The sequence below is a fragment of the Sciurus vulgaris genome (assembly GCF_902686455.1).
Source record: "Sciurus vulgaris genome assembly, chromosome: 10".
Taxonomy (NCBI): Eukaryota; Metazoa; Chordata; class Mammalia; order Rodentia; family Sciuridae; genus Sciurus; species Sciurus vulgaris.
Window position 1 is genome coordinate 140141722 of NC_136470.1, and position 288358 is coordinate 140430079.

The window sequence follows — 288358 nt, forward strand, 5'->3', positions numbered from 1 at the left end:
CTGATGCGTGGGCAGTGGGTTTTAGGAATTTGTTTATGCTTCGTTTCTGGCAAAGCTGCCTGGACAGATGACTGACTCGTGTTCACACGGCTGGTCCAGGTTGTCAGTCCCTGCATGGCAGCTCCTTCAGTCTCAGAATTGCCTTTGTTCCTGGACTCCCCAAGGTATGCATGTGTCTGGATGGTGTCTCATCTTGGACAGAGAGAGGAGGGCAGATGGCAGGAGGAGGGAGAGCGCCACCGGAGGGGCCAGTGAGTGGCATGGAGAAAACTGAGGGCCCAAACCAACTCCTGCCCAGTCCTGCTTGAGGTCAGCCTTCCCTGCAACCATCGCACCTGGGGAACGAACTCGTCTCTCAGGCACTGCAACTGGAGTCTCCTGCCCACGCTCTACGCCACAATCTGGAGTCCATTTCGTGTTGGGAGTTGACGTCCCACTGGGCTGCAGGGTGGCTCCTCGCCTGCTCTTCTTCCACGAGCCAGGCACTGCCTTCTTGTGATGGCATGTGCAGAGCCCTGTGGGGGATGGCAACACGCTGCTTGGCCCAACAATAATGTGTGCCAATACCAAGCAGCTGTGGATGGCTGACCCAGCTGTGCTCAGCGGCTTCCTCGAGACCAGAGCTTCTGTAAACACCCTCGTCTACTGATTAGGTGCGGCTCAGTGTACAGCAACAGGGGGCATCCGCAAGGCTGGTGGAGTTGGCTGAGTCCTGGCGCTACGCTGTTTTCGCTTTGTGATCTTAGGTTCCTTGCTATAGGTGCAACCTCTGTTTTTTTATGTGCAGGTCTCAGTTGCATTTTTTTCTCATACAAAGTGGATACAGTTAATAGTTAATGGCAAAGACTGTGGCGTGTGATGCTGCCATGTGGAGCTCTCGGCGTGGCTCCTAGTGCAAAGTCAGGACCCACCGCCAGTGTTGCTGTGGGGATCCTGAGCTGGTCAGATGAGCCTCGTGCTCATTCGAAGGTGAGAAAGGGACATGGATCCAAAGAGCAGTGGAGTCAGGAGGGACCGTGGCTGGTTCAGATCTAGCACCTCTGTCTCACAGAACAGGAAACTGAACGCCAAAGGGAGCGAATAATGCTCAGAGGGGAGGTGCCAGTCAGGAGAGCCCCCATTTGTTCCCGCAGCTTCCCTGCAGGCCACGGCTGGCCTGTGAAGAGCCACGTGGGAGACCCTCCTGTGGGTCCTGCTGACGACCCCCCCAGGGCCTCAATCATCACTGTGCAGTGGTGGAGACAGTTTTTGGTGGTGAACAGGAAGTGGCCAGGCATACTTTGACTCTTGGATCCCAGATCCAGCAGACTTCCGGGCAGATAACCAGAATCTTCAGTGTGTGAAGCAAACACTTAGGAGTCATAAATCCAGGTCAGTGTCCAGCCCTCCTGTCAGCCTGCTTCCCATCCAGAGCAACTGCCCCTGGCCACTTCTCTCACCAAGGAAACACTATCACTTGTTGAAAGAAGATACAGCGACAAATATTGAAATCTTGTGTTTTAAAGAGATTTCCAAAATAAATGACTGGAACACTTAGAAGCTGATTTGGCTGTGAAGGAAAACTGACCTCTAAGAAGTTATTTTTTCTAGTTCTAAATCAATAAAACTGCAGAGCACGTACTTCGTGTTAAACATGGCTGGTGACTTCACGGACCATTTTTGCTTTCAAGGTCCTGATGACGTAGTTGGAAAGATGGGACATCAGCGAATCCACCAAAGGTAAATAGTGGCTTCCGTGACACGTGAGGACAAATGCAGCGCACTCAGTGGGCAGAGCCCCAGGACTGGACACGTGGGGCTCAAGTCCCTTTGCCAGACTTCTGTCCATGATGGATTGGCCCAGGCTGCACAGGCACCTTTCCTTGCAGGCCTGGCCTGCAAATCAAGGCAGGCCACATCTCCTTAGTCACAGAGTGATCTTGGGGACCCAGCCGCACCTGTGGTGACTTCCATAGTGGCTCAAGGATTGGGAACTCCAGCTGTAGCTGACCCATCCGCCTGGTCTGCCTACTGAGCTCCAAGTGCCTGGCGCCCTGGTTGGTTCCTGTGCTGACTCCTCTGTATTCTTGGAGGAAACTCCTTTTCTGCAAGAACTTGTTGGGTTGGTGTGCATGGTGGTAGCAGATAGAAGGGAAGGAGAGGCCCCTGCTCAGTGTGGATGTGGCTGGAGGAAGAGGGGAGGTGACACCGGAGGGGGACCTGGAAAGGGGGCTCTGGTGGCTTGCAGGACTTGCACGGTGGAACAGGAACAGTCATTTCTAGTTCTGTAGCACAATCACAGCCACATGCAGAGGGGATAAAATGGAGCTTGTTCACAGACCTGAGCAGTGAATGCTTCGCTAACGCAAAGTCAGGGCAGTGGGGCCGGAAAATATTGAAATTTTAGGTTAAAAAGATGTAAAAGACTGTAAAACAATAGGGCAACAGAGGCAGCTACAGATAAGACAGTATTTCCGCCCTGAAAGTAGCTTGGGGGTCTCTCTCTCTTCTTACGTCTTTTTTTACCTTGGCTCTGTGACAATTAATTTTGTTGTTTTGTTTTGTTTTGTTTTCAAGGATCCACTTTTAATAGATAAGTTCATTCTTGAGTCGATCAAGATTCAGCAAATGCTTTCTTCGCTAAGTAAGACAGGGTGTTTGGAAATCATATTATCCCCATTTCACAGTTCTTATTAATATCTGAACCCACATATGGTGCTTGTTGACAGCTCTTGGGCTCTAGTGAATATATTTTTGCGAATTTACTTTACATGCAAAACACTTATATTCCTTGATTAAAGAATGTGGATTAAATTCTGTCTGGAGATACACATGTGCTTCCGAAGTCACCAGGAGGTGCATACCAATGTCTTGGGCTAGTATTGGGTGGTTTCCATGCTAAGCAATTTTGCTGTTGGACAACGCATGTATGGTGGAATGCCAGGCAGGGCAACCGGGAGGTGAGAGAGCCACCTTCCTGCTTTGTTTTCTAACGGTTCCTTTTCTGGGTTAGGCTCTCTTTAAACTCCAGATGAGGAAAATGTCTTTGTCAATGTGATTCTTGAGGCAGGAGGAGGGATGTGCGTTCCTACTTCTGCTCGTGGAATTAAAGCATTTCCGACCTTGACTTTTACAGCAAACTAGAGATGCCGACATTTGGATTTCTGGCAGCCTAGAACATAACACTGTCCTTGTTTTGCATTTATTCCTTATTGGCTGGAGAAATTTTTAAGACATGAGGTAATCAAATGAGAAGATTGAAATCAGATGGTTTGGCCTGGACTACTAGTAATGAGGGGTAAAACTGGCATTTATCCATTTGCTTACTTGATTATGCATTTTATACCTGTTTTTAAATGGCAAAGTAGAAGAATTGGAGAGTATTTGCTCAAGTCCAGAATGGAAATAACTTTTTCATCATTTTTATAGTGAATATTCAAAACGCCAGGGCGTGAGCAAGTCGCTGTTTCTTTCCTCAAGGCCTCTTCAGAACGTGTGTGGCGAGCTTCTCATTTAGTGAATCTGTGGGAGAGGTCTCGCCAGTCTGTCCCGTTGCCATGGGGATGTCATCTTACGTCTGCAGAGACACTGCCACTCTTCAGGTGCTGGGGCCCAGAGACGGGGTGCAGTCCGGGCACGCGGTGCCCACCTCCGGCCTCGCCCCTGCCGGTGAGAGATGCCAGACGCAGGTTTGTTTGTTTTAATGAGCATGAGAAGCTGTAGATCATGCGCACCTACTGAGTGCCTCGGAAGGCGGGGAGGAAATCGCAGCCATTACTGTGGTTTCTGTGCTGCGATGTCCTAACACGAAGCTATTTCCCACCTGGCCTGGAGTCTCTGGAAGCTCACCCTCTGGAGCCATCTGCCATGTAAGCGTGGGCAGAAAGGCCAGGGAAGGGGGTGACCTGCGGAGCGGAAGAAAAAGGGCGGGGTGGCAGGGAGGGCTGTGGGTTCCTGCAGGTGGGGTGCAGGCAGCAGGGTCCGAGGGACTTCTGCAAGTCCAGAGTCGCTCCAGGCTGCTCTCCAGGAAGGACCACCGCTGCACAGGCCGCTGAGCTCTTGAACGCGGCTGTGACAGGAATTTTAGATCTCATTTCATCTAATTAACGGAAGTTAAATGACCGCACGTGGCGAGTGGTTACTCCTTTGGACATCACAACTCCAGGGAACTCAGAGCAGAGGAGAGACCGAGGGAAGGAAGGAAAACACAGGCGGGCTTAGCTAGTGTCGCTGTGGGTCGGGAGTTAGCCCCCCTCTGAATTTCCTAAGTACACAACTGACAGTTGGAAATTAGCCTCGATGGCTGGATTGCAAACACTGTGTGTGTGTGTGTGTGAGAGAGAGAGCGAGCGAGCTGAAGACGGGTCACATGCGCCCCTGATTACTATGACAGTCACATGGGTAGTAATAAAACCGTTCTTTCATTAAGATGGTAAAAACTGAGGAGTTTCATGAAAACAAAATTCATAGGAAAATGAGGTTCTTTATATGATTTGTTTTCATTTTAAACACACACACACAGTCATATTCCTCATCAGGAACTCAGCCTGGTGAGTCAGTATTATTCTAGACATTTGTTTGAGAAAAATGGAATTAAATTAGAACTAACCCTCGGTCCGTCTTATGTTCGAACCAGAATTTTTTCCCAACAGCTGCTGCCACCTGCAAGGCTCATTTTCTCTCTAGCAGTTCAATAGATGGACCCCCATGGTCCAAGGGCTTCCGCGCCCCCCAGAACGTGTGTGTGGTGTGTGTGTGTGTTGTGTGTGTGTGTGTTGTGTGTGTTGTGTGTGTGTTGTGTGTGTGTTGTGTGTGTTGTGTGTGTGTGCTGTGTGTGTGTTGTGTGTGTTTGTGTGTGTTGTTGTGTGTGTGTTGTGTGTGTTTGTGTGTGTTGTTGTGTGTGTGTTGTGTGTGTTGTGTGTGTGTTGTGTGTGTGTTGTGTGTGTTTGTGTGTGTTGTGTTGTGTTGTGTGTGTGTTGTGTGTGTGTTGTGTGTGTTGTGTGTGTGTTTGTGTGTGTGTTGTGTGTGTTGTGTGTGTGTTGTGTGTGTGTTGTGTGTGTTGTGTGTTGTGTGTGTGTGTTGTGTGTGTTGTGTGTGTTGTGTGTGTGTGTGTGTGTGTGTGTTGTGTGTGTGTTGTGTGTGTTGTGTGTGTGTGTGTTGTGTGTGTGTTGTGTGTGTGTGGTGTGTGTTTGTGTGTGTGTGTTGTGTGTGTGTTGTGTGTGTGTTGTGTGTGTGTGTGTTGTGTGTGTGTGTGTGTGTGTGTGTGTGTGTGTGTGTGGTGTTTTCTGGGAACTGTCTGACATGCCTTATAGGTTTTGGCCTGGATACTTATGGTTTTGCTTTCTTGGTCTGCCTGATAGCTACAGCCCTCCTATGAGTCTTGGTCCCCTCCTGCAAATGAGGGGGAAAAGCGGGTCCCCTACCCACCCCACCGGGCTGTGAACACTCATCCCTTAATTTCCCTGCATGGTACCTGGGAACTAGAGGCCCAGACATGCGGGACACCCCGATGGTAGTGAGTCAGGGGCTGAAGGAGCCGCTGGCTGAGTCTGGCGCCGTGCCAGGGATGGGAGCCCGGCCGTGAGGCCTCGGAGGGATCCTCAGCACGGCCGCAGGAGTGTCCCCCTGACTCCGACTCCGGCAAGGCCTTGGATGTGGCTCCTGCTGGCCTAGCACAAAGTGGTTCTTGGCGGTGCCGGGGACTTGATGAAGCGCCCATCTCTCCTTGGCACATCAGTGTCCTGCTTGAATTCGGCAGCATGGAGGGTCACTGCTGCAGCTAAGTCACTGGCTGTCACAGACACTCAAGGGGGCTGGAGCCCAGTAGCTCAGGACCGTCGCAGAGAGCCTCAGTTGTTAGGAGCCCATGGTCATCCCCAGGGATGTGACCAAGAACAGGAATACAAGATCCAGAGCTAAAGCTGTATGCGTCCATGACAGCATTTGATAGACCAAAAGAGAGACAGAAATGCACCTTAGACAAGAGCCTAGGTCTGGGAAGGAGAATACTGAGATCCAGAGTCCTGTCCACTGTTGTGAGCGACTTAACAAGAACAGCCTTTTCTGTCTCAAGGTTCATGAGCCTGGGTGAAAGGCCAGAGGTAGTGACACCGACCATCCTCCACCTGTTCTCCAGGGTTGATATCAGTGGTGTTGCTGGGCAACACTATGACACCATTATCTAAACATTCCAAGTATCTGCACACATATTAGCCTCTGTGCAATTTGACCATGCCTCTAAGTTTACAGAAACTAGTATAAAAATATAGTCAGAGGCCTCGTTCTTGGAAATTGACATGCAATCAGTGAATTATGAAAGTGAAGTTTGCCCTGAATGCCGTCATGAACATTTCAGTCAGAAAGAAGTTGGGCTAGAATTTTAATGATACCGGATAGTTTCATCTTGAGGCTCGAAGTCTGAGATACCATCCCTTCTTCACAAACAGCATCATGACATTTTATTAAAGGAAATGCCGTCTTCCCTCCTTTGCTCTGTATTTGCAGACATTAGCATCGCTGAGTGGCAGACATGCACGCAGGAAGGAACGATGAGGGTTTCTTTCTTCTCACACAAGGAAGGTCCCAATTGCCACATGCTTCTTAGTGAGTCATGAATAAGTTCGAAGGCGCCTGCATCTAGGAGGGAACCATTCTGTACACACTCTCATATCACAAAGCCCCTCGTGTTCCCCCTCTTTCCTGGAAAGGGAGCGAGAAGCATCAGGAAGCTTGGAACATGACTATTTAAAATATCTCCATTATGAAAATTTCCAAACGTGCAGGAGAGTCGAGCGAGGTGGGCGGCGTGCCTTTGCCCCTGGACGTGGTTTTCAGGGTCGGCGGCGTTCATCTCTACTTTTTTCATCTCTTTTCCCCACTGCTGAAACCTCACTCCTTCTTTTCTTATTTTTGCCTGGAATAATTTAAAATAAGTACAAAACAAGAAGCCATCTCATCCCTGACTACTTTAGCAGGCATTTCCAAAAGAACAAGGACCCTGTCTAACATGGAGGCAGCAGCCACATCAGCTTAATAAGACGAGCAGGTGATTTCCTCATGTCACTTAACCCCTCTTCCGTATTTGGTTTTTGCTAGTTTCCTTAAAGACACCTTTTGGGGTGCATTTAAAGGCTGTCCCACGTGTCCACGGGGCTTTCCTTCAGTCCCCCTGCCCCTCCCCACACCCCTGCACCCCAGGGGTTGTCTGGGGTGCTGGCATGTTGCACAAGTGGGATCCCCACAGGTGACCCCGCAGGTGAGCTGGGTCTCACAGGGGTCTGAGCTTCCTCTTGGTGGTTCTCTTCACGGGCCATTTCCCGCGAGTCCACGGATCTTTTCACCGCCGTTTCCCTCTGGCACTTACCCTGACCGCTCTGGCAGCCACGATGGCCCTGTCCGAACCGGATTCTTGCTGAGGGTTTGGGGATTCTTTCGTTCCGTTTGTTAGAGGGGCCTTTTCCCGGAGCCTCCCTTGGTCCGTTACTCCGTGTGGCTCCTCAGCCAGTTCACTCGGAGGCGCAGGCACATGCTGGATTCCGTCTGATGGGTTTTCAGCGGGAGGAGCCGCAGCAGAGGCTGGTGCTGGGTCCTCTCCCGGGCTGTGGGCAGCTGGAAGAGCTGCTCAGCGCTGGACCTGTCGGAATGGGGCAGGAGGATCTGGCGGGGTCCAGGTTGAGTCATCGCCTTGGGGACAGCCGGGTCCAATGGGGGCTAGTTGGATGGGGCAGGGGCCCAGTCGTGACCCCCTCACTTCCCACACATGTTGACAAACCGAAAGGCCATCTTGCTTCCCATGCGAAGAATATCTGAGCATCACAGTGAACTAAGCTCCTGATTCAACCAGGGCGATTCCACCTTTTATTTGTTTTACATATTAGCATTTCATGTGTAGTTTTATCTGCAAAAAATGCTCTAGAACTAAAATAATTTGAAAGTCACTGATAAAGGGCATAGGTGCTTATCAACGATTAACAAGAAAAATGTAATTAACAAAATATGCCCTTTATTGACTTGGAAAATAGCAAATATTTTAAAGATTTCTGACCAAAACTGGCTCTAGAATGTAATGGAATCAAACTAATTACTATTTTAAATGCAAACTAGTATATTTATAAAATATTTGACTACACCATAGTGTTTTAACATACAAGTAAAATATTTTACATAGCATTGAGTTGACAGAATATCTTGGGTTGGGAAATCACAGCAAATGGTGTGCATTGTTCTGACGGACTGTAGAAAACATGATCCGTTTCCTATTTAGCATCAGATTTCCCTTTCGCCTTTCTCAGAGAAACCGTGGCTTGGTCATGAATCCTTCCCATCCAAAACTCTAGGGACGGACCCTGGCTGGCGTAAGGGAGGATCAGCACACAGAATTACCTAACGGCTTTCACTGGTGCGTGTGTCTTGGGTTTCCCGAATTCATCAGAGGGAACATCTTTGACTGTCCAGTTGAGGGAGATCTTTGCTTTGCTTTTGCTGAACGTGGAGCCCACTGCCCGGCTTCCCACTGGACATTCGTTGGGACCCCAGGGTGGACCAGCCTCAGACAGGAAGGAAAAACAAGAGCAGAAAGACGGGAGGAGCTGGCCTCCTCGTGGGCAGCACTGGCCGGCAGAGTCGTCTAGACTCTCCTCAGGTAATGCATATTGTTTTTCCTAATGGTTTAACTCTGTTGGAGTTAGGGTTTCTTTGATTTTTAGCACCCTCCCAAAATATCCCCCCCCCCCCCCGAAGCAAACAAACAAACAAACCAAAAAGTCAAAATGGTATCACAGAACTACAGGGAAGCCGTGGAGCTGGGAACAGACATTGACACAGGACCCTGGAGCCCTCCCTGTGCCGGTCCACCCTGTTGTCTGCCCAGTTTCCTGATGTGCACGCCCTTGGCTTTCCAGTCCTCACATCTGCTCTGTTCTTTGCATCAGCTGCTCTTATTAAAATTGATCCCATCCATGGGATGCAGCTCCTTCGCACACGGGTTTTTAATTTTTTTCCACGTTTTACCTTGTTCTGATGACTCAGTGGTCTGAAGGCATGAATTGGTTTCCTGTGTCAGAGGGGTGCTGAGGACATGGGGCAGATGCAGTGTGGGAAACGGCTCGCTCGCTGTGGCTCAGTACCAACAGGGGGTACATCCCTGAGGACGGGACGCCCCGAGGGGAGAATGGGCAGCGAGTGCAGCTGGGGAGCTGAGGAAGGGCCGCGTCTCCAGGTGATTCCCCTTTTATTCTAGTCCAGACTAGGGACGTCTGCACAGTCTTGCTGAGACCAGGGGAGAGTGTGTGTGCTGCTTCCTGAGGAAGCCTGTTCGGGAAGCTGTTGGCACTCAGCGATCCTCCCAGTCTCAGGGAAGGTGTGACGTGGTGTCCCTCTGCATCCTCCCCGTGTGTCCTCGACAACTCCTTCCACTTCAAAGCCTCCCAGAGGCAGAGGGCTCCAAATCGTAGCTGTACCCACGACCATACCCCAGCTCAGGGTGTCTTGTCCACCCGCCTGCTGGCCTCCTCTCCAGAAGCTCCACCTGTCCAAACCCAATCCCTGGCCTTCTCAGAAACCTGGCTGCCTCCTAAGCAAACACTCCCTGGGGTGCAGTGTGCTAGGCTCTGCCTACAGCTCCCTGCCCTCGGCCTGTGGTGTGTGGGGAGAGGGTCGGAACCAGGACCCACTGCTGTGTCCGCGCAGGAGCAGGGCCCCTCCGACCCCGTGTCCCGGAGCCCTCACCCGCACGACAGAGACAAGAAGGTCTCCTCTGAGAGTGACGCGAGGGTTAATTGAAAGACCGTGTGGAGATCACAGATGCACTGAACATTCTAGAACTATCAGTGACTGGTCGTTATCAGTGCCAGCACCGCATGCAGAAACCTGAGGCCCAGCCTCCAGCAGCAAGCTCAGTGGTGAGCCCTGCGGCTATGCTATCAGAGCTGCCGTTGAGCACACTTCTGCAAGTGCTTGTTAATATGACTGGATAAGGAAAAGATGACCAATAAAAATTGGAAGGAAAAGGGCAAATGGCAGCTCTTTGCAGATGATTTAAATGTGTATTTGGTTGTATTAAATTATGAATTATATACTTAATATATGTTGAATGATGAATAATTAAATATTTATAAATGAAAATCACTTGGGATATATAGGTATATATATTCCAAATAATCAACTGATAAATTCATAGAAGCAACAGGCAAGAACTACTTGAAGTAGCTGACTGCACTATTAATATGCAAAAATCAATAGTGGTACAATATATGAAAAACACAATATATAATGGAAAGGCTACATTTACAATAAGAAATTTGTAGAATCTATGTGAAAATATCTTTCATTTGCTCCTCAGGGTCCAAGACAATTTGGCCAAATGTAGTGATAAGTAGGCCTTGTTCTTGGAGATAAAGACCTTATTGTAAAGGCAACAATACTACATCATTTAGTCGGTGTAGTATGAACCCTGTAAGTGTGGAGCATATTTATCTTTGAACTAACTTATTCTAAAGTTTGCATGGAAAGTAAACCGGAGGTAACCAGGGAAATTCAGAAAACAACATATAGCAAAGCAGTGAGTTTTACCTGATATCATGACATTAAAATGTGTTTATTTGGTAAACACTGGCTAGTGTTACTCTGTGCCAGAGATTTATAAATACCGAACGTATGTTAACGATGACGCAGTGACCCTCATGGCAAACCTACTGATTGGGCCTTATTGTCATCCCCATTTTACACCCAAGGAGACTGAGGCATAGACAGGAGTGTCCCAGGGTTCTGCCGGGATCTGAGCCTGGCAGCCCCATGCCTCCCCGCTGTGGGGGCGCAGCGTGTGTCAGGCCGAAAAGTCACCTTCCGGAAGTGGCAGGGGCTGGAGTGCCGCTTCAGAGCTGTGAGATTATTTGGATTGATCGACAAATGGTTGTGACAAAACAACAGAAGGCCACCAGGAAGCGTGTGCACAGCGGCCTGCCTTGGAGACACTGGATGCCGTACTCACGGTCCCTTGAATGCTCCCAAAGAGGCCCAGCTCTTGCCCAGGGGAGTCTCTGGGAAGAGGCAGAGATAGGTTGGGGAAAAGGATGTGGGTGGAGGGGGTGAGAGAAGAAAGACACCCTCCAGGGAAGACCGGCCTGGGGTTCAAGGTCAGCCTGAGGCAGGCGGCTCTGGGCTGAGCGGGGTCAGAGGGCAGGGTGGCACTGGGAGCTTTCTTCTCCATCAGGCCCTCGGGCCGGTACAGCAGCCTTGGTGTGCACAGGTGCTCTCCTCTGGTACATTTCCTTTATCCTCCAAATCTTGAGTTGTCTCCTCCAGTTCAGCTGCAGATCCGTCAGCAGACTGCCCGTCTCCGCCTCCTGGGGCTTATGGGTAGTGATTTTTATCGCTTCACCCCATTGCATCTCTTTGGACAGAGCTTTTCTTCAGCAGCTCTCAGATGCTGCAGGTTCTGGTCCACAGGTCTGATCCGTTCATAGCCCCTCAGTCGCGGGGCGGGTCAGCTCCGCTCACTCCTCCGTGTGCACCAGGTCTCTTCAATACTCGCCCGCGGCAGACACCTCCTCATGCTTCCGGCCTCCTGAAGAAGCAGGATCTAGTGCTCGGCCTTGGGAGGGTTGAGGGCCCAGCACTGGAGTCCGCCCAGCTCTTTCTCAGGCTGGGGCTCTCGCCTCCACTTCTTGGCATTGCCTCCGCTTCTCCAATTCCTTTCTTTTTGCACACCTGGAATCCAAGCGACTCAGGAGACTGAGGCAGGAGGATCGTAAGTTGGAGGCCCACCTCAGTAACTGAGTGAGACCTGGTCTCAAAATAAAACACCAAAAAGGGTTGGGAATGTCGCTTAGTGGTTCAGCACCCCCTTTTGTGTGTTTGATCCCCAAACACACACACACACACACACACACACACACACACACACAGCATTTCATTATCTTCTGTTTTTCACTGTTCTTCACAAGAAGATGGCTATCTGATCTTATGGTTCCTTTGAAAGTAATTTTTTCTTTGTCTATTATATCGGTTGCAATTGCTGTGCAAAAAATGAGTGCACACTTATTGCCTTAAAACAACATATGTGTATAATCTCACAGTTTCTGAGGGTTGCGTTCTGACACAACATAATCAAGGTTCCAGCTGGGGTGTGATCTCACTTAAGGCTTAAGGGGCCTCTCCAAGGTCAGTTAGGCTGTTTGCAGAATTCAGTTCTGAGCACTCGTAGGCCTGGGGTCCCTGTTTTCTTGTGGGCTCTTGGTGAGGGCGGTTCCCAGCTCCCAGAGACTCCTGGGTCTGCCATTGGCCATCTCCATCTGGGTGGCTTCCTTCTTCAGAACCAGCAGGAGTGTCTGCAGCTGGCTCCTAGTGAGACATGTGATTTCAAGTCATCTCAGCAGTGGCTATTCCTAGCTTTGATGTCTAACGTCACCCAGTGGAGGGAGGAATATTCCACCCCTCTCAGGTCCTATTCCAGGAGGGGGTTAGGCAGAGTCTGCTTCTGAGAGTTGAAATCTCAGGAAACTTCTCAAAATTCTGCCTGTCACAGCTACTTCAGGACTTCTTCCTTGTCTATTATTGTTGGCTTTGTTAGGATATCTCCAGATGTGAATTCTTTATTTATTCAATTTAGAGTTCATTGGTCTTTAATTGGTAGATCTAACAGTTTCATTAACTTGAGAAATTCTTGGGCATTATCTCCCTATATAGTTTTTGACTCATTCAGTTTTTGCTTTCCTTTAGTTTAATTCATTACTAATATTTGCCTGAGGGACAACTAAATTTATTATTCGATTTAAATCCCAGAGAGTCTTTATTTCTCTTTATATCTGAAAATACTTAACTAAAATGGGAATATGTTATTTAGGTTAAATGATGAATTACTACCAGAAAATAAAAAAAAACGTGCTCCCTCCTTCACAGATAGATCAATGCTTACGCCAGGGACCGAGGACCCATACATGATTTTTTACTCACTTTTTTTTTTTCAGTTTTATGAGGGAATGACGTGCTGAAGAGTATCAGAAAGTGTTCATTATGGTTTGGAGATAAGCGACCCCCACACGTGCTGAAGCTTGGTCCCCAGTGCAGCACTCTTCCTGGGGGTGACGTGGGGAGGGCTCTGCGCTCATCGGTGGGTAATCACTGGAAGCCATCACTGGGAACTGCAGGAGCTGGCACCTGGTTGAAGGAAGTGGGCTGCTGGGTGTGTCCTGGGGGTTTATATTTCTCCCTTGGCCCATTCCTCTCTCGCATCCTGGCTGCCATGAGCTGAGCAGCTTTCCTCACATGCTGTCTGCCGTGATGTCCTGCCTCGCCTCAGGCCCAGAGCAAGGGAGCAGACACCACAGACTGAACCTCTGAAGCCCAGACTCGGACTTCTCTCTTGTCCTCCGAGCGTTCTTCTCAGGCATCTGTCACCTGACGGAAAGCTGGATGATCCTGGGGCCTGGACCTGGGGGCAGCTTTCAAAATTGAGGTGCCAGGTATACAAATAAGGAACATCCAAATTTTAGCTCAATATTCTATTTAACTGATTTTCTAAATCAGAATGAGTATCTTTTTGTTTCTCCTCTATTGCTGTCTTACACATAAAATAATTTGAAGTGAAAAAATTGAGCGAGGGGGTAATAACCAAATGGGTTAAACCACTGAGGGCCAGCAGTTTTAGTGTGGGGGTAATAACCAAATAGGTTAAACCATTGAGGGCCAAGAGTTTTGCATGGCTGTCGCTGTGGGTATTTTTGTGCAAATTAAAAAAAAGCCCCATTAGTTTTCTAAAATGTCAGTGTCAAACATTCTAACCTTATTACATAAGGATTGCGATGCAACATGCCATTATGTGGTTTAAGACTTACACTAAGTAGACATGCTTCACCCAGGATTGTGTGTGTGTGCGTGTGTGTGTGTGTGTGTGTGTGTGTGTGTGTGTGTGGTGTGCACACCCACTTGAGCTTAAGTCTTCAGGAGGAGGTGGCACGCACCGTGAGGGAGATGTGCTCATGAAATAGGGCTTAGGGGCCAGGGAGAGCTGCAGACATTAAATACTCTTTGTTTCTTTGTGACTGAATGATTTGTTAACTGGAGTTGCCACTGAGATCCCGGGTTTACTGAAGGGACTGAAGCTCGCTGTGGGGGTAACGGGTTTGCTCTGCTCTCCTGAACTCCGACTTGCGCATTGTTTGTGATAGTTTAAGTCGTACCTGGATTTCCATCTTACCTCCGTTGCTTCTGCTGAACATCTCAGGAAAGTTACCGGCCGTCTCTGTGCCTGTGTTTTCTCCTCTGTAAAATGTCAATAGTAATAGTGCTCATTTCATAGAACTCTTAGAAGATTGAGTCAGGTAGTCTTTTTGTTTTTGGTCTTTTCCTGGGTGCTGGGGATTGAACTTGGGGCTTTGCACATGCTGGCCATGTGATGTCACTGAGCTACACCCCAGTTCTTAAATTTCTGGATGTGTTTTAATGGGGGGTTCTGGGCTAAGTGGTAAGATGGGCACAAAAGTGGCCTCGTACCTCAGAAGCACTGTAAGGAGTGGAAAACACCGCAGAAGGTCCTAGGGCTCCCCCGGCGGCCTCAGGCCTCTGCCTGTGTTGCTGTGATCTGTCCCCTGGGGTTTCTTCCAGGTATTGGCGGACTGCCTGACCATGGAATGTTCTCCTTCCACACATGTCGCTCTTTCCCATCTCCTACCTCAACTCAATTAAGAAAAAAAAATTCTAATTTCTTGTTACAAAGCAGCATGCAACAGGGAGATTTAAGTGAGCTATTACAAAGTAACTCTCCTGGAATTTGGCAGAATTCCATACTGTTTAATATATTTCCATAGCAGGACCTGGACTGCATCTCTTCCACCACCGACTCGTCTGCCCACCGATGCATATTTGTCCCTAACAACACCAGTGGTATAGAAAATTCTATGAAAAAAGCCTTTTATTTTCCTTTTTTCTTTTTGGTTAAGCAGTTTCCTAAAAGCACGACCTAGAATTTCTTTCCTTGCTGTTTTTTTTTTTTTTCTTCCCTCATTTACTTTGTACATTTCAACAATTTCTAAGCTGGCTGCAGACCTTGAACTAGCAATTGGCAACACTTTTATAAGTCTCACTTACAAGCTCATGAGCCATTATGCAGCTCAGCAAGGAAGCATGTGACCAAGAGGAGCAATTACCTTTCCAGAGGAGCTGCCTCTCCGTTCTCCCCACCTGCAGGTGAAGGGAAAGGGCTCTTGAGGTCATCGCACAAAAAGGGCTCTGTCTCTCAAAGAACAGGTGCACGTGTTCTCAGCAAACCAAAACATTCTGATGAGAGCGCTCGGTAAAGCTGCGGAAAATGTTGCAACCAGGTCTCCTGTTTGGTTGGGTTTGTTCTTTTTCGCAGGAGGCTGGGAGGCCGACCTGCAGAGCCGGGAAAGCGGGAACCCCTGCTGCAACCGGGCTGAAAGCCTGCCGGGTAATGACGCTGTTTTCCTTTTATTTCTGTCTGAGCTGCAATAAAGCTGGCACTTTCAAAACACAAAAGCCAGGTTCCTGCTGTGCCTTCTCAAAGTGCTTCTCAAAATACCCATGCAGCAGGTGACACATACAAACACATTCTCCAGTGTCTGCCCGGCCGCCCGGACTGTCGGGAGCACGCAGACCCAGTTTTGATGGATGATGCCCTGTGAAGGGTCGTGATTCCCCTGTGTCCTGGAGTTGCTCATGGAGCCAGGCACGTCCTTAGGAAAAGCCATGCCTGGCTTGGGTTGGCTGCCCGATCTGGAGTTAACAGCGGGGTGGGCGGTGCTCAGGAGCCACGTGAGCCCGGGGTTCCAGGACTTCGCTATTGCTAGGCTGATGTCAGCATCGATCTTTCCTAGCTGTCAGCTCCCGTCCGTGAGATGAGCAGGTGAAACAGGGTAAGTGCGGAAGTACCACGTGGATGCAGAGGCCCCGCTAGCGCCTGCCTGTTGGAGGCCAGAGCCATCTGGGCACCCCAGCTTTATTCAGGTCAAGCGTCCATCCATTGCAACAACCCGAAGGAGTCTTTCACTTGAAACCTTGGACCACATCACATGGGTGGGTTGAAAATGAGTGGCAACCACATATGTGTTACAATTCTGTTAATGAGCATATACACAATTTTTTTGACATCTTGGGAGTTTGAATAACCATTTTCAGTTTCTCCTCTACAAAGGATGGATGTAAAAGAAACTAGACTCTGATTTTTCTGATCCTTCGGAAACCTAAACCATTTCTGAGTTTCTAACAGAAGTTTTATTCAAAATTATTCCGAAAGGAGGTAGCACATTTGGAAGCTTACTTCCTGTCTTTTTATAATTCTAATTATTAGCATGAAAACAATTTCAGGCTCTACATGGTTACTCAAAATTTGCTCCAAATACCAAGTTTTGCTGTAGGAATTTTAAAATAATAAACTGCAAAATGGTGATTACCCATTTCATATTTGTAGCCCCTGAAGGCCTTTTTTTCTGCTCTGTGCTGCTGACACAGTTTCTTCTCCCAGTCAGTGTTCACTGGGCTCCTGGGTCAGGCATTGGGCAGAGTGTCTACAGCTGTCACTTTGCTTCATGATCACAATTCTGTGAAGTAAGGCTGAGAATCGTCCCCATTCCACAGTTATGCAAATGGACTCCCAGCTGCTGGGTGCCTGAGCTGAGACTCGCCACTGGAAGGTGACTGGGAGGTTCGATTCTAGACCCGGCAGGCTGAGCTCTCTTCCTGAAATACGCTGTGGACCTTTGAGCTCCCATCATTTCTGCCTGGGGGTCTGTGACCCCCGTCTTTTCTGAGGGCAGTTGTGAGGGTAATGACCTCACTCCTTTGGGCTTCCTGATTTGGGGAACAAATGGAGAGCATCTCCCCCAGGGACGGTCCATGGCGACCACGAGACTGCTGTGCAACAACACAGCTGTGGTCCCGGGACGCTACTGCTGGACCTGTCACCACGGATCGACGTGAAGGCAAAAAGGGCCTCCACACGTCACACATCCTTACAGAGTGCGCTGCTTTCGCAAAGTGGGCACAGACCCCACTAGGGGCTTTCCGTAGTATGCTGCTTTCGTTTTGCTAAGCACCAAGCGCCCTGCAATTTCTGATAAGCCCTTGAAGTAGAAACATCCTCCTGGTTGAGCGCCTGTGGCTAACAGCAGTGTTGGGTGGAGAAGGTTGGGATCCCCAGCATGCGGCGAGAATTCTCATCACCTCGGCTTGAGCCGTGGATCTCTACGTGGCCTGCAGGGGGCGTCTGCCCACTCACTGGGTGGTACGGGCAGCCCCAAGGCTCCAGGCCATTTGGAAGACCCCACAAAGTATGTTTGTGACCAGAGAGGCAACAAGAGGCTCCAGACTGTGAAAACAAACTTCAGAATGGAAGGGAATGTTTAAGCATGTGAATGCTGTAACGTGTAAGACTCATTAATTATTAAATATAGAGCTCATAGACAGCTCTTCACGGATGAAAACAATTGGTAGGCCAGATATTTTCCTTACTGCATAAAATGATGGCTGAGAAATCACATGGCCGTGCTCATTAGGGGATTCAACGATAGTGTGGAATGATCTGCTTATGTTTTTTGTGCATGCTATGGGTCTTCTGCAAGAAAGTGTACTCTACAGAAATGGGAACTTTCCTTCTTTGCTTTTTAGTCCCCTGGCCTAGACTGTGTCTGGCATGTTAATAGAGACACCCGGGAATACTTGTTGATGAAGGAAGCGTACTGTACACACCTCCAGTCACACATGACAGTCACCCTAAGGCATCCCGGGCTGGAGCTGGAGAGGCATCTGCCCGAGTGGGTTTCTCTTCTGAGAAACGTTGTGCCAACCCACAGTGGGTGCCCCACACAGGTGCCGCGGGAACCTGGCCGACAGGGAGGTTCTTTCCAGAGCTGGAAAGATGGCCCTAGGAGGAGGGTGCCTGCTCCGCGGGCCCCAGCTCCTGACCTTGGCGAGGTGGGTGACTGGGGACTCACTGCAGTTCAGCCCTGGATGGTGAAATCACCGCAGACAGAGTTGGAAACTTTGGACATAAAATACGAGATAGCACCTTAGGGGACACTAGGAGGCTGCTGAGAGGTGGGGTGGGCAGAGGGGAAGCAGTGAGACTGGCCGAGAGCCTGGGAGTGGAGAGGGTCCCCAAACTGGGGATGATGCGGGGACAGCTGCTGAGTGACGGGGCCCCACTTACCAGCTGGTGTGCAGCAGTGAGCAGGGGTGGACCCAGTCCCTCCTGTGGGCTCCAGAGCTGGCCTGTGCCTCTGTGACTGTGCCTAGGGCTTCCGGGCTGGGGGCCGAGGACAGATGGTCTCTTAGTGCCGTGTCCGTAAGAGCACTGGGAAGATGCCAGTGACCAGCCGGGCAGGTGTGTCTGCGCTGGGGGCCAACTGTGGGCCAGTCACATCCCTGAGGTCAAGGCGTGAGGCCTGCGGGGCTGGGGGCTCCTCTCCCCAGTAGTGGATTTTGTGGGGAGCCCCTGACAGATGTCCAGCAGAGATCAGCATCTGCCCAGCAACAGGGGCTGTGGGTCAAATCTCAGGTGCCCGCTGATAGGCCAGCAAGATCACACCCCGGCTCCTGGAGCCTCCAGCATAGAACGCTGGCCCAGCCTGGCTGCAGGACACACTGCGTGCCAGCGCCCCGTCCCATCTGCTGAGAGCTGGATTCTGAGAGCCACTACAGCCAACTCTGGCCCTGCCGACCACAGCTGGCAGCCTGGTGAGAAGCACAAAGCCGTGGAACCTGACAACCCCCAGCCCTTGGCACCAGGGTTACGCAGCCTGAAACAAAACAAAACAAAACATAAACAAAGAAAGGTCCCGCGGCATAAGCCATGAAGAGTCATCCTTACCACCAGTGTGACCACCCCTGGGAAAACAGGCCTTTTATTTCTCATTAAGAATTATGGGGAGGTTTCAAGATGGCGGCCTAGAGGGTGGCTGCATTTCATGTTACTCTAGGACTCAGGATTCAAAAGAGGAGATATTGAGAGACTTGGGACCAACTCAAAACAGCCAGGTGAGTCTCTCTCGTTCGGGAGGTGTCCCGGATGGGGCGGTCGTTCCGGAACGCAGGGAACTTTGTGAAGTAGAGCTGCCGGTGAGACAAGCCTCGCCCCGAGGAGCAGTGAACTCAGACAACTGGGAGCATCATTGAGGAGGCCGCTCAGCACAGCGCTGGGACTCAGAGCAACCACTGGGGCTCCGGGCGGCGGCCCAGAGGAGGAGCGGCGCGGCGAGCTGTTTGGACTCAGAGCAACCGCTCCTGAACACCGGGACCTGCTGGGAGGAGGGGGAGGAGGAGTGTGGCCACTTGGATTCGGAGTGACTGCACCAGAGCTGCAGGCGGTTGCCAGAGGAGGAGCTGCGTGGCGAGCTGTTTGGACTCAGAGCGACCGCTTCTGAACCCCAGGGCCTGCCCGGAGGAGTATGAGGAGGAGGAGGAAGAGGAGGAGGAGCGTGGCAGGTCGCTTGGACTCGCAGTGACTGCTTTGGAGCTCCAGGTGGCTGCTCAGAGGAGGAGGCGATTGGTGAGTTGTTTGGACTCAAAGCGACCGCTCCTGAACACAGGGAGGCTGCCTGGAGGAGAAGCGTGGTGGGTTGCTTGGTCTCGAGTGGCCACACCAGAGCTCCGGGTGGCTGCCCAGAGGAGGCGTGCAGCGGGTCACGTGGATTCAGAGCAACTCAGAGCGACTCAGAGTGACCGCTCCTGAACAACCGGGGGGTTAACTGGAGGAGGAGGAGGAACAGGGCAGATCACTTGGACTCGGAGTGACTGCCCAGGGCTATGGGCGGTTGGCGGGAGGAGGAGGCATGCAGTGAGTTGCTTGGACTTCTAGTGACCGCACCGGAATACTGGGCGGCTGTCTGGAGGAAGAGGCGTGTGGCGGGTCTCTGGGACTCAGAGCGATTGTACGGGACCCCAGGTGGCTGTTCAGAGGAGGGGCCGGATAGCCAGGCGATTAGGTGCAGAGCAGGGTCCAAGGATATAGGAGGCTTCTTGGTGGAAGAGCCGCACAGAGACAGGCTTAGGGGCGGAGTGAAGGTTCCAGGACTGTGGGCAGATTCTCTGAGGAGGGGCAGCCTAAGGAGATTCATCTGCGAAGGGTGAGGCTCCCAGGCCCAGGAGGTAGGGCCGGGCCCCTGAGAACTTTGCAGAGGAAGGCAGCCCAGCCCAGGCGGTAGCTGTAAATTGAAGGGAACCTCTAGGAGGGAATTGGCCAGCGAGACCTCCCCACTGGGTGAGTCTTCCCTGCCGGGTGAGGTTTCCCCACAAGGACGGTAAAACCAGAGACACAGGCCCAAACAGGCCTTGCCTCAGCCCGCAGCCTAGGTCCCCTTTGGATGACCATTGGTCAACAAGTGGAGGCACCTCTGCCCACTAGCAGGGAATATACCCCACCTGAAGGCCACCACTCCTAGAGAGGCAGATTCATTGTGGAGCACCGCATTATCAACTTCCTCCAAGACTTCAGCCTACTGAAGGCTAAGAGGGGATATACTAGAAATCTTCAGGGACATTGTAAGTGAGTGGAGGAAATCTGCAATATCTCAGTGGTCCACTGATACCTGAACAATATGAGAAAACAAGGAAAGAAAATGCCGCAAACAAATCTAGATGTTACACCAATAAAACCCAATGACAGCATGGCAGAAGAAATGACAGAAAAGGAGTTCAGAATGTACATAATTAAAATGATCAGAGAAGCAAACGATGAGATGAAAGAGCAAATGCAGGCACTGAATGATGAGATGAAAGAGCAAATGCAAGCATTGAATGATCGCACCAATCGACAGTTAAAAGAGCAAATACAGGAAGCAAAAGATCGTTTCAATAAAGAGTTAGAGATATTGAAAAAAAACCAAACAGAAATCCTTGACATGAAGGAAACAATAAACCAAATTAAGAACTCCATAGAAAGCATAACCAATAGAATAGAACACCTGGAAGACAGAACCTCAGACATTGAAGACAAAATATTTAACCTTGAAAACAAAGTTGAACAAACAGAGAAGATGGTAAGAAATCATGAACAGAATCTCCAAGAACTATGGGATATCATGAAAAGGCCAAATTTAAGAATTATTGGGATTGAGGAAGGCTTAGAGAAACAAACCAAAGGAATGAACAATCTACTCAATGAAATAATATCAGAAAATTTCCCAAATCTGAAGAATGAAATGGAAAATCAAGTTCAAGAGGCTTATAGGACTCCAAATATACAAAATTACAACAGACCCACACCAAGGCACATTATAATGAAAATACCTAACATACAAAATAAAGACAGAATTTTAAAGGCTGTGAGAGAAAAGAACAAAATTACATTCAGGGGGAAACCAATACGCATATCAGCAGATTTTTCAATCCAGACCCTAAAAGCTAGAAGGGCCTGGAACAACATTTTTCAAGCCCTGAAAGAAAATGGATGCCAACCAAGAATCTTATACCCAGCAAAACTTACCTTCAAATTTGACGATGAAATAAAATCCTTCCATGATAAACAAAAGCTAAAAGAATTTACAAAAAGAAAGCCAGCACTACAGAACATTCTCAGCAAAATATTCCATGAGGAAGAGATGAAAAACAAAGAAGCAAATCAGCAAAGGGAGGAATTATCCTAAAGGAATTGTCAAATAAAGGAGGAACCAAGTCGTGTCAAATAAATAAATAAAATTCAAAAAATGAACCAAATGACCGGGAAACCAAATCATATCTCAATAATAACCCTGAATGTTAATGGCCTGAATTCATCAATCAAAAGACATAGACTGGCAGATTGGATTAAAAAGAAAGTTCCAACAATATGTTGCCTACAATAGACTCACCTCATAGAAAAAGATACCCTTAGACTAAAGGTGAAAGGATGGGGTCTTCCAGACAAAAATTGAACAAAGAAACCATAGATCTCAATAACACAATCAATAATTTAGACTTAACGGACATTTATAGAATATACCATCCAACCAAGAGTGAATACACTTTCTTCTCAGCAGCACATGGATCCTTCTCTAAAATAGACCATATATTATGCCACAAAGCTAATGTTAGCAAATACAAGAAGATAGAGACACTGCCTTGTATTCTATCAGATCATAATGGATTGAAGTTAGAAATAAATGAAAGAGTAAAAAACAGAAACTATTCCAACATCTGGAGATTAAACTATATGCTATTATATGATGAATGGATAACAGAAGATATTAGGAAGGAAATTAAAAAATTCTTAGAGGTAAATGAGAACAAAGAAACATCATATCAAAATCTCTGGGACACTATGAAAGCAGTACTTAGAGGGAAATTTATTTCATGGAGCGCATTTAATAAAAGAAGTAAAACTCAACAAATAAACGACCTAACACTACAGCTCAAAGCCCTAGAAAAAGAAGAACAGACCAGCACCAAAAGTAGTAGATGACAGGAAATAGTTAAACTCAGAGCTGAAATCAATGAAATTGAAACAAAAGAAACAATACAAAAAATTGGCAAAATAAATAGTTGCTTCTTCGAAAAAATAAACAAAATTGATAAACCTTTAGCCACACTAACAAAGAGAAGACGAGAGAAAACTCAAATCACTCAAATTCAGAATGAACAAGGAATTATCACAACAGACAGGATTGAAATACAAAACATAATTAGAAGCTATTTTGAAAATCTATACTCCAACAAAATAGAAAATTTCAAAGACATCAACAGGTTTCTAGAGACATACGAATTGCCTAAACTGAACGAGAAGGACATACACAATTTAAATAGACCAAGTTCAAGTACTGAAATAGATGAAGTCATCAAAAGTCTACCAACAAAAAAAAGTCCGGGACCAGATGGGTTCTCAGCCGAGTTCTACAAAACCTTTAAGGAAGAGCTCATTCCAATACTTCTCAAAGTATTCCATAAAATAGAAGAGGAGGGAACCCTCCCAAACTCATTCTATGAAGCCAATATCACACTGATACCTAAACCAGACAGAGACTCATCAAGGAAAGAAAATTTCAGACCAATATCCTTAATGAACATGGACACAAAAATTCTCAACAAAATGTTAGCAAATTGCATACAAAAACATATTAAAAAGATAGTGCACCATGATCAAGTGGGTTTCATCCCAGGGATGCAAGGTTGGTTCAATATCAGGAAATCAATAAATGTAATTCACCATATCAATAGACTTAAAGTCAAGAATCATATGATTATTTCAATAGATGCAGAAAAAGCATTTGATAAAATACAGCACCCCTTCATGCTCAAAACACTAGAAAAAATAGGGATAGTGGGAACATTCCTTAACATTGTAAAGGCCATTTATGCTAAACCCATGGCTAATATCATTCTAAATGGTGAAAAACTGAAAGCATTCCCCCTAAAAATGGAACAAGGCAGGGATGCCCTCTTTCAACACTTCTATTCAACATTGTTCTTGAGACTTTAGCCAGAGCAATTAGACAAACCAAAGAAATTAAAGGGATACGAATTGGAAAAGAAGAACTCAAACTATCCCTATTTGCTGATGACATGATTATATATTTAGAGGAACCTGGAAATTCCACCAGAAAACTCTTAGAACTCATAAGTGAATTCAGTAAAGTAGCAGGTTACAAGATCAATGCTCATAAATCCAACACATTTTTATACATAAGTGATGAATCTTCAGAAAGAGAAATTAGGAAAACTACCCCATTCACAATAGCCTCGAAAAAAATAAAATACTTGGGAATCAATCTCACAAAAGAGGTGAAAGACCTCTACAATGAGAACTATACAACACTAAAGAAAGAAATTAAAGAACACCTTAGAAGATGGAAAGATCTTCCATGTTCTTGGATAGGAAGAATTAATATTGTCAAAATGGCCATACGTCCTAAAAAATTCAATGCAATTCCAATTAAAATCCCAATAACATACCTTACAGAAATAGCGCAAGCAATTATGAAATTCATCTGGAAGAATAAGAAACCCAGAATAGCTAAAGCAATCCTTAGCAGGAAGAGTGAAATGGGGTATTGCAATACCAGATCTTCAACTCTACTACAAAGCAATAGTAACAAAAACGGCATGGTATTGGTACCAAAATAGACAGGTAGATCAATGGTACAGAATAGAGGACATGGACACAAACTCAAATAAATACAATTTTCTCATACTAGACAAAGGTGCCAAAAATATGCAATGGAGAAAAGATAGCCTCTTCAACAAATGGTGCTGGGAGAATTGGAAATCCATATGCAACAGAATGAAACTAAATCCATATCTCTCACCCTGCACGAAACTCAACTCAAAATGGATCAAAGACCTCGGAATCAGACCAGAGACCCTGCAGATTATAGAAGAAAAAGTAGGTCCAGATCTTCAGCATGTTGGCTTAGGACCAGACTTCCTTAACAGGACTCCCATAGCACAAGAAATAAAAGCAAGAATCAACAACTGGGATAGATTCAAACTAAAAATCTTTCTCTCAGCAAAGGAAACTATCAGCAATGCGAAGAAAGAGCCTACAGAGTGGGAGAATATCTTTGCCAATCATACTTCAGATAGAGCACTAATCTCCAGAATCTATAAAGAACTCAATAAACTCTACTCCAAGAAGTCAAATAATCCAGTCGACAAATGGGCTAAGGAAATAAATAGATACTTCACAGAAGAAGATCTACAAGCAATCAACAAACATATGGAAAAATATTCCACATCTTTAGTAATGAGAGAAATGCAAATCAAAACCACCCTAAGATTCCATCTCATCCCAATTAGAATGGTGATTATCAAGAATACGAGCAACAACAGGTGTTGGCGAGGATGTAGGGAGAAAGGTACACTCATACATTGCTGGTAGGGCTGCAAATTAGTGCAGCCACTCTGGAAAGCAGTGTGGAGATTCCTTAGAAAACTTGGAATGGAATCACCATCTGACCCAGCTATCCCACTCCTTGGCCTATACCCAAAGGACTTAAAATCAGCATACTACAGAGATACAGCCACATCAATGTTCATAGCTGCTCAATTCACAATAGCCAGACTGTGGAACCAACCTAGATGTCCTTCAATTGATGAATGGATAAAGAAACTGTGGTATATATATACAATGGAATATTACTCAGCCATAAAGAATGATAAAATTATGGCATTTACAGGTTAATGGATGAAATTGGAGAATATCATGCTAAGTGAGATAAGCCAATCTCAAAAAGCCAAAGGACAAATCATATCGCCAATAAGTGGATGATGACACATAATGGGAGGAGGGAAGTGTTAGTGTTAGGGTTAGAGTTAGGATTAGGGAGGGTGGCAAGAATGGAGGAAGGAAGGACTGTATAGAGGGTAAAGAGGGGTGGGAGGGGTGGGGGGGAAGGGAAAAAATAACAGAATGAATCAAACATCATTACACTATGTAAATTTAATATTACACAAATGGCATGCCTTTACTCCATGTACAAACAGAGAAGCAACATGTATCCCATTTGTTTACAATAAAAAAAGAATTATGTTTATTGCCCCTTTCCTTTTTTAAATTTTATGTTATTTTAGTTATTATATTTACTTTTTTCATTCTGCATAATCGTATGTGGGTGTGTATGTGTGTGTGTGTGTTCTCACTGGGTAGGTTCAAAAATGTATATATATCCATGTAGTTTTTCTTTAATTGTTCTCATCACCCATTTATTATTTTAGCCTTGGTTTGACTTTGGTGGGGTAAAATATTAGGTGGATTTGATTTGTGTTGATTTTATATTTACATCTTGGCTTTTGTCCCTTTGTCACTCTCTTCCCCCACTAATACTCAAATGTTCTTGTTCTGTCTTCCTCTCCTTCTTTACTTTATTACTTTCAGTTACTTTTTTTTCTCCATCTTTGTAGCCATCATCTGCTACCTCTCTCCTGCTTCTTCTCTGTTCATTCTTTAAATATTTCAGACTATCTCTGGCCTTCCTACCCTATTTTCTCTTCACTTGAGACACTGTAATTCCATTATCTGATAGAATTATGTAGTTGATGTAATTTCTGCCCATTCATGCTGTGTGTATTAATACAGTAGGCTACACAGCGGACACCTGCGGTCTGATGTCTGCTCTAGTTCATGGTGGTTTAGTGTGGGTGCCAATGTTAACTGCTGACCCCACGATTCCTCAACAGGTGTCATCGATGTTGAAGTAGACGCTGGTCACACATCTTAAGGCTATACACATCTGTGGCTAACATTTTTGCTATTTCTTACTCTCCTTTCTCTGAGAGGAGCTGGGAGGTGATAGGGGACACTTCAAGTTCACAGAGTGGAGATCCTGCTGCTGAGCAACACTCACAACTCAACCAGTAACAGTGAAGCTTCACTCCAGTGAACAACAGTGTTTCAACACATAGGAGAGATGGAAACCCCAAACCAACAACCAGATCCCAAGTACAAGCAACTAGAAGGGGGCCTCAGCTCCACCCCCTGGACATCCACTTTTACACCAATGTAAGAGGAAGAGGAATTCATTCCAAAGTATGCACAAATCCAAGACTTTTGAAAACATGTGAAAACAGGCAAACAAATCTCTCCCCCAAATTCACAATCTCCCAACAAAGGAAATTACATATATGGAAATGGATGAAATTCCAGAGAAAGACTATAGAAAACTGATTCTTAAGATGTCCATGGAACTAAAAGAAAATCAAAGGAATTGATAAAGAGAGAAAATATGGAGATGAAAGATTACCTCAATAAATAAATAGTGATACTGAAAAGAAACCAATCAGAACCCCTGGAAATGAAAGACAGAATGAATCAGATTAAAAATTCATTTTAAAGTATCACCAGTAGAATAGATTGTAGAGAAAATAGAACTTCGGTTCTCAAAGATAGAACTTCAGGTCTTAAAGAAGAGGCATGTGAATTTGAATTGTCAGTATTCAATAAAGGAGAAAAGAAATTAAAAGACCATGATAAGAATAAACAAAAACTGGGCCAACATCAAGAGCCCAAGAGAGTTATTGGATAGAAGAGAACATGGAGATGCAGACTAAAAGCATTAAGAACCTCTTCAGTGAGATCGTAGAAAACTTTCCTCATCTTAGAAATGAGAATCTATATAGGATGCATACAGAACCCCAAACAGACAAGATCAAAAAGAACCTCTCCAAGAAACATAATAATTAGAGTGACTAATCTAGAAAATAAGGAAAGATTATGAAACATGGAAAATAAAATGTCAGGTCACATTTACAGATAAACCAATAAGACTCATTTCTGACTTTTAAACTCAGACCCTAAAATCAGAGAAGGCCTGGAATAAGATATTCCAAGCTCTGAAAGAAAACAATTGCCAGCCAATATTGCTATATCCTGCAAAACTATCTTTCAGTATTGATGAAGAAAGAAAAACTTTCCACGATAAGGATAAACTAAAAGAATTCATTAACACTAAGCCAGCTCTAGAAAGAATACTTAAAGATATACTGCACAAAGAACACAAAAGCAAATGGCAAAGATTCCAAATAAATGAAGTATACTGGAAAAGCAACTGACAACATGGAAATCAAGACCAAATTAAATGAAGCACGCACAGCAAAATGTCAGAGAATAACAAACATCTATCCATAATGACACTGAATAAAAACAATCTCAAATTCCCAATTAAAAGACTGGCAGAATGGATTAAAAACAAGATCCAACTGTATACTTTTTGCAAGAGACTCATCTTGCGTAGGTGAAGACAATCATAGGTTGAAAGTGAAAGGATGGAAAAATATTTCATGCAAATGGAGTCTGAAAACCAGAAGTAGAAGCTATTCTCATATCTAATGAAGCAGATTTCAAGCAAAATTTAATCAAAAGAAACAAAAGAAAGTCACTGCATCTTGGTAAAGGGAACGATCCAACAAGAAGATACAGTGATAGAAAAAATGTATGTCTCAAACGTCCCGAGACTTTAATTACATTAAAAAATACTTCTTGACATTAAATCTCAAATAGAGCCCCAAACAATAATACTGGGGGATTTCAAGACACCATTATCACCAATAGTCAAATTGGTAGGTCGTTGAAAACATTAAGCTGGGCGTGTATGTGCATTCCTATAATTCCAGTGGCTGGGGAGGCTTAGACAGGAGGATTATGCGTTCAAAGCCAGCCTCGGCAATTGGGAGGTGCTGAGCAATTCAGTGAGACCCTGTCTGTAAATAAAATACGAACTAGGACTGGAGATGTGGCTTAATGGTTGGGTGCCCCTGAGTTCAATCCCCAGTAAACTGCCCTCCCTGCAAGAGAACAAAAAAAATCAATATTTCTAACCTAAATAATAATATGGTTCAAATGTGCCTAATAGACATCTATAGAATATTGAACCCCAAACAGCTGAATTTACCTTTTTATCAGCAGCTCATGGCAAACTTTTCAAAATAGACCATATTCTATATCACAATATAAGTCTTAGAAAATATAAAAAAAAAATCCATATAAGCCTATGCACTCTATCAGATCATCATGGAATGAAACTAGAAATTAACAGCAAGAAAAATAAAAGAAACCACATAAACATGTGGAGATTGACTAATGTAAATAATATAAATGAAGAATGATTGGAGGAGAAATGAGAGAAATTAAAGTTTTAAAAACAAAGGAGACATCAAAATCTCTGGGGCAGTATGAAAGCAATTCTAAAAGGAAAATACATAGCCTTTAGTGTCTACATTAAAAAAAATAGAATGATTTCAAATAAATAAGTTTCTGCTCCACCTCAAGACTTTAGAAAAGGAAGAGCAAAATAATTTCAAAAATTAGTAGAAGACAGGAAATAATTAAGATCAGAACTGAAATTAGTGAAATTGAGAATGAAACAAAATACTCTGGATTAATGCAATAAAGAGTTGGTTCTTCAAAAAGGGAAATAATGTTGATAAAATCTTACCCAAACTAACCAGAAGAAAGAAATAAGATCGTGATTTTGAAAAGCAGAGATAAAAAAGACATTTTTTAAAATCCAGAGAGTTATTAGAAATGATTTTGAAAACTTCTACTGTAATAAACTGGAAAATCTAGACGACACCAACAAATTTGTACACATATAACCTGCCAAAATTGAACCAGGAAGATACAGAAAACCTACACAGACCAATATCAAGTAATGAAATTGAAATAGTCATTAAAAGCCTTCCAACAAAGAAAATCTGAGGACCAGATGGATTCTCAGCTGAGTTATATCAGAACTTTAAAAAAGAACTAACACTCGTCTTGCTCAAATTATTCCACGAAATTAAAAGGGAAGAACCACTCTCAAATACATTCTTTGAAGCCAGTACAAAACCAGACAAAGACACATCAAGGAAAGAAAACTACCAATATCCTTAATGAACATAGATGCAAAAACTTCAATAAAACATCAGCAAACTGCATTCGAAAGCACATTAAGAAGATATTACACCATGATCAAATGGGTTTCACTCCAGGGAACATATGCAAATCAATAAATAAAATTCATCACAGAAATAGAATCAAGGAAAGAATCATATGACTATTTCAGTAGGTGTAGAAAAGACCTTTGATAAAATCTAGCACCCATTCATGTTTAAAATGCTGGAGAAACTAGAGATAAAAGGATCTTAACTTCAGCAGTGTAAAGACTGTATGTGACAAACCCCAAACCAACATCATACTTAATGGAGAAAAACTGAAAGCATTTCCTCTAAAATTAAGAAAAAGACAAGGATGTAGACTCTCACTATGTCTTGTCAGTATAGTTCTTGAAACTCTAATCAGAACAATCAGTCAAGAGAAGGAGATTAAAGGGGTACAAATAGAAAAAGAAGACCTCAAATGATCTCTGTTTGATGATGACATTATCCTATAAAACCCTAAAAATCTTCTAGACCCTTAAGATTGCTAGAGCTGATAAGTAAATTCAACAAAGTAGCAGGATACAAGATGAAGATCCATAAATTAATAGTTTTCCTAAACTCCGATAGTGCTTCTGCTGAGAAAGAAATCAAGAAAACTATCCATTCCATTCACAACAGCCTAAAGCCAAACCAAACCAAAACAAAACAAACAAAAGACCCCCAACAATTTGGGAATGTATCTAACCAAGGAATTGAAAGACCTCTACAATGAAAACGAAAACCTTAGAGCACTAAAGAAAGAAACTGAAGACCTTAGCAGATGGAAAGAACTTTCGTGTGCTTTGATAGGTGGAATCAATATTGTCCAAATCACCCTAGTACCAAATGAAATATACAGATTTGATGCAATTTCCATCGAAATATCAATGATGTTCTTCATAGAACTAGAGAAAACAGTCCTTAAATTCATTTGGAAGAATAAAAGACCCAGAATAGCCAAAGCAATTCTCAAGGCAGCATCACAATACCTGACGTCAAATTATGCTAAAGAACTGTAGTAATAAAGCCAGCATGGTGTTGTCATCAAAATAGGCACGAAGACAATGCAACAGAAAACACAGAAACAAACGCATGTGTGATACTTGACAAAGGTGCTAAAAATATGTGTTGGAGAAAATATCTTTTTTTCAACAAATGGTGCTGGGGAAACTGAATACCCACATGTAGAAGAATGAAACTAGATCCCTGGGTATCATCCTGCACAAAAGTCAAATAAAGGTGGAGCAAAGGCCTATCAATTAGACCAGAAACTTGGCTAGTACTAGAAGTAAGCAAAGGCTCAATGCTCCAATTTATTGATGCAGGCACGGACTTCCTAAGCAAGACCCCCAAAGCTTAAGAATTAAAACCAAGAATCAATAAATGGGAAGGTACCAAATTATAAAGCTTCTGCACAGCAAAGGAAATGATAAAGAGCATGAAGAGTGAGCCTACAGAATAGAAAATCTTTGCCAGATACTCCTCTGATAGATTAATAATCTAAAATATATAAAGAATTTAAAAAACGTAACATCAAAAAGAGAAATAACCCAATTGGCAAATGGGCAAAAGAAGTAAATAGACATTTCTCAAAAAAAGAAACACAAATAGCCAAAAAATACTTGAAATAATCTTCAACATCCCTAGCTCTCAGGGAAATGCAAATCAAAAGTAGACTGAGATTTCATCTCACCCCTGTCAGAATGGCAGTCTTCAAGAATATGAACCAATGCTGGTGAGGGTTTGAGAGAGAAGGTACAGTCACACATTCTTGGTGGGATTGTAGATTAGTACAACCACTCTGGAATGCAGTGTGGAGAGTCCTCAAAAAACTAGGAACGGGACCACCATATGACCCAGATATCCCACTCCTCTGTATTTAATGAAAAGAACTAAAATCAGCATACTTCCGTGATACAGTCACATCAATGTTTATGGCAGTGAAATTCACAGGAGCAAAGTTATTGAACCAGCCCAGGTGCCTATGGATAGGTGAATGGATTAAGAGACTGTGGTACTTTTACACAATGAAGTTTTACTCAGCCTTAAAGAAGAACGAAAGTATGGCATTTGTAGGTAAATGGATGGAACTGGAGAGCATCATGCTAAGCGAAATAAGTCAGACTCAGAAAATTGAATGTTTTCTCTTTTATGTGGAAGCTAGAGAAAAATAAGAGGGAAAAGGCTGGGGGTCAGATACCATAAACGTAGAAAGTCAGTGGAGTAGAAGGAGACTGAGGGGAGGGAGGAGGCGTGGCGGGGGAGGAAGTGAGGAATGGTTCTGGCAAAATCACGCTGCGTGCCTGTGTAGCGACACAGAAGGGAGTCCCACCTCTACGGATATGTGGGCACCACCACTGAAATACCATCGAATGCCGAGTGGAGGGAAGACCAGTGGAGTAGAGGAAGGGGAAAGTGGGACCAGGAAGGTGGGGACAGCGTGGGCCCTGGTGGTGGGAATGGAGAAGATTGAACTCCATGCCCACATGGTTATGTCCAGAGGAACCCAACTCTTTTGTACAGCTGTGGTGTTCTAATAGAACCAGCGTCTCTCCCACGGGCACGTACTCCCTCGGGCGGGGGGCCTTCTGGGCTAGCTCTGAACGTGTGGCAATTCCGTGTGGAATGTGTGTAGATGGATCTCAGAGGTGCAGAGCAACAGGATTTCGGCACAGAGCAGGCCGTCTAGATGGGGATTTGTAGGCCGTCTAGAAAAAAAAAGCATAAGTGGTTTACAGCTTGGAGGAATATCTTAGGTAAATCAACTCCAGTTGCCTATGGGTAAAGAACAGAATTGGGAAGCTGAGATTTCTCAGTGGCTAGGTGTGGAAGATCACTTAGAATTTCTGGAACCTAGCTAGGCTATGGAGAGATAATGAGAACACAAGGGTCTCGGTTACCTCCTTAAAATGTTGAGTAGGGGAGGTGGTGAGGCTGTTGGGACTGGCGTTCATGGAGTGGTGGTGTGGTCTGCGTGCTTTGTTCCCTTCTGCTGTGTTAGAATGAGCGTTTAGTGTTCAAGCTGCATCTCGGTCCAGCAGCTCTGAAAGTGACGGGCATCCTTCTCAGCTCAGGAAGAGGAGGGGAAACAACAATGGGCGGCCTACAGGACAGTCGGCAGGTGGTCCGAGTGAGCTCATGGACAAGGGGTGGTTTGACCTTGGCCTGCCAGCAAGGTTGGGGGAACTCAGAAGGACACTGACCTCCCGGGGCTTGATCTGTAAAATGGACAGGCTTCTGATCTTAGCTATGGCAATAATTCGGTGCTAAGTACACACCTCTAAAACCTACGTATGCATGAAGCCCAGTGGTATTGTGGGATTGGACCCCGGGGGAGAATTGTCCAAGGCATTTGTTCTACACAGTGTCTGAGTCATTCAGGACCATAATATAGTTTTGCAAAACTATGTATCATTATCCTCCCTGTAAAAATGGAATGATATTATGCAGAGGTCGTATCTGGGGATTTGGTAAAAACGCCTTCATATCACACAGAGGTGGAAGCATGATGGATCTACTTTGCCCTAGATCCCGTGCTAGGTACAGAGGACACAGAAACAGAGTTCTTATTTTTAGAGATTCTGGATAAGTGCCAATATCAAAATATGCCAGAAACTTCTTTCAGCCACATTGAAGATGCCTTCTTGACAGATCTGAGGTTTTAATATTAATTTGACCAGTTTGCTCGTTCCCATGGTTACTGCCTGTCCCTGAGGAGGCTCTGTCCACAGGGTGGCGTGTAGAGGGGCCCAGGGGCAGTAGATTAGATAGGTAAGGGGTGTCAGCACTGAGCCGTCTAGATGGGCGCTGCTCTCTGTGGTCATCCTGGGGACTCTCAGTGCTTTTCCAGGTTCTCCCTCCACGGTCCAGGGTGTAACCAGACCTAGACTCTCCCAGGTTCCAGGAATGAGGCCCGCGGCCTCGGTCACTGTGTAGACGTCAACTCCAGGGTGGAAATCCAGCTACTCCTGTGGCCTTTCAGTCTTCACCTGCTCTGACTGGTCAGGAAAGGGGATGCTCATGTCTTCTCATCAGTTTTCAAGGATGAGAGAAACCGGTCATAAAGCTTTACCTGCCCAGATGGCTGACTGGAGAAATTTGCCAGTTAATTGTATCGAAATGTCCACCAGCTGTCTCAATGCTTTCCTTCCTGTTCTTCCCCTGCCATCACTGAAGCCTGTATAGATTTCTAGGTGTTTATTTGATGATATAATTCTTACAGTCTTTGAAAAAAAAATCACTTTTGCAAAAAGATTTGATTCACCTGATTTATACCCACAAAGAAATGTGATAAAGGGGCTCCTATTTCTACTAAGAGGCAGAGGTTTCTAACATTCGTTCATGAGTTCACCACAGTGTGGCGCTCTAGTAATTTCTATGTCTATGAACGCTCCAGTTGATGCCTTCAAAGTTTGGGGCTATTAGAGGTCTCTGTCTGAAAATGTGAGTCATCCTGGAAGGTCCCCTCTTTGGAGCTGTGGAGGGGCCAGTTAATTACGTGTGCTCTGCTTACACGGGCGTTTTCCTGGGTTCTGCTTAAAACATAAAAACAGGAGCAAAACCCAGTTTTTAAGATTCCTTAATCATTGTTGTTTCTGTTTCTTTCTGGAAGGCAGTCCAGTGAAAATCAAAATCTTACTGTGATGACCATGAACACAAAGGTAAAAATTAGTAAGTATATGAATATGGGGTGTGGAGCAAACCTGGGGTGTGAGTGATGCCAAAATGTGTCAGAAAAGAATATTTATTTCAAGTACACGAAGAGACAACAATATGACCCTAGGAATTTGAATGGGCTCTCAACAGGCGACTCTATCTCCTGGTGCACGGGCAGGCTCAGACCAGCGGCCTGCTCATGACCCACGGACTTAGAGTCGTTAACCCTTCTAGGGAGGATTAACCCTAAGCAGCATGGCCAGACCTGCTTACTGGCACTTTGAGGGCCAGCTTGCCGCAGGAGTCTAGAATGAACGCCATCTGAACATGCGGAGCCCTGATTCTAATTCAGGACCGATTTCACTCAGGAATTAGGATTCACCCACAGCAGTGAGGAGTCAACAAGTTGATTTCCTTCACTGTGACCTTCACTGCGAAGGAATTTCCCATCCTCCCTCTGACTTATATGTTTCTGCGCAGCTAAAAATAGTAGGGAGAGAGAAGATGAGGAAGGATTTGAGAGAGTGAATTCAGAATATTTTTTCTCAGTTTGGAGAATTTCAGCTTCTTCTCCATTTGCAGTTATACATCTAAAAAGAATGAAATGTTCAGTATTTGCCAGATGAGGATGATGACTAAGCACTCCCCAAACCTGGCATTGACCGGAGGAGCCTATTACCCAAGAACTGGAAACAAATCACGGCCGCGGACCAAGATGAACGAGGTACGTGGGTTTGCAGACTGAAGGTCAGGGGGCTGAGCCTGCGGGCTGCCCTGGGTGCCCTTTCACCTTGCACCCTTGCACGTGACCCCATCACTGAAGCTTGCGACTCCTCCTTCCCACGAAGCCAGGAGCTGCTCTGAGATGGCTGGCTGCTTCTGGATTCGTCACCGCAGCCTGCGACTGATGCTGTGCCTGCGTCGCATTTCTCTCATCAGTTTAAGAACCTGCAGAGTGTGTTCTGAGCCTCTGCACAGCCAACTGCTGCCCACCACTTGGCCTTTCTCACTGCTCTTGAGTCTTCCGGCTCCGAGGCTCCAAGCCTCAATCCCAGCTGCTTCTCCCCTTCCTACTGCATCTTCTCTTCATATGCATATGGCCTCTGGTCCTCCTCTGGTCCTCTTGTTTTCCAGGTGGCCCCTTGATGGCGTTTTTTCTGTCTGAGCTGAACCTGGAAGATTGTTTGTCCCGGGTTGACTGTGGCCTTCAGTCTTCCATCCTGTCTTCTACTCCAGTGTCCCAGCCCCGGCTTTCCATTTCTTCTGGCAGAGTGTTATGGAGCGCACGTGGTCACTATTGTCAGGTGAACTTGAATCAAATTCAACTGTTAACCTAACTTTACTTTCAGACACATGGCTTCACTTCTGCACCTGTCATCTGGAACATTCTTCCCTCCTTCCGTCTCTTCTCTTCTTCCCTCCTTCCTACTTCTCTTTCTTTCTTGCTAACTTGAGGCAACATAAACAGAGCCAAGTGATGTTGAGCATATGTTTGTCCTCTGTTCAGCCTCCCAGTCAAGATGGGAATCACCTCCAGCAGCCCAGAGCCTGTTCCTGCCCTGGTCACAGTCCTCCGCTACCCACCTTCTGACCCCCATTACCAGATATCAGTTTCATCTGGTCTTGAACTTCATGACCCTGGACTCATGTGGTAAATCTTCTGCTTCTGGCTTCTGGTGCTCAACAGTGTGGGTGAGAGTCTTCCATTTGATGTATTAGTTTTCTTTTTTTAAATTTGTGTCTGGTATTCCACTGGATGAATTTATTACATTCATTTTTGTGGACGTTTTGAATTTTGGCTGTGAATAGATCTGCTATAAACATTTTTCTGTCTTTTTGTGGATTCATGTGTATTCATTTCTATTGTGTACGCACGCCCTTAAGAATGAAATTTCTGGCTCATAGGCTAGGTGTATTTTAAGCTTAGGAGGTAATCCCACTCTAGTTTAGCTAGGAAGGGATTTACTGTGGGACATTGGTTCACAGATTTCACTGGTGAAGTTTCTAAGGTGAATTTTCAGGGACATCTCCCAGAGTCACTCTGCAGAGCTGGCCTGGCAAGGCCACTGTTGCCCCAGCTGATCCAGAATCATGTTGCCTCTGGTGTCACAGGAAGCCACCATCAGGGCCGTGCACCCGGAGACCACTGCTGGGTTCAGGAGGAGGGTGGCCTTGCTGCCAGGTGGCAGAGGACCTCGGAGGCCAGCTCCTGTGTGAAGGGACTCCCAGCCAGCCTTCTTGTCTTAGTCTCTCTTCACAGTCTCGTTCCTGAGTTTAGGGTTGTTCGTGTTCCCGGGACTTGCGGTAATGAGACACTATGGTGCCTTTTATTTTTAGCATCGCGAGAGTGTGCTTCAGCTTTCTGGAGACTCCTGAGTCTGTTGCCACCATCCGTCTTCTAGCTGGCTTCCAAGTATCTGTCAAACGCCCGAATGTGCCCCATCCTCCTTTCCTTCTAACTTTGCTCCCACCTTTCCCCATTCTGTCATTGTCCGTAGGTGAGTAATCAGGACAGAAATATTTTGAACATGCTTCACGTTTTTAAAAGAGGAATCTGCTTATTGCATCCCTTCGGATGCTTCTCCCAGAGGCATCTGTTCTTTCTGAATCTCTGCCCAAGTCCTGCCCCTGCCCCAAGTCGAACAGATGCCTCATCTCTTTTATCTGGTTACCTCTTCTCCATCTCAAAACTTCCCTGTACTGGTATTTACTTTGCTGGCATGAGAACTCAGCAGGACAGGTCCTCCTGTTCAAGGGTGATTCTGTTGTTTATGCTCAGCTGGTCCTCTGGGCTCTTGCTGCACCCCACACTTTCTTTTTGGAGCCTGGGATGTGCATTCCTGGAATCGGGGTACCACTGACTCAGGGCTGGAGGGTGTCCTGGTGGTACAGTCCCTTTGGAACTGTCCATTGGTAGAAGATCTTGTTTTCTTCACAGTCTCTGAGGTTACAAATGGTCTTCTGCCAGTTTCTTCCAGCTCAAATTTCTGTAATTGGTTGTCAGTCCTCTCTGGCTGAAATGAAGTTTCTGAAGCCCTAACTCATGTCACGGCCTGCCCTCAACATCAACACCGTCCTGTCTACTGGTAATCACTCTGTGTTGACCTGGCCATTTCCTTGATGCCTTCTGGAACCATTTCAAAACCTGTGTCACATCCAGCATGCCTTTCTTGTTTCTTGATGGGGTTAAACATTGGTCATCAGAACTGCAAGCCGGTCATCTGTTGTCCTCTGGAATACAGAATAAATATCAGAGAGGGAGCTTGCAGTAAGCAAAACCTCAGCTCAGAACGGTGTAGTGGTGGAGACCACTTAGTGTGTGGACATTGAAACTTGGACTGGGAGCGTCCAGGACCGGTTGGAGCACAGAAAGCTCGTGTGTACACTGTTCTGCAACCAGGTGCCTGCAGGTGTATGTCTGTGCCCTATTGTGTGATCATAAACACACAAACACATGCATGTAAGTTTTACATACATTGTGTCCACAGTAGCAGTAGAAACTCAGGCTCTGTTGAATAGAATATGCTGGAATTAGCTTTCATTTTTCTATCTCCACTGGTTACTTTGATTTTGCTCTTGAAAGTCATCTCTATACCTAAATAAACTATTTTTTTGGGAAGGGGGTACGGGGGATTGAACTCAGGGGCACTTAACCACTCAGCCACCTCCCCAGTCCTATTTTGTATTGTACTTGGAGACAGGTTCTCACTGAGTTGCTTAGCACCTCTCTTTTGCTGAGGCTGACTTTGAACTCACCATCCTCCTGCCTCAGCCTCCCGAGCTGCTGGGATTGCAGGCATGCACCACTGCACCCAGCTCTAAATAAACTTTTTTATTCTTATATATTTTTCCTTTTTAAATTTAAACATCTCCAAATGAAAGAAAAATGGTCTTCATGTCTATCCTCATGCTCCTTGACTTGCGGAATTAGTCTTCACCTCCTCCCGCTTCTCTTGTCCCGCCTCCCTGGCCCTGATCTTGCCTGGCATGGCCGTCCTCAGCCTTGGTCTTCTTTCTGGGGGTGTCTGTCACCCTTGACCTGCCTCCCCTGGGTACAGTTCTCGCTCTGCTCATCTTCCATTGCATGTTAGTGTCTTAGTTGTCTTACTCTCTGCGTCTTTAAGGATCTATCCCTTGTTCATTTCAATGTCTTTCTCCAACTGCTGTTCCTCCTCCCTCCTGCCCCTCTCCCACGCCCCGTCCCCTTCTCTGTGGGTTCAGCCACACCCTGCCCTCTGGCCTGCACCTCCCGCGGGTTGTGAGCATCAGCGCCTGACCCCATCTCTCCTGGGAGCTCCCTTTGGTCTGTCCCCTGGTTGGTGGATCTCTTCGCTCAGTCGTCACACCCTGTACCTCCACCCTGTGTCTGAAATGTAGTCCCTTTTGAGCCTCCAGCAGATTGATCTTCTGGACTTCCTTATCAAGTGCCCGTTCTCCAAGATTCTGTTGCTCCTTCCTTTCTTGCTCTCCCATGTAACCGGTTGCCCAGGCCGCAGGGATTTCACGTTCCTAACGTCTTCGTTCATTTCCCTTCTTGCACCTTTACTGAGCTCCCATATTCTGCTCTGACTCCAATGAAAGATCATTTCTTTTTTTTAAATATATGTTTTAGATGTTGATGGATCTTTATTTTATTCATTTCTTTCTATGTGGTGCTGAGAATCAAACCCAGTGCCCCACACATGCGAGGCAAGTGCTCTACCACTAAGCCACAGCCCTGCCCCAAAAGATTGTTTCTTAACTGGTCTTCCTGCCTCCGCTAGCAGATGGATTTCAAATAGTTCAGCCAACTTTGAAATATTAAAGCGTGGTTACTTTACCTTTCCTAAAATGTCTGTGTTCGGTGAAGACATTTAAATGGCGAGTCGTAGAAGCCTTGGTACAACTGCCTTCCCCCGTGGCTTGGTCTCAACAGTCGCAGTGAAGGGAGAGAACAGTTCTGAGGCTCACTGCTTTGCATGTTTGGCGAAGGGTTTGAGAATTCCTTTTTTTTTTTTTTTTTTTATTGTAAACAAATGGGATACATGTTGTTTCTCTGTTTGTACATGGCGTAAAGGCATACCATTTGTGTAATCATACATTTACATAGAGCAATGTTGTTTGATTCATTCTGTTATTTTTTCCCTTCCCCCCACCCCTCCCGCCCCTCTTTACCCTCTATACAGTAGTTCCTTCCTCCATACTTGCCCCCCTCCCTAACCCTAACTCTAACCCTTCCCTCCCCCCCATTATGTGTCAACCTCCACTTATTAGCGATATCATTCGTCCTTTGGCTTTTTGAGATTGGCTTATCTCACTTAGCATGATATTCTCCAATTTCATCCATTTGCCTGCAAATGTCATAATTTTATCATTCTTTATGGCTGAGTAATATTCCATAGTATATATATACCACAGTTTCTTTATCCACTCATCAATTGAAGGGCATCTAGGTTGGTTCCACAGTCTGGCTATTGTGAATTGAGCAGCTATGAACATTGATGTGGCTGTATTTCTGTAGTATGCAGATTTTAAGTCCTTTGGGTATAGGCCAAGGAGTGGGATAGCTGGGTCAAATGGAGGGTCCATTCCAAGTTTTCTAAGGAATCTCCACACTGCTTTCCATAGTGGCTGCACTAATTTGCAGCCCCACCAGCAGTGTATGAGTGTACCTTTCTCCCCACATCCTCGCCAACACCTGTTGTTGCTCGTATTCTTGATAATCGCCATTCTAATTGGGGTGAGATGGAATCTTAGGGTGGTTTTGATTTGCATTTCTTTTATTACTAGAGATGTTGAACATTTTTCCATATGTTTGTTGATTGCTTGTAGATCTTCTTCTGTGAAGTGTCTATTCATTTCCTTAGCCCATTTGTTGACTGGACTGTTTGAATTCTTGGAGTAGAGTTTTTTGAGTTCTTTATAGATTCTGGAGATTAGTGCTCTATCTGAAGTATGATTGGCAAAGATATTCTCCCACTCTGTAGGCTCTTTCTTCGCATTGCTGATAGTTTCCTTTGCTGAGAGAAAGCTTTTTAGTTTGAATCTATCCCAGTGGTTGATTCTAGCTTTTATTTCTTGTGCTATGGGAGTCCTGTTAAGGAAGTCTGGTCCTAGACCAACAAGGTGAAGATTTGGACCTACTTTTTCTTCTATAATCTGCAGGGTCTCTGGTCTGATTCCGAGGTCCTTAATCCATTTTGAGTTTAGTTTCGTGCATGGTGAGAGATATGGGTTTAGTTTCATTCTGTTGCATATGGATTTCCAATTCTCCCAGCACCATTTGTTAAAGAGGCTATCTTTTCTCCATTGCATATTTTTGGCCCCTTTGTCTAGTATGAGAAAATTGTATTTATTTGGGTTTGTGTCCGTGTCCTCTATTCTGTACCATTGATCTACCTTTCTATTTTGGTACCAATACCATGCTGTTTTTGTTACTATTGCTTTGTAGTAGAGTTGAAGATCTGGTATTGCAATACCCCCTGTTTCACTCTTCCTTCTAAGGATTGCTTTAGCTATTCTGGGTTTCTTATTCTTCCAGATGAATTTCATAATTGCCTGCTCTATTTCTGTAAGGTACGTCATTGGGATTTTAATTGGAATTGCATTGAATTTGTATAGCACTTTAGGTAGTATGGCCATTTTGACAATATTAATTCTTCCTATCCAAGAACATGGAAGATCTTTCCATCTTCTAAGGTGTTCTTTAATTTCTTTCTTTAGTGTTGTATAGTTCTCATTGTAGAGGTCTTTCACCTCTTTTGTGAGATTGATTCCCAAGTATTTTATTTTTTTCGAGGCTATTGTGAATGGGGTAGTTTTCCTAATTTCTCTTTCTGAAGATTCATCACTTATGTATAAAAATGCGTTGGATTTATGGGCATTGATCTTGTAACCTGCTACTTTACTGAAATCACTTATGAGTTCTAAGAGTTTTCTGGTGGAATTTCCAGGTTCCTCTAAATATATAATCATGTCATCAGCGAACAGGGATAGTTTGAGTTCTTCTTTTCCAATTCGTATCCCTTTAATTTCTTTGGTTTGTCTAATTGCTCTGGCCAGAGTCTCAAGAACGATGTTGAATAGAAGTGGTGAAAGAGGGCATCCCTGCCTTGTTCCAGTTTTTAGGGGGGAATGCTTTCAGTTTTTCACCATTTAGAATGATATTAGCCATGGGCTTAGCATAAATGGCCTTTACAATATTAAGGAATGTTCCCACTATCCCTATTTTTTCTAGTGTTTTGAGCATGAAGGGGTGCTGTATTTTATCAAATGCTTTTTCTGCATCTATTGAAATAATCATGTGATTCTTGACTTTAAGTCTATTAATATGGTGAATTACGTTTATTGATTTCCTGATGTTGAACCAACCTTGCATCCCTGGGATGAAACCCACTTGATCATGGTGCACTATCTTTTTAATATGTTTTTGTATGCGATTTGCTAAAATTTTGTTGAGAATTTTTGTGTCCATGTTCATTAAGGATATTGGTCTGAAATTTTCTTTCCTTGATGAGTCTCTGTCTGGTTTAGGTATCAGTGTGATATTGGCTTCATAGAATGAGTTTGGGAGGGTTCCCTCCTCTTCTATTTTATGGAATACTTTGAGAAGTATTGGAATGAGCTCTTCCTTAAAGGTTTTGTAGAACTCGGCTGAGAACCCATCTGGTCCCGGACTTTTCTTTGTTGGTAGGCTTTTGATGACTTCTTCTATTTCAGTACTTGAAATTGGTCTATTTAAATTGTTTATGTCCTCCTCATTCAGTTTAGGCAATTCATATGTCTCTAGAAACCTGTTGATGTCTTCGAAATTTTCTATTTTGTTGGAGTATAGATTTTCAAAATAGCTTCTAATTATGTTTTGTATTTCCATCCTGTCTGTTGTGATATTTCCTTGTTCATTCCAAATTTTAGTGATTTGGGTTTTCTCTCGTCTTCTCTTTGTTAGTGTGGCTAAAGGTTTATCTATTTTGTTTATTTTTTCGAAGAACCAACTATTTATTTTGTCAATTTTTTGTATTGTTTCTTTTGTTTCAATTTCATTGATTTCAGCTCTGAGTTTAACTATTTCCTGTCTTCTACTACTTTTGGTGCTGTTCTGTTCTTCTTTTTCTAAGGCTTTGAGCTGTAGTGTTATGTTGTTTATTTGTTGAGTTTTACTTCTTTTATTAAATGCGCTCCATGAAATAAATTTCCCTCTAAGTACTGCTTTCATAGTGTCCCAGAGATTTTGATATGATGTTTCTTTGTTCTCATTTACCTCTAAGAATTTTTAATTTCCTTCCTAATATCTTCTGTTATCCATTCATCATATAATAGCATATTGTTTAATCTCCAGATGTTGGAATAGTTTCTGTGTTTTACTCTTTCATTTATTTCTAACTTCAATCCATTATGATCTGATAGAATACATGCTAGTGTCTCTATCTTCTTGTATTTGCTAACATTAGCTTTGTGGCATAATATATGGTCTATTTTAGAGAAGGATCCATGTGCTGCTGAGAAGAAAGTGTATTCACTCTTGGTTGGATGGAATATTCTATAAATGTCCGTTAAGTCTAAATTATTGATTGTGTTGTTGAGATCTATGGTTTCTTTGGTCAATTTTTGTCTGGAAGATCTGTCCAGTGGTGAGAGCGGCGTGTTAAAATCACCTAGTATTATTGTGTTGTGGTCTATTTGGTTTCAGAAATTGAGAAGGATTTGTTTGACATACATAGATGAGCCACTGTTTGGGGCATAGATGTTTATGATTGTTATATCTTGCTGATTTATGCTTCCCTTAAGCAGTATGAAATGACCTTCTTTATCCCTTCTGACTAACTTTGGCTTGACGTCCACATTATCGGAAATGAGGATGGATACTCCAGCTTTTTTGCTGAGTCCATGTGCATGGTATGTTTTTCCCCATCTTTTCACCTTTAATCTATGGGTATCTTTTTCTATGAGGTGAGTCTCTTGCAGGCAACATATTGTTGGATCTTTCTTTTTAATCCAGTCTGCCAGTCTATGTCTTTTGATTGATGAATTCAGGCCATTAACATTCAGGGTTATTATAGAGAAATGATTTGGTTTCCCGGTCATTTGGTTCATTTTTAAAATTTTGTTTATTTATTTGTTTGACACAACTTGTTTCCTCCTTTATTTGACAATTCCTTTAGGATAATTCCTCCCTTTGCTGATTTGCTTCTTTGTTTTTCATCTCTTCCTCATGGAATATTTTGTTGAGAATGTTCTGTAATGCTGGCTTTCTTTTTGTAAATTCTTTTAGCTTTTGTTTATCATGGAAGGATTTTATTTCATCGTCAAATTTGAAGGTAAGTTTTGCTGGGTATAAGATTCTTGGTTGGCATCCATTTTCTTTCAGGGCTTGAAAAATGTTGTTCCAGGCCCTTCTAGCTTTTAGGGTCTGGATTGAAAAATCTGCTGATATGCGTATTGGTTTCCCCCTGAATGTAATTTGGTTCTTTTCTCTCACAGCCTTTAAAATTCTGTCTTTATTTTGTATGTTAGGTATTTTCATTATAATGTGCCTTGGTGTGGGTCTGTTGTAATTTTGTGTATTTGGAGTCCTATAAGCCTCTTGAACTTGATTTTTCCATTTCATTCTTCAGATTTGGGAAATTTTCTGATATTATTTCATTGAATAGGTTGTTCATTCCTTTGGCTTGTTTCTCTAGGCCTTCCTCAATCCCAATAATTCTTAAATTTGGCCTTTTCATGATATCCCATAGTTCTTGTAGATTCTGTTCATGATTTCTTACCATCTTCTCTGTTTGTTCAGCTTTGTTTTCAAGGTTAAATATTTTGTCTTCAATGTCTGAGGTTCTGTCTTCCAGGTGTTCTATCCTATTGGATATGCTTTCTATGGAGTTCTTAATTTGGTTTATTGTTTCCTTCATGTCAAGGATTTCTGTTTGGTTTTTTTTCAATATCTCTAACTCTTTATTGAAATGATCTTTTGCTTCCTGTATTTGCTCTTTTAACTGTCGATTGGTGCGATCAATCAATGCTTGCATTTGCTCTTTCATCTCATCATTCAATGCTTGCATTTGCTCTTTCATCTCCTCGTTTGCTTCTCTGATCATTTTAATTATGTACATTCTGAACTCCTTTTCTGTCATTTCTTCTGCCATGCTGTCATTGGGTTTTATTGATGTAACATCTAGATTTGTTTGCAGCATTTTCTTTCCTTGTTTTCTCATGTTGTTCAGATATCAGTGGACCGCTGAGATATTGCAGATTTCCTCTATTGACTTACAATGTCCCTGAAGATTTCTATATATATCCCCTCTTAGCCTTCAGTAGGCTGAAGTCTTGGAGGAGGTTGATAATGCGGTGCTCCACAAGGAAGCTGCCTCTCTAGGAGTGGTGGCCTTCAGGTGGGGTATATTCCCTGCTAGTGGGCAGAGGTGCCTCCACTTGTTGACCAATGGTCATCCAAAGGGGACCTAGGCTGTGGGCTGAGGCAAGGCCTGTTTGGGCCTGTGTCTCTGGTTTTACCGTCCTTGTGGGGAAACCTCACCAGGCAGGGAGGACTCACCCAGTGGGGAGGTCTCGCTGGTCAGTTTCCTCCTAGAGGTTCCCCTCAAATTACAACTACCATCTGGGCTGGGCTGCCTTCCTCTGCAAAGTTTCCAGGGGCCTGGCCCTACCTCCTGGGCCTGGGAGCCTCACCCTTCGCAGATGAATCTCCTTAGGCTGCCCCTCCTCAGAGAATTTGCCCATAGGCCTGGAACCTTCGCTCCGCCCTAAGCCTGTCTCTGTGCGGCTCTTCCACCCAGAAGCCTCCTAGATCCTGGGACCCTGTTCTGCACCTAATCGCCTGGCTGCGTGGCCCCTCCTCTGAGCAGCCACCTGGGGCCCCGAACAATCGCTCTGAGTCCCAGAGACCCGCCACAGGCCTCTTCCTCCAGACAGCCGCCCAGTATGCCGGTGCGGTCACTAGGAGTCCAAGAAACTCACTTCGTGCCTCCTCCTCCCACCAACCACCCGTAGCCCGGGGCAATCAATCACTCCGAGTCGAAGTGACCCTCCCCGTTCCTCCTCCTTCTCCAGATAACCCCCCGGGTGTTCAGGAGCAGTCCCTCTGAGTGGCTCTGAATCCACGTGACCCCCTGCCCGGGTCCTCTGGGCACCGCCCGGAGCTCTGGTGTGGCCCCTCAAGACCAAGCGTCCCACCACGCTTCTCCTCCAGGCAGCCCCCCTGTGTTCAGGAGCTGTCACTTTAAGACCAAACAACTCACCACTCGCCTTCTCCTCTGAGCAGCCGCCTGGAGCGCTAATGCAGTCACTGCGAGTCCAAACGACCTGCCGCGCTTCTCCTCCTCCTCCTCCTACTCCTCCGGGCAGGCCCCGGGGTTCAGAAGTGGTCAGAGTCCAAACAGCTCGCCACGCAGCCCCTTCTCTGGCAACCACCTGTAGTTCCCGTGTAGTCACCCGAATCCAAGCGGCTGCTCCTCTTCCTCCTTGTCCTCAGGGCAGGCCCCGGTGTTCAGAAGCGTCGTTCTGAGTCCAAACAGCTCGCCGCGCGGCTTCTCCTCTGGCAACCGCCTGCAGCTCTGGTGCAGTCTCTCTGAATCCAAGTGGCCACGCTCCTCTCCTCCTCCTCAGGGCAGGCCCCGGAGTCCTGAGTCCAGACAGTTCTCCCCGCCACTCCTCCCCCGGGCAGCCGCCGGAGCCCCAGTGGCTGCTCCGAGTCCCAGCGCTGTGCCGAGCGGCCTCCTCTATGGCGCTCCAGCGGGGGGAGGGGCGTCTCGCCGGCAGTTCTACTTCACAAAGTTTCCTGCGTTCCGGGACCCCCGTCCCATCCGGGATGCCCCCCCAGGGGGTGGGAGTCACCCGGCTACTTTGAGTTGGTCCCAAGCGTCTCAATATCTCCTCTCTTGAATCCTGAGTTCTGGAGCAACACGTAATGCAGCCACCCTCTAGGCCGCCATCTTGAAACCCCCGAGAATTCCTTTTGCTTCCGTCCTCGACTCTGCTGTCCTCAGGCAGGATGCCCTAACCCTCACAAAATGGATGGCTCGTTCAGTTCAGCCGTGGTTTCTAGCAACGACAGCATGAGCAGAGGAACCAGACACTTCCAAGAGTTCGCTTGTTTAAAAGTGTGACGAGGCCTCCGTAAGGTTCATCCCCAGCACATTCTGCTGCCACTTCACTGGCCAGAGTGGCGTCAGAGTGGTCAGCCGAGCAGCTGAGTGGCAAGGGCTGGAATTACAATAATGGTTTAGAATAATCCATAGGAATCCAAAGATTCCTATGAAATGCTAAATTATTTTTTATTTTTTTTTTTCTGCTATTGTTAAAGAGGAAGCTGAGTGTGGTGAACGCTGGACGAGAAGCCAGCCAGCCAGTCCCTGCCCTCCACCTCTGTCCTCCCTCTCCTCCTTTGCTGTACCATTGACATTACTCTCGCTTCTCATTTTGCCCTTCTCTTCCTTTACTCTGTACTTGGTAGTAACTTCTGGTGCCATCCAGGTTTTGTGAGGTTTTGGATCCATGAAGAGATCAGATCCCTCAGGCTCCTGGGCCACAGGATGCCCAGATACCTGATTCAGTGTCATTACCAGGTGTACCTGTGCAGGTGCGTCTGGAATTGGTTAGCATCTGAGTTGTGGGCTGAGTAAAGCAGAGGGCCTGTCCCAGCTCGGGTGGCCTCAGCAGACCTGCTGGGGGTGTCAGGAGAACCAAAATGTACAGAAAGGTGGAATTTGCTCTTCCTGACTACCTGAGCTGGGCACTGCTTTCTCCTGCCCTCCGCACTCTGGGTTCCCAGGTCTGCAAAGCCTGGAATCGACATCCTGGGCTCTCTGGCTGCTGGCCCTTGAACCACACCACTGGCTTTCCTGGGTCTCCATCTTGCAGACAGCTGACATGAGACTTCTCAGTCCCCATAATTGCATGAGCCAACACCTTATAATAAAACAGTCGCTCTTTCTTGGCCCATTTACATATATCTCCTGATCCCTTTTCTCTGTTTTGTTTCTACCCTTCTAGAACATATTTTTCTGTTATCACATTTTCTATGATTACTTGAGGTTGGCTGGACCACATTCTTATTGCTGGCTGTCATTGCAAGACTTTAGCCTAAGCCGTAGGAAAAGGAGAGCGGAGGACAAGGAGACCCTGAGTTTCACCTGGGAGAGGACCTACAGAGTGGAAAGCATCACCTGGGAGCACCCTTGGATGCCTTTGTAACAGTGCGGAGACACAGGTTCCTGACATCCAAATGGACTGTAGAAAATGTGCCTTTCAGAGTGGCAGTGAATGATGGCAAGGACGACCTCCGCGAGGCAGTCGATCAGGGTTCCTGCATCTCTCAGGAATAGAAGGACAGAGAATGTGAAGACTCTTCCAGGGAAAAGAGATGGTCAGGGAATTTCAAGAGGGAGATGCGGAATCAAGCGCTGCAGAGGGCGACAGAGCCTGGGCAGAAGGCGGGGTGGTGAGCCATCTGGGCAGAGGACTAAAGGTGATCAGAGACCAGGGGACTGAGCGGGTGGGGATCCGCTCCCCATATCTGAAGTACAGTCTTACGTGCGTGTTTTGTAGTGAAAACCACAGATTCCCACCTGTGGGCAAATGTGGACCAGGAGCCCTGGGTGAGGGAGGACGGACAGGGCAAGGTGCGACAGAGGGTTTCAGCCAGAGCCGGGAGCAGAAGCCAAGTCAGGGCACTGGAACATCAGGCCAGGACTGTCCTGGAGAAAACAGCCCAGAACACACTGGCCTTCTTGTGTGGGGTGGGATAAAGCGTGCTGGGAAATTTATTTCTCAGAAGGCCTCACTGATATCTGGGTTAACGAAGCACCCAATTAATTGGAAAAACGGGACCAGTCTCCAGCTGACATAAAGAAAGCATTTTGTAATGTCATTTCTCTCCTCTTTTGCTATAACCACTGAGGGGAATGTATCAAGATTCAAGCAGACAGGAAGGCCCGGCTTCTTGGGCTGAGGCACGAAACAGTCTTAGCACCGTCTCTGAGTCAGTATGCGGTGTTTGGCAAATTTCCGACCGTTCACAGCTTTATTTCCCTCCTGGGTGGAATCGTCATCATAATATCTGCCTGGCAAGGTCATGCAGGGCACAGCATCTGGAAGAGAGTAAGTGCTTAATTAATTGTAACTGTTGCCATCATTATTTCTGCTAGTAAAAGGGAATAGTTATCACGCACTTTCTATATGCTGGTATTGTGACTAGGGCTTTGATCAGTTATTACCTCATTTAATACTTACAGAGACCTCGGGAGGCAAGTGAAGATACCTCTGTTTTGCAGATGGGGAAATGGAGACAAAAATGGCTGGGGGCTTTCCCAAGGTCACTTAAGAGTCCAGCTCAGGACCTGAAAGCAGCTGGAAGCTGCTGTCCCAGCTCAGGAAGCAGTGGGAGAGGATCACAGGTCTAGGGATCCTCATCAGGGTGGACTTCCCTGCTGAGGGGCTTCAGCCTGTCACAGAAGGATCTGGAAGGTTTGCTGAGTCACACTGTACCTCTAATCAAATGTGGAGTGGCAGGAATTCCTGTGGGAATCAGTGGGAGCGAGGTGCGGAGGCAGCCTCAGGCAAGAGGTGGGTGGGTGCCCAGGTAAGGGTGGAGGAGGCTACCGGATTGAACTTATACAGCATTGTCAGGTGGTGCGCAAGTCAGGGGACATGCTGATTGACTGAAGTTAGCTAACAGCGGGCTCTCTTGGGTCTCAGGAGGACAGACCTCCGTGGCTGGACGGTTCAGACCTTATGTTGTGCAAACTGAGCTGCTTTTCCTGGGGACTTACGTGCAGCCAGCTGGAAACAATCTAGAACAAAGACCACAGTGCAAGTCGTCCCACCTGTGCCCTGGCAAGATCAGGTGAGGTCATAGTGGGAAGAGGGTGCCCAGGAGGAACAAGGTGGAGAGAGTCGGTGCAGCCAACGGGTCAGTCACAGAAGAGCTGTGCACGCCCCTGGCCTCCAGCTCTGCCTGCAAGCCGCTCGCCTTTTCTTGTTTGGCTGCCTGGGGCACCAGCTCAGATCGCTCATGCCCTCTCCACACGGTTTTGGCGGCATTGCTGGTAACAAGAAGCGTGCAGGCATATGCTGTCCACTCCTACTGTGGGCGAAGACTTGGGAGTCAAGCCCTTGAGCTGCATGAGGGAGACCACCTGTGCATCTGTCCCCATTTCCAGATGAAATCACAGAACAGGTCCAGGCTGTTTGTGTGACTTGGTGCCCCGTCCTTGATCTGACTGGCCCGATTCTGAGCTGAATCGTAATGACCAGAAACACCGTGTTTTGGTTTGTGTTGGGCTTACCTCTCAGCCTGGCTGTTTGTGCGCTGCCACTGTGGAGCTCAGCACCCTGTGACCAAGGAGGGGCCTGGTAACTTCTTCCTGAATGGGTGGATACAGTGACGCGGAAGAGGAGCTGCACACAAAATGAAGGTAGGGCGCAACCGGAAGAGTCCTTCAGGAGTGCTCCCAACCCGACCCACACCGCCTAGGTAGAGTTGTACTATTGATGGCTCAGGATTATCTTCTCCTAGCTCTCCCTCATCTCTTGATTTCGCTTATGTACTTAAAATTCATTTGCACCCAATCTCTGCTTTTTAAATTGCAAGTGGCTTTTGCCGCGTCATTACACTAGGAAATATTGGTGGCTCGGGATCCAGTAGTGTGAATCGTAGCAGTGACGAGATTTCAGAATGTGTCCTTTCGGATTAACTACTTAGAAAACAATGAAGATAGGAACTGTGACTTTTTCCTAAAAGAACTGTTTTCTTTGACAAAAGGCTCTGATCACTCAGGTGTGCCTGACACCTGTGGCTGGAGGGGACTTCAGGGTGATTTAGTCCTATGATGACAAATCCTGGTTTTCTCCTTCCTGTTAGAATTCTATTCTGGTTTTTAATTGTGAAGTTAATGCTAAGTCACTATTTCATGAAACAAGGTGACAGAATGCATTGATAAAGTACCACTGGATTAAAAATTGCATGATGGTTTTCCTTTCTCAAGAATTGCTAGAATTACTAGAAATGGCCTACTTAAGTAGAAATTATTCTTCATCCAAATGTGTCCAGCTGAACTTTTAAACACTGAATTTTTCTTTTTAAGCGTGATTATAGATGACATGATAGATGAGTGAGTTTTCTTTTTCTTCTCACTCTCTCTGACAAGCCATATACATCAAGTGCTTAGTCCTGAGCCCGTGACACCTAAAGAGAGTGTCACATCTGCTGTGGATGCTCAGGCTGGAGACCTGGAACAGGTGCACATGCAGGTGATGCCATCCCGGCCTCAGAAGGCTCCATGCTGTGGCTGCTGCCAGCTGAGCCCGGAGCACCGCCCAGCCAGCTTGGAGACTCTCCTTGCTCATTCTGTGTCCTGCAGACTGGGGACTAAACTCTGGCTTCATTCTTTCTCATGTCTGCCCTGGGGCTTCCCTTCTCTCTAAATATGCCTGTCAGGGGTCATAGTCTTGCAATCGCTTTTCTTCTTTCTTTTTTTCACTGCTGTATAAAATATAGATCTCCTAAATTTTCAACACCTTACTGTTATTTAAAAAGAAAGAGATACAGGCCACAAGTTCTCTCTCTCTCTCTCTCTCTCTCTCTCTCTCTCTCTCTCTCTCTCTCTCTCTCTCTCTCTCTCTCACACACACACGCACACACACATACACTTGGTCGTTGAGATGAATATGAGAAAGAGTAACTTTCAAGGCACCTGCCCAAACCTAGACTTTATAAAATTGTAAAGCATGACTGATTAAATTTGTTTTTCCATCTGAGGAGTGAACACCTTAGATCTAATTATCACACGAATAGGATTGATTTGGTTAAAGAGTTTATATTCAGTAATAATCGAAGGAGTTTTTAATTCTGGATTTGTAAAAGAAAAGGATTTGTTAAGAATAAATTTATACCCTGCACTGAGAATTGCATACTGTTTAATAATTATGGTCAGACTGAACTTCAAGGGTGTATTTGATAATAATAATAACTACAATTTAATATGTCCTTATTGTAGGGATTATACTAAGTGATAATGATCTTCTACATAACACCTGAGACCACAAGGTCCCCCAACTCTGAGTAGATGACCTGGTCACGTTCCACACAGAGAAAATAGAAGCCACCTGATTCCTTGCTACTGAGCTATTTATTTTTTTGTGAATCTGCATTCAAGTTTCTTTGATCCTTCTTACTGCAATTGAGAAGATGTCCCTTCTTTGAAGGCCAATCCAGTAGTATCTTAGTAAATGTTAAACAACAAGCTTTCTGACAAGAGGAAACAAAACACTCCTGTAGAATTTGCTGATCTCCATAGTGTAAGTACCAATGGGACGTCACTGAGCAATGCGTGGACATGTCTGTGCACGAGCTTTGCACGCCAGCCACACCAGCTCCAGCACGCCGCTGGGCCCATCCCTGTTTTCTCAAGAAACAGTAGGGGATTTTGTCTATGGTCAGACTTGCCCAAGTTTCTACCCTGATTTGACCCCTTTGATGACCATGGTTTCAGACAAGTCGGAACCTTTCCATTCCTCAGTTTCCAAATTGGTAAAATGATGATTAGTAAAAAAACCCTGTGAAGTATACAGCATTATCTTCCCATCCATTAGCGAAGGATAAAATGTCTTCCAGAAAGAGTAGTATTATTAACCCCCATTGTGCAAATGAGGACGTCAAGACACTCTCCGTTCCAGCTACTGATCTATTTCCTTTCATATAGCCCAATTTTACTTCGTGTCTTCCCTCCTACCTAACCTTGCGTGCACGGGAACACGTTACGTGGACAGCCATGGCTGTAGAAATAACCTTTTATCTTAGGTTGGATTTTCTGGAAACAGACACTTAAAGTTTTGTCTGTAGGAAGTTTATTGGAAGGTGCTTTCAGGAGCAATCACAGAGGCATGGGGAAGCAGGAGGGTCAAAGAGTGTAACGTGTCTGCAGCAGAGGCCCCAGGGATCTAGCAGCAGCTCTGGAGCTGGGATGGGCCGGCAGAGCTGTTCTGAACTGAGGTGACCGGCCAGGCTCTTTCTGTACTTTATTCGCCAGTCAGCGAAGCAGACGAGCCGCAGACGCATCAGTTGGTAGGGGAATGAACGTATCTTCTAGAAATGGGCCTGGCTGAACCCACTGACTGCTCAGACCATCTATCCCATCTGGTAAGTTCATCACACTGGTGAATAATTTCTTAAAAATTCACAGTGGTCTCTTCTTGGGAAAATGTGCGAGATGACTGTCAATAGGATGAACTACAGCTTCAGTTGCTGGGTCTGGTTTGAGACCACAACTTATTTTCATTATTTCCTCCTTAACACCCACGTTCCTCATCAAAGTCACTTGGCCCTTTTCAGGCTATGATTTCTGGTTACTGAACTTACCCATTTGCATTGTCCATTCAAAATCAGGCAGGTGAGATATCCCAGCCAATCACCTAGGGGACAAACCTCTTTCCCTGCCCATAGCCATGCCCCTATGAGTAGAGTCAATAACCTTGTCAGAGGGTAACTCTTCCTTACCTGTCGGTCCTTTGGTACAAAGGACCTGAATTGACAGGCAGTAGCTATAACTCAGTGTTAAGTGAAATCCTGCTATGTCTCCTCATAAAAGGGTTACTTCTTTGGGAATTAGAGCTGCTAGACCCATAATGTCTAAAGTGTGGAGACACATACCCCATGTGAGTCACTGGGAGGGATGCTAAGTGAGGCCTTTCTTCCTTGCACCCCTGAGCAGTTGGTCCTGGGTGTTCTACAACATACTGCTGGACAGCACCATGTCACCATGTGGTAGGATGCTTAGTCTGTCCTGGAGGATGGTGCCTTATCCTGACAGGGCCTCATCTCCACTTGATGCCTCAGTAGCACTTTGGAAAGACTGTTCGGTTGTTCCATCAGGCTGACAGCTACTGGGTGGTACAGCACGGTATAGGAGCGGTGAGGTGGCACTATATGGTGTTTATTGCTGGTGGCCATTGCTCTGAAATATCCAGGTATCCACGTTGGCCAAGGCCTCATGAGCAGAAAAGGCAAACCTGTGCCCAAATTATGAGCCAGGTTCAGCCGAGGTAAATTTCTGCTCATTTCAGAGTGGATGGAGTCAGCATAAGGGGCGATGCTGTACGGGGGTGCTGCTGGCAGGTTGGACTTTCCACAGAAGGATGTGCCAGATGAGTCTCCATGAACTGAAGCCCATACTGCTGAGTCCACTTAGAGGCTCTACCCCTGCTGCCGTGGCTTCTCCATGTACACAACTGGGTGGCCACTGGAGGAGGCTGGCTGGCACCAAGGAACTGGGGCACTCAGTTCTTCAGCTCCTTCTCTATGGCTCTTTGGTGGCTGTTAATACGATAAATCCCACGGCAATCGAACAGCCATTCAGTGTCTTCTGGAACCAAAAAGTTGAAAGATCTTGGAGCCAGATGGAATCTGAAATGTGGTTTTCTGAGGACCAGCACCCATATCCCGAAACAAAGTGAAGAGAGTGGGCTTGGGCTTGGAACCACATCTCAGCGCAGCCGGAGCTCACGAGGACATCTCTGCGTCCTCTCATTCTTCCAGTGCAGGAGTTACTGTCCTGTTCACTGTCGTATTGCTTTTGATTAATGACGTTGATCATTAATCCATTTTAGGAGTTTCCACATGGTCTTGGCCACTCTGACAGCTCGCAACCCCATGTGCCAATGAAGTGATGCGGGGTCTCTGCCAGCTTCCAAGTGTCCGTTCTGATCACACATTCACATGCTGGGTAAGTGATCGTGAACAGAGTGATCTGAGAGTGATCTACTCTGACCCACACGGGCCAGGATCCCACTCATTGCTGCTTTCCTGTATCCCTTCTCTAACATGCAGGGTTCCTGGAGACCACTATCAATTTAACTCTTAAAACATTCTCAAAAGATCCTGATGTGTGGCTACTCAAATAGAAGGACCTAAGTTCTTTTAGGGGAGAACAAAGGAGAATTCTTACCTTACAGTCTTGCTATAAAGTAACAGAACCCCACCTCTTTTTCCATGAATGGATTCCAAACTAAGGTCTGGCTTAGACCTGGAAACTGAGGATGGCAGCATTGCTTTTTGACTCATTTGTCCTACTCCCCCTTGTAATATCTGTGTTCTTGGTTGTATGCATTGAACAATTTTTGCTGATTTTCTGTCTATCTTTCCACTGGAACACCACATTCTATTAAACACCTCTATAGCCTTCTGTAGGTCAGGAAGCCCTGGACCTTTGTCACTCATTCCAATAATTATACCTATTTCTGACTCCTAGCTTCTGTTATTTTGGGATCCTATCATCCTCAATTTTTTTTTTTAACAGCATCTACTACCTTCAACCCTGGGTTCCACAGGACAGTGACCCCTGAACTTCTCAATCATGCCACTTCCCTCAACAGCACATTCTGTTTCCTTGGCAAGCAAGTCTCCTCTGGGCACTCCTGGGTCACAGTCAGTTGATGGGTGTCCTGGACGGAATAGTACACTCACTGTGACGTGGCTACTTCTCTGAGCCCTCCTGCCATGACCTGCTCTGCTAGGGCTAGCATTACTACTTCACTGTTTCAGCATTGTTTCTTGGGGCGTTTGCCAGCATGTTGAATTTTATATCATAAGACAGGCGGTGCTGATAAACTCTCCCCATCTGTGCTCATAATGTGTCCCCCACCTCAGCCTTGATCCAGCACCCTCAGGGCCCCACACTCTCCTGACTTGCCAGCTCATGTCGATTCATCCTGGAACTCTGGAGGGGCCCGAGCCCTTCCATCCTGTATCAGCCATCTCCCTTCTGGGGATGTTGTGAACTGATCCTAGTTATTGTCCTGGAGGACAGGAGTGGAGAGGGGGCTCACCTGAGGAACACAGATGTCGTCTTATGTGATGGCCAGTACTATGTGTCAGCCTAGCTAGGTTGTAGTCCCCAGTTGTTCAAGTGAACACAAATCCAGCTGGTGTTGTATAGCTATTTTGTAGTTGTGGTGAAAGTCAAATAGATCAATTTAGTTTACGGAAGAAAAATGATCCTAAAGTGGGTGGGCCTGTTTCAACAAGTAGACATCCATCAGAGTTAAACTGAGGCTTTCTAGAAGAAATTCTACCTTTGCACTACAGCTTCAGGATGCTCTGCTAGTTCACTCTGCCCTTTCCAAGAGCCTGCCCTGTGGATTTCAAACTTGCCTGGCCAGCCCTCACAATCACCTAAATGAAGTCCTTGCACTATCTCTTAATATGTATTTCCTACTGGTTTTGCTTCTTTGGTGGAACCCTGACTGGTGGGTGTTTCAGGCTGAGATAGTGCATCATCTTCAAGAAAGTGGAAATTGATACTCTTATCCAGAAACAACTGGCCCAACGCTGCAGGTGCTCAAGGACTTGGGGGATTCACAGTGTTCCTGTATGTGTACCCATGCGTCTTATCCCAAGTATCCAGGCAGCATCTTTTCCAAAAATGGTCCTAAACTTGGTGCGGCATGCTTGACAGATTGGAGAATTCAGTTTTCTTTGCAGTTTCTCTGCTGTTATAACCAAATTCTGCATTTGATGTTCCATTCTTTCTAGCTGCAGGGGTTATAAGCTTCTCTACATGACACCACACTACTCTTGATGTTCTAGGGATACTTTAACCTTGTCTTGCCCAAGAATAAACTTAGATTCCCCTCAAGTTTGGCTATCTTTCATTATTCCATGATCCTTCGAATGGCTCCCCTCTGTCTAATTCTGAAACCTAGGAACGTGGAAGTTGTTTTGGATAAACACCCTCCTTCACTACCCTTCTCAATTTCCTTGTCAATGTTGCCTTTCAAATATTTCTTGAATCTGTTTTCTTTCTTCTCCAACATTGGAAGGGCCCCAGTATAAGTGGTGTCATGTCTCTGCTGGAATACTGCCTCAGCCTCCCACTGAACCCTTTGTCCACTCTTACTCCCTCCAGCAACCTCACCTCATAGCAGTGTGGTCTTCAAAAAGCTTGACTCTGCTTTTGTTGCTCTCTTACTTGAAACACTTCTATGGCTTCTTATGGCTCTTTGGATACTCGCTGATCCAAAGCTTCAACCTAGCCAAGGTCTTGTGTTGATCTGCTTCATCTTGTCATGCACCTGGCTCCTACAGTGGCTGCTGATCTTCAGTTCCTGGAGATCAGTCCTCCTCCTTCTGATCACTAACCTTGTGCCTGCTAGGGTCTCTTCCTGGAGGACTTGTCCACCTGCAGCCTCCTCCTCTTAGTCTTTTATCATGTTTAAAGGTCAACACAACCTCACTCCCTCATGGAACTGTTGTCTTTGACCTTATTGATAGAAGAGGCTGGGTAGCCCTTGAAGGATGAAGAATCACTTCCTTTTGAGTTGACTGAAGATGGATCCTCTTTGGTGGGGTCTCCTCCTGGCTCTTGCTTGTGTTTTACCACTGAGCATCTCCAGGTAACCGTGCAGATGATCACTAGTAATTACAAACACACCCTACAGTGCTAGCCAAGAACCTGTTCTTACTAATATGTATTTCATATGACGAAGGCCCTGATTCTTATGTGGATAAATGTCTTACTGATGCCTATACCAAGGGAGCTGGTGAAATGGTATTGTTTTTACTACCCTTCCTGTCCTTCACAGTAAGCTCTGGTCAAACATGATCACCTCAGGTCAGGTCCCCACGCCTGAGGCAGCTTGGGTGGCCTGCTGGCTGCTCTCCTCTCTGGGCCTCTCTCCTCTTTCCAGCTGTGCACACACCCTGGGTTCTGTACCCTGTCTAGCTCTGCTCTCTTACTCCCTGCTGCAGGCGTCCTCCCGTTCCAGTAACCTCCCATCTCAGAACTCATGCTTCTTGCATCTCTCTGGGGCAGGTCTGTGCATCCCTCTCTGTAACTGAGTCTTCTGTGTGTGCCTTATCTTCATTACACTGAGAGACCCGCAGGGAGATCTGTCTGATTATTAATGATTTCCTCACTCTACCTGTTAGAGTACTTTGCTCAAAGAAGATAATTAATAAGTATTTGTTGAATAAATAATTCATTGTGTTGATTAAACATTTTGGTGGCTAGTGAGGAAACAAGGACCACACTGGAGCCAGGGCTAAATCAACCAATCTGTCAATCAATTAGTCAGCTAGTGAGTTGAAAGTCAGAAAATGGATCCAAGAGGCAGAAAGCAGAGACAGCTCTTCAGACAAGGACGCACTGGGACTAGAGCTCAGCCTTTGATGGTTCAAGTGAAGTAGCTCGAACTGCATGAATTCCAAGCCAGGGTGAGGGAGGCGACCGGCGTGTTGAGTCATGAAAACTTCGGGCTCAAAAGAAGGCTGCCAGTTGCTGTGAGTTGGTAGTTATTTTAGGTGGTTTTCCTTTCCTAATCTAAAGCCAAAGGAGGAGAGCGGCGCCTCCTTTGAGAAGGCAACCGAGAAGATCTGAGGGGGAGACATGTCAGTACTGAAAGCATCTGGGACGGAACCAAAGGGTGGCTGAGAGAACAGGCAGAGCGACAACTGCAGCTTCTCAAGGGTTAGTGGGGACATAGCTGCCCCAGAGACTCTGAGTTCCCAGAGAAAGAGAGCGTCCAAAGAAACGCGCGTCAGTCCAGCAGGACTGGACAGGAGTCAAGAGGGTGGGGAAAGCAGGAAATGAGACACAGGTTTTCTGTGAAGCTCTGGGATTTATATTTCTTATCCTTCATGTGTGTTTCTGGTGTAATGCAGTCAAAAATTTCTGGTTGACTGGATTCAATTTTCATCCTGATGCTTTGATATTATGTAGATGAGGTTTAAAAATCTGCTGAAAATAATGCCAGATATGTCTTTTAAGAGCACAGACTGATTTTTCTATGTTTTCTTTTGATTATAGCAGTCACTTTGAATGAAAGATATCAAAAGTCAGGAAATTCAGACTTCAGATGACTGTAACCACATCCCTCAGTCTTGTAGTCCTTGCATTCAGAGAGGAGGGAGATAAAGATCCTGACTTGACATCAAGGCCTTCCAGCGCTCAAGACCTCAGCTCACACTGACGCGTTTGATGCATGAGCTCATCTCTTCTTTCTTGGCATATGCATTCTTGGTGCCTGTAAAAGTTTCTCAACACAAGACTCACTGTACTCCATCAATGTTACGTTCTAGAATGCCGGCACCAAAATAGGAATGATCTCACAGTCAACGAATCAAGTCTCAGATGTAGCATGAAAGGACAGATTATTGCCAGGAGAATCAGGGACATAAAATGCAATGATATTTTGGATTTTGAATTATACATGCACAAACAAAAGAGAAGCTCAATTTTGTGCAATCTTCGTGATTGTACATTGGAATGTCGTTCCTTTGCCTTGAAGGCAGTCTTAATAGCATGCATGTTATTTACTTATCAAAGTAAAAATTAAAAGCATTAAATATAAGGTAACAGTTTCAGTGATTATTGGAAAAAGAGTATTTTAAATTGGAAAGAATTTTTCAAGAAACAAGAGAGCTTTGGTTGTGGCTCGGCATTCAGAATAGCTGGGTAGAATGATGTATGGATTTTTTTAAATGTCAGGGAAGAGTAAAAATAGCCCTAGCAAATACTTTTCTTGGTCTGTAATATGCATGCTGCTTTTGCATAGTGTTCACAAACTTCCTATTACCTAGTATCAAAGAAATTTTTTATTCATCTTTTCTCTCACTAATAATCTCTGTTTTTCTTTCTTCTTTTTTCTCTTTATTTTTCAATTCGTAGGCAGAGGAGTTGAACCAAACAGTAGATTAGAGCGCCAACACAAATAATTCCCAGAATGATCTGAGACTTCTTGGAGAAATCATTTCTCAGGGAACCTGGTAGGTTGAAGTGTTGTGGAAAAGGTGGAGCTTCACTGTCATTGACATAACAGTAAATGTTTTTCACTCGGTGCGAAGATCGCGTGGATTAGTGTCTGGATGATCGTTGTACCTGTGGGTTAGTGGGAGCACGGAATGCATGTGGGCAGTACATTGTCCAGGATCTCTGAAATGACATGTTTTATGAGCGATTTCTGTATTTTGCAGGCCAAAATCATTTCATTTTTAATTTTATTTTTATTCTTCAAAATTATACATGCTCATAATTTGAGTTCAAGGGTTGTACCAGGTTGGTTACCAAACAGCAGTGTCAACTCTTCTTTTTCACTGTCCCCTGGAGGCTGCAGTTTGACCTCCTTTAGGTGATACTTATGTGTCTTGATACGTTTTTAATCTTTACTCTCTGATGTTTATTTTTTGCCATTATCTATTGAATGCCCAATGTGCATGACAAAAATCAATCTCCTCTCACCCCACCTCCCTAAATATTGCAATTTTGCTTCAGTGAGTATTCAACATTTCTCTCATTATAACCATAAAATGTCGCTCACAGCCGAGGCATGCTGTCGACTCAACTTTTCCTTTTGGTACACGAGTTTTTCTTTCCACTGGAGTCATTTATCATCCTTTATCTTCTTTTGCACATTAGTTTTCTAATGTGCTTACTGATATTTCAACCTCAAATATTTTGGCAAACTTTTTCGAAGAAGATCTATAAATCTTCCAGACTTTGGCCCCTTCAGACCTGGGTTCCTGTCCCAGGTATTCGGCGCTGCTATCATAGACTAGGCTGCAGCTCGCAGCCCCCGATAGCAACCCCTGCTCAGGGGCGTGCATTGCTTCAGACATTCCGTAGTTTTTCCAGAAGGTCTTCCAGGCTGCTGTCTGCCTCGTCATCCTGGGTCCCCTTCCCCATGAAGGGGTTTCTCTGGGGATTTCTGCACCTCTTCTTCTGTCGGAGCTCCTGTTTCCTGCTCCCCACATCTCTCTCTCTTGGACATGAGGGGGGAAAGCTTTCCAGGGAGATTTTAGAGAAAGGGTCCCTGTAAGATCACGCAAATTCCTTCTTGATATGGTTTTCCAAGAACTCAATAAGAAGGGAGATGTTTTGTTTGCTTTTGCTTCTTGCAATTTTTTTTTTTTTTTTTTGGCCACACTTTCCACTGGACTCAGACTTTGACTAAGAAAAACTAATAAAATCTCAGTGAACTTGTGCACAAATTTATTTCTCTTATTTCTACTAAGATCTAGAAACCCAAAGAGACCATCAGAAGTCTGGGGCTTACGACTCCTCTTTAAGTAAACCCATCTAGGAGGGCAGGGGTGTGGAGTTGATAAGGTGTGAAAACTGGGGTTGACGGACTCCATGGGGGGTGTCCTCCCCTGGCCCTCTGGGAGCTCCTGAGTGGGTCTCACCTCAGCTCTGTGACAATGAGCAGTGAATGGTCCCTGGTACCCGGAGCCATCAGGTCTCGGGAATTCATAGGGACACCTTGCAAAAATGTCTCCCTGAGCAGAGTGGACTGGCTGTGCATGCTGAGGCATTTCTTAAGAAAGATGGGATTTTATAAAATCAAAATTTGTTTACTGCACAATAACTGATTATAATATTGAATACATTTTAAAGCATTTGATTTTCTACCAATAAGAGAATCAAATACTTAAAGTATAACACACTAAATGTGAACTAAATTAAAAAGTAGTTTCATAGAAATTTGCTGGAAGGTCCATGGAGATGTGTGATCTTCGGTGCCAGGGAAGCCTGGATTGTGATGTGTATTTAAGGAAGACAGCTCCGCTGTTCCAGAGACCAGGTAGGAGGCCTCTTCATGGCGTACCTGGGTCAGGCATGAATAAGCGTGCTTCTGAACCGCACGCTTGAGTATCAACACACGTGGTGGCTCATGTACATGAAGAAGCAAGGAGGGCCACAGAGCTCCTGAGGCTGATGGCTGGCTCGCTCTGACCCTCGTGGCCTTGGGAGGCGTCTTTGACTCAGGATTCCTGTTGTGAACTTCAGGTGCAATGTGAGTGTGGTGGTGTCCTGGGATTAGGGCTCGATTCTGCCAGTCGCTGGGCATCATCAAAATGGACCCCTGAGCCATTGTGCCTGTGGGTTAGACCCAGCTGTCACTAGGATTTTTCCCGATGGGTTTTGAATTCATGTACTTTTACAAGGGTTGCAGTAGAGGCCCTGGGATTGCTGAGAGCCTTGCTTTGCAGAGTAGTCCCTCCACGGTTTGATTCTCTCTGTGGAAAACTTCCTGGGGAAGACTGTTTTTAATTCTATTATTCTTTTAGATGTAAGTAATATAATCCCTTGGCTCTACTGTTGAGAGCTATTGAATGCTAGGGGTCTTCTTTTTAAAAATAATAGTTGAAATTACTCTGGGGTGAAAAACCATTCTCCTTCTGAGCAAATGATAGATAAAATTGGACCTCATTTTTTTAAGGAAGGTGTCATTGACTTACGGGGGCTAAGAGTCACATCAAATCTATTGATAATGGTCCCACATTTTAAGGCTGAGGCTTAGAGAAACGTCGCCCACTCCCAGGTGTTCGGATATGTGTGGACCCCTTGAGTCTCCAGCAGGAACAGGAAGTGGCTACTTACTCGGTGGCCAGGGAGTCAGTCTCCCCCACTGTGTCTGGCAGAACCCCACAGACAGGCGGAGGAGTGGGAAGGCTTTCAGATGGGGAAGTGGCGCTGCAGGTGGCCCTGAGCTCAGGGAGGCTGCCAGGGCTAGCAGGAGGCTGCTCACCGACAGCAGGCACCCCGTGAGGTTGGTTAGGGAAGCGTTTGTTTTTCATCTATTGACTGCTGGCTGAGAGTGGAGTTAGTCAGCTTTCCATCCCTACAACAAATGCCAGAGATGAAGGACTGACCAGGATAGAGGGTTTCCTTTGGCTCATGATCAGCTGACTCTGTGGATTAGGGACTGTGGCAAGGTAGCACCTCCTGGTAGAAGCACATGGTGGAGTCAGCTGCTCCAGGAAGAAAGAGACAAGAAGTAGGGGGGGGGGTAGAGGAAGGGGCTGGGGTCCCTCAGTCCCCTGAGAGCACATCCCAGTGACCTGACAACATTTCCCCAGGCCCCACCTCCCAAAGGTCTCACCAGCTCCCAAGGCAACATACCAAAGACCAAGCCCTCGACCCCTGGACTTTGGTGGGACATTGAAGATCCAAACTACAGGAGAATTTGGGCCCCAAATTAGCAAAGCTGTCTGTTCTTGACCAAGACCCGGCTGCTGTTGGGCCGGTAGTTCCAGACACTACAGGGCTTGGCTATGGGTGGCTGGTTTGTGGACTGGCCATCCTGTGTCTGTACGCTCAGCCTCTCACAAGGAATCAGAAACCTCAGCCTTCATATGGAAAATTACCAACAGTTCACGAGAACTACCTTAAATTCAGAGCAATTTTTCAGTCATCAGATTGTTTCAGGTGTTTTTATTCTTAAGCATGGTTGATTTGCCTCTTTATGAGTTAAGGAGGATTTTTGACAAAGATCTTAAATAATTATATAGTAGGACTCAACTTTTGATTCAGTAAAGTCATGAATCAGTGAAATGATTTAATCACAAAAGACTTTTCCTTGCTCCTGAGAAAGGATGGAGAGGACCCTTCTCTCACCTGTTCAAGGTTTGTGAACACAGCATGCTCTGAATTCCTGACAGGAAAACTATTGATGGGACCAAGCAAAAGTCATTTTATAATCCTTCTTACATTTTACCTTCTTGTTACCAACGTAGCTTTGCAAATAAGAAATATATTTGCAAACTAAATATATTCTTCAAGTGCTACATTTCCATAGCTGGATCTGAAAATATGGGCAAATGAAGAAATAGTGTAAAAGAAAATAAAAATGGTGTAGATAGGCAAAGTACCCTGCAATGGGCAATTCCACTAAAAGGGAACACCCTGACAAGGCAGTAACAGTAATTAATAAGTGATAAACACAACAATGGAACGTCAGTCTGCCAGGAACCTTGCCTGACTCCTGACATTGCTCTGACCCCATCCATCAGTCAAGTTCATTAGGAGGATCAGTCATTCGCATCTCCATCCCTGAGAGACAGTAGCATGTTGTGAATACCACAGAGTTCAAGGACAGCAGCCAGGTGAGAACAGCCTGGGCAGGAACCCACAGCCCCAGAGAAGGTGCTTCTGCAATTGTGTCCTGTGCTCTTTGCATCTCTTTATAACAACGTGCCATCCAGACTGCATCCTACTGGGGGCTCCCGGGAGACACTATATATAAATACTACAGTTACTCAATTGTATCTGTGAAACCGGAAGAATATACTAAGTATGCAACCTCTTCATGTTTTCATGAGTATTTATTTAGGCAGCCAGTGACTACAAACAGGACCAGCATCGACCTTGTGTCAGTAGCCTCGCATTTTGACCATGAAGAATGTCTATTAGTTGACTTGCCTTTCTGTCTACGTAAATCACCAGCAATGAGAAATGATCAACACATTCTGCCTAGAATGATGTGGGTGATGGATAATTAATGAGGAGGCACAACTTTCCAGTGCGTTTTTGAGACTTGGCTGAGTTAAAGTCTTCCATAGCATCCTTTCATTTTCGAATGTGGCAAATTCACATTGAAGATTCTTCTGAAGCTACCAAAAGCCTCAGCCCATGAGAATAAGAAACATTTCTGGGAGTCTGACACTGCAGATGGCTTGCTGCCTTGGGAAAGAAGTTTTGGCTTTGCAAAATTTGCCATCTTTCCCTGGAAAACTGCAGGTTGAACAGAGAAATCCTCACTGTGAGGACAACGACTTTTGCTGACGTCCTGCTCTGGCCAGGCATCAGTGTAAGTCACTGCTACAACTTTCTTTACTGCATGCATTTTCCAAGTGAGGAAACTGAGATGTCAGAGGTAATTGGTCCTCAAACACTACCATATTCAAGTGACCAGTATTAGGCATTAATCTTAGTGCCTGGGGTCCCACAGGAACCCACTGCGGTCACTTTTTTTAACTGCTCCAGATACTGTGGGTCCAGTTTTTTCAGGGCATGTTATTCAAGTCCTAGCCTCTCTCAAGGATGAAGGGAACAGCAAGCTGTCTCTATCCAGCTCCAGCACACCTGTGTGATACACTGGGCAGTCCCTGCCCCACACTGTTAAGGCAGAAGCACATTTATCATAATGAAGAAGAAAACAGCATTTTTCTCCATCTTGGGTCCTGGGATACAGATTTTCGTAAGTGGACATACTCTCCAAGTTGGTTGTTGCCTTACTCTGTTTTGCCTTGCTGTAACAGAATACCTGAGGCTGGCTAAGTTACAAAGAACAGAACATTTTTGGTCAGAACCTGAGAAGTCCAAGATAAAGGGGCTGGCATCTGATAAGAGTCACATTGCTGAGTCACATCCTGAAAGAAGGCTGCAGGGCAACATAGAGAGAGAGAAAAAGAAGATGGGAAATCAAAGGGGGAACCCACCCTTCTGTAGGGAACCCACTCCACAGCATGCGTGAATCCATCCCTGAGCGTGATGCCCCCGTAGCTCAGACGCTGCTAACGTCCTCGCCTCCCAGCATCTTCACATGGAGAACCAAGCACAGCACAGAACTCAGGGACCTCCAAGCCAGCAGTCCTCAGTGGTGACGGGAGCAGTTTGGCCATCACTGGGTCCCTGGCGAAGATTTCTGTTCTGAGGACATGGAGTAAGTTTAGGGTCTGACCGGAAATTGCTTTTTTCTGAACCTTAGCTAGAGACCATGACTTAGCAAGTTTATAGTTTATTTTCCTTATTTCTGTGTCAAAATGCCTGACTATTTAATACTACATCTTCCCCAGGAATGTCCTATTGAACAAGAACAGTCACTGGTCATCGGTCAGAGGACACGGGCCCCAACTGAGGTCTTGTTCAAATACCAACTGGAAACCAAGCAGGAGGCCAACTGGTCGAGGTATTGTGAGACCAGGGAACGTTAGACACCTTGAGGCTCACCTGGGGGAACTCCTCCTGTGTTCCCTCCCTGTCCTGGAGATGGGAAGTGGGCAGACCCAGATGGAAGCTGACAGGAAGGAGTAAACCCCAAAGGCCACAGCCTGCATAACATGGATCGTGCCCGTGCTCTGCCCCTAACCCTGTATGAGCTCCAAGCCAGCACACCAAAATGGGTTTTCCTCCTCTCAGGCCCTGTCCCACGTGGCGGAAGTTCTTTCTCTTCTCCCTTAAATAAATCCTGCTCCGTTTACACCTCCCTTCCGATATTGTCTATGGATTTTATTCTTCGAATTTTGTGAGATGAGAACCCAGAAGGAAATTAATGAAGTGGCAAAGCTACTCTCATCTCCAAGCGCGGGTTTCGCTCTGGCCTTGGGGACCCACATCCCACAGTTAGTTTCTTCTTCATTCTCTGTAGCATACTTCATGTCTGTGACACCCAGTGAAAAGAGGACGCCCGTCCAGCTGCACAGCCATAGACTCTCAGAGGAGTCAACGCTACTGGGCTGACATACTGGTGTGTGTGGCAGCTGGGTCCCGGAGCTGGCATGAGCAGCGAGGTGAGGGATGAGCAGCTTCTGCGGGTCTGCCTCCTGGCTGGTGTTGGTCAGTGTAGGACACCAGATGCTGAACCATACTTTTTCATTAGTGCTTCTTAAGTGTTGAGAATAATGGGCTTCAGGTGGCATAGCCGTGCCTGCCCACCACGTACTTGACCACATCCCCGTCTCCTGTCCCCTCCCTCTTCTCTCTCCCCTCTACTCTCAGGTCATCCTTTCCCCCTAGATTCCACATATGAAGGAGAACATTCGATATCTGCCTCAATCTGAAGCTAAAAATTCTTGTTAAATCCACGATGGGCACAAAGTCTTTTCTAGCTCATTTATTTAAAACTACATACCTACTCCAATTTTATTCAGGGTTTAGATTGAAATATATATAGTGCGATTCTTCTGGTTTCTTTTCTCAGGCTCACATAATTACTATCATAGCTTTTAGGAATTTTTCCGTATCATTTGAGATTAAGAAATCCTGTAAAAATCAATTTTCTTGAGCACCCAAACTTAAATTTTACTTTGCATTGGAATCTTGCTGAAGTGTATTTCACAATACCTCATCAACTTGAAGGTGATATACTCGACGTGACTTCCTCTGGAGAAATTAGTGTCGTCATTATCAATGTAAATGCTTTGGATTTTTAATATCTCATGGACCCCTGCGGTCTGCTGGTGCGGGGCCACTTTCCTGTGTGTAAATGGCCTGACCTTGCGATGCCCTTGAAGTGTCTGCCTGCTGCTTTGTGCTGTCCTCCCTGCATACCTCTGGGGGATGAGGCTCATCAACTCCTGTCCTTCATTTAAAGAGCTGTGCGGGTGAGGAACTGAGGGACCTCAGGTATAGACTCGGGGCGTCCACTCTGCGCCACATTCTCCTTCTGCCGCTCCAGAGACCCACCTGTGCTTCTGTGTCTGCACCTTGTTCTTGACAGGTGACTCCAGGCGTGAAGTGCTGCTCTGTCTATCATCTTGCTTCCCACGATGTGCGCCACGCAGGACACAGTTCCATAAAATGTCAGTCAACGCTTCAAGAAGGATGGACAATTTAAAGTTCGGGAGACTGTGGGTGAAAAGAATTACACCTGTAAAAAGCTGAGGTCACCTTCTCTGGAATTTTCATATGCCCACAAGGATTAAGAAGTCCTGGGTGCTGAACATAGTAAATAACAAATTTTGACCTTATTGGAACATGAAATCACGATTGTGGAAGAGCTCACTGGACACGTTGTGAAATTTGTTGTGACTTAGAGCTGCCATACAGGCATGAGAGGTGTACCCAGAAACAGAATCTTGAGCATTGCAAAAGTTCCACTCAATAAACTTAGGGGTGGAAGGAATGTGTGGCAAAATGACCTATAGTAGAGATAAATGAATGTCCTGTGTGTATTCCAGCCATTGCTCTTCGGAGACCCTTCTTTGCATAGTAGATAAAAGGGCACAAACCTGCAGGTCATCAAGTGGGGAACAGGTTTCTGCTTTAGAAGTGAAGTTTCTGAATGCTGATGCACTAAATGGAAGTAGCAAGTCAAGTTTAGGACCCATAAAATATAACAGAGTGCTTCCTGCTCTCTGGACACATCAATGAGATGATCAAATTAAAGGCTAAGTAGAATTCAGTGTCTTAAATAGAAACTTCAAGAAACAGGCCAAATGAGAACCTTTTGAAACTACCACTTCTTTATGTCCTTCTAAAAGGACATAAACTGTATTTTAGAAGAATATTAAAATCATGTTTATGATACTGCTTTGCAACTTTTGAAAGTCATTCACTAACTGTTGAAAGAAAGGAACATTACATTTGTTGAAAAGAGCACTATTTGGCTTAAATATGTATGCATTTCCTTTGCCCAGACATACACACATAAATATATTTGCATTATTTCTGCTTTAAAATATCTAATCACATGTCACAATGCCCTCTGCTCTTTGTTCTGTCTCAAGGCTTAGTTAGCATCCATGATAAATTAGAACTTGGATGTTTAACCTAATCTGTGTTTAGACACTTGTTGCAGAGATTAATCCACAACTGCCTGCACAGCTGTTTTGGTGCATGCTGGACTGTGCATCTCGGGGATCTGTGTGGCAGGTCCGTTTCAATAATAATAGCTACCATATGTCAGATGTGCTCCTGAAGTGTTTTATATGGATTACTTAATTCCCACAGCCAAGTGAGGTGGATGCAACTTTTATTGTACGGATGAAGAAACCAGGGCATGCTTGCCCCAGGTCACACAGTTGTAAGGAGTAGAGCCAAGATATGGGCCCAACTAGTCTGATTCTATAGCTGCTCTTCATAATCAGGAAGAATGGAAGGTAGCAGTGATGATCAGGATATTCCACAGAACTCTGATCCTGAACCTCCAGGAGCTTCCCATTGATTTTTATAATGCAAAGAAAACATTGAAATGAGCCTCACCTTCTTCAAGAAGATAGCGGATCAAGTGTGACATCTCCGTTAAGAATAGCGAAGGGGCCGGGCAACCTAGGGAGACCCTGCCTCAACGTGAGTCACAGAGGGCTGGGAGGTAGCTTAGTGGTTGAGCACCCCTGGGTTCAATTCCCAGTACCAGCAAAACAGAAAGAGTGAAGGGTTGTGGGTGGTACAGCCACTATGGAAACCAGCATGGAGGATCCTCAAAAGACTCAAAGTTAACTACCATGTGACCAGTTATGCCTCTCCTCCATATCTATCCAAAAGATCTGAAGCCAGTGTGTGTCAGGATGCATGCACACCCGTACTTATCTACCACAGCACCATTCACAACAGCCATGTTGTAGAATCAGCCTGGTGCTTGTCAACAGACGAAGGGTAAGGAGAGCATGGTGTGTATGCACAATGGAATCTTATTCAGCCATCAAGAAGAACAAAATTATGTCATCTGTAGGAAAGTAGCTGGAACTGGAGAACATCATGTAAGATCACTTAAGCCAGACTCAGGAAGACAGGTGTTGTGCAGGGTGCCATCCATGACTATCAAACAAAACCAGGCTTGGTGGAGCCACCAGACATGGAAATCTGGCTCTCAGGAACTGACAGTCATGAGAGATTGTTCCAGATGGCCTGGAGTTTGCGGTTTCCATGCATGGCTTACTGCAGGAATCTGCATGTCCTAGATGTGCCAAAGGACCCGCTAGAATCAAATGGCTTGCTTAACTCCACCCCATCCTGTTTCTCAAGGAAGAAACACCTACCAGCTCCCCTTTGATCTGTACCGCTATAAATAAACCAAGCGCGGGCTCCAGTTTTTGTTAGACTCAGATCCTTTAGCATGGCACAGTCTGTCACGTCCCTTGATTCAAAAGATAATTGTCTCCTGTGGTTTTTTTTTTTTTTTTCTATGAAATACATTTCTTAGCAATGAATTTATAGCCAGCGCATCCCTCTGATGAACCCTTTCCCTCGTCCATGCTGGACCTATGGCCAGATTGGTGTTGTGTTTTCTGTCATATGTGGAAGTCAGAGGGGGCAAAAAGAGGGTCTCATGGAAGTAGAAGGGAGACCCCGTTAGGACATTGGAAGGGTGTTGGGGGAGGTAGGATGGGAGTCAGGGGAAGGTGTCAGGGAGTGAAATTGACCGAATCATGTTAAATGCATATACAAATATGCCACAGTGAAACCCACCTTTCTGTATGATTGATATGCAACCCAAATACTGGGAAGAACAAGAAGAGTGAAGCGCCGACTTCTTCGCCAAAGCCTGTATTACCCGGAGCAAGACCAAATGTTCTCCTCGTGTGCTAAACTCCAGAGCCAAGTGCTTAGTAATCATTCGGCAAAGTCTTGCCAAAAGATTTTTACTTGATTGATGAAACTGCAACTCAAAGAGCTGAAAACCTTGGCCCAGGCCTCCTAGCAAGTGGCGGAAATCCCGCCGGGGCAGGCCTGCTTCTCTTTCCCCTCACCACAGGGACACTCAGTGTTCCTCTCTTGAGTTAGCATTTAATAGAAATGTTAAACCGCTGGAAGTAATGACAACCAAGTCGATGTCAAGCCCACGTCGATCACAGTGGAATGCACGTGGACACCGTCACTATATTATCTGGAAGAACTGGTCTTGCTGGTGGTTACTAAAGCCAGGAACCTACTAGGGCCATGTTTCCATTTGGCACTTTTTGATTTCCTCATGGGTCAGTCTTACCTTAACACGGACTGGACAGATACCCTTGAAGCCATCGCCAGTCACGTCTCAAGTAGCCACGGACTCCAGCTCCTCCTACTTTCCCTCGGACAAAGCTGCTCGACTGTGGAGGACCGTGCGGGTTAATGGGCCCACACACTCTACCGGCTCCCCGATGGTGGATTTTTTCAAGGTTTTTTGAAAAGTTCTTGCTTCTAAACAAGAACTGTTTACATGGGCAACTTCTATTAAAAATTAAACTGAGGAACATTAAAAGTTTCAAGGAGAGCGCAGTGTCTTATGAACTGAGCAGCTCAGAAGCACGGCTCCTGGTCTATGGCTCCACCAAAGGGAAGACTGGCACATGGTGAGCCTGGAAGCAAAGCAAAGGGAGCTGCCTGGCAGCAGGGGCGGTTTGTACCTGGGTGCCCGGTGAGCACTGCATTACAGGAGCAGAGGCAGTCTGCAGTTTTCGATTGGCTTAGCGTTCACCTCCTTCTGAGATAGTCCTTTTCCAGAAACACATTCCAGTTAGAGTTCAGTTTCCTCTCACAGGCACCCAGGACATTGCAGCCACTCCTGTCTAGCCGTCTTTTACCTGATGATTTTGAAACTTCTTACATGTCGTGTCAACCCGTCTGGTGACAGGTCTCTTTCATTTTGCTCTCCTTTGCCTACTCAGCATTCCTGATGGATATGCAGATTTCCTTCTACCTGCCTGTCACCTGCCCCTCTGTGTGACATTCACCTTTGGCTGATTTTTTAATGGGTGTCTATCCCTTTGTTTCTGAGTCCTCTTCACCTTAATCTGAAGGAGGTGAAACTGGACTCCTCACACTTTCAGACATTCTGTTATTGATAATGGAATTAGATAGGAAATTCTGGCCTTTCCCTCTTATGGGGGGAAGGTGTACATAAGAGTTTCATCACAATTTCTGGAATGGACCACGTACAATGAGAGGCTGTCACTAACTTTGCAATTAGACTGAACCTAGCTTAGAATGCTGGCTCTGATAATTACCATGTGACCTGGGACAAGTTGCCTAACTATTCTGTACCTTAGTTTCCTCGTCTGTAACCTGGTGCTTATGATCGACTTTATTTCTTAGAGCTGTGTGAGTAGGACCAAGCCTGCAAGATGCTCAGGGGGTGCCAGCTTATACTTGGAATCAGTGTCAGTCACTTACACCTCCCACACCGACTGACGGAGTGAGCAGATCTTTGCACGTCTTCTGAATGGGAAGTGTAAGGTCATGCTGAAATGTTCCCAGTACAACAGGGAAGAATACTGAAAAGCCAGTCTACAGGAATCCTGCACGTGTGCCGATAAGTGTTGGTGGCACTGAGTGGCCTGCTCTGTGTGACACACACTCACACTCACACACAGGAGAGAGGAGCGCAGCTGCCAGCTACGCGGTCACAGATGCAGTGACAGCGCTGAGAGATCACATGGAGCTCTGCCTCACTACGGGGGGACTGGTGTCCCGACCACACGTCCTCAGGTGCAGTCCGTGCCTTTCGTTCCACGTGGCATATTAAGTATGCCCGTAAGATCCTCCTAGTTCACACGGATGCAGAATCCCCTCTGTGGCTGAGGTCATATGGTCCTTTGTGAATTTCCCACCATGCGATTATATTATGAAGGCAAGCAAGGACTTTTATCAGGGCAGAGAAAGTAGCTCACAGGAGGAACACGGCCCCTCTCCTGGTGTGTGATTGACACCTAGGTGAAGGGGCACGTACCCCCTTCCACCACCAGCTTTTCTATGCTTTGCTTTCTCAGAAATACATTCCATTTTGTTCATCACGCCCACGTGCTCACCTACATTTGTAAGGCATCTTTCAGTACTAATCCCACCCCCTCAAAACAAAACAAAACAAAACAAAATAACAACAAAATAAAAATTAGGCAATTACCCAGTCAAGGAAAAAAGAAGGTGCAGTCCCTTGGCCTGTTTAGCCTGGGTCCTGGTGGCCTCGTGGAGGAGTTGGTTCTGAAAGGCCCTGAAACCCCTGGGCGTGAAGAGCCCCTTTCTCCTAGATGGGGTGACCACACTTTCCAAATCAAAATTAGGGATCATACCACATCATGGTGTTGCTTCTAGGTGTGAGGAGCAGCCTCAGAGATGGCACAGGGGACACTGGCTGCTTTTTCTCGCTTCACGGATGTGTTTCTGAACTGTGGGGGATTCTGGGGTCTGAGGCAGACCACCAAAGCCTGGGGGAGCGGAGGGGAGCCTGCCAGGCTGCCAGGGCCTTCGCCCGCCCTGTGCCTTCATCTTCTCGGAGAACAAACAGCCTTTTCTTTGTAATGCGTGCTGCGAGTGGCTGTCTGGAATCAGGAGTACCATGCAGCAGTGGTGTTTAGCGTGTTCACAGGCTGTGCTGTGACCACCTCTATCCCATCCTAGACCTTTCCATCCACCAGGAGAAACCTGTACCCAATGGCAGTGGCTTCCCATCCTCCTCCTCACCTCCCCTGGCAGCTGCGAGTGCTCCCCTGCCTCTATGATTTCCTGTTCGGGGCTTTTGGTAAACGTGGAATGACACCACGCAGTCCCATCTTTCCCGCCCAACTCCTTCCTCTCAGCCTCCCACTTCAGGCTCGCCCTCGCCGTGGCCCACGCTGTGGTGCATGGTTCCCATGCCGTCTTCTGTTTATGCAGACACCAGCTGAGGGACAGGTCAGCTCTCTCTGTGGTACCGGGAGCGCTGGTGCCACGAACACGGGTATAAACGAGCGCGTGTTCAGTTCTCCTGGGCACTGAGGACTGCGGTTGCTGGGTCGCCCGGTAACTCCCTTGGGCTTTTCCAGGAACTGCCAAACTGCTTTCCACGGTGGCTGCTCACATACATTCCTGCTCGCAATGCGTGGTGAACCGAGGTAAGCAAATCTGGGGAGAAAAGGGATCCAGTGAAGCACGTTAAAATCCCGATTCATGTGTTAAAAGAGGAAGCGTTTTGAAGCCAGGGCGACGTAGTGATAATCCCCAGGACAGTGGTGTATGGGGTCCTCTTCATCCTCTGCAGCCTCTTCAGGGTCCCCACGCCAAGTGTAAGTGCTGCCTGGGAAGGCGCTCGCTGTTCAGGTGGGAGCAGCCGGTTTCCATCCTGTGGGTTAGCTCAGAGGGCCAGCCCGTCCCGGGACGGGCCCCTCCTCTCTGCTTCTGTGAACACGGCTCGCCTCCTTTCCGTACGGGGCTCAGCCCGCTTGTCGTCAGCATAAGCACAAATAGCTGAGAACAGGAGCAGGCCTCAACGGGTCGGCAAGCCGCGGCGGAAAGGCAAAGGCCCCTTTGCAGGGGAGAAAATAGCCACAGGTTACAAGAGGGGCCTGCTTCTTACAGGGCTCAGTGGGAGTGGATCCTGCAGAATGCTCAGTGTGACCTAATCATTAGACTTGGGACTGGCCTGCTGGGCACGCGGGACACTAGTCCTGCAGGTTAAAAATCTCACTCAGGCAAACAGCTGTGAAAGCTCCAAACTCCGTGTTCCTGGGGTAAAAACCTGGAGCCCAGTGCCCACTGGTTTGCCTGCCCTCCTCCCTCCCGGCCCGGCTGTCCTCCTTTGCTCCCGGGCTGTCACTTTCCTTTCCTTGGGGATGCTATTTTCCACGTCCTTCACTCAGGGTCTCCCTGACTCTGGCCAGGCGAGGCTCTCATCACCACCCGGCACCATCTGCCCCTTGGGTGTCGCCTGCGTCCCCTGGTGTCCCCTGCTCTGCTCCCAAGCGTGAGTGCTCTGCCTGCAGTCCTGAGTCGGCAGCCCATGTGATATTCCTTTGATTTTCCAGAGTGTGCGTTCTGACACTTCGATGCTCTGTTGTTCAGTAGGTAACCCGATGATGGTAACCGGATGATGGTAACAGATGATGGTAACCCGATGATGGTAACCCGATGATGGTAACCGATGATGGTAACGGATGATGGTAACCGGATGGTGGTAACCCAATGGTGGTAACCCGATGATGGTAACGGATGATGGTAACCGGATGATGGTAACCGGATGGTGGTAGCCAGATGATGGTAACCCGATGGTGGTAACTGGATGGTGGTAACCCGATGATGGTAACTGGATGGTGGTAACCCGATGATGGTAACCGGATGATGGTAACAGATGATGGTACCGGATGATGGTAACCGGATGGTGGTAACCCGATGGTGGTAACCCGATGATGGTAATGGATGATGGTAACCCGATGGTGGTAATCCGATGATGGTAACCGGATGGTGGTAACCGGATGGTGGTAGCCAGATGATGGTAACCCGATGGTGGTAACTGGATGGTGGTAACCCGATGATGGTAACCGGATGGTGCTAACCCGATGATGGTAACCGGATGGTGGTAACCGGATGATGGTAAACAGATGATGATAACGGATGATGGTACCGGATGATGGTAACCAGATGATGGTAATGGATGATGTTACCGGATGGTGGTAACCGGATGGTGGTAACCGGATGGTGGTAGCCAGATGATGGTAACCCGATGGTGGTAACTGGATGGTGGTAACCGATGGAGGTAACGGATGATGGTAATGGATGATGGTTTACCAGGCCTCCTGGACAGTAGACAGTGAATTTTCGCTTTCTGAGTAGCTCTTACATGCTGGGTCCTCAGGTAGACACGTGATAAGTCATCCTTATGATTCTATAAACTGTGTTTTCTTGTACTTTTGGAGAAATCGCAGCTTCAGCATTAAATCGCAAGGCCCGTAAATGACAGAGGTGTGATTTCCGTCAGATCTGACTCCACCCTGTAAATTCGTTAAATGTAAAGATTCTAAGACACTGTTTAGAAAAGCTCTTTAAAAGCACAGTAAATTCTTCTGCATTTGGAATTGTTTACATATTGGCATTCCTAGAAGCAGGAGAAAGAATGTTGCCATCTTTAAGGTTCTTTGTAGTTTTTAGAATCTGATTTTAACAGGAGATGCTCAATTTTCCTTTTCTTAAACAGAAGCTACTTTAAAAATTCTGATTTAGAATACTGATATATTTTTAAATACTTTTTATTTCCCTTACAAATTTTGTCTTGGGGCGTATGAGTGTCCCTAGACACTGTGCGGTCTGCCTGCTGTCTCAGGCAGGGTGAAGGCAGTTTTCCCAGCTGCCAGGTTGATTTTCCTGTGTCACTGAAAATATGCTTGCATGTCTCACACTCCACCTTGGGTTTGCAACCACGACTCCTCCGTGTTTTGACATGTGAATACAGCACACCAACATAACTCACATATTCACAATTTTGAAAGAACCAAGAAAGCAACCTGGAGTCTTGGAAACAGCAGCGTACTTAGAGGAGGAGACCTGGGCTCTGTGCTCCCGAAGGTGTGTGGGTCTGAGCAGCCCTTCCCTCTCTCCAGAGCAAGGTTCTCCAGTTCAAAAATTGTAGGGTTGGACCACGTGACCCTTCCAATTCCAAGGTCAATGACTACCATAACGAGCTAGCCCTGGAGAACAAAAGAGGATTTACATGCTCTGAGCTGCCTTTAACAAAGCTGGCAGCAGGCATTAAATCAATAACGAACCGAGAGACGAGTTCCAGCATGCACATTGTACGGCTTCTCGGTCTTAGTTTTGGGGCGTGCTTCTGGCACTTCAAGGTTGTTTCAATGGTGTGGGGTGTCCTAATGCCCCACAAAGCTCACATCACCCTAATCATCATGAACCCTTCACAGATGTGCTCTGGAAAGATTTTCCATGCAAGTTGGAAAAATGAAGCCGTAAATGCCTTCCAGCTGGCATGCGAACACATTCTTCTCCTCACTGGAGACACGTTCAGGTTAATTTCAGTGGATGACTGATGGCTCATCCAGTGTTACACCAGATAATGTGAAGCAATTTTTCTCTTCTAGGGATGAACTCAGATAAGAGGGTGATTATTGAGAAACAAGTAACTAATGTTTCTGAATTGAAAAGAAATGGTATCATTACGAAGGTACAAAATGAAATTATATCATCTTTTAAAAAGAAGAAGAAGACTCAGGGTCAGGATGTGAAAAGCATAAGGCTAATTGCGCAGGCATATGGTGTATACTAGTGGAGGACGGAGGGAATTAACACCTTCCTGCCTGGTTGGAGGTGGTCCGACCCTTTGCTCCTGCTGTTCTCGAAGCCAGGAAGAGAGAGTGGCTGCGTGCTGTCACTCAGTGCCAGCCCCCACCCACATGGTACAAGGCAGTATTCACTTAAAACAACAGCAGCAGCATCTCGAGAGTCAGCACACTTGCTCGTGAAGATGTGTCTGCCAGGAACCTGGTCCCGATCCCTTTACGGCTGTGACCATTGCTTCTGGCTGCCTTCTAGCTGTGCGATGGGAAGGCGGGAACAATTGAAGCCTGGTGACAAAACCATGTGTCCCAGAATCTGTGCTCCTCACCTGGACGATTTCCTTCTTTAAACAATAGCTACTTTTTATAGATGGCAGGATTCCAGAAGGAATAACGGGGATGCCGAGCTACCTCACAAACGCACCCAGATAGGCTCATACAAGAGGAAGCCACTTCCAAAAAGTAGAGACAAAAATAATGGGACCAGAGCTCTTCAGACTCACCCTCTTGAGAAAAGCAACCGAGACGGAGCTGGTTGATTCACTCGCTTGCTGGAGAGCAGATGGGCTGACAGAAGGGTCCTGCAATGCCGGCCCACAGGCTTCCGTTCCCGTGCTTTGGAACATCCGTGTCGTGTGACAGTAGAGCTGAAGTAACATCCCAAAGTAAAGAGGCTCAGTGAGACATTGTCTTAGTAGGCAACAGATAAGCGGACAAGGCTGAAACACTGGGTTTTTAACAAATAAATGCATGCTTTGAGAAAAAATTGAATCCTTCTTAAATATTTTATTTTTAATTGAGTTAGTTGCCCTAACTACTCCACTCATCAGAAAACGCTGGTTTTCATTTCATAGTCAACAAACTCTTCTCCATATATAAGCTAAAAACAGCAGATCCACAGGGCCCGATGAGTGATTTCCTCTTCTATAAAATGGGCCTAAGAGACTCAAAGGTCCTTTCAAGTCCGACAGGCCCGTTCATAGTGAGACCAAGGACTCTAAACAGAAGAATCCATTTCATTTTCTCCTGAAAACATTGTGTGGAATTTGGTTGGGTTTCCAGGTGCCTTTTGAAGCTGTGATCATTTGACGTCAAGGTAGTTCCAGGTTTACTTTTTGCTTATTTTAAAAAAGGACTCACCCTAGTGTTTGTTAAGATTGCCTTTTTGTTAAAGGGGGTCTTATGCCTTCATGCTATACCTAGGCATTTCAGAATACAGTCTTCAACATAAACATTCAAAAACTCCTTCCATGATGCTTCCTGCCACTCACACTCTGAAGTACGGAACGGAGGTCCTTTGGGCCACTGCTTTGGGAGGACCTTGTGTACTGCTTTTGTAGGAGTGGCATGTATTCCAGAGCATTGAAAGCTGAATCGTACTTACTGAGAATGCACTGGATAGTTCTATATTTAAACCCCATGATTAAAACCATTTCAGATAAAAGAGAAGCAGAAGGACGGAGAATAAAACTGAAGAGACGTAGCCCCAGGTAGGCAACTTCTAGTACTAAAGCAGGGTGAAAAGTTGAGCTTAGAAGCCGAACCCTAGAGTGAGAACTAACTTCACCTAGTGAGAAGTGTTTTTGGTATTCTAGTTTGACCCTGCTGTAAACTACTCAGGGGCTTCAAAAGAGAAATGATTATTAAAGAGCACAGTAGAAATTACGAAAATTTATCATTGAATTTCAGAGGTCATTGCTCATTTCAATTTTTGTAGATCCTCAAGACTGTGGTAGGACAGCTGTTCCATTTATTCCAATGAGGGTTTAGAAATACCACTGGCAATATATGAAAAAGGATTGGGTCACGAAAATAAAGGACTTTTGTTCTCTCACACCATTCTCCGATAAAAAGAACAGGGACTCTTTGAGGAAATAACTGCTTCTAGGGTTGTGACAAGGACCATGTTAGAAGAGTCTACAGTATCTGGGTGTCCTGGAAACTGAAAAGGACTCAACAAACAAAACCCCAGGGTGATCAGAGAGACACAGCAGCCAAACTCTATGGGCGAGCAGAGCCAAAAGCGAACACTCTGAGCAGTAAAGTGAATAGCAGCACTGGATTTGTAGCCCAGTGATAAAGCAAGTACCCATGAGTGACAGTCCCATAAATAAATAGTTAAGTAAATCAGACAGAGACAGATCTGGACAGAAGAATTCAAAATGATTTCTGGAGCTGCTCCCTGTCAAGCAGAGGGCTCTCAGAGGATCCCTGTCCCTTGAAGTTTTATGCTGGGCTTGCCTCCAGAGAAAAGCGGATGGGAGGGTAAAACCTGCACCTGTGCCAGGAGGAAACCTGGTGGGCGAGCACAGTCTCAGGTGAGCAGGTGGCATCACCTGGGAGCAGGAAGCTGCGGGGCAGCACAGACCTCCTGACACTATGGAAGTGGCACATCACCTCCCAGGTCTTCCTCCCCGAGACCTGCAGGAAAGCCAAGTGCAGGGAGTCTCAGGGCCCCCAAGACCAGGGGCCATGGCGGCTACGTGCAGTGTGCACCTGGGTTGGCTCCTGCCCCGCAGAGAGAAGAGGGCTGCGGATGAAGCGCGAAGTAAATGTGGCGCTCAGTCACTAAGGAGGCATCAGTGTTGTGTTGTTAGCTGTGACAAAAGAGCGGCCCTGGCCTCAGCAGCAGAGGAGGAGGGACACTGCCCGCAGGGAGCTCTTGTGCCCCCTTCTGCCGCTCTAAAGCCTTTCTAAATTGACCTGTGCTGCAGAAAGCCCCTTGGTGGTTTTCTGCTCCCAGGGTTCCGGAAGGTCCACTGCTTGATCTGTGTGGCGCGTCCTATCTTTTTAGCTCTTCTTTGCAAAGACTTTGGGTGGCTGGGCGACCGGAAGACTTGCACGATGCCGGCAGCTTATCTGAGTAGCAGAACGAGAAATAAATCACTTAGACGATTCTGCCCTCTGCCACAAAGCTCAGGGCGCTTTCCAGAGTTATGACCTTTCTCCAACGTGATGAAACAGGAGCGCACGCAGTAAATCCTAACAGACTGTAAAACCTGTGCCGCCGTTAGTTTTACTTCACAGTTACTGTCCTCATTATTCTTGAGTGCTTCAATAATCCATTGGTTGCTAGAGGGAATTTCTATAGGTTAGAGAACACGTATCCTCATAAAATATTAAAGATGATCTCATTTATGGCCATAAAATAACTCTGAATGTAATTTTAATGATGTAGATATGACCTTAGGAAAACTAGGCACGATGGTCTCATTGGATTGGTTTCTCTTGCCTTGTACAAACTAGAAGCTTCCCGTGCTGGGTGAAGTCGTTTCTCTGTGATGAGTCGCCGTAATAAAGAATGCCAGCAGACGGACAGGCCCTTCACGAGCCTGTGATTCAGCCTTGGCGTGTCCAATGCATGCTCAGATCCACCTCCATAGGGCAAAGCTGCAAAGCTAAGGTGAACTTGCCAAGTGTCTGTTTACCCAAGTACGTGCTCTCTGAGTCTGTGTGTCTTAAAACTTTATGAAAATATATTTGCGCTGTAGCCATCTTTGGAGATAAATCAGTGGTTGAGGTGAGAAGAAAACCAAAGCCAAAAGGCAAACATGCTGCTGGGAGATTGGCAGCCGCGGAAGCTGCTGCAGCTGTCACTGTGGATTACAGGAAAGCTGTGTTTAATTCATATATAATATGCCACGCAGACTAAGTGTGCAGTGTGGCAAGTTCTGACCCAACCACGGACCCAATCATCACCACCCAAACCACGAGCCTCTCCGTCACCCCAAAGTTTCCGTGCCTGGGTATAATCTCTTCCTCCCTCCCCTCTCCATGACATCTCCTTTCTTTTGATTCCCCAGACTAATTGAGGTATTGTCAAAAAACTGTAGGAGTTTAAGGTGCACGAGGTGATGATTTGAGGAACATATTCATTGTGGCCACAATTGGCTGCGGCCAACTACCCGACTGTGTCCACCGATGCTTTCTTGGTCCCGGGCAGGCAGATATGTGTTGGTTACTCTAGATCATTTGCATTTTTTAGGACTTTTAGTCACAAGGAATCAGACAGCGTTTATTCTTTTTCATTTTCTTTGGGCATCTTTCCCGTTGCCTTGTGATTTTGAGCTTCACCTGTGCTGGAGCAAGTATGGACACTTTGGTCCTTTCATCCATGCTGTGGACACTGCATGACTTGGGCATTTGCCCACCTATTTGTGGTCACCTGTGCTGTTTCCAGGTTTTACCTGCTACAGGTGAAGCTGCCATGGACATTGCTAAGTACTTGATTCATAAGCATCCTTCCCCTCTTCTCTGGGGAAAGGTTTGTGGGTTGAATCACAGGATCAGATGGCAGAGTGGAGGCTTGACTTCCTAATACATGGCCAAGCTGCATCCTTAAGTCAGATGCCCCTGTCCTGGTCCTTCACATCCTCTGCCAACACTTGCTTTGAAATCTCAGCATTCTTATGGATATATAGTGACATCTCATTGTGATTTTAATATGCTTTTACCTAACAACTTGTGCTGCTCAACATATTTTCATAAGCATGTTTGTTACCAATATGTCTTCTTTTGCCAAGTATCTATTCAAATCCTTTGGAGATTTTCTTTATTTAGTCTTTTTTTTTTTTGATACTGGGCATTGAACCCAAGGGCACTTAACCACTGACCCACATTCCCAGCCCTCCTTTTATTTCTTTTTTGATTTTGAGACAGGGTCCCACTAAGTTGCCCAGGTTGGCCTCATGTTTGTGATTCACCTGCCTCAACTTCCTGAGTCACTGGGATTATAGGTATGTGCCACTGTGCTCACCTATAATTTACAATGCTCTAATCTGCCTCTTAACTTTTCTCAAAAGAATAGAACTCTAAAACGTAATATTTATTTCAAAGTTTCCATAGAATATTTATATATTTGTTGCTCAATTTAAGTTTTTCATGGTGTCCTCTCTGTAGGAGGATGGGACACAATGGGTTAAACCTGATTAAACATATCTGTCCCCTCAGACATTTATCTTTCTCTCTGGTGAAAATATTCAGACTTCTCTCTTGTAGATTTTGAAACGTTCTGTGCATTGCTGCTCTCTCTAGCCACCTCCTGTGCCAACAGCACATCAGAACGCCTACTCTTGGTTCTCTGTAACTTAGCACCCATGAATTCCCTTCTAGCCTGCTTCCTTCCCCTCACTGTCCCCAGCTTCTGGAAACTACCGTTCTACTCTCAGCCTCCACGAGAGCAGCTTTTTCAGGTTCTATATCTGAGTAGGATCATGCTGGAGGTGCCTTTCTGTGCCTGACTAATCCCCCTTTACATCACCCCCTCCAGTTCCATCCATGTTGTTGCAGATGCCAGGATTTCGTTGCTTTTTATGACTGAATGGTATTCCATCGTGCCTCTGTGCCCATTTCCTCATCCACTCACCAGCTGATGGACACTAAGGTTGTTTCCATTTCTCGACTGTTGTGGATGGTGCTGTGAAGATTACGGGGTGCAGATGGCTCTTCCACATACCCGTTTCATTTCCTTTAGAGATATACTCAATAGTGGGATTGCTGGATCGTATGAGAGTCTGATTTTTAATGTTTTGAGGACGTTTCAAGTGAACTTTTGGTTGGGGTAGAAGAGGGAAGTTCCTGTCTGCATATGGATTTATAATTGTTCTAGTAATGCTTATAGTAAGGACTATCTGTTGTCAATTGAATTGTCTTTGTACCAAGTCAGAAACCAGTTGTCTGATCAGTCTGGGTCTGTTTCTTGTGATTTCTGTTGGATTGACCTACTTTCCTCTCTTGATTCCGACATCAAGCTGCCTCGATTAGGGTAGCTCTTGAAGGAGCCCCAAAAGCAGGTAGTGATGACCATTCCACCTTGTTTCAAAGTTGTTTTGAAACTGCGCACCCAAAATGTCTATTTTAGAGCCTTTATACTTCTGTATAATTTTACATTAACTTTCTCTATTGCTACAAAAGAATGACAAGACCATATATACTCTATAGTTTAATTGGGAGATAATGAACTTTTTGCTAATATTGAGTCTTCTTCCCTCGTGTGCACAAGTTATATCCTTGTCTGTTCAGGTCTTTGGTTTTCTTCTGTGGTGTTTCACAGGCTTGCACATCTTCATGGATATCTGCCAAATTATCGTTGATGTCGTGGGGTACACGAGCAGGCAATCCCCTTTTCTGCCATCTTGCTGATACTGTGAGTGCTGTTTGATTTTTCAGTAGTAAATCAACCTTGCATTGTCGGGATAAAACTTATTTGGTCAGAACTCATTTTCCTTTCAGTATATTGCTGGATGCAGTTTGCTGAAATACTATGTGGTATTTTTCTGTCTGTGTTCATGAAGAGTATGGATATTGGTTTGTGGTTTGTTTTTTGCCTTCTAACATTTTGTCGGGCTTTGGTATCAGGGTGATGCTGAACTCATAGAATGAGTTCGCAAATACTCTTTCCTCTACAATTTCCTGGAAGAGTTTGTATAGAATTGCTATTATTTCTCCCTTAAATATTTGCTAGAATTTACCAGAGGATATATGGGCCTGGAGTTTTCTCTATGAGAAAGTTTTCTCAAATGAGAATTTCAGACTTCCCTAATGAATGTAGAGCTATTCAGATGATCTGTTTCTTCTTGAGTGATTTTTGGTACTTATGTGTCTAAATCCTATCCACTGTGATACTTTGCTTTGACTGAAGCACATATGTAAAGGAAATTCAGGCTCATACAATATGACTTTGGAAAAGAAAGGAGCGTTTTATAGCCTATTCAGATAATAGTGGATATTCTTGTTTAAATTCTCTGCCAAATCTTAACATTATAGTTTATTAAAAGTTAAATTATTGAATTGGAAACCACATCGATGAACTTCGCATACTCTCTTAACAATAATCAAAGTGGATTATCTTGCACTTTGAGCAGACTTTCCCTCGCCAGATGTTATGAGATTGATTTTGTAATAAAACCATTTAGAAAATATCGCTTCCCGAGTCGAGCACAGCTCTTGGCATAGTTTGGATCTTTAATGTTTTCTGAAAAGCCCCCGTGTCAGTGCAGGGATGTTCGGAGGTGAGATGATTAGATTATGAGCACTATAACTCCATCAGTGGATTAATCCATTTGATGGGTTAATAATTTGAATGGACTGCTGGACGGTAATTGAAAGCTGGTGGGGCATGACTGGAGGAAGTAGATCAAGGCGGCATGCCCCCAGGGATAATGTCTTGTCTCAGGCTCCACATTCTTGGCTTCCTGCCTGCCAGGAGCTGACCACTTTCCTCCCCCACACGCTCTGCCATGGTGCTCTGTCTTGCCTCTGGCTGGAGCAAGAGTCAGCCAACCATGGGCTGAACTCCGAAACTATGAGCCACAAGTAAACTTTCCCTCCTCTAAGTGGTTCCTGGAGGTATTCTAGTCAAAGTAACAAAATGCTAACGCATCTTCTAATGTGAACATTTTTTTTTATTATGCAATGTGAAAAAAACAGTGCAGTTGCTAATACTGCCACTGATCTCCGCGGTGAAGTCTTTACCTATTGGGAAGCAGTCAAGATCACAATGGTGATTCATTTTTTATAAAATTCTAATTTTTGTTGACATTGAATGTTCAGTTTTTTTTTCATAGAGTAATTCTGTAATTTTCAGCAGATGATTGACCCATATCCCAGTACTAATAGCCATAATTTGTCCATCATTGTTGCTGACTACATGTCATTCCTTGAAAACAGTGGCTCCTTCACCTTGGGGCACAAATAATTCAGAAGTGCTTTTTCCTGAGAAAGCCATCATCTTCAGTGTTTGACAAAGTGCTCCATTGGTCCTCATTTTGTCACCACCCAGAATATGGAAGCCACGAGTGTTTGGTGGAGAGGTGTGCTCCCAGCTACACACTCGGTGCGTGTGTCCCTGCCTTTCCTTACCCTGTCAGAGCTAAGTCACCACCAGGGAATGGACAGAGACCACCTTATTATCAGAGGTATTATCGTCAGTAGTATTTCAAGTTGAGCACCTCTTATCTGAAATGCTTGGGATCGGAAGTGTTTTGGAACTCACACATCGCTGGTGGGACTGTAAATTGGTGCGACCACTCTGGAAAGAAGAGTGGAGATTCCTCAGAAAATGGAATGGAACCACCACCATTTGACCCAATTATCCAACTCCTCAGTTTATACCCAAAAGACTTAAATCAGCATACTACAGTGATGTGTCCACATCAATGTTTATACAGCTCAATTCACAATAGCTAAGCTATGGAACCAACCTAGGTGCCCTTCAACAGATCAATGGATAAAAAAAATGTGGTATGCATACACAATAGAATATTACTCAGTCATAAAGAAGAATGAAATTGTGGCATTTGCCTGTAAATTGTTGGACTGGAGACCATCATACTAACTGAAATAAGCCAATCCCAAAAAACTAAAGGCTGAATATTCTTTCTGAAATGCACATGCTAATACACAAAATAGGGAAATAAATAAATAAATAATAATAAATTTAAAAAATAAGTGTTTTGAATTTTGAATCTTCTAATTTTCTTTCAGATTTCAGTATATTTATGTAATGAGCAGAAATAGGATTCAAGTATAAACACAATTCACTTATGTTTTACCAACAGCTTCTACATGTAGTCTAAAGGTAATTTTATGCAATATTTTTTAGTAATTTTTTGCATGAAACAAAGTTTCATGGTATGGAAATTTCCACCTGTGGTATCATGTCAGCACTCAAAATTTCTCAGATTTTGGGGCATTTTGAACTTTGGTTTTTATATTAAGGATATTCAACCTGTATGAATTTAGTGTGAACTAATATTAGTATGAGTTATTAGTGTTAATATGCATTGGTATTAATAATGTTATGAAAATAGTATTGACCTAACAGATCCCTTGCCAAATCTTTGATCACCAGGGGTCTGTGGATACACTTTGGAAGCTGTTGTCCCAGGGACTGTGATAGAGACAGATGGGAGCTGCAGGGTTATTTTAGTTATCTCAAGTATGCAAATCACCCCTTTTCTCTCTGCCTTTCCTTCAGGTATTATAGGTAAATAACACTTGGTATGGGGAAAACCCAGGAATAACTCTAAAACCTTCAGATTGAACCCTTTGATGTGGATTCTGAGCATAGTTGAAGGTATTCAGTGGTTAATTCACAATAAAGAGTTTGGTGACACTCCAGCACAAGTAAAGGGGTGACACTCCAGCACAAGTAAAGGAAAGGTAAATATTTCTTTTGTGGATTTTCATGATACAGAAAGACTGCTGTGCCTGTTAATGTTACAGTTACATGTCCCAGATTCACTGAGGAAGCTTCATTTTAATAAATGAATTGTACCTGCTGCAATCTTAGCGTATAAAGATAATAACGGCCTGTGAAGTTCGTTCCTAATCCCTGACTTTGGTTCTGCTCCACTTTTCAAGTACGTCTCCAGGCCCAGGGGAATGTTAGTGGGCTCTCCTCTTTTCCATTGTGCATGATATTTTCTATTAACAAAGACTTCAAACAAGCAGGAAAATCTTCACCAACGCACTGATAGCCCTGTCTCTCTTTAGAGGTACTTCTACAAAATGGATGAAGTATTTCCAGGTTCACTCAGAAAAGATTTTTTCCAGCTCTATTGATGTACCACTGACAAAAATCATATATATTTAAAGTGCACAGTATGCGGACATAGGCATAAATCATAAAATGATTGCCACAATCCAAAAGACTATCATTAACCCTGAGCAAGTGAATGAGGCCTGGAGGCATGGTTACAAATTGTTTATCGTAATGGGTAATTAAAAGTCTAACCATGAAATAAAAACAGCTGACAGGGCATGGGGAAAGAGCATCTCATCTGTGTGCACAGGGGAGTAGGTGGACATGTCCCCATCCTAAGCACTAGTGGTGCAATGTGGGAATGGCTGAGCTAGTTCTGCTTACGACACCCTTTCAGGAAATTCTTCCCACTTGCCAGTTCCCCTGCCTTGTCCCTTCTCTGTCCCCCAGTCAGGATCCAAAGAATCGCCTTATTCTGTGATATCTGGGTCTATGACCATCAGGATTCCTAGAACAAGAAGTCATGTCACATAGTTGATATCAAGGAACACAATTGCCCCTTCTGGAGCTTAAACAATGCCTTGAGACACATAGACAATATTTCATCCATCAGTGAGCAAATACACTTCTCCTCAGCAGCACACAGCTCCTTCTCTAAAATAGACCATATCTTAGGACACAAAGCAATTCTTAGCAAATACAAAAAATAGAGATAATGCCCTGCATTCCATCAGATCATAGTGGAATGAAATTAGAAATCAATGATGAAATAAAAAACAGAAGCTACTCTAACACCTGGAGCCTAAATAATATGCTATTGAATGATAAATGAATAGCAGAAGAAATCAGGGGTCAGATAAAAAAAATAACAAAAAAATACTTGGAGGTATATGAGAATTGTGATACAACATATCAAAATTCTGGGACATTATGAATATAGTGCTAAGAGGAAAGTTCATGGTATTGAGCTCATTGACAGAAAGTCAACAAATAAATGACCTAACATTACATCTCAAAGCCCTAGAAAAAGAAGAACAAACCAACACCAAAAGCAATAGAAGACAGGAATTAATTAAAACCGGAGCTGAAATCAATAAAATCAAAACAAAAGAAACAATTCAAAAATTGACAAAACAAAAAGTTGGTTCCTTGAAAAAATAAAATTGATAAACCCTTAGCCACACTAATGAAGAGAAGGAGAGAGAAAACTCACTAAAATTCATGATAAAAAAGGAAATATTACCACAGACATTCCTGAATTACAGAAGATAACCAGAAACTATTTTGAAAATTTATACTCCAACAAAATAGGAAATCAAAGACATTGACAAATTTCTAGAGACATATGAACCACCCAAACCGAAGCAGGAGGACACACACCATTTAAACAGATCTAGTTCAAGCAATGAAATAGATGTCCTCAAAAGCCTACCAGCCAAGGAAAGCCCAGGACCAGACGGATTCTCAGCCAAGTTCTGTAAGACCTTCAAGAGGATTAACACCGATGCTCCTCAAAGTATTTCCTTTAAGTCATGGTACCGGTTTTGCTCCACCCTAGGGAAGCACAGGCAGCTGAACAAGAGTGATCTTTCTCTGTCTGGTGGTGCAGGCCTGCACATTGCCCCAGGAGGCTCACAGATGTAAGCAAGTACCCCACAAGTAAGAGCCTTGGACACAAGAGACAGCCAGCACTCCTCCACACAGGAGAGCAGAGTTGATGGAACCCAGCTCATTTAACAACCCAGGAGATTCAAAGGACATGCAGTGAAATACTTTCAACTGATCTCTTGCAGATCATAGTGCACATCTTTAGTCACTCTTTTTGGGCAATTCACTGTCTTTCATACTTCATGTGTTATTTCAAATATCTGACTATCACCTTCAGGAAATATTTGGTAACATGGTCTATAATGGAAAATAAAAATAACAAAAAATGCTTGATCGAACATTTCTGATTAGTCAAGATACATGAGGTAATCCTAATAAATTTATACCAGGTATCAAAATGAATATCAAGTAGATCAAATTAACAGTGTGCATATACATAAATATGTGTGTGTAATTGGAAACCTACTAAAATACAATCAACTGAATTTCAGTTCTTCTAAGAAGGGAAATTTTAATATATGCGACATAAAAATATTAGAAGAGAAAAATCAATAGATTTTGCTAAAACCTTAAATCGTTCCTTATAGCAAATAAAAAAAGACAAAAGATTGTTATCTATTTGTGACAGTTAATTCTATATATTAATGTGACTGGGCCACGGGGTGGCCAGACAATTGATCCAACATCAGTGAGTGTATCTCTGAGGGTGAGTCCAGATGAGATTGATGTTCCCTTTGGATGTCTTCGGAAGACTTAATGCTGCAGATTGCTCTCCCTAATTATTTTTGTACACATTTGAGAGAATATTTTGCTAGAGAGTCAGCAAAAACGTCATGTGGATATGGTGACTAGGGTTCTAGGTTGTCAGGAAGGGGTTCCTCCTTGGACTCCCTGTGTTTCCACGGAGAAGGGCTGTCTACTCCCTGTCTCAGAGGGGAAGCAGAAGAGCTCTCCTAGAAGCTTCTCTCACCATTTTCACTGCTCTTAGTGGGGAGGAGGGAGTCTTCTGACTGGAGAGTCTGAGAGATGGATCATACGTAGCTCAGTCTCTTCTTTTGCAATTCCTGAACCCATCCGTCTGCTGGCAATCTGAACTCTTTGTGGCTCCACAGAAAACTGACCCATGGTTCTGAAGGCTAACAGATCCAAGATGGAGGCCTGGCATATGGTGAGGACCTTCTTGCTGGGTTATCCCGGGGCAAAGGTGTGAAGGCAAGAGAAGGTAAGAGAGAGAGGTAGAGATAGGGGGAGAGAGAGAGGGAGGTGGGGGGAGGCATCGGTCTGCCTTGTATGAGGAACCCACTCCCATGATAACAGCCTTGATCTGTCCAACAGGACAGAGCCCGTGGCTAATGGCCTCTCCTGGGACTCCTCCGACACGTTGCATTCAGGGCTGTTTCCAGCACACGCTCACGTGCTTTCTGAGGACACATTCCAGCGCAGCGATTGGCACCCAGTCTTCGTACTCACAATATCAGTGGGATAAACACAGTAAGGACTTTTCTGAGATGCTTCTAGGAACATACCAGAGAAGACGTCATGCCGTTGAGAAATCCTGATGGCGGTGTGAGAGGAGGCAGGGAGGTAGGCGTGCTCAGCAAGGCCCCTTCTAGGTAAGGGTGTGAGGTGGAGGGTAGCATGAGCTGGAGCAGACGGTATTGACCATGGACTGGGATTTGACAGGTGGGTTGTGGGTGGGGTCCTAGGAGGCACCAGTAGGGAAGGGGAGCGAGGCCGGTGAGACAGAGACAGGCAGACGTCAGCAGGGGCCATGCTCAGGAGCAGGTTGCCATTGTGGGACACTGGGGCTCAGTCCCCATGGGGGACTCTGGGACCCCATAGGACATGCTCCTGATGGTCCCCCTTGGCTGGGAGGAGGCAGAGTGGACTGTGAGGGCTGACCTGAGCACAGCCGCCTCAGCCAGGTGCTCCTGCTGAGCAGAACAGGGACCATGCCTCTCGGGGTCATGTTCTGTCCTTGGGTACCAAAGCCGGGCAGCTGGGTCCCCCTCCACCTGGACAGTCCTCGGGAAACTCCTGTCAACCTGCAGGAACAGTCCCAGGTCAGGGGACCCCTTTCCCCAGTTTCTTTTCGAAGCACTTTCCTCCCCTTTTAATCCTTTTTGCTTTTGGAAAGGAACCCACAGCTTCATCCAGGCTTCCTCTCAAGGTGGATTGATGACACTCAGATGAATATGTTCGCATTACCTCACGTTACCTCACGTTCCTGCCTAAGTACACCCCTGAAGCTAAGAACACGTGCTGGGCTCAACTACGTGCTTAAAAATACGATCAACGACCATTTTTGAATAAAACAATCATTTGAATACAGTATTTACGATCCTCAGTGTGCTGCTTGGTTATGAGATTGTTCCCACATATAAAAGTAGTATAAAAGGGAATTTCTATTGTTTTTGAAAAAGATCTGAAATTGAATTCTATATTTTTAAATTAACACTTCACTTCCTCCCCACAAACTGGAAAAGGGGAGATGTCTGCAGGCAGAGCGGGTATTGAAAGCCAGCGACTCTGAATTCATGGCCCAGTAGAATGCCGTCCCCAGAAGGTGCCGCAAGTCCTCCAGAGGCCCACACTCTGCTCTTCCATTCAAAGCAAGTCGTGTAGGATCCGGGGATTTGTGATGGATACAGTGGAGACGTTGTCTGAGGCCCTGAGGTTGATTCCCAGAAAGTGGAGAGCTTCACAGGAACGGGAAGTCTTGGCCCAGGCTGCCTGACAGAGCACGAGGACCAGGCGGCTCGGCACCAGCTTCGTGCCCTGCCAGGTCTGGGCCTGGAATCAGGAGGGCAGTGCGCTGGGGCTCTGCCAGGAGCCTCTTGTCATAGCCGGCTCCTCCTCAGTGTCCTTGGGTGGCAGGAAGAGCGGGCGCTGGGGTGGAGAGGAGGAGAGGCGGTAAGTGTGGTTGGCTCCTCTGAGCCTCACTGCTTCCGAGGCCCATGTCCGCACAGGCGCCTGTGGACTTGGCTCAGCACTGCATTGGGGCGAGGCAGGCCATTCCCTGCAGCCCACCGCGGTGGTGGGGTGAAAGCCCAGTGGTGGGAAACATCCCTTCTGGGTGCCTCGGTCTCCTCGGGGGCAAGCCAGTGTTCAAGCAGAAGATCTTTCAGTCCCGGCCTTCAGACATGAAATAAATCTTCTCTCTGGAAATCAAGTGACACATGGTCACAGTGTGCGGATTCTGTGCTTCGGGCACCTCTTTGGCCTCGTGCTGTAAATTGCTATAGGCAGGGGAGCGTGGGTAGGGGCGGCCTTGATTTGATGTTAGGATTCCTCTGTGTATCCTCAGGTCACACGCACGTTAGGGAATGAACAGCAAGATCCGAGCAGGTCGCCCATCCACCACCAGCTTCCACGGGACCCTCCTGGTAATCGCAGCTTCCGCACCTTTAATTACAAAACCTGCATAAAACCCGCAGTCTGACTACTCTGTCTTCCTCACCAAGAGCTGATTATTTTGGGACTGGTTTCCGCGTTTTACACTTCATGTTTGTATCACTATTTTTTAAACTTACAGTTTCAGGCTTTATTAAATTGCCTTTCTGTCATGGAAGACAAAAACAGTGCCTCTCTCCTCACCAGGAGCAGAAGTCCTTCCCAGCAACCCCTTCTGCTAATTGTCAGACTGTGGTTTTGGCTGGAGGAGTGTGATGGGCTTAATTCTTTGACTTCATTATTTTGGAAAGATGCTGAAAGCCCATCCGTCCAGTCCATGTGGCTTGCTGTCCATTTCCCAGTTCTCTGCCCACTGGGGGTTGACCAGCTGGCTGCTTCAGGAAGACCCGGATCATCAACTCCAGGCATGTGACCACAGAATGACAGTCACACTGTGCTTTCACTTGCACAGGAAAGCAGCTCCTCATTACCACTATTGATTCTGTGATCATGTCACTGATGGTAACTACCTTCCTGACAATGTCGGTCTAATGAAACTCGGAGAGAAACGGCAGGCCTGTCATTAACCTTTGGAACAAGCGTTGATGTTAGAATTGAAATGGACCATTTATCAAGACTGCTTGTCAATGTTTTATGGATTATTTATCTAAGAGATAACTCTTAATGAAGTGGGTTTGAACCTTGAAGAGTTAAGCCTTTAGAAGGTAAGTTGCTAACATCATCCAGTGAACAAATCATAATTCTAATACCAGAAAAGAGGCATGAGTACTTGCAAGTGCCATTTCAAAGTCTTTCCAAGGGCCCAAAGTCTGGGACACCCAGCAACAATGAAAGTCATCCTAGCTGTGAAGAGAGACCACCAGGAGAGCGCCACGACTTTATTTATTCATTTAATATGTTATTGAGGCACTTCTCGTAAACTGGCCATTTATTACCTTCTCCAAGAGTCGCCAGAGGAGTTTACTGAGGCCCTTTTCTTGTAACATAAAAAGGAGAGAATGGCGTAAAATCTGTCACCTGGAATTCTGTTTTGCACACCTTGTTCATAACTGGAATGTAAGAAGTCCGCAATCCACTGTGAGGTCCTGAAGGCTTCTGGGCGTCCCATGCGTCCTGGAGTGTGTCTAATGGTCACAGCCTGCTCAGCCCTGACAGGACCCTCGGCGACTCGTGGCCATCTGAGACTTCCAAAGCTTGCCAGATGATAGGACACGAAGCCAGGGCTGAGGCCCAGGGCCATGTTTCCTAAGCGATCTCTGTAAACTAGGTCTGGATGGCCCGTGATCTTGTTAAACCTGTAGGTCCCTGGCCTCTGCCTTGGGCTCGCTGGCATCAGAATCTTTGGCCTGGTCCTTGAAGTCCATTTTGAAGAAGGACCCTCTGGTATGCCCAGGGTGTCTTGCGAGGCTAATGCAGTAATGAATGCTGGTGACTTTGCTTCCTGTCCAGGGACCTCTGAGCACAAATGAGAGTCCCTGCAGGTCATTTCACTTTGGTCTACAGTGATAGGCTTATTATCAAGATTCACTTGCTTGCTTATGCATAGGATTGGTCACTGCTTGTACCTCCCTTTGAGGTCACAGATCAGTGAATTTCTTAAGTGGGGAAAATGTCATTCCTACCTTTTAATTGGAGCTTGTTAAAAATTCTGGAAAATTGATTATTTGAAAAAAAAAATTTAGAGTTTAAAGGATTTAAAAATTTAGCAAAATAGTCTCACAAACAGCAAGTTGGGATATAACTTGGGACACTCATTTAGATAGCGGCCCCTTTTTGGGAAAGCCAGAAGAACGTGCCAGGTTCTAAGGCAGGGTGTGTCACCTCCCTGCCCCGTGGTAGGTGTGGGCACCAGCAGTCCCAGGTTGGGCCCTCCCCACGTGCCTGAGTCGGTGTGGGCCCTGACCGTCCCTGAGTGAGGGACTCAGTCATGTCACTGCCACCTCCTGATCCTGGTGTGAGTCCCAGGCACTGACCTGGGTCCAGAGACAGCTGCTAGGCACAGCGCTGCAGCGTGGCAGGTGGGCGGTCCCCTGACGACTCCTCATTTAGTGTACTTATGAAGGGGACATTTTTCTCTTGGAGGTTTCATGGAGATTTGGAACATAAGGAGAAGTACTTTAGGAATTTAAAACCCCACTTACTGCCTACCGACGTTCACTGTGTAACAAGTACTCTGCTGGACATATCAGATACAGCGTCTCTCCGTCTCACAAACACTCCAGATGGACGATTTTGGCTGTCGTGACCTGTGTGACGGTTCATTCAGGAACCAGCAAGGGATGATGGAGGATCAAAAACACACAAATATTTAGAGAGAAAGGTGGGATCTGGTGGGTGCTGTCCTCTGATGTGGGGACAGTGACGCAGAGCTGGCTGCACAGGTTTATTATATAGGCTTTATCATCGGAAGTTTACTTCCGAGAAGGTTTCTGGAAAACAGGCAGATGTGAAGGTCACAGCACGGGCCAGACACTATGGTTACCTTGATCTTCTACCCTAGGAGTCTGTGTCTGTGATTCAAGGTCAAGACTGGAATCTCTGGTCATTTGTCCAGGGAGACCAAGGGCTGTGTGCCATAGCACTGGGGAGTATTAACCCAGCACAAGCGCGCCACCACCACAAGGTGACCAGGCACTTGATGCACATCACTGCTCTGCATATATCTCCCTTTTTTATTTTTTATAAAGCACAAATGATGTGTTATTATTTGAAGTTGTTGGATTTCTCCTTGGGGGAAGTGGCATCCTATGGTTATAACACAAGAGAATTAGTAATAAATACATAGTTCCAAAAATGTACCATATTGTATGTTCTAACATATTTTAAGGATTAAAACCATTTAAATATCAAATATTTGTTCAGCAAGCCAAGTGGAATCCATAGGATCGATTTGAGAATTGTCAGTGTAATTGATAAAATCTAAGGTGGCTATCAAATGCCACAGATCTCCTTGCAGGTCACCACCACTGAAAGTCAGAACGTTACTTACAAATCCTCCAAGAGTCATATGTTTTTGATGTGGATGCCTCTTACCAAATCTATGAGACAGTCCAGAATAAATACACTAGTGCCAGAGACATCATGTCACACTGCACAACACTGGCACACTCCACCCATTTAGGAAAGGCATCCAATTCTGTTGTAGTATGATAGGACAGAAAGGTATGGGTGGATGCTCTGTGGAAAACTCAGTTATGTCATTGGGGAATCCCATTTGTGACACTGTGTGGAAATACTTTTAAAATCCCAGGGGCCAGTGGTAATGGTTACCCTGGCTTCCTCATATTCTTACCTTTGCTTGGGTCTACTCTTAAACAGCTAGCATTTTTATTGTGGGATCAACATATAGGTGGACTCCCACTACATCCAGTATAGTTAAATCCAATTGAATGAACAGGTGTAATATATTTATCTGAATGACCTCCCATCACTTGAGAATAATTAGTAAATACTGGGATGGATTCTCCAGTCCACACAGCTGGGTGTACTAAAGGTGGATCTGAGAAATAAGTCCATTAAGTTTCCCCACGAACCCTCCTTATCTGACAGCTTAATAAAGCCAGCACAGCCACAGACATGGTGGCTGGCGACTCATGCCTTCCTGCTGTTTGACTGTCCGGTCAGCCTGATGTATCAGGTTCCTCAAGTTGTCTGTACCGTGGCTCCAGATCCTCCATTCCTCCATGGCGATGATGGACAGTGAACTCAGGGACTCAGATGGGATGAGCTGCACCTCTGGAAAGATACAGCATGGTCTCCACCCCACATTATTACCAGATCTGGTCCATTCCATTGACCTGTTGGTAAGTCTCTCCACCAGACTAGGCCTGATGGGCCAGCAGCAGTGTGACCTTTAGTATCATAATTTTTTAAAAAATTTAAAACTGATTCAAACAATTTTATGGGGTTCTATCCCCCTTTTTATTTTTAAATTGTAAGGGACGAATGAGCTTTCTCTATAATGGCATGGCTTTAGGAATTATAAGGAATATCAGATCGGTGATCAATATGATACTGATGACCAAACTGTTGAAGAATTGGTGTACACTGGAACAAGCTCAGTAATAAAATTATGAAATGAGGTCAGTATAAGTCCTGAAAGTCAGCCTGACAGCTTGCCTGTCCTGGAAGGGATGGCCTTATTATCTGTCATATTAGAAGTTACATTTGTGAGGCATTAACAGACAATTACAAGGTTTGGAAGGAAAATACAAAACGAAATTAATAAGAATACAAATATATTTAGTTGGTACAATAGTTATGAACAAAGAAACATAATTTTTTGTAATCCCAAATCTTTATTTACCTCTATATTATATTTCCTGTTTATTTTAATACTACAGTAAGTTTTATAACAAAAATTTGCCCTTTGAAGTTAACTTTAAATGAACTTGAGTGTTTATTTGAACATGGAATAAGGTGAGAGGCAGAGTCTTAAACTCAAGTGAGGTGGTCTCTTGACAAACATTAAGTAAAGAGCTTTATTTTTGAAACTAATCTAAATTTCTTTTTAAAATATTATTTTATAAAGTTTTTATAATTATTAGTACTATTTTTAAGTCTATATGAATCATTTAACATAATTTAACATTACATCTGAAACATGAATAAAACAAAAGAGCATTTAACCCCCTTTTGTGGGAAAGTGGCAAAATGTCTTTACATCCCATATTGTTAACCTTTAAATAAACCAGGCTCTCCTAACTGTCTTTTAAAAAGTATATTAAAGTTTCCATTTCAGTGTAAAGAGTAACACAAAATTTTATAACTTATGACAGATTACTTTTATCTACTTACAAAATGCTAAATGACATAAATAAATTCCCAACTAAAATTGTTATTTTTATACAAGTTTGCAAGAGACTACTGTTATGGAGAACATGAGTTTGGGGAACACCAGCTTGGTAAAGTGTTCTCCTAAACCTTATATTTCGAAGACTTGTATATGAATGCATTTAAAATACAAAGGGACCAGTAACAGCACCATGATTACACTGATGTTCTTAACTAAGTTTAGCTTTTATTTAGATTATAATGTGGAATGTAGTATAATACTTTAGAATAACAGTTGTTATTTAACCAGACAGAGATAGACAAACAATAATTCCTTTAAGACTAGTTTTTCTAGATAATAAAACTTAATAGACACAAGAACTTATCTTGATAAGAGCAAATTAATATTTTAAGAAATCCTTATTTTAACACTTAGAGGGTTAAACCAGTTTATATTGCTACATTAATATTTGACTTATGTCTGGGGAAAGGAATTACCTTTCCTATCTCAGTCTCTTAGGGAAGCTTAATTACCCATGGGTCCTTACCTTTTGGATTGTAAATAGCTGTCCTAGGATGTGTTTTCTGTTGAAATTTAACAGATGTCTATGAAAAGAACAGTTTTCTTAAAAAAATCTGTTTTTGTAAGCATGTTTCATGCCAGAAACCTGCATAAGGCCAGCCTCATAGATTAGGAACTTTCTTTTTAAAAGAGGAAAAAATCCTTGAACAATTTTAGCTGATTATGTTAATTATATATAACCAATATAATTACTTACAAATCTTTTGAAATTTATTCTCCACATTTTTTTTTTTTGGGGAATTTACTTAGATATTTTACAACATTATATTTTACCAGGAAAAAGACTTTTTAATCCAAAAACTTTTTTTTTTACTTTTTATATTAAAATACTTTTCAATACCAAAAATGCTTTTATCTCCTTTTTTAGATGTTGATCCTCTTTTAATTTGCATTTTGAAACAATTCTTTTGAAATTTTTGAATTTGGACAAACTACTCCACTATAATAGGATGAATTGCTTTTGTTTTTATAGCACTTTAATTGAAACCTGGCTAAATCCTCTTATACTCTTAGTATATAAATCATACCTCATAGAATCTTACCTCCCAATAACGCCATTTTTAATAAAGACTCAGAAACAAAGCAGTCTCAAACTTTTTTCATTTACCAATTTATGAAAACACATACATTTAAATATCTTTCAGGTAAGAGTGCATGTTTTTATATTTAGTAGTCAATGTTTTAGCATTTAACTTTGTAAATTAGATGTTTCCTTTAACAAACACATTTATGAATATTAATCTAATTTATGTTCAATCTATTTTATTTATTTTTAACTGTAAAAACCAAGGTATCAAATAGTTGACAGTGCTAATTATCTCTTTTTTGTTGAAAAATCTTAGAAGCAATGGATAGAACGTCTTATACATTTAATAGAAACCAACCCTTTATTAATTGTCTGACCAGCTAGAAAAACTTGTGAGTTAGTAATTTTAAAGACATGTTTATTTTTATCTGTTTACCCAATCCAAACTGAAACATTTTTTGTCACATCAACTAAAAAAAATTTGAATCCATTTCTTATTTAAATATTAATTTATGAGTGCTCATTTATTCATATGCCAATTTTGGTACCGTGTACATGATATATAGACAGGAACACATATGTAGACACAATGACACAATACACATATGCACACATACACAAAATAGACAGGAAACAAAGATTTTGTAACTTTTTGTAAGTGTAGCTCTATAAGTTGGAGGCAATGTTACAGATGTTTCTTAAAGCCTCTATTAGATTTAGCTTATTAGAAATTAAACTAGAACCTATCAGACTTTTATATCATGTTAAATATAGTGGAGGTGGAAATGCCAGGTGTAAGATCTAAAAGCCATGATAGTCACTGAAAACAAATGTTCAGATAGCTTTCCATTTATCCTTGATGGATGTCAGGTCTACCCCAACATCACAATGTCTATGTCCTTTTTAGGATTTAGAAAAAAGAATTTTTTAAATGTATTGGAGAGATAACTCTAGAAGAATTGGTCTCTGAACAAAGACAGATGTAAAAAGTTTTATAGTTAGATAAAATAAGACTGCTCAGGAAAATACATTAATTTAGGAATGCAAGATCAAATGGGAATTCACCATAAAATCATGAGCTCAAGAATATAGGAGTTTAAAAAACAGAAGTTCTAGAAAAAATTACACAGCCACAATACATTAGTAAAGGAGTTGGTAGAAGATCTTAATCAAATATAAGCACTCTTTTAGCTTAGATTAAAGCCAGTTCATTCCATTCCCCCCCCTTTTTTGGGCTGTAGCATTTAGGGAGGATTTTTTTAAAGAAAGGAATGTGGCAGAGTGCCAGAGACAGACAAGATCATGGCCAAGCCAGAGTGGCTTGGATTTTAAAAGGACACTTCTTTAGTCTACACTGGTTTTTCTATTAGCCTTGTAAATCTTCCAAAATTTTCTGAAAACTTGGTGCTGTGGTTTATGTATATTTTGGAAACCTATTGTGGTGGTGATGATGTTGCTGGCCTGGGTACTTGTAATGTTAGTTTTGTCCTGGTTAGCCCTCTCCACCTCTAATTTTTGCTTACTCTCAAGAGACAAGGACTCTGTTGGGGAAGGAAGATGTGCTGTTGGCACAGGACTTATTAACTGTTTACAATTTTTAAAAATTTTTTTACATTTGTCCTAATTAGTCATACATGATAATGGAATGCATTTATGCATTTGATAAATCATACATAAATGGAGTATCATTTCTCATTTTACTGATTGCACATGTTGTAGGATCACATCAGCCATGCAGTCATACATGTACATGAGATAATGATGTCTGTTTCTCTCTACTATCCTTCCTACCTCCATATCCCTTCCCCTCCCTTTACCCCCACCACCTAATCTTAAGTAACTCTATTCTTCCCTAGCAATGCCTCCCTTATTGGAGTGAGATGAAATCTAACAGTAGTTTTGATTTGCATTTCTCTAATTGCTGGAGATGTCGAACATTGTTTCATATATTTGTAGATCAACTGTATTTCTTCTGTGAAGTGTCTGTTCAGTTCCTTAGCCCATTTATTGATTAGGTTAATTTTTTTAATGTTCTTTGAGTTCTTTATATATCTGAGAGACTAATGCTTTGTCTGAGGTGTATGTTTACAATCTTTAATGGTGTTTTTAAAGTCAGAAATCATGTCAGAAGCTGACCATTTTACACTTTTATGAGATGGTCAAGACAATCGTGTACCAAGAATCACCAAGTAAAAGTATCCATGGGGATCTGATTCAGTCCCTGGGCTGTACATCTAGCACACAGCTGTTTACCAAGACTCTCCCTTATCTCTACATTTACCACCCCCTCTTTAGGAAACTAAGTTTTAGTAACAAACTTTAGGAACTGTGACAATTGTGTCTTCCTTGATTTAAGCAAAGTCCTAAGTAAAGTAACCTAGAGATTCCTTTCTTTGGATCCTATATGTCCCATATTTTACACCTGACTAATACTTGCACTCCTAACTTTATTTAAATGGTCACATCCTCTGGGAGTGTCCCCTCATCTGATCATCAAGGAGAGGGCCCCCTGCGCCTGGGTCCTGTTCAGGCACAGCTGTCATGACCCGATGACTATTAATTCAGAAACCAGGGAGGGGCAATGGGGGATTAAGAAAAAACACACAAACATTTAGAGAGAAAAGTGGGATCCGGTGGGTGCTGTCCTCTGATGGGGAACAGTGACCCAGAGCTGGTTCCTCAGGTCTATTATATAGGCTTTATCATCTGGAAAGCAGGCAGACGTGACGGTCGTAGCACGGGCCAGACACTACGGTTTCCTTGCCGCGTTCAGGATCTTCTACCCTAGGAGTCTGTGTCTGTGAATCAAGGTCAAGACTGAAATCTCTGCTCGTTTGCCCGGGGAGACCAAGGGCCACATGCCATAGTCCCCTGGGAGTGTCAGCCCTGTAGTTCGCACAGAGGGATCCCAGCACAAGCGTCCACCTCCACAAGGTGGCCAGACGCCTTGGCTCACATCACTGCTCCCCACAATGCCCCATGTTACAGGGAGGAACCTGAGGCAGGTTAGTATGAGGCTGCCCACAAGCAGCAGGTGAAGTCGGAGGCTTGGTTCAGACGTGCACCCGTAGTTTAAAGTACAACACCTGCACACCCCTCCACCTTCTCTCTGCTTTGATTCAATGCTGTCTGCATGACCTGGTCCACACAGGAGGTGTGAGGGGGGACGCAGGGTCAGTTTGACTGGACTCTGATCACTGACAATGTGAACTTGGCCAAATTTTTAAATCACTCTGAACTTAACTTTCTTCACTTACAAAATTGGGTTCTTTGATTGAATGTGAACATAGGTGCCAGAATCCCCACCTCTGTAGGCTCTTCATTCTTGCCCAACTGTGGCACTTACCAGCCCTGTGTTTTCATTTCGCAGAAACCCAGAGCAGTGCCTAAAAGTCGCAGCTCCCTGTGCAAAGCTTCAGGTTCAATTGGGAAGGAAACGTCCGGGCTTCCTAAGAAAGCCACTAGCTATGAACCACCGTGGGAGCCTCAGCCTACAGAAGGGCAGGACGGCCCCCTGGCCTCTGTACCGCACAGCAGCTAACCACAGACCACTCCCCGCCCCATGGAGGCCCTGCTCTTTCCCTCCTGTTCTTTCAAAAATCTTGTATCTTGACTTGGCCAGAACAACCCTGGGAAACAAACACACAGGGATGAGAACAATACTCACCTGCGGTGGAGAATCCATGTCTCAGGAATTCCTCATCCAAATTTTCCTTGGCACACTCTGTTGGTTATTCAACTGTGCCATTCTGAGATTTCAGGGATGTGTCTGGAAGGCAATTCAAAGGAATGGTAGCACTGAATGAAAAAGGGAAGAAGCACATGCAAAAGTGTTTTGGTAAGTGAAGATGAAAAGGTCCAAGGCGGAAATCACAGCTGGCCTTGGGTACAGAAATCACGACCGCTTCACCTGCGAGTCTTTGCTCTTCCAATGCTCCAAGAAAATTCATATCCATACAAATGACAAGTTCTTAGTCTCCCAGTCTGGTAGTGTGTTAGGCTCCAGTTTAAACCAGCTTTGTAAGGAAGCCCTTGTTCTTGTAGAGAACAAGGCTGTGGAGCGCATTGGGCTGCTGGTCAGGCAGTGGACTCCAGAGGCAGGACACCTGGGTCAAGGCCCAGCTCTGCCCCGTGCTGTGTGGTGGTGGGGGGCTCAGCTCTCTGTGCCTCTACTTTCTCACAGGCCCACTGGGACTCCCAAGAGCAGCCTGCCTTGTGCCTTGTCCTGAGGGTGAAGACACTGGGAACAGGACCGGTGAGACCCAGGCTTGAATACTCTGAGCAGTGTTCGCTTACCACCCAGCCATCTGACCCTGACTGGGACATTTTTCTCAGTCTGATTTTTTAAGACCTTCAGATAGGAACTCCACACACCCAGCTGCAACTAGGGTTGAGCTCGCTCTGAAGCATGCCTCCCTGCAGCTGGCAGAGTTGCTGGGGCCGTGCAGGCTTGCTGTGCATTGTGCCTGCTTATCTGAACCCTCCCCACACCTTCTGGCACCTCTGCTTCAGGAGGGAACTGTGTGCCTGTATATGTGGGGATGTACGTACGTGTGCAGACCTGTGCATACGTCCTATTCTGGGTTCCTCGAGGACGGGAAGAACCTCTTTTGCAGTTCATAGCTCACCCATCAGTGTATTGATACAAAGGACACTCAAAAGTCGTTTGCTGGTGAGCAGGAAAAAACTGGTTAGACACTTGAGAACTTTAGGGTACACTGGGTTCTACCTCTGTCCTCTTAGCTTTGCATTAGGAGTCGTAAAATATTCCCCAATAACCTGGGAAATCGACACAGCAATACTTTCCCTATCACATAGATTCAGGAACAAGAGTAGAAGTTTGCAAAAACAAAAATACTGAAAATTACATTTTTCCTTGGGTGATTTGCCATTATTTTTTCCTCTCATATGCTCGTAACTCCCAGTAAACCACAGGCGCTGTACCTGCACTTCAGGTGTAACTAGTCTGTATTCATCTCAGACATTTCCTCGGGTAACTGAGCCGATGACTCAAATGAGCAGCCCTCCTCCGAGGCGTCCTGTCAGCTTCCCGTATGCAGGTCAGCCCGGGCTCTACGGCAGTACCGTCCTCACCTGCTGCCCACCTGCCTGGTTCTCTCTGTGGCACCGTTAGGCTCAGCTCCGTCCTCTAAGCCCACAAAGGAGCAGGTCTCCAGGAGTTCAGCAGGACCTCCTTTAGCACATTAGTCCCACTGTTACTGTGACAGATGGCCACAAACCCAGTGGCTGAAAACAACACAGATTTATGTATAGAGTTCTGAGGGCCGGAGTCTGAGAGAGGTCTCCCTGGGTTGAAGGTGACTCCCCAGGACCCATGTCCTTCTGGGGGCTCCAGAGGAAGGTGTGTCTTTGCCCTTCTGGTTCTGAGGCTGCCCTCAGTCCATGGCTCGCGGTCCCTCCTTCACCTTCAAGGTCAGCCGCAGGGCGCTGAGCCCTCTCTGGTCACAGCCCTCTGACCCTTCTCTGCTTCTCCTCTGCAGTTGGGCGCCCTTACGGTGATACTGGGCCAATGCAGATGATCCAGAAAAGTCTCTCTCCTTATCCATCACCTGGCAAGAAGCCTCACTTCCACCTGCAATCTTAAGTCCCCTCTGCCATGAGGGCGCAGGCTCACAGGTTCCAGAGGTTAGGACATGGGCGTCTGTAGGCGTCTGTTGTTCCGCCTACACAGATAGTCAACAAGTCAGGCATGCTTTAAGATGCCCGGGAAGCCCTGTGGGAAGACTGACTTTCTGTTTGGTGCTGGGAATCAGCCCAGGGCTTGCACATGCTGGGCAGGCACTCCTCCCCTGAGCCACATCCCCAGCGCCCAGCAGCCCACACTTTAAAACTGGGGTTCTTTAAGAGATTTTCAGAAATCAGACTTCTAGAAGGAAGAGTGGACTGCGGGATGTGGGCTCAGGCGGCAGCACGAGGAGTGGGTTGCCCCTCCCAGGAGTCGGGCTCCACGGTTTCTCAGCTGCGTCGCAGGGCACCACCTGATTCCAGCATGAGCAAAGAAGTGACAGCCTGCAGCTCTCCAGCCAGCACACTTTGTTGGTGAGTCTACCGTCTGCTGAGGTCACTGAATAATTTGGAATTCTCCGTGGTCGTCTGCATCCCACATGTTGGGCTGCATTGAAAGAGACCGTGTGTGATGGACACTTGGCTCTGATGGACAGCTCAGCTGTGAAGGGCCAGGTAAGGCAAAGAACACCTCCAGACCACCTAGGGGTCAGCCCACCCAGGGGTCAGAGTGTCCTGGGCTGTGCACGTCCACAGTCTGAAGGTGAGGACTTGCCTCGGGTGGAGCCAGCTTGGGCCTCTCAGTTTCCATCTTCAGTAAAGCTTTGGATTAGCAGCAGGGCCTTTAGATTCAGAAGCCCAGGCATGAAGCCCGGCTCTGCCCCTTACAGGGTGTGTTTCACTCTGTCCTCAGGCCTCAGACTGGTCCTCTGTAAAATGGTGGTAGTTATTGTTACCACACAGCGTGGGTTTAGGAAACACGGAGGCAGTGTGGTAGAATCTTAACGTAGTACGTGGCGCACCGTAAGGCCTCCATGCAGGGCTGCTGGGTTTGCCTCTTTCCCTTTCAGTCTATGAGATGTTATTGTCTTGGATTCCAGTTGAAATAACTGAGGGATGCAAAAGGTCATATCTTTTTTGTGACAGAAAAGCTGTTGCTTTCGTTCCATTGTTGTGCTATTGACATAGTTCATTCCACAACATCTTAATTGAACAGAATATTAAATCTATTAAGTAAAAGTGAAAATTTTAGTTGCTATGGCTTCCAAGCAACACAGAGAGGGACATTCTCTTTATTTTACGAATTCCACTATTTCTGAGTATAGATTATTCTGCTTTGCTTCCTTGTTTCTAAGATTCTGGATTTTTTATACTTGGATTCCAGTTACTATGTCTCTTATATTAACCTCTTATTTGTCTCTTTTCATGAGGTCTCAGAATCTGCTCAGGTTAGCAATTCACAATGGCTATCCAGGTTGTCCTGGGGTTATTTTATTTTTGTTATGGTGGTTATATTACAGAGGAAAGGGGTAGCTGGGGAAGATCCTCTTCAGCCTGAATGTATTCTCAGTTACCCTAGTCAAAAGGCCTACCTGTTCCTTCTGGAACCAGCAGGTGGGTTAACACAAAGCACCACATCATGTGGATTATGCTAGTTTTTCATTGTTCTAACACAACACAGGAGAAAACCAACTTTAAAAAAAGGTTCATCTGTTTGTTCACTCATGCAACTCAATTGCCTAGCACGGTACTAGGCACAGGGCAGGACACAGTATTTGCTGTGTGAACTGTGCTGGGGAACGGGAGGTGTGGTAGGATTTGGCACTGTGTGAGAGGCAGGGGAGGGGTGTAGGGGAGGGGCTGCTCTCCTGGTTGCTTAGAGAGCAAACATGAAAACGATGGTGTTCTTGGAATGCCCCCTCCGATCTCTGGTGGCCTTGTGTCCCGCTGTTCTTGCTATGGTGTTTAGTCACGCTCTCCACGCTGTGGCCCTGACGTGTGTCTGAAGCACTTCCCTCAAGCCCCACTTTTGGAAGTACGTTCAGCAGAGGGGCCTATGGTCCTTGCTACTTCCCCCGATCTGTGTGGGCCAGGTTCAGTGGGTGACCAAGGAGGTGATGTTGCCGAATGGCAAGTTACTAAAAGGATTCCTAAAGCAGCATTCATAAGAGCAGTAAAAATTAATAATAAGCAGCCATGTAATGGCCAGTTCCTAATCCGCCTTCGATGATGGTGCTAAATATGGATAAGCCATCCTGCAGAGTCCTCAGCGTCTCACTTCCTTGTCTTCTCTTTTTGTTTTCTGCTTCCTGTTTTCTTTTCTCCCTCTGTCCTGTGAATTTCACAGAGGACACCGAGTGTCCGTGGTACTGACCGGCTGGATTCTTGTCAGGGACTCTCAGTCTGTTAGAGGAGAGGACCTGCGTGCTGCGTGGAGGCAGGTGAAGGGACAGCGGGGCTGAGCCTGCGGGTTAGGAAGGCTCCCAAGAGAGATCCCGAGAGATGAGTGAGACCCTACAGGAAGCTGGGGGTGGGGCAAAGAGGTTGACAGCCCGTGTGCCCGGTGCTCCCGCACCCTGGGGGCCACGTCTAAGGTGGTAACAGCTCCACTGCCCTTGTCTTGGGTTTAGGGAAGGCCAGGTGGCCCGTTCTGGCCTCTCAGAGATGCAGGGAAGTTTGCCGCGGGCATTCAGGGCATCCCATGGGAGCGGGGCTGGTCTCTCCTGGCTTTGGTGTGCTGCTCTCTCAGGAGATGAAGGACGTTCGCCCCCACAGGAGGCAGACTGGCGGAGGAAGCCGCAGCTCTGAGAACGACGCTGGACTCTGAATCAGCCCGTCCGGGGCCACCAGCTGGAGCCGGCTCGCTTCTAGTCTAGCAGTGAGTCACTTCATCTGGTCAGTGGCTGTGTGATGAGGTGGTTCTGACCACCAGGCCCAGAGGCATGCCTACCACAGCTGCACACTCTGTGTGCTTTGTTAAGGGTCTGACCTGCGCTTTCTAGGATCGCTGTCATTTTGATGGTTTTGAAGTGAGTCGTTAAAGGTGAATAAACCACCATTTTTTCAGGGCTGAGGACACAGAGCAGGGCCACCTCTCATGTCTCGAAGAGCACACTTCTATAACGTGCCTATGGCTCTTTAACCTCTAAGAGTTCCCTTTCCAAGACCTCAGTGACATTTCGGAAGAATTCAGGACGGTTGTCTTAGAGAACGTTGCACAATTTGGATTTGGCCGAGTGAACGGATCCTCCACCGTCACATTCGTGTTGAACACTGTGGCTAACATGGTGCCGTCACTGTGGAGCATCGGGAGGCCCATGGTGCTCATGCTGGGGACACTGGGATCCTTCGGGGAAGACAGCTGCCCAGACCCTCCACCTGGAGGTGGGACTTCTGCTTTGACAGACGGTGTGTGGAGAAGCACTCCAACCAAGTCAGCATCCTGCTCTCCAGCTGTGTGACCTGCCTGCGAAGCGTCCGTGGATGCTGGCGGTCATCAGTCAGCTCACCGGCTGCTGCGGCCTTGTGAATTTTCTACCCCTGGCCTTCACTGCCTGCAGTTCTACAGCGCTGCGCCTTTCCCGCTGTGCTTGGGTACCGTGGAACCCCAGCCTCCGCTGATCTGGACCTTTGCTCTCTGTAATGCAGCCTAAGATCACAGCACATTGCTTTCCCAATCAGGCCACATGGTTTGCTCACTCAAAGAACAAGCCGTGTTCCTTCCATTTGAACATGTAGGACTTTAAATCATGCATGGGTATGTTAGTGCATCCGAGTTTGAGAATTGATTAGAAGTGTTCATGCAATTTGCAGGGGCTTGCTGTTTATTTAGCTTTCTGACTTGGTTCTTATATTTTCAAGTCTCTCTGTGGACTCCATTCATCGTGCTGGCCTCTTGGTACTTCCCACCAGAGGTTGATCTACCTTCTGTCACTGGACAGCAGATAAAAGTGATCACAAAATGCTTATGGACATGGTTGCAATACTATCCACAGGCAAAGTCATCTGCCAGTGGATCTGTGCCTCATCAGCTCTGCACGTTAACATGTCAGGGCACAAATGTTTCCATTGCATGCTAAAATTAAATGAGAATTGTAAACCCTAAACATAGGAACCAGATGATGCAATATTGCAACTTCTCTGAAGAAAACCCTTGAGATACTGTTAATATTTAAGCATATTAATTAAGCAGAAAATGGACTAAATAGTTTGAAATTAGGATCATCTGGCCTACTCTTCAAAGAATACAACACAGACTGGAGAAACTAACAATCATTTATTTTCAAGGACATGCTGATTGGTTTTTTGTTTGGTTTGGTTTGGTTCATAAAATCACATGAATTCCTGGACTGGTGTTTCTCTCATGAGCATAATTATTTCTCAAACGCACTTCTGGGTGAAGCAGCTGTGGCTTTTCTTCCCACGAAGCCTGCGCGGCCGAAGCACTTAAATGTGGATCTCAGCTGCGTCTTCAGAGTGGCAATTTGGCACTGCCTTTTAATTTATCAAATTGAAAGAAACATAAGGCAAAAATTATGAGTCATTTTTCTCGTTAGGGTACTGATTACACAGATTCAGCATGAACAAGACAGCTGCTAATTTGTGCATAACGCGTATTCCTTTTCACAGGAAAATATACATAAGCTGTGGTTGAAGAAAGACAACAGGTTCTGCTGGAAACCATTTGGGGATGTTTGTAGGAAGTTTCCAGAGAAGGCATGAGTCTCCCTTTATCACACTGACAATCATCCCCGCAGACGGAGTGTCAGTGAAGACACCCAAACAAAACTCCTTCCATGGAGCCAGGTGCCCAGCAACTGGGGTTCTCCAAAGCTGGCAAACCCAGTGCACCAAGGAGCTGGGCGTGGCAGAGAGGAAGCCGTCTGCTCCCCCGTCCCAATTCCTGGTGCCACTGCGGTTACAAAAATACCCGTGTGTCCTTCGGCAATTCCCTTGTCTTCTTCAGGCTTCAGTTTTCTCATTTCTGAACTCAAGATGTTTGGGTTCCATGATGGCTTGTGTACCTTGTAGCTATAACGTTTGATGGATGGAGTCTATTTATTGAGCTATGTAGAATGAGTTTGTGATCTAAGTGTCTATGAGTGGACATAAATTTGTGGCCAACTAACCCCCATGACAGCTGAATTTTACCCCAATCCCATTATAAACTAGAAAAGTTGGCGTTAAAAGCAACTTATTTCCTGATAACCTCCTAAGAACCTAAGTGCATAAATTCAAGACCCAGCCAGAGGAGCAGGGTGGCTGTCTTCCAAGAGTGATGGCAAAGCTGAATTTTAGAAGGGCACAAGATTAAAGTTGGAGCCAGATGATGGACTTCTCTTACTTAACCTGTAGTACAGTCACCCGCTTCCTCAACACCCAGTGGAAACCCGCTTCCCTCTACGCACAGCCCAGCTCACGGTGGCTCAGCTTACGGTGTGTTGGCATGATGGCCAGTGTGAAGGCATTATGGAAAACATAATCATGGCTTTTCATTTTAGTAAAGCACTCCATAAGTCGCATGAGATAGACAAGACTCAGCTATAACACAGGCTTTCCGTTAAATGATTCCGTCCAACTCCAGCTAGTGGGAACGGGGGCGGAGCTGGGAAGCTGGGAGGTTAGGTGAGTTCGATGAATTTTCAATTCAGGGCGTTTCCAGCTGGTGATGGGCATTAGAGGAGCCCGCTGGAGGCTGGGAAGCTGCCGCCTCGGTTCCCATTCAATTTCCTCGCCATGGTCTTCTTCCTTCCCCTTTCTGTTCTCCGTCTCAATGTTCCTGCCCAGGGTTGCCCGGGTTTCTCAAGTTCTCAGATCCTACTCGTCTACTTTGTGCCCATTCTTCTTTCCTTTATCTTCTCTATCTCCACCCCCAGCTCCCAGACCACGTGGCCTAAATTTATTTGCTAAATTGGATGTTATTTCAATAGACAATTGTGCCTACATGTATCTGAGCATCGAAATCTTTGGATCTGAACTATTTCTGGAAGCAGTGACCAAGTTTGTGGCTGTCCACTGTTCGGCAGGTGCACTGCCTGAGCACTGGCCCCATGACTCAGAGGGACTGTCCCCTCCTTTGTAGGAGCCAGCTCCTCTTGGCTGCAGTTGCTACTGATTAATAATTACTGATACGGTCTTTCCACCCTGTTCTCATTATGGTTATGAACACTTAAGTAGCAACCAGTCTCTGACACTTTCATGGTAAGGTTTATAGGACGGAGCTTCTTGAAGTCAAGGACATATCTTCTCCAGCTCTGCACTCCCAGCATCTGGCACAACATCTGTTACTCAGTACATTTTTTATCCATGCTTGTTGACCTGCGAGTTGATTAGGACTTGGTAGAAAACTGTGTAAGAAAACAATAGTTTAATATTTCCTGGATGAATTCAAAAGAGAAGAAACTTATGAGAAAACTGATAAGGGGTTACAGATCTATGAATCATAATGTTTATAGTATTTTCATGGTAACTACTAACCTGTCTCAGTTTAATAACCCATGACTTATTTATCAACTCACATCAAACCAGTATGAGACACAGTGGGGGTACAAAGGAGTCATGCATGCTGCTTTCAGAGCGAGTCATCTCCTGTGATTATTTATATTTTTTAATCTCATTTTCAGATTTTTCTGGGATGTTGAAAAATAAGTTTATAGTCCTTTTTTTCTCCTTTCTAGCAAGCAACTGAGTTTTTTCTTGTTTAATGATCCAATTTGTTAGAAGTTTGTTTCAGTATATATTTTCTAATTTATAGCATTCATTCTTAGGAGTTCCCATTAAATGCCTATAAAATAAAGAAAGAAATTTTACTTCTCCTCTCACTGCAGGAGGAAATTAGAGGACCCTAAACCTCATCACAAAAATCTGAGCAAACATTGCTGAAGTCAAGAAGTTGGGTAAAGTCAATAGTGTAAACTGATGACTAGTGTATTGTACTACCAGTCCTCCAGACTCACGGACTTTGTAGGTGGGATGATCAACTGATAGAAGAATTTCTACCAGGCTATTTTCTTTCCATAAAATGGATATCAACAGTATTCTCCACCTAAATAAGATCTAAATTGTACTTAGCACTTGAGAGGAGATGTGGTAAACTAGACTGCTGGTATACATCTACCAAAAGTGTCCAGTAGTACAATAATATTTGTGGCAATTTTTTAGATATTCAGTGCATTAAGTGCTCAGATTTTCCTACTGAGTGATCTGTGTAGAATAGATAGAATGTTATCCACTTTCTATTCTACATGATAAAATTACAGAAAACCTTCCCTGCGGATGCTCTGAGCATGACAGTAGGAAATGCTGTGTACTGTGTGTTGCTTCTGGACTTTCTTAATGCACATCAGCTGACCAAGAACCCCTGGGAAATCACTTCCCATTGCTCTCCCGCAGCTCCCGAGCTTATCTGACCATTCTGCATCCTCTCCTTCCTTCATCCTCCCCTCCCTGCCAGTCTTGCACCACCTTCTTGTTTTGGCAGAACCTTTACTATTAAGTTGACAGTTTAACTTCTGATGCGCCCTTTGGGAAAAACTCTTTCAGATAGGTTAGAATTTGTTTTGAACAAAGCCAGACTTACCAGACAACTGTGCCTGTGTGTTTGGACTGCATGTTCTTGATGGCTTGTTCTCACCGAGTTGCTTTTTGGTGTGAAATCTATTGCATATTTAATCCAGGAATGTTGTTTGAGGATGTTGCTTATTGTTCTCCTTCTGGAGTTCCACTTGAAATTCGTAAGAAAAATTTCTGTTAATTGCTAGAGAAACTTGCTTTCTCCTAGAGCACGGGTATTTCTCTCTCCTCAACTGTTAGTGTTAACTGTTACGCCATCTCCAACTATTAAAGCAGTAATAAAAGCATAGCTAAGCTAACAGGACAGCAAGCGTTTGGCTTAGAGTGTGGTTAACGTGCAGCTCAGTGACATTCATGACTTACTGTGTTTCCAGCTCTGCCACCTTCTGTGTCAAGGATATTGTCAGACTAACCTCAGGTATCGTTGTGAGAGAGCTAAGTAGTAGCAGAAGTAAAATCCTCACTCAGTGACAGAAAAGAATAAAACATGCCAATCTCTTCCAGTATGTTCTTGTTGTTTTCAAAGAAACATTTGTTCAGAGACCCCCGCCCCAGGGATTCCCCCCCATCTCACTGGCCAGGGCTACACTAGGTACCTACCCAGAAAAACCACGCTAGCATAACAACTACTAGCGGAGGGGATGAAGTTGTCATGTGTCCTAGTTGTTCCAAGCGGCTGTAACAAACACTGCAGAGTGGGTGGCTGAAACAGAATGCTGGATCCTGGGAAGTCTCCTACTGCACTGGCAGATCTGGCTCTGCTTCAGGCGTGCTTTCTGGGTACAGATGGCCGTCTTCCTGTATCTCTGCATGGCAGGGTGCAGAGAGTGAGGGAAACTTGCATCTCTCCCTATAAGGGCATTAATTCCACACATGAAGAGGAAGGACAAATTCATATCCACCATTGTGACCAAATTACCTCCCAGAGGCCCCTCCAAATGCCATCGCTTTTGGAATTAGATTTCCACAAATGAAGTTTCAAGCATTCAGTCCATCGCACCATGACTGGGTTAAATTAATCATAATTACCCCCAATCGATGTCAATGCCTGAACAAAAAAGGGCTTCATTAATTACAGAGAGAGGATAGCCAAAATTTGGAATATAAAGCAATATATAGGATCAATGCAACAAAGGGTTTGTTCTTCAAAAAGTAAATAAGATTGATAAATCTTGGCAAAACTAACCAAAAGAAAGAGAGAGAAGACCCAGATAAAAAAACAGGAGATGAAAAAGGAGATATCACCAAAGACTTTCTCAAATCCAGAGGATCATCAGAAACTATTTTGAAAATTTTTACTCAATATATGGAAAGTCTAGAATACATTGACAAATTTCTAGACACATATGTCCTGCCCAATCAAACTAGGAAGATATAGAAACCCTAACTAGATTAATATAAAATAATGAAATGCAACAACTATTAAAAGTCTTCCGACAAAGAAAAGCCTGCAACCAGATAGATTCTAAGTTGAGTTCTACAAGACTTTAAAAGAAGAACTAAGACCAGTTTTTCTCAAAATTTTTCCTTGAAATTGAAATGGAGGGTGTACCCCACTCCCAAGTTCATACTGCAAAGACAATATAACCCTGACAAAGACACATCAAGGGAAGAAACACTACAGATGAATATCCTTGATGAACATAGATGCAAAATTCCTTAATAAAATATTAGTTAATCACCTTCAAAAACACATCCCGATGATAAAACACCATAATCAAGTGGGTTTCATTGTAGGGATACCAAGTGGGTTCAACATAGGCAAATCAATGAATGTAATTCACTGCATGAATAGAATCAAGGACAAGAATCATATAATCATCTTAATAGATGGAGGAAAGGTCTTTGATAAAATCCAGCATCCATTCATGTTAAAAATACTGCAAACAGAAAGAATATATGCTATATATGACAAACCCAAAGCCAGCATCGTATCGAAGGGAGAAAGACTGAAAGTACTTCCCCTAAAATCAGGAACAAGGCAAGAGTGTCTACTGTCACTGCTCCTATGCAATATAGTTCTTGAAACTCTAGCCAGAGCAACCAGGCAAGAGAAGGAAATTAAACGGATAGAAAGAATCTGAAGAAAATCTTAGAAGATGGAAAGACCTCCCATGTTTTTGGATTGGAAGAATTAATATTGTCAGAATGACCGTAGTACCAAAATCAATCTACAGATTCAGTGCAATCTCCATTGAAATTCCAATGACATTCTTCATAGAACTAGAAAAAAACAGTCCTGAAATTCATTTGGAAAAATAAGAGTACCCAGAATAGCAGAAGCAATACTGAACAAGAAGAGAGAAATTGGAGATATCACAATGCCTGATCTCAAATTATACTACAGAGAAATAACCAAAAAACAGCATGGTGGTGGCATCAAAATGGACGTGGAGATAAATGGAATAGAATAGAAGACACAGAGACAAACCACATAAATACTGTCCTCTAACACTTGACAGAGGTGCCAAAAATGTATGTTGGGGAAAAGATAGCCTTTTCAAAAAATGTTGCTGGGAAACTGGAAATCCATAGGGAGAAGAAGGAAACTAGATCCTATTTCACTATTGAACAAAAGTGAAATCTATGTGGATCAAAAACTTAGGAATTAGACCAGAAGTTTTGCAACTGTTAGAAGAAAACATAGGGCCACACCCCATCATACAGGTGCAGCTGTTGACCTCAACAAGAACCCTATATCTGAAGAAATAAGACCAGAAGTCAGTAAGTGGGATGCCATCAAATTAAGAATCTTCTCTAAGAAAAGAGAACAATAAAAAATGTGAAGGGAGAGCCTACAGAATGGAAGAAAATCTGCTAGCTGCCCCTCTGACAGGTGATTAATACATAAGGAACTCAAAAAGCTGAACACCAAATATAAAAGTAAAACAAGCAAACAAACAAACAGAAAGCAATCCAATCACTACATGGGCAAAAGAACTGGCAAGGATGTGGGGGAAAGGTACACTTATACATTACTGTTGGGATGCAATTTAGTGCAATCATTCTGGAAAGCAATAGGGAGGTTCCTCAAAAGACGAGGAATGGAACCACCGCATGACTCAGCTATCTCACTCTTTGGTATTTACCCAAAAGAACTAAAATCAGCATACCATAGTGATATAAGAACATTAATGTTCATAGAGTGCAATTCACAATAACCAAGTTACGGAACCAGCCCAGGTGCCCTGTCAATAGATGAATGGATTAAGAGATGTGATTTACGTATACCATGGAATATTACTCAGCCCTCAAGAAGAAGGAAACTATGTCATTTGCTGGTAAATGGATGGAAATGGAGAACATCATGTCAAGTGAAATAACCCAGATTCAAAATCAAGGGACAAATGCTTTCTCTCACATGCACAAGCTGGAGAAAAATAAGGGGAAAAGGGGAGGGGGGTCAGATATGAAGTATAGGGAAGGTCAGTGGAGTAGAAGAAGGAGATGGGGAGGAAGGGAGACGATTTGGGAAAGGGGAGGAAATGTAGAGTTAATTTAACAAAATCATGCCGTGTGTATATATAAATGCACCACAGGAATTCCGCCTGTATGTATTTGTAAAAAGCATCAATCCAAAATAAATAAACAAATGAGTGAAAGGAAGATCAGTAGAGTAGAGCAAAGAGAATAGGGAGAGGGAGGAGGGGAGGGAAAGGAAGGAGAACAGTTATTGAAAGGGAGTAAATAAAATTGCATGCATGTATAATTTTGTCAAAATGAGCCCAACTGCTCTATAAAACTATAATGCTCTCATAAAAATAAAAGAAAAAGTAAATTTACTTTTACCTGCTCATTATTTTTGTATCCTATTTTGACTTGTGTTTCTGATGTCCTTATACCTCAAATGTTTTTCAGAATGATGCACAATATATGAAAATCACAGCTAATGTGTCAGGGGCTCAGGGAGGGGCTAGAAGGCAGCTAGGTACCTGCTCTCTCTGGGTTTGGACATTCAGGATGCATTGATATTCCAGAAGAATAATTAGATCTTGTCAGTTCAAAGTGACTTTGGCCCAAGCCTTCAAAAACACGACTGTAGTAATCGACTTCCCAAGCATGGTAACACTGAATATTCTCAAATAATTAACATTTCTAATTTACAGACGCGCAGTGGTGGCAGTTACTGTCACAGGTAGGATTTAATTAGCCAAGACAAATAGATGAGGTTTCACACTTCCATCAGAACGGAGGAATTGCAGAGGCTGCCCCAGAAATTTCAACCACTGAAGACACCATTCGACCTCCCATGGAAATTAGTTTTTCCCATTGCCGTTCTGAAAATTGTGGTTATATTAAGCCATATCAGTGTTGTTGACTTATTTATCACAGTGAATGCCACGTAGGCTACTTTCTTGGGATTCTTGAAGATCTTTCAATTTTCTTTTTTCTTAATGCACAACTGCCTGAGAAGGGGGCAGGAGGCATCTCAGGATGAAGATGGGGAGAAGGACATACAGGACGACGGACAGACCCAAACTGACCTCGCCCTTGTCTTAGGGGAAAACCAATCACAGAGTCTTTCATGCAAGTCTTATAGAGAATGCCTCGTTAAAAGTATCTGAAAAACTTAACCTTCGTGGTAATGGGAAATATTGAAAACGAGAATTATTGAGAAGACACATATAGTCTCTTTTTGTACAGAAATAAGTAAATGATGTAAAACATGGAACAGTCTGAGTGGTCATCGTGATCTGGAGGGAAGTGGCTGAATCACATATAAGAATACTACAAAGAGAATAAACGGAGCAAAGGGTTTGTAGCAAAGAGATACAACTAATAATGGGCTCATGGAAACCTGGGGGCAGTTTTTGTGCTCGGTAGTCTGAAACAGAACATATTGAATCATCCAATTACTTAAGCAGAGAGTAAGAAAGTGTTGGAATTGGAAAAAACCAGCAGCACAGACATGATAAAGAGGAAAAGAAACATTGGTATTTTTACATCCAGAAGAGAGGAAGGGACCAGGGGATGTGCGGGCAGAGCAGCCACTGGAGCGGGAGCCATTCCTACAGAACATGCCACGTGTTGGACCCCCAGAGGGGTGATGAAGGCTGAGTCCTACAATCAGGTTGGTACAATTGGAGGCTTGGAGGACGGGCACCAGCCAGTCTCCCTGTGAGCCTTCCTCTGTAGGCAGATGAGTTTTGCTTCCTTCTTGGAAAGGAGATGGGTTCCCTTTTCTGGTTCTCCATTGCAGGGGTCCAGAAGTCCCCGCGTCCAGCTCTGCTTTTCCTGAGCTCCAGCACAGGCTTCCCTGTCCCACAGAGCCGGTGCTGGCTCCACGGGAAGGGGCTTCCTGACTTAGGCCTGAGGGGACCTGATCCAGGTCGGGGCACCATGGGGAGTGAGGTGAGGGACAGAGCACAAATGATGGGCACCTCTGCGGTGTTCTCATGGACTTTGTCATCTGCGTTGGACTGTCCCTGATCTTGGTCGCCTCCTGTGGGCCCTTGGGGCATCCCTGGGGACTCTCAGAATGTGTGCCCTGTACCTCTGGCAGTGCTATCTGCCTGTTGCATCTGTGTATGAACGAGTGTGTGCTTTTTAAACAAGGACTCCTCTGTTTCCTTTCAGGAATTTTGCTCCTAAGAGTAATCTCCTGTTTTTTGACTCAAATTTGCTTGTTTTTATTTCAGTTGGCTTTTGAAAGGGAAGGGAAGTCCTAGTCTATGCTTACTGTGCTGGACCCTTAAAATGCTTGTGCTCAGTGTGCAGACTCAGAGCCCACCCAGGAGTCATGAGAGCGAGCGATACCACAACAGGTTATGTTTTCAAACGGCAAGCTTTTGTGGCAAGGAAAACATCCACTTGGCTCAGGAAAGCTCTGGAAATAACCCGAAGTACACCAATTTGCAGATAATCCAACTCACACGCAGTTCTTACTTTGGCTGAAGACATTAGCTTGAAAGGAACTGTGATTTTGTGAACAGCGTGCTCTCAGTTGTTGGTCACTGACTCAGGGCATGGCCAGAATCCTGGAAGTACAGAGGTCAGGAAGACTGACGGAGACCACGCTGGTGTCCACGTCATCCTCGGATCTGAGCGGGCTCCTCCTGCTGTCGCGTCTGTTCTTCTTTCAGAGTAAAACATTCCTGTGTGACTTAGTGAGTGTCACTAAGACACAATCCAGCTAATAAAAATTCCCAAATAGTCTTAGTGAGGAGTTGATCTTCGAGATGTGGAGTTAAAACAGCCGGTAGCATGGAACAGATTTTGAGCTTAGAACTAAAATACCGGGGTACAAATCTGATGATGTCACTTTTCTCTTTTAAAGTCACTGATTACAAACCAGGTGGTCCCCTGTTCTCTTGCTCTCCTTCATGTCTTCCACTATGAACTAGGGATTGTACCACACCACACTGTCCTTTCTGGTGACTGAGAGCACCCCAGCACTTAACGCGAGCTCAGTAAAAGCCCTGTAAGTCACCTGTACCTTTTTATCCTTCCTCCCTGGCCACCCCTTCCCCTGACTGCTACCGCCCAGTTGACCCCTGTGTGTTGGGACTTCATGGCCGTGTCCTTGTCCTTAGAGTGAGCCCTACCCATCTCTTCCTTGACTTACAGGTAAATACTACACGAAGTGTACAGCTGTCATTTTGTTCCTCTGAGGATTTTGATTCTGTTCTGTCCGGATCTCCAAACCGCACATTTCCTCCTCCAGCTTCTACAGCCCACGGCCCGTGGCCCAGATGGAAATGCTGGGTAACGGAGCAGCGCTCAGACAGAAACTTCCTCATGTTTAAACAGCTCTTTGAAAGACATCAGACTTAATGTTCCAAACACTCAGAAACAAATAGACATGGGAGATATTAGTTCAAATCAAAAGTCAACTCAATTGCTCATTTTAAGTTGCAGCTAAAGGCTGTTGTCTAGTGAGCCACATGTTACAAGCACATAAAATTCCAAATTTGCACAGATTCCTTCTTAAAGCCTATCCAGAGATGGATAAGGTCAACAGCTAGGAGGACAGTCCACCTGAGACTGTCTGAATTTCACACTCATGCTGGGGTGCTCAGCATCACCCTCCCTCAGTGAACTGGCTACAGATTTGGAGATTCCCATAGTCACCCTGGGGTGTAATAATCTTCTAAAGGCATTTTCAGAAATAACTGAAAGCTATTATAGTTACAGAGGGTATCCAGAGAGAGGGTACAGGTTGACATTAGCTAGGAGGAGGGACGTGTAGGGTGGTGTCTGGGGGTGGCCCAAACATGGGCCTCTGGCTGTCCTGTCCTCTCCCCGTGGCTGCAGCCATGAGTGAGATTGCATCCTCCTGGCCCCCAGCAAGCAGGACAGACATTCCAGGACCTAGGGGCTGCATCCCAGGAACTGTTGGTGGAGCTTAGACTTCTTTGTTCTCAAAGAGTATTTACCTTAGACTATTCTAAACAGTTCTAAGCTGGTTCTAAATTGTCATGGGACTGAAAGATCCTACCCGCTATGGAAGGTGGTTACTCTTCCAGCGATGGAGATTACTTTCCCGTAAGCTCTCTAGCCAGCATCAGGTCTGGAGCTGTGGATGTTCTACGCAATTGTCCCTAAAACACCTAGGATTGTTGACTCTGTCTAGAACACCCTAGACTTGGGACAAGTCTGTAGCTGGCTGGATTGATATTTGGCAGAGTACTCTGAGCTCCTCCAGTAAAGGGATCTTATTGAGAAAACTTTCCTGGATCCTGAAGGGTGGCTTATACTGCTGATCTTATGTGAGCAAGCTTCGAGAGTGCACAACGGTAGGTTTCCATTTTGCTTCGGTAACTATCTGTGTGAATTTATTCCATGCCTGTTTAGCAGTTGCACTTTGGACATAAAGAATATTAATAATGCTTTGAGGCAGTTTGCAACATAATGGGAAATCATCACTTTAGGATGCTCTGTTTTTTAAAAAGGATAGAGATTTGTTTCTAAAAGCCCTGGTGACAGCATGCAGCTGTTACCATGTGCTGAAAACAAAGGGAAATCACCAGGTTTGTGTAGCCTTTGGAAGCAACACCTAAGCATGCGTTTGGGCCAGAGTGCCAGATGGCTGCAGGACACCATTCATGGCCTTTCTTGTCAATAAGCAGAGCACACGCTGGGCTGGGGCGCCGTGCCTTCCTGTGCAGGACGCCCCTTACCCACGCGGCCCTTTACCCTTCAGAGGCCAGTCGAAGCAGAGTTCATCATGTCCCAGTGTGCACGGACCTCTCTGTCCCTAAAAAACATTTTCTAAGATGGAATGGTGAGGATTTGAGGAGGCGATCTTCCTGTTATTCATTAGTCGCAACAACTGCGACTGTCAAAGACGAGCTTGGACGTGGTGACAATTAGGGGTCATTGTCACTGTCCTGACATTTGCACATGTTGTCCAAATGGAAGAGCACCGGGGTGTGCAAAAGTGACACAGGGTTTAAATGTAAGAACAACTAGATACCCAGTAATTCTCAGATCGGTCAAGTGAAAGGCACTGCATTACAAAGGAAGCCAGTTATTTGGGAGCACACACATCAAGAGAAACACCCAATTTGTAAAAAAAAAAATATATAGTTTCTATTAACACAATTAATGAGATCAACAGTGGGTCCAGTAGTTCTCCTATTTTCTAAATAGTCATGAACATTAAACCATGTTTGCAATAATTATGAAGTGACAAAGGCAGAAATATTCCTATTAATATGATGCTAATAAATATAGAATACGTCACATTTTCCTTAGAGATCTGTGAGTATAAAGATGCAATGTTTTTTCCCATCTAAGTTCAAAGAATCCCATGATTATCCTAGCCTAAAAATTCCAAGCTTAGAAGGTGTGTGTGTGTGTGTGTGTGAGAGAGAGAGAGATGCTGTTGGCTACAGACTGATTCTAGGACATTGGATGTAGAAATTGCAAAGGAGTCTCCTTTCACAGGCTGTCTGAATGGACTTGGAGAGTGACCAGCACTTTGCAGTTTCTCCTGCTTCATCTTTCACTTCCTCTCTGTCCATTCACTTACCCACAGCCTTGGGGTGGAGAGAATCTAAGGGGTGGAAGGACAGTGGCCTCCTCACAGGGAAAAGGCTTTTACTGAAGGAAGGGAAGCCAGCTGAATGCCTGGACTCTGCAGGAGAGGAGGAAGAGACTTTGGAGACGTGGTCGTGGAAGGTGGACAGAGGGAAGGCTGAGGGGACCTGACAACCACTCAGAGTTCAGGACAACTCTTGAAGGCCAGAAAGCATCGTGCTAGGTACAGGATCGGGATCCATCATGGCAACAGTATATGTCTGAGAACATGTCTGTGGTTCTGTCCGTTCATCTGGCTGTGTGTTAATACTGTTTGATGCTTTATGAGAACCTATGCTTTGTACATTGTCCCTCCCACTTTATAGATAAGGAAACGGAAGGGCAGAGATGTTAAATGATTACCAAGGTGACATGTTTAGCAAGCAACAGAGCCAAGCTTACCATCTAAAGTTTATGTAAACACATTTACAGGGGACACAGGGGACACATGTACGGTCCCAGACTGAACATATCTGGACTGCACCAAAGTGTTAATGAGAGTCTTCCAAAATTTCCTGAAACGTATTTTTTGATCTGCTACCTTTTCTCCAGCTTAATGTTTTATGCTGTGATGCACTTAAAACCAGACTTGATATGTAAACTCTTCCTGAAGTCATCAAATGTACAATTTCCCCCTTAGCTAATATTTCACAAGCTTTTGAACTCTAAGTCTTTCCAAAACAAAGTGAGAAGATGACTCTAACTGTCCTGGGCTGCTTCAATTACCTGCTCAGCCTCACTTAGAACCAAATGTCTGAGCTAGCAGTGCATGAAGTTCATTACAGAAAGGAATTGGATTTGATTAATTTTTTCTAAACACTGATTGACTCAGACAGTCCATTTTGCTAACATTTATACTGCAGTAAAGTTTAATTATGGATTATTTTGCCATAAGGCGAACGAGACTGACATAAAACAGAGAGTTAAAATTTACAATGCAGTAGAAATATCTATTTCTAATTTTCTTCTAATTGCTTTTCTATTTTATTTATGGTTGTAGGCACATGTTTTTACAAGTAAACAGGATTGTGTTCTCCGAATAACTCATAGAAAAATTCATGAAGACGCAGAGATAGATCATAAGAAATACAAATGCAATATTCAATATACCAATTTATTTATGTTCATCTTACTTTTTCTCTATTGATTTGACTTTAATGGTCAAGTCAATAAAAAAAAATAGATAAACCAATGTGCCATCTGATGTGGCTGTTTTGGAATAATGATTTTGAGCTTATGCATCATTGGTGGGGTTGATGGTAGACCTTTTCTGACTGTGGGACACTAGCCTAATGTGTTCTGCCAGCAGAGTGGTTTATTTTTTTCTTTTTCTTTGCAAATGCCTGTACTATTTTGCTCCTTATAATGATTAAAAGATTATAGATACTTCTTTGGAATTAGTCAGGCAAGTGCAAGATAATTCCCATTAGCTAGAGACTACATTTTTAGCTCGTAAAGGAACTCTCTATGAAAAAAGAGATTGGGTGGTGAAAAGAGGTTACCAGGGGAGATACTTGGATGAAGGGGCAAAGCCCCAGTTTTAATTGTGTGTCCAGCGTCTATTGTGTTCATACTTGGCAACTGCCACATAGGTTGGTTTTGACATATGTCCATTTGGACAGATGTGCCAATCATAACAGAGGATAAGACAAGCACAGAATGGGATACCTATAGAGATTAGGAGTTAAAAAATGGTTTTGTTTTACCGACCTACTCTGCTTGCTAGACGATGCTGGTATTATTAAATTGTAAACCCAAAGTTATCAAATTTAATTAAAACCTGGATTTTACTTGTTCACCAAGAACCTCCCCCACCAAATAATTTCCTGGTTTGTGTCAATGACTTAAGACATTTGAGGACATTCAGTAGGTTCCGTTCATTCTAATTAGCAACTGGGTCTACAACTCCAGCAACAAGACTTCTGGTTGACCAAGAACAAGAAACTGAGCAACCAACCCTGGTCACAGGAGTCAGTTCACATCTATGTCATAAAGCAGCTGCAGTGAGCAGGGTGCTTGATTTCTACTGTGATTGCTAGTTAGAGCCCATCAAGCCCACAAGTATGTGTGGAACTGCACAGAGAGTTGTTCTTTACAAGATAATAAGAGGGACAACGGGAGCAATCAAACCCACACTATGGAAATTAACTACAGCAGGAAGTCCATGTACTAAACACAGGAAATGAATAGCTAAGCAGAATGCCCACACAGGAGGTGCTATGCTCAACTTCCAATCTCTTCCTTTAAGGACTGGTTAAAAAATCGGAAGAAGTCCCCTCAACCCATAAAGGATATATATGGCAATCCCAAGGCCAACAACATACTTAATGGAGAAAAACTGAAAGCATTGTTTCTAAATCAGGAACAAGATAAGGATGCCCACTCTCCCCACTCCTATTCCACAAAGTCCTTGACACTAGCCAGAGCAATCAGGCAAGAGAAAGAAGTTAAAGGGATATGAAGAGGAAGGGAAGAAGTCAAACGATCTCTGCTAATTACACGATCCTATATCAGAGATGCAAAATTCTAAAGACTTCAAGAGTTGATATTGAGCTGATACAGCAAAGTAGCAGAATGTATGCTCAATACTCTAATAGCCACACTGCTGAGAAAGAAATCAGGAAAACTATCCTATTCATAATAGTCTAAAAGGACAAATAAAACAAACAAGCAAACAAACAAACAAAAAAACACCTTGGGAATGAATCTCACCAAGGAGGTGACAGACCTCTGTAGTGGAGAAAGCAATTGCAGACCTTAGAAGATGGAAAGAACTCCCATGTTCTTGGCTGGGAAGATCAGTATTGTGAAACTGGCCATAGTACCAAAATCAATCTGCGGATTAAATGCAATCCCCATAAAACACTAATGACATCTTGCTTCACAGAACTAGGCAAAAGACAGGCTGAAATTCATTTGGAAAAATAAGAGACCCAGAAGAGACAGAGCAATTTTGAAGAAGAAGAGTGAAATTGGAGGCATCACAATACCTGATCTCAAATTGTACTGCAGAGCTATAGAAGCAAAACAAGACGGTATTGTCACCAAAAACAGATATGAAGACCAATGGAACAAAATAGAAGACACAGAGACAAGCCCACATAAACTCAGTCATCTGATACTTGACAAAGTTGCCAAAACTGTATGTTGGAGAAAGACTGCCTCTTTCACAAATGGTGCTGGGAAAGCTAGAAATCCATATGTAGAAGAATGAAAGTAGATCCCTAGCTCTCGCCCTGCACAAAAGTCAAATCGAAGTGATAAATGATTCTAAGAACTAGACCAGAAACTTTACAATTGGTAGGAAAAAACAGAAGGTCAATACTCCAACATACTGTCCACAGGCAGCAACTTCCTTAACAAGATCCTGAAAGCTCAAGAAATAAATCAAGAATCAATAAGGGAGATGACATCAAATTGAAAAGCTTTGGCACCACAAAGGAAATAATTGTGTGAAAAGACAGCCTACAGAATGGGAGAAAAATTTTGCCTGTTAATTCTTCATCAGAGCATTAATATCCAGAATAAAGAACTCAAAAAATTACTCCCTAAAATATAAAAACCCCAAAGAATAATTGAGCAAAGCAACTAAATAGACATTTCTCAAAAGGCCAACAAATACATGGAAAAATATTCAACATCTCTAGCAATCAGGGAAAGGCAAATCAAAACTAAATTCCAGTTTCTTTTTTAAAAATTTTAAAATTTTTATTGTAAACAAATGGGATACATGTTGTTTCTGTTTGTACATGGAGTAACAGCACACCATTTGCATATTCATACATTTACATAGGGTAAAGATGTTTGATTCATTCCGTTATTTTTTCCTTCCCCCCACCCTTTCACCCCTCTTTTCCCTCTATACAGGCCCTCCTTCCTCCATTCTTGCCCCCCTCCCACCCCCCATTACGTGTCATCATCTGCTTATCAGTGAGATCATTCGTTTTTTTGATTTTCGTGATTGGCTTATCTCACTTAACATGATATTCTCCAATTTCATCCATTGTATTCTTGATAATCGCCATTCTAATTGGGATGAGATGAAATCTTAGTGTAGTTTTGATTTGCATTTCTCTTATTACTAAAGATGTTGAACATTTTTTCATATGTTTGTTGATTGCTTGTAGATCTTCTTCTGTGAAGTGTCTGTTCATATCCTTAGCCCATTTGTTGATTGGGTTATTTGTATTCTTGGTGTAGAGTTTTTTGAGTTCTTTATAGATTCTGGAAATTAGTGCTCTATCTGAAGTATGAGTGGCAAAGATTTTCTCCGACTCTGTAGGCTCTTTCTTCACATTACTGATAGTTTCCTTTGCTGAGAGAATGCTTTTTAGTTTGAATCTATCCCAGTGGTTGATTCTAGCTTTTATTTCTTGTGCTATGGGAGTCCTGTTAAGGAAGTCTGATCCTAAGCCAACAAGGTGAAGATTTGGACCTACTTTTTCTTCTATAAGATGCAGGGTCTCTGGTCTGATTTCAAGGTCCTTGATTCATTGTGAGTTGATTTTTGTGCAGGGTGAGAGATAGGGGTTTAATTTCATTCTCTGGCATATGGATTTCCAGTTTTCTCAGCACCATTTGTTGAAGAGGCTATCTTTTCTCCATTGCATATTTTTGGCACCTTTGTCTAGTATTAGAAAATTGTATTTATTTGGGTTTGTGTCCATGTCCTCTATTCTGTACCATTGATCTACCTGTCTATTTTGGTGCCAATACCATGCCATTTTTGTTACTATTGCTTTGTAGTGTAGTTGAAGTTCTGGTATTGCAATACCCCCTGTTTCATTCTTCCTGCTAAGGATTGCTTTAGCTATTCTGGGTCTCTTATTCTTCCAGATGAATTTCATGATTGCTTGCTTTATTTCTGTATGGCACATCATTGGGATTTTAATTGGAATTGCATTGAATCTGTATAGCACTTTTGGTAGTATGGCCATTTTGACAATATTAATTCTGCCTATCCAAGAACATGGGAGACCTTTCCATCTTCTAAGGTCTTTCTCAATTTCTTTCTTCAGTGTTTTGTAGTTTTCATTGTAGAGATCTTTTACCTCTTTGATTAGATTGATTCCCAAGTATTTTAGTTTTTTTGAGGCTATTGCAAATGGGGTTGTTTTCCTCATTTCCCTTTCAGATGTTTTGTCGCTTGCATATAAAAATGCTTTAGATTTATACGTGTTGATTTTATAGCATGTTATTTTGCTGAATTGATTGATGAGGTCTAGAAGTTTCTGGAGGAGTGTTTTGGATCCTCTAACTATAGAATCATGACATCAGCAAATAGTGACAGCTTAAGTTCCTCTTTTCCTATTCATATCCCTTTAATTTATTTAGTCTGCCTAATTGCTCTGGCTACAGTTTTGAGGACAATGTTGAATAGAAGTGGTGAAAGAGGACATCCCTGTCTCGTTCCCGTTTTTAAAGGGAATGGTTTCAGTTTTTCTCCATTAAGAATGATGTTGGCCATGGGCTTAGCATAAATAGCCTTTACAATGTTCAGGTATGTTCCTACTATCCCTATTTTTTCTAGTGTTTTGAGCATGAAGGGGTGTTGTATTTTGTCGAACGATTTTTCTGCATCAATTGATATAACCATATGATTCTTATCCTTAGGTCTACTGACATGATGGATTACATTTATTGATTTACGGATGTTAAACAATCCTTGCATTCCAGGGATGAACTCCACTTGATCGTGGTGCACGATTTTCTTAATATGTTTTTGGATATGGTTTGCCAGGATTTTGTTAAGGATCTTTGTATCTATATTCATCAAGGATATTGGTCTAAAATTTTCTTTCCTTGATGTGTCTTTGCCTGGTTTGGGTATGAGGGCGATATTAGCTTCATAGAATGGGTTCGGTAGGGTACCCTCCTTTCCGATTTCCTGGAATACTTTGAGAAGTGTTGAAATGAGTTCTTCTTTGAAGGTCTTGTAGAACTCAGCTGAGAATCCGTCTGGTCCTGGGATTTTCTTGGATGGTAGATTTGTAAATGGCTTCTTCTGTTTCATTGCTTGATATTGATCTATTTAAATCGTGTATGTCCTCCTGCTTCAGTTTGGGAGGAGCATATGTCTCTAGAAATTTGTCAATGTCTTTGGTAGTTTCTATTTTGTTGAAATACAGATTTTCAAAGTAGCTTCTCATTATGTTCTGTATCTCAGTGGTGTCTGTCATGATATTTCCTTTTTCATCACGAATTTTAGTAATTTGAGTTTTCTCTCTCCTTCTCTTTGTTAGTGTGGCTAAGGGTTTGTCTATTTTGTTTACTTTCTCAAAGAACCAACTTTTTGTTTTGTCAAGTTTTTGAATAGTTTCTTTTGTTTCAATTTCATTGATTTCAGCTCTGATTTTAATTATTTCCTGTCTTCTACTATTTTTGCTGTTATTCTGTTCTTCTTTTTCTAGGGCTTTGAGCTGTAATGTTAGGTCATTTAGTTGTTGACTTTTCATTCTTTTCTGGAATGCACTCCATGCAGTGAATTTTTCTCTTAGTATCACTTTCATAGTGTCCCAGAGATTTTGATATGCTGTATCGCGTTGTTCTCATTGACCTCTAAGAATTATTTTATCTCCTCCCTGATGTTTTCTGTTATTCATGTTTCTTTCAATAGCATATTATTTAGTCTCCAGGTGTTGGAGTAATTTCCTTTTTTTATTTTGTCATTGATTTCTACTCTCAGTCCATTATGATCTGATAGAATACAAGGCAGTATCTCTATTTTTTGCATTTCCTAAGGGTTGCTTTGTGGCATAACACATGGTCTGTTTTCGAGAAGGTTCCATGTGCTGCTGAGAAGAAAGTGAATCCGCTCGTTGATGGATGGAATATTCTATATATGTCTATTAAGTCTAGGTTATTGATTGTGTTATTGAGTTCTATGGTTTCTTTGATTGGTTTTTGTTTGGAAGATCTATCTAGTGGTGACAGCAGTGTGTTAAAATCACCCAGAATTATTGTGTTGTGGTCTATGTGATTCCTGAAATTGAGAAGGATTTGTTTGATGTAAGGGATGCACCATTGTTTGGGGCATAAATATTTACAATCATAATGTCTTCCTGATTTATGGTTCCCTTAAGCAGAATGAAATGTCCTTCTTTATCCCTTCTGACTAACTTTGGCTTGAGTCCACCTTATCTGATATAAAAATGGAAACCCCCGCTTTTTTACTGAGTCCATGTGCATGGTAGGTTTTAACCCATTCTTTCACCTTTAGATTGTGGATGTCTTTTTCTATGAGATGAGTCTCTTGCAGGCAACATATTGTTGGGTCTTTCTTTTTAATCCATTCTGCCAGTCTATGTCTTTTGATTGATGAGTTTAGGCCACTAACGTTCAGGGTTATTATTGAGATATGATTCATATTCCCAGTCATTTTGGATTAGTTTTGGTTTTTAAGTTGGCTTGGTTTCTCCTTTGAGTGGTTTTTCTCTAAGGTAGTTCCTCCCTTTGCTGATCTCCACTGTTGTTTTTCATTTCCTCCTCATGGAATATTTTGTTGAGAACATTCTGTAGTGCAGGCTTTCTATTTGTAAATTCTTTTAACTTTTGTTTATCATGGAAGGATTTTATTTCATCTTCAAATCTGAAGGTTAGTTTTGCTGGGTATAGGATTCTTGGTTGGCAACCATGTTCTTTCAGAGCTTGAAATATGTTGGTCCAGATCCTTCTAGCTTTTAGAGTCTGGGTTGAGAAGTCAGCTGCTATCCGTATTGGTCTCCCCCTATATGTAATCTGATGCTTTTCTCTCGCAGCCTTCAAAATCCTATCTTTATTTTGAATGTTAGGCATTTTCATTATAATGTGCCTTGGTGTGGATCTGTTGTGATTTTGTGCATTTGGTGTTCTGTAAGCCTCTTGTGTTTGATTTTCCATTTCATTCTTCAGGTTTGGGAAGATTTCTGGTATTATTTCATTGAATAGGTTATACATTCCTTTGGTTTGTATCTCTGTGCCTTCCTCAATCCCAATAATTCTTAAATTTGGTCTTTTCATGGTGTCCCATAGTTCTTGGAGATTCTGTTCATGATTTCTTACATCTTCTCTGTTTGGGTAACTTTATTTTCAAGATTAAATATTTCGTCTTCATTGTCTGAGGTTCTGTCTTCCAAGTGGTCTAGTCTGTTGGTGATGCTTTCCATTGAGTTTTTTATTTGGTTTATTGTCTCCTTCATTTCAAGGATTTCCGTTTGGGTTTTTTTGAGAATCTCTATCTCTTTGTTGAAATGATCTTTTGTTTCCTGCTGTTGCTCTGTCAGCTTATCAGTATTATCATTCATTGCCTGCATTTGCTCTCTTATCTCATCCTTTGCTTCGTGAATCATCTTAATCATGTATAATCTGAAGTCCTTTTCTGACATTTCTTCTACCATACTGTCATTGGATTCTATTAATATAGAATCTAGATTTGTTTGGATCATTTTCTTCCCTTGTTTTTTTCATGTATCTTCTCCTCTAGCAGTGCAGATCTGGGGTATTGCAGATTTCCCCCTATAGGCTTATAGTGGCCCTATAGGTTTCCAAAACCCTTTCTTTAAGGGGAGATCAATATTAGCAGTGCCCAATTCAGACACTATGCAATCCTAGACCAAACAGTCCCTATGGGGACAACAATGAAATTATCATAATAAACAGAATGAGTTCAAATATTATCTTCAGTAAAACAAACAGATTTGCAATAAGGTCTGCAGTTTCTAATGTAGGACAAAGGGGATACAGAGGGATGTAGAATATGGCTGTTAATGGGATAAGAAAAGAATATACAGAAGTTCTAGATAATAGAAACGATGAGAGTGTAATCAAAAGAAATTGGATCTTAGCATGCAAAAAGGGAGAAAGAGATTCTGAGGGAACAGGCAAACAAAAGGAAAAGAGAGCAAGAAAAGTAAAGAAATAAAAACTTAAACTTTTTCAATAAGGAGAAAAAAGAAAATCTACAGTATAACAGTCATATGGTAATGAAACCTCCCAGTGTTCAGTAGTCTGATGCATGAGAAGTACCTGACAGTGAGCTTCAAGCCTCCAGCAGGCGTCTCAGGATGGGATTTGCCCCACCTAAAGATTGGAGTTGCTCAATTCACAATAGCTAGATTGTGGAACCAACCTAGATGTCCTTCAGTTGATGAATGGATAAAGAAACTGTGGTATATATATATATATATATATATATATATATATATATATATATATATATACAATGGAATATTACTAAGCCATAAAGAATGATAAAATTATGGCATTTGCAGGCAAATGGATGAAATTGGAGAATATCATGCTAAGTGAGATAAGCCAATCTCAAAAAACCAAAGGACGAATGATATCGCTAGTAAGTGGATGATGACACATAATGGGGGGTGGGAGGGGTTAGTGTCAGGGTTAGAATTAGGGTTAGGGAGGGGGCAAGAATGGAGGAAGGAAGGACTGTATAGAGGGAAAAGAGGGGTGGGAGGGGTGGGGGGAAGGGAAAAAAAACAGAATGAATCAAACAACATTACCCTATGTAAATTTATGATTACACAAATGGTATGCCTTTATGCCATGTACAAACAGAGAAACAACATGTATCCCATTTGTTTACAATTAAAAAAAATTAAAAAAAAAAAAAAAGATTGGACCTCTGGCTTCCAGGATTATCCAAGATGGCTTCTCTGGCTTCGAAATGTGTTGGCGAATGGGGAGCTGCAGCTCAGGGTGTGGTCATGGTCAGCAGGAGGTCCTGGAGGCGGGTGCGGTTGGTCAGGCAGGGATCCTGGAGGTCGGTGTGTCTGGTGTGGTTGTGGGATCCTGGAGGCCGGTTGTAGTCGGTCTAGGGTCCCGGTGATAGGGCACAGTCAGTTGGTCTGGTGGTCCTGGCGGCAGGGAGCAGTCAGTCGATGTGAGGGTCCCAGAGGCAGGGAGTGATAGGTTGAGCTGAGGGATCCTGGAGACGGGGCTCAGTCAGTCTGGCCAGGGGTCCTACGGGGTCTGGCTGTTGTCTCAAAATGGCAGGAGGCATGTGCAATCAAACCTGTAGGTACTGTGACAGTGAACTTCCAGGCAACGGCAGGCAGCTGGCACTCCACTGGCAGTTGGCGATCAGTTTGCTGACTGTTGTCGCACGATCAGGAGGTGAACCTCGTGCGTTGGGTGTTGGATAGGTGTAAGGCAGGTGATAGACAGGCGAGAGGCAGGCAAATGGCAGATGATAGGCGCCTGACAGTGAGCAATCTGCACTCAAAAAAGGTGTCGATATGCTGGCAGATTGCAGGTGATCACAGCAGACAAATGGGGTAACAGCAGGGGATCGATAAGCAGCAAATACTGCCTCACCAAGAAACAGATATTCTTTGCTTGAAACTGGAGTTACGGAGCGATAAGCTACGTTGCAATTTCATCTCACTCCATTTAGAGTGGCAATCATCAAGAATACAAGTAATAATAAATACTGGTGAGGATGTGGGGGAAAAAGGCACTCCAGACATTGTCGTTGGGACTGCAAATTAGTAAAACCACTTTGGAAAACAGGAGAATACTCAAGGTTCTATTCTAGGAATAGAACCACATATGACCCAGCTATTCTGGTCCTTGGTGTTTATCCAAAAGAACTAAAATCAGCATACTATAGGAATATAGTCACATCAATGTTTATAGCAGTGCAACTCACAATAGCCAAGTTATCAAACCAGCCCAGGTGCCCATCAGTAGCCAAATGGATAAAGAATATGTGGTTTATATACACAATGGAGTTTTACTTCAGCATAAAGAAGAATGGAATGATGGCACTTGCTGGTAAGCGGGTGGAACTGCAGAACATCATCCTAAGTGAAACAGCCAGAGTCAAAAAGCCAGGGGTTGAATGCTTCTGTCATATGTGGAAGCTAGAGCAAAATAAGGTAGAAAGTAGGTCAGATCCCACAAAAAATAGAAGGGAAATCAGTGGAATAGAGGAAGGGGTATAAGTGGGTGATAGGAAGGACAGGAAAAGGGAGGAACTGTGGAGTGAAATGGACCGAATCATGCTCTGTACCTACGGGAATCTATCACAGTGAAGCTCCACTTTGTGTACACGCACAAAGCACCAACTGAAGCAAACACAAGGAAGACCAGCGGAGGAACGGAAAGGGGGACGGGGGCAGGAAAGGGCAAGTGCTGGAGACCAAATGGAGCAAATTGTGTTCCATGCGTGTGTCGTTATGTCAAGGTGAACCCGCTGTTAGGTGTAACTAAAATGCTCTAATTAAAACATTTTTAAAAAGAAAGGAAGAACCCACGAGTTCTCTTTCATGGCTTCCATTCTTATCCTTGTAGTTGGCTCCACAGTCTCCATCTGCCACGTCTTCCTCAACAGAACGCGACTCCTGTGAATATGCCTTTACCAGCAATTGAGGTAAATTTCTAGTTTTGTGTGTAATTGCTTTCAGAACAAATGAGGTAAAATGTGTGCAAAAGTCACCCATAGTGACAGATCTCTGTGTTCTTTTTTTTTTTTTTTTTTTTTTTTGGGTGCAGAAATTGCAAATAAAATAATACTTATCTCCTTCAACGCTCTCTGCAAAATCTCTGTAACGATTCCTCACTCCCTGTAATAGGTGTTGTCTAAACTGCACAAAAACCCTGCTTCTGTATGTCCATAGCTTCAGGACAGGAGGTGAGGAGAGTCTTCGATGACCTTGGCAGGAAGACCTCAACACTAGAGTAAGAATCAGCTGTGAAAGGAGAGCGTCCCCGGGCGGGGCTCTTCGATTCTGTGGTGATGCTTCGTAGACATCTGCACAAGCCAGTTCTTGCCTGCACCAAGCAGAGTGGATTGTTTGGCCGAATCCATTACCATTTTCAGCTACAGAAAAATCTGCATGGTAGGACCGACCAAGTTGGCACAGAAGGAAAGTTGTCACTTCCATTCTCTTCCCCTCTTCTGAGGATGGATTGTCAGCGATCAAGCTAGAGTCCTTCAAACGCACCATATGCAGACTCACCAAGGAACACACACTGTTTATTCTGTTCGTCATTGTCTCATTACCCAACAAGTGCTTGTTTGCTTTAGAATAAAATTTAAATATCTAAATGAAATCAAAATGAAGAGGGAAAAATGCCTGTAACCCCACCTCCTGCCTTCTTTACCCTGAGATTACCACTGTTAACATTTGGGTCTCTGTCTTTCCAGACACTTATTTAATGTATATGTGATCCCAGATGTACACATATTATTTCTGATGCAAAAAGTACAATTTCCACAGTTTCAGAAACAAACATGAAATATTGAATCTTTTAGATCTTTAGCTCAAATACTGTCTGATTTTCTCACCATTTTTCTAAGTCTCTCATTATTTAATCTAGCCTACAATGAATTTACAATTAAACTCATTAATCATCTAATTATAGGTAAACATGTTTCCTTTTCAAAAATGATACTCATCAATTTTTCCTTACCCTGAGTTCACATTAGTTTAGATATACGCATCTAATGCTTCCAAGTCCAGAAATAAGCTAGGGACGGGGAGCAGCATCAAAGTCTAAGTAGTGACCACTCTCTTTAAGGTGAGTCTCTTTGAGATATAGTAAATAAGCAGGGGGAATGGATTGGAGAGTAAGGGCCAGGGGTCCACACTGGGAATTGAGTATGTCTCCCAAATGGTTTCAAGAGCTCCTGAGAAATTTAACAGTGGAAAGGAGGGGAAAACCATTTCAGGCAGAGAGAGCGACGTGAATCAAGCCCTAGATTTGAGAGCGAGCTTGGCAGGACCAAGCCTCATAAAGTAGAGGCTGTACAGTGGGCAGAGGTGGCAGGGAAATTTGAGGGAGGTGGCTACAGAACATTGGGAACATTACTGGTTGATGACATTTGACTTGAGTGCATCTTCTGTCCATCTAAATGATATGATCATGATCCATTGAAAGGCTTTACAATACACGTCTTAATCTGCAGCTTCTCCTCATTCCCAGATGTGAATGCTCAAGAGCCTGTTGATGGCTCTCAGACCTTCTGGATCAAGTGTGTCCCACACTGTCCTCATGGTCTTCCTTCAACAAACGGAAGCAAACTGAACTTGCTCACGTCACCGTGCGGGATACATCAGCCTGACGGAGGCTTACAGGGTCATAAATGAAACTCAAAGGGACAATATCCAGAATTTGGGCTTCCACATTCAAGGATGTCAATGTGGGTCCCTAATATAGTAGCTTGCTGGGACTGCACAATTCTCTTGAGGGAAGTCTGGATAACCAACTTTTATTTGGTAAGTGAGCCATTGGCCCAGGTTAGCAGACGCTCTCATGAACTTTTGGTAGAAATTTTGGTTGGTAGGATTTTCCCCTGGGCCCTGGACAAGAATTCCTGAAACAAAGACTGAAGCCCCTTGGGTGGAGGAGGTCAGCAGTCCTGCCTGAGTCCCATGGTGGAGGAGGTCAGCTCAGAGTCAGACCTCCACCATGGGACTCAGGCAGGACTGCTGACCTGCTCCACCATGGGACTCAGGCAGGACTGCTGTTCCCTCCTGTAATCCTAGGACACCATCCACACCCGGAAACAGACCTGGGTGCTCGCTCTCTCCCTCACTTCCTTGCCCATGTCACTTTCTTGGAATTGCTTAGAGCTTCCACCCCATCTCCACCTTCCACGATTGCCCTAGAACATGTTTTGTTTTCTTGCCTGAAGTTCTGTGGCAACTTCCTAAGTGTCGAATATCAAACTTTCTATTTCCAGATGAAATTCCCATGGATCCATCTGCGTTCCTAAAATGCAAAATCGCTGTCACTTCAAACCCTTCAATGAGGGAGCCCATAAATTTAAGGTCAAACTTCTGCACAGCAGTATAAACCCTTCATAAAACCTGGTACCTTGGAGTCTCTTCTGCCTTATCTGCCTTGAATTCTGCTGTTTTGCCTTCCAGTTATGATTTCTAACTGCTTGCCTTTGAGATTATGTTTATGATCTTTCCTTTAACTGCAGTTTATATATTCTCCAGTTCTCCTGAATAACTGTTGTTCTTCAAGGTCCCACAGAGACATCTTTCCAAAGTAAGCTATCTGTCTTCCTAGGAAGTCATTTTATCTCTTTCCCTTCTTTGTATTCTCACAGCACCAGTGACACGCTGTTAAATACATACAGTAAAATGTTGTTGTCACATCCCTTGTTAATTCTGCAGGACTTGGACCATGTCTTGATGTTTTTCTATTTCATTTAATTCTCACAAACATACAGCATAGTAGGTATAGTTAGTAATATTATTGCTTTGCAAGTGTGAATTTGAAATTTATGGAAGTTTACTAATTTCCTCAAGGTTACATATATTTAGCAAGTCATGGGTTCTGAACTTGAACCCAGATCTACTTGGCTTTTAACCTTTGGTGCTGCAGTGAGGTGGTATAGTGGAATTAGCTCAGTGTCTGCATAATTAGATGCTTACTGCTGTTCTCTATTACTACTAAAAAATACATTTATTTATTTTTGTATCCCTAATATATAGTCTATGTGCTGGATTCATTTGTTTCCTTGAAATGAAAGTTGTCTGTCTTATCCTGAGTTATTAATAAATCCATTAGAGTGCTTTCCAAAATCACTGTCTTTCATTTACAAAGTGCTAATTTGAGTTGCATCGTTGCAAGTTGCTTTAATGTTTTTTCCTAAAACGTTATGCGAACCATCTAGATTATTTGTCCACATACTTTCCATGTTATTTTTGTACACTGAGGTGTTCAAGAATTTTAGTGGGATTAGACATGGAGGTAAAATTTGTACAGGTAGGGAAGTGTGGATCTCGAGTGTGCAGTAAATGATGATAAATGCTCATGCCAGCCCCAGTAAGATCCAGAACATTACCACCACTTCCAAAGTGTCTTTATGCCCCTTTCTGGGCAATCCATGGCCCACCCACGATGACACTGTCTTCTGGTTTTCACCATCATAGATTAATTTTGTCTCTTTAGAACTTCTTATGAGTAGAATCACATGGTATTGTTATGGGGCACAACTTAAGAACAGACCCATCACCACTGAGAAGTCCAAATTTGAGAGTCTTTATTAGCTGGCCAGCTGACTGTCTCACACAATGCCCCAAAAAATGGCTACTGGGAGAACAGCCCCGACCACAGCGTTGTAGGGGTTTTGAAACAAAAAAATCACATTAATCACATTAACCTAAGTGTTGCTATGATTCAAAATTACACATTAACATCATGAGATCATCGACAGAAGGGCAAGTGGGTCAAAATGACCCTTACCTAGGTACAAACTAAAGAATGGTTGCTAACATCCACACAATTACTGTTCACATGGTACATTGTTTAGGAGCAATAGAATCAAAAGAGAGCAGTTTTTCTTTACATAGGAATTGCCATTCTGTATTGTTAAACATGTCACGCTAAGCAACTGATGATGGGCACAGAGGTGGGGTGGTCCCATGGGAGAAGCTTGTTTCCTACATAACATGGAGTCTCAGAGCAAAATGGAGTCTGTTTAGTCATTTCCCTTAGAGTCTGGGCTGTAACATTCTCATGAGCCAGATCTGTCAGCCCATCACAATATACATGCTTTTGTATTTGATTTTTCTTGAGTTTTGTCCATATTTGTTGTGTCAGTAGTTTGACCATTTTCATTACTGAAGAGCACTTCCTTTTAGCAATACATAACAACTTGCTTATCCTCTTACTGATGGACATTTTGGTTACTTCCATTTGGGGCTATGATTGATAAAGCCATATGAATGCTCTGTCAGTCAGTTTTTCATTGCTATGACCAAAATACCTGACAAGAACAACTTGAAGGAAAGTTCCTTTCTGCTTACTGTATCAGAGAGGTAGTCTGTAGTTGGCTGACTCCATTGTCCAAGGTGAGGCAGACCATCATGGCAGAAGGGTGTGGTAGAGGGAAGGTGCTCCCTTCCTGGCAGCAGAGGGAGGGGAAAGGGCCACAGAGAAGATAAATCCTCCCAGGGCACGCCTCCAGTGACCCACCCGCTGTGGTCACCACCCACTTAATCCAGTCAAATTAGGTCACAATCCAGTCTTGTCCCCTCTGAACATCCCTGCATTAACACAGGAGCTTTGGGGACACTCACATACAAGCCAAAACACACTCCAATCTAAGATTAACAGAAGCATACATTTGTATTTCTTTGGGATAAAAAGAAAGAGCAGATATATCTTTGAAAGTCATGTTTAATTTTATGAGAAATGCTAGACCAACTTCTAAATTGTTCGTGTACCGTGTTCTCTTCCTCTACCGCCAAGAGGGGAGGATTCCAGCAGCTTTCCATCTTTGCTGACATTTCATACTCTTGGGTTTTGTTGTTGTTTTTTTTTTGTTTGTTTGTTTTGTTTTTTAATTTTGTCCATTGTGGTGGGTGTTTGGATCTCTCACTGTGGCTTTTTTTTTTTTTTGGTGCTGGGGATTGAACCCAGGGCCTTGCTCATGCAAGGCAAGCACTCTACCAACTGAGCTATGTCCCCAACCCTCACTGTGGCTTTTGTTTAAAAATAAAATATATATATATATATATTTTTATTTTATTTGTGGCTTTTATTTTATTTTTTATTTGTGGCTTTTATTTTATTTCATTATCCCTGGTAATAAGTGGTATCAGGCATGTTTTTATGAGTTTCTTGTGCATTTGTGTATGTTTTGTAAGTGCCTGTTGAAATATGCTGCCCATTGTCCATGGGCTATTTGTCTTTCTATTATAGAAGTATAATGGCTCTGTGCATTCTGAATACAGGTCTTTAGTTGATATATGCATTGCAAATATTTTCTCATACATTATAATTTTTTCTTTTTAATTATGCCTTTGACAAACACAATTTTAGCTTTTAAGTCCATTTTATGTATTTTTTTTCTTTTGTGATTATTGTTTTGTGGATCTGTTATAAGAAATCTTTGTTTACCTCAGGTTCAAAATATCTTCCTACTCTTGCTTCCAGAGGCCTTAGAGTTGCCTTAGGTCTATGATCTACTCTAAATTACTTTTGCATGTGAATTAGAGTAGGGATTGAGGATTATTTTTTCCCATATAGATGTACAGTTATTCCAGTAGCAGTAGATAAAAAGACTCTCCTTTACACTTTGAATCACTGTGTCAAAATCAGTTTTAAAAGATTGTGTCTATTTTGGATTTTTAATTCTATTTAATTGATATAGTTCCCTAATTACATGCCAATAGTATACACTTTTTTAAAAAAAAATGTTTAGGTGTCAAAGCACTTTTATTTATTTACTTATATGTGGTGCTGAGAATCAAACCCAGTGCCTCACACATGCTAGGCAAGTGCTCTACCACTGAGCCACAACTCCAGCTCTACACTTTTGATTACTGTAGCTTTATCAGCAAATTAGATGATGATATAGTCTCATTTTTATTTCAAGTTTTCTATTTTAGATATTTACATTTCCACAGAGATTTTAGAAATTTAGCTGATTAGTTTATACAAAAGACATGCCTGATAATTTAAGAGTTCATTGAAATTAAGGATTAGGTGGGAGAGAATTGACCACGTAAAACAATATTGTCTTCATATCCATGAACATGGTTTAGTTCTCCATTTGTTAAGGTTGCAAATTTGTCTCAGAAGTGCTTTGTAGTTTTCAATGCAAAGCTCTCACACAAATATAGTTAAGTTCATTTCAAAGTGCTATGAATTTTGAGGCTATTGTAAATGATATAATTTAAAATTTTATTTTCCAGTTTCTTATTGCTAATTATATGTTGAAGCTTTTTATAGACCTTTTATTATTTTCAGAAAACTTCCTAGCTTTCTGTGTTTTTTTTTTTTTTAAATCATATAGGAATTGGATTTTTAAAAATGCTGTTCAGGCATTCTTTGGAGTTTATTATAAGATTTGGGGTCATTATTCTGTTAATGTGGCAAATTACATTGATTAATTTTTGGATTTTAAATCCAATTACTTTTCCTAAGATTCCTTCATCAAAATATATTTATTAGAAGAGAAAAAATATATATTTGTTACATTTGATTGAATTAAACTGTTGTTTTGTTAAGAAATTTTGTATTGTTAACAAGAAATGTTGGTCTGTATTGTATTCTTTTTTCCTCTCTAATCTTTTTCTGCTTTTAGTATTACAGTTATTCTGGACTCATTAATGGAGTTTGAAATCACTCCCTTCTCTCTTTTGCAAGAGTTTTCATAAGATAATTTGTGCTTTTAAGAATTTAATTTATTGCACCCATTGACAATATTGTTTGTATCCTCTAATATTTATCATTTCAAATTTTGCAAAATCTTTTATTATGTCCTCTCCTTTATTTTTGAGGGTGGTTATTTGTGTTTTATCTCTTTTTGATCAATGTAGCTACAGATTTTTTTTTAAAGTGATGTTGCTTTTATTGAAGAAATGTATTTGGTTGTATTAATTTTTTTTTTTTATTTTCTACTCCAATGATTTCCGCTTTGATTTTTTTTTTATTAATTTCTTACCTCAACTTACCATGGACTTACTTTGTCTAAATTCTTAAAAATGGATGCTTATATGATTAATTTAAACCTTGTTTTGGTTTTGTTTTAAATTAGTCTATGATCCCCTAATTAATGCCTTGTGAACTTACCAATTTATTTCAGACTCCAAATGTCACATTCTTGACACTTTCATTGTATTCTTAATTACTATTACCCCAATCATCAGTGCTATTGGAAAACTGAGGTACAGAGTATAAGTTTATCAGGTAACAGTCTGGGATAGATTTGTAATTTTTCTTATTTTGAAAATATTTTATTTTATTTTTTGTTAATGTACATTATTTTTGCAGATTAATGGAGTTCAATCTGATATATCAACACATGTACACAGCATACACTGATCAATCCAGTTTTGTTTTACCCATCCTATCAACCACTACCATTCCCAGCCCCTAGTTATTCTACTTTCTGACCAACTTTTTTAAACTTCCACATATAATACTTGTCTTTCTGTGTCTAATTTATTTTAATAAACATAATGCCCTCCAACTCCATTCATTTTGTGGTAAATTTCAGGATTTTACTCTTCCTATGGCTGACTAACGTACCACATTTTCTTTATCTGCTCATAAACAGATAAACAGGCACCTAGGTCAATTCCATAGCTTAGCTATTGTGAATACTGCTGCAATAAATATGGGCATCTTTGGTAGACTGATTTCATTTCTTTGGATATAGACCCAGAAGTGGGATAGTTGAATCAAGTAGATCTGCTTTTACCTTTTTAAAAGAACTTCCATACTGTTTTCCATAATGGTTGTAATAATTCACTTTCTTATCAAAAAGGTATGAAATTTCCTTTTTCTATACACATTGTTGGCATTGGTAATTGGCTTATTTATTTTGGGGGGGGTGACAGCATTCTCATGGGGTGAGGTCCTATCTCTTTGTAGTTTCAGTTTGCATTTGATTGATATCTAAAGATATTAAAGATTTTCAACATAGGTTTTTAGACATTTATATTTCTTTTGAGAAGTGTCTGTTGAGATCACATGCCCATTTTCTAATTGAATGTTTTTTGGAATACCCCATATATTTTGGATATGAGTCCTCTGTCAGATGAATAAATGGTAAATACTTTCTCCCAGTCTGCAGGCTGTCTCTTCACTTGGATGATTGTCCCTTGGTTGTGCAGAAGCTTTTCTTTCATTTGTCTGTTTTTGCATTTCTTTCCTCTACTTTTGGGGTTATAGCAAAAAATCATTTCCCATACCAGTATCTTAAAGTGTTTGTGCTATGTTTCCTTCTAGTTTCAGGTGTTACATTTAGGTATTTGATATATTTTGAGTTGATTTTTGTACACGGATGAGATGGGGATCAAGTGGCAGTCTTCCGCTCTTGGAAATTCAGTTTTCCCAGCACCTTTTGTCGCAGAGGCTGTCCTTTCTCCAAAGTTGGATGAGGATGCATGGTTTATTTCTGTGATCTTTATTTCCATCCCAGAGGTCCAAGTATCCATTCTTATGCCAGTACTATACTGTTTTGGTTACTTCTTGAAGTAGGTTATTATAATGACTCAGATGATTTGTTCCTTTTGTTCAAGTGTGCTTGGTTATTTGGTGTGTGTGCGTGCGTGTGTGTGTTTGTACGCCTGTGTGGATGCACACACTTTCATTGAATTTTAGGACTTTTTTCTAGCTTTGTGAAGAATGTCATTGGTATTTTAATGAGGATTGCATTGAATCTGTCAATTGCTTTGAATAATATGGACATTTTAACAATATTAATTCTTTCAACCCATGAAAATGGGAGTTCTTTTAATTTTTTGTATCTTCTCCAATGTTTTTCATCAGCAGTAGTGATGTATAAAAATGCTTCTGATGTTTGTTTTGTTTTGTGGCTTGTACACAGGACTCAACCAGGGCTAAGAAAACACTCTTGCACCAGTTACATCCCCTGTCCAGCTGCTGAGTTTTGTATGTTGATGTTGTATCCCACAACCTACTGAATTCATTTATTAGTTCTAATAGTCACTTGGGGGAGTCTTTAGGTTTTCCTACAGACAGGTTAGATCATCTATAGACAGGGATAATTTGACTTCCTGTCATCCTGTTTTTAACCTTTTATTTCTTATTCTGCCGAGTTTTAAAACCATGAATTTCCCTCTACTTAGTTAATTCCACAAATTCTGACATGTGATTTTTTTTCAATGAAATTCAATTTAAATACTTTCTAATCATTCTTGTGACTTCTTTTTTTTTTTAAGAACATGGATTGTAAACATATTTTTGATTCATTTCCAACTATTTTGATTCACAGATGTATTATTATTGATTTCTAATTTAATATTGTTTTGATCAGAGAATATGCTTTGAATAATTATAATCATTTAAATGTAATATGTTTCTATGGTCTAGAAAGATGATTTATTTGTTAAATATTTCATACACCCTTGTAAAGAATGGTACTAGGTATAACAATCCATAAGTGTCAATTTGGTCAAGTTGTTTGATAGGCATGCTTGAATCTACTACATTCTTATTTTTTCTGTCTCATCTTTTATCAATTACTGAAAAGGAGAATTGAAGTCACTAATTTAATTATAGAGTTATGAATTTCTCCATTACTGTTAGTTTTTGTTTCTTTGAAGCTTTATATTTATTTATTTTCATTAACAATTAGGATGATTCTGTATTTTTAATGGATCAACCCTATTATCATATGAAACATCCTCTTTATTTTATTTTTAATAAAATCCTTATCCTAAATTCTGCTTTCTTTGGTATTAATAGTCATTCCAGTTTTCTTATGATTAGTGCTACACAATATAACATTCACTTTTATCCTACCTACGTTTCTGTATCTCAAGATTAGATCTCATTGTTTTTAATCGAGCCTGACAGCCTCTGCCTTTCAATCTGCATATTTAGTTCATTCCTACACAAAGTAATTTTTGGTGTATTTGAGTTTGCTGTCATCTTACTATTACTTTTCTTCTTGTCCCAGATAAACCATTTTATTTTATTTTTTCATTTAAGCTGACTTCTGATCTATTGTCTATTATTTTACTTCCTCCACTGATTTTTAGCAAGGTCTCTTGATACATTTTTGAATGACTACTCTAGGATTTACATCGGGCCTCTGTAGCTTATTGTAGTCTACCTTCAACTAACATCACATGCTTACATCCAGTTTAGAGACTTTCAGGCAGACCCCTTTTGGGGTCTCTTCCGAATGCCCTAGAGGTTTGGAAGGACTCTCCCAGACTGGACAGAGCTCAAGGGTCTCGGTGTCCTGCTGCTCTGGTGGTCTCTCTCCCACCCAGGGATAGTTCTTTGCCCACTTAATTGTGGTCTGCCCTGCACAGGTGCACCTTAGTATTCAACCAGATTTAAGGGGAAGCTGGGTTGATTTCTGGAACTTTCTGTAGCTTTCTCTTTTCCCCTCAATGTTCAGATGCGTCCCCCCTCTCATCTCTCATAGTCTCCTGATCTCAGTGAGAACCCCTGCGCTCTGCTTCACTTCTGCCTTAAACTCGGTTCTAAAAACACCCTCAGGAAACACTCCACATTAATCTGGGCCAGTCCTGGGGTCTCCTCTGGTTCCTTTTCCTTTTCTGACAGGACTTGACCAAAGCCCTGTGATGCTTGTCAGTGAACATCTAAAAACATTTGTTTTATAAGCTTGGGTCAGTTTCTAGTTGTTATAGATAAATATGGAGGAAGTTGGGTTAAAATTAGTTTTTAAATCATAAAAGGGAATTAGTGCTAATGTTATAAATTTGTGGGCTAAAGAGAAATTTGCGGTGGTTTAGCAAATCAAAGTCTTATATATTAAAAGCACTAAGGAGACACTGATCACTTCTTCATTTCTATTTAGTGGGTTTTTAATAGCAGTTGGATATTTGACCTGTTCTCATTACGTGAACATTCAGCTTCCACAATGGCTAGCTTTTGCTCTTGTATGTAAGTTGTTCTTCAACACCAAAGCTACTGAAGAATGTTGCTCATTGATGAGGAGCTGGCTTCCTGCAGATTTTGTTCATGCTGAACCTACTCCTCATTATTCATGAAAAAAATAGTTCATGCATTAAAAACTATCAGAGAGTAGATTTGGGGCTATTGATGGACAGGATGGATCTTGCTAAATGCATCCAGCCCACTGAGCTGTGATCTGCATGTCCCTTCATCTGGATGAATGAGCACATGGTGTGCCTTATTTAAAACCCAAACCAATTCTCCAAAATGCAGAGCAGTGGGGAGCCATAGTTTAAGGATACCCTTTGACAATGAGCGTATCCATACGAAAGGGCCCCAGGTAGCTAAGGGAGGACCTTCTGCAGGTTTTGAAATGCCATTCCAGAGGCATCCTGGCAGGTCATTTCCCACTCTTCAGCCTCTCATCAGGCAGCCGTGAAGCCCAATGTGTGGCAGAGAAAATGAAAAACCTGTAATATTTACTGTGCACTCTGATCCTTAGCAGGGGTTTTATGATTGAGGCAAAAACCCTTTTTGACTCAGAAAAAAATGGAGCAGTAAAAATTCTGAAAACATAATTTACGAGGATAGATTTTATGGTCTGAGGTTACTTGGAAACTGGACGCCTTAGAGAGGAATAAAGTTTCGATCATACCCAGTGGGCTTGGGTGTTTGGTGGTGGACATTATGAACAGGTGGATCTATGTCTGCACAGCCCTCTGTTTACCAGAATACAGAGGTGAGATATTGGAATCGGTACCACGAGCACACTTTCTTTATTCTTCAAGTGTGCCTGTGACTCCTTTTAACAGGCTTTTGAGTAGACAAATTATTCTGATCCATTCAAAGCAAAGAGAAAGTGGAATAATTCTTGGAATCATTTTCTGCATCTAGTGGTGTGCTGGTAACTGGTTCTCCTGGGCAGTGGGAAGCAGGAGGTAGGAAGCCCTTTTTCATAGTGCTGCTGATTTCCATGGTGAAAATATTCCATGACCAAGTTCAAATGAGCACATTTTAACCACTGGCTTGCAGTATTGCGGTTACTTGCAGTTCTCCTGGGCCCGTGGGAACTGCTGCCACATATAGATGCTGCACTCTGTCTTGCAGTGCTGGAGAGGTCCCATCTGTCCTATTTTGCATCAACAGGGCCATCCTATGTGGACAGCAAGGTTGTGTTTGTCTTCCTTTAGAACCCTAACCCTACAATTGTGAAGTCTGACCTTGGGAGGATAACCTTCCTGGCTAAATCCCATAATCTGTTATTTCTTAATATTACAATGAATTGCTGTGAAAGTTAAAAGAGATAATGATTGAGTGCCTAACAATTTCTGAAGCATAATAAGTGTTCAATAATTGGTCGCTGTTTTTGGTCATATGTGGATTTAACATATTTTGCTGCAGTTACACGACAGTAATTGCTTTTTAAATCTGATAATTGAGAAAATAGATTGTAAAACTACTATGGATTCTGTATATGTTTTGGGAGCAGTACTGGGGACTGAACCCAGGGCCTCATGCATGCTAGGCAAACACTCTTATCTGTGAATTACAACCTGGAATCCTGTAATTTCTGGAAAAATAATTTCATTTTAATCATAGTAGGATTTATCCACATTTGAAGAATTATTTGGATAACAAATCACTTATTCTGACCACAAGCAATACTTGTATGCTGTGGAGATTTAGACGTATTTTAAGAAATTAATGACTTCCTTGGGTTCAAAGATCCAGAGGTCGTAGCCCTCATGCTGGTAATTTGCCATGGAAAGTGGGGTGAGCGTGATCAGTCGACACCGGCCGAGGTGGGTGAATGAGCACAGTGACAGACCCCAGGAGCCACAGCCGTTCGCAGATGCAGTCCCCCCTCCACACATCCAAGCACTTCCATGGACTTGATAATGGAATTTCAAGCCAAAGCAAATCGTATGTAAGTTAGGTGGAACCCACTGGATTGTTCAGATGTGGTCCTATGATTTTATTAAGAATAAGTGCTCCTTTATTTTTCAGAGCCCTGTTTGTTGGAGGAGGATGTTAATATATTGTGACTCATGAGGGAAATACTGATGAAATTGGGTCAGTTAACAGATTTCTTAGGATGAAAATATCTTTTGGCCAGAACCTTTCTAGAGCTTTTGAATTCTGAAATTTCCTCAGTAATTACCATAAGACACTGTGTTCGTATAAGATCCAAGTGGAAGATTTCTCTTTGAAGCTTTAACTCTAAACAGCTAATGTTTTATTCTCTTAATACTGAAAATAGCATGAAAATTTTGTACAACATGTTTGAAGAGGTATCATGAGAATATTAGATGTGTGTTTGTGTGGGTAGAATAACAAGATCCCTTTTGTATGCTGTTGTGAGAACTTATTGAAAAACATACACTACTGTGTTGTCATTCATATTTAACAAATGGGTCTGATCTGATCTGGATGCGGGCCTATCAGCGGTAATAAGACCACAGCTCCCATAATTCAAAACAATGTCCACAGCACTGGTGGATTTCTCTAGTCTTCCAGTTTGTGTAATCTTAAAGCTTCCCAATTAGACTATTGGAAAGTCAGTGGAAAATGCAAATGGTCAGAGGCTGTCAGGTGGTCAGTGACCTGGCTGGGATCATAATGTGGCCGTTCTGCAGTCACCAGGCACGCAGAAGCTGACAGGACCGGAACTTGCCTTCCACCCTCTGTCAAAGAGATGTCTAGGCCGCGTGCTTTCAACACAGGTGGGACACCACCCCCGAGCTGGCCTCTGAGCATCTCCAGACTCATCGTGGCCTGCTGACTTGCAGAAAGCAGGATGGTGGTTAATACAGAGCTCGTTATTCCCCATCTGCAGGGTCAACTCCCCTCTCAGCGAGGAGCAGGCACAGGCCAGAATCTTTCATGGAAAATGACGACGTTAGAGACAGTCTGTCCATAGCCACTGTTTGGACGTCACCCAGGGAGTCACCAGGCTGATCCCCTCAGCCAAGCCCCGACTGCCTGACGGGCCAGGTGCAGGACCTGCCGGGCTGCACACCTGGCTCATTTTTCAGGGTCCCTGACATGTTAGTGGAGCGAGTCTTACATCCGAGGGACAAAAGGGAAGAACGATCAGTGAGAGCCAGAGAAGGTTCTGCAGACTGTCCTCCCGGCTAGGCCTCCAGTTTATCTACTTCTGCATTTGATTCTTTCCCCCGAGAGGAGCTGGATCAGCTTCTCATGCTGCCATACCAGAGCACTGCAAGCTGGCGGCTCGGGACAGCAGAAATTCATTCCGCACGGTTTCAGAGGCTGGACGTCAGGCCATGCAGGGCCAGGCTCCTCCCAGGCCTCTCGGGAGGGTCCTTCTTCCTTGCCCCTTTCAGCTTCCAGTCGTCCCTGGTGTCCTTTGGCCGTGTCATATGACCCCATCCTCCGCCTCTGTCTTTACATGGCCCACATGTCGGTGTGTATTCAAATTGACCTCCATGGGAAGAAAAGTCATATTGGACAAGGACCCAGGCTAATGAGCTCATCTTGACTTGATTACATCTGCAGTTTCTACAAGGTCACATTCCTAAGTACCATGGGCTTAGGCTTCAGCACATCTTTGTTTTCAGAAGTGGGGTGGGTTAGGAGCACAATTCACTCCATTAAAGGTCCAAAGAAGACAAAGCACTTCTTCTGGCACTACTTACAGCTTCTGAGTCTTCAGGGAAGTGGGAGTTGGAATAATTGCTCGGAGTGAGAATTGGAAGGGAGCAGTTTGAGGAGACTGAGGCAGTCATTTCGGAGGGCAGGCAGGGTGCCGTGGAAATTGAGTGTGGGACAAGGTGGCTCTGAGATCTTTGTCATTTTGTCTTCTAGATTGTTCCACGTGTCCAGGTTGAACCCCGGTGTATAGCAAGTTCTCAGCGTATTGGCTGAGGGAACGGCTCAGGGACAGAGCTCCCTGTTCCTTTCTATTTGAACTTGAGTTCCTTTATACAAGTTGAAGACAGTTCTGAGCAGACTCAGAAAGGGGGACTGGATTCCGGAAGAGGAGGTGATGGGAAGGATTGTAGACTTTTCTTTATTACAACCTGTATCACCACCTTGCTTCCTCCTGGCTCCTGCAGAAGGTCGGCCCCCTCCTGTGCCTGCCCTCCTCAGGGCAACCCGGGCAGGCACACTTTGTCAGAGGGCTGTCACTGCCTTGTCACAGAGTGTCAGAGAACTGTCCCTGCCTTGTCACAGAGTGGTCTGCATTAGAAGGAGCTTTGTCATGCAACGGTGGCAGTGAGGCCAGGGGCAGGAGCAGTGCTGCCCTGGAGAGGCACAGTGTGGGACTTTGCTGAGGGGACCCAGTGGCTTCAGTCTTCTTTATGACGTTCGCCACGGGTGAGCGGAATCTGACACCTAGGCTGACAATATTCATTTTCACCCATGTTGGTAAGTTCAGCAACTCAACTTCCAGTACCGTAGCAAACAGAAGAGCATCATACTCTGGTGGTGTGCACATTTTGGTGGAACTATTTAGGCTTCATCTGGAATGAGATAAGCAGAATCTTTTGGCACTTCCATGCTTGATAATTTTTTCATAACTTACAGAAAGAAGATCCACACAAATTATTCCAGGAGCCCGGACGTACTCGCTCCATCAATTTCTGCATCCTTCCTGTTCCATTGTCCAGCTCCTTTTTGTCCCTTCTTTCTGATAGAAATTGAAGCCTTTTCGACAATGTGTTCACAGATGATAGCACTCTATTTTCCAGATAGCATTTTTAGAAAAAAGATTACAAATATTTCATGTTTTAAAAGGAAATACCAGTGCATTCCACAAACAGGAAATTCTCAGTCAGATGAAAGACCCCGTCGGTGATAAAATGCTCTGCGTCTGACTGTCCAGCATGTTCAATTATGAGACCATGTTCTCGTATCATAATAGATTTTATTTGGCAGTTTAGAAAAATGCTATTCATCACCCAGAATGATCAGCTTTTAGAAATTTCAGTTCGGTCTGTTTTCACCGAGGAATGACTTGTACATGGCACGTGTTCCGGAATAGAGTCTAATATGCCATGAATGGCTTGAATGTAAGTGGCTCATTACTGGCTGAGTGACAATTAATTCATTTTCATCATTCATCAGTTCGCTTCAACTTTGGTTAGGCAAATTAACCACCTGAGGTGCACCTGTTTGAATGCGTGTGCATGCACAGTAACTACAGGCACAGGCTGCCCTGTCTCTCCATCCCAGAGGACAAGCACAGGCCTGCAGTGTGACCAGTGCTTGGCAAACAGTGATTGGGCGAATGAAAACTTGCTCACGTTTCGCTCCTCCTCATTTTGGGTGAGGCACAGGTCTCTACTACATATTTTCCAACTTCACTTTCATGCTGTCAAATGTCTGCTGGCATTGCAACAATTTTGGCTAGAAAATTCTTCCATCAAGTGTCTGCCATGTCTTTAGTATAGATATTGTCTTCCAGTATTTCACTTAACTATACTAGCAACTTGGCTCCTTTAGCTATAGAAAATTAGACATCAGAGTTCCAAGGGCCTTAGCCTCTAGGATCCTCCATGATCTGGCCTCTGGCTGTGCATCTCCAAGGTCAGAACAGAGCTGGGCTCCTGGAATAATATTAAAAAGAGCATCAGAACAGCTATTGTAGCTACTCTTTGCATACAGGAGGGACACTACCCCCAGATTTGTTCAGATGTGAATGACATACTTACACCTGAAAGATAAGACTCGTTACTAACTTCCTACATGACTTGAGAGAACAGGGAAAGGAGACTTGCCTGGAGTTTCTACAGCAGGTAAGAGATGAGCGCAGGGTAAGTCTCCTTCGTGTTCTCCCTTGCTGCTCTTGCCAAAGGAAGAGCACCTGAGCTTTCTCATCAGCATGCAGGATTGAGGTGGGAAGGGGACGAGGGAATGGTGAAACTTAGAAGGTCCCTGTCATGTATCACAAGCACAAGAGACACTACTAAAGACCTTGTGGGAAAAATCACGTTTTATTTTCAGGGAAAAACGGAAGCTCTGTTCCTATGTTTTCTAATGATCTATTTCATGGTGCAGCAAAGTCATTTCCATGCAGTTCAGGCCTCCGAGGTTTTATCTGGCCCTGGGATGCAACTCACCTCCTTCCCTTCCTGTTGTGCTCTTCCCTTCTTGGAGCTCACCCTGTAGCCAGGGCACGCCTGGGCTCAGCTCTCCAGCTGCTCTGTGCTTGCCTGAGCCTCTTGACGTCTCCCTGCAAAGGTGCTGCATCCATTCCTGCACAGTCCTTTCGGGGCTGAAGTTCATAGCACCTAGTCTCCCCTCTGTAGCACTCTGAGAGTGCTTGTGGCCTAGAATCCAAGTGAGGAACTTTTGTATCTTCCACACTGTCTTTCCCATAGGGTGTCAGGTCCAAGGGGCAGGTTCTTTTGTACTCTTGTTCCTTTATCACTTAGAACAGAGCCCAGCAGAGAGTAGGTGCTTACTAGGTAGTTTTTGGTAAATAAATAATAGAAAAGTATTTGTTGAATGAATGAGCTACATTTAAAAAGGCAATCTGATTCAAACATCATTTCTTAAGTTTCTACTTAATATAATGCATAAGTGAAAAGTAAATGCAGATTTTATTGAGAGTTTATCATTTCAATAGGTTGATTGGCAGTTGAACTAATTTAAATTGAAATCAATCCTGGTCCAAGCATTCACAACTGGATATCTCTGATGTGGTGTGTAATAGACAATCTAGCATTTTAAGAAATTAGTACTGACTGATCAAAGCAGGGAGTATAAATAACCGGCTGATCACTGTGAGGGTACCTGGCAGGCAAAGACATTTTGCTTTTGCCTTGTTTCTGATTTTCAGAGCTTTGTGCTAAATCTGTTCTTATCACACCTGCAGCAAAATTAGCAGGTGGCGAAAGGCTGCCTTCGCCGGCCCTGCACACACCTTCCTTGGCTGAACTTGTGGACACGGCATTGACTAGAGGTCAACCTAAGACAAGATATAAAACAAAGAGTGAGGCCAGCTGCTCGTTCTTGTGAATATATCAGGTGCATCAGGCTGAATGAGGGAGGTCTCAAAAGAAAAGAGAAACTGAGGGTAAATACTTCCAGAGAAAAGATTTGCTCCTGTCCTCAAGGCATTTCTTTTCCAAGTGAATCTAAATCACATGGTCTGCAAACACCGGTAGTACCTGAGCTCAGATGTGCACTCCATAAACAGTGTCAAAACTTAGCATCAGAAAGTTTTAGCTAAACAAACTTTCAACTGATGGTTAAAATATATATTTTTAAAAAGGGGTGGTTGTTTTTCTATTTCTTTGAGTCTGTTCATATGTAAGAACTGGTCTTCATTCTTGGACTACAGATGCTGCCGGAGAAAGGACTGGGGGAGAGAGAAGGATGGATGATTAGAAAGAGATGATCCGTAAGTCGGGGAGCCTACAGTGTTGGTTACTGAGCAGCCTGAGTGGATACTTCACTAGAGTCCAGGCTGACCTGGTGATCTGAGGGGAGGGAAGTGACTGTGTCTCAGACCAGGTGTGAAAGGCCTCCCTGCTTCTACCTGTGCCCTTTTGGGTGTGCCCTGACGCTTCCATGTAGGAAGCCAGTCTAACCAGCTGGGAGGTGCGAGGCCCCTGAAGGACTGAGACACTCAGCCAACAGCCGGCCATCACCCTCTGACATTGCAGCGAGGCCACCTTGGCCTTCGGGTTCCATTGAATGGAGCTGTGTGAGCGTCTCAAGAGAGACAGTGGAGGCAGCACCAGCTAACTCACAGACATGCCAGAAATGATAAAACTGTGCTGTGAACCTCAGGTTTACGTGACTAAAGATAACCCACGCACATCTGGATGGTGAGTTCTACATTTACATAGTCTATCTGGCCAGTCCTAACTGTTCCTTCCCCTTTATAACTTTTCGAGTTTTTCCGAACAGTACAGCAGCATCTGTAACTGTTGTATCTCTGAAGTGTCTTTGATTTGTTCGTTTGTTTCTCAGTGTGCTGATGCTTGAGTATGATATCTGTTAGGAAGTAGTGAGATGAGATTTCAGAGGCAGGCCAACAGGCGACCAGAGTTTTCCAAATCAGTACGGGCTATCCAGGAAAAAATGAATAATGAAATAGAATTGAATAGAAATCAGCATAGTGCCTATTAAATGTAAGTTACTCAAAAGTGCAAAGGTGCGGGATCATTTTGTAAGTGTTTCTGGGGTGGCGGGCCCTGACTTTGGAGTACAAGAGCCACTGGACTAGTACTGAAGAGCTTGACGTGCTATCCTGAAAATGCTCAGGTTTTCCCCTACGTCTGAGTTGGAACTGGAGACTGTAGGCGTGGTCAGATGTGGTTTTTGGACGGATTGTATTGCCACTATGAGGTGGGGTCCACCTGAAGGGGGAAGGGAAGGAAGGGAAGTCTAGGCTGAAACTGGAACAAGCAGACATTTTCTTTTAATAAGGTTTTGCTAGGTTTGGAAAAAAAGGAGGCGATTTGAGAAATGTTTAACAAATAAAAGCAGAAAAACTCTGAGCTCAGAGTGTGGGGGAGGAGAGGTGGAGCAGCTGATGCCAGCAGCCCTGGCGGACTTTCTGTGGGAGGTGAGGGTCAGAGGTGGCCCTGGGGCTGGCGGGCGAGCCTCCTTTGGGTGGCATGGTCTTTACTGGGAATGCATAGTGTAGGATGAGAACAGCTTTGTGCTGGGGACGCTGCGGATCTGTCCTGGACGTGATGAGACTGCCCCTGCAGAGGGTTTGACAGACAGCGGCAGGACAGATGAGCGAAGCTGGAGGAACCCGTGGCGTCCCTGGGCCCCAGACCCCAGGCTGCAGACAAAGCCCTCACTGCCCAAGGAAAACCTTGAATGGCACAGTATACTCGGCCGCGGTGGTGGTAGAGACAAAGGCGGAACCCGCGGTCCCAGAATCAGGAGAAGGCTGTTCTCAGGGAGGCTGGGTTGAGCAGAGTCGGATGAGTCAGGGGCTGGTGCCTGGGAGGAGCAAGCGCAGCAGCAGATGAAGACCTGTCTGTTCTGGCAGGTGCAGGTGGGAGGTGGCGTGGAACCAGCCAGGGGGCTGTGTGTGCGGTGGGGGTCAGCGGGCCAGGAGCCATGGCCCTGGGGGAGAGCCCTGGAGGTTAAATGGTGAGCTGCCCTTGGGCTGCAGGGTTCTAGGAGGTTTCTGGATTTGGACCGGCATGTTAAGAGGTGACTCCTTGAACATCTAAGCCTCAGGAGAGGCCCCCAGGGGGGCGTGTGAGGCCAGGAAAGAGCAGGGCAGGAGGGATGTCTTGGAGGCCCAGCTGGGCCAGCCGCCACCAGTGGAGGCCAAGGCCTACTGCAGCTCAGCTGCGGCTTCCCTCCTGGGCATCCTCTGGGTCATGTTCAGGCCTCCATGCCTCCTGCCTGGACAGACTGGCACCGGGTAGCCACAGGCTCTGGAATGAAACGGAAACCAATCCCTGCCCGAGTGTGCTCAGTCAATAAGGAAGCCTGCGGCTTGTCCTTCCAGCTCTGTGACAAGCCTGCCGCCCTTGGCAATGCGGGGGACAATCTGGTGGCAGGAGTCCCTCACCTTTCCGGAAAGGCTCAGGAAACCTCCCAGAGAGCTGGGCATTGAACTGGATCTTGAAGGATGAGAGGTTGTTGTTGGGTTTGTGGGTGTTGTTGGTCCAGCTGAGGAGCGGGACATTGGAAGGAGCAGAGTGGCAGGTGCTGGGGAATGGTGGGCGCGTGACCAGGCTGCAGGTGGCATGGGGGCAGGAGAGGGCTTCAGAGGCAGCCTGAGGATCCGCTGTGCTCAGCCAACCCGGGAAACCCAGGGTCTCTCGGCAGGAAGCACACAGGATTGGAGTTTCTCTGGTCACCTGAAGGCCCCGCACTCTGTGCAGAGGCAGCTCTGGGTGGGGGACTCCGTTCCAGCTCGCGCCCTTAGGACAGCTGTGCATTTGGGGAGTTATCTAAGGTCTTTGCAGGTCTCAACTTTCCCATGTGCAATAGCAGTTGGGGAGGTTCTGAGTGGCCCAAATGCCATTGGGCCTGGAGTGTTTGGGACCAAGGAATTTTCCCCAGAGTTGGCTCTCCTCAATCCTTGCATATGGTCCAGATATATTAGAGTCTGCTGCCAGGGCTTACTGGCATAGGGACCACAGAACTGTAATTATATAATTATAAATATAGTTAAAGGACTAAATTTAGGGCTTTGAAACTTAATTTTACTGTTTATATAAAGGGAAGTTGATTCATAGAAGCAAGTGGATTGATTACATGTTTTATCATGAAAAATTTCAAACATAATCAACTCCCATAATTAATCATCAAATTTTCATACTTGCTATATTGATTTCTTTTTGTGAACTATTTTAAAGCAGGTAGTTATTGTGTACAACCCAGCATGCATCCCTAAAAATATGGGTATATTGCTACCTAACTGAAATGCATTATCATCCCAAATAGCACCCAGTGAATATTCATATGTCTCCAATGATGATAAAACTTCATGTACACTTAGAGTTATTCATGTTTTAAGAATTTTGTAAATCAATGCATTTAAATTAGTGCATAAAGTAATAGTTTATTATTTTCAAATGTATGTATAATTTTAACAGTATTAGAAAAATAGCATCATCCAGTGAGGTTTCCTTATGCTTTAAAAATCAGAAAACATTGTGTGAGTTAATTTGATTGACATAAAAACTCCCATCGTAGCTGATAAGGACAGCTTAAACTTGGAACATTCATACTAATGCAAAAATAGCCATTGTTTCCACAAGGTCTCAGCTTGAGGGCAGTCTTCAAAATATTATCAACAGGCTACCTTTGCTTATTTTTTGCAAAAATTTCTGTTTCATCTGAATTAAGAGCCATCGACATTGAATTCAGTGGTAGCAGAGGAGGAGGGAGGAATAGAGGAGGAGGAAGATGTGTATATCTTCTCTTTTTAGTGAAGTTACTGGAGGGCAATGGCTTTCTTCATAAATTAGACACACAAATAACAAGGGCTTATTGTTGAAATTGTTTTTATGCAAGTGTAACAAACCACTCAATTCAAAAATGTCTTTATCCTTGAAACTGACCTTATCCTAGTCATGGATTGCTGGCATTTAATATTCAAGCTTCCTAATTCTTCTTTGAAAGGCTGTCACTGGAGAATTGCATGCAGAATATATAATGATTTATTTAGTCTCACAGTCCCTTGTATCTGGAAACCAAAGAAGAGAGAGAGAAAATAAGCTGATTCTTCCCTAATAATGGCAACAATTGCCTAAGGATAGATTTTTAAGAGGTTGATAGTAGAAAATTAAAAATAACAGAGGTATGTGATTTTTTGGAAATATTTTTGCTATTCATACTACCCACCCATATTTGAGGCATCTACATTTTAAGTGCTTCAAGGTAGGATGCTTAAAGCTTTGAGCTATTTCTATGAAATTAGATTCACCCATCCAATACCGAAACCGCAGATTCATTCATTCTCCACAGTGAATTCCAGTGAGTTTATAATCTCAGGAAACCAATCACAAATGAGGAGACTGTTGTGAAATAAAAGGATAATAATAGTGCAGGACTTGCAGGTCATTTATCCCCTATAAGTCTAAGGAAGCAAAGCAAAATATCCAGCATCTACATATTTAAATATTTAAAAATTAGTCAAATGACTGATTTTTTTTTTTTTTTTTAAACAGGAAGAAAAAAACATTATTTAACTCAAGAAATTTATCACCTAAATTCCATCTCATTTGCCTGGATGTCGGTGGTCAACGAGGCAACGAGGGTGGCTCTGCCCTCCTGTGGGACGAGCAAGCTGGCCAATCAGGGGAGGCCAGGCACATTCCTTTGTTCCAAGCTTCGGCTTGGTGCCTGGGAAGCGGGTCTGAACCAGGGTGTTACCCGCCAGCCTGCTGTCTGCAGCAGCCTCCCTGGGCGGCCTGTGTCTCCAAGACCAGGGAGAGAAGGTCTGGGCGGTAGGAAGACAGCGGGCCATTCACATCGCCATCAGGAGGTCCAGGGGCATCTCCGTCCTCCTCTCCTCCACCCTTGCTCCCCCGCAACTGCTCCGGCTGTGAGTCTGACTGACTCCTCTCTGGCCCTTGCAGCCCAGAGACAGGCTACACCCTGCATCACACCCATGATCCAGCTGCCTCAGCATCTTCAAGACCCTCTCCCAGCTAAGCCCCTCCTCTCTCTGGTTTGCTGCGGCAGGTGCCTCATTCCCTGGTCTCTCCCCAGTCTGCCCTCATGAGAGGTCCGTGATGCCATGCTAATAGCTTTCTTTTCAATAATGGGGGTTCAACTGAGGGGGGCTCTACTGAGCTGCATTCCCAGCCATGTCTATTTTTTATTTTGAGACAAGACTTTGCTACGTTGCTGAGGCTGGACTTAAACTTGTGATCCTCTTGCCCCAGCCTCCAGAGTCACTGGATTATGGGGTGCACCCCTGCGCCCTGCTGGAAGTACTCAGAAGGCTTCCCTCAGGCTCTCTGGGCAGTGGTGGCTTTGTGGTGGCCTGCAAGGTGGCCTGGGCTTCCTGAAGCTCACTGCCGCTCCCCTGCACTGCTCCCCAGTCCACCTCTTTGCTGTTCCCTGGCCACCTGCACACTGCCACCCCAGGTTGTCTGCACTGCTAGCTTCTCTGCCTAGGACGCACGTCCCCAGAGGCACACACGGCCAGCTCTCTCTCCTTCCATCCTTTGCTCTATGTCACCTACGTGGGGAGGATGTCCCTGGCCGCCTCAGTTAAAATGGCCATCACCACATTCACCTTCTCAACATCCTTTGCCTCAGCTGTCCTGCGGCCACCTGCACCTGGGTATGTTTTACTTATTTATGTTTTATTGTCTGTTTCCTCAGCTGGAGTATCAGCTCCCTGAGGGCAGAGGAGCTTTGGCCAGCTGTATGCTTCACTGCTACATCCCTCGTGGGAAGAGGAGTGCGGCACGCGGGAGGAGATGACTAGGTGTCGAATAAAACGAAGTAAATGAGCAAAGGCCCCAAGGGGCTACCGAGCACAATTCTGTGTTCTGGATGTTTTAAGAACATGCTACCGTGCTACAAACTCACTCCTCGGGGACGTGAGCCTTCAGCTCCACGGTCAGTTCATGCTTCCTCCACGTCACATCCGTCTCCCTGCCCAGAGGCTCTTGGGCTTCAGCCCCACGGACACAACGCCACACAGGCTGCGCCACCAGCCCCACAGCTGTGTGAGGTCAAATCCCCAGCGTTTCATAAATATGGACCATATATACACACACACATATAAGTATGTACAGGGGTACACATAGATACTTCGTATGCACCATATGTTTTATATATACTGTATGTACACTTACGTTTGATATGTCTTTATACATACGTATATACTTTATATATCTGACATATATCTATTTATACATATACTGATGGCTCGACTTCTCTGGTGAAACACTGATTGATACAGATAGCTATTAGGAAACAAATCTGCTAGGTCATAGGAGAGATTAAAAGTTGGGTCTCCGTTTTATGAAATGTTGGGCTCCGTAGTGTGGGACTCGGATGCATTTGCTCATCCCTTAGTGACCTTGAGCAGGTAGCAGGTGTGTGTGTGCTGGGGAGGCAGCTGGAGGGACCCAGGGAAGGCAGAGAAGAGAAGCCTGAGAGCAAGCTGCTGTCCTCCACACAGCTGGCCTCCACTAAAAGGACCCTGAGAATCGATTTACATTTTAAATGCTCCTTGTAATGCCAGAAATCAAAAACATAATTTCAACATACTAAAAGCTTATTTTTTTTTTTTTCTCTGACTGTCATGGAAGGTTATTTGTGAACAACAGCAATTTTCCCCAATGAGTGCCTTCTTCCTCTTGGCAGATGTTGGACAGATGTTGGTACCATAGACACATGGGAACACTCAGGAAAAACACCCTCCTAATCACTCAAACAGTCAAACTCTGTGTGGCATGACTCAGCCATGGAACCTTAAGAGCGTCTCACAGCTCACAACACTCACATGAAGCCCGGTCATGGCCTGCTGCTCCTTGGGGCCCTCTCCTCCTAGGAGTGAGTTCCTCAGACCTCTGCTTACAGGGGCCAGGAGGATATTTTAATCTCCTGTTAGGAATGGGTTCCAGAAGACATGGTCTTCTTTAAATTCCCTAATTTTTCTGTAACATAAGAATGTCTATCAAATCGTCCCTAAAGATGTCAATAGCAAAATAAAAAAAATTCCCTCCAGTTCTTCAGGGGGTAGGGAGCGTGTGGTGAGGGGTGCTGGAGCAGCAGCCCTGGGGGGTCGGGCTTCACATGGGAGAGGGATACGGGGGGCTCCATGCTTCTGAGGGCGCTGGATTCATCAACCAAGAGAGCAAATTCTTTTGTGATTTATAATTTGCTTTGCAGATTTAGATACCCCCAGTCTCTCAGCGGAGGGTAAACAGTTATCTCTTTGAAAGCTGAGCCCCTGCAGCAGGCCCAGGCGGGTCCTGGGCAGCTCTGCCTCTGTCCTGCCACAGCCCAGCAGCAGGATCAGTGCAGGAAGAGCGGCTCTTCAATGAGAGTTCACTCAACGTTTCTGCTTCTATTCCAGCGGGCTTCTATTGTCCTTCGAAGTCACCCTCCAGGGATTCGGTGGACATACTCCAGCCTCCTCAGTGGGCTTAGGGACGCGTGCAAGCTGTGGAAAGTCCTGGCGGGAACAATCTGCGAAAGGTCCGCCAGCTCTCGGGCCTGATAACCAGATCTTAGAAACAGCTCTTTTCATTTCTTATAAATTCTTTTTCTTTTTCAAATGACCCAAAAGCTCACTGAAGTTGAGAAATGCCTACTTTTCATAGCACTTTGGTCTGGGGGCTGAGGTTGAGACTTCTCTTCCCCTAGCATGTCTGCGAGGCGGGGTGCACCCTGCCCAGCCCTTCCCAGTGGCCCGGGCACCATCTCTCGCCGCACCCCTTTGTCCGGTTCTCCTCGTCTAGAGTCAGAGAGACGTGCACTTCCAGCCCTGAGTCTGAAACCTCTTCTTCCCCACTCCGTCCCACCAAAGCCCTCATCCTGGAAGCCAGAGCAGGCTCAGGGGGCTCACAGGCGAAGCACACCGAACGTGCAATCTGTAAGCAGCCCGGGTCCGGCATGGGCTGCGGGCCCAGGAGCTGTCTCTGCCGTCTGACATCAGCCAGCTCATTCCCCCCTACCCTCCAAACAGCACCACAAACAAACACAGCCTGGCACGGAGCTCCCTGCTGCCTTCCTCCCATGCCTGACTTCTCCTGTCGGTGTCTCCATTGGAAAGAGACAGCAGAGCGGGTTTAATGGATCCGTGGTGAACCGCAGGGATCTCCGCTGAGCGGGTCTAGGAGGGGCTCTTCATTTACAGGTTGTGTCGTCTCAGCACATTGCTTGACCTCTCTGTGTCTTGGTTCTCTCATCTGTAGAACCAGGATAAAAAGAATGTATCTACCAGACAGTTGCTGGCAGTGTCGGCTGAGCTCACACACGCCTGCTGGCCTGCGAGTGATCATGTGCTGACACATCTGAAGTGCTTCACGGCACCAGGGGGTTTTGCTTAGGAAGACACCTTGAATTCACTGATTTGGTAAAGGTCTCGTGGACGCTCGGCTCCTCAGCTCCCTCCTCCTTTCTCTCTGTGCAGCACAGGAGGCCCTGCTGCCCTCAGGCACGCGGGTCTGTGCCCACAGGCGGGGGCTGCCTCCTGAGCTGTCCCCGTGCAGCAGGGCTCACTGTGGAGTGGGTCCTGGGTCCCTGGGTAGACCTGCCGGCGTCTCCTCACACAGGTGGCCTTTACTTCTAGGAACAGGGTGGGCGATGCCTCAGGAATCAGCCTGAGCAGGGCAGGAGGAGGCGAGGAGGGCAGGGCCATGGGGGCGGGCTGTGCGGCCTACACCCTGCCCAGCGGCTGGCATCTCCGCTCCTTCTCTGGCCCTTGTCATTATCCATAGGTGTGTGTTTCTACTTCCTGGTGTCCTCCTCCAGTCTGTGTCCTCTCATGGCTCCCGGCTCCCGGGGGCGAGGACTTCTCCTCTTGCTGCTCTCCTTCACCTTGGAGTGGGCAGCGGTGCTTTTGCCTGCTGCCCTGTGCACTGACCCTACCATGCCCCCGTGGCGTCCTCAGGCACCATGGGTCTGAGCTCCACCTTTCCTCTGGATGCCTGGCGTCCCCGTGGCCCTGGCCCTCACCACAGGGCAGAGGGTGCCACCTGCTTCTCCTCTGGTGAACTTGCTTCTTGAACCCACGCCTTCCCCTGGGTCGCGGGGAACATGTGGTCAGCCAGGCCCGGGAGAGGATGTGTGAGTCAGTCCTTGAGGCCCCCCGTGTGGGCATTGTTACCTCCACTCATACCACTGGGGGGTCGTTTCATCATATTCATTTTATTAATAAGAAAAGTGAGATCTGAAGAGATTTTAAAAATCTGCCCGACTCGCACAGTGATGTTGAACTAGAACTGAGAAAGGCAACGGCAGAGCTGTGTGTGTGTGTGTGTGTGTGTCTCCAGCTGCACATCTGCCAAATGCAACTCTGCCAACACACATATAGACACATGAAACATAGACTTGGCTAGCATCACTCATCACTAATTAATTTCATCTTCACAGAAACAAATTTTAGAAAATTAACCTGAGACGGAGGATAAATTCTTCTTTCGCTCATTTAATCTTTCCCCCCTCTCTTGTTTTGCTGCCAAATTGCTTCTTCGCTCTTTTTTAATGCTAATACTAGATTTTAAAAATGTCATTTTCTGTAATTAGGTCATCAGATTGAATATCAAAAGATGGTCCTCAATGGAGAAACTTTACAGATACGAAAATTAAATGTCCCAGCATCTCAGGAGACCGAGGCAGGAGGATCACGAGTTCAAAACCAGCCTCAGCAAAAAGTGAGGCACTAAGCAACTCAGTGAGAACCTGTCTCTAAATAAAATACAAAAGAGGGCTCTGAATTCAATCCCTGATACCGCCCCCCCAGAAAGAAAATTAAATGTGACTCTAAAGTACCACATAAATGCCGGCTTGGAAACTCAAGATATTTTCCGTGGGTATGATACAGACAGCAACAGGACTAGTGTCGCTCAGGAATCATCCGGCTCACCTCAGAGCTGCTGGCTGCTTGTCTGCTGTCGGAGAAGCTGCACTTTCAGTCCTTGGTGGAGCTGTTTGACGACTGGGCCTGAAGTTTGGGCATGACCTCCATGACCCTTGGTTGTCTTCGTCACCCTGACACGTGAGAACCTCTTCACACGGACAGCGAACAGTGTGAAGGCGATGGGCGGAGGTCTAGTCTGTGTAACTGAGCCGGGCCACTCCGCGTCCCCACGCTGACGCCCTGCCCGCATGGGGCAGCATCGCAAGGAAAGCTTTCACGATGTAATCAGGTGCCCCTGAGGTCACGAGCGTCGGTCTCTCACGCTGAAGTTCATGTCCTTACATGAGAAGAGAGTCCAGAGTCATTTCTCTCTCCTTCCACCAGATGGGAACGGAGAGAAGGTGCCTTTGGAAAGAGCAGGAATGACTGACCTTCACCCTGCACTGCCCAGCCTCCCAGGCTCTGAGCGATGAGTGTCTGTTATCTAAGTCATACAGGCTATGGCAGCTCAATCAGAGTAATGCATAACACGTTTGTTACCAAAGTTTGGTAGAAAGTCCTCAGGGAGTGTCATGGAAAAAACGCTTCGTGCTGGAGTCTGGCAAGAGAGCCACACCAGGACCCCTTTCTGCTCAAGCCTCTACTGACAAGGGCTAGCATCCTGTCGGCTCGCTTGGAGAAACATTTACAAGGCCTGGTCTGTTCTCACAGAGCATGCAGAAAGGGTGGCTTGGCAGCTGAGCCGTAGTATATCGATCTACTATGTGTGATCTATCAAAATGTATAAATGCATTCTACTGTCATGTGCGACTAATTAGAACAAATAAAAAATAAGAAATACTATGTTGCAATCAGAAACATGCTAACAAAGAAATCGTCAAATTCTGACCGTTTGTCCAGCATGCCTGGTGCCACACGCCCTGGAGTGAAAGGGCATAGTGATCTCTGACGGGGTGACAGGTGCCATGGGCATGTACTTGGTACTTGGCATAAAAGGAGCAAATTAAAACCTGGTCCTCAGAGAACTTTAATTATGGCTGAAGAAGCAAGAACACAACAGGAGGAACAATCAGCAACAAACCACACATACTGTCCAGTTTAAATTGAGCACATAAACTTTTTAACAAGAAGCTATCGAGGTGACAGGTTTGTTCCATTGTATTTGTATTCTTACGGGTCCCTGACTCTCTACAGGCATTTGAATTGCTTCTATTTAAGTATTTATTCCATTCCATAATAAATTAGTATATTTCCTTACAAGCTTTAAAAAACATAAATGAACATTACTTTAAAATCATATAAAATTTTCCACATGCACTTATTCGGAATTTCTTGTTGTCTGAAGATCACTACTCTATAGATTGACCAGGAATTTTCTTTTTGGGTAAATGAATATTTTTTTCTCCATCACAGTGATTTCTTATGATTTGCCTCTTGTTTCCCTTGTTTCTCTTAAGAAGTAACCTTCGTAAGGAAAAGGATGTGGTGGTTGAAGCACTCTCTGCCGTCTGTCCATCATGGGCTTGGTCAGCATCACAATTGGATCTGGAACATCCCAGAGTCCTGTGTGTTAAAGGCTTGGTCCCCAGCTTGGGGCTCTTGGGAGGGCAGTGACACTTTGAAGAGATGGGGCTGGTGAGAGGTCTTAGGTCATTGGGGCAAGTCCTTGGAGGATTTGCCCCAATGACCTTGCCCCTGGGGTCCTTGGGACCCCAGTCTCTTCTTTTTTCTCCCTCTTTTCCTGCCAGGAGGCCAATGGCTTTGCTGTACCATCGGCTCCTGCCATGATACGCCATCACAAGTCCACAGCACCAGCACTAATTGGTCATGGACTGAAGTTGCCCAAACTGTAAGCCCTCTAACTGCATAGTTTGATTACCCCAGTATTGATTACAGTGACAGAGAACTGATTAGCACACCCAGCTTACCTGTCCTAGTGCTTCACCTTGGAAAGGAGATGAAAAATACACATGCTACCAGATTCTTATGAGGATAAAAATCATATACTTACGTGCACACATGCATGTGATTCTATGACCTTCAGCACATGTTGGCCCTGGAGATAGCAGGTCTCTTTTACAAGGTTGGCGAGTGTGAGAGCGTGAGAACCAGTGTTTGTCCTCTATTTGGTGATGTCTGTGGTGCAGGATTGAAGCAAGGCACTTGTGGCGTGTGCACCTTGAGCTCCCTGGACTCAGACGCTGTTGGCCGGTGCAGGTGAGCACACTGCACAGTGAATGTCTAAATACTGCCATTTACCCAACACACGGAAGGTTAGCTTCGCATAGATCTCGAGGATGGGAGTTATTCTCCCTCAGAACTTTATACCACTGTCTGCTGAGGATTGAGATGGTTTCTGAGGAGTCCAAGGTCACTTTAATTCCTTTGCTGTGAACACAATCTGCTTTATTGTTTTCTTTTCTGGAAGCTTTGGGATCTTTGTGCCTCTGGTGTTTTGGATTATGATGACATGCCCTGTGAGCACTTGCTCCTGGTTCTGGATACTGAGTATTTTCAAACAGAAGAGAAGGGGCTTATCCTTAAATTGGGGGATACTTTGTTTCTTTTTTCCCTTTCTCTGTGTGGAACTCCTGCCTAGAGTGGGGTTTTACGGATTGCTTTTCCTGTTCCTTCCTCTCTGTGTGCATTTTGCGTGTGTTGGCACTTTGCCCCATTGGTTCTGGGAAGTTCTTCTACTTCCTACCTTCTTTGGAAGTTCCTGTTTGTCCTCTGTATGCTTTTTAATTTTGGAGAATGCCTGTTGTTGCCTACGAGTTGTTTCTGTGTTTAACATCTTTCTCTTCCTGTAGAGTGTCCCTTTCCTGGGTGTGGCTTTGGTCTCTGCTCTGGTCTCAATGTGACCATAACCAGGTGTTGAATCCCAAAGGCCAGTGGGAAGGGATTGGCAGGGGGATCCTGAATGGGGTTGGCGCATTTAGAAAGGACCCAACAGAGGGAGGTCTCGCCTTCCGTACCAGGAGGATGCAGCATGTCCCTCCTCTGGAGGTTGGAGAATCAAGGAGATGTGAAGGAAGGAAAAGGAGCACTCGCAGGACAACCCTGCCTGCCGGCCTTGTTGGGCTTCAGCCTCCAGAGCTGTGAGAAAGTAAATTTCTGTTCTTTATAAACTGTCCAGGCTCACGGATCTTGTTACAGTAGTGCAAGGCAGACAGATACCTCATGTGAGTTGTTCCTCAAAGGTTCCAGAGTCTCACATTCCAGGAAGGAGCTCTAAAAAGTTGATTCTAAATTCAAATCGTCTGGGGCTGGGATAGTGACTCAGTGGTCTAGCGCTTCCCTAGCATGTGTGAGGCACTGGGTTCGATTCTCAGCACCATATAAATAAATAAATAAAATAGAGGTCTATCAACATCTAAAAAATAATTCAAAAAAATTCAAACCATTGCTTTGTTTTTCCTTCTGGAAGGTTTTAAGTTTTTTTTCCTCTAGTATTTTGAGTTATCCTGATAATGATCACGATGATGTCTTAGAACTGGTCTTTTTCCTTTTGCTGGTTAAGCTTGTGTGATTTTAGAGGATGTGGATTAAGTCAGCTATGGTGGTTTATGGAGGCAAATAAGTGATCGACACCTTCTGTTCTCCTTTTTTGGAGTATTGGTCTAACTCTGAGCATTCTAGGAGTTGAATGAAAAAGCCGGCTGAGGATTTCAGACTTCAGTATGTATACATTCATTTACATTTCCTCATTTAAGCCTTATATTTTAAATCACATTTTATGTTTTTCAGCCATCACATCATGCCATTGACTAAAATAAATATGGAACTTCAGTGCCTTACATATATTTTTATGCTGTTCAGATAATTTACAGTTTATATTTCACCCACAATGAGCTCAGACCATTCAACTTAATTTGACAAGTATTTATGGTGCCTTCAACATGCATCAAGCTCCATGTGAAGTATTCATTCAGGAAGATCCCCACATGCTGTAAAACATACCAGGATTTTATTTTATTTAGGTGTGATTTAAGGAGAGATCTAAAGACAATGGACTTGAAAGAAGAGTTTATTACTTACAGTTCCTGGAGGAGGGAGCATGCCATGCCTCACACGGCCACATGGGGGAGCACGAGAGTCCGTCAGCAGGCTGAATGAGTGAGGGTCAGAGGAGCCTGAGTCAGAGCCTTAATTGAGACAAATTGTGTCAAAGAAAAGGGAGGCCGGCAGCAAGTTGAGCACGATGGGATAGTGTGGATGCTTTCAGTGGCCTCTGGGCGAGGGGATGGCGCCCAGTTGTTTGCTACATGACTGTGGTGATTAGAAGAGAGTGATAGGTACTTGACTGCATTGGCCTGGTCATAGGAGTGGGTGGGGTTCAGGATTGAGACTGGTTGCTTTTCATATCCAAGGTATGCACAGGCAGGCTGTTTCCTACCTCTAGGAGTTGGTCAACCCAGGAAGGGCAGTTCTCCTAGGTCAGCAAGGCCTCAACTGCCAGAGCACCAAGAATAATACTAAAAAGAAAATGCAGTAAACATACGCCCCAAAAGGAACTTTCAGTTCGCAAGGGAGAATCAAGTATCAGCAAATGATTTAAAAGAAGTGTTAGGATGGAGTACTATGCATCCGTAACAATGGAATCCTGTCATTCGTGACAACATAGATGGAACGGGGGATCATTATGTTAAAGGACAGGCCCCCGGCACAGGCAAGTACCCCAGAGTGTGGAGTACTGAGGCGATGCCTACGCTCCCCAGATCGGACCCTTCCGCGAGGAACATGCATCGTGAAGCATCCTGTGGTCTCTGACGCGGGCATGCAATTTTATCTGTCAAATACATGAATCAATTTGGAGGAACAGGAGGTGTGAGTGATGTGATAGTAATGCAGGTTCAAGGTGAGGGAAGGGTGAGGGGAGGAAAGGGTTGGGATGGGAGAGCAGGAAGACTCCAGAGGGGACAGCACGGTGCAAGGTCGAGTGGAAGCTCGCTTTCCGAGGCTGGACTGAGGCGTGGAAGAGGCCAGAGGAGGGCCGAGCTGCGTAGAGGTGCCCGCACACGGGCAGTGCACGGTGGTCGGCAAGCCGTCGGATCCCTCCTCGTAGACCCGAAAGTGCAAGAGCGGTCGTGCTGGAATGTGGGACGATTCTTAAAAGGCCGACTCCGAAGCATCTGCCAGCCCGTATTCATTTGCAGGTTTATTTAAACATACTAGATCATTTCAAAGTTACCATCTTACCTGGAAGAAAAAAGCACACCTATAGATTAGAAGCCAGCAAGCCATAATAGCAAAGAGAAAATGTTGCAGATATTCACAGATTAATTTTTGGATATCAGTATTTGTGGCAGCCCAATTCACAATAGCCAAATTATGGAACCAGCCCAGGTGCCATTAGTAGACAAACAGATGAAGAAAATGTGGCATAAATACATAATGGAATTCTACTTCACCATAAAGAAGAAATAAATTATGTCATTTGCTGGTAAATGGGTGGAACTGGAGAACGTCATGCTAAGTGACATAAACCAGATGCAGAGAGTCAAGGGTTGAATGTTTTCTCTCGTATGCAGAAGCCAGAGGGAAATAATACATTTTAAAAAAAGAGGACCTCAAAGAAATAGAAAGGAAAACAGTGGAAGGGGATGGAGAAAAAGAGAGAGAGAGGAGATGAAAAGGGGAAGGAACGAGGAATGAAAATGAACAAATCACACTCTGTGCAGGTGTGAGTACATCACAACAAATTCCACTTTTGTAGGACTGAGGATGCAGCTCAGTGGCAGAGTGCTTGCCTAGTGTACCTGGGGCCCTGAGTTCAATCCCCAGCACCTCAGAAAGAATAAGAAAAGAATTCCACTTTTATGGATAACTATGGTGCACCAATTAGAAAATAAATTAATAGAAAGAAGACCAATAGAGTAGAGGGAGTGAGTCAGGAAGAGGGATGATGGGAAGAAAGGGGGTAGTACTGAGAATTAACATGCAGCAAATCATGTTTTATGCTTTCATGAACAAATCAAAGTAAGCCCTACAATTATGCAAAGCCATAATGCATAGTTAAAGCACAAATGGAAATAAATAAATACAAAATAACCTGTGAGCTACTGAACAATTCCAAGCAGCCAAACACGGATGCAATTAGAATCTCCTTACTAGAGGAGAAGGGGACAAGAGAGAAAATATTTGGAGAAATAAGAAAGGAATTTTGTCCAAATTTCATGGAACTACAAACCTACAAATCATTAATTATACCAAGAGCCAGAAAGATCGCAGAGTAAACAAAGAAAAACCATCTACAGAAGTCAACACCAGGTGAAAGCTACGTTAGAGTTTTCAGGGAGGGATCTCAGAACAGTCTTGGTAAAAGTGATTCCATGCACAGCAAGGAACGTACACGAGGGTCTCAGAGAAGAAACAGAAATTATTAAAAAATAGAAGATGTAAAGAAGAAGTGTATGGGAATTTTAAAACAGAAAAATAAAATGATCAGGGTCAAAAGCCCAGCAGATGGACCAAATATTATAATGGAGAAAACAGAGGGAAGAGTCGGTGAGTGGGAGGGCGACCAAGAAATCACCCATTTTGTACAAGAAAAAAAAAATCATTTAGCAAAAATCAAACAACTACAAAAGAAAAAGCCCGAACAGCTGCTCAAGGACCCCTGGGAACAGTGACAAAAGTCTCACATTCATGTCAACAGATTTTCAGAAGGAGAAAGGGGAAAGGACTGAAAAAGTATTCATAGAAGTGATGACCGAAAACTTTAAGTGTGTTAAAAGCTGAACTTACAGGTAGCCAAGTGGATCCCAAACAGGAAGAGCTTAAAGAAACCTATACCACGACATTCACAATTAAACATACGAGATCTAAAGACAAAGAAACGTTGGGGAGCTAAAGGAGAACATGACATCTCACCTCTAAAGAAAAACAGTTCAAATGAAAGCAGGTTTTTAAAATCAAAAACCATGGAGGATGGAGGAATCGTCCAAATGCAGTAGTTTTCAAATGCTAATGGAAAATAAAAGTCCGCCCAGAATCCTACGTCCAATGTGGATGTTCTTCAGAAGCAAGGGGAACTCAAGACTCTCTCAGATGAAAGGAAAACAAGGCGATCTGCCACCACCGCACCTAAGCTAAAGGAATGACCCAGGAAGTCCTTCCAGCAGAAGGAGGACCGTTGGCCCGTCCAGGAGCATCCGGCTTCCAAGGTCCCGTCCCAAACCGAGCAGGCGTCTTGTTTCCTGCTGGGGTGTTCACTGAGGGAGGCAGCGAGTGCAGGCTTGGGATTAAATGGCCAATGTCAGCTGGCCTACACAGTTGTCATTCTGCAGTTGTGCTGAAAACAGATGGGGAGGGGACAGAGGGGACTCAGGCTGAAGCAGGTCATACCAGGCTGTCACGGCAATACGGGAGCAGAGGCAAGGAGCGAAGCCAGCAAAAACGGGACACGATCAGGAGGCTTTCCTCCTCCTGCCGAGTTTCCCAGAATGTGAGCGGTGGTTGAAACCAAAGTCGGACACTGTCCACGTCATTCTCAATGCGCACAGAGGACATGTTGACGACAGTCATATGTGAGGGAGGGTAAGTGGGCCTCAGGTCAAGAAAGGCTTTCCCAGGCCACTTTCACTAGTGAAAAGGCGACTTCAGTTCTCAGCATTAAGTTCCTGACATATAATGCGATATCCAGAACAGTCATAAACAGCACAGGTAAATGGAATCAAAACACTGCGGGTAAAAGTGCAGAATTCTAAAGGTATTCAAGTAACCCAGAGGAGAGCATTTGATTAGTCAGCCTTCTGTTCCTGTGACCAAAATACATGACAAGAGCAACTTAAAGGAGGAAAGGTTTATCTGGGGCTCACGGTTTCAGAGGTTCTGTCCATGGTTGGCCGATTGCATTGCTCTGGGCCTGAGGCAGGACAGAACATCACGGCAGAAGGATGTGAAAGAGGCAAACCGCTTAGGGCCTGGCAACCAGAAGGCAGAGGGAGAGGGGAAGGTGCATAGACTAGATGAACCTTCCAGGGCAGGTCCCCAGTGCCCTACTTCCTTCAACCAGGTCCCACCTCCCAGTAGTACAATAAGCCATCAAAGCATTGATCCATCAAATGGATTAATCCACTGATGGGGTCATTGTCCTGTTCATTGTCTAAAATCGCCACCTCTGACCCTGGCTGCACTGGGGATCAGGCTTCCAACACATGAGCTGTTGGGGACATTCCAGTTCTAAACCACAGAAGTATGAAAAAGATAAGAGATGCAGACAAATGGTAAAGGAAGAAAAAATACAAGAGAAAAACAAAATGAGAGACTCCGGTCATAATATACGCATGACTACATTAAACGTCAAGGGTGTCAGTGTACCAATTAAAAGACAAATTGGCAGAGTGGACTGCAAAAGTTGATCCAACCATGATCCTGTCTACAAGAAACTCACTTCAAGGTTAGCGATAAAGGCAGAGTGAAGGGAGGAGAATGGTAAAAGCACACAAAATTAGCCAGAGCAAAGTAGGAACAGCTTTATTAATATTGTATCAAGTGACTTCAGGGGAAAGAACATTACCAGGCAGGGAAAGAGACATTAACCAGTGACAAAATAACCCATTAAGGAGATAAATGGTCTTTATTTTATGATTTTATTTTATTTTTGTGAACCCAGCACCTCATGCATGGTAGGCAAGTGCTTTCCACTGAGCTACCTCCCCAGTGCACTAGGAAGAGTAGTCTAATGTGTAAACAAAGAATTGCAAAATACTTGAAGCAAACACTGACCAAACTGAAAGGAGAAACAGAAAAGTGCACAAGTATTATCATGGTCTTCCACATCCATCTCTGGACAGCAGATAGAACAATGAACCAGATAATCAGGAAGTAGCATAATGTCATCAACCAACAGAAGCTGATCCACATTCATAGCATAATCCACAGGAAAATACTTACTTTTCAAGTGCCCATGGAACATATATTGGGACATAAAACAAGCTCCAAAAATTTAAAATAATTGAAATAGTGCAGAATGTGTTCTCTGATCAAAAGCCAGAATCAATAACAGAATGGTAGTAGAAAAATCTCTAAACTTTTGGAAATGAAATGATACACTTCTCAGTAATCCATGGGGCAGATGGGAAGTCTTAAGCGAGAAAACCCCAGCATTGAATGGGATGAAAATGAAAATACAACATATCCACATTTGTGAGATGCAGTGAAGGCAGTATTGACAGGAAGATTGAATACACTCATCAAATGCATAGAATACCAAAGAGAAAAAATTCAATAACTTATCTCCCACCTTAAGAACCCAGAAAAAGAGGAGCAAAATAAACTGAAAGCAAGCAGAACTCAGTGACATTGAAAGTGGAAAAATAACAGAGGATAGCAATGAAACAAAAAGACAATTCTTTGAAAAGATCAGTAAAACTGACAAAACGCTAGCAGGACTAACAGAAAGAGAAAAGGGGTATCCAGGTCACGAGTGTCTGGAAGGAAAAAGGGATTGAGTCCTGCCCCTGTGGACACCAGAGGAAAGGAAGGGACATCACAAACGACTCTCCACACTACATCTAACAACTTGGACAAAGTAGTCCCATCTCTGTAAAACTAACCACCACAGCCCTCCCAACACAAGCAGAACGTTTGAATAGCCCTGTAAGTTTTAAGAAAATTGAATTTATGTTTTAAAAACTTCCCGTAAGCCTGCATGTGGCTCAGCGGGAGAGCACTTGCCTCGTTGGGTGAGGCCCTGGCTCCATCCCCAGTGCCACAAGCAAACAGACCCAACAGAGATTCCAAGGGACTCTCCAGGCTGCGGTCGCCTGCCTTTCACCACCACATCAGTGGTGAAAGACTGAGCGATTCCCGCTTGAAGCCAGCAACAAAGCCAGGAGAACCACCCTTCTCTCTATTCAACACAGATCTCGAAGGAAGAATAGAGGATGAAGAAACACTCCCCATTTGTGAGACGACAGGATGGTCTGTGCATAGCATCCCAAGGAATCTACAGAAGAACACTGGCAGGCTAGTAGGTGAGTTCAGCAAGGCCGCAGTTCACAGGACACACGTGCAAATCCAAGTGTGTCCTCTAATGTAACAAGGAGCACATGACCTATACCATTAAAATCGAAATTCACCATCACTAAGACAGGGAGAGCGACAATGCCTTTTAATAGGAAGCAAGAGCAGCTCAATGGAAGAGTGGAGGGCAGTGGATTTCAAGAAGGAGGAGGAAGAGTGGGAGGAGGAGGAAAGGGAGAGGAAGAGAGAGGAGGAGGAAAGGGAGAGGGAGGAGGAGGAGGAGGAAAGGGAGAGGGAGGAGGAGGAGGAGAGGGAGAGGGAGGAGGAGGAGGAGAGGGAGAGGGAGGAGGAGAAGAAAACTGGTTAGGTGTAAAATGCAAAACTGTAAAAACTCTAAGGAAAAGATAACCTAGGGAAAGTTTTCCAGATTTAAGGATAAGTGTTCTTAAACGTTAAAGAAATTATAATAACAAACAATAATAACCCATTAAAGAAAAAACTTAAAAATTGGATTTACCATAAGGGGGCTAGGGAAAAATAGAGTGACTTTGGGTTAGGCAGAAGGGAGTGAAGGGAGGGGAGGAGGTAGGGGGTAGGAAGAATGATAGAACGAACGGGACATTATGACCCTAGGTGCATATAGGACTACACGGCTAGTGTGATTCCACATCATGTACAACCAGAAGGATGAGAAGTTACACTCCATTTATGTAGGATGTGTCAAAGTGCATTCTGCTCTCATGTATAACTACTCAGAACAAATTTAAAAAGTAAAAATATTAAATTGTTTAACTCTATAAATTATCCTGATAAGAGAACCAGAAGAGAAACCACTGACTTGGAGAACATATTTGCAAATGCCTGTTCAGTAAAGGACCACAACCTAACAATCTAAGGAACTTCCCAAGTCACCTATAAGATGGGATTAATTCAACTAGAAAATAGGCGAAAGAAGGAACAAGCATTTCATTGATGAGGATATGTATTAGCAAATCAGCACATAAATTGTGCTCAGCCTCATTGACCAATGAGATACCCTGACAAATCTATCAGAATGGTTCAAAGAAAAAAATAATAGTATCTGCAAGTGCTGGTGAGGATGTAGAGAAAATGGATCCCTCATACATCAGGACAGGGAAATGTTCAATGATCCAACCATTCCAGAAACATTTTTGGCAATTTTTCAAAGACCTAACCTTGGACCTATCATGCAAGCCAGCAACTGCATCCATAGGCATTTATCACAGAGAAATTATGAGTTATATTTATACCAAAACCTTTACATGAATATTTATAGGCCCAAACTAGAAATTGCCCAGACATCATTCAACAGCTTACTGGTTAAAGAAACCATCATAGATAACTGTGGAATATTGATCAACAATAAAAAGAATGACAGATAACACATGCAATAATCTGGTTGAATTTCTAGGAAATATCTGCTGAGCTAGAAAAGCCAATCCAAGAAGTCTGCATGATGCATAACTGCATTGATGTAACATTCAGGAAATAAAATTAAAGAAATGGAGGACAAATTGGTAGTTGACAGTGGCTAAGGAGGGTCGTTGGTTGGGAAAGGAGTGAGTGGTGGTTGCTACAAAGTTCAGCAGGAGGGACCTGCTGATCTGGGTTCTTCCAGTGTAGAACTACAGTGGTCTGGTTTCACCAGATGCTTCCATTGTGGACAACTGGGCCAAGGGTTTAGAGAATCTCTCTGTATTATTTCTCTGTATTAATTTTGTTTATGAATCTATGATTATTTCAGATTACAAACTAATTTAAATATGACTATGACTAAAATATGAGAAAATAGCAAATTTAACTTATGTTCTGTGTCTACACATAAATGCACAGTATAAGAACTGCTATGTGTGGATATAGAATATGAGTCAGCACATACATATTCATTGTGCACACATTCAGGTTTCTGTGACTAAGCCTAAGTACAGCTCTGCACCACACGGACTACCAAGCTGCCAGTCATCACAGTGCAGTGCAGTCGAGGGTGCACAGCGCTTGATAATGACTGTCAACCCCTATGTCTCTGCTTTATATATTTACCACATTTTATTTTTGATTACTCAGCATGTACTCCTTCTACTTACTGTGAAAGTGTTTGCTGTGTTCTGCTGGTGGCAGCCTCAGCCTCCTCGTTTTGGTGCTTCTGTTGACTGCTCTGAGACAGGGCAATGACTGTGCAGTCCTGCAGGTCTGTGTGCATCCACTATGCAAAAACCACCCAGCCAGGCCCTTCTCAGAACACATTCTACCATTAACATTGCAATAGTTACTATTTGGACATCGAGTTAAAAAAGACAGGTTTTTTTTTTTTTTTTTTCCTGCTATCAGAAGATTGAACATTATCCACCAGGATGTAAGATATCCAGGGCATATAGAAATTTATTTTTCTAATTTACGTATTTTATCTGTGCGTTGCAGTCCTGGGTGTGTTGGCCAGTCATCTGCCCGGTCACTGAGTACTCAGCTCAGTTCTGTGCTTGTCACTCCACATCCTTTGTATTGCACATGTTCCATATTCTATATCCCATATCCTTTACATTAGTTAATATCAAAAAGTGTATAAGCTTTCCTTCCTTCTGAAAAAATAGCCGTGGCATGAAAAAAGATGCTGATAAAAATGTGCTTCCTTTTCAGTGTCAGGATGCACGGATGAAGGGTGGATAAGGGAGAAAGTCAGGAGGTTATAAAATAGTGTTGTATTTTTTTAAATTCGAAAAATTCATCAAGGTATTGGGATATAAACTTTGAGAAAACTAATCATATAGAAGTAAGTAACTATAAAATGAGAACATTTTAATTAAAGAAATTTTAATAAAATGTAAAATAATTTTAATAGACGAACATGTAGTATATTCTATGGGGGTTTCTGCCAATGCAAAGCAAACAGATTTCAAAGTTTAAATTATTAATGCCATATTTGTTTTGTAATAGATATTATATTTTATTATTTTCCACATTTTTATGCACTGTACTTGTGCATAAGGCTGGAATCTGTTGCATATTTTTACCTGCACACGATGTAACAATGTAACTTGGTGAAAATCACTTGCCAGCACATGCTCTCCTCAGTCTTCCTATAGCACAACTAAGTGAGCCAGGGGTCCCGAGGTCAAATAAACCTAGTGCTTTTGTGTACGTTCCACCTCACTGGGAAGGCCTTGTCCAAGGCATGATTTCTGTACAGTTGCTTAACATTTCTCACTCTTTCTTTCTCTTCTGTGTAGTTCATTTGCTTATTTTGTGGGGGGAGGGCAATAGTTTTGAGTACAGAGCAAAGAATTTCTTTCAGTGGCAGGCAACCACCATGATTTTAAGCACATCGGCAATCAGAAGCCCTTATATCCCTCCTGATTCATAATGAATAGTATTTTAATACTTTGCAGTGGGAAGAAGTTGTATTGATGTATTACTAAGCAACACTGGCAAAAATACTCTATTTTTCAGTCATTAAAGTTTGAATATAATGCAGATGCTTTAAAAAGATTCACATAAATGAAAAAGGAAAATGTTATGTATTATCATACTTTCTTGTACTTTTTCAGTGTATTCAGTACCATATCCTTCTTCAGCATGTGTGGATTCCATTGAGTTTGGTTATTGTGAATATACCACTTGGAAAACCATTTTTTCAGAATACGTTTTCTTGTTTCAGAGTTCTGTGTAATTTCCTTTCACACTGAGTCTACTCTGCTCGCCTCACAGGAAAACATAGGGTCCCACCTCTTCATTCATGAGTTCTGGTGGCTTACATCGTGCTGACCCTCTGCATGAAGGGTCTATGCGTATCCAGGTACCATGTCGCACCCAGGAATGAATGAGGTGAGATTTCTACTCGACCTGACGAAACTTTTAAAATTCTCATCTGGGAGCATGTAAATTTTGGAAAACCATGAGAATGATTTCTGGAACTTTCTAGTTCCTGCAGGAAACAGTTAAATGATGGACTACTCAGAATTCCAGAGTAAAGTTCTCTGACTACAATCAGCTTTTTACACAGTTCGTAAGTGGTAATTCCCTTTTCCTTGAAGTTAATTTAGCTAATTTTTTATTTATCAGGAAAGGATTACAGTCTTTGAGGACAGTTCGAGGAAGAAGGGTGTATTGATACATACTTCAGCATTTACTTTACTTGTCTGAGTTTCAGAAACCTTGGCTGAGTTTTTTTTTTTTTTTTTTTTTTTTTTTTTTTTTTTAAATAATGTGTCCCACAGAAACACAGAGTTCCTACAGAGGCCTTTAAAGCTGTGACTGATTAACCTGTGTGCCTTTCTTACCGACCCCCTACCCCTGCCATGGAGTAGGGTAGAACAATCATTGGTTTTGTAGTTGATAAAACACAGAAGGACACCCTAGGTCTACCTGCTAGCTCTGCAGAGTTCTCAAGTTTTTGTGGTCAGTTAAAAAAGGACAACTTTACTAGTTGCAAGGCAGGAAGGCTCAGGTCTTTCTTGCCCAGTCCAGAGCTGTGCAAGCTTGTAAAATCTTTAGTCTTGTTGTCATGTCACACAGCTAGAAGACGTTCTGATTTTCATTACTTTCCCCTTGCAAGTGGCCAAAGGTGTTGTGTATACCTACAGATTATCCCAAACTAAATCTATTCATGCTTTCCTGCAGTACTTATCAGTTATTGTGAAAAGTGATCGTGATTGTGGATTAGTCTTTTCTTTCCACTTGGAAACTTGATTTTCCCCACATTCATTGGGCCGCATTGCTTGGTGCATGTAGGTTCACTATTACATCACCAAGTCATGAACGTTTGTGCAGAATAATGCCTCAGCGCTGCCTTCTCTTGGATCTTGTGGTCATAAAGCTTGCTATGTCACCCTTTCTGTGGTTGGTATCATTTTTCATTCTTCTATTTAAAAATTTCCAATGACATTAAGTCCTAAATATGTCTTTGTAAATGGCTAAATTTATTCAGTTTGAGAATCCATGCCTTTTAAACACGTTTGTTTCACCTATATTGACAGTGTTTATTTCCAATGTTTTTCTTGCTCATGTGGGTCCTTCTTTCAACTACTGTCTTTGGATTGCATTGCTGTCCCCCTTTCTTCTACTGACTTCAATTCTAGGCTGTTTATTTCAATCATCGTTTCAAAATGATGGCAGAAACGACACTTTGGGTTGGATAGTTCCTCAGTGTGAGGGCTGGCCTGTGCATTGTAAGAGAAAATGTAGCACATTCCTCCCTTCTAGGGTGGGACAACCAAAACTGTAAGCACAAAAGGACAGGAAGCATACCTCAACGAATTCAGAGAGGCCTTTATTCCTTCCCAGACTCGGTCCCATTGGGGCCCATTTTCCAGATGGAGAAAATGACCCTCAGTTACAGAGGGGATTTTGGCTTTATAGGGTACAATGGTGTAATCATTGGAAACTGTGTATTGCAGTTTTGACCGTCGGGGGCTGGTTGAACAGGTTAAAATTTTAATTTAGGAGGGTAGTTGTAAAAAGGCCGACACTCATTGTTTTCTGGGGAGATAAGAGTCTGGATCCTGAGGGATGAGTACTCAAATCTTGCCCATTGCCATTTAAAACTAATTCATGGGGGAAGGTCAAGGTTTAGGACCCAGCATTTAGTGTCACCCCTTACCCCCAGGGCCCATTGTTATCAGGAAAGAATGCTCTGGCCAATTTTCTCCTCCCTCCTCCTAAGCCACAGTATCTCTCCATTTTCTTGGGGAGGTGTCTTATGGAATATTATTTTCCATAACCCTTCAAAAACTATCTGCAGACATGGCCAAACGGAGACGGTTTTCCTGCATAGAGGAAAAGTCAGCCCTACTGGGAATCACTGTTAGAAAGATTGTCCAGACACTGCTACATGGATCTCAATGACGTTTGATGTCAAGATGCACAATATATTCTGCCCAGAGATGAGAATGGTCTTCAAACACTTTGGAACCCCTTCATTGTAGATTCAACTTCCTTTCTGGTGAACTACTTTCTTCTGAAATGGTTCTTTCTGCGAGCATGAAGTCTTTTAGGGTGTGTATCAGAAAATATGTTGGTTTTATCCTTGCTTTCAAGTGAAAATGAGTTTGGAGCTAGAAGACACTGCTCCATTTGGTTCAGCTTAGAGCACTATTCCCAGGAGCCAGCTGAGAGTCTGGTGATCATTACTGGGGTGGGATCTGAATTCTCTTAAGTCTTCACTGTTTTCTCATTGTCTTTGATATTCTGTCACTTTATTATGATATGACTAGTTCACATGTGGCTTTGTTTTTAAATTTTCCTAGTCAGGATTGGACAGGAGTTTTTAATCTGGGTATTCATGTTTTCTTCAACTCTGGAAAATTCTTCTATGTGATCTCTTCAAGGGCTGCTTTTCCCTGATTTTTTGGAATCCTTCCTAGAACAGTATTACAAATAAGTTGGAAGTTCTTGTCCTCTGTTTCTCAACTTTCTCATTTCCCATTCGTTTATCTAGCTTTGCTACATTTTCAGAGATTTCTTTGTTCTTATCTACCATTTTATCAATTTCCTCCTTAGCCAGTTCAACATAATTGCTTCCATTTTCTGAGATTTCTAATATTAATGCAATCCATTGTTTAACTCTAGAATCTGCATTTTCTTTTTCATATCTGACTCCTCATTTCACTTTTATGATTTTTTCCCTTAAATTTTGGTCATATGACCTTCAGCTCTGAATAGGTTGACCTTGGTTTTAGATAGCTCCTTCAGCTTTGTCTGAAGGGTTGGTATCTGGCTCTTCCCGGATTTGCAGCTGCAGCTCCAGCTGAGGCAGCTGATTTTCTCCATGGATGCTGCAGCTTGCATGGGGCCCTGGTGATGGCTGGGAGCTATTTTTCTGTTACAGGACTGAGTGGCCCACCTGGTGAGGGTGTGCTTCCGGTTTTTAGGTGAATGTCTTGGCTTCATGCTTCCCAGTTGAGTACACTGGCAAACTCAGGATGTCCACAGGCTTTGTCTTGTTTCCCTCTGGTCACAGTGATTCCTCCATGGGTGTCACATGCCCTTGGGCTCCGTCTCAAGGTCGCAGGCAGTCTCATCTTCCAGAACGGGCAAGAGAACACTTGCAGATTTTTCTCTCTATTCGTGGAGCTCAGATTCACCTCCACACACGAGGACTGTGACCGTCACAAGCATCTTAACAAAGTTGTCCAAACTCCAGCCATTCAGACGTGTCCACTTCAGACCCTGCAGGATATTTTAGTTCTTCCCCAGTCATTTCCTTATTTTCTGGATCTAGGCACTCTCTTGTTGTTACTTTTCAGCTTGTCTTTGAATTTAAGTGTGATTGGCTACATCTTAAAAGCATAATATTAATATAAACATTTTAAAGTGTGAGGAGAAGTTGCTCACATGCCCCAGATTTCCACATCGGCTACACATCATTTGATTTTCTAGCATGTCAATTTTACAGGCACCTACTTTGACTTCTATCTCTCCAGTTATTTTAAGGTCATTCCTTTTTTTTAATTTATTTTTATTGTAAACAAATGGGATACATGTTGTTTCTGTTTGTACATGGAGTAACAGCACACCATTTGCATAATCATACATTTACATAGGGTAATGGTGTTTGATTCATTCTGCTATTTTTTCCCTCCCCCCATCCCTCCCACCCCTCTTTTCTCTCTATACAGTCCTTCCTTCCTCCATTCTTGCCCCCCTCCCATCCCCCATTATGTGTCATCATCCACTTATCAGCAAGATCGTTCATCCTTTGGTTTTTTGAGATTGGCTTATCTCACTTAGCATGATATTCTCCAATTTCATCCATTTGCCTGCAAATGCCATAATTTTATCATTCTTTATGGCTGAATAATATTCCATTGTATATATATATATACCACAGTTTCTTTATCCATTCATCAATTGACTGTTGGTTCCACAGTCTGGCTATTGTGAATTGAGCAGCTATGAACATTGATGTGGCTGTATCTCTGTAGTATGCTGATTTTAAGTCCTTTGGGTATAGGCCAAGGAGTGGGATAGCTGGGTCAAATGGTGGTTCCATTCCAAGTTTTCTAGGGAATCTCCACACTGCTTTCCAGAGTGGCTGCACTAATTTGCAGCCCCACCAGCAAAGTAAGAGTGTACCTTTTCCCCCACATCCTCTCCAACACCTATTGTTGCTTGTATTCTTGATAATTGCCATTCTAATTGGGGTGAGATGGAATCTTACTGTAGTTTTGGTTTGCATTTCTCTTATTACTAAAGATGTTGAACATTTTTTCATATGTTTGTTGATCTTCTTCTGTGAAGCATCTGTTCATATCTGCTCTATCTGAAGTATGAGTGGCAAAGATATTCTCCCACTCTGTAGGCTCTCTCTTCGCATTGCTGATAGTTTCCTTTGCTGAGAGAAAGCTATTTAGTTTGAATTTATCCCAGTTATTGATTCTTGCTTTTATTTCTTGTGCTATGGGAGTCCTGTTAAGGAAGTCTGATCCTAAGCCAACAAGGTGAAGATTTGGACCTACTTTTTCTTCTATAATAATACTCCACAATAATAGATATTATGTTTTATTATTTTCCACATTTTTATGCACTGTAGTTGTGCATAAGGCTGGAATCTGTTGCATATTTTTACCTGCACACAATGTAACAATGTAATTTGGTCAAAAATCACTTGCCAGCACGTGCTCTCCTGTCTTCCTATAGCACAACTAAGTGAGCCAGGGGTCCCGAGGCCAAATGAACCTAGTGCTTTTGTGTACGTTCCACCTCACTGGGAAGGCCTTGTCCAAGGCATGATTTCTGTACAGTTGCTTAGCATTTTCTCACTCTTTCTTTCTCCTCTGTGTAGTTTATTTGCTTATTTTGTGGGGGGGAGCAATAGTTTCTTCTATAAAATGCAGGGTCTCTGGTTTGATTGCAAGGTCTTTGATCCATTATGAGTTGATTTTTGTGCAGGGTGAGAGATAGGGGTTTCATTCTGTTGCATATGGATTTCCAGTTTTCCCAGCACCATTTGTTGAAGAGGCTATCTTTTCTCCATTGCATATTTTTGGCACCTTTGTCTAGTATGAGAAAACTGTATTTATTTGGGTTTGTGTCTAGTGTCCTCTATTCTGTACCATTGATCTACCTGTCTATTTTGGTGCCAATACCATGCTGTTTTTGTTACTATTGCGTTGTAGTATAGTTGAAGTTCTGGTATTGCGATACCCCCTGTTTCATTCTTCCTGCTAAGGATTGCTTTAGCTATTCTGGGTTTCTTATTCTTCCAGATGAATTTCATGAGTGCTTGCTCTATTTCTGTAAGGTACATCAATGGGATTTTAACTGGAATTGCATTGAATCTGCATAGCACTTTTGGTAGTATGGCCATTTTGACAATATTAATTCTGCCTATCCAAGAACATGGGAGATCTTTCCATCTTGTAAGGAGGTCATTCTTTCTTGAGGGAGGGAGCTGTGCCTTCCTCTCGAGTTTGTTTTCCTCTAATGAGCCTCTGTCTCTGTTTCATGAAGATGGATTCTTTCGAATCTTGCTGGGAATGCCAAAGATGTTTTAGCATGTGCTTATGATTCATGTAGTAAATACTTTTCAGAAGTCTGCTCTGCCCTCGCCCAGCCCCCTTGGGATAAAGTTCTCTTCTCTGGCAGTGGAGAGGTCACTGGCTCTGTGCTGGGCCTTTTCCTGACTGACCCTCCAGAACCCACAGTGTGCCTGATGGTGATCACCCATGTGGACCCTGCCAGCAAGCAGGAGAACCTTCCAGCTCGGGGTGACTGGAAGGCAGGAGGACAGTGAGGTGGCAGCATTTACTTCCCTGAGTCCATTTCCAGCTCCCGACCTTCCCTTAAGATGGAGCCTCTCACCTGACTACCCTCTCTGAATTCCCAGAGCCAGGCTTTCTCTGTCCTTGCAGACATGGGCAGAGGGCTCCCTGCAGAGCTGGCACCATCTTCCCCGGCTTCACCTGGGTAAACATTGCCTTTATTGAAGTATTTTCTTGTATTCAGTTTGATTATTTGTTACCTGTTGCTTCTTATTATTGTTATTTAGTGAATCTTAAATAATTTAAAAATTCACTTTGAATTTTAGTTTTTCCTCATTCTGAGACCAGCCAAAGGGTGTTGGTGGGTCCTTGATCGTATCTATTAAAATGTGGGGGTCAGTTCTGTTTCTCAGGTTCCTAACTGGAATTTATTGCATTTATTTTATTTTAATTTATTAGATTCAAGTAGGAATTTCTTGCTGTCCTGTTGCCTGATTTTCCAAAACTCTTCTGGCAATACCCGTAGCTAGTTGTGAAGTACGCATTTGGCTGGCCCATGGCGTCTTACGTCAGAAGGGAACAGAGGGCATTGTGGGGTGTGCTTGGATCCAGAAAGTGTTCTTCACACGTGCACATCATGAACACCGTCACTCAGAAAGCTTCTTCGCCTGTGAGGTTAAAACCAAGAGGAGGGCTGGAGACTGAAAATGTAGACTATGGAAGGACTTGGGGCACATTCTTCCAGTAGACTGAGTAGCTCTTAGCTGACCAGCCTTCCTGGGGCTGATTAGAAAGAACTAACCCTTGAAAGAATATGAACAGAACCACCAGCTTATGATGCTGGTGAGTGAGGAACAGGAGGCAGGGGTCACTCAGACGGGGAGGGAGAGGCCCCAGAGGAAGGGCACAGTGGATGAGGTCTTCCTCCCCAACTCCCAGGCTCCAGCCTGCACCTCCAGGGGTGGTCGAAACTCTAAGGGAAAACCTGCAACTTTGCATGACTTTGAGATCCAGGAGAGGGTCCAGCAGACTGCTGCAACCACTGGAAATCGAGAGGGAAACACAAGAGCAGAGAAAGCTCCTTCAGATCAGGGGAGCCCAACTTCTGAGTCTAAATTCTGCTGAAATCTCCGAAGCAGGAGGAAGGACTGTGGAGAAGGGGGCAGGGGAGTGGTGAGGGACAGTGCTGAGCTGTCACTTTGGGGAAGACAGGCCTAGAGAGCCTGCTCCTCCCTGCTGGGCAGGCCTGGGGGACCCCCACAGACCCTGCAGTGACTGTCAAAGAACTGAGCTGAGATTGTGGTGTTGCCCACAGCAAAGGGAACTGAATTTTGCAGTTAGTATTCAAACTTACTGCTTGCTTTAAAAAGTATTATTAATAAAGTAAATAGGAGAATGCCCAGCAACCTCTCCTCATTGAACCTGGCAGCCCAGGGCAGAGCTTCCCTGGCAAGGAGGGCTTCCTGCCCTTCTCTTCTCCTCTCTCGTCTTCTCTCCAGGCCTTGAGAGGGTTTCCTGACTCCCGACTCATCTTCCACAGTTCAGATAGATCTTGTGCCTCTTCCTGCCTTGTGCCATTATCAGTCCTGACTGGCAAACAGCAAAACACACTGCAGGAAAAGTCACTGGGTCTAGAAAGGCAAGCCTTCCTCCTTTGCACTCCGTGATCTTCACTCTGCCCCTCTGCACGCGGTCCAAGCATGGCCGCCTTGAGCAGAGGCCTCCACCCCGCGTCCACATGACTGCTTGGCCTGCACAGTGAGGTGACTCATTCTCTGAGACCAGTTTCCAGGAAAAATAAAGCAGCAGAACACAAGGGAGAGCCCTCCGTGTATTGGCCGGCTTTGACCTTTGGAGATTCGGGACTGGCAGCAGGTCCTGGCAGCAGTGGCCGTGAGATGTCATGGGTGGGGCAGCTGGCGGAGGAAGGACAAGGAGTTACAAGATCCCCACAGCAGCTCAGGCTGCTCTCCTTCCAGGAAGGCGGCATGCTGCATCTGAAGTCAGTCACTCGTGATCTTTGGTCAGCACTTGTGATGGGCTGACAGATCTGACTCCATGAGAATCTTATAGGCCAGACTCTAAAAGAAATGACTAAACAGATTCCATGTTGCTCTGAGACTCCATGTTATGTAGGAAATAAGCTTCTCCCATGGAACACCCCACCTCTGTGCCCATCATCAGTTACTTGGTGTGACATGTTTAATAATATACAATGGCAACTCTTGTGTAGTAAAGAATTGCTCTCTTTTGATCCCTATTGCTCCTAAACAATGTACCATGTGAACAGTGATTGTGTGGATGTTAGCAACCATTCTTTAGTTTGTTCCTAGATAAGGGTCATTTTGACCCACTTTCCCCTCTGTCGATGATCTCATGATGTTAATGTGTAATTTCGAATCATTGCAACAGACACTTATGATTGATGTGATTTTTGGTATAAGAACCTCTACAACCCTGTGGTCTGGGCTGTTCTCCCAATAGCCATTTTTTGGGGCATCGTGTGAGACAGTCAGTCGGCCAGCTTAATAAAGACTCTCAAATTTGGACTTCTCAGTGGTGATGGGTCTGTTCTTAAGTTGCGCCCCATAACACACTTAGGAAGAATAACTGAATCATCTTCTGTGGGGGGCACTATCAGGAGACTCGTTAAACTCAGGGCTTTATTTTCCATCCTCAAAAGAAGAGTCCTATGGGCCAGGGCTGGGACTCAGTGTAGAGCACTAGCCTAGCACGCGTGAGGCACGGGGTTCGATCCTCAGCACCACGTAAAAATAAATAAAATAAAGTTACAAAACAAAAAAGAACACAATAAAAAAGAAGAGTCATATGGACCAAGGTAGTTTTGATGCCATAGGGTAAGAATTCCTTTGTTTTAGAATTCATATGCTGTGACTTGATTTATTGACTCTTTTCTAATGGGGGTAACAGACCAATAGTGGGATTTAGGATGATTAAATGAATTACTTCTTTTTTTATTATTTTCTATCTAGAACCGCTGAAAATACTTTTGTGAATTATACCAGAAAGTTAAATTGTTAAATTCACAGGCTTTGTCTTTCGGGAAAGGAGTTCACATGCAGGAAAATACTCTAAGGGCAGAAGTATTTTAGAATTTAATGGTTATTTTCAGAAATAAGTCATTTTTTTTTTCCTCTTAAAAACACATTAAGAACTGGGGTTGTGGCTCAGTGATAGACCACTCACTTAGCACACGTGAGGCCTTAGGTTCCATCTCAGAACCACATAAAAATAATATAAAGGTATGTATCCACTTACAACTAAATATATGTATTTTTAAAATGTTAAATATCCTATGATTAATTAGGAGTGATTTAAGAATAGAAAATGTAACTTTGTAAAAATGATTCTAATTGCACAAGGGAAAATATTTTTGTAAATGAAAACTGTAGGTAAAAAATGATTTAAGTTATATGTGCATCTAATTATAGATGAGAAAAACGCAGAACTCAAAATCAGACCAAGTTAAAGAGAGTGCTGGAAAACAGCAGATAAACCTGAGTTATAATAAAGAAAAAAATGTGAGAGAAGGCCGTCAGAAGAGACAGCGAAGGAAAGCGGGCGCAGACGTTGAGACGGCTTCGCACACAGACGGTCGAGGTGCGGATGCAAACTGCTTCCCACGGAGAGAGGAGAGGCTTTGCCAGGCGGAGCGTTTCTCCTCCTCGGTGATGCGCGTGTTCAGAAAGCTCTCAGTGCCTGGCGGGATCACAATGGGAGGAAAGAAGGACCATCACGATTTGATCACTTAATGATCATTCAGATATTTGTTCTACCTTTTCTCTGCAAAGGACTCAGGGCAGGAAGGAGGGCTCCAGATGAGGGTGCAGCGGTGACCTCCACACACTGGCCTACAAGGAATGGGCTGTCATTTGGCCAAGGTTTGTAGCCACCACAAGACCCCCCATGCCACGCCTCAGCATGTGCCCGAGAGAGGCAAAGCCAGCAGGCTACAGTGGTGTGGGCACATCAGTGTTTATAGCAGTGAAGCTCACGACAGCCAGGTGGTGGAACCAGCGTCACTAAGGGGTCAAGAGATGTGGCATATGCACACAATGGAGTTCTATTTGGCCATAAAGCAGATCACAGTTATGGCATTTGCCTGTAAATGGATGGAACTGGAGACCACCGTGCTCAAGGAAATGAGTTAGACTTAGAAAGTCAAAGTTCCAACGCTTTCATATGGAAGTCAGAGCGAAATAAGGGGAAAAAGGGAGGAGGAAGTCCCATGGACAGAGAAGGGAGATCAGAGGAGCAGAAGAATGGGGTCGGGGGGTGGGAGGGGTGGAAAAGGGAGGAACATTGAATAAAACTGGCCAAAGTGAGCTAAGCACGTATTTGAATATCGTATAGTGAATTCCATCTTTATGTGAATCGATAAAGCACCAATGGAAAACCCATAAATAGGAAGAAAACCGGTGCAGTAGAGGAAGAGGACGGGGAGGAGGAGGGAGGGAAGTGGAAATACCGGGGACTGAGATGGAGCAAACGCCATTGGCTGCATGTGCAATCATGTCAAAATGCGACCCACTGTTACGTGTAACTGTGATGCACTAATGAAAACATGGAGAAGGAAATACAAAAGTTGATTAGTTATTTTTAGTTAGCAAGAAAATAAAAACAATATAGTGAGCTTCATGCTAAGGCAAGTCTATCAAAAGTCCATGAGATTACATCTTTATTAGATTTCCATTGTTAAAAGTTCCTTTCCGTAGACAGAAAAGTCTCTTTACCTTATGAAATGGCACACATAGTAGATGGTTGCTTATTTTTAATGTGTTTTCAGCAAAAAGAAGAGCCGAAAATGATTTATAATCCTGAGCTCACGAATACGTCAGATCCAGGAGTCAGGACCACGGCTTCAGAGCGTGGTGGTCATGGTGCCTGTCCTGCAGGGGCAGCTCATGGAGCCGGAGACACATATCACGCAGGGCACAGTGTCACAGGAACTCCCCAGGTGGAGGCGAGACCGTCCTGGAACCTGGGCACGAGTGAGGCTGTTAAGTGGCGACCCTGGAGATGAGGTGTGCTAAGAGGATGGCGACGCAGCTGAATCCAGAGCCCTCAGGACCCGCTCAGGTCTACCAGCTGAGGAGGTGCACTACTGCACAAGGAAGGAGACTGGCCAGATGGACCGGCGTGGTCCAATTTGGGGAAAGCCGTGGCCCTGGGGGAATGTTTGGCTGTTATCTGTTGAGTGATGGCCGCCGTCAGCGGGTGTGAAGAGAGGTGGAAGGCCGGTTGCAGTTACTGTTGTAAGGTGGTTCTCCGCCCTTGCTGCTGTGCTTCAACTCTGCACCTGGGTCTGTATCTGTTATCAACTTCTGCTCAGGACATGGCGGCCTTCTTGAGCCTGCCTTTGTGTTTGTATTCAGTTTGGGATTTTCTCAGCCATTCAAACATCTTTTCCCCTTTTCTTCACACACTCCGTCTACACCTCCTTAGAGAGGTGGCTTTGAGCACGTCACTCTGGGCTTCGTGACGTTGAGGCTCTGCCTCAAAGCCTTGCTGCAGTAGAGGCTCCGCTGGGCCTCGCCGTCAGAAGTCACTGCCTTGCTGAGTCCCTCCTGCAGCCTCCAGCCCGATCCAAAGCCTCCTCCTTGGTCTGCCCTGGTGTGGTGGTGTTTTCTTTGGTTTCTTGGGGTTGCTCTCCAAGGACCATTGCCTTGTGAGATACCCCTGCCCCAAAGTGGAGCAGAACACCAGGAAATGGAAGGAGGCATGCTTTGGGAGCTCCGAGCACGGCCCAGTCTGTCACTACGGGTCCCTGGTGCCCTCAGGGGGTGGGATCTTTGATTCTTTCAACCTCGGGAGCTCTTCTCCAAGTATGGAACAGCTATTCCTTGCCTCTGCTGAGTTAGTGTTCACATTCATTCAGAGAGAGCTCCGGTAGACATCCTGTTTAAAATGGCAGTTATCATGTACGTCGATCTCTTGGTTTGACAGGTAGTCCAGCCTTGAACCCCAGACTGCGTGATGTTAGGGGCGTTGTCTCCAACCCTCCTGCTCACAGGGACGAACTTCCTTCTTATCTTCCGTTCGTGGTGGCTGGAGTTTTCTGGCCTCTCCTTTTCCAGAGAACACGCCTTTGGGGGCAGCACATTGACTTGTCAGTGTGGCCGACGGCGAGCTTACGCAGCAGGAATCTATTTTCCCACTGTTCTGGAGACGGGAAGTCCACCATGGAGGTGCTGGAGGGTTGGCTTCTCCCTAGGCCTTTCTTCTGCCTGCGGGTGCCTGCCTTTCCTCCTGTGGTCTTTCCTCTGGGTGAGCAGGCCTGGGTGTCTCTGTGTGTCTTTTTTCTTCTTGTAAAGATACCAGTCAAACTGGAGTAGGGCCACCCTGATGGCCTCATTGTCACCTCTCTGTGGACCTTGTTTCTAAATGCAGACGGACTAGACATCAGGCCCTCAGTGTTTACATCTATGGGCACATAATTCAACCCAGAAAGGGGACGGAGAGTCTCAGCTCTATCTGGAGTCGACTTCCTAACCCTGTCTCGAGTGGACCCTTTGCCCTGTTCTTGCTGAGGCCTGGGCTTAAACACTCAAGCCCACCGTTAGCACCAACCCAGCTCCCAGGCCCCTGCCCTCAGCTCTCCACCTGCCGCTCTGGTTTGCAGACAGCTCTTCATTGACGCTTCCGGGATCCTCCCTCACATTCCTAGGATTTTCCCCTGGGTATTTATAAGACTATTCACTACACACATTTCCTCACCATTCCAGGTGTTTTGTGAGAAAAATGATTTAAAAAATTCCATCTACCTCATTGCTGGAAATGAAAATGAAAATTAGTGCATTAAGATATTAATTGACGGTATTGAAAGCAGGAAAGCAGGAATGGAAAGATGAACAGTCAGCGTCCCGGTGCCGTGAGCCCTTTCTCCCCAACAGTCTTGCTGCTTAGGCAGAAATTAAGATAGAGACGTAGCCAATTTAGGAACGCTGTGAACTCACCAGGTGGGCTTGAGAGACGGTGGTGGAGGGGACGCTTCCTCCTTGCTGGAAGATGAAGCTGAACAGGAGCATGTGGGGCTGATGGAGGGGTCAGCGTGTGGCCAGCAAAGCCAGCGGGCGGGCAGAGCGAAGGAGGAGCTGGCAGGATCAAGAGATGGTTCAGATCTCCTGGGAAGACCTGCCTGGAGGGACCTGTCTCCCTCTACAGACATTAACTGGACCACACTTAATGTTTTATGGGGAAGTCCAACAAGTTACAGTTTTAAGAAAGTGCGGCAGCAGCTGGGCTAGGGAGAGCCAGGAGCCCCTGACGGGTGAGGACAGGACAGTGCCAGAGCAGAGCCCAGACTCGTGATGTGTGTTTTCACGAACACAGTTCCACGTCCATGCTGACAGCTTTGTTATGCATCCCATTCACTAGGGGACTCCAGGCCTTAAGTCACCAAGGAGATGCAGGTAACGTAGGGGTCTGTGTTTCCCAGGTGTGGACTGCACGAGGGGGTGCAGGTGATGTGACAGATGGTGGAGGCAAAGCTTTACAATTCCAGAGTCTTAAAGTGAAGTGGAAGCAATCTTATTTTCTAAAAAATGTAGCTCCTCTTGGACCACTTATTTAAAAATAGAAGCTGCTTTCATGAAACAATAAATAAATAAACACCACCATAGCAGTCACAGAAAGCCGAGAGACAAATTTCTCTCACACAGGAAATCTCGAAGTCAGGAGGGAGGTGGATTTCCCCTTGGCTTTCTTTCCTATGCTGATCAACAAGGGATTAAAATGGTTAGCATGTGACATGTGAATAAAGCCCTAAAGCCATTAAAGAGCCAGTGATTAATTAATGCCTCGCGGCGTTGGAGGAGCCCAAGCAATGTTCCCGTGTGGGCTGAGTGTGTCGGCACGTGAGTATCTATTTCAGAGTAACCGATAGGTGGTGGGAGCAGTCCTGCAATCAGTTTGCTGAGTGGCTTCAGTTCTTCAGTTTGCTCGATGTGGCTGAAGACAGTAGTACTGCCAGCAACCAGGAGCAGGGACTGCATACTGCGACCACATACCCCTATTTTCTTTACACATTTTTTGGGAAACCATCAATTTCCTCTCCTGAAATGGCCAGCTGTAGATGGGGTCAAGCAGGAGACCACTGGCCAGCGTTCTGCAGCTCTGCCAGAAGCGGAGGTGGGTGGCCTCTGCAGGATCTTCACCCAGAGCCTCTCGGAGCTGACGTTCACAGAGACTGGAATTCCTAGACCATCACCAGCGACACCAGGAAACATGTCCAAGGGGGAGAGATGGAGGGATGAGCCTCCTGCTGTTCCTGGAGACCAACCAAGGATTGCCTGCAGGTGCTGGTCCGGATGATCCAGGGAGGTGGGCACTGTACCAGAGACCTGGAATCTACAGGCAGACATAGCCGAACTAGAGGCTAAGGCAGAAGTGGGAGGATGGGTTCAATAGCACAGCAACACAGCTGGAAGGACAGGGCAGAGGAAGCTGAAGAACGGGCAGGAGGAGCCATCGTGGAGGACTAGGGCCCGGCAACACGTCCTGTGCATGTAACTGAAGTAAAGAGGAAGACAGTGATGCAGCGGAAGCCAAAGCCGCGTTTGAAGGCAACATTGTGGATCGTGTTTCAGAACCGATGAGACTCCAAGCTGCAGCCTCGGGGAGACCCGTGAACCCAAGCAGGGATAAACTAGAAATATGAGCAAACATAAAGCCGCCACCATAGTAAAACATCTCAAACCAAAGACAAGAGAATAAAATATAAAGGACAGAGCAGGCCGAGGCAACAAACACATCAACCTTCGCAACATCAGCAGTAACAATGGCTGACTTCCAGAGGTCCGCCCGAGCCAGGCAAGGGGCAGCCCGACGCCTCTCAAGTGTTGAAGAAAGCCACGCCAACCCAGAAGCCCACTAGTGAGAACCTTCAAAAGCACAGGTGGATTAAAAATGTCTGCAGGCAAAGGCCCTGCGAGGAGTTGTCTAGGAAGCCTGCGCTCTAGGAAGTTGTCCCAGGAGGAGGAGGGAGACCACTCGGACTGGCGCGCGCACGTGGAGGAGGAAAGAAGAGCTTGGATGATCCACCCACAAAGTGACAGTACCGCTTCCTGGGAAGCTTGGCGACTTTTTAATTGAAGCAGTCCTGTTTAGTCCTTTCCTTTCCAACTTCCGTGAAAATCAAGCAGAGATTTCAGCAGTCTTACTTCTTCACCGTGGAGACAGACTGATGTGAAGGATGTCCCAGGAAGAGTGGCCCTGGCGAACACCCTTGCCAGGGGGTCTGGGCCCTCAGATCTGAAACGGCAGCTGTGGATGGGGTGGAGTCGGGGACCAGCGGCCAGCCTTCTGCAGGCCTGCCAGAAGGGCAGGTGGGTGCTCCTTGTCCCTTGCTTTAAAATGTCTTCCACTTTGAGCAGAGTTTTGTGCAGCTGAGAGACGAGTGAGATTCCACTCTGCTACGTATGGATTTCCAGTTTTCCCAGCGCCATTTTCTATCTCTGCTCCAATGTATGCTCGGGGTGCCTTTGTCCAGTGTGAGGTGGCTGTATTTTACTAGGCCAGAAACCCTCTGCCTACCAGGAGAAAAGGCAGGCCCAACACTCCAACATGTCGGCTCAGGAACGGACCTCCAGATCCTCAGAAGTAAAATCAACCATCAATAAACAGGATGGCATCAAACTAAAAAGCTTCACAGCAAAGGAAACAAGAGCGTGAAGAGAGAGCCTAGAGATTGGGAGAAGGTCTTTGCCACCTGCACCTCAGATAGAGTATTAATCTTCAGGATATATAAAGAACTGAAAAAATTTAACAACAGGAAACAAAACCAAAACCAAAAGCAAGTAATCCAGTCCATCATTGGGCAAGGGAACTGAACAGACACTTCACAGAAGAAGAAATAAGAACGGTCAACAAATAGAAGGAAAAATGCTCAACATCTCTAGCAATTAGAGAAATGCAGATTAAAACTACACTGAGACTCCATCTCACTCGTCAGAATGGCAATTATCAAGAACACAAGTAACAACAAATATTGGTGAGGATGTGGGGGTAAAAGGTACACTCATACGTTGCTAGTGGGAATGCAGATTGGTGTAACCATTCTGGAAAGCAGTATGGAGATTCCTCAGAAAAGTTGAAATGGAACCACTATTTGACCCAGTCATCCCACTCATTGGCATATATCCAAAGGATTTAAAATCAGCACGCTGCAGTGATGCAGCCACATCAATGTTCATAGCAGCTCAACTTACAAGAATTAAGCTATGAAACCAACCTAGGTATCTTTCAACAGATGAATGGATACAGAAAATATGGTATGTATATATGATGGAATATTACTCAGCCATAAAGAAGAATGAAATTACAGCATTTGCTGATAAATGGATGGATCTGGAAACTGTCATGCTAAGTGAAATAAGCCAGTCTCCAAAAGCCAAAGGTCAAATGTTTTCTCTGATGTGTGGAAGCTAACCCATAATGAGGTGGAGGGTGAGGGGAAGAACAGAAGTGCAGTAGATTAGACAATGGGGAATGGAGGGAAGGGAGGGGGTAGGAAAAGCAAAGACAGTGGAATGAATCTGACATCGTTTTCCTGTGTACGTAGATGAACACAGCACAGTGAATCCCACCACCACATACACACATGAGAATAGGATTTCGACTAGAATAAGGTGTATTCCCTGCTTGGATAATTATACCAAAATAGATTCTGCTTCATGTATAACTAAAAAGAACCCCAAAATTTAAAAAAAAGCCTTCCTGCCAACAGTTGAAGGATGAGACCCCACATGAGCCGACTTTGTTTGCTAACATGTCTGACACCTGTAGGGTCCTGCCCCTGCGCTGTCCCTCTGACGCTGGGAGGGTCCCTTGGTCAGACGCACGGCTGTGAGGCTGCCGTTGTGCGTAGTGGCCCTTGGTCTCGGTGCTGGTACCCTGCTTTGTCTTTCTGCCTGGTTTTACTCTTAATGTTTGAGATGGCTTTACCCGAAGGCCACCGCTGCCAAGGCAAGCTCCGAGAACCCCCTTCTTTCTGCCCTTGCATTTCTGCTTATTTTGAAGGGACTCCATATCTCGGGATGAAATTTGCTACCACCTTTATCATGGATGAACCCAGATGTTTCCAGACTTGTAAATTCGAATGGCAAGTTGAAGAAATACTTCCCATAGAGGAAAGAGGGGTTTTATTGGATTTGCAACCAGAGCAACTTCAGGATCCCTGAACTAGAGACAGACGCTGAATGTAAAACACAGTCATAGTGCTTTATCCATCTTAGATATCTATCTCTCAATCACGTATCTGCTATCAACTTTATTCCTCCCTCCCTCCCTCCCTTCCTTCCTACTTTCCCTCCCTCTTTCCCTCCCTCCCTCCCTCCCTCCCTCCCTCCCTCCCTCCCTCCCTTCCTTCCTCTCTCCCTCCCTCCCTTCCTTCCTTCCTTCTTTCCCTGCCTCCCTCCCTTCCTCCCTTCCTTCCTTCCTTCTTTTCCTCCCTCTTTCCCTCCCTCCCTCTTTCCCTCCCTCCCTCCCTCCCTCCCTTCCTTCCTTCCTTCCTTTCCTCCCTTCCTTCCTCTCTCCCTCCCTCCCTTCCTTCCTTCCTTTCCTCCCTCCCTTCCTCCCTTCCTTCCTTCCTTCCTCCCTTCCTCCCTCCCTCCCTTCCTTCTTTCCCTCCCTCCCTCCCTTCCTCCCTTCCTTCCTTCCTTCTTTTCCTCCCTCTTTCCCTCCCTCCCTCCCTTCCTCCCTCCCTCCCTCCCTTCCTCCCTCCCTCCCTCCCTTCCTTTCCTTCCTCCCTTCCTTCTCTCATCTGTCTCCAGCCATGACCGCTGCGCTGGCTCAGCAGGTTTGGACACGCCTAGTAAAGGATACACGGAATCTGCCTGGAACGGGCTTGCTTTGCTGTCCTGACTGATGATGTATCACCATTTTAAATAGGTGTTCTTTAAATATTTATTTGACATTTATTTAGTGCAGACAGGAACAGACATAACTTTTAAATTAAAGAACTTTCTGCCTATTTATTTACACTTAAACCATGCAGTTTATCTTGGGCACTGAACTTGACGTTCTACTTACTTCTCTGTCCTGCGGCTTGTGTCTGGTGGAGCGTTAGCGCTCTCAATCGCTAAGGTACAGGATTCTTGGAATAATTACAGTCTTCTTCAAAATACATTTGAAAGTCTTTGTATTGACTTTCTTGGTGGGAAAAACCTGCCCTACTTCTCTCTGGTCACTGTTCTCTCCATTTTTTTTCAAAAGTTCCTGAACCAGCTGCCTTCCTGGAAGGGACATGAAATGTTTGAAACTTAATGATAAAACCTGCCACTCACCGGGGTCATTGCTCTGCCCTGGTGGTTTTGGTGCAGAGCTTGTGCTGACTGGACCCGGGAGTCGGCTGGCTGTCAGCCGGATGGGCCAGGTGCGGGGGGTTCGCAGCACCTGCCCTCCGACACCACGCTTGGGGTGTGATTGGAGCCACTCAAGCTAGAGAGGGGTGCCCAGGCGGGGCGTTTGGAGACCAGCATCCACTGGAGGTCACTGTCGCCTTCAGTGGGAGTATGACCAGGTTACCTCTCAGCAGTTTTGTAGGGAAGGCCAGTCGCCTGGCACCAGTGTCTAAGTGGTCCCGCTTGAGCATCCCTTACAGGTGCGGTGGTCTCGGTGGCTTCCAGTGGCCGGCGACTCCGTTGCGGTTTTCAGTTGAACCCTCCGGGCACTGCGACTGGAACCCTCCCCTCTCTGAACACAGAAAGCTTTGCCTCCTGTGGGATCCAGTGCGTTGTCGTCTAGTGTCTCCAGGAGTATTTTAAACGGATGGTAGGAGACTTGGCGCACGCCTCCACTAGGTAGACCAGGCCTGCCTGGGGTGGCATTCCCTCTACTGGGGGGGCTCCTGACGATGTCTTCAGCACAGCACTGACCCTTCCGAACGAGCAAAACTCAACAAAACTTTGAGCTGAATTTCAAGGTCTATCACCCCCAAACAAGTGGGAAAAGTTGAACGTGTGCAGATTTTAGAGTTTATAAGGATCTTTTCCGTGGTGGGACCCACCCGGCCCCATGAGTGGATGGGGGACATGGGTGTGAGCTGGCTTTCCTCTGAAGTATCTACGGTAAATCCCACTTTGCCCCACAAGGAAAAAGCGTCTGGTCCACGTAGGAAAGCTACATTCTTCTGGGGTGGGTGTGCTCTGTGTGTGTGTGTCTGACACACTCAGGGTGGCCACTTGAGCCTGTGGAGTGCAGGACCACTGTGTTGCCTTCCGCGTTGCGCGACATTTAGTGTTTCCTGGAATCCAGTGAAGACAGGTGGCGCCACCCATGCGTCCTCTTTCCAGTAATGCCCAGGTGGCTCAGGGACCACAGGAATGGCCGACCAGATGCAGAGGAATGGGCTTTGGGGAACTGCAGAAAACAACTTGTTTAGAGATTGTTGACACGCGTGCCTACCAAACGTAAAGCATTTTGTGAAGATGGAAGCCTCGTTGTTTATTTTTCTTCCATTTAACATGTTTTTGAACATTCGAAGTGTGGGGGATGGAGCTCGGGGGTAGAGCGCTTGCCTAGCAGGCAGGAGGCCCTGGGTTCCATGCCCAGTACTACAAACACAACAAAGAAATAAAGACTAATTTGAAATGTTTAATATTTGAGGGGTTGAAGAGGTTTTGGGTTTGTAGTATATCAAATGAAAGTAAAACATTTTCAATATAGCTATTTCATGGAGAAATACTTGGTCAAGAAACACAACACAATTCATGGAACAATCCATAAGTAAAAAGTATCAAGATTGCACATCCCAGAGCTGATCTACTAAGGCTCTAATAATACTGGCAGAAATTAACTAACCTTTTTAATTGAGGAAAGATTTTTTTCTGATTAATTTGATGATAACAAATTATAAATGAATAAAATATCAAGTAAAGCCAATAAAGAAAAATTATTTCTATCCTTCCCAAAGTTGATATAGAAAATTAAAAGTATCTTAAGAACTGAATAATCATTATATGTAATTTCCCCAAAGATGTAAAGAATGGATTATTTAATACATACAAACACAGTGGATGGAGTTTTGAATAGTTAGAAAACTCCTCTAGGGCAAATGGGTGTAGATGAAATACCTTTAGGAACAAAGGAAGAAAGTTCTGTTCTCTTGAATGTAATGTTAACATTTCTAAATCTAACATAAAATTTATTCACCTACATGTGAATGTTGCACATGACTATTTGGAAACACGCTCTCCCTCTCCAACGTGTTTCTAGGCATTGACACGGTGATGAACGCATGTGTTTATGGATGTGCATACCCTGTCTGAACACAGCAGCATCTAGTGCACAGTGGAATGAAGTACATGGCAGCCACAGTACTTTAAAGGCTCATGGCCGTCTGTCTGTCTGACAGTAGTTGCTCTGGGTGAGCTTCTTCTTGCATCTGCAGGCAGCTGGGGTGACTGGGTATCTAGGCCCGGCTTAGCCGGCTGGCAGCATCTTCAGGAAGGGCTGGTGCTGGCTGGGATCGGTGGGCTCAGATGCAATGGCCGCAGGGCTGCTCTAAGCGTGGTCCGCACGGCGGGCTAGCCTGGCTGCGCCCCCAGTGCAAGGAGTACGGCAGACACGCAGGCGCTCTCCTCCTGTCCCGTGTGGGTCACCATGTGGACATCCCCCTGACGAAGCAAGTCATGCAAAATGAAGGGGTCAGAAGTACATTCCCTGAGCTGGGGGAAGTCATGCAAAGTCACATGGCAGAGCAGGAATCAAGAGAGGTGAAAATGACAGACGTGATGTCATCCATCTATCATGACTTTAAACTTTGGATTCTGGAGGTTTCAAGATGGCGGCCTAGAGGGTGGCTGCATTTCATGTTGCTCCAGGACACAGGATTCAAAAGAGGAGATATTGAGAGACTTGGGACCAACTCAAAGCAGCTGGGTGAGTCTCTCCCTTTGGGGAGGCATCCCGGATGGGGTGGTCATCCTGGAACGCAGGGAACTTTGTGAAGTAGAGCTGCCAGTGAGACACTCCTCCCCCCCACTGGAGCAGTGAACTCGGACAACTGGGAACGTCGTAGAGGAGGCTGCTCAGCACAGCACTGGGACTCGGAGCAACCACTGGGGCTCCGGCGGCTGCCCAGAGGAGGAGAGGCGAGGAGAGCTGTTTGAACTCAGAGTGACCAATCCTGAACACCGGGGACCTGCCCGGAGGAGGGGGAGGAGGAGTGTGGCCGCTTGGATTTGGAGTGACTATACCAGAGCTACAGGCGGTTGCCAGAGGAGGAGCTGTGTGGCGAGCTGTTTGGACTCAGAGTGACCGCTTCTGAACCCCCGGGCCTGCCCGGAGGAGTAGGAGGAGGAGGAGGAGCGTGATGGGTCGCTTGGACTTGCAGTGACTGCATTGGAGCTCCAGGCAGCTGCTCAGAGGAGGAGGTGATTGGTGAGTTGTTTGGACTCAAAGTGACCACTCCTGAACACAGGGGGGCTGCCTGGAGGAGAAGCGCAGTGGGTCGCTTGGTCTCGAGTGGCCGCACCAGAGCTCCGGGCAGCTGCCCAGAGGACACGTGCAGCGGGTCACATGGATTCAGAGCGACTCAGAGCGACCGCTCCTGAACACCCGGGGGGTTACCTGGAGGAGGAGGAGGAACGGGGCGGGTCACTTGGACTCGGAGTGACTGCCCAGGGCTACGGGTGGATGGTGGGAGGAGGAGGCAGGAAATGAGTTGCTTGGACTCCTAGTGACCGCACTGGAACACCAGGCAGCTGTCTGGAGGAAGAGGCATGTGGCGGGTCTCTGGGACTCAGAGCGATTGTACGGGGCTCCAGGTGGCTGCTCAGAGGAGGGGCCACATAGCCAGGCGATTAGGTGCAGAGCAGGGTCCCAGGATCTAGGAAGCTTCTTGGTAGAAGAGCCGCACAGAGACACGCTTAGGGCGGAGCGAAGGTTCCAGGATTACGGGCAGATTCTCTGAGGAGGGGCAGCCTAAGGAGACCCGTCTGCGAAGGGTGAGGCTCCCAGGCCCAGGAGGTAGGGCCAGGCCCCTGGGAACTTTGCAGAGGAAGGCAGCCCAGCCCAGGCGGTAGCTGTAAATTGAGGGGAACCTCTAGGAGGGAACTGACCAGGGAGACCTCCCCACCACCTGAGTCTTCCCTGCCGGGTGAGGTTTTCCCACAAGGACGGTAAAACCAGAGACACAGGCCCAAACAGGCCTTGCCTCAGCCCACAGCCTAGTTCCCCTTTGGATGACCATTGGTCAACAAGTGGAGGCACCTCTGCCCATTAGCAGGGAATATACCCCTCCTGAAGGCCACCACCCCTAGAAAGGCAGCTTCCTTGTGCAGCACTGCACTATCAACTTCCTCCAAGACTTCATTCTACTGAAGGCTAAGAGGGGATAATATAGAAATCTTCAAGGACATTGTAAGTCGGTGGAGGAAATCTGCAATATCTCAGCGGTCCACTGATACCTGAACAATATGAGAAAACAGGGAAAGAAAATGCCACAAACAAATCTAGATGTTACATCAATAAAACCCAATGACAGCGTGGCAGAAGAAATGACAGAAAAGGAGATCAGAATGTACATAATTAAAATGATCAGGGAAGCAAACGATGAGATGAAAGAGCAAATGCACGCACTGAATGATGAGATGAAAGAGCAAATGCAGGCACTGAATGATCGCACCAATCGACAGATAAAAGAGCAAATACAGGAAGCAAAAGATCATTTCAGTAAAGAGTTAGAGATATTGAAAAAAACCAAACAGAAATCCTTGACATGAAAGAAACAATAAACCAAATTAAGAACTCCACAGAAAGCATATCCAGTAGGATAGAACACCTGGAAGACAGAACCTCAGACATAGATGACAAAATATTTAACCTTGAAAACAAAGTTGAACAAACAGAGAAGATGGTAAGAAATCATGAACAGAATCTACAAGAACTATGGGATATCATGAAAAGGCCAAATTTAAGAATTATTGGGATTGAGGAAGGTCTAGAGAAACAAACCAAAGGAATGAACAATCTACTCAATGAAATAATATCAGAAAATTTCCCAAATCTGAAGAATGAAATGGAAAATCAAATTCAAAAGGCTTATAGGACTCCAAATACACAAAATTACAACAGACCCACACCAAGTCACATTATAATGAAAATACCTAACATACAAAATAAAGACAGAATTTTAAAGGCTGTGAGAGAAAAGAACCAAATTACATTCAGGGAGAAACCAATACGCATATCAGCAGATTTTTCAATCCAGACCCTAAAAGCTAGAAGGGCCTGGAACAACATTTTTCAAGCCCTGAAAGAAAATGGAGGCCAACCAAGAATCTTATACCCAGCAAAACTTACCTTCAAATTTGACGATGAAATAAAATGCTCCCATGATAAACAAAAGCTAAAAGAATTTACAAAAAGAAAGCCAGCACTACAGAACATTCTCAGCAAAATATTCCATGAGGAAGAGATGAAAAACAAAGAAGCAAATCAGCAAAGGGAGGAATTATCCTAAAGGAATTGTCAAATAAAGGAGGAACCAAGTCGTGTCAAATAAATAAATGAATAAATAAAATTTAAAAAATGAACCAAACGACCGGGAAACCAAATCACATCTCAATAATAACCCTGAATGTTAATGGCCTGAACTCATCAATCAAAAGACATAGACTGGCAGATTGGATTAAAAAGAAAGTTCCAACAATATGTTGCCTGCAATAGACTCACCTCATAGAAAAAGATACCCATAGACTAAAGGTGAAAGGATGGGGAAAAACATACCATGCACATGGACTCAGCAAAAAAGCTGGAGTATCCATCCTCATTTCAGATAATGTGGGCTTCAAGCCAAAGTTAGTCAGATGGGACAAAGAAGGTCATTTCATACTGCTTAAGGGAAGCATAAATCAGCAAGAAATAACAATCATAAACATCTATGCACCAAACAGTGGCTCATCCATGTATGTCAAACAAATCCTTCTCAATTTCAGAAACTAAATAGACCATAACACAATAATGCTAGGTGATTTTAACACGCCTCTCTCACCACTGGACAGATCTTCCAAACGAAAATTGAACAAAGAAACCATAGATCTCAATAACACAATCAATATTTTAGACTTAACGGACATTTATAGAATATACAATCCAACCAAAAGCAAATACATTTTCTTCTCAGCAGCACATGGATCCTTCTCTAAAATACACCATATATTATGTCACAAAGCTACTGTTAGCAAATACAAGAAGATAGAGACACTACCTTGTATTCTATCAGATCATAATGGATTGAAGTTAGAAATAAATGAAAGAGTAAAAAACAGAAACTATCCCAACTTCTGGAGATTAAACAATATGCTATTATATGATGAATGGATAACAGAAGATATTAGGAAGGAAATTTAAAAATTCTTAGAGGTAAATGAGAACAAACACACATCATATCAAAATCTCTGGGACACTATGAAAGCAGTACTTAGTGGGAAATTTATTACATGGAGCGCATTTAATAAGAGAAGTAAAACTCAACAAATAAACAACCTAACACTACAGCTCAAAGCCCTAGAAAAAGAAGAACAGACCAGCACCAAAAGTAGTAGAAGACAGGAAATAGTTAAACTCAGAGCTGAAATGAATGAAATTGAAACAAAAGAAACAATACAAAAAATTGACAAAATAAATAGTTGGTTCTTCGAAAAAATAAACAAAATTGATAAACCTTTAGCCACACTAACAAAGAGAAGACGAGAGAAAACCCAAATCCCTCAAATTCAGAATGAACAAGGAAATATCACAACAGGCAGGATGGAAATACAAAACATAATTAGAAGCTATTTTGAAAATCTATACTCCAACAAAATAGAAAATTTCGAAGACATCACCAGGTTTCTAGAGACATATGAATTGCCTAAACTGAATGAGGAGGACATACATAATTTAAATAGACCAAGTTCAAGTACTGAAATAGAAGAAGTCATCAAAAGCCTACCAACAAAGAAAAGTCTGGGACCAGATGGGTTCTCAGCTGAGTTCTACAAAACCTTTAAAGAAGAGCTCATTCCAATACTTCTCAAAGTATTCCATAAAATACAAGAGGAGGGAACCCTCCCAAACCCATTCTATGAAGCCAATATCACCCTGATACCTAAACCAGACAGAGACTCATCAAGGAAAGAAAATTTCAGACCAACATCCTTAATGAACATCGACACAAAAATTCTCAACAAAATTTTAGCAAATCATATACAAAAAATATATTAAAAAGACAGTGCACCATGATCAAGTGAGTTTCATCCCAGAGATGCAAGGTTGGTTCAACATCAGGAAATCAATAAATGTAATTCACCATATCAATAGACTTAAAGTCAAGAATCACATGATTATTTCAATCGATGCAGAAAAAGCATTTGATAAAATACAGCCCCCCTTCATGCTCAAAACACTAGAAAAAATAGGGATAGTTGGAACATTCCTTAACATTGTAAAGGCCCTCTATGCTAAGCCCATGGCTAATATCATTCTAAATGGTGAAAAACTGAAAGCATTCCCCCTAAAAACTGGAACAAGGCAGGGATGCCCTCTTTCACCACTTCTATTCAACATCGTTCTTGAGACTCTGGCCAGAGCAATTAGACAAACCAAAGAAATTAAAGGGATACGAATTGGAAAAGAAGAACTCAAACTATCCCTGTTCACTGATGACATGATTATGTATTTAGAGGAACCTGGAAATTCCACCAGAAAACTCTTAGAACTCATAAGTGAATTCAGTAAAGTAGCAGGTTACAAGATCAATGCTCATAAATCCAACGCATTTTTGTACATAAGTGATGAATCTTCAGAAAGAGAAATTAGGAAAACTACCCCATTCACAATAGCCTCAAAAAAAATAAAATACTTGGGAATCAATCTCACAAAAGAGGTGAAAGACTTCTACAATAAGAACTACAGAACACTAAAGAAAGAAATTAAAGAAAACCTTAGAAGATGGAAAGATCTCCCATGTTCTTGGATAGGAAGAATTAATATTGTCAAAATGGCCATACTACCAAAAGTCTTATACAGATTCAATGCAATTCCAATTAAAATCCCAATGGTGTACCTTACAGAAATAGAGCAAGCAATCATGAAATTCATCTGGAAGAATAAGAAACCCAGAATAGCTAAAGCAATCCTTAGCAGGAAGAGTGAAACAGGGGGTATTGCAATACCAGATCTTCAACTCTACTACAAAGCAATAGTAACAAAAATGGCATGGTATTGGTACCAAAATAGAAAGGTAGATCAATGGTACAGAATAGAGGACACGGACACAAACCCAAATAAATATAATTTTCTCATACTAGACAAAGGTGCCAAAAATATGCAATGGAGAAAAGATAACCTCTTCAACAAATGGTGCTGGGAAAACTGGAAATCCATATGCAACAGAATGAAACTAAACCCATATCTCTCACCATGCATGAAACTAAACTCAAAATGGATTAAGGACCTTGGAATCAGACCAGAGACCCTGAAGATTATAGAAGAAAAAGTAGGTCCAGATCTTCAACATGTCGGCTTAGGACCAGACTTCCTTAACAGGACTCCCATAGCACAAGAAATAAAAGCAAGAATCAATAACTGGGATAGATTCAAACTAAAAAGCATTCTCTCAGCAAAGGAAACTATCAGCAATGCGAAGAAAGAGCCTACAGAGTGGGAGAAAATCTTTGCCAATCATACTTCAGATAGAGCACTAATCTCCAGAATCTATAAAGAACTCAAAAAACTCTACACCAAGAATACAAATAATCCAATCGACAAATGGGCTAAGGAAATGAATAGACACTTCACAGAAGAAGATCTACAAGCAATCAACAAACATATGGAAAAATGTTCAACATCTCTAGTAATAAGAGAAATGCAAATCAAAACTACCCTAAGATTCCATCTCACCCGAATTAGAATGGCGATTATCAAGAATACAAGCAACAACAGGTGTTGGCGAGGATGTAGGGAGAAAGGTACACTCATACATTGCTGGTGGGGCTGCAAATTAGTGCAGCCACTCTGGAAAGCAGTGTGGAGATTCCTTAGAAAACTTGGAATGGAACCACCATTTGACCCAGCTATCCCATTCCTTGGCCTATACCCAAAGGACTTAAAATCAGCATACTACAGAGATACAGCCACATCAATGTTCATAGCTGCTCAATTCACAATAGCCAGACTGTGGAACCAACAGTCAATTGATGAATGGATAAAGAAACTGTGGTATATATATACAATGGAATATTATTCAGCCATAAAGAATGATAAAATTATGGCATTTGCAGGCAAATGGATGAAATTGGAGAATATCATGCTAAGTGAGATAAGCCAATCTCAAAAAGCCAGAGGACGAATGATATTGCTAATAAGTGGATGATGACACATAATGGGGGGAGGGAAGGGTTAGTGTTAGGGTTAGAGTTAGGGTTAGGGAGGGGGCAAGAATGGAGGAAGGAAGGACTGTATAGAGGGAAAAGGGGGGTGGGAGGGGTGGGGTGAAGGGAAAAAAATAACAGAATGAATCAAACAGCATTTCTCTATGTAAATTTATGATTACACAAATGGTATGCCTTTATGCCATGTACACACAGAGAAACAACATGTATCCCATTTGTTTACAATAAAAAAAAAGATAAACTTTGGATTCTAAAACAAGACATTGATAGGATTAAGAATGTTCATAGGCTGGAACTCGAACAATTAAAACAGGTGTCTTGAAATCTCTGTGACTTGAGAGAGCGGGAGAGAGAAATTTCCCTAACTGTAAGGGAACATGGTTTTGCCACGACAGACATTTTTAATACCAATTTTAAAAAATCATAAATAAGTCAGACGCAATGATCGACGAGGGAAGTGACAACAGACTTTTGGGTGTGAAGCCCAAAGCGATGCGCGGGGTTCGGAGATTCTCTGACGCCTGGTGGCCGGTGTTTCTCCTCTTCCCAAGCTCAGACTCCAGAGGCACGTGGCCTCCAGCCTCACCAGGCCCAGGAACACGCGGGGAGCTGGGCAGGGACAGCACTCCGGCGCGCTGCAGGAGGCCGGGGCTCCTCCCCAGGCAGCCGCCACCGCCTGCTGCCTGGATTTCATGCCACTCAGATACACTGGAGGAGAGGAGGGAAAAGCGGGCCGTGGCTGCAGAGTCCAGCCATGACCTTGCGGAGTGGAATCCAGGCAGGAAAGGCTTCGTCCTGGGCCATCGGAGCCCAGGTCCCAGCCTCCGCCGCAGGTCTTTTCTCAGTGTTTGTCGCTTGTCCGGCCCTGCTGGTGTTCCCTCTGCCAGTTCTTAAATCCACCTTCATCAGTACTTTTGGAAACCTCATGGGCTGCAGCGGCCTCCCCTGGAGAGGTATGATTTCCTTAATGCTAACTTGAGAAAGAAGAAGGAAGAGACTTATAGAAGTATTCAGAATTTATCTGAAATACAAGTTTATTGTATGAAAAACGCTTTTAAAGACAGGCATTCAAAAACACAAAAATGAAAAAACAAAGGAGAGACCAGACTTGGTGGCACACACCTGTAATCCTAGCAGCTTGGGAGGCTGAGACAGGAAGATTACAAGTTCAAAGCCAGCCTTAGCAAAAGCGAGGTGCTAAGCAACTCAGTGAGACCCTGTCTCTAAATAAAATACAAAATAGGGCTGAAGATACGGCTCAGTGGTTGACTGCCCCTGAGGTCAATCACCAGTACCACCCCTCCCCCCAAAAAACCCACAAAAAACAAAGAAGATGCCTATGAATTGTAACCATGTAGAATCATTTGAAATGTTCTGTCTTAACTGCTAGAATACGTGGCACTCAAATTGTCTCCATGAGAAACAGTTTCTCATTAATTGGTCTGAATCATTTATGCTTGGCATTGCTCTTAGGTTTGATGCTGCTATTTCCGGAAAGAGGGAAAGTTCAAGGATCTAGAGATAACAGACAACATGAATCTGAATTTGCCAGCACATGCTTTTAAAGTTCATTGCTCGAATCAAATAAAAACTACCTCCAAAACCTGGGTAGGCGATCCATTCTATTATCAGAGTCCCTACAATTTTTGAGATCAAGATCTCACTAAAGTTTGATGTGAACTTCCTCCCGTGGAGACTTCAGAGATCACAGCTCTAGATACACTTTGTAGAAAGAAATGATTTTTAGAACTAATGATTTTTACTTGTATTGAAAAACAGCATAACCTTGCTGGCCTTAAAAATTTAAAAGCCATTCATCACGCTGCTAATTATAAATGAGATAACCAAATGGAGCATCTTTACTATCTAGCAATATTAATAGTAATATTAATGGGTTGGAATAATGTTTTAAAAGCATTTTTTAGGTACACTATGTAGGTTGAGTCTTAAACCAACACTGTGGTGTAGAAATGACTATTATTATTATTTTTATCATTATCATTATTGTTGCAACTATTATCACTATCATTAAAACTACTGAAACTTCAGTTTAACCTTAAATGACAAAGTAGAAATGTGAATCTAGCTTTTCTATTTTGTGGACTAGTACTTATGACTGCATAATGCTCTCTCATGGGTATGTACTTCATTTTCCTCGTTTCTAGAATGTGTTCAATATTGGTGCTACTTCATAAAGAAGAGAATCGAGACAATAGGCAAAAAGTACTCCGAATAATGCAAGGCATATAGCAAAAGCTTGACAAATATAAGTTATAGCCAACACATATTTAGTCAGAATACAATCTGCAATGGTTATATAATCACAAATTTGATACACAAAAAAAAGTACAGAGAGTAAGGTTGTTTTAAAAACCAAGAAATTTCCAGCTTGCCTAGAATTAGCCAATATTTATTCTGGTAACTTCTATATAAACATTTCTAAAGACCAACAATAATTGAGGCTTGGAATCAGCAAACATCAATTTAATTTGATGTTTGATCAAAGATTCAGTTGTATTTAAATACACTAAGTGCATTTTATGAAACCAGTGAGCCACTCCGTTTTGGAGTAAATTGGAAGTTCTTTTGCTAAAGGCTTGGAGACAATCCACAGCAGGGAGTTTTCAGAGCTGGCCGACGTGGGCTCTAGAAGACTCGAGTACGCGGCTGGCTCACCCTCCTGGCCACCTGGCACTGCGCTCGGTTTCTGAGGAAGGGACATGGGACCAGGGAGGCCCAGGCTCTGGCCCAAGGTCGGAGCCTCAGTGGGCCTGGCTTCTTCCTTTCCTGATGACCCGAGGGATCAGGATGGCCGTGACTCTACTTCACATACCACACTGCCCCTCACGCTGGTGAACACCAGACCCCCTGGGCTTCCCACAGATGAAATAGGTACTTGCACTCCCTGTGAGCAGGAGACCGCGCACGGCAAGAGTCCTGCTGGGCTCTGCAAGCTTCCCACTGCTCCTGCAACGACAGCACCTGCCGTTGTGTAGCCTGCGTCCTGGAGTCCAGGAAACCACTACGTTTTGGAATGGTGTCTCTGGTCATTTCATGGGTGGCTGAGTTCCACTTGAGACCTCTCTAGGTAGGTCCCGCAGCACAGTGAGGCCTGAGGTCTTGCATGTGCAGAAATGCTTGCTGCTTTCTCTTGTTGGGATTTGGAGGGGATCAAGCACTGTCCCGCTTGCTCTTTCCTTTGAGGACCCTGCAGGCGTCCCTCTCGTCCCCTAGTGTCCTGTGGCACTCTGGGAGACCTGCCGAGGGTCACGACTCACCAGTATCTTGACACTCAGGCTTGGCCTCCCAGGGACTTTCAGCTTGACTTTGAGATCCGTGGTTTTGTGGTTCTCAGTGCTGAAGACCCACCTCCCCTTCCCGGGGACATGCCGTGCTGTCTCTATTCCTACAGTTTCCCATTACTCGTTTTCAAAATCCTGCCAAATTCTCTTCCAACTTATGTTAAAATGTTTTTGTGACTTGCTTTTTGCCCGAGTTGGTTGGGCCGCCCTGCACCCCGGGCGATTTCCCGGGCGACTCTCCCAACCCAGCCTTACTTTCTGCGATGACTTTCCTACCTCAGTTCTTTCCTGAGCTCTTTCGGTTCATAGTTCACCCCTTCCTTAGGAAGACCCCGTTTCTGACATTCTGTACCTTTTCTTGGAGTGATCGCTTGGTACAGTCCCTCACTCAATGTTTTTTATGGGTGGTGGCATCTCGGGCCGCTGTTGGTGGCAGGCTTGTGATGCTCTTTCTTCTCTCCCTGGTCTTCCTCCCTCGGGTGACGGTGCGTCAGTCCGCAGCGGAGCCGGCGGGGTCTGACTCTGGCCAGCTGCTCCTTGCGCCTCAGCCCTCGGTGGCCGGCTGGCAGTAGGGCTGGGCCTGTGCCCTGACAGGTTGTGGTCTCCTGCGACAGAACCCAGTGGCCTCGGCTCTGCCTCCATCCACGTGGATCTCCGGGAACGCGCCCGCGCTCTGCCCCACCTGCCCTGGCTTGTGCTGCTACGGTGCTGGTGCACCTCCATGGCTGCCCACGTGCCCGGTGCCTCACCAGGAAAGGGCTTGCACCTAAGGGAGAGTGGCCCGTCCTCTGCAACCTGCATGCACAGGCACCTCCCCCGTTCCTTTTTCCATAGTGACCATCTCTGAATTTGGACCCTGATTCACATTATTTTCTTATTGACTCATAGAAGCATTTCTTAGGTTGATCAAAATCGTTTTCTTTCTATTTCTTATTCCCTTTATTTCCTGGGATAGTGTCATCTTTACTGTGTGTTTTCAAAGCCAGGGGTACTGACATGCGATTTTTTATAAACAATTTTAAAGGTAGTATCCTATAGCATTGTGAAGCCCTACAAGTCTGAATTAATTGCTTAGCATAATGACATTATTTCTACTGTTAAACTCACATGGCTTCTGTGATAGGAAATGCTATAAAGCATGTTGTAAAACATAAGCCCCCACGTAATCACTCAAATCCACTTCTTCTTTTGATGAAGGAGAAATATATCCGGAAGGCTTTGAAGAGATTATGAAATTGAAACAAATTAAGAATCTAATGTCATCTTTCCTAATATGACCAGCAATGGGAGAAGCTGCTTAGCCTTGCTGGATTCAGACGTGCAGTGTTAATGAGGTTCCTGGTTGGGGGCTCTCTTGTGATGGGTGGGTGGTGAGTCCCTGCAAATCTTTTGTGAAGGACTCGAGATCAACACTCCATTTTTGTAGGTAAGGAAATAGTGGATTTTCTTCAACATCATCCTTGCCCATGATTCTATTAAAAATTTTTTTTGAAAGAAGTTTGTAAAGATAAAGGGAGAGGCTATTAGAGACACAGACATGTCTTCAGAGGAGTGAAAAGCAAGTCTGCAACACTCCAGGAAGCTGGCCTCTGGGGTTAGACCCCACCATCCAGGTCCCCACAGCTCAGGGTTGTGACTGGTTCAAATTCTTGCTCCTCTTGGTACAAAGTAGGCAGCTGCCTATTAAATGCTTTCTCTCACACTTGGAGGTCATGAGTGTGAAACATGTTATGTGCTGTCATCTGAAAACATACCACATAACTATGCCTGGGGGTAAACTTTCCTATACCAGTCTGGCGATCATTGGTAGAGTTTTAAACTGATTAAGAAATACTTTTGCTGAGGTTAAAATGAACAATAGAGCTGTTTTTTTAAAAAGACACTTTTATAGAGGGAGACTCAGACGGACAGGGTCTTCACAGTGAATCTGTGCCTGACAGTCTGACCTCTGCATGGATCTGAAACATCTCTGGTGAATCTGTGTTTTGTGCGGCAAGATTTTTATGCTGAGTTATTTTGCTGGTCTGTATTTTTCACATTTTGTATGTCATCTTGTGTTTCAGAAAGGCAACTACAAGATTTTCTCCACTTTTCAGATATCTTTTCATTCTAAAAATACATTTTTTTAGGTTATACAGTAGCTCGCTATTGCTTTCAATGAGAGAGAGGAAAGCTGCTAAGAGTGCTAGATATTGAATAACAACAAGAACCCCGACTATTTAAATGTAAGGCCTAAAGATTTAAGAACGCTCTACCTTTCCTGGTTTTGAGTTTCATTTCTTCCTGACCTCACTTCCGCAGGATCTCTGTTTCTACTTTTATTCCTTCTTTGCAATCTGCCCTACTTCACGGTGCGTTCCTCAGAACCTCCTGCCAGCGTTAGCCTGGCCCATAGCACTGGGAGGAACAGGGCCTGCCATTTCTCTGTCCCCTGTGGCACTTGGAGTAGTGTGGGTTCCAGACAGCGCTTGCGAACACGTATGTGTTTTCCGTCACCCGGTCACAGTTTTCTAAGTGATGGAGGCCTGCACCGAGCTCATGGTTCAGGTAGGTTCTTCTAATTTATATTTATAATTTATATAAATATTTATATAACCATATACATATATAAATATAAGTTATTTCGTGATTTGTAAAATGCTGTGGACAGATGTCTGGAACCGGCCAGGCCTCCCTTCCTCTCCTCCTTTCTTCTGCCAGCGGAGATCCACCTCCACGTTGCCAACTACAAGCAGCATGGCGGCCAACCACTCCCTCTGCGGCCATGCAGGTATGCTGGGGCTGCGGGTCCAGGGTCCTGGCCTCTGTGCCCGTGGTGCTACCCCAAGCCTGGCGATGACCACTCCCTCTGCGGCCATGCAGGTATGCTGGGGCTGCGGGTCCAGGGTCCTGGCCTCTGTGCCCGTGGTGCTACCCCAAGCCTGGCGATGGCTTGCTGCAGCTTCCTTTTGTCATCCACGTGGTGGGCTGCTCCTTGGCTGCAGAAGAGGGCACCATTGTAGGGAATGGCTTGTGGTTACCCTTGGGCTTTTACTCCTTTAGGCTTCACTTGCTCCTTTATTGCAGGCCGACCTGACCCTAAGCCCAACTGCAGTCTGTCTAATTGGGATTGAAGCAGCCTCAGTGTGGATCCAGCCTCTGAAGTGTGGAACCAGCCTCTGCAATCTGGCTGAGCGACACACTGAGTAGTAAGCGCCATGCTAAGCTCAGAGCTGCCTGGACAACTGGCCACTCTCCAGTCTAATTCTGCGTCAGAATGGAACTGCACTGAAAGACTAGAGTTCACATAGAACTGGACCTTCAAGACAACTACGTGAAGGTATGAAAATAAGGAATTTACCACTCAGTTGTAGGGACAATTAGTGAAGCATCATTTTTCTCAATTATTCTTCTATTTGTAGTTCCTCCTCCTCAAGAATACAGGATGTGGGTCAAGGCATTCACCACCTTGAGGTTCACCTGTGCTCAACAGAAAACTCTTAAAACAGAGAACATGGTGCTGGGGCTGCCGATCCCATCACTTCTGCACGCACACCTTCAAAAGTCATTGGCATAGCACGGTCCCGGGGCCTGTGCCACAGTCCAGGTTTGACACATGGTGCCAGATGGATTGATGTAAATGCCTTCTGTGTGAAAGAGAACATTGAGTCACTTTGCTGATCACCAGGTGGAGGAGAAGAGGATAGCGCTCAAATGCTAGTGAGAAGGAGTGTCGACCACACGCTGATGATACTTGCAGGTGGGGGCATAAACAACCTCCGGACAAACACCGACTTTTTCTTGCCTGCCTTTCTTTAAGAATTAGATAGAGCAACAACAGTTGTCCCTGGATACGTCAGAGTAGAAGAAAGACGATTTTCAGAGGTTTTCACTTATGCCTCCTGATCACTGACGCAGCCAAGGCTGATGGAGGAGGTGGATACTAACCCTCTGAGTGGCGCCTTATGTCAGTCGTCGTCACCGGTAACCATGCTTCCTGAGACGTATGGGATTCAGGGACAATTATGGCTCTGGACATCGTCTTTTGACTTTTGATTATGTAATTATAGAAAGTTAAATGTGTATGCTATTTGATAAGGATGCTAGTTCATGGGGGAATATCAAGTACATTATGATCTAATAAGTTTGAAAAATCAGGGTTGGAGTTAAATGGGTGTCTTGTTGTGGGGTTTCTCATTGTTTCTTATATTTAAAAAGATATGAATGACTAAGAGAGAGTTTGTGAGCCAGGAGTTGGTTTTCCTGCACGTAGCAGATACCCAGTTTTTCTGGCTCAAATAAAGAGAAGTTATTTTCTCTTTCATATGAACAGAAGTCTGGGGGAAGGAAGTTGGGAGCTAGCTCACTAAGTCCTCCTGTCTTGAGCTCCTTCAGTCTTTCTGCCCAGCTGCTGTTATTAGGTGATGTTCATCCTGAAGTTCTCAGGTGGACTCTGAGGTTGCATTACAACCGTTTCCACAAGGCCTTCACCCACAGGTTTTTGCTTAAATTTCACAGCCAGAGCTAGGCCATATGCTCCTGGAAAATCAGGAGTCTATGAAAACGAGATTCTAAACCAGGAACATCTTTACTCGGACCCAAACCAGGATTCCATGGGTGAGGAGGCTGGTGGGGAGGTTGAGAGGGACTTTCAGGTTTTGTCTTGAAGCATTCTCTGGCTTGTTTTCTCCTTCACTCTCTTCTTCCCCTCTTCGTACTGTTCTTCTAAGGGGACATTAGGTTGGACTGGTTCTGTTTTAACTCTGATACACAGTAGAATAAATGAAATCCAGAATGCATAAAAAGATTCAGCTTACTAGTATGTGCTTCCATTGGTTTTATTTTCAATGGAATCACAGAGAATTTGAAGTAACTGTTCAAGAAAATAGCAAATAGTTAAAAATATTTATTTGCCTCAGAAGGTTTGTGAGGATTTTTTTCAGAGGTTGTACTGTTGGCCATTTTAGAACAATCTCTATTCTCTTTCACAATTCGGAGTTTAAAAATTATCTTAGCATTTATCTTCATTTGCAGATTGAGAGATTTAGTTATTGAGATCATCATAAAAAGGAGCAATTTTAGAACTTTGAGCAGGCCTTTTTAATGTGGGCCATTTGTCTCTGATATTAATTTTATCTGATTACTTGATTTCATATGCATGCTGCAAGTGACAGATAGTTTTAATATCACCATGATTAATGGAATATTTTTACAGGTTCTCCTGCAGAGAAGAATACCACAATGAAATATTGATAAAGTTCTTCCAAGAACAGCAAAATTGTTATTGTACTTAAGGAAGTCTTTAAAACCAAGATTGCATTTTGTCCGACTAAACAGATAAGGTATTTTACTGCTGAAGCATTAAATAGTTTATTGATTTTGTTGTGGAAAAATCATGAGATTTTCGTGTTCACCAAAAAAAAAGTCTTTAGATGACCTTGGCTCTCTGAAATTAGGTCGTAAGTGGCTGAATAAAATGAGATTTTCCAATGACATCAACTTTGGAGGTTAGCAACTTAGCAATTGGTATGACAATCACAACTTCTACAGTAAGCTGAAAAGGAAAGGCAAGTCTAGAGTCCATTCCAGAAATAAGTGGGGGCACTGGACCTGGGGGAAGACCCGACGGAAAATCAATTCCAGGTTGCCTCTGATACCATTTCTTGATTGTTCTCTATAGCTCTGTCCTCATTCTTGCAGAGAAGATGTTAAGGTGAGTCTACTTAAAGAGTGGTTTAATAAATGTCTTAGAATTGTACTCTCGTATACTCAAAACTATTTATCAAGTGACAGCTACCAATCACTGCACACATACCAGAGAAGACAGAAGTCAACAGAAAGGATGAGTCCCAGGATTTTACGTGCAACCAGGAAATGCAAGTACTAAGCAAATCAGTGTGTCAGTGGCCAGTGGTATGAAATAGAAGCAGGTGGGTAAAGAGAGCACAGACCCAGGGCCAGCCTTGGGAATGCTGGAGGAAGGTTAGCTGACCGGGCTGCCACCTCCAGCCCTCTAGCTGACCGTGACTGACCTTTCGTGCATCGATCAGCTAACAGACATCCTCTGTGTCTAGCCTAGGACATCACTGTTCTAACTGACCTTGTTCTTCCAAAAAAAAAAAAAAAAAAAACCTTAACAGAGCAGAGAGAGGTTTAGGCAGGTAGCTCAGTGGAAGAGCACTGGCCTGGCGTGCTTGGGGCTCCCATCCACCCCAACACTTCAAGACAACGTAACAAAGTAAAAAATGGCAACTCATCAAAGAAGATTAGGGTTCATTAATTATCTTAGGTTTTATCTCTAAAATTAAAATTGCAGATTTTATCAAAAATTAAGTGACAATGTGTAAAAAGCTTATAAGCTGAAAAGGTCCCATTCAAATGTATTTACCGTAATTCCCCCAGAAAAAAATGTTCCTTCACATGTCCATTCACATGCTCAGTCCCTACACACGCATCAGCATGGGTGGACACGATTCCTAATTTAAAGATTCTTCCAGGGCAAAACAAGCAAACAAACAAGCAAACCGGTGTCTTTTGTTGTAAGAGAAAAAGAAAGTATGAGTGTCAACTGGCGAGAACAGGGGACTCCCTTTCATTTCTGTCTTGGGACGCCTACCACCGGCCCTCCCCTTCAGCCCTCCCCAAAGCAAGAGCACGGCCACCCGAGCAGAAGAGCCTGTGCACAAACCTGAGGGACTTTTCCTGTCTCAGATCCCAGGGGGACTGAGCCTGCAGAGCTGGGGCTAGGAGTGGCAATTCCCAGGTTGCGGAGGGACAGAGGGACAGAGGGACACAGAAGCACCACCGTGGTCCACGCACGTGTCAGGGAAAGCATGCAGGAGAGGAGGCAGGAAAGGTGGAACTTCTGTGGATAAAAGAACTGCCCAGAATTGTGGATTAACTGTCACTCACAGTGAATTCCCTGTCTGATCTTTCCTTTAACCTGTGGGACGTTTGTCAAAGCTCTTCTGTTATTTCTCCCCAAGCATACGCGTGTGTGTGTGTGCACATACACTTTAGTTGAAATGTGGAAACTGTAACAAGAGTAAGTTTGAAATTTGGTTTCAGTTTAAGACACCTTCCCCAACCCGAGAAACGCACCATTGACCAGGAATGATCACTTCAACTCTTTAAGTCTTTACGGGGATCCTTCCTCTCTAGGGACACATTTTCTTTCTAAGTCACACATCTAGAAGAAAAAAGTGTCAGTTAAATAATGTCAACAACTAGAAAACACTTTCCAGAAAGACCCTGAGTAAACACACATCAAGCTCATCGCCTCTGCAGGGTAGCACCCACGGGACACTGTCCCCTTGAATGAAATACGTCAAGTTGAATTTTTATCTATATGCAAATATTGCTGCAATGAAATCCACCCTTCTGTATAAACAACCTGCACCAATTAAAAAAACAAGCCCCCCAACTGCCCTTCGCACATCTCTCCTGCAGGCACCTGCTCACTGGTCCACACTGAGGACCCCACGGGGAGCAAACATTTCACTTGCTTGCAGCTGAATTCATTCCTCTGCAAAACATGATCTCCATTCCGGGCTTTCTTGGCACGCTGGTCCTGGTAACGGTGCTTGGCATTGTCTTTCGCCCGGCTTTCCCTGCCATCCAGGACCAGTGTCCCCATGCTGTTCTGTTTGGTACTCTCCAGCCCTTCTGTGCATGCCGACTCACCCTCTCTGGCTATTTCCCACCTCTCTGTTTTCCCCTGTCACCTCCCAGCCGTGGCTTCTGAAGTGCACTGAATGAAACCGGCCTCAGCAGGCGTCGAAACTTTCGCGCTGTCCACAGCCGCGGTGCTCAGCATGATGCTGCACTGGGGTCAGCCGGGCACTTGGCAATAATAATAAAGAACAAAAGTGCTGAAAGCATTCAGCTCTGTTCAGATGACCTGAAACGATCTAGGGATGCCATTCACATTTACCTGTGTTCCCGTACTCGGTCTTGAGTGGGGACAGGAAGGTTTAAACACCTATGGTCACACCAGCATTGGGCACAACCCACCCACAGGGGTGTGGCAACATGATCGTCCTTGTCCATGTAGTTTGAGGTCACATTTTCTGCTCAGACTGTAAGTGTGAAGGGCCTGCACCACTGGGCCAGCCCTGAACTCACTAGCCTCACCACCAGCCTTTTGAGGGTGATGTTCCTGCAGTCCCCCTCCCTGAGCCGGGTTGCTGTGCAGAGGAGAGCGGGCACAGCATCCCCTCCAAGAGGCCTGGTTCCCAGGAAGCTCCTGGTTGCCCTGCCCACCTCCAGGTGCTGCAGTCAAGTGGCGAGGACAGATACAGGTGTTAGTGGATTGCCTCCCTTCCCTGCCCCGTCCTGGTCTACCCACTAGGGAATTTTGGAGACGATGGCACCTACTGTCTTAGGGACATCAAAATTAAGACAAATATGCTTTCATTTTAGTAGCTCCCTGTATTGAAAGCATCTCTATAAATTATGGAGGGATAGCATTTCCCTGTGATTCCTACGTGCCAGGCTGTGAACACTCATTTATAAAACTTGGGTTGCTGGGACAAGTTTTCCTCTGATCCTTGTGTCTGGTGAAGTGAGACATTCTTAGATTTATTTTCTTTTGGAGACTTTGGCTATGCCGCTATGCATCAAAAAAGCTAACTAAGCCCCTTCGAAAGTCCTGCTCCAAACATTAGCCCCTGTCAGGGAACCTGCATTTCTGGAGGGTCCTGCTGTCCCCAGAACTCCTAAGAGCGGCTCGTGAAGACTGAACTTGAACACACGTGGTGTGTACTGAATCCCCGCTTCCCTCTGGGATCCTGCTCATCGGGTCTGGACGAGGTGGAAGTGCAATCCCTTGGTGCTGAGCCTCAACCTAGCATCCCTGGTCAGTGACATTTCTGTGTCTCCCCAGCGCGTGTCTGGGGGAATCAGGCGTGTCCCGCGTGACCGCACTGAGGTGAGGCCAGTGGAAACCCGCCTGGCCTCCCGAGTTCTGCCGAGCTCCTCCTCCCGTCGTTCACCTTCATCTGCATCCTTTTGTACAACACACCTCATCCTCCGGAATTACCAGCCCTGCGTCCTGTGTGTCCTTCTGCTAAATCCCCGCACTCCCCCACATGGCCACCATTCCTTTGAAAGTGATGGTGTTGGTGTTCTTTCTGGAACACTCAGAAGTGGGCTTTATTTTTCTCAAATATTTAAAATGCATCATTCACAAAACCATAATTGAAGATGGATTAAAGCACCCAAGGTTTCACATCCCTGGCTCTGCGGTTTCCTCCACAGCATGGTGACCAACTCAGCTTCCTCTCTTGAGCTCTCTGAAGTAGTCACTGCTGGCTTCTCCCTCTGCAGTGAAGAATTTAACTTGACCCAAAGAGAGGCCTGGCTTTTGCCAGTGGCTGCTGGGAGATAATCATGGAAGCAGCCTGTTTTAGGCAGGTTCCTTCACACCAGAAGAACAAGCGTGTGATTTAGGAAGGGAGCTTTGGATCAGATGGTATCAACTGACCTGGAGGCTGAGTCCAATCTAAGGGCAATCAACCGGTCACTCAATCACCCATCATGATTATGTAAGGAAGCCCCAGTAAACACTCTGGACCCTGGAGCTTGGGTGAGCTCTGTGGCTGGCAGTGTTCTTTGGGAATGGCCTGCCTGGCTCCCAAGAGAGAATGGCAGAAGCTTCAGGTCTGAAACTCCCCTGGACTCTCCTGTGTCTCTTCCTTTGACTGATTTTGATTTGCATCCTTTCCATGTTGTAAACTGCAACTGCGCAATAACTTTCGGTGACCTCTGTGAGTTCCTCAAGCAGATAATCAAACTCTGAACCTGCAGCTGGTATCGACAGTGAGGGGAGTCTTGGGGACGGGGGTCTTAGACCTTGCAGTCAGGTCAGCTCTGATGGTTCTTCCTCCTTCCCTTGTCTTTGCTGGGCTGATTGAGTATCCCCTCCGTGTCCGTGCTGAGGCCAGCTTTGTCTGCTTACTATTATTTGAGTATTTCCCGTGTGATCAGTTCTACTGTAAGGCTAGGAAACAGTGAGGCAGACTGGGTTTGGGAAGCCATACTGACAGGCCTGTGAACATGCATCTGTAACTGGCTGCCACTGGGGGGCGCAGCATTAGCCAGCCTGGGATCCCAGGCGGTCTGGCTTCCGTAGACCAGCCCTGGGATGGAAACGGCTCTGGAAACACTGCCCCAAACGCTGTACTGCATCCGACTTTTTTTTTTTCTGGCAGGCCAATGTTTTAATAAAAGTGGACTCTCATGTTCCTGGCAGATTTTGATTTATCTATGGCAGAGGGAAATCCAAAATCCCAAGGGTAAACTTCTGAATATTCCATATTACCCCACTAACGGCAGTTGCTTCCCTTCCCCCTGGTCTCCTTAGAGAGAGCCACGGCAGCCTCCAGGGCGCCGAGCCCACTCGGGCAGCAGCCCCTTCCCACACTGACTGAGGACATCAGGGAAGCAGTCTTACTAATGCCATGTCTTGGATAAAAATCGTTTTAAGTCGTGTGGGATAGAAAGAATAGAAGCCCTTTCTCCTGAAGAGAGTTCTTCTTGTCCCAAATCTAAATACACTTATGAGTATTGTATTTTCTACAGAAAATACCCAAGCAGGATTTCTTACAAAAAAGTGCACAGAAGTATAGTATGTGAGACCTATAACTTACTTCCCCATCGTCTCTCCAAATATTTGGAGAGAGAGGAGTTTCATGAACTGTTTTCATAAACAAGGAAGGACTTTAAATCTAGAACCCATAAGAAATAAGCAGGAGAATGTATGTCTCCCTCCGAGGTGACACGTTGGGCTCTGAGTGAACAGCAGGGCGCCATCATGCCCAAGCCCCTCTGTTGACACTGTGCTCCTGCTGGCCGTGGCTCCCTCCAGCGTCCGCGCCACATTGGACACTCTTAGGAGGCATGGCTGAGTGTACAGGGGTGATCAGAGGATGAGCTCAAGGGAGAGATGACTTCCCATTCTGGATTTTCAGAAGCGAGGTTTATGGGCAGGAGAGAGACAGGGACAACGTGAGGAGCCACTTTTCCTAACCTGTATAGCCGGGAGCGCTTCCTTCCGTCCAGGTCTGTCGACCTCTAGATGAGCAACACCATGTTTCTGACAAGCCCGCTGGGCCGACGTGATCCATCAGTTCCCTTCATCTTCTGGGTGGGCCTGGTTCCGTGAGATGACTGGCATTGCAGACGCCTTCCTCCGCCCTGCCACTGGGCCCTCGCCGTCTCGGCAGGGCTGGAGCGGCGGGTGCAGGCAGGTGTGCGTGAGCCCATGCCACTCCTCTGGGCGCCTGGCCCTGGCTCTCAGGAAAGCTCCCTTCCTCCCCTGGCTTCCCCAGACTTGCCACGTCTCCCTCAGTCTGCACTGCCGGCCAGCAGACCCCTGCACGTCCGCCTCCTCACCCCAAGCTTGCCATGCCAGGCCAGGCCAGCACCACACAGGCTCCCGGAGAGCTCCCCGTGTTGGCAGTGCCTAGAAGTCTGCAGCATGTGGCAGAAACCCAGCTTTTGATTTTGCTGAAATTATGAGTTTTTCCATCATAGCTAAAAAAATAATAAGGCTAACGTCTCTGATCTTCAGGTGAGAGGCCAAGAGATGATCACCACGGCCACTGCATAGCATGAGGGTCGGATGTCAGGGACGGGGCTCTGGAGACTCTTATGAGTGTGACTTTACAACAGCACCTGGACTGAGTGGACGTGATGATGTAAAGCTAATTAGTGAGGCATAGGCATCCCGAAGAGAGACTTTCTCCAAGACGTGCAGTTTCCAGAAGCATTTTTCAAAACCACTTCTTTGACTTACAGTTCTCCCACGCATGAAGACAACTTCTTACCTCACCGCTGAAAAGCTGGATGGATCAAACGAAGTGTCAGATCTTTTCGGTACGTTCTCATAGACTAGCAAACAATGAACATATATATACTTTAAATATACCTGTGTAGGATCACCAGCCAGGATCAGCGCCTTGGCATGGTGGACACCCCCTAGACTTGGGGCATCATGAGGCTGCAGAACTTCCCTTTCTCTTGGGAAGAATATGGTATTAATAAGCTGTGACTAATAACCAAGCTGCAAAAAGGCTGCTGGCCCTCTTCCCATTCATTTCCCACAAGATAAATTATACATACTGCAACAAGGACAGAAGACAAATTATACACATTGCAAATTCCTGTGAGAAATACCTTTGTCTAGCAATTACATGTATTTGCTGCTTGAAGTTTCTTTTATAGAATAGGAAAAAAAAAGTGTTGTCCTTTGGTTCTCAAATGAGGTTAAGAATGTTGTGATTCAATGTCACCACCGAGCCTGCCTCAAATGAACTAAGGACCCCAGTCGGATGTCACCTGGCAACCTCCTTTTCTGCTTCAGGCAAAGTAATAAAATAAACTAGGACTTATTTACCATTGAAATAATTGCCTGGTAATGCCCCATAAGCTTGTCTGTGGATGACAAGCAAAGTCCTCTGTGTGTGCCCAAGGACCACATGATCTAGATGAACTCAGCTGTCCCAGAGGCTTGGACTTTTTTCCCCCACATTTTAAAAGTTAATGCATTACTATGTACATAATGGTGGGATTTGTCGTTACCTCTTCATACATGCACACAATATAATGACATTATTTGGCCACGATCACTCCCCAGTTCATTCCCTGCCCCTCCTGCCTCCGCCTCTTGGTCCCTTTCCTCTGTAGATCTCCCTTTGATTTTCATGCTATCCCTGACCCCACCATTCTTCCTTTCTTGTCCTCTTTCCTCTGTCGCTTCCACACATGAGAGAAAACAAATGACCCTGGACCTTTTGAGTCTGGCCTATATCACTTAACGTAAGTTTCTCAAGTTCCATTTTCTTGCAAAGGACATAATTGCATTTTTTCCTTATGGCTGAATAAAACTCCATTGTGTATACATACCACCTTTCCTTTATGCATTCATTCACTGATGGACACCTAGACTGGACACCATAGCCTGGCTATTGTGAGTCATGCTGCATAAATATGGGTGTGCGTGTATTACGGTAGTGTGATGACGTTAATTCCTTAGGGTAAATACTGTGCCTAGTCTCTAGGCAACGCCATACTGATTGCCACAGTGGTCGTGCTGATTGCGATCCCTCCAACAGTGCCAGAATGCTCCTTTTCCTGCACGTCCTCCCCAGCGTCCATCACTGCTTGAATTCTGATGACTGCCATCCTCACTAGAACGAGTGAGATCTTGGTGTAGTTTTGATTTGCATTTCTCTTGCTATAGAGGTTGAACATTTTTTCCCATATATTTATTTGCCATTTGCATTTCTTCCTTGAAAAGTGTCAGTTTAGTTCATTTGTTGGCTTATTAATTGACCTTGTTGGGGTTTATTCTTTTTGTATTTTTTGAGTCCTTTATCTATTCTAGATATTGATCCACTCTCAGAAGAATAGAAAGCAAAGATTTTCTCCCATCATGATCGACTCTCTCTTCAATTCCTAATTATTTCCTTTGCGGTGCTGAAAATGTTTCATTTGATTCCATCCCATTTATTAACTTTTGTCATTATTTCCTGAACCGTCGGGGTCCTATTGAGAAGGTCATTTCCTGTGCCCATATGCTGGAGCATTGACCCTATGTTCTCTTCTAGTTTCTGGTCCAATTCCTACATTTTGATTCATTTTGAGTTGATTTGTGCAGGGTGAGAGATAGGGGTCTAGTTTTATTCTTCTATAGATGGATAACCAAATTTTCCAGCCCATTTTTTAAAAAAGCAGACTTTCCTCCAATGTATTTTTTGGGCCACTTTTCAAGGATCTGATGACTGTAGATGTGAGGGTTACTCGGTGTCCTCTGTTCTGTACCATTGTTCTATGTGTCTGTTTTTATGCCAGCACCACACAGTTTTTGTTACTGTAGCTCTGTAGTATAATTTGAAGACAGCTATTGTGATGACTCCTGCATTTGCTTTTTTGGCTTAGAATTACTCTATTTGAGGTCTTTTACTCTTCCAAATGAATTTTAGGACTTTTTTTTTCTAGTCCTGTGAAGAATGTTATTGGTATTTTGATAGGTATTGCATTGAATCTGTATATGGCTTTTGGTAGTATGGACATTTTTTTTTCTTTTGCGGTGCTGGGGATTGAACCCAGGACCTTGTGCATGTGAGGCAAGCACTCTACCAGCTGAGCTGTACCCCCAGCCCATTATGGCCATGTTGACAATATTAATTCTGCCCATCCATGAACATGAACATGGGGGGTCCTTTCTTCTGAGGTCTTCGATTTCTTTGTTTAATGTTCTATAGTTTTTATTGTAGAGGTCTTCTCTCCTTGGTTAGATGTATTCCTGGTGTTTGGTTGTTTGTTTGTTTTGAGGCTATTATAAATGGAATTATTTTCCTGATTTCTTTCTTAGCGGCTTCATTGTTGAGATGTAAGAAAGCTATTGATTTTCACACGTTAATTTTGCAACTTGGTATTCTGCCAAGTTTTTTTTTTATTAGCTCTAGGAGTCTTTTGGCGGAGCTTTTGAATCTTCTAGGTATAGGATCGTATCTGCAAACAGTCATAATTTGACTTCTTCCTTTCCTATTTTTAACCCTTTTATTTCCTTCTCTTGCCTAATTGTTGTGACTAGAAATTCTAACACTATGTTATATAGGAATGGTAAGAGTGAATATCCTTGTCTTATTCCAGATTCTGAAGAAAATTCTCTGTTTTCCCCCAACTTCTTATGAGTTTGGCTTGGGGTTTTCATGTGTAGCCTTTACAATGCTGAGGTGGGTTCCTTCAGTCCCTAGTTCCTTCAGTGGTTTTATGATAAATATGTGCTGAATTTTGTTGACACCTTCTTTGCATCTATTGAGATGACTAAGTGATTTTTTTCTTTTTTCTATTTGTGTGATGAATTGCATGTATTGATTTGCATATATTAAACCATTCTTGTATTTCTGGAATAAAATCAAATGTGTAATGGTGCAATCTTCTTAATATGTTGTTGAACACAATTTGCTAAAATTTGTTGAGTAATTTTGCACTTAAGTTTATCAGTGATATTGGTCTGTAGCTTTCTTTTCTTGATTTTATCCTTACCTGGTTTTGGTATGAGTGTGATACTGGATTCATAGAATGGATTGGGAAGTATTTCATTCCTTTCTATTTCATGGAATAATTTGAGGAGTATTGGCATTAGTTCTTCTTTAAAGGTCTGGTAGAATTCAGTGGAGAATCCATCTCATCCTGGACTTTTCTTTGTTGAAAGACTTTATTTCTGCTTCTATTTCAGAGGTAGTTATTGATATATTAAGGTTTTCTGTCTCTTCTTAATTCAGTTTTGGCACACTGTATTTGTCTAGAAATGTATCCATTTCTCCTTGGTTTCTCAATTTTTTGGATTATAAGTTTTCAAAATAATCCTTAATGATCCCATGGATTTCTGTGATTTTTTGGTCATTTCTCTTTTTTTCTCTAATTTTATTAATTGACATTTTCTCTTATTTTCTTTTGGTTAGCTTAGCTAAGGGGTTATCAATTTCTTTTTATCTTTTCAAAGAACCAACTCTGTTTCATTGATCCTTTGTATATTTTTAATTCTCAGTTTCATTGATTTTAGCTCTCATCTTAAATGTTTTCTTCTTTTTACTGGCTTTGGAATTCATTTGTTCTTCTCTTTCAAGGGCCTTGAGATGCGTCATTAAGTTGTATATTTGGGATATTTCTGATATTCTTATGTAGGTGCTCGTATTTATAAACTTTCCTCTTAAAACTCCATCATAGTGTCCTGGGGTTCTGGTATGTCGTATCATCATTTTCATTTGAGCCTAAAAAGTTTCAAATTTCTCTCTTGATTTCTTTTATCACCCATTCATCATTCAAAAGTGTATCATTCAATCTCTAGATGTTCATATATAGTTTCTGTAGGATTTTGTCATATTGATTTCCAATGTCATTCCATTATGACCTGATAAGATTCAATAAATTATATAATTTTTTTGTTTTTGTTTTGTGATCAAAAATATGATCTATTATGGAAAAGATTCCATCAGCCATTGAGAAAAAAGTGCATTCATCTGTTATTAGATGAAAAAGTCTATGGATATCTGTTCAGTCCATTTGATTCATAATATTTTTCAATTCCAAAATATCTTTAATGGGTTTATGTCTGGATGACCTATCTAATGGTGAGAGAAGTGTGTTGACATCACCCAGTATTATTGTATTGTGGTCTATCTGAGGCCTATCAAGTAATTTCTCTATTATATAATTAGTTGCCTTCTTGTTTGGGGCATAAATACTTATTATTATTACATTGTTATATTATTGTTATATTGTTGGATTGTTCCTCTTACCAGTAAGAAGAAACCTCTCTGTCTCTTCTGATAAATTTTAATTTGAAGTCAGTTTTGTCAGATATGAGAGTAGATACCCCTGAACATTTTCAGCCTCTGTTTGCATAGGGTATCAATTTTCATTCTTTCTTTCAGCCTGTGGCTGTCTTTGCCTATAAGGTATATCTCTTGCAAACAACACATAGTTGGGTCTTGTTTTTAAATCCATTCTCCCAGTCTAGGTCTTTTAATCAGAAAGTTTAAACCATTTATATCCAACAATATTATCCATTCCCGCCATTTTGATTTGTTTCTAATGCTTAATTTGGTCATGTTTCTCATTTGCTTAGTTACTCTTTAAATAAGATTTGTTCATTTGTGAGCTCTGGGGTTTGTTTTTGATTTTTTTTGCATGGAATATTTATTTAAATTCTGTAGTGCTCATTTAGGAGTCATGAATTCTTTACATTTCTACTTATCTTGGAAGGTTCTTATTTCTTCATCAATTTTGAAGGATAGCTTTGCTGGATATAGCCATCTTGGTTGACAGTTATTTTCTTTCAGGACTTGGAACATATCATTCCAAGTCCTTCTGACTTTTAAGAGTTTGTGCTTAGAAATTGGAAGTAATTTTTGGTAGGCTTGCCTCTAAATGAAACCTAAAATTTTCTCTTGAGGCTTTTAAAATTCTATCTTTGTTCTGTATGCTAGGCATTTTCATTATACTGTGTCATGGAGAGGTTCTTTTTTGATCTTGTCTACTTGGGTTTCTGAATGCATCCTGAATGTGGATGTCCATCTCATTCTCGATGTTGGGAAAATTTTTTGCTATTATTAAAAACCTGAAGAGGTTATCAATTCCATTAGCCCACATCTCACAACCCTCCTCAATTTCAATGATTCTTAAATTTGTTTCCTTGTTGACCCAGAGTTTTTGCATATTCTGATGATGGTTACTTATTTTCTTTTCTTTAATGCTGTCTGAATATTCAAGGCTAGCCACTTTGTCTTCTAGTTCTGAGATTCTGTTTTCAGCATGGTCTACTCTATTAGACTTTCAACTGAATGTTTTATTTGATCTATTGTATCATTCATTTGCTAGATTTCTGTTTGGTTCATTTTTAATATTTCTATCCTCTTATTAAATTTCTCATTCATATCCTGTAACTGACTTCCTTAATTCATTCAGCTGTTTTTCTGTGTTCTCCTGGAATTCATTGATCAATTTTATAATGATTCTTCTGAATTCTTTATCTGATAATTCACCCACTTCAATAACTTTGGGGTCAGTTGTTGGTGACTTATGAAGTTTGGGAGATGTTATTTTTTCACATTTCTTTTATTCCTGTGTTGGGTTTTATGCACCTCTTGGGAGAAATTTCTCTTGCTGTTATGATAGGGCTTGCCGAGGGAGGGCCAAGACTTCATTTGCCAAAGTGTCCTAGAATGATTTAGATTGAGACTCCTCATAGGTGTGGTAATCACAGCCTTTGTGTTAATTTTCTGTTTTTCATTTTCTTTTTTCTTTTTTCTTTTTCTTTTTTTTTTTTTTTTGCTATATTAGTGACTGTTTATAGGTGGGACCTGGGGGTCCACCATGTACATTTCTATTTGGTGCCTGGTCATTTGGGTTTTTGTCTCTTGTATTCTTTGTATTAAAGTATAGCTAAAGATTGTCATTAATTTGTGTGTGGAGCAAGGTGTGTTCTCTTTTGGTTGAGTTTAGTCCAGAAACAGAGTCTCAACCCTGTGAACTTGTAGTATACCTGTAGGTTCCCAACAACTCACAGATTATGGTGAAGCAAACAATAGCTATACTCAAAGCAAACAATACACAGTATTAAAGTAAATACCCCATTTCTACTATGACATGTACAATGTTAATTACCACAAAAAACAGGAATGGTGAGGTCAACCATTATCGACAGTAAAAACAATAACCACAGATTAAATCTGGCTTTAAAGCAAACAGCAGGTATCACCTATACCATCCACAGTAGTTATAATTGATCAGCATTAATGTTGGTGGCAGGAGTTATATAAACCAATTAGTTCTACAAGATGGTAAAAATGCAACTAATAAAGAGAAAAGAAAATATGCTACAAGGCAGAAAAGAGTTTAAAATTCCAAAAAGTGAACAGAGAGAAGGTAGAAGAGATGAAGCTGGTTATGTTATAAGAAAGGATGCTAAAAATAGTAGAAACCAAGTAAAGGGAGAGAGGAAAACAATGGAAATTGGCTATTAGGAAGAGAGGAAAAAGAGAAAAGGAGAAACAAATAAAAAGAATAAGAAAGAAAACCAAAATATGCAAACCAAAAAACCCTAATCTTCATAATGCAAGGTGAGGGAAAATAAATAGAAAATGCTAAAATTGAGAAAAAAGAAGCAAGTATGTATGTATGTGTGTGTGTGTATGTGTGTGTGTGTGTGTGTGTATATATATACATACACATATATATATAGCATATATATTATATATAGTTTATATGCCCATAAACCAATCAGCATGGCAAACTCTTCTCTCTCTCTCTCTCTCTCTCTCTCTCACACACACACACACACACATGCACACACAAGAAAGAAAAGAAAGAAAAAGTTTTTTAATGAACAATGAAGGATTTTCTGCACTGAAGTGGTCAAAATAGTCTATGAGAATGGGTAGTCACTGTCTATGCTCTACCGTCTTGTTTCGCATTTGCTCTTCAGCTATGTGCTAAGAGTGAGAGCAAGGCTGGGTGTCATTAGCCCCTTCTTCTTGCATTTCTCCTCCACAATGCCAGTTGGATGGTCTAAGACTGCAGCTGGTTGAAACAAGTCTCGGCTTCCCTTCTCCCCTGTATGAAGTAGGATGGAGTGGGAAGTACTGTCAGCTGGAGTTTTCTGCAGACTAGATCGATGCACTCCCATGTGGAACCACTGCAGAATTCTATAAGTGAAGTTCTGGCAGGCAGGACTTAGGTCTAATCAGGCCTCAGGGGCTTTGCTGGGTGGCATCTGCTCTGGAGGGATTAGATCAATCCACTCCTAGTGCCTGGCAGTTGCCGATCTCTTCTGGGAGTCTGAACTCAGGATCCCCCCAAGGATTCTACTCATGGAGCAGAGGATCCATTCTCCACACTGTGTTTCCCAGGAACCCAGGCTTTCCAGGCTCAGTGCCTGAGTGTCTTCATACCTGCCTATTCTGAATCCCAGCCCACTTCAGCTGCTCATGCGAGTTGCCAGACTCAAAGAAGAAGTGAGTTGGGCTCCTTTTGCTTTCCTGACTTGAATCCCTCTGGGTATAACATTTTCTGTGCTTGCTTCACTTCTGTTCTGTAGGTACACCCTTGGCCACATGGTAGGTGCTTGCTGGGATAGTATGTCAGTGTTGTCTGTGACCTCCCGGCTCTGAAGCAGCAGTCGCAGCAAGGCCACCTCAAGATGGCTCCGTCTCAGCTCTCCACAGCCAGTTGGAAAACACAGGGCACTTTTTAGGCAGCAGTTCACAGTGAAGCCTCTGTATCAACAAAGTTTAGGATTCTTCTCTGGGCTCAGGTGTTTCCATAACAGATCTGTGATTCTCTGCATGAACCGACAGTGATATAGCTGCTGCTGCCCCAACTGGCTTGGTTCTAATGTCATCTTTTTTTTTTTTTTTTTTTTTCAATGCATCCAAGTTTCTGAGTCTCTAAGGGAGTATGGCTGTCCAGTATTGAATTGTAGTGAAATCCTTCTTTCACCCATCTTGCTGAGAAGCAACACAGTACTTCCACTGCTCAATCCTGAGGCATGGAGCCACTAGGAATGGAGGCTTCCTCTTGCCCACCATCTTGAATCTTCTACAGTTGGTCTCTGAAGCAACAGCACATTTACCTATTGGCTAGGATTTTCTTGACTGGGAAAGTGAAACTTTTTTGAATGGTCTGTCTGTTAACGTCCTACCAGTTTTGTTCTACTATATTGAAGCTAAACAAAGCAAGGTCTGGCTGAAAAATGTCAACTCCTGTGTGTTCCTCAGATGCCAAAGAAGTCATCCCATTGCCTGGCACATCAGGTGTGTACAGGGGAGCAGTACCTGTGCAGTAGGCACTGTGTGCTTTCCTGGGTCCTGGGCTGCCTGTTCAATATATCTACATGGAGACATCTCAGTTGTATCACATCTAAAGTGAAAGGCTTTAATAGCATTCTTCATTAATAATTGACAGCACTCATTTGTCTTATAGATGTTGGATTCTGAAGACACAGTAAAATTTCCCAATGGAAAGGCATAAAGGTATTTTGTTGTATTTTCTTACTAGATATTGCTAATTGTATTTTTAACCTGAGTTTAGTTCCCATATAGTTTGGTGCTTGGGGTTATGGTACTGTATTTGCTTCATAATTATGCCTTTTATTATAGCATACTGTGTCTCTGTCCTCTTTAGTTGCTTATCCCTATATTTCATCTGAAATAATATTACTACCTCTCCTGATATTTTAATTTAAATCTCTTTGCCTCCCTCTGGTCATCTATATATTAAACAGGTCTATTCATCACATTATGTACGCTTATTTTAAATAACAGGTAACTCTTTTTTAGCCCAATTTGACATCCTGTCCTTCTGTAAGGAAATTAATTTATAGTTACTGTATACACTTATATACTTGATTTTACCCCTTTAAACTTTTTTAATAATTCTATTTAGTTTCTTAAGTTTTTAAAAATATTTTGTCTTTTAGGGGTGTGATAAAGCATTGCAGAACAGGTCACAGATGTGTCTGAGCCGTGCTGGGGTGATACCTGTCCCAGTGTCGATACATATGATTGGGAAAGGGAGTCTTACAAGAAAACTTATGGCTAAAACCTTTCTTTTTAATAGAAGAAAAGGCAATATTACCTAACACTTAAAAGATTTATCACTTGAGAAGTAGTTGACTTTACACTTAATGTAGTTAATGAAAAATTGAGAAATAACACAACACGATGAGAAAAGACCGAAGTTTGACTTACAGATAATGTGTGTCTAACTCTCTTCTGTTTCCTGCCAACAAAAAGTAAGAGGAAAAGTCAAATATTTAGCAATCTGGTACCCTTTTAATTAGAGGGGGGCTGCATGGCAGTTTTAGCAGATAAAACTAAAGTGTAAATCTGCTGGGTGATTTTGGGAATGCATTATTTTCTGATAAAAATATCGGTCACCAGCAGCGAATGGTAGAAGCCTAAGCCTGCCATGGGGTGGACTGTAGCCTGGGGCAGTGGACGCTGTCTTGTGTTTGTCAGGCAGGACTGAAAACCACTGGCCCTGGAGGACCACCAAATGAGCCCGGCACCTGCCTCTCTCCAGAAGCCTTGTTATTTGGAAATAAAGCTCATGATTTTAAGGCACATTTCTTCTCCTTTTATGTGCAGCCAAAGCCATTCTTACTGTAACATGAGACTGCAAGTGAAATGAGATCCAATAGATGGATCTCGACAGTCAGATGCAGGTTCAACTTCATACTTATTGATCCATTTCTATTTAGCACACTCCGAATATTCCAGGGTGACTTTAAAGTTTAATGTAAGTACTGAAAGCTCACAAATAAGAAAACTTGAGAAGGTAGGTTACTTTTATTTCTTCCTGTCTTATTTGATTTTTTTGAGTTTTAAATAAATGTATTTTAATTCTTTTAATATTATTTCAATGCTTACCACCTTTAATCAGAAGAACTAAAGCAAAAACTTAAAATGAGAAGTCTATTAATGAAAAGCCATAGATGCATAGACATATGTGGAACTGAAATGTAGTTAAGGTTTCAAATGCTTTTGTAAATCAGCCTTGCATATGCTTCTGAAGCTCTCGGAGCACAGAGAGCTTCAAGACTTGGGTTAGCTCATCTCCTTGAGGTTCTTTCCTGTGTCGCCTTATGTGATGGAGAAGGAAATACAAAGGCAGGGGTTCGAAAGCCCTTTGTGTTTAGTCTTTCTTCTCAAGTTATTTAGAAATGAGCAAGAACTGTGCGTGGGGATGCTAATCGTGTAGGTGTTTTACGTGAGGAGCGTTGTTCCAGCAACGAGTGCCCTTGAGTATCTCTCTAGCTGGGGACATGCGGGACAGTCCACAAGGGCTCCTTCTCACACAGTCTAACCGAGCAATTCTGTTCTGTTGGTATGGTTTGCTTTTAAAATACATAATTTCTCAATAATAATTATATTTTATAGAGTCCTTAGATTTTTAATGAGCAGGTTTTCTCAGACAAAACTTTTGTTTCAAGCAAGGATTTGTTTTGCTTTTGAGGCAAAGTGGGCTATACTTTCTTATTGTTAAAGAAAAGTCAAAACACCAGTAAGCAGAAACACAAGTTAAAATTGAAAAAAATCCAAGTCTCAAAATCAATGATGGGTAATGTTTTGGAATGTTTTCCAGAAATGTTTCTATACACATAAACATTGCAGAAAATGAAATCTATTTCTATAAAGTAGGTTAACACATTTGTAATTTTAAGTATGCATTCAGTAGTCAAGTACTATTTTTGGTCCAACAAAGTATATCAAGCAATTTTAAAAAGAAAACTCTTTAAAGCAACATCCATGTGAGGAGGACCAGAAATGAACCCAGGCTACAGTTAAAGTTAAGAATTTATTTGAGAAAGTAGTGTGGCGGTAAGAACCAGAAACCCCTGTGCTTAGGAGCTGAAGATGGTAAGGTTTCAGCCTCACTTCACGGATGAGGAATTCGACAGTCCTTCAGGTCTGTGGATCTCTCCCTGCTGCTTCAGGGTGACTCAGATTCCCTTGCCTTGACCTCCGTCCTGGTCTTTTTCCCATCCCTTCCTGTTTCTAACACAACTGTTCTTCCCCTAAACACACACACTTGTTGTAACACGGCCCATCCACCTGATGACACCACAGAGATTAAGTCATTCACACCCGCTTCCCCTCCATGTGGTCACACTCTTGTGTTCTCAGTCAGTGGAAGCTAGTTCTGTTCTGCAGACGGGACCTTCAACCTTTGGCCAATGTGTTTTTTTCTTCCTGGGACCCTCATAATAAGAATAGGTGGATTCTGCAAAATGTGGTCTCTAACCTTTGTTGTGAGAATTGGAAATTGCTGTTCGTATTTGTGTTCATAGTTCAATCCTTAATGGCTGATAAGGTAGGCGTGAAAAGAGAATGAAAGCTTGCAGACTGCTTGAGACTCCTTCAAGGGCATGGCCAAGAAGCAAGAGATCATCTGGAGCTAGGGGCCGGTGGCTGGATGCTTCTCGTCTTAGGGCTCCAGATGCATCTTGTCACGGCCGCTGGAGGAACTTACAGGAGGAGGCAGGTCATGAGATCAGGCTATTGCCAACGTTCGATGTGAGCAACGCTGAGATGAATTATATCCATGCTCTTCAAACTAGGGGATCTTTACCACTGGACCGTCAACAGACTTCCCTGGGGCACAGTTCTAGAGGGACTCAGGGTTCGGAGTCTCTGTTCCATGGGAACGGGTTTCTGCAACTGGAGTCTGAGCAATGTTGAGAAATGGGGGTCAATTCTTTTTCTTTTGCAATTGTCCTTGTGTGACTTTGTTTCCCAAAACGGAATCTCTTTAAGGAGTTTAACAGACCCAAATAACTGGAAAACAAAAGCAGTATCTTTTGTTTAGCTGAGACCCTGAGGAAAACCTTATTCTCTTCTCAGCAGAGTTCTAGGTTGACCCCAGGGTCCCCTCCTCTGAGGTTCAGTCCTCACCCTGAGTCCAATGTGACGGGGCAGCCAGACTGGAGGGAGAGAGTCTCACCTGACCTCCGGACTTAAGCTGCCACGTCGTGAGAGGGTCAGGGATGAGAAACTGTGGGGGCCTTCAGCATTGAGAGTAGGTCCTGGTTGGTGGCCAGAAACCAAGTTGTAAAGCTGCGAGGAACTGAAATCTGGCAGTGACCACCTGGGAACAGGAGGCGGAGGTGCAGAAAGTCACATGGCTGATACTCAGTGGGATTCCTGCAGCCCTGCGATCAGAGGACACGGCTGAACCAGACAGGGCTTCTGAGTCAGAACCTGAGAGGGGACGAAGAACTGGCTCCCAGATACCACGCCTGAGCCGCTTTGCTGTGCAGCACAGAAAACCAATGCCATGTTCAGCCAGTGTCCACTGAGCACGGCTGTCCTCAGCTCCAGACGCAGCGTTTACTGACACATCGCAAAACCGCTGCCTTCGAGGGGCTGACCTTTCTGTACACTGACTGTAAAGGAGATTCAAATGTAAGATATTTAGCACGTGTGTGCTCTTTGCTGAGCAGAAAAAGTTAAGTAGGACAGTGGGAAATGGATTATGGGAGCGGCAGGACTGCAGAGAGGGAGGGACTGAGACTTCAGCCTTCCGGAGAAAGAGCCACCCCTGGGAAGAAAGAAGGCAGCTGGGTGCCCAGGGAAGAGTGGTCCAGGCAGAGGGGAAGCAGCACACAGGCCCTAAGAGAGGGGGCGCCACTCCAGAGGACGATGGCAGAGGGCAGGAGAGCGGAGGAGAACCCCAGCAGGGGCTGAGGCCAGAGCCACCACAGAGCAGAGCCTGCCGCACGTCCAAGGCCTTGGTGAGGTTTGGGGCGTTCCCTGGTGAGAGGGGAAGCCCAGGGAGAATTTCAAACCGGGGAGCGATTTGATTTGACATTTAACAGATCACCACCCTGTGACCTAATGTGGGGTACAGATGGAAGGGTCGCAAGGGTGGAAACAGGGACTCCGCCTAAGACCCCCTGAATCATCCAGGCACGAGGGGAGGGTGGCTGGATCCGGGTGCCGGCAGGTGGGAGAAGCAGCTAAGGCCCAGTCTTCTCGACAAAGTCGGAGCCAGATATTGCTGACGGGGAGTAAGACTCTCCTTCCATTCCTTCTGTTTGTTTTGCAAAGAATGTTCCATGTTCCCAATATCTTAATCACTAAAAATTGAATGAGTAAAATAGAATGGATGCTGAAATCCAATCCTATTCTAACAAAAAGCAATATCCATGAAGTAATTAAAACAGGTCCAGGTATCTCAGTAGGAGAGGTTTTTTTTTTTGTACTTCATGTTTTTATCAAAAAATTAATAGATTTTATTATATATTAGTATGTTAATAATAGTTATAATAAAATCAGTTCATAATTTTTTGACATACAAAGCATTACAGTCACAGAATATTTAAATCTCAATTTACATTTTTTTTTGCAAAAAAGAATGAGACTAACTAGTAAGAGGTCTCCAAGTACATGTATCCTCACTAGGAATATTATATTAAAATATATATCTGTGGGGAAGTAGAACAGAACTTTGAGTACAAAGACTGAAAGGAATAATAAGTTTTTTACTCTAAGAAAAATGTGATCTTAACAAGTGGGTAATGTGCTCAATTTAGCCTTCACACAATGTGTACATAATTCTAAACATGAGAAATATATACGAATTTTATTTGTCATATAAGTAAGTAAAATGTTTAAAAGTGGAAAAGGGTGAGCATCAACTCACTCTGGTGTTGAAACTTATGAGATGCCTCCAGACTGGGCTGAGCCCAGGCATGAGTGGGCTTAGGCCAGGGACCTGGATAAGCCTAAATGCTTGAGTCACGTGTCAGGACAACAAATTGGTAAGTAAATGTGCCCTATTTTATCGTGAAGAATATTCTCAGTGTTTTCAGAAAAAAATGTGAAAAGTTTTGAATTTTTTATATCTGAAAATTGGCAAAATATTAATGAACCAAAACTATTTATTAGCATGTATGTTTGGTGAACTGTGAGGAATGCACCCCAAAATAAAGACATACCTGCTTTATTTTTGTTCTTCCACAAATTCAACTTTTGCCTCTACTTGGTGAATAATTATGCTGTCATGACCAAAAACGTGTATTTTGTTAACAATAATAACTAATAAGATTAAAAGCAAATTAGAATTGTAATCAAAGCATCAAATTTATAAATATTTTTAAAAGATTTACAGAATATGCAAAAACAATAAAAAGACCTTTTTAGTGTTTTTGAACAAAGCTATTTTTACTAAAACATTCAAAATTGTTCTTTAAAATTGGAGTGTATATACGCCATGAGCTTTAAACTTTTACAAGAAAACCACTAAATTGTGTAATACTGGATAAAACATTACTCTATATATTTATAAAAGGAAAATTACTTCCAATTCTATTGTTCAATTTCCATCTAGTTGCCAGTGCATGAATGGTCTAGCTATATCTGAGTTTTGTGTATTATCACCGATGCGTGATCTTTAGCCACTATGCACACATCTTGCAAATGCTACTCTAATCAGAGTTCAGAGAGGCAGGAAAGGAGGCGTTCAGCTCAGGACCTGCTACTTGGCTCCTGCAAGTATGCTCTGGACCCAGGCCAACCGGTACAGGGATTTGACGAGTTAATTAATTGGTCCATCTCTTCAGCACTTCAAATCTGCTCTTCCCTCTGAAGCAGTGTCCCACTCAGACCTCAGCGACAGCACATCCTGGAAGCATTAATGACATTTAAATGTAGGGGTGTGTGTGTGTGTGTGTGTGTGTGTGTGTGTATAGGGCAGGAGCGGGGGATGTGGGAAAACGATCACCTGGGATTTGAATGGTGTTGGTAATGAGAACAGATGTTTAGAGTTATAGGTCTTCCTCTACGAGTGTTCACTGCCAGATGCTGAGTGAGAGAGGTGCCCTCAGTGTTTATAGAACAAACTTATACATTGGAGCTTCAGAACATGCAGGTTCCTCTTGAGGAATTGCATGATTCTATTTTATTTAAAAGATTTTTAAATTTCAAATCTCAATATTTATTAATGTTAGAAAATACATCCTTTGCAAATATTTAAATTTACGATGAAAATTGTAAGTTCTATTTTAAATTGAGCCATAGGATACAAAATTATTTTATATAAAAATTATTTTAGAACTACTGGAGTAAAAAAAAAAAAAAAAGTTTGAGGAGGGACACAGTAGCACATACCTGTAATCCCAGTGACATGGGAGGCTGAGGCAGGAGGATCACAAGTTAAAGGTCAACTATAGCAAATTAAAGAATCTCTATCTTAAAGTTAAAAACAAAACAAAACAAAAAAAGGCTGAAGATGTAGTTGAGCAGCAGAGCACTTGCCTACCATGCTGTGGTCCAGGGTTCAATCCTCAGTACTGTGGGGAATAAGGACTCAGACTCTCTGGCCTCCCTCTGCCACCAACTCTCCAAGTGACCCTGAACAAGTTACTCAGTCTGACAGTCTATCTCATTGGCTCAGGATATATCAGGGAGTCACTATTATCATTACTGATAGTAGTGTGAAGAATCAGTAAGATGGTTGTTGGCAGTCACTTCAAAAAGTGCCTGATACAAGTTAGAGTTGCCGGTCTAATCTATGATTTGATTTAAAATTTCTAACTTCTAGAAAGCTTTTCTAATTACTAGACTTTCTGATTTCCAGTTTTCTCTAATTTTTAATTTTCTTAAAACTAGCTAGTATGATGATTAAGAGGCTTACCACAATCATCTCACGTGAGGGTGTATTTTTTGATGTAGCATATAGGCAGCATAATTCTGAATTAATCTGCATCTCTGGAGGGAAAGGGAGGTGTTCACAGCATACACAATCAGAAACTGAACAAAAGATGCCTCAGCTTATCTGTCCATCACTTCTGGAAACAATTATCTATTTTTTTTTAATAATTTTGTATATCTTATACTGTTTTACCTTTTAAAAAGAATTTTTATTAAGACGACAGAAAAGCAATAAACACACAGTGCAATTTGTTCCTAAAATGGCCACAACTCCACCCTCCTTTGCCAACACCACCACCGACTCCTAACCCCCAGGACTCTTCTGCGGATGCACGCAGTTAGAAATGAATGGCGGCCTCAGTTCCGCTCCACAGTTGCGTGATATTCCTACTGCGCCCTATTGAAGACAGAAGCAGTGTGCGTGCTGTGCAGCACAACGGAGCAACTCTCACGTTTAAATTTAAAGCGAAAAGACGTGCATGTTAACAGAGTAATACTGGGAACTGCATGGGCTCATTTATTAGCAATAATTTCCAAGAGTGCCTCGGTAGAATTATTATTCAATAGGCTTATTTTATGGCCCAAAGAGGGAAATTAAACATACTTGAGTCCTGCTAGGCTGTTATTTTAATTTGTGAGAACAAAAACCCCCTCATATTTCTAAACTATGGAAGACATTACATATTTTTGTGCCTGTATGCACACACACGCACACACACACACACACACTTTAAAAGCCAGGTTGTAATTTGTTACTTTCTACTATAAATCTAATAGGATATTTTTTTTCTAAAAAGGTTTGTAAAATGACTGATTATGAAATATTACTCTGTTAAAACTCAAACAATTACTAGACCTTTTTTTTATTATTAAAATCCAATCAAGTGAGATAGGAGAAAATTAGTTTGAAAATCTGCTTGAGTTGTAGCTCCTACACAGCCACTGTACTCCTTTGCTAAAAATTTGGTTTATAAATGTAGATATTTAAGATAGCTTTTAGCTCTCTATGTAAAAGCTTTTGTCCAGTTGTTGCATTTCAAATCCATATCAAATAATATAATAATTTTCAGTTAGAAGTACACAGGAAGGCGGGCAGATAATCCTTTAGGAAATGGGCAGAGAGAAAATTTGATTTATCTTGACACAATGTAACACAGCATACTGAGATGCTATTTCAGAATTTGGAACAACTAGATTTGATGCTGATTTTTGAGCAACAAAAGCAAGATTGCTTCTTACCCTGCAGTTGGCAATCCCATGTCTCTTGAAATGAACATGATGTTTGAAGAATGTGGATCTACAGTGCACTGGGAAGAGTGGAATCCTAACACAAAGGCAGATTCTTGATTGCTGGGGTCATCTAATTATTATTATTATTATTATTATTATCACTATCATTATTTACACAGCATCTTCCCTTTGGAACTCCTAGCTCATGAGGGAGGACTGCCTTTCAGCCACCTGTGTAGCAGTATGAAAGGAGCCCACTACAGGAGACCCATATCCATGCACTGAGCGAGTGAATGCGCACAGCTACCTGGAGCACATCACCCAGGGTCCAGGAGTGCTGGAGACTGCAGCTTGCGGTTCTATCTGGGCCACGGCTTGTTTGGTAAATAACATTTGCTTGGGTGTGGCCGTTCCCCCTCGTTTATGTTCTGTCTGTGTCTGCTTTTGTGTTAGGCGGGAGGGTTGAGCCGTTCCAATAGAGGCTGTGTAGTATGCAGAGCCTGAAATCCCTTCAGCCTTTGCAGAGTCCTCGATGTGCCTGCTGTCAGGAGAATTCACCTTCCGTGCCTGTGGGTCAGACTGCCGCCCAGTCCAGCCCAGGACCAGCTGGATTCAGAAGGAGGAGCCCAGTGAACTGAGAGTTTCCCAGCCTCTCTGGTGATGTGAATGTTTGGGAAAGGGCATTTTCACTTGGAAGGAGCTCCACGTGTTGCTCTGGATTACTGAGGTCGAGGACTGGTGAGGCCACAGGACCTTTGTGTGTGACATTTATACGTGGAGAGGCGGGATGGGTGGGAACATGGGTGGGGAGTTCAGGGAGGGCTGCCCGAGGAGGAAGGTGGAGGAAGGTGACCCACCAGACAAGCCTTCCTGCTCACGGTGCTGCCCGGGCTGACCCTCCTGCCCCTCGTAGGGCTTAGACACCCTGGGCTGGCTCTGGAGGCCGCATTCCACCTGCTGGTGTCCTGACTGTCCCAGGACGTGGGACAGATGAGCACAACGTCAGGGAAGCGCTCCTGGAGATAACCAGGCCAGCAGGCAGTGTGTCCTGGTAAACTGGAAGGAGTGCTGCATGCCATCGTGTAAGAAAAAGTATGAGGAAACGTGCTCGGGTAATAAAAAGAACACACGCTTCCAAAAACAAGTGCTTCCCTTGGAAAACATAAACCCCCCTTCTAGGATTCTAGGAATGCAAATTTGTGAAAAAACTTTTTTTTTTAACAAAAATTCCAAATGTCTTCCCATGTCAAATAGTAGGGGCCTTACAGAATGAACGAGCTTTGGCATTTTTGAGAAATTAAAACTGAGCAAAAAGCAAAAACAACAATAAAAACCAAATATTCCAAAATCGACATCCACGAAAATGCAGGGCGAGCTCTACAGGGAAAGAGGGAGCTGAACGCAGGTTTGTTCTCGCTCTCTTCACGGGAAGGCTGAGTGGGAGTAGCCTGGGGACCAGTTTGGACCAGATCTGCTCAACCTTTAGTCTGCCAGCAGAACACTCAGGCTAAACCCACACAGGGCTTCAGGATGGGGTCCTGGCAGGAAGCTTTGTCTCCGCACCTCTCCTTCTCTTGCACTTGGTATGTTAATGTGCCCTTTTCGCACTGACGGAATACATTTGTTTTAGAAAGAGACTTAGCACAACTTGAAATCTAAAATAATTTCCCCAAATTAGCTAATTTAGAAAGCTTTGCAAAGAGCCCCTATTCCATCAACCTCCAAGGCTATTGTTGCTTTTTCTGAAGCAGAGGAAATTAAAGCTGATCTAGTGTAGGCTGATTGTTTTAACTTTGTTACTTATGTTCACTGCACCACGTACCTGACCAAAGAAGGGAAATTTCCCCTCAGGCTTCAAATCATCTCAAGTTGAAGGGTCTATTTTTGCCTATAAATGAGGAAAAGATCTAATGGTAGGGATACTTACCTGCAGTGATTTTCAGTCTTAATGATCATGAACACCTAAACCTAAGAATAGATGATAGCAAAAATTTATAAGAGAAAACCGAATTACCTGCACTGTGTATAAAGGGAGTCATATTCGGAATTTATAAAAGAAAAAAAAAAATCCTGGTCAACAATCTACAGGAAAAGGAAACAAGATGATGGAAAATGGACCCAGAGAAAAGTCAATTCCCTGAGAGGGAAGCACCTAACCCTGGAGTCACTGGCAGATGTTCATCCTTCCTGGCAGGTCAAGAAATGGAAGGTGGAACACCAGACACTTCACAGAAGATATACCATTGATCAACAAATAGATGAAAAATGTTCAACATCTCTAGCAATTAGAGAAATGCAAATCGAACTAAGATTTCATCTACTCCAATCAGAATGGCAATTATCAAGAAAAGAAGCAATGATAAATGTTGGCGAAGATGTGGGGGAAAAAGCACACTCATACATTGTGCCGGTGGGACTGCAAATTGGTGCAACCATTATGGAAAGTGGCATGGAGATTTCTCAGAAAACTTGGAATAGAACCAACATTTGACCCAGTTATCTCACTCCTAGGTTTATACCCAAAGGACTTAAAATCAGTATATTAAAGTGATGTAGTCACATCAATGTTTATCCCGCAGCTCAACTTACAATAGCTAAGCTGTGGAACCAATCTAGGTGTCCTTCAACAGATGAATGAATAAAGAAAATGTGATGTATATACACACACACACACACACACACACACACACACATATATATATATATATGATGGAATATTACTCAGCTTTAAAGAAGAATGAAATTATGTCATTTGCTGATAAATGGATGGAGTTAGATAATATCATGCTAAGTGAAATAAGCCAAACTCAAAAAACCAAAGGTTGAATATTTTCTCTGATATGTGGATGCAAACTCACAATAAGATGTGGGGAGATAGGGAAGAATAGCGTTACTTTATATTAGGTAGAAGGGAGTGAAGGGAGGGAAGGGGACAGGGGTAGGAAGGGTAGTAGACTGAAACAGACATTATTACCTCATGGACACGTGTGACTGCATGACTGATGTGATCCTGCAACATGTACAATCAGAGAAATGAGAGATTACACTTCATTTATTTACGATCTATCAAAATGTATAAATGCATTCTACTGTCATGTACAACTAATTAGAAAAAATAAAAAAATTTTTAAAAAGCCAATTACATAAAAGTAGCATAGTAACATTTGTGTCTCCCAAGTAATATGCTATTTATTACAGTACTTCCTTAATACTTCTATTATTTTTTTCTCCTTTTATTGAAAAATCAATGCATGCTGGTTGGAAAAATTCAAGGAACAACTTCTGAACTTTCAGATCTTATGAAGGTAGGGAATAAGACCAGACTGCTTATTCCTCAGCATCTATCCTGGAAAAATGGTAGAAAAGTAGAGAAAGCATGGGTTTTAGGAATAGGCAGACCACAGAAAGTATCAACAATTATTTTGAATTCAATGATCACCAGAAGTGTCCGCCATAGCCTATCATTAACTGAATTATTTCTTCTGTTTATTTCTTCTTTGGTTATATTTCATCTCTAAGTAGCCATTATTATCTTTGGTGTTTGGTTACTAACAGGTTTATTGGTGCTGTGTCTTTTGGTTCGGGCACCTTTGAAGCTAGCTGTTTGTCACCCTTGTACTTGAAAGACAGGTTGCCTGGGTGTGAAATTCGTGGGTGCAGTGGCTACTCTCTTTGTGCGTCCCATCCGCTGATGTCCCTTCCCAATTCCTCCACCCTTACCTTGCCCTGGAGGCAGGCCTGCGTAGACAGCAGCACCCAGCTCTTTGCTTTGTGCCTTCTGGTTGGATCTGTCTAGTGAGAGTTTCCAGAAGAATGCAGGAGGCAGGAAAAGAAAGGAGTCGAGGGTCTGCTCCCTCCCCAGCCCTTCATCTGCTACCTGCGGAACGGTCCGTGTCCTTCCGTGGCCATGGCGCCTCCCAGGGGTCCTGCTTACTGGGCTGAGTGGCCTCTTCCTCTTTTGTCCTGTTGAATTACAGACAGCCATGGCTTCCCACTGCACATATTCTTGTGGGCCACTTTAACCCCCTGGGCACCTCTCTAAGGAACACTCTCATTACAATTTTTGACCGAATTCTTGTGTTTCCTGGTTTTCTACAGGTTCTCCTCTGCCACACTGGAGACTGACAAAAGCCCGGCTCTTTCTTTACTTACCCTCAGCACTTGGCCGATGTTCTTCTAGTGCCTTCTGACTTGAACACCGCGGTGAGGAGACTTTCTGCCGGCCTACTCCCCTTTGTTCTGCCTCCTCCCTCAGACTTCGTTAGTACTGGAATATTTCTAAGTGCCTAAGTAATAGATTATTCTAGAACTCCACTCACTCAGAGATATGCCCCGGCGCTGAGACTTTAGATCGGTATTTACTGCAATGCTTTTTAAATATTCAAATGGATCTTCCTTTAGGAAAAATTGCTGTCCTGTGAAAACATCGCATACATTTGCCATCCTGTTAATGATGCCAACTTCAGGTCGTCACTCTCATAGTCTCTATTATTGTTGCTCCTTCCCCACATTTCACGTTTCTCAAGGGAAGTTGGCGACCGCTGTTTTCCTCTCCCTGACCACACCTGTCTCGAGCCTTTCCTCCATCCTTCCAGAGAGGTTCAGCCACGACCCGCCTCTTCTGATTTATACCTTGGTCTCCTGGTAGCACCACTTTGTCCTCAGTCGACTTACTTGGCTCTGCGTTAGTCACCACATTCTATTGGTATGACGTCTCATTCTGTTTCGTCAATTTCCTTTTCTTTTTTCTGTAAAAAATAGAGGCTATGAAATATAGAGCTTCTTTCCTCCAATTTTTTTATCTGAAAGTTTCCATAGTCATGATGTTTTTTCTTTTTGTCTTACAACCTTTAACAAGGTCAGATCTATTCAAACCTTTTATTTGCTCAGGTTGAGACTGGGTGACCTTTTCTAGACCCCTTCTTCCTTATCCGGGATCAGTTACTATTCCTGTTAGTGCCCCTTGTGTGTTATTTGAGGGCGTGGGGGAGGAGGGGGACTCAGGTGGGCTGTGGGTGCTAGCGAGGTGGACAGGTCTGCAGTGCGTCTGGTGACTATGCAAATAGCCCTGGGCTGGTTTTGTCCCCCAGGTAGGTGTCCCCCTGTTCTGCAGGGCTGCTGGGCCACTCAGGCTGCAGACACCAGGAGACATGTCTATCTACGGATGTGGCCTCGTGCCGGTGGCTGCGTGCTCCCCGAGCCTGCTTTCTTCCCACCTGGTGCCCGAGCTTCAGTACCATCCTCTGGGAAGGAAAGGTGCCTGTAAGTTGGGGGAGAGTAACAGCGAGTCGGAACTCAAAAGCGTGAGCTGAAACTCTACAGGAAAAGAACTAAAACGTACGCAAACTCGTTTGCTGCGGGTGTGGGTGACATGGATGTCTTGCAGAAAACCAGGGCCTTCCTCCAAGAACTGAGCACATGCCTACAGCCCAGGTAAGAGAAACTGGGGACAACAGAGGGGAAGAGGGAGCAGCTGTGTCCTCTGCTGCTGCTTTGAGTCCTGATGGGTCAGCAAACCAGCAACGGCATGTAATGCTGTGTCCCTTGCGCCCTCAGAATCTGAAGACTCTCCCTGGGGGACCATCCCAACTGTAACCACTCAGGAAGGGGTTCTAGGAAGCTCAGTTCGGCCTGGCCAAGGGCGCGAGGCCCTTGGATTTTGGATTACTAGTCTCAGAGAGTGCAGAGCTTTTCCCTAAGACTCTAATCTTGGTTAGAGTCAAGTTTAACTTCCTGTTTTATTCTATTCTTTTCTGAAGCCCTCAAAAAAGTGAGAAAAACTAAGCAACGGCATTACAAATAAAAGTCGTATTTGCATTTGCAATGAGAAAGAGAATAGCAGTACTTATCATTCATTGCACACTGTACTTTAATCAGATATTCACATTCATATAATTTCTGTCCAATAATATTTCATTCAAGACTTTGCAAAACCAGCCTTGGAATAGCGTCTTTCCCTTGTGCAAAGCTAAGTGAAGCAAAAAGGAGGGAGTTAGCCGAGCTTGGCTTTCCTGAACCTCTTTCCCTTTCACCTTTTAAACTGCAAAGTTCCCCTCAAAGAGCTTCCCTGGAATTTCCTTAGCACCCCTACTCAACGAAGAACTTGGAAATGACACAGCTTCACTAGACGCCACTTCCAAAGCCACAATTAACACCCAACATGGGAAAACACAGTAGTGACTTACAACGAAATTCAACTCATGATGTGAAAACATCAGCAAAACCTCATAATGAAGCACAGAACTGCTTCCAAATGGCCAGGCCATAAAGCCGCCCCAGCTCCTCACCGAGTTGACAGCTGAACAACGTTCGTACTCCTCTCAAGAGCCAAGAACTCGCTCCATGGCAAATCTACAAATTGGAAATCCAAGTCCACAAACTGAGCATCTACAATTGCCCAATGTTTTCTCTGTTTGCTAGATTTGGCAGTTATACGTCGTTAGTAGGATACGCACAGAAAATAAAACGATCTAGGATTTAACGTTCACTTAAGTCTTGGTCTTGTGATTGTGGTGCTTGTCTGCAAATGAGTTGCGTAGTTCCTAACTCGACAATGGCGTGGAACTTCTCTCTATTAACTTAGAGCAGCCTCGTTATGTTTTCTGCATTCTTTGCCATGTGCGGTAGCCAAGTCACACAGGAACCACCCCATACACGTGAAGTTTCCAGAGAAGGCATCTGGTCTCTGTTTTCTTCCTTGTTCTAAAATGAGGATGATATCGTCCATCTCTGACTGTCTCTGAAGAGTGTTAGAGTTCCCCAAAGTGATATACGCTAAACAGCTCTGGAAGAACGAAGGGGGATGTTAGTGGAACACCAAGAGTACGTCTGAGTTGAAGAAATTCTGGACCCTCTAAGAGACAGACCCTCAAGGCTCATCTCTTCTGAGAATTGAAGGTTTGAATTTAGATCTTCAGGGACTCAATTGAATTAATAGATGAAATCCTAAGAGATAGCTAGGAATACACTGAAAACAGTAATCTCCTGGCAATCATTCCATACTTTAAAAGGAAATGAGACCTTACTTTATGAAGTCCAGTTGATGAACTTCGGACATTCAAGTACTGTTCAGTATGGGAGTCGTATTTTATTTTGCATATTCTTCCTCTTTCACTGAGGTAAACTGTCACAATCGTAACCCTTTAGATTGTCATCTCAGAGCAAGCCCCATCAAACTAGAGCCTGTATGTGTCCCAGTGACTGAAAAGCAAATCCTTCTCTCTTGTAATTGACTGGTGGTTAAACAATTCTTGTTAAGGGGAACTGGTATCAACTGTTCAAATATAACCTTCAAAAGTTTTTGAAACATAGTGTTTATAAAAATATAAAGTGAGCACGTGTAAAAAGAATTTTAAATCACCCACTTTATTTAACTCCTCAATTAATAAGGGAACCAATAAAACTGATTCAACTGAGCTGAGGACATGACTCAGAGCTGAGGACGTGACGTGCTAGGCCTGGGTCAGAGACTCAGCATCAAGAATGAGAACAAAACAAAACAAACAAGACAAAACACTTGTTCAACTGGTCACCCTGGAAACAAACTGGCTTCGTCAGCTCTGTATCACTGTGACCAAAAGACAGTACAAGAATAACTGAGGAGAGAACAGTGTATTTTGGCTCTTAGTGTCTGGGTTCAGTTCATGGTTGGTCCACCACGTAGCTCTGGACCCAAGGTGAGTGTTATGAGACAAGGAAATAATTGCTATAGTTGTGTGTTATGCAGTAATAATAAGCTGTATTTGGTATTTGCCTGAACTTGTAAAACTAAAATAAAGGTGCCTGGTGACAAACTTGCTGTGTGGCAGGATGACACTCTGAACAATGCCGATATGAACCTTGATCTATGATTTGAGTGGGGGCTCCTGGTATAGTCGTGTTCTGGTCTTGATCAATGAAGACCAGAGCGTGACTGGGTGAAAATCACTATTAAACCCCTGGACTTTGGGAGCAAACTGTCAGCAGCACTGTGACCAGAGGACTCCACGTCGCTCTGTCTCTTGACTGTCCCGGCTGCTGTCCGCCCCATCGCTGATTGCTGATCGACCATGGTCACAGAGGCCAGACGACTGACCACCTCTTCTGTGAAGACTGCCACCCAGCCTCCGGCTTATGGGACACCAGAGGACATCTAAGACACCTGAGGAGCTGAGAGAGGCTACGGCTCAGAAGAATCCCCTCGGTCTTGCTGACTGACTTCTTGGCTAAGAGACGTTGCATTGAGTAAGTCCAGGGGGACTGGACTCTAGGGAGTGAATCTTCAATGTATTTGTGACTTGCTGTCATTAGGAATGTTAAGGTGAGTGTGCACTGCATGAGTAAATCCACTTGTTGGAACCAAACTCGATTCCTCTCTTACTCACTGCTTGTGACAGGGAGGCAGACCATCTTGGCAGAGGGGACAGAGGAAGGCTCCCCAGTTCACAACGGTCATAGCAGAGAGCAAGCTCCACTCATCCAGGACATAACCATACCCCAACTGACCCCCCGAGTGATCTGCTTCCTCTGGCCACACCCTACCTGCCTACCATTACCACTCAATTAATCCATCAGTGGGTGAATCCATTGAGTAGGTCAGACCTCTCATAGTCTGATCTTCTTACTTCTGAATATTCCTACATTTGTCTCACATATGAGTTTTGGGGACCCCACATACCCAACCCATAACATAGACCAAAGCCCTCATTTATAGCATCTCCTGATTTTAGCACCAGCACTGCCACCATGGTTGGTTTTAAGCTGCCAACGTAAAAACAATTGGTCCTCATGCGTCACTCTGTGCTGGGTGGCACACCCCCGTTCACAGTGCGAGCATTTAGAGGAAGGGACTTAGGGTGAGCTCTATTGATATGAGGCAGCTCAGGGTCTCAGGGAGAAACCAATGCTTAGAGAGCTCTGTTCACCAGACAGGAATCAGCATGTGTCTGCTACACAGGGTCCATGGGAACTTCTGCCACTCTTAAGTTTCCAACAGCCCAGTCAATAGGGTGATGTCCAGCACTGAGCTGACAGACTCTAAAGTAATTGCCTGTGTCTCTTCCAAATTATGGATCATTTTCTGACACAATGGATTGTCAAATTTGTAATGACTTTCATGTTCCACTGACTCATTTTTAAAAACTGAAGTGCCCCTATTAATCTTTGAGGTACTTAAAGGTAGGGATTATTTTTAGTCTTTGTTTCCTTAGCCTTCTGCCAGTATCCAGGACACAGTAGGTACTCAATAAACGTCGGGCAAATTTTGTATGAGGAAAGTATAAGCTCATTTTTCAGAATGGACTATTTCTTTCCTCGATTTTCTCTCCATTTTTAGGTGTCTGAAAAGAAAACTATCCAAGCTCACTTACAGGCAATTCACAGTCCTCCACCTCCAGGGAAACTTGGAGGCAGTGGAAACAGAAACTCTGAAGGCAGAAAAAGTCATGGACTCCCGGAGGAGACCATGCAGGTCACAGAGGATGTGACACTTTTCTGAAACAGCTCTCCGAATTCTGACCTTCGTTTATTCCAAGAATATCATGGAGAGTGAGACTAAAGTAGACATTGCCATTCCTAGTGGCTAAGGTAGCTGAGGATGAAATTGAAAAGACCACTTCTAGCCCCAGTGTTGTGCCCGAATGGCCAGGAGGCTCATGGTGACTGACACTAACACATGGACAGAAAGGGGAGGAAAGCGGAGCAGGGGGCTGAGCGGAGGGAAGACGTGACCAGGCAGCTCAGTCCAAGGCAGTTAGAAAGTGGGATGAGGAAGGACTGGAAATGGAGAGGTGGTCTTCAGCACCCTGGGCTCCGTGGTGAACTGACCAGGGCCTTCAGTGGCAGAGTGGTGAACGCGCTTGGGAATGAGTCCAAGAGAAGTGGAAGGAGAAGCGAGCCGGAAACTTGGACCACCCTGCAAGTTGGCTTGAACTGAGGCGGAGAAGCTGAAGGTGCCTGGTTGCTGTGGGCAGCTCTGACGGTAGCCTGGGGGCTGGCGGGACGAAGCTTCCATCTCAGTTCCAGAGGCTGGGCGTGCGGGGCCAGGGTGCCGGGAGAGCCGGAGTCTGCTCAGGGCCTGCTCCTCCTAGCCCTGCCTTCCGTGTCCTCCACGGCAGGAGGGAAGCACCTCCCTCACCTTCTTTAACAAGCGCACTGATCCCACTTGCAGGTGGGCCCCTCGTGACGTAATCAAAGCCCTTCATCACCCTGTCCCGGGGGCGTTAAGTCCCAACACGCATCATAGAAAAACCCAACATTCAGACCATTCCAGTGAGTTTGTTTTCTTGTTTTATTTATTTATTTTTTCATAAAAGGAGGAAATGTTACATGTTTGGATCATCAGGGAGAATGACCCACTCTACAGAGAGAAGCAAGGCCCGGGAAAGGCGGGAGGGGCGTGGACATGGCGCCCTGCTCAGGTCCTGGGCCTCCAGTGCTGTGGCCACTGGGATCCGGAAAGACCAGGGTACATACAAGACGCGCGTCTGGCAAACGACAGGTCAGGACCCAGAGCACCGGGGGCACTAGAGACCCCAGGGCGCCCCTCCCAGCCCGCTCCTCGCTGGCCCCCTTCCCAGGAGGCTCTCCCGGGTCAGGGGAGACCCTCATGGTCCCTGGTAGTTCTGCCGCCACATCTGAATCACCGGACATTCTGAGTTGGTTTTGAGTTTTTTGTTTTAAATAAGCGGAATCTTATGCATGTTTGGACGTAAGGTTTCTCGGGCTGGCGTTAGGTTTCCGAACTTCATCTTCTGTTTCTGCAGATGGCCCATCCTCGCCGCCCTCCGGTGCCCGTTGTGCTGTGGACCACTGTCGCCTACTCACGAAGGCCGGAGGGGTTCCTTTTCAGGAACGGTCGTGCCCTTGCGTCCGGAGGCAGGTGTGGTGTTGGGGCAGCGCACGCCTCAGCGCAGGACTGCTGGGTCCTAGGACTGGCCTTTCTACTTTGGTGGGCAAGGCCTGGAGCCGCCTAGAATGCTTCCACCGCGCTGGCCTGCGAGACGGACCCCGCTTCACACCTTCACGAAGCTTTGTGTTGGGACTCCCTCAAAAGCAAGAGGGTCCTGGTGGGTGGATTCTGTGGGCTCCGCGTGAGTTTGATTTTCACTCTCCTGGCGACTGGGGAGCATCTTTCCCTGTATCTATTGTCCTGTCCCACGTGGTGAGTGGATTTTCTCTCTTAGAAGTCGTGTGTATACGCTTGGAGTTCAATGTCCTCCAGTCCATCAGCCTTTGTTCCCTGAGGAACTCTCCTGTGCCTTGGGCAGCCTACTCCCACCCAGATGCCTGGTGGCCTCCTTTGCACTGTCCTCCAGAGCCTCCGTTCTGCCCCTCCCTCCTCAGCCTCCGGTCCCTCTGGGCAGCACTCTGTGAGCAGTGCTAGCGGGCTTCCCTTTGCTTTCTCTGCGGACATTCATCAGCTGAGTATGGTCTGTTATCTTTCCTGCTGATCTTTACGTTCTGCAGGGACGTTTTGTCACACACTGAGGAGTCCTTAGTCCTTCTACAGCGTGGACACGCTTCCAGGTTTCCTACCTCCTTCACCCGTCGGTGCATTCGTTCTTCCACAGAAGTCATGAGCAGGCAGTCACTGAAGTGTCACAGGTACTCTTGATGCTTACCATGGACCTTCCGTCAACTTTCTCCACTTCTAAGAATGTCTGATCTATACTGTGTATTTATTTATTTAAGTATCTTGACTATCGCTTACTAATAAAGAATGCCTTAATTCTCTGCCATCCTGATAGGCCACTGACCACTGCAACCATCTGAGCACATATATCCACGGCTCCTTTTCTGGTTGTTGTCAGCAAAAAGATTGATCAGCATTTCTGCCTCAATCGTTTATTGCACTATGAGCAGTAATGAGTCCGCCTCTGACGTTGTAGAAAACACTAAAACCAATGCTCTATCCAACAGACAGCCCTCAACTGATATGTCTCTGACCGTGCACGTGGACTTTTTATTTAGCAAATAGTACTATTTTAGACCTGTACTTATATCTTTACCTCTATCCCAGAGTCTAGGAGCCAAATTAATCACTTTCAATGTTCTGAGGATTCAGATAAACTGATTTAAAAATCACCACTACAAACATCTTTGTACGAACTCCCCTTTGCTTAAAATTACTACATATGGACCCAAGATCCCCACAGAAAGAATCTTAAAGGTCCAGCTCTTTAGTTGCCATGCTGTGTTACCATGCTGCCACTCAGAAATGCCAACCACGCTTCTCCCGTCCAAGAGCTTCGGGGAGGCCATCCTTCCACTGGCCCCCTGCCCCAGGCAGGCGCCGCAGGCAAGACCCAACCACCAGCAGAATCCCTGATGCCAAGGGAAGTAAGCCCGTCCCAAGACAGACCAGTTTTTGGAATCAGAGAGGTGCAGCAACTTATGGGGAAGAGCCCAGTCCTGGGAGTCAGAATGAGACAGAAAATCCCTTGGCTTCACCCCTTGTGAGGAAAGAGACCGGGAGGGGCTTGAGGGCACTGGTGCCCATTTTTTATTGTTCTGTTTTACTTGTTCCCACCTTTCAAAAGTCATTCCCAGCAGACCACCAGGAGCACTTGACAGAGTGAGGTATCCCCTGATTTCAGAGTCACAGATAAAAGCCAATCAGACCTGTATGCTAAATTCGTTGTAATTTTGTTTTTGACACTGACATTTGGGATTGGTTAGGATGCTGGAATGTAGAAGGAAAAACATTATTATTAATAATTTTGACAGAAACCATGCACTTCTAGTACTAATATGTTAGCTAAATGGTACAGAGACATTTTCTCTCACACTTGAGGTGTCTGAAGGCTATGTACATTGTTGGCATGATAGTCTTTATTTGAAGGGAATCTCTTGATTTCTTTTTTTTTCTGGAGCAAAATCTACTGCCTTCATGCCTATTTTCATGACAATTGGTTTTTTGTTTTATTTGCTATAGTCTCCATGACATAGATCAGATTTTAAAACATATGAAAATTCTGCATGGTAAAGATCACAAGGCTAAGTTAATTTATAATGAAGTGCTGTAATTTATGTCTCCTGTCTCGCCTATGGTCTCCTGTCTAATCACACAGCCTTTCTGGCTAACCTCAAACTCCCCCCTTCCCTTCAGTACACTATAATTTTCTCATATAGTTCTTTCTTCTGTCAGTAAATACAAAGCAAAGCTCTTTCCAAACAATACAGACCCCAGAGGTCATCCGCTTCAGACACTTATTTTGCATGTTATCAAATTGGTCCAAACACCCATAGCCAATGACAGGCACTGCTGGGATTTGAGCTATTTTGACTTTTGGAGAAAAGTCAAACCATTTACAGTGCAACTAAGTTTTTTATTAATAGGACGCATCACTTGGAAAATCTAGTGTTTTGGGACTGAGCGTGAAGCATGAGCATTAAGAAGCAAAATGAGATACCCCCATCTCCCTTACACTGGCGGTACTCTGCCTTTCATGCAGATGTAAAAATAGCAAAATTGGAGAGGGTCCCTACTGCATGCCCGCCGTCATCTCCTTCAACAGTCAGGTCCCCTCTTGGTCTTCTATGTTTTCAATGGAACTGGATGAGGGTTATGGTACTGTGCCAACCAGCAGCAGTGACCTGTGTGAGGCATACAGGTCAAACTGATGACTTAGGTCCCTCCTGTGCTTTCTGGGAAATCTTGTGTGCACTCAGCTGAGCATAGAAGATTCTGCTTGACCAGGCGACCCTGCATCCTTCCTAGCTCCCAGGAAACCAGCTTGCATATTCAAAAGTTATTTCTCAAGACTGAGTGCATCTTGCAAAGAGTTTATGTCTAACATTTGGCAAATTTTATGAGACACTAATCTGGAGAATAGTCCTAATTGAGTCTTTTCAAATCTCAATGCTGTTTGCAATTCTAGTCTTCTAATACTCAAAGCCGAATTGTCAAAATAGAAGGTCTGTGATAGGAGGCAATCTTCTGACTGAAAGGAGAACTGACTCTATAGTGTGGGGTTGTTAGCTTTATAATACATTGTTAGGAACTTCAGCTTACATTGTTAAATAATTGAGAAACCTGCTGTCCTCAAGTAAAATATTTCCCAACATTTAAAGAAGCAGATATTCATTAGCAACAAATCAAGCTACATATCTGAGTTCAATATTGGCAGAAAGGTTTTATTTAAATACGGTAATGCACTCTGGCAATATGAAACACAAATGGTACATTAAAAAATGCAACATTATTTACCTCCCATGAGGATCCTTTTGTAACAAAATATTTTTTCACAGTGATTTTACATCCATTTATTGTTCTAACATAATCTAGAAAAAAGTTACATCATTTAAAATGTCAGGAAGAGATAAATGTAAAGTCAGCTCTGTCTCCCAAGCTATCCTACTGGTTTTAACATGGCAAGCCAGGCTTATGACCTGCAGGAAGAAAGACACCTTCTGTCACAGCGCACACACACCCAGCTCTCCTGCTGCGGCCAAAACAAAATATCAGGAAATGGACACTTTTGCTATTTCAAATGTTTCCATTTTGTTTCATTTAAAAATGGTGGGTGTCCTAAACATTCACATTACCTGCACTTTCAGTGAGACAGGAGCGTTCAGCCCCTGGGTAATGGCAAGGAGCATGATCGCTGGGTCATGTCATGGCGGGTTTAGTTGTGTAAGAAACCTCCAAACTCGTCCACAGTGGCTGCACCTTCTTGCATTCTGAGCAGCAATGAGGGATGGAGGGTCTCTGCTGCCCCCGCTCCTTGACGTCATTTCCCATTTGTTGATGTTCTGGATTATGGCCCTTCTTAGAGGTATATGGAAACCTCACACTGTTTCCATTTGTGTTTCTCCAATAGCACGTGATGTGCTCTGTGTTTGCATATAATTTTTTGCCACTTAAGTATCTTCTTCGAGAGGCATCTTTTGAGTTTTTTGGTTCACTTTTTTAAATTAGGTTTCTTTCTTATTAAATTTTAAGAGTTCTTTGTATATTTTGGATAATAGTTTTTATCAGATATGGCTTTTGAAAACATTTCCTCCAAGTCTGTGGCTTGTCTTTTCATTGTCTTTACAGTGTCTCTCACACAGCAGAATATTTTAGTTGCAGTGAAGTCCATCCATGTGTCAATCTTTTCTTTCATGGATCACACCTCTGGTATGATCATCAGCCATCAGCAAAACCAACGTCCACTAGATAGTCTGCTGTGTTATCTCTAGGGCTTTATAATTTAGCATCTTCCTTTTAGGCCTCTGGCCCTCTGGTTGAATGCTTGTGGAGGGTGTGAGTCTGTGTCTGGGTTTACTTTTGCAAGGGGATGTCTGGTTTTCCTAGCACCATTTTTCTTTTCTCAGGTGTATTGTCTTGGTGGTTTTTGCATCGTTGTCAGAGATCAGTTGACTACATTTATATGGGTCTGTTCCTCTCCATTCCTGTCCATTTATCTGCGTACTCTTTTCCAATTCAGCTGTCTTAATTACCATACAATTTATTTACAGCAGCTTTATTCATAATTACCAAAAGTTGAAAGCAATCAAGATGTCCTTTAGTAGGTGAATGGATAAATAAACTGTGGTATGTCCAGGCAGTGGAATATTATTCAGCATTAAAAAGAATGGCTCTCCAGCTCATAAAGAAAACTATATAAAAAGTCACTAAGGGCGAGAAACCAATCTGAAAGGCTACATACTCCATGATTCCTTCAACATGACGTTCCAGAAAAGGCAAAACTACGGGGACAGTCAAGTGCTCAGTGATGGTGAAGGGTTAATGGAGAGGGCATGGTGGGAACATGGAGCACGGAGGAGCTCTGGGGCAGTGAAGTCCCTCCTATGATACTGAGGTGGTGCGCACAGACAGACACTCACCCAGACTTGGAGAACACACAAAGCCAAGCGAGAGGATAATGCCCCGCAGTGCAGGCTCACAGTTATAGAAAATGTCCTCTCTGGGGCAGGGTTTTGACAGTGGGAGAGGCTAGACATAACTGGACTTGGGGGTATAAAAAATGTCTTCACATCCCCAATTTTACTGTAAACCTAAAACTGCTTTAAAAATAAAAATAAAATTAGTTTTAATGTTAGTTGTGACACATTAAATAAATTTATTGATCCATATTATGAAACATGTTTATTGAAAGAATTTTATTTAAGAAAAATATTCACTTAGGTACTAATTACCCCAATTTATTAATTAAAACTCATACTGCTGATAGTCAAATGTAAGATGAATGGTGCAGGACACTGAAGTGCTGACTCTCAAACCAAATGTTCCGTTTTCATTTCTTATGCTCTGTGACATGATACAATCACCCACCCCAAACTTGCTCTGTAGACTCCAGGTTTGAAGTATTTTCCTGAAGGTTGTGGGTGAACCTGAAGGAATTTCTTGTAACTGGAAAAAAATGTCTTTACCCAACCTTTATAGGGTACTCATTGCTTTGTACGCCTCGTCTGATGTTTCTGACGTTCAGCTACAAGTCACAGAAGGAGGAAAAGAAGTCAGCACAGGAAAAGCCTTTAAAAACAAGATAAATTTCCTGGCATTTATGTTGTAGTAGCTCCCTAGGCTACAAGCAAGAAGATAACACAAATCCATCCTGTGTGTTTTTCAAAGAGCGATCGCTGGTAGTTTAACACTAGAGGGACTACCACCAGACAATCTGCCATGATCTGAACATGGAAGCTGGATCTCCATGTAGGAGCTAAAAGGTAATGGGTTCTTCAGGAGAGGGGCTTAGTGGGAAGTTGTTACTGGTCCCTGCTGTCTCTCTGGCTTCCCATGATCCCTTTTTCTCACACACACTCCCACCATTGGGATGTATCTATCATCAGGTTTTCTCCAGAGTTGAGCCTATGCAGACCTGGTGCCTTTGAGCCTTCAGAAGTGTGAGCAACATAAACCTCTTTTTTTTTTTTTTTTTTTTTTTTTTTAAAGTTCCTGCCATCAGATGTTTTGTTACAGGTACAGAAAAATGACTAATATGAGTCAGGCTCAGCTACTAGCTGTTTCATGTAAATTTTCTGCTAGAAAAGACGAAACTGACATTAGGGACAAGGATTTCTTCTTACAGTTAGTGCATGGTGTTGGAAAAAAGAGGGAGAAGGCTATGTTACAACCTCCCACCTCAATTTGACGTAGCGTTCTCACTCATTTTTCTCATTTTCATTTTAACTTTTTCAGGAAATAAAAAATGGTTTTAAATGTATAAGAGATCGAAAGCTTAAAAGCAAGTTACATTACTTAAACTTTTATCCAAAATAACTCCATACAATTATTGATGAAAATTAAAGAAACAGATGGAAAGAATTTTCTAGTCATAAGAAGGGACAGAGGTGATATCACATGGAGTCTTTAGATATTTGAGTCCCGAAGGAGTAACCACTACTGACTCTTCAGTAATTATATCTCAGACCAATTTATCTGAAGAACTTCAGTTTTGAATATATGGAAATAAAAGTAGTAACAATGCTTAAACTTCATTGAAACAGTGTCCTAATTATGTGCAGTATTGGTCAAGAAACGGCATACCCTGGTTTTGGAGGGCTTTCTTTCCAAAGCACCATTTAAGGGCTGACATATTTGATGAAGAGATTCCTCACGTGGCTCAGCTGAACCTATGGAATATAATGTCATGTGATATATGAAACATGGACAATTTCCCTGCTACTAAAATGGGCTGATTTTCTTGAGAGTCAAAACTTATTCTTATGCAAGAAAATAGGCGTTCTTTCAATATTCAAATTTTATGAAGTTTGTCATAAAATGGAATATTTTTTCTTATGTATGAAAATCAATGAAAATTATTGAAAAAAAGACAACTAATCCCCTCTGAGGCATTGCAAGTTTATTTTGCTGATTTAAGCCCATAGTGTAAAGCCAGCCATTTTGCCTGGAAGCTTCCTTTACAGATGCCTGTTGCCGAATGTCTTGTCCCTCTGTTCTATGAGGGGATCCATCCTAACCTAGGAGATCTAATCCGCCTGGAGCCCAGAGAGTTCGGCATTTCTGTCAGTCATTGTCACCACCTGCAATGGACTGAGCTGCCTTCCTCCAAAACTGGTATGCTGAGCCCTCGCCCCAGGGTTCGGAGAGGGGAACCCTGGGAGGTAGTGAGGTTTCAGCAAGATCATGAGGGAGAGCTCTCAGAAGGGGATTAGTGCCCTTGAAGGAAGAGACACCAGAGGGCTTGCTTCCCATCCCTCCTGCTATCCCAGGACAAACACAAACAGACAGACATCTGTGATTCAAGAGGAGGACCACACTGGGGAATGGAATCAGCCAGAACCCGATTCTCTGGCCTGTGGAACTGTGAAAAACAAAACGCCTGTTACTGAAGCCCCTGTCTGTGGTCCTCGCTATGGAAGGCTGAGCTGATGGAGACACCAGCTGACACCCCTGTCTCCCCTCAAGCTCTTGATCCCGCGATGCTCCGACCTAACCTACTCTCTCTTCACTCCCTTCTCCACCAATGCTTTCCACTCTAGCTCCTAGACCCCCTATTCCACTCCAAACAGAGTCCCCTAATTGCTAAACCCTTTTCCATAGAACACACTTTTCCTTTCTTGCCCTGACTAAATTCTGTGGGGGACACCAAGGCTTCAGAGGACTCTGGGCAGAAGAGCTCATTCCCTCAACTGTGGCTTTGGGGGCTGATCAGTGGTCCTTCTGCAATAAAGAAGTTCTTGGCCTCATCCCCAGAATCTGTGGATATTTCACTTCACGTGGTAAAAGAGACTTTGCAGATGTATGAAGTTATGGATCTTGGCTGGGAGACCATCCTGGCTTTTTCTGGTAGGTCTGGTGTAGTAACAGGGTCCTTATGTAAGAGGCACCTAGGAGGAGAAGCACAAGCAAGGAAAGTAGCAGAGGTCAGAGCGGAGGAAAGATGGAGGACAGGCCTCGCGCTGAGGAAGGCAGGAGGCTTCCAGGAAGTGGAACAGGCCAGGGACAGATTTCCCGAAAGCCTTCAGAAGAACTTCAGACCCGTTGACACCTTCATTTTATCCCAGTGAGGCAGACCCTGAATTTCTGATCACAGCACTGTGACGTGAATCTGTGTTGTCCTGCCCCCACACTTTGTGACTGGCAACAGCATGAACAGAAAGCATCGCTGCATTCCCCATCCGTCCCCACGGATCAAACGTCCGGCTCACCTTCCCGATCTTCCAGCCACCACAGGAAGCACCGGCACCTGGCTGCTCTCTACCTCCACTCTTCCATCATCCAAAGTCCCCGCTTTTGTTTGACTCTGGATTTTGTCTCCAAAATGACTTTGCTTCTCTCTTGCTTTTCCTTACTACTCATCCTAACTTCCCCAGAAGGCTCCTAGAGCTGACGAGTAGTTTAGCAAAGTAGCAGGCTATAAGGTCAACACTCAGAAATCAGTAGCTTTTCTGTACTCCAACAGCAAGCCAGTTGAGAAAGAAAGCAGAAAACCCCTTCCCTTCACAATAGGCTCAATAAAGTACATACCTGGGAATTAATCTAACCCAAGGAAGTAAAAGATCTCTACAGTGAAAACTATAGAACACCAAAGAAAGAAATTGAAGACCTCAGAAGATGGAAAGGCCTCCCATGTTTTTGGAAAGGCAGAATTAATATTGTCAAAATGGCCATAGTACCAAAATCAATATAAAGATTCCATTCAATACCCATCAAAATACCAATGACATTCTTCACAGAACTAGAAAAATAAAATCTTTAAATTTATTTGGAAGAATGAAAGATCTAGCCAGAATTCCCAAAATAATTTTTAGTAAGTGAAGCAGGAGGCATCACAACACCTGATGTCAAATTTTTCTATAGAGCGATAATAACAAAAACAGCATGGTATTGGCATCAAGGTAGGCTAGTGGAACAGAACAGAAGATGCAGAGACAAAGCCACCTACTTACAGGGATCTGAGACTTGACGAGTGTGCCAGAAATACATGCTGGAGAAAAAGTAAGCTTCTTAACAAACGGTGCTGGGAAAAGTGGATATCTACATGTCAAAGAATGAAAGCAGACCTCTGTCTTTTACTCTGCACAAAATTAAGGTGGATCAAAGACTTAGGAATTAGACCAGAAACCTTGCAATTACTAGAAGAAAATACTGGGTCAACACTCCATCATACAGGTGCAGACACTGGCTTTCTCAATGAGACCCCTAAACTCAAGAAATAAAATCAACAATTCACACATGAGACGCCATCAAATTAAAAGCTTCTACACAGCGATGGAAATGATAAAGAGAGTAAAGAGAGAGCTTACAGAAAGGGAGAAAATATTTGCCAGCTACTCCTCTGACAGTGGGTTAATATTCAGAATAAATATAAAGAAAGACACTTAATACCAAAAAAGCAAATAAACTAACAGGAAAAAAAATGGGCAAAGGAACTAAACAGAAATTTCTCAAAAGAAGAAACACAAAAAGTCAACAAATATGTGAACGAATGTTCAATGTCTCTAGCGATTAGGGAAATGAAAATCAAAAATACATTAAGATTTCATCTCATGCCAGTCAGAATGGCAATTCTCAAAACTACAGACAGTAGTAAATGCTGGCAAGTTGTGGGTGAAAAGGTCCACTCTGCATTGCTGGTGGCACTGCACACTCGGGCAACCACTGTGGAGAGCAGTATGGACATTCCTCAAAATCTAGGGATGGCACCACCATGTGACCCAGCTATCTTGCTCTTGGGTATTTTCCTCCAAGATCTAAAATTAGAACACTACAGCGTTTGTAGCAGCTCAATTCATCGTCGCTAAACTGTGGAACCAGCCCAGATCAATAGATGAATGAACTAAGAAAATGTGGTATACGTACGCAATGGAGTTTTACTCAGCCACAGAGAATGAAATGATGGCGTTTGCCAGTGAATGGATGGGAATGTGGACCCTCAGGCTAGGTGAAATAAGCCAGATCAGAGAACCAAGGATGGAAGGTTTTCTCTCATATGTGGACCCTAAAGCAAAATTAAGGGGAAAGGGCAGTGTGGGAGGGGATCAGGTGTCATAAGGTTATAGGGAAGATCAGTGGAGCAGAAGTAAGAGAATGGGAGGGAGAGGGGAGGGGAGGGAGGGTAAAGAAACGTGGGAGAGATCCGGCAGAAGCACTCGTGTGCAGAAGGAAATGTACCAGAGGGAGCGGCTCCTCTATGCATATGTGGAAAGTACCAATCAGAAATAAAAGAAAAAAGGGTTTTAGAGAAAGACTGGTAGGGGAGAGGAGGGAGGAAGGGGAGGGAGGAGAGGAGGGAGATTGAAATCAACCTCTTGTGTGTATGATTATGTCAAGCGGATTCCAGATTCTATGTATAAATACAAAGGATAAGTAAAAACAATATTTCATTATTTTTTCTAATGAAAAAGAGAAAATAACAATGGTGCTTGTTAGGCACTGCGATTACAACGACTTAGAACCGTAGGTGGAGACAGGCATCGGTGTGTTTGTTTACTGCACACCGTGCGTGAGGAGATTCTCGCAGGGCTCAGCACCGTTTTCTCCTGCCGTGCTACAGTCTCCCGTAGGTCTGGGTCTTCAGGCTCTTTGTTACCTAAGGAACCATTTCTGGATGCCACATCTCCAACCACTGGGTGAAAGTATCAGTTCAGGCATTACAATGTGCATATTAAACAATCGATATCTCTTTGCCTTGAAGAGCCTGATTTCACTTATTAATGCTGGGCAGACGTTATGTCACCTGCTTTACACCCCCACCCCCCGATAGGAGCTTCCAAAGACTCTCTTAATGGTTATAACTGTGGGGATAATGACCACAAATCCCGTCTTAGAGTAGTTTCCTGATGCTATGCTTGGAATGTGTCACCTACACAATTCAGGTGTTGGAACTTAATGGCCAGTGTCTGGCACTATGAGATGAGAAATTGAAGCAGGGATTAACGTATGGGGGTTGCTGCGTCGTTACAGGATTGAGGCTCGGAAACTATGGAAACTACGGAGGAATCATACCCAGGTGTGATTCACACTTGACTTTCCACATCTTGCCACATGAAGGCACAGAATTCTTCCTGTCTAGAAGAGGTGGCAATAGGTGACATATAGGCAGAAGGTAGTAGCCCTCACCAGACTGAACCTGCAATCCGTCTTCCTCTTAGACTTCTCAGCTTTCAGAACACTGATAAGATGAACATCAGGGTTGTTTTGTTAGTTTTTTTTTTTAAATTACCCAGGCTTTGGAATTTTGTTATAGTAGGAAAGACAAAACAAGATATCTGTTCGTGTTAAATGTGCTGTTCAGAACCTTTTAACACAGAGAACTAGACATCTCCCAGGACAGCCTTACCTTGAACTTCCTAAGTCTGTAATCCATGCATTCCAAGGACATGAACATCTTCAGTGATGACCACTCCCCTGTCTCCAGTCACCAACACGTGGGGAGGACACATGGTGACTTGTACCAGGCGAGGAGAACTTTCCATTTCATGTAGGGACACTCCGACCCTCTCTCAGTACAGCCGAATGCCAATCAAGGTGTGTCAGTCAGTTTTCATCTCTGTGGCCAAAATACCTGGCACCAACCAAGGAAGAAAGGTTTATCTTGGCTCATGGTTCCCAAGGTTCAGTCCAGCACAGGAATATCAGGTCGGAAGGGTGTGGAACTGCTCAGCTCATGGCAGTTGGGGGGGGTGAGAGAGAGAGAGAGAGAGAGAGAGAGAGAGAGAGGAGAAGAAGGAGGAGGAGGAGGAAGAGGAAGAGGAGGGAGGAGAGTGGAAGAGGAGGGGAGAGGAGAGGAGAGGAGAAGACAGAGAGGCCAGAGAGCAGATAAACCCTTCTTTCAGGACACACTGTGAATGACCTCCTTCCTTCAACTCGCCCCACCTCCCAGTAGTCCAACCAACCATCAGTGGATCAATCCACTGATGAGGTCAGAGGCCTCGTGATTCGCTCATTGCCTAGACTCCCCACCTCTGAACCTTGCTGCACTGGGGAACATGCTTCCAGATCCAAACTATAACACAAGGAGATCACAATGTCTCCATGTCAATGAGAGCAAGAGAAGCACTGAGTGGAAGTCCCTCTGTTGCCCAGGAGCGAGGACCATGAAGTCTGGAGAGGTGGGAGTAGTCCTCTCCCGAGACTTCCTGAAACATGGCACAGATCCTGTGGAGAGGGGTGCCTCCTCTGAGAGTCACCCACGTGAGACGTAGAGTCCAGTGCACCTCTGCTGCCACCCCACAGCCCTGTGTTGCTACCTGCTGAGCTATAGGGAGAATCCTGCAGGACATCAAAGGTCCACGGTTCAGCTGACGTCTGATGGTCCCTGACTGTGAGTAGCCCAGAGCCCTGAGCTTGCCCTGTGTCTGATGCAGCGTCACCAGAAATCATCTGGACGGTGCTGTTCTTGCAGCCCATTCTGACATGGTCCCGTGAGAGAAGCAGAGTGCCAGTTGGCAAGAGCAGCCTGCTCACTCAGCCACTCTCCTGAACCTGGGACCCAGTGACAGGCCCAGGACGTCACTGCAGGCATGAGTCCCTGAGCTCTCAGGGCCGTTTGGGTCGACCCATGGAAACAGTCTAGTGTCAGAGAGTGTCCTGAGGGGAGAAACCAGGCCCAGGATCACATCCTCTCAGGTAGGCCTGTAGCCCCAACCCCAGGCATCCAAGGGGACTCAATTCCCTGTTGGCCAGAAATGGAGTGGAATTTGGTCCCACTGTACTCTGCTGTCCCTGGTCAATTCCAAGTATTTGAGGAGGACTCAGGAATATTGAGACACACCTGCCCAAGCTGGGACCTGCAGAGACCCAGCTTGGTACCTCCCCCTGGCTCAGGTGTCATCTGCTACTTCTTCCGATGCCCATTTCCTCCTTTCCACCCTCATCACTGTCCCATGAAGGTCAGGAGGTGAGGCGTCCTTTCCCCTCTGCGGCTGACTGCTCCGTTTGCTCAGCTCCAGGACCCACTCCAGCTGGCCTCCTCCGCTGTGACCCCACCCGCCCTTCACCTTGCTGTGCCAAGTTCCCTCCAGTATCCCGACATGGCTCAGCACGTCCCTCCTCTTCTCTCTTCCTAAACCCTTTTCAGGAAAGAGAAGTCCACACCCCGTCTTCCAGCACAACCCACACCTCCCTCCATGGGCTGCAGTGTGCGCCTCTTCTACCCGAGCGGCTGGGCGAGACACCGGTGACGAGGGACCCGCACAGCCCTCGTCCTGCTTCTCAGACATGGTGTTGTGGCAGCCTCCTGGAGAATCTCTCCCCACCGCTGCTGCTTCGCTGCCTCACCTCTGTTTGCTTTACCAGGTTCTTTTTTACCCAAACTTTGAACATCTGCATTTCCTCCATTGGCTACCTGAGTTTTCTCTTCCTGCCTGAGAAATGAACACAAAGTTAGTTAAAAATGACTGCGGTTTATGACCTCGCAGCTAATCAGAGTGGGGCGTGGGTTGGCTGGGTCCTCTCGGGTCCTCCTGGGCTAGAATCAAGGCGTTTCCTTATTCCCCTGGGACGGTCTCGGGAAGGCTCTGCCTGCCTTCTTCAGGTTGTGGCAGAATTCAGTTCTGGTGGCCGTAGGAAGGGGCTTCCTGTGCCCTGCCTGAGGTCAACTGGGCCAGGCGCAGCTCCCAGAGGAGGTCTGCTCCTTGTGCGGTGGCCCTTCTATCTCAAATCCAGCATTAGAGAACCTCCCTCCTGCTGGATCTCTCGAAGGGATCGCCAGATTCAGTTACGAGCTACTTGCAGAATCTTACCGTTTTAAAAGCAGATGCCTCTGTGAGATCCATTTCCCCCTGTGACGTGATCACTCGAGTTGCAGGCCATCATGGCCACAGGCCCCTGCCGCCCTCAGTGGGAGAGGGTCACCATGCCACACTGCACTTCCTCATGCACATGTTCTCAAGAAGTTCCAGTTAATGCTCACAAACAGGAGTCCAAGTCTGTGTTCCCAGCGCTGAGGTCCCCGCTAATCTTCAGGCGTCCGGATGCCTTCAGATGCCAGCTGTATCATAACCACCTTGACTCCCACCTGCTCTAAAACCAGTGCCCCCTGCTTCTCTCTGATCATCTGATTCTATATTTGGTGCCTCATTTAATTGGTCAAATCACTGAAGCCAGAAATCTTAGTGTAGTGGAGACACTTGGTTTCCATTTACCCCACACACTCCATTAAGGCGGTGTTGTTAAAAACACATTTGACCTTTGCTGTTTTCCTCCACCCACCCCTTTCACGTATCTACAAGCATCGTCCCTGTCCGGCTCTCCTTACCTCTTACTTGAATCTTACGGTCCATTTTCAGTAAACCTGGTTGCCATCCACAGCTTTGTGCCCGTGGACTTTAGGGTCGACCATTTTAACCTGCCCCTTCCTCTGTGCAGTCCTGGGCTGACGCTCCTTTCACGATTTATGGTAGTTGTAATCTCTCCTCTCTCTTCTCTTCCTCCTTGTTTTCCTTCCTTCTTTCTTTGCCTCCTTTGTTTCCTCCTCTCTTCCTTCTTTCCTTTCTTCTTCTTATTTCCTACTTTTGCAAAGAAAATTTATTTTATCGAGATGACATTTATATGCAAAAAAATATATCACATCTTTACTGTGCCTGTTGGCTGTATTTCACAAGTGAATTAATCCACATAAGTACCACTGCAACCAAGATGCCAAGTATGTCCAGCACCCCTATAAGGCCTCTTGTTTGGGGCAGCAAATCCTTATTCACTCCTGGCCCAGGAAAGCCTCCTGTACCCTCTTCCATTATGTCTTTCTTCCCTGTGTCTGTTCTAGAATCTCATGAAGATCGACTCATACGGTGTGTGCTCTTTTGTGTTTGACTTCTTTCCGTGATTAAAAATGAGGGATCTATCCATGTTTTTCACTTGCTAATAGTTGGTTTCTTTTTATTACTGAGGAGTATCCATTGAATAAGTGTGCAAAAAAATTGTGTATGTGCGTACTGATGGACATTGGATATCAAGTCCTCTATATAAAAAATAGAATGAAAGGAAGGAAGGAGGAGGGGTAAGAAAGGTAATAGAATAACATGGTTTCTCTATACCCACTCATGAAATCACCTAATGTGCCCCACCATCATGCCCACCCACAAGAATGGGGTCCTATTAGAATACCCTGTGCTGGTACAATTCTATTAAAATGGATTCTACTGTCATGTACAACTAAGAAGAACTGATACAATTAAATTAAAAGAGAAAAAAAAGTATAGCATTTGCATATAACCTACATACAACTCCCCATATGTTTTAAACAATCTCTAGATTACTTATAATAACTCATACAATGTAAATGTCATAAAAATAGTTGTGCTCTATTTTTGGGACAATGACAATGAAAAATTATGTATTTGTTTGGCACAGAAGCATTTAAAAAATATTTTCCATCAGCAGCTGGTTAAATACTTGGAAGTAGAACCTGTGGGTACTGAGGGTTGCCTGTACCTGTTGAATTTCATGAGGCACAGGGACACTCTTTTCTGAGTGTCTGCATTGTTTTATGTTCCCAGTAGCAATGTATGAGATTTCTGATTATCTTCACCAGTGACTGGTTCTGTCAGTTTTTTTAAATTTCTCTCCCTCCAGCCTGCAGAAATCTGTAACTCGGCTTCCCTTCTCTACTTCCCTAACGAGCAGGGAGGCTGCCCATGTTCTTCATGCTTCTTAGCCTTCTCTTTATCTTATTTTGTGAACTATTCCTTAAAAATCATTTGACAATTTTTAAAAGTTAAGTTTCTTGCCTGTTTATTATTGAGTTGTAAGAATTCTGGATATCCATCCCTTGTCGGTAACATTCATTGTAAATACTTTTTCCCCAATCTGCGCTTAATTTTTAATGTTCTAAATGATGTATTTACAGAAGCAGATATTGAGTTTCCTAATCCACCTGCAGGATACTTTTATTCATTTACGTAGGTCTGCTTTTATTTCTCTCAGCAGCGTTTGACACTTCGCACATATTTTGTTAAAAATTCCTGGGCATTTTGTGGTTTTGATGCCTGTGTCAGGTAACTTGTCATATCCACTTATCAGTTCCAGTAGTTTCTTTTTTCCTTTGTATTCCTTGGGATTTTCTACATAAGAGATCATATCACCTGTAATTAAAGATTGCTTTGCTGATGTGTTCCAGACTGCATGCCTGGCCTGCTGGTCTTGCCTCCCTGCACTGGAAAGGACTTTTAGTACCGTATTAATTAGAAGTGATTAAGGCAGTCCTTGCCCATTTCCCGATCTCAGAGGAAAGAGGTTCAGATTTTTAAATGTGGGCCCAGCTCTGGTTTTTCCAGGTGCTGTATGAGGTCTTCGGGGCTGCTGGTGCATGTCACCACAAACTGGGTGGCTTAAACCGAAGAACTGCTGCCCAGGAGCCTGGGGCCTGGAAGCTTGGGCCACACTCTCTCTGAGAGCCCCCAGAGTATCTCTGCAGCCACTGCTGGGGGGGATCGTCCCTCAGGACACCAGCACTGGGCTGAGGCCCAGTCAATCACAACCTCATCCTGGCTTCACTGCTATCACACACAAACACCCTATTTTAAAATAAGGTCACATCACAGGCACCAGGGTGGCAGCATGACTTTGCTGCAACAAGTGCTGTTTACTAGGTCCAGGGAGTTCCTTTGCATCCACAGTGTGCAGAGATTTTATATTATAAATAGCTACTGAATTTAGTTAAATACATTATCTGAAGTGGTTATATCAATTTTCCTTTATTTTTAATATACAGTACATTGATTAATATTTTATTGTACCTTGTGATATTTTTTAAAGCAATCAGCAGAGTTGAAATCATTTTACAGTGAACGAAGTTATACCCACTACCTCTATTCTGCCATTACTATTGTACTGTATTTGCATATTCAGTCTACGACCAATCCCTTTTGTTCCCATCAATTCATCTTTTCGGTGCATTTCAAAGTAGATTTCAGATACCAGTATGCTTTTTCATAAGTAATCCAGCATGCATTTCTTTCCTAAATTTCAATATTTATTTAAGTTTTTGCTTTTGTGGAAGAATTTTAATGTGCAAATATCAATTCCAAGAAGATTAGAGGTCTAAAGGTGAAAGGCAAATGTATCATTTCTAAAAGTAACATGAAAATATCTTTATTATACTTAAGGAATGATGTCTTCAACCTGACACAGAGAGCCTTACATTTAATAGAAAAAGATCATATTTATTAGTAAAGATTTTATTCTAACCATTAACAGATGCTATGAGAGAAATTAAAAACAAGAGAGTGGAAGAAGATGTTTGTGATATATACATGCTCAATAAAGACTGTCTCACAACATTATCAGACTTTCTCCCAGCAAATAAGGAAAGAAACACAGGCTTAGGACAGCCCTTGAACTAAATGGAAGATCCAATGACAAATGTAAATATTGAAACATTCCCAACATCACTAATAATTAAAACCACATGGAAAAGTTGATGAAAACTCCTTGGCACGGCAAGAATTTAAAATAATGACTATACTAAAAACTGTAAAGATGTAAGAACAATGAGAACTTGCACATACTGCTAATTATAGTATACATTTTTATAAACACTTTGGAAAACTATTTGGCATTATCCAACAACATTGAACCATGTGTATGAACCCTGTGACACGGATGTTTTACTATTTGGTTCATATTGAACAAAATGTGTGCTAAAGTTATATTAAAAATGTTCACATGAGCAAATAACGTGACATGAAGAACTTGAATGTTCTTTGACAACAAGAAACTGCGTAGTTTCATGCAATAGAATACTAAACATCAACGAAAGTGATGTAACTAGAGCTGTCGGAAGGACTGTGGCTTAGAGAAAGGGGTCTATGCAAAATAATGCTTAGTGTGTGATTCCTAAGGCAGAGGTGCTCAGGGGTGTTGGAGAAGTGGGAGGAGTCAGGACCTGGAGCCAGGACACCACTGAGCAGCCTTCCCCCATGTGGGCACGTTACCTTCTTCACCCTGGTGGTGCTCCCTTGTGAACCTCCTGATAGTTCACTGAGCTTTCCCAGGTGACTAAGGCAGCTCTTTGTAGCTATTTAATTCTACAAACAAGAGTTTTTATTTTCTAAATTACAAGTTCTGTAATTCCATTACTTCCTGTCCACCACCCTGCATGTCCCAACGTCCACCGTGATGACCCTGTCTCTCAATACTTCTTTCTGTCCCCTGTGCTCCAGCTACAGCGTTTTCTATTGGTCATTATATTTTATTTTTAATGATAGCAGTTTGAGTATCTGCCCTGCTTTTATTATCTATCCAAACCCAATTAAAGTTGAAAGAGTAGAAAAATGTATGAAATTAAAAATATGTATGGATTTGGGATTTATAACTGTATTTTAATGGAAATTTATTATGGACAGTTTGAATCGCAGAACAAAGCAGAAAGTAGTTTAGCAAGTCAGTATGCGCACACAGCCCCTCCTTAGCAATGACGCAGCCCCTTAGTTACTGAGGGATCACGAGACTGTGAGATGCAAACTGAGGTGCTGCCCATAGGAGGGATAGAAAACATGGAGCAACAGCAAAACTTAGACCTGGGTGTGGGTGCAGGCTCAGCAACAGCTCCTTAGCTGTATATGTGAATTTTCACTCTGTGTATTTCTTCCTTTAATGTTATTGTGTTAACAGTTTGTTCTTGAATTTTCCAGTCCTCCCTCACATGTGAGAACCCAAATGGTTCAACCAAGACTCAGGGGGATGCAGCAAGGGGATGCAGCAGCAGTGATCTGGTGCTGTCTTAGGGTCAGGTAAGTTTCGGGCTCCTCTACCTTACGCTTTCCTACACCTCACTGCCTGCCTGCCTGCTGGATGGAGCGTTTTGTGGGGGTGTATTTATAACACTCAGTTCTGAGAAACAGAACATCTAAGGAATTTAACCAACATTAGAGGTATTTGGATTCCAGAACTATAATGAGTTTCCTGCTCCCATCTTCTCCTGTTAAACGTAGTTACACTTTGAACAGCAGATACTAAATACATATTTTAAGTGCAGAAGAGAGCCATTGGGGATCATTAGCCCAAAGACACAAATGGTAAAATGTCTATGAAAATATGATTTTGCTTCTTCACCATATTGAAGACTCTTTCCAGTGTAGATTAGCAATTAAAATACGTATGAGTTTAGCTCTAAGGAGTTCAGAACATACCAGAGTGGACAGAGACCACTCAGTCGGTGGCGGTTCTCAAAGTTTTCCACATCTTTAAATGTACCTATTCAGGAAGTTAAAACACACTCTGGAAAATGAGACTTTTGATAAATTAGCAATGTTAGTTCTTAATTCTTCCTATCTAAGAAATAAACGATCTTAAATCTTCTAAAAATGAAAAGAGAAAATGAAACAGACATCAATCATCCTCTACCACATCTATTACTGAAAAAATGCACAAAAACATCATTTTCATGTTTCCTGCAGTGAGAGCTTTTCCATTAGGGTGGGACAATTACACCCACACAAACACAAACTGTGGAAGAAATGTAAGTCAACAGCAAGCTATCTCGCAAACTCCTTGGGTAATAAATAGGCTTAATTTGAAGTGATTAGCTCCTTTTAGAATCTGAGAGTGAATTTTCTGGAGTTTTGTGGGGGAGGGGGAGGGAATGTCTGAATAAAGAGCTAATACTGTACGTTCCACCATCTGTACACTACCCCGCCGAATGCTGGTCTGCAAAAGTGCTAAATCACATTCCAGGCGAGTCAGGGCCGCACAGAAATACAGAGGAGAAAGGACGCTCCCAGAAGCCTCGTTGCTGCCATTCAGTTCACACAGTGAGGCTGCCCTTCAGGGCACAACGTGTATTTTTTTCCTTCAAGTTATTTCCATTTTCTGCTGAACCGTACTGAGGAAGGTGACATTTCTGCCACCCAGTCGGCCCCTCATTCACACATTCTGACTGTCCACGGGTTTGGTGCCTCCTGCCCGGCCCCTGCGGTTGTTGCTCTGGCTGCCACTTACAGGAACAACAGTCGCCTGCCCCCTTCCATCTGCAGCTCAGCCAAGGCATTTGCCAAATCATGTTGGCAACCAAATTGCAGATCATAAAGAAGGAACCCAAGTATGAAGGTGATGTTTGTTCCAGAGCAGCAAAGGATCTTAATGTTACATTGTTGCTAGGCAAAGACAAGGGAGGGGGCGGCTGGGGGTGAGAACTAGCTGGTGCCTAGCAAAGCTTTGTGAAGAGTAGCTTTGAAACATGAAATAGGGTCCTTCTTGCATTGCACTGCTCCTGGCTTGGGCTCATCACTCCGGTGGCCCTATGGAACCCCAATGTTTCTTGACTGGATTGCATGCTAATTAAATGAAAATGTAGTCCTGCCATCTTTGGCAGAAAATAAAATACTTAAGACGACATGCAAACAAAAGCGGCTTATTTTAATATTACATTATAGGCCTATGCATGCTTCCCCTAGAAATTTATATTCAATTTGTACAATTTCTCCTCCTCACTTTGTTATGAAGATGGGTTTGAATTCATTGTTTATCCCAGACTTTTCAACAGTACAATCATTATCTAAGTGAACTTCCAACTTTTTGAGTCAGGAATTCATGATTTTTTTGCTTTCTAGTCCCCTGGTCTAACAAAGCAAGATGCATACTACATTGGCCTTGACTCTGGCTCACCCCTCCAGGCCCCTCTCTGTTTTGGCATTAGCAAGTTTTTAGAACACATCATGCTTGTGATGGCTTCCTATGTAAACTACCCATTTTGATCACTATAATTCATTTCTGCTTTATTTTATGGCTTTATTGAATGCAACCAGTAGAGTCCATCCATTGCATGCTCATTTTATTTTGCTAATACCTATTATTTAGTGGGTACGTGCTACATCTCCTTTCAGGTATTCATAGCATTTTAAGCAAGCACTTTCATTAGCAAGTCCTTAAGTAAGTCATAATGGCAATCCTTCTTATAAGATTATAGAGGACAGTTTATTGGGCTTATTTTTCCCCACAAATAATAGCAACATACTGTCACTTCCAAAATGAGGAAATTCAATCATCTGCCACATTCTTCTTGAAATGAAATACTTATCCAAAAAATGTACACCTTCAGATTGCTGTTGAGTTTGACTGACTGTGTGGTGAATGCCCATTCAGGAGGAGCTGTGACGGGGACAGTTTCCTGTTTGATACTCTCTGCTTATAAGAAGTCCTGGTGATCTTGAGCGGGGAAAATAAGAACTGTATCCCTGTTCTTGTAACCCCAGTCCTGAGCACATTGCAGAAGCACAATACGACTGAATAGTGCATGATGGACCTTATTATCTTCATAATATTTCATTTAAGGAGCTCCTGGATAAGTGATGCATCGCTTCCGGTCATTTTGACAGAAGATAAAGTTCACCATTCAAGGCCATTTTATTTCAACAGTGCAGAACGCTACAGGCTAATTTTACCATTCTCCCACCCCCTCTATTTTTGTCAACTTGTCTTCTCAAGTACAGGAAGTTAACACAATATTACACCTACCTAGTATTAATTGCTATTCATCAGTGTAGATAAGTAAGGTAGGATTCGTAAGACTATAGTTAAGATGATAGATTCATTTGATATTCTTATCACTCCTATTCCTCTAAACAAAGGGCAATGAAACTTTCCACTAAAATAAGTCCCAGTAGTATCCCAACTCAAGCTGGAAAAGATGCACCTTCCATTCCAACGAAGCACAGGCAGCCGGGGGGCCAAAGGTGAAATGAGAAGGTTAACCCCTTGTGAGACAGCTCCCGGTCACCCACAATATGATGCACAAGAATAACATCAGGCCGTTCAAAATGCGATAAAATGAACCCTAAATACTCCAGCCTGCCTGGGAAGTGTAGATGTTGACGAGAGAGGAAATTTGGGTGGAGGATTGCCCTTGGAAAAGGAACAAACAATAAGAGTGTAAATTGCATCTAGAAAGAGACCGCCAAGTGAGGCTGGCCTCCTCCAGCTACCCTGGTGACAGGTGCTCATTTCTTCATTAGCGCAATCGGTTTATATCATTTTCAATATATTCATTCATACTCTAACCATAAGCAAAAGTGCTATTCATTATTGCAACTGTCCTGAGAGATTGCTATCCAATTAGCCAGCTCTCTCCATATTTCAGAGAAGCTTTGAAAATGCTGTTCTTGCTTCATAAGGGCTTTCTGGTGAGCAAAAGGTGAATTGCAAGCTTAGCCCCAGATGGGGACCTGTTCCAGATGTTTTGTACCAAATTCAGGCAACCGTATTTTATAATTTATTCGACAAGAAATATGATTTTGACTATTAATGGAATATTTTTGCTATCAGGTAGGGTTGGTGAGACTAGTCAGTAAAGATGAGGAAAATGAATGGGAACCAACACCGTGAGAAGAAAATGAAGTTAGTGAAGTGTGAATAGACAAGGGTCACTCTATGTCCTTAAGCTGTATTTCCAAGTGTTCAGTGTTGCATTTCTCTCTTGATTTCTATTGTGCATTAGAATATTAAACGCTCCAACAATAATTTCGTTTTGCTTAGACCTTCCCAAATTCACCTGGCCACAAAAAGCTTGTGTGTGTGTGTGCACTTGCGAATGGTGTGTGCGTGTACGTGTGTGTGCATGTGTGTGTGTGCATGCACTTATTATTAACAAATCTGAGACTTCGTGTTCTCCATACATTTCAGGACACAGGACACATCATCACTTCTGGGAGGAAGTGACAAAGAGCAGGAGGCTCAGGGTGGAAGCAGAGGAGAGCAGCCATCTGGCTGAGCAATGCCACCCCGCCGTGGCCTGGGGCACAGACTTCAGGGGTGCAAATAGTCGTGCCAGAAGAGGGAGCTCCCGTTCTGGCAGAGTGAGGAACAGCCAGCAGTTGGACTCTGTTGTCCCGGCTGTCACTTTTCACTCTTGCTTAGGATGCAGGCCTGTGGAGAAGAGGTGGGGCAAGGGCAGGAGAGCCTGCTGCAGAAATTCGTCTCTAATCAGAGTCAGGAGGGATACAAAAACCCCCAAGATAAATAGGCTTCTTGCGCAATTCATGCTCTTCTATTGGGAGAGCCAACTGGTACAAAAAGACCAGAGGCTTTGAGATCAGGCTGTCCTGGGTTTGAATTCCAGATCACAGTTCACTAGGGGATTTCATTTCTCTAACTTAGTTTTTACACTTTCCCTGCACTATCCTTGATTCCTATTTTCTTATCCCCAACTAAAGCATGTTTCACACTTGCCTTATGCTGAACATTTAAAGCCTATGCCCTCATTTAAATCTTACAATAAGCCTATGAGATAGATATTATCATTATCTCCGTTTATAGAGGAGAAGACTTATACCCAGAGAAGTGTCTCAAGGTCACATAGATGCTAAGGGGTGCAATTGGGATTTTAATCTGACTCCACACTCTTAAGCCCTCTGTGTACATACGATTGTGGGAACCAGATGACGTGATGTAAATGACCCGTATGCTCCTGTTCACTGTTCAGCGGCATCGGAATTGCCCTAAGTCCCCAACTCCCTCCTCTGGGACTCCAGTTCCTACCAAGCCCTTGCTAAGAACTCTTGGCCTTTCCAGCCTACACTTCTGATTCCTAGCTCTCTTCACTGTGGAGCCTGCAGTGTAGCTGTTATTGAATGCACTGATGTCAACTGTGTAGCATATGATTCTGTCCCGTCACTGCCTTGGTACAGGTGGGCTGGGTCTAAATGACTCCCAATTCTGAAGTCAGCTAATCGCATCAGCGGCTTTTCTCCACCCTCAGGTTCCTCGCCCAGTCCAGCTCTTCACATAAGCCCTTCCCTTTGATGGTACCTCTCTTAAAGACGCCCTTTTCCCTCTGAGTTAAACCCACGTATCTTATACTTCTGAATCCCAGTCATGGATAAAACATAGTGCAAGGAAATCCTCAACTAGGTAAAGTTCTGCCAGCTCACTGCAAACCAAAATTTTCAAACTGATCCGTGTAGGGAGACAGGCCAAGCAATACGCTGGATGTCACTAACTCTCAATTCTTGGCAAGCCAGGACTCTGATACACAAGTGTATTAATAAAGTCACAGCAAAGTGCTGGAATTGGCTTATACTGGCTCAGGAAATTGCTGAACTTTCCAAATGTTTGCAAGCTAGTTGTTAAACCATCGATAGTTTGACAGCAACCATGGGGAGTAAACCTTCCACGGAAACGGGCAACTCTGCAGATCAGGGCTTCCGCACGCACCCTTCTCAGCCCAGAGGCGCCGGTTATTAAGCGAGGTCGTTAAGCGCTTCCCAGCATGCCCCTGTGCATTCGTCTTATTTCAGGAGTGTCAGTGGAGGTGAAGGGTGGGAGCTGCTTCAGATGCTCCGCAGAGGGCTGCAGACATGTAGAGGAGGGGCAAGTGAGGGGAAAAGAGAGGAGACAACCTGTGTGCGAATCCAGCTGAGAAACTTCTGAGCAACTGCCTCCTCGTCTTCTGTTAGCTGCTGAGTGTCCTCTGCCTTCTGATTCTGGCCATTAAAAGGTAAAAATGTAGATGAGTGTTTTCTGATTCATTTTACAAGTCAGTTGACAAAAAAAAAAAAAGAAAGCAGAAAGAAAGGGAAAAAGTCTGAAGTCAAGGCGATCATTGCACTTTTGTGGTTTGATTTCAGTGGCTAAAACTTTACAAGCTTTTTTCCTACGTAAAAATTATCAGTTCCTGTTAGAGAAATTAAAAGCCCCACATGCCTGATTTAGTTTCATTGCTTTGTGGGTTTGGAGCCGTGGTTCTCAGCCCTGACCACATTTCAGAATCACCAGGGGCTCTTTAAAAATGTTCCCTTGTAAGGGTCCCCTCCCCAGATCAAGCAGTCCAGACTCTGGACCCTTCACCGCTACAGTTTGTATCCGAAATGGCGTCCAAAGGCTCATGTGCCAAAGGCTTCGTTGCCAGCCCCTGGTGCCATCAGGATGTGTGGAGCCTTTAAAAGTGGGGCCTGAGTGGAGGAAGTCAGGTCACTGGGGGTACACTCATGAAGGGGCTTCAGGAACCCAGCCCCTCACCATGTACTCCCACTACAATGTTCCACAGGCCCAAAGCAACTGGTCCAGCTGACCATGGACTGAAACTTCTGAAACTCTTGAGCTAAAATAAACCTTTCCTTGTTTTAAGCTGACTACCTCAGGCATTTTCCCACAGTGACAGAAAACTGACTAACATTAACAGTCACTGGTTACTTTTTGAAAAGTTCTCCTGGCGATTCCAGGGGGTATCCAAGGGCCTTGGGATTCTCCCGTGTGATTAAAGACCATAAGCAACTTAAAGCAGTGCAGGGTAGTTTCTCTGAAGTGTTTTCATTTTTTGAAGAGGATCACAGAACCATTAAGTGGTTTGGATTTGATTTTGTTGCTTTTGCATATTTTTATAATAGGCTGCTTCTAGCACTGCCTGAAGTTGTGGTAATGACATTCATGTAAAACACTGGGGAGTGACTGGAAAATTTAGGGAATCATTTGCCTTGCATATTTACTTGTTGACTACAGAAATAAATTCCAAGTAAGGAGGGAATGCAGTGCATCCTGAGTATTTGTCCTTTTCCATGCTTCCATTCATTGACAGAGACTGCTCATGGAGACTGATAGTTACGCCTAGCTTTGTGTCTGCTAGGTGCGCAGCTTCTCTTTGTAAGTGTCTTTTCTACTTGTAAAGGTACCTCCATACGCTGTCATTGGGAAGTACAGGTAAGCAGACCTGAATGGCCCCCTCTTGGCCCTAAAAGTAGTGGTGGTGGGGAGATGTGGTATTCTCACCCCAAATAAATATGTTTACATTTTTAAGTAACCTAAACTTTAAGATAAGTGTGAAAACATCCAAAGAACTTCTGATTTTTCCATAATGTGTTGAACCCCCTTTTAGGAATAAATTTAAAACCCTTTCAAGAGCATGTTCATGCCCAACCGTGGTGCACAGGCTGCCCACAGGTACAGAGCAACACAGTTCAAATTGGTGCTTTTGTTTTGGTTAACATCTTTCTCAGATATTTATTAACCTTGAAGTCCTAACTTTCTATATGGTGATGCAGCGATTGAGATTACAGTCTGAATGTGACAAATGATCACATAAATATGATGGATTTTGAAAGGAAAAGCATGAAAAGCCAGAATAATATTAGAAATCTGGTCCAGATGACAAATGATGAAATAAGAAACAGCTTTTACTGTTAATCATATTTATTGGAAAACCCATGGAAACGTTAAAATTCACTTCATTACAAAAACAATCTATTTTGTATCTAAAACAATTACATGCCATTAATTTACATGAGAGCTCAGCAATTTTATTTCCAAGAATAGGCTGAATTTCTATTTGATGAGCTTTCCCTAGAACTGACCCTTGCTTCCATTTTTCTCATATATTGAAGAATACCAGTTAATTGGCAAAAAAATAAGATGCTCACAATAATGCTCCATTATAAAAGCAAATGTATTTTAGTGCAATTATCACATTCATTTCATACAGACTAAAGGGGATAAAGCCAATTTAGCTTAATAGTTTCTAAGATTAAGTGGGTTTCTGTTAAGAAATTGGAAAGTCACATTAAAATTTGTCACATTGAGAGGAGAAATGGGTCAAGAGTGCGGTTTTCTAGAAACATCGAAAAATGTGATTTTCAAACCTTTTTATAAGGAATATTAACAATCCTAAGTGATGTGTTGAAAGGACCTGGGAGATAGCTTTAATAACTGCAGATTTCTTTCAGTCTCCTTTCCTGAAGTCATCTTGAATGTGAATAACTAGTTTATTCAAGAATCCCAAAGTCTGAGAAATAATCAAGAGCACTCGGGTTTCTTTGAAAGATGTTCACAGGCAGTATGGAAACACATTTGGATGCTTGAACTGTTTAAGAATCTGTTCTGTAAGTTTTAAGTATTTTAGTTCACGTATAACATAAGCACAAATGATGAGTAAGTCACATGTGCATGTAGCGTAATGAAACTGTATGGAACAGACATACCACCAGCTTGGTCTGTGTGACTACCACCCAGACTGAGGGAAGGAACTTTACTGGTATCCAGAAGTGTCACTCATCCCCAAAAGATAATGGCTGCTGACTTCTCTTGCCACAAACTTGATCTGCCAGATCGGGGCCTTTATTTAAATGAAAACATACTGCCTGTGGTTGTCTGTGTTTACACCTTTGCTGAACATTTTGTCTATGAGATGCATCTGAATTCATGCACCAGTGGCCTGTTCTGTTTGGATACCGTACAGTATGCTACCGGAGGAACAGACCGCAGATTTATTTATCACTTCTAACTATAGACACGTGGGTTGCTTCCAGCTTTTTGCGGGGATTGTTAATGCTGCTGTGAGCATTTTTGTCTGCATTTGGTGCACATATATACGCACTGCTATTGAGTACTTACCTAGAAGTGGAATACTGAGCTGTCAGATAGGTAGGTATACATCCAACTTTTAAAGATACTGACACAACTTTCCCAAATGAATTGTATAAATTTATACTCACACCACCAGTGTGGGTGAGTTCCAGGAATAAAGTCAGCATGAACCAGTGTGTAGATGGCCAGAGTCAGTCTTTCTTGTTTCACTAAAGTAAATGTGAGGTAATGGGTATAGTATCGGGACTGGAAACGCAGATTGGAGATGCGGATACTCCTTGGGTGGAAGTCAGGAAGGTACAGAAGCCTGTTGGAAATGCTCAAAATTTAGAGAGAAGTAGAAGAAAGGCAGAGAAGACAGAGAAATGCCAGGGTTAGATCAGAGAGACCTGAGTGTGGAAATGGCCCACAGAGTAAATCGCCAGCTCCATTTTGATGAGGAGCAGACTGAAATGAGAGCGTACGCTGATCTAGAATTGACAGTCAGGGGCTCCTGGGTGCATTAAAAGAAACAACAGAAAAAAAGAAAGGGGTCAGAAGCCTGTTGCCAAGGAACAGAGTGAGGGCAATGGAAAGAAGAGGTGTAGTTCCAGAAAGAGTGAGGAGCTGGAGAGACTGGGAGAGGGCCTCAGATTACCTGACCGGTGAAGAGGAGAGGGAGGCAGGGGACACAGGAAGTCAGGCCTTGAAAACCACAGTTCAGGTCATTCTGGGGAGACTTGACAGGCAACCAACATGTCTAGTCCATTGCTGCCCCTGGGGCCTAAGGGGTTCCGAACGGGGTGGGATGAAAAATATACTGTGCTCTGCAGAGTGTAGTGAAGACCCTCCTCCTGCTCTTAAGGCTATTTTAGGAAGCTAGTCTTTAAGAAGGGACTTATTTGCAGTTCAGTGAACATGCAGATCAGCTGGTTAGGAGAGCACTAGGGGTCCCAGCCTCCCTTCAAGACGCTGCCTTCCTTGCTCGAATCTCCCTCTGCAGCCTTTGGCCAGGGTCTCTCAACAGCAGAATCACGGACATTTTGTGCCCCTGGAGGGCGGGCCTGTCCTGGGCACTTAGGCTGTTGGCAGCATCCTCAGCCTGGATTCCCCAGGTGCCCTGTACCGTCCTTTCCCTTCCCTGTCACTCAGAAAAGCAGAAGGCTGAGTTTACACAGGGCTCTCGGGGAAGCGCGAGGCCCCAGGCAGATTTCAGAAGCAGCAAGTGTCCAGAGAGAAGCTGGCCTTGCCGTGGTCACCTGGGCTGCTGCTGGGGAGCCCTGCTTGCTGAAGCGAGCGGGGCGGGTCCTTGGGACTGGCCTGTAGCTGGTTCTGCTGGTCACTTGTTACAGTCAAAGGACATCCCCATTTCCCAAGAGTGTAGGGATTTTTTATTTTCTGTGGTGTGATGTCCTCACATTCGTGAAGAAACTTCAAAGGATAGAACTCTTGTTTCACTACATAACCTCCCGGGTTCTGAAGGCCGCTCTGCGTGACGTGGATGGCCCAGTGACTCCCAAAGTCACTCCTGCATTTTCATTTTAAATAAATGTAGCAGTTTTTCAGTGGCAGCCTTATCAAACCACTCATGGGTTACTCGATATATAGAGACATTATCGAATTACTTATAAATAGAGTATCCGACCATCTCGGTGGTCTAACTACGTGAAACCTGTGCTGAATTCACTTCTGATTCAAGTCAGGGTTACCTGCTCAAGGCAACAGAATGAGATGAATTTTCTTCTTTCCTTTTTTTCTTCTTTGATGTTGACTATTTTATCTTATGACATGCCTGGAGTATTGAAAGAGTCAGATGGAAGGATGTTTCATGTTTTCTAGTCCTCTGACTTATCTTTGCTGGGCTGCATCACATTTTAATGATAAGGAATATTTTCATTTTTAAGTAGAAGTGGACTCCATGGTGCAGGTGGGGAGAGTGTGGGTCAAATTCTCTCCTGGGCAACAAGGGGCACTTAGACATCATTTTTTAGCACAGACTTTTCTCAGACAAAAGTGATCGAGTGCTCTTTGCTTCTGCTGGCATTTCTTAAGATGTGGTGCTACTCCCAGCAGCATCAGCCTCCCCTGGCCACTGCTCCAGTGGATTCCCAGGTGACCTGCTCCCTCATATCCCCCCCCTCCCAGAAACTCCAGGCAGATGATCCTGATGCATGTGAACGTCTTGAAGACTACTGCCTGAGACTGTGCAGAAGCCAAAGGTGTTTGTCTCGTCCTTGGCCGGTTCACTTTTGCTAGTTTAGGAATCATTACAACTCTGGAAAATAAAGTGAGGTACACAGAAAGCACTTCCCGCTTCCCTGTAAACTCACCCTGTGGGGCTGCGATGCTTTGCTGTACTGGATGACTCTCAGTGATTTGGACGGTGGCTTATTGGGCTGGTGACTTTATTGCCTGTCCCACAGAGCCAGCTCTTGCTGGCAGTGTGGCTGGTGCAGTGTCCTTAGAGGAGAACGGAGATGGGCGTGTTGGCTGGTGCCCCCCTCTGCCAGCCACGGTGAAGCAAAGAAGCATCACCTGTCTCCATCCCCTTGGGCTTATTTCCCATTGTTCTTTAGCTTTGTCTACACGTGGCCCAAAGGGTTGGGGATTCAGCTTCATAACAATACCAGACTCACCCCTACTGCCTATCTCCATCCCTGTTCATGTTCCATAAAGCTTGATTTAATTTAATTAATTTCTTCCCATCCCCACAGGAGCTCCGGATGAAGCTTCCCATCTCAAGGAGAAAACCAAGTCTCAGAAGGATGATCATAGTAAAGTCCAAGTGTGAGACCCAGCCAGCAGGGGAAAACATGACCAGACAGCAGCCTCCTGGCCCAGGACCTCCATGGCCATAGACCAGTTAGAAAGCAGCAGACCTCATGTCGGCCTTGCTGCTGGTCAGGCTCCCTTGTGGTCAGGGTGGGCATGGGGCTGGCAGCACTGAGCCTTCAGTTGGAAGACATCAGTGAGCACAGAGGAGAGGATCAGACCCAGGCCAAATCCTCCAAAACTCATACCTGGTTTTCCTATTGTCCTTATTTCTACTCTCTTCTTATCAAAGCATGTTATGTCCCATAATTTAGGACTTTGTTAGTGTCCTTATTTTCTTAGGTTGTCATTTTATTGGTCAGCTTACTTGCTACAGAAAATTACCACAGACCAGTGGCTATAGTAACAGCAATTTATTTTTCAAGGTTGAGGCTGGAAGTCCAAGATGGAGGTGCTGGCCAGTTTGGTTTCCTGGCAAGAGCTCTCTGGTTGCAGGCAGAGACCTTCTTGCTGAATCTTATGTGGGGTGTGGAGGGTGGAGGGAGGACAGGATGGGGAGGGACAAAGCAGGAGAGGGAAGAAGAGAGGAAGAAAGGAGAGAACAGGAGAAGAGGGATGGGGTTCTCTTAAGGGCACTAATTCCATCAGGAGGGCCCCACCCTCATGATATCATCTAAATACCATCAAATTAGGTACAGAAAGAACTTCAATATATGAATTTGGGGGAAGACACTTTGTAGCAATTGTTTTAAGGAGATACATCTAATTTTTTTAAACTTTACTGAGTAAAGATTAAAAATCCTAGATTTAAAAATCCTAACTACAGAATGGGCAGTCAATTAAATCTGTGGGTTAATTGATATCCTTATACTATGCACAGAAGATGGCCGTAGACTTAAAACACTGGACAAAAGCTTTTCTGTAAGTTCGGACACGTTGCCTCTTTAAGTCTCTGCTGTGTTCGTTGACATTTGCTTACCTGCCTTTCAGTTCATGGTGCTCAGGTAAGTCCAGAAATGGTACTCCACCCAGAGCAGTTTTGTCCTGCAGACAGGGATCATGACACCTCTCTAAGCTGCTGGCATTCCTGAAATCGAAGTGGGTACCTGGAGGTTTACTGACTTAATCCAAAATAGTGGCTCTTTCCCAAAATTCATTCATTCAGGGTCTGACCCTATTCCTGGTAACGTGCTCAAAATCTAAAACAAAGGTCAATCAAAGATCATTTGCTTAGAAACCCTATGCGCCAGGTCAGCCTCACTACACTGATAACTAACTGGAATTGCCTCTTTCAGGACAACTAGTAAAAAAAAAAAAAAAAAAAAAAAAACCTCTATTTGACAGGGTTAGGTAAAGATGGAGTTATTTTTGGCATATGGACTGATCTATATTAAATTGAAAGAAAACCACAAAAGTCAAAATGAAAAAAAGAAATGTCTACAAAGACTCCTCCCCTTTATTCAAAAGCACATAAACTTCTCTGCTTCCTGCTTCTGTATTGCAGGAAGAAAACACAAGCTCCTTCTTTCTGCTCCAGCTCCTCATGTCATGAACTACTCTACTTTCCCTTTAGAGACAAGCTACGGATCTCTGGACAAAAGTCTTTAAAAATCCTACCAGGTTAATACAGAATTTTGGCATTTTCCCAAAAGTCTTTGCCAGATTTCTTTATTTATTTCCTTCCTTTCTTATATGTATCCATCCATCCATTGCCTTTTTTTTTTTAATTTGTGGTCCTGATGACTGAACCCAGGGTGCTTCACCCCTGAGCTACAGCCCCAGACCTTTCTATTTTTTTGTTTTGAGACAGGGCCTTGCTACATTGCCCAGGCTGGCCTGAACTTGCCTCCCTGGTGTCTGGGATAGCAGGCGTGCACACCGTGCCCAGTCTGACTTATTGTTCAGTGTGAAAGCTTCTGAGACCGGGGTGATTCCCGTTTCCTCAGGGAGACACCACCGCGGCCTGTGGTCTGGCCGCATTTCCACACCCGCCACCCACGGTGCTGGATTTTACGTTGTTTTCCTGATGCAACAAGACCAGAGATTTATAACAGCCGTCACATCCAAGTTTCTTCTGGAATCATCAGCTACATATCTCAGTGTTGCATCTTATTTTTCTGCTGTTTTTCTCCCTGTATGAGCATTTTATTTTAAAATAAATTTAGATTTACAGAAGTGTTACAAAGATAGTATCAACATATTTCTGTATTTGCTTCATCCAGTTTCCCATAATGTCCAAGTTTTGCATTACTATGGGATATTTTCCAATTTTAAGGGATTAGCATCGGTGCTACGAACTAAGCTCCAGATTTGTCTGGCTGCTTCGGTCGGCTTTCCTTTCCTACGTGGTACCTGAAGCCATCAACTCATAAAGAGAGGACATATTTTCAGCTCACAGTTCTGGAGTTTCCAGTTCAAAATCAGGTGGCCCCAGAGCTTTGGGCCTGTGGCAGGGGTGGCCCATCATGGGGGAGCACGTGACAGAGTGAGCCACTTACATCATCAGCCAGGAAGCAGAGGGAGACTGTGAGACCGGAGTCCCACGGCCCCCCGCCAGGGCACACTCTCTAGGTATTGAGTGGAGAAGGTGACCCCAACTGAGAAGACATAAGCTTTCACAAGTACTCCACAATGAGACTCATTATTCTGTATGTTTAAATACACTAATAAAAATGAGGCAAGCTCTGATCTATGGAGAAGACTGATGTTTGGTACTAACTAGATGGTGTGTCCCAGGGAGCTCAGAGAGGAGAGTTATATAGCTCAGCACCGAGAATCTCTTCTCCCAAGCCGAAGTGCATATTCCAGAAGATACATATTACTGTAAAATGCTTATGGACTACCTTATTCATGCAGGAGCAAAAGTCCCTGAGTGTCAGAGGAATGGATTAGAAACCAGAGGGGCTGTCCACCTGAATTCACAAGTCAGCGTGGCCTCCATGCTTGGATCGCTCCTTCTCTTCTCCCAGACCACCCTCTTCCTCCAGAGGGTAAAACTGACCCTCCTTCCACTGGTCCCGGCCAAGCCTGCTGAGTAGCACCCCTCACACAGCATTGAAGAGGTCCGTGTCGGGCCTTTCCCTCTCGCCTCTGAGGGACGGAGCCCCAGGCCCTGGCCTCACAGGGTTTGCTTGGTGTCCTTGTGGAGTCTCTGGCTGTCCTTGTGGTTATAACTAACCACAAGAGTCACTTTCTCCGTGTCACAGACACGTGCAGTCTCCATGGGCCCTGGATTGTAAGAACGCTATTGCAGACTTCCTTCTCACTCTGCACCTGACCCCACGCCTCTCAGGCCTCCGTCAGAACTCCAGCTGGGCGAGTGGAAGAGGGAGGGGCTGGACCTAAGGGTGAATCTCAGCAGCACACATGATGCCTTGAGCAGATCTTTCATTTTCACCACGAAGACACACTGCGAAGTGTTTTGGGCCTGATGTCCTTTACTCAGGGACTCCTCCTGAAGGCAGTCCTCTGGTGAGCTGACCCAATAATCTCAGGGATGACCAGACTCCTCTTGGTTGAGGACATGGCTTGGACCTGAGCTGGGACTCAGCTACACTGTCCTGTGTCAGAATAAAGGATACCACACTGGGAGGGAGTTGTGTAGCACAAGTAGGGATAGAGCCACTGAATGCCAGGGGAATATTCTCTGCACCTTGAGCCCACAAAGGGAGATGGTCTGCACGAACTCTGCAGTCACACCTGATCACCTTTGCTGGGTGTCATTTCACCCTCAGTTACATGTGATTGTATGGATAGAACCATTTAAAAGTGAGGAGAGAGGACGCAATTACAACTGCTAAAATATCAATTTTTTAAATGATTTCAGCGAGGTCTGCAAATGTTTAGACTAGTGAAGAAGGGGGGTCAGCTAGGAAATTGCTGAATGCAGGTGTGGAGTGCACAGCAGTTTGCCTGATCTCCTCGCCTGCCACGAAACTCGGTTTTGTGTTGACTTGCTGTAGCTATCATTTGTCTACATTTTCAGCATGATTACTTTTCATCTGCATTTTGAAAGTAGAATGCTTCCTTCCTTTGTCTTACTGGTCTTCAAGTGTCATTTTACTTGATTTCCTTATAAGTCTCCACATCTTAGTTTCTAGAATTCCATATTAAAGAACTGGAAATGCATTGGAAATGCATGCATGAAATGGTTTACTGAGGATAACGGGGAGGCCAGAGAAATGCTCTTTGTCTGACATAAAGATTTTCTAAAGAGCTGAGGATTTTACAAAGCACTGGGTGCGAGGTGGCACCCAGCAGATGACTGTGGGGTGACTGGCAGATGGAGATGAGGTCAAGGTGACACAGCAACTTGTGAGCTTCAGATGGAATCGTTGGTGAACATTAAGGACCTTCTGCGTCTCCACACCCATTTAAGGAGCAGGGACAAAACCGGACAAAGGCTCTGTCTCCTTGCAAGGCAGGTGGGTGGAGGGGCCGGCGGATGGAGGGGCAGGAAGGGCGGCACCTGAGGCCACTGCGCACTCCAATGGCATGCCCTCACCTGTCACAGACAGGGGAACACAACCATGTGATTAGTGAGGACTCTTGTTCTTCAAAAGCTTAAGAGGAAAGCACAACACAAAGATTTTCAAACAGAGGAAGGTCTAATACCAAATCCTGGATTGTGTAGCTCAGAAGCCTGTAAACCCAAATGCCAAGTTCATCCGGGTGAGTGAGCTGGACAGTCTGGGACCCAAGAGGAGCAGCAGGCACCCCTGCAGACTGGCAGCACTCGGTCAAAGATCAACTCCAGCTCATGTGGGAAAGTGCTTTCCATGCTCCCATGGATGCCGGTTACTCTAGAGAAGCCAGCAAATCAAACTTTTGCTAGAACAGTATTTTCTAAAAAAAAATTCCAGCTTAATTTTGCAATACAGTAAACAGACCACAACAAGACGCTTCTGTGACTGCATTAAGCCTGTGACTGTTGGGTTGGGCCTAGGGAAAGGGCCAAGGAGGAGCCAGACACCTGAGTAGATTCCACCTCTGGTGGCCAGGGTCAGGAGGGAGGGGCGGGGGTGCCTGCCTGAATCAGTCCCTCTTTCCTGTGAAAATCTACCAGCCCTAATGGAAAGATTTTGACAGAGGCCACTCCTCGGTCCATGCAGAGCTGAGGGCAGGGTGGGGACGAGGGTCAGGAGTCTGGATTCACTACAAAGACAGGAGTAGGACTTGTGGCCCAAGGCCCCAGACCAGACCAACAAAAAAGTGACTCCCAAGGCCTTACATGACCCTTGGTCTCCAAGTAGGGGACAAACGTTCAGTCATTCCACATCTATGAGGCATGGGGCAACGGATCATTTAAAAAATATTCCAAAGTCTGGATTATGGGATGTGAATTCTGTTTTGGGTTTCCCACTCATTTTATTTTGTTTCTCTAATAAAAATAAAGACGATATTTATGTAGTTACTGAATTCCCTGCGTGAGCCATCTTGATTGGTCCTCGTCTTCTGCAGATTCCAGGGTAGCTGGACAGTTGGCAGCTGAAGTCACTAGCCCAGGGCTGCATGCTGGGAAGTGGCAAGGTCACACGCTGGGGCCAGCCTGGGTCACTGCATGGCTCTGCAGATCTCCTCCTTTGATTTGACCATGGCACTTCCCCAAGTGTGAGGTGTGAAAATCAAATGTGGTAATACACGTGATGGATATGTTTATAAACTGTGAGGCGGTTGCTTTACTTGGTAGTTACCAACTACTACAAAGTTCTAGAAGTTTCACTCTCAATGGCTGCAACTATCATTTTGTACAGCTGCAACTCATATGAAAATTTCCCTATTAATGGGTTCCCCCTTCACACAAAAGGAAAGTTCCCTTGCCTGATTGTCTCTGCTCAGACCCTGTTTTCATCTTTCTGTGCCCGTCCTGGACCAGCTGGCCTGGAGGTGGGAAGAGAATCAGCCCACTTGAGGCTCCTGTTTGCTGAATGACTATTCTCTGCTGCTTCATGAGCCCACCACCGGAGAACTTTTCCTTCCAGCATTTTCCCCTCTGGCTCTTAAGGTAAAAAAATCATGACCCACTGCTGAGAGCATATCCAGACGCCATTAGCCAAAACCCCAGGAAGAACTATTGCAGAATGTGAAAAACTCTGTCCTGACACAACTTCATGTGAGATTTTATATTCTTTGACTCTCTGGGGGAGAAATAGAACAGCAACAGAAACAAACAAGGGAGGATGTGAGGAGGAAACGGCCACGCACTGGTCACACAGAAAGGGACGCCACCTCCCAGACCAACAGAAGCCTGCCGTGGGCCCAGGAATGGTAGAGCTGGGCCCGGGGACAAGCACTGGCGTCACGGAGGATGAATCAAGTGAGGGGGAGAAAGTAGGCCATATATTCTACGTCGGGCAGCCAAAGAAAATTGCTTCTTTGTGTCGTTCTGTACAGTGACAGCGGGTGACCATGAACACTTACCTCCTCCTCTCCATCCTTTCTCAGATGTTCAGGAAGAAAAATAGACACCAGGGAATAAAGAAGCAGCAGAGAGCATCGCCTCCAGCCGCAAAGAGCTATTTCTTTTGAGTCTGATTTTGTGCTGGACTATTAAGTGGCCTAGAAATTACTTGGCAGATTTACACCTGAGTGATGAAAACGGTTCAGGACATCAGACTCAGGCCCGGCTGGTCCTTGGGTGGATCTCATAATTAATAACGTGCAGCCAGAAGAAATATAAATTATTTAAGTATCGCGGGTCGCATTTCTTGATCATATCGCTTTGCGTCCATTAGCCATGTCTTTAAAACAGAGGGCATCTTGAACGTAAAATATACAGGAATCAAATACGGAGTCCTTTCTCCCGTGCTTACTACACGTAAGGCACAGTGTTGAGCGTGGACTTCAGGCTGGGCCGGCTGTTTTCTGAGTGTCAGTGACTCTCCGCTGAAGGCAGAGTGAAGGGCACCCTCTTGTCCCTGTCGCCTGGGCCCACACACCGTGGCCTCCCCTCCTCTCCAGCCTCCTCTGGGCTACTCTCCCTTCCGCCTGGGCCTTCCAGTCGGGCTCCATCCAGTGCCTCAAAGGCTCCAAGCTGCTCTCCAGAACCAAGCTTCCCCTGCTGTCCTTCTGCCCCAGATGCCGGCTTCCTAACGCTGGTATTGGGGAGTGGCTGGCATGGCTCCCTAGGGCCCTCAGACCTCAGCTTCATGTCCACTCCTCATTCCGTCCCTGGTCCTTCTTTTAAATTAGCACCCACATGTCACCCAGCATCGCTGGCGGCCTTCCCCAGCGTCCTGAGCTGCCTCCTGGGAATCGTCGCAGGCTGTCATCCTCTTGCTTACGGGTTTGTTCCCTCCCCTGGGTTATGCATAGGCTCCATGAGGGCAGGGACCTGGTCACTCTTAATCTCCGCGGTGCCAAGTCCTGTACGGGTGCCAGACACATTGCTAGGTGACGGAAAGACTGCGGGCACACGGGAGCGGACGTGACTCGCGCGGAGCCCACTCTGTGCCGGTGCTGTGCTGAGTGTCACTGTGACCGTGAGCTCGACATGCTGTCTTCACCTCACTGCTGAGGGAATGGGAACCTGGGTCTCCGATGCTGCGCAGCCTGAAGATGCCCCGTCTCGTTGCGGCAGTGGACGGTGCGCTTGCCACGTCACCTGTCCAGACTGGGTATTCTCCCGGGACAGCGTTAGAAAGCCCCTCTGGCACACGTAAGCTAAGTGGGGGGATTCGCTCCGCTCTACGCACCTGTGGTGACGTGCGCTTGCCTCTGCGGGTGTGAACACGTCTGTGAAATAAACATGCTTTGGAGAGTAGACGCTGCCTCGTCTTCATGAAAGTGAAATGTCCACTCTGTCGACACGTGTGGTCCTTCACTTAGGATGCTCTACCTTTGCGTGGCTCTGTTGCGGTTTCCAGACAGGTGGGCTCCTTACCTCCCCGTGGTGTCTCCAGCAGATGCTGCTGCTGAGCAGCTGCCAGGCCAGCAGACTGGCCAAGGGCACACAGCTGGTCGGTGGTGCTGAGCCTCCTGACCCTGACAATGCCCGCGCCCCACCCCTCCCGATTGCCGCCCAGCCTCCCCCACGCCCCTCCCTTTCTCTCCTCAGAGTATTTCCTGACCTGCCCAAAGCTCTGCAGGGGTGAGGAGGAGGGCTGCTTGGCTGGGAGAGCAGGGGAGTGCACAGAGATTTCCTGCGGTCTCTGCCACTTCCCAGTCCCTTTCCTTCTAAAGAAACACAGAGAGGACGCCTCCCAGGGGCTTCCGAGTACTGCTCCTTGGTGATATTTCAATAGGTGACCTGAGACACCAATATTCGTTCCCTGATCATTTGACTAGATGTGCTGATGAAGCAACCCCAACACCTCTGCCGTGGTCCCCACTCCTCCATTCCCGGTGGCCTGGTCTGGCTTGTCACCACCACTCTTCCCCTGGGTTTTCCAACATCCCTCTGACTTGCTGTTTCCCAGCCTGGCTGTCACCCCACAGTCCACACTGCAGAGGGAGCTTCTGCTCCAGGATGAGGTCCGTCCTCCTGCTCTTCTCCCCACAAGCCGTCGGGGGAAGTCCCACACTGGGGACCTGTCCCCCAGAGTCCTTACAGCTGAGTCCTGCGCTGTCCCTCCTGCCACACGCCAGGCCCTGCTCTCAGCAGACCTGCCGCATCCTTGCATGGCTGCACGCTCACGCCCTGCGCCCTGCGTGGAGTACCTCCTCCTGCTGCGGCACCCTCTCTGTGTCCCCCCCCCCCCCCCCGATTCAGATCCAAGACGACTCCCCACCTGAAGCTTTCCTGGATTCTCCTCTAGTGCCCCCTCCGCAGTGAAGATCGCTTTCTGCCCTCCTTGCTCCCATGGTGATTTGCTCAGGCATCCATCAGGCCCAGAGCGACGACTGTTTTGACACGGTGGAACGTGGTTTGGCATCAGAACAGAATAGCATGGGTGCAGACAATACCTAAGCCTGGCGTAGAGTAGTGGTTTGGGGTGTTTGCTGGATCCCAGGTTTCCTCGCACTCTGTTCTTCTACTGCGGTCCTCGGGGCAGCGACAAAGCTGCTATTTTGCAGATAAGGAAACTGAGGTTGAAAGGAATTTCCCCCACGTGGGTAGGATTGTCATCAATGCCTGAGCCTGACTCCTGAAGTGAGCTGTTTTCCATTACACGAGGCATCTCCTCGTACAACTTGATCACATATGAAATGTCATTTTCCTTTAACATGTAGAAAATGTTAGCCCACTTTGCATCTTGTAAGAACTATCAAAGGTTCAGCAGATTTAAATAAAATGATTGAACATGAAAGCCAGGAAAGGAGATTGGAGGAAAGGAGTCTGCTTGGGGGCAGTGAGATTGGCAGAGACTACATGGCAGGTTAGCAGAGCTGTGCGTGGGGCGGGAAGCTAAGTCCCCGGCTTGCTGATGCTGCTTACGTTGTCTAAGGGAAAACTCCTCAGGGAAGACACCTGGGTTGAGACGCCTTCGGGAGGACACAGATGCAGAGCATGCCTAACGTGCTTCACCACCGTGTCGCCCTTTGACGTTCTCATCCTGGTGGCAGGGCTGGTAGAGATGGTTGACTTCCGGTCTCCTGACTTTGCCTGGTTTTATTCATTCTCTACAACCTCCCAATCATGCACTCTTCAGCAAAGTCGGCCAGAAAACACGTGCACAATTGTGGCATTTCCTACCGAACATCTGGATGGATCTTCTTTGGCGGTAGGAAGTGCAAGAAAGATCAGATGAGACCTGGGCGGAGAGGTCACAAAAAGCCCCTGATAAATTCTCCGAGACAGTGTCATTGTTAGAACTGGTTATTGTGAGGTACTGCCGGGTTGCCTGGAGGCTTTTCAGAATTTTCAATATTTCAAAGGGAACAATACATTTCCTTTTTGCAGGAAGGACCTTTTTGCCCAAGGAAGCTGTGGTGACACACTCTTCCGGAGATGAGAAAGTGTGCACACACGTTTCCCGATCATCTCAGGAATATGGATGAGCCGTGCAGGCCAGTGCCAAGGCCCCCTTGAGAACGGTCACAAAGGCAGTGGGAAAGCCCTGTGTCTTGAAAGGAAGCAAATTAGCAGCCTCAGACTAGTTGAAGAAACATCTGGATAGGCCGATAATAACTGGCTTCCGGAAACCTGGGTCTGACTATGGAGTCTTCAGACAGGAAGCTCAAGCTTCTTATTGCAATGCTGGAAAAATATGTAAAATTACAAATAAAAGTGTTTCATTGCACCAGAAACATTATTTTCTAATAAACAGTAAATTTTATGGAGTTACTAAGGTTTAAAATTGTTATCTTCAGGAAGATCTAAAAGCTGTTAAACATTTTAATCTACTCTATTTCAAGGGAAGACTTTAAAGAGAAATACATGCACATACATTGAGTCCCTCGAAGAGACTCTCTTCTTCAAATTACTATATCCTGGAGGCAATGTCATTATTAAAAGTGACATTTCGGAGGCTGGGGTTGTGGCTCAGTGGCAGAGCGCTTGCCTAGCATGTGTGAGCCCTGGGTTTGATCCTCAGCACTACATAAAAATAAAATAAAGGTATTGTGTCCACTACAACTGAAAAATAAAGAAAAAAAAAAAGCAAAAAGTTTTTTGAAAAGGACATTTCATTTCTCCAAACCAGAATATTGATGTGGGGAAAGTTTTGACTATGCTCAAACTGAAAACACTAACAAAGGGAAAAAAAATCACTAACCAGCAAAGAAATCAACCACATTACTAGCTGCTGGCATTTCTTAGTCTCTAAGGCAGGACTATAAGAATAATCCTGGGAGTTATCGAATGTATGTGAAATACTTTTAGATCTTAAATATGATGGAAATGACAATTAAACACATTCATAAATATGTCATATAAGTCAGGCCAGCCTCTCAGGGGGTAAAGGAAATCCTTCAGCTCCACCTTTGTCCCTCTTACTCCCTACAGCCAACATGTGGCAAGTCCCCATTATTTTAACCAGTGCCCAACTTAGGAGAAAGCGGTTTTCTTTTGGGTTCAAAAGAACGTAAATATCATAAATGCCTCCACCTGAGTATTCTTGGGGAGGGCCTTTGTGTAGGCCATTCCGATTGTTAAACAGCTTAATGTTCATGTGCTTCTGTCAGGCAGGACACACAGATGTTGAGTTGAGGGAAATCACAGTTCTTTATTCCAGAGTTAATGGGGAAGCGTGCTTCTCCATGGATGCCTCGAGGGTAATGTCCACTTAAATATGCTTGTGCACACTTGCTTTTGAGACCAGTACAAAATTCATTCTTACCTTCAGCAACTGGGTTTTGTCACATTTGCAAAAGAAAACCTAACCCTTCAGTTTTCAGCCACATGTGACTGTTCTACATTTGTCCTACACCGGCTTTCCTACATGCACATTCCGTCCAGCTAAGGGAACTTCCCAACTGTCTGCTGACAGGGCCTAGTTTCTGGATGAGTGTCTTTCCCTGTGCTGCTTACTCTCCCCAGAAGGGGAGTTTCCCATCCTCCATCGTTCCCATCTTTGCAGGACTGACCTGCTCACAGGCAGCCTCCTGCTGGAAGATGCACCTGACATCTCCAGAGTAATGGATGTTCCTTCCCTTCAGTTGAGCTTCTCTTATTTCACTCAGTGCACTTAATTCAGAAAACACTCATTGTTAGGCTTGCGGGGTGCGAGCCTACGTCCTGAGGGGGTTGGGTAGTAAGATAAGGAGCTGTCCTCCAAGAGTGGAGGAGGAAATAAGGTACATACAGCAGGACCCTGTGCTGCCAACTGATCTTAATATCTGCATCTTCCTCGTTGGAGGTGAGAGATCTGAAGCTCACACACGTGCACACAGATGCACGCATGCGCTTACAGAGACTGCAGCCGGCCTGGAGTGGTGACATGGGGGCCCGACAGCTTCTCGGACTTTATGGTGTCTGTGTTTTTTCCCAGCAGCGCGGCAATTCACTTGTTTACATCCGAAGTGATTCTTTGGCTCTAAGGGAATTTTTACAAAATGTTTGACATGTCCCTTATGACAATGAAAAGTAACAAATATTTATTGTAAAATGGTTTAAATAGTGGAGGTTTTTAATTTAGAAGGTGAAAGTTATTTTATTCTCACCTCTATTCTTCAAAGGTTTCGTGTACCTCTGCATGTGTACATAAAACAGTGTGTGTTGTATGCAGGAGAGTTCACAAAATATTAGCGTGCACGTACACACACAATACACCCCCCCCACACACACACGTGTGTTTCAGTGTGCAGGGATGGACTTAAACCCAGAAGTCTGGCTCCAGGGGCACACTCCTAATGGCTATTTTAACTGCCTCCCTGTGTAACGGCTCCTGAAATTCCTGCTTAGCATTTAGACAGTGCTCATTAACAAATTTCTATCATTGAGAAATCCTTTGGTCCCTTCAATGAAATTCTGAGATGCTTTACCTAAAAAACAAACAAAAATAATCTGTCTTTTGAGAAATTCACCTTGTATTTTTGCCTCATTATGTTCAATATAAGTAAATATTTTATATTTAAACTTCCACACACAAAATCTGCCACCAGGCAGAAATAGATAATGAAGGCTGCAGGTGGCCTCTGCACCTCCCCTGGCTGGCACACGCTCCAGCCACGCTGCCACCTAAGTGCCAAGGTCCTCCCGCCGGAGCCGCAGGCAATGCCCCATGAGGGACCCTCCCCTGGGGTCTTTGCCTGCCCTGCTCTAGAAGGGAAGCCTGAGGGAGCCTGGCTCTGCTCTGAATTATTGGATGCAGAATCACGTCTCGTGCAGCTTCCCTCCCCTGTGGAGGGGGCAGAAGGTGTCAGAGACTGGGGGCAGGGCTTGTGCTGGAATGGAGACTCTTCCCAGGGGTGAACCTGCCCCCAGGTGGTTAGTACCCTGGGGCTGTGGGGGCCCGAGCTCACAGGTGGCTGTGCGATGGGCTTTGGCAGACTGCTGAAGAACTTCACAAGTACGGGCGCTTTCTGTCTCTGGCCACTGTGCTTCAAGGTCCACACAAGGGGCCTCACACAAAGCTGTGGAATCTGCCCACATCTGCAAGAGCCTGTGACCAGATAAGGCTCACTATACGTAATAGACACACAAATTAAGCGAAGGCACACATTAGAGACACAGCTTCATTTTACAAAGATTTTCACAGTCAAAGGAATGTAAACAAACATTGGATTTCATATTCAAATACCCCCAAACGTATTCGTAGAGGAAGTTCTTGAATTCTGATGGATTTTTAGGTGGAGCGGAAGGAAAGGGTTTTGCAGTTCAGCGGTAACAGAGAACACCAAATGCCAGGTGGGTAAAGTAGTAAAAAAGGAAAGAAAACTTCTTAGGCACCTGACCTCACGCCTCAGGGTCTTCATCTCTAAAACCAGGATGGCGGTAGTCCTGACCTTACAGAATTGTCCTGTGGATTTTGTGAGTCAAGTCCCTGACGTCTTAAAGCACCAGGCGCACGGTAAGTAAGCGCCTGCTCATGGTCATTACAGACACACTGTCCAGGAAGGAGGCGCTTCAGGCACCAGAGGTCATCTCCGTCCACCCCCCAAAAGTGCATTTGTCACTTTAACTGCCTAGTCAGTTGGAGGTTTCTTTTTGGAGGTGGAGAATAATTTCTAAAAGTGGCCTGTGCCCGGAGTTGCACAACCTGATCAGATACTAAAACCAGCAAGCTAATCCTTGAAATGGATGAGTGTGTGCAGCGTGAATTAATTCTCAATAAAGGCCTTAATGCAGAAGGTCTGCGATTCGAAAGTTCTGTCCTGACACTTGGGAATTTGCCATTCGCAAAGACAAATCAAGATAAGACTGTCAGAGACTTTTCAAAGACATGTTCTTTTGTTATTTGTAAAACAATACATGCAAATTATAGCATCTGTGCCTAATAGCAAGAAGATCCTGTACCAACTTCTTAAATCAGTTAAGCAATCATGTATCTGTATAACGTTAGTGTTAGGCACTTAAAAATCAAGGACGTCACTAAGAGCACTCAGCTTGCGTTTCCCGTGTTAACGGTGTAGGGAAGTTCCCATTTGTCTGAGTGCTTAGTTTAATAGTCACTACTCAACACTTACATCACTCATATCTGAAGGCATAGACAGGAAGACTGTCCTCTGGCCACCAGAAGAAGAATGGAGGAACTGTCCATTGGACAGAGGGGAGTGAGGGGAGGGGAGGGTGTGGGGGTGGAAGGACGGTGGGACGAGACAGACATTATTACCCTCAACGTGTAAGAGTACGCAACCCGTGTGACTGCACGTGTACAGCCAGAGGAATGAGCGGCTGGGCTGCATTTGTGTACAATGTGTTGAAATGCATTCTACTGCATGAATAATTAATGTGTGACCAATTAGAACAAATTTTTTTTAAATTAAAAAATGCTATTAAACAAACAAAAAGGAGACTTCATTTGGTGAAGGTCCTCCGACAGGGCTCCTCAGCACAGTCATGGGGTTGAGAAAACACAGTGTGACATTTCAGAGGACCGTAATGCTGAGTCTGGGGACAAAAGCTCCCAGTGGTGGCTGCAGTGGACGTTCAGTCTTTCTTATCATCTACTGGTAACCACTGGTGCAAAATGCCCTCCCACCCCGAAGGTTGCTCATCAGCCTTGTGACAGCAGGGAGGTTGGCGCTGTCCCTGGGGACAGATTCCATGGCTCTCCTTTCTCCACGTTGTGAGACTGAGCACCAGAAAGGCGAGTCTTCTGTGAGGGAACTTGTGGAAAAGCAGACTTCAGACTATTTTCTGTTTTTAACCTTTATAGATCTTTAGCAGTTCCTCAGTTTCTAAGTCCTCCAGAAACCCAACATTGTTTCCTGTAAAAACAGCTCATTGTACATTTTTAAAGTCAAGGATGATGGAGCCTAAGTAATAATAAGAGAATAGAGTGGCAGCCCATTAAATCCATTGAATGATTTCAGAATATCTCAAGGGTGCAGGTGATGACATACTGGTCAGCTTATGGTTACAAATCAAGACAACTGGCTATGGAAGTACCATTAGTCAGCCTGTATCCAAACCAACCCCTTCGTCTGATTTATCTCAAACAACAACTACGACTTATCTTACCAAACAAGCTACTTCTTACCACAATGCAGTCACTGCCTGTGAGAAAGAGACACCTGTCTAGGTTCATTCCACTGAAGACAATGTTCATCAATTAGTGTTTAGATCAGTGTTTAGTTCATATTATTGTGGATTTTAAATATTACCCATGACAAAATCATGAAACCATGATTGCTAGGGTAATTCTTCCTTTTGAGTCTATATTTATATTTTTCCTGGAGTTAATAATCGCCTTTGATTTAAGTTGCTTATTTATCTTTCCATTTACCTGATTCTCAAATTTACTTTTTGATTAAAACTGAAACTATGATTATAGAAGGTTCAGATATCATGTGTGCCATTCTTGTTAACTGTGCCTTGTTTTTAACTCTCTTATGGCATCTCCTAGGATCTTTCCATTATTCTTATAATCTTTGGAAATTTTGTAGTGAAATGAGTCTTAAGATTATCTCCCTTTAAACTGGAAATTTACATATTCTGATTTTTTGGGTAACATTTTCTCATCTTATTGGATGAAATCTACCATGTATTTCTTACAGTAGTTACTGGATGAAATCTTCACTTTCACAGTTTTGCAATTTCTTTTTCTGAAGAGAATGCTATTTCTGTGTCTGCCTCTTGGGCTGCCCCTCCTTGCCCTTTGTGTGTTTTCAGGGGGATTCTCTCTACCTCCCTCCTCTCCTCCTGGATGTATTTCTACAATCATAATTTTAATTTCAAGAGCTTTTCCTAAACGGTCTAACTCCCCTTCCTTAGCGGCTTCTTCAGTACTTCCTCTTGCCTCTTGGGCAAGCACATTCCCCCTTCCTTCCTGAGCACCTCAGTGACAGGGTACAGTTTCCTGTTTCTTGCCTTACTACTCCAACTATTATTTTTTCTTCTTTCTCCTCTTTTTATTTTGAAGTTTTCTCAGATGCCTGGTGAGTTTTCTCTAGAGGGCTGCATTTACGAGGAGGCTTTCAAATCCTGGGTAGACTCTCTGTGTCCCCAGACAGGGTGGCGATGGTGGCTGCCCGGATGGGTGATCAGCTGAGGCCGCGCCAGTTCATATTTGGGAAATTCTCAGACATCCGTATCTGACTGGTTTTACTATTGGATGAGGTCTGTTTCCCCAGAACCTCTCAGTATCTTTTCTTCCGGGTGAAAACCTGGTTTCCTCCACTTTGGGGACTTGAGGGAGGGAAGGCATTCACCATGCCTGGATGGCCGCATCCTGTGCAGCGTCTGGTCTTCACGCTGGTCTACACCTCCAGGACGTAAGCACACACTCTTTTGCTGGGTGGAGAGACCCAGCAGAGGGGTGCCACACTTCCTGTGTTTGCAGCCTCAGTTCACACCCCACTTTCAGAAGCAAGAGATGGCTGCAGTTCCTGCATCTCTGGGGCGTTCTGAGTAATGGATTAGCTGGTTTCTATTTTATTTCATTTCCTGTTCATCTCAGCAACAGTCAGCTCCTACTCCTGCATCTCCTTTTTTGCATCCCAAATTTCATTCCTGTCTCACTTGTGATCTTGTCCCCCATACTGTTTGATCTTGTAAATGTATGTCTCTGTAAAATCCCCTGTCATTACAGTGGAGTTTGGGGGGACAGTGGAAACAGAGGCAGGGGTTCAAACTGCCACCTGTAACAGGAAGCTCAGAACTCAGTTCTACTAGATGAGCTCTTGGTGCTGCTAGCCACCAGTCTAAGTTGTCAAGATCTTCCAAGTCCCAGTACTGTGGTCCATCACATTTGCACTAAACTTTGTGCAAATCTGTCCTTCCCAAGAGTCTAGGGAGCTCAGATAGCAATTTCTAAAGTTTCCAGCACAGCACATCTGCAGTTCTGTCCCCTCACACC

General features: G+C 44.2%; 1 long non-coding RNA gene across 1 annotated transcript; it reads left to right on the forward strand.

Moving 5' to 3' along the window:
• The first annotated feature begins 57020 nt into the window (after positions 1-57020).
• LOC306670253 lies at positions 57021-65226 on the forward strand. The gene is made up of 4 exons (XR_013766366.1): positions 57021-57398; positions 57738-58696; positions 64508-64620; positions 65080-65226. It is a non-coding gene; the product is annotated as an uncharacterized lncRNA (long non-coding RNA).
• The last annotated feature ends 223132 nt before the right edge of the window (positions 65227-288358 follow it).